This window comes from the organism of the source record quoted next, unplaced genomic scaffold, assembly GCF_019419815.1.
Source record: "Pyrus x bretschneideri cultivar Hongxiangsu unplaced genomic scaffold, Pyrus_bretschneideri_v1 Contig47, whole genome shotgun sequence".
Lineage (NCBI taxonomy): Eukaryota > Viridiplantae > Streptophyta > Magnoliopsida > Rosales > Rosaceae > Pyrus > Pyrus x bretschneideri.
The window spans coordinates 268432-556789 of record NW_025999784.1 but is presented as its reverse complement, the minus strand read 5'-3'; the positions used below and the strand labels follow the sequence as shown (position 1 = coordinate 556789).

Here is a 288358-nt window from a genome sequence, read left to right as displayed (position 1 = left end):
AAACAAAATGCATACATTTGTCTCATACACTATGAGGATGGTGAGAAAATATATTCAGTTGACGATAGCAAACCCATCAAATATTCGAAGAAATGTCTTAATGAATAAATTTATTTATTTATTTTTCATGTTTTGCACTCTATTTTGATCTAAAATACCTTGACCTTGACCGTTTGGACCTTCAAATTTCGAATTCTCAATCTGCCTAAATTTTTACTCTTGAAAATGCTATTAGATTAGATGGCCTAGTTGAGTCTTTTTGCACTGAAATCAATGTGTTCGTGTAATCAGTGGATCAAAAACAATCGATTTGATGGGTTATTTTTTCGTATTTGGTTTGGTGACTCAAAATTTGTCATATTAGGGCAGGCATTGGGATGTCTGAGTTGACATCTGAGAAAACTGCAATGGTGGTTTTAATCGTATCAAGCAGTATTGTAGTGGCATTGGGATTCCTGACCCATTATCCAGGTGATGGTGATGGTCTGCAAAATTCATGTAACTGAGGTTGAGGTTGCTGAAAAAATCAGATCTGATGATGGATGACCTAGAATTATTGTCTTGCCCCAGCTCTCTCGAGTGTGACACATGCTTGTTCGGGTCATTGGCGAAAAGGAATGACTTCTGTTTATTTATTTATTTATTTATTCCGAGTAAATCATGAGCCATTTGTGCAGATTACTTGTTGAAGAAAACAAGAATTTTATTTTTGAAAAACTAATTAAATATGATTCATGTACTTGATGACTAAGAATTTTTGTTTTGCCCAACCATGCCATATTCTGCAGGCCGAAAACTGTAAGTTGGTGGAAAATATTGATAATCAAACCCTCTCTTCCCTACCATAGATCAGTTTGTCTTCCTAAAATCTTGACGATACTATGTTTAGCTAACTCATAACTTTAGTACTTGATAAAACTATATCGTTTAGTACTTGATAAAACTATATTGTGAGTATTTTTACCCATGTTATCTAAGTATAGAAAATACTTGAGTGTGTATATCGGATATATGATTAATTACATGACAAGTGCCATATGAATAAGGGAGTGTTTCCTTGCATAGGCTCTCTAAAGAGTTCGAGCTCATACCCCCAAGGAAACATGTCATGTAATCAAATGATCAAAATAAATTAAGGAGTCCATGTACCTAATTGCAAAACAACCAAACCAAATGATATGTTGATTGCCAATAAAACAAGAAACAATTCAATTCTTGCTGTCGCCATAACTTCTAAGTCATCATGCATTTTTTTTAGTGTAAATACTATATATGGGTCGATACATAAACTCGGATATACAATATTTTAAAACACTATCATTTCAAATTAACACGTTACACAAGTGGAACTCAGTCTTAGACCTATCAATTTCTTGCATAATCCATTAATCCGACACAAAATGGCACCAAAATAATTGCTTCAGGTCAACTTGTTAACGAGTCAATTCGTTATTGAGGCCATCCGTTAACGAGTTGGGTCTTTATCGGATCACTTATTAAGAACCTGATAAGATATAGTTTGCCAGGTCTAGACATTAAGCATGACAATTTCTGACATGACCCATTAACCTGACACGACATGACACGACTCGTTAACGAATTAAGTTGTTATCAGCTCACTTGTTAAAAACCCGTTAACATATCGGACCCGGTTTGACACAACATAACATATTAAGATAACGAGTATGATACAAAAACGACACAAACATGACGTACACAACACGTTTGTTAGGTCCTACTCAATCTCAATAAGGAAAATTTTTGTAAACTTGTCATTACTATTCAAATTCTAGAAGTAGAGTGTTTACAACATCCAAAAGAAGAGCTTAACTAGCTAGCTACATGGGATTAATCAGAAAATGAAACAACTAGCTGTAACAAAAAGGTTAAACTAGAAATTTAGGAGAGTATAGTGTTCGATGTCATTGGAGAGAGCTCTCTCTCTCTCCAGTACCAAATGAAAGACACCGGGCTTTGCTGTCACCCATTCATCTGTTCAACTCGCACCCACTGAACTCACTTCCCCACCCATACACCCACCCGGTTTCCATCTCGACCACCATATCCGATACCCTCCTTCCATTCCATTGTTATTTATCAAAAATCTTCGGGCAGAATCTCAACAGTGCTGGCAAATACTAAATTAACATATCAGGTTCCTCCAACCAAATTTCCCATTTTCCACGGAAGGAGAAACAACGATGACTTCACTCCCCAGCTACTTTTTCTAAGCATACCCCACCAGCTTCTCTCTCCACCCCCGTTACCTGCAGCACCGTCCTTTTGGTTCCCCCTCACCTCTTCTTCCTGCATTGTCCCAGACTTGACCTGAAAATCTGGGATTTTTTCTGATACTATATTCCATGTGTACCCTCTTTTTTCTTTCTTTCTTCTTGTGGGCACTGAATATTAATATAGGGGATCCCAAGTGGTGTGTTTTAAAAATAAAAATAAAAATATTTGAAGTCAATCAATCAAAGAGGACGTCACATCGGCAGATCTTTATCCTCGGCGATTTGATCTCATGGGGTTGACATCTCCAGAGAAACCAGTGAATTCCTGTTACACAAACACACACAAATCAATCAATTGCATTTGTGAAAGATAAATGGTACAAGGAGACGTTTTATAAACTAAACTTGTATAAAAACATGAGGTGTTAGATAATTTTATATTTTAGAGTTTATTAAGCAATTTTCTTTGTGAAAATCAGTGCTCTCCCTTTTTTTCTTTTCGATCAACGAAAGTGGGACTTCAATCACTTAATAGGCCAACAATAATTTGAAAATAAACACATTATTTATGAAAGTTGTATACTAAATGCATTTATAAATGGGAGTATTTTTGTTCACCACCATTTAGTGTGGTGTATGTTCACCACCTTATTTATAACCACTACATAAGTTTGAATTTTCAGATTCGTATAGTGAATAAGCACAAATCCCTAAACCCTTGTGCTAATGGCAAACTCGTTGCTTTCTTTAATTTCATTTTTTCATTTCTAGGGTTTTGAAAATCACCTATATCCCATGCATTAATTAACACAAGTTTTTTGAAGAAATTTTTCAATGTATTTGAAATATAGAGTGGTACGTCGACATATGATATATGTGCTAGTATTCTGAGTACATTGAAAAATTTATCCTTCTTCGATCCTAGAAGAAGCCTACTGCTGCCTACTATAACTTCAACATCAAAACCATCAATTAATATTTGGGCGGCTTAGAATTAAATAATTGCCACTAAAGATCTGTGCAATCTGTAATCTGAAGTGTTTGGTACAAGTTATGATATCTCACACTACTTTTTTTTTCAACCAAAAAAAAAAAAATATCACACTATTAATTTAAGGCGATGCTATTCACACAGTATTTTTTTATTTTTTTATTTTTATCTTTACACACTCTTTAGTAACTCTGACCGTATGATCTTTTTTAATTCATTCAATCCAACAATCAAAAATTGAAAGGGATGTGTAGAAGTAAAAAAGAGTGTGGGAACCACCATCCTTAACTTAGACTACTAATTATGTAACATGGCAACAGTAGGAAAAGATTTTCCAAATATTGCAAAAATAATTGAATGCTCAACCCTAAGGTAAATGAATCATAAGAAACAAAGAACTAAAAAACCAAACCCTAGAGAAATAAGAGAAACTTAAAATAATTGAATGCTCAACCCTAAGGAAAATGAATCATAAGAAAAAAGAACTAAAAAACCAAACCTTAGAGAATAAGAGAAACTTTTTAGAGCCGTCCTATTACAGTAGCTCTTAGTAAAGAGTCTAATTATCTGATATGTTTACCATACACTTAATTATCTGAACCGTCCTAACTATTAAAGACCAACATAGGAAGCATTATTGTTGACCATCATAACTATCGTATATGTTTACCATATACACCTAATTATCTAATTCGTATCATTTTATCTAACTCTAGTTAACTTTCACATTAAATGTTACTTTTTCAATTTTGAAAAAAAATTAATCAAAGTTAAGTGAAAAGACACGTGACAGATGTTTAGGTGTAGAGTGATCATAGACCATAGTTTATGGTGGTGAGCAAGAATGCTCCCAAACAACATGAAGTCAAGTAAGAGCAAAATACAGGAGCACCTATGTTTTGTGAAAGAAACGGTAGAGAGAGGTAAGAGGTAACGTAATCGAAGCATTCTTACCTATGTTTTCTTTAGGAAAATTACTAAAAATCAAAGATCATATAACAGCTGACAAATAGTCCACATGAGACCGCCCTTAAAAGGAGTCGGTGCCTAGAAATATACCACATGGCATAACAGCTATTTTGTGTATGTAGCTTAACATAGATATAGGAAAAAAGGAAGCTCCATGAAAGCTATGAACACACCAGTCCAGTCCACAAAAGCTGCCCTCGTGCTCTGCAATGGTGGTGTTTTTTTTTTTTTTAATCAAAAATTCAGAAGAAAATCAACTCAAAGGCAAAAACTGACCTTAATTAATTTGGTAAAAAGATGGGTTGGGTCCAACCTTTGTTTTGGCTCAACTGTAGGCTGAAAAGTTGTCATTTTTGCAAAAAAATGTCCAAACGTGTTCGACTTCCTACCCACATAGATATCACATGGCATAACATAGGATTCTGGATCGTTAATTGATATGATACTCATTATAACAATCAGATTGATATTCGTATTAGAGATTCACTATCATACTGATTAAGTTAATCGATCGTTTTGTTGGGGAGAAAGGAGACCATATAATTTACTCATTTGCTCTTAAATAATCTGTCTCGTGACTCGTGAGAGGAAACAAAATGGGGGTTTTAAATATAATAATACACATAATTATAATATGATTATTACGGTAATGATACTTTAGGGGGTTTACGTACCCTGCGTTGGTCGGCATAATTATAAGCAGCACGAGGGTACATTTGCTGCTGGCCGTGAGTCGGACCCTGGCTCGACATAGACAGTGTTGACGACGAGCCATCTGAGGTCGATGGTTCCGACTCTTGGTGCTCAGCTGCCTGCTGCTGGTACTCCAAGTTCACTCCAAATAGTCTCAGTATCTTCGAGTTCCCAACTGACGCTGTTTGGTTCATATTTTGGACACGGGACCCTGCAACAATAATACAATTATTACAAAACATGCATGAAATTAAATACATACCCCCAATTTCTCACCCTAATTATACAAAAGACCAATGTACTTGGTTATTTGTTTCGGTCACATGTCTCTAGTGTATCATGGTCAACTGATACAACTAAATTCAATTTATTCCTGAACCCGAGATCCTAAGTTCGATTTATTTTTCCTCAATAAAAAACTATCACACATAAACACAATTCAATTAGAATCTAAACCCTCAAGCACATTTTCCCCAAGTAATAGGAATGTGTTTTTCACGCACTTTCACGTGCGTATAAGCAAGAATTAAAAACGTTTATATTTATGTTTTTACAAAGTAATTAAAAATTAAATTAAAAGAATATAAATTACCTGCTGCATGTAGACAGTCAGGTGGGTATGGCGCCACACTATGATGATACTGGTGCGCAGGATAAGACGAGCCGTGATGCGGCGCAGAATAGAACATCCTGGTCCAACCCCCGCCACCACCACTACTATTCCCTCCAACCCCGCCACTGCTACTCTCAACCCCTCCAGCCCCACTATCGTGCGCTGGGACCGCGTTGCGGCGTCTCCAGCCGATGGAGAGTCGATCCGTGTTGGCCCGGCGCCGCTCGAACAAAACGACGTCGCCGGCGTTGAGGCGCTTTTCCTTGACGTAACGGCTCCAGCCCTTGGTGAGGACGTAGCTCTGGCTGCTGTTCCAGTAGGAGTAGCGGAACCGCCACGACTTCCCGGACTCGTCCTCGAAACTCAGCAGGAGGCCCGAGTCGCCGCTGCCGAGCGGGAAGTACTTCTCTGCGTGCTGCTTGGGAATCACAAGGCGGTTCAGCTTGCCGACGTCGCTCGGGGTCAAGGGCTTCTCGAACATGGGCTCTTTTTCGTCGTCGGAGTCGTCAGAGTTGACGCGGTGATGCGGCGGCGGGGACTGGAGTTGGTCTGATTCGTTGGGGTCGACGGCGTCGTGGTGGTTGAGGTTGAAATTGAGGGTGGCGGTGGGGGTATGGAAATGGGTGGGGGACATGGGTGTGGTGGGGTCTTGGGAGTTGAGCTGCCAGGGTTGGAAACTGTGGTGGGCGTGGCTGGGGTGGTGGGTGTCTTGATAAAATTGGGGAATGAAATGGGTTCTGCTGTGTGGGTGTCTTGAGGGGTCTTCTTGTCGGTGGGGGTTAGAATTAGCATTCCACCGCTGGGTTTCTGAGAGGTTTGAGGAGAAGTGGTTTATGGACATTTTCTTGGAGAAGGAGAGATAGAGATGGGGATGGAGATGGAGAAATTGAGTGTGGGGCTGAGAGGGAAGGGGAGGGAATAGGCGTGCAGATTACGGGTTTGAGGAGAAGTATTTGATGAAGCTAGCTACCCCCAAGATATTGACAACAATGTTAGAGAGAGAAATAAGAGAGAGAGAGAGAGAGAGAGAGAGAGAAATGTAAGTACAAGAGTACTACTTTAAGGTTTTGCGTGAGGGAAAAACTCAATCATTATTTTCAGTGTAAAATTCCCATATTCTACTACTACTACTCCTACTGCTTTCTGTGTGTTTTTTGTTGGGATTTTGAGTGAGGAGGATTTTTAAATTGAATACTGTTAAAAAACACAAAATTACGGTATTGTTGATAGTGTCTAATACACATGATTTCACGTGGATTTATATTCATGTATGATTTAAGTTATTCTTTAAGAAACATTAATTTAATACGGATGGATTTGTGGCATCATTTTTTTTACACAAATTTTTGTGGGGCTCATTTTATGATGTATTTCAACGATTTAAATCGTTTCACATGGATTTATATTCATGTATCATTTAAGTTATTCTTTAAGAAACATTTAATATGGACAGATCCGCGGCATCATTTTTTTTTACACAAGTTTTTGTGGGGCTCACCTTACGATGTATTTTAGCGATTTAAATCGTTTACCTTTTATATGACTTTAAAAAATCATGTTTATCGAAAACACCCAAATCTGAAACCATATGAACGTTGGGTTAAGGGTTTAGGTTTTTTTTTTTTTGTTTTTTTTTCTTTTGTTGAACTGTATCCGTCCATTTTCTTCACTACAAATGAATGCCTTGATGATTTTGGATTTGTCTAATTTTTTGCAAAGATTATCTATTAATGATGTTCTAAAAGATAAACGGTTCAGATCATTAAAACATATGACAAAGTAGGCATCACAAAAAATAAATTGTGTAAAAAAAGTGATGCGGCGGATCTACCCCTTCTTTAATGTATGTGAATTTCACATATAATATTGAAGTCTATGACTATTACAGAGTATGATAGTAATGTGGTCGGTTTTGTGTGTGATGGATAACATTGTTGTGTAAAAGTAAATTATAATGAAGAAGACTATAGTTTTTTTTCTGAATTGGGCAGAGCATGTATCTGGATGAATCTCTTTGTGGCAAATGTGGATTACTATTTGTTTGGAAACACCCCATGTTATTGCTACATTCCCAAACAAATCAAATTGTAGGACACCTCTGACGTAATAATTAGCCACCTGGCTCTTCATCAATTCCATCCAACGGCCAACCCGGCCTAGCACTTGGTTCTCTAGACCATATCTATGGGGCACTTGAGATATTCACCCCCCCCCCCCCCACCCCACCCCACCCATATGTATCAGGACACTAGATAGTTAACGAAAAAAAAATGCTATTTTTATCATGTATCATCTTTTTAATAGAGGGTGCGGGACCCACATGTCTTGATGAACCTTACTTTTGTAGAGAGATGATACAAATAGATGATAAGTTTAATAGTACTCGTAAACCAATGAACTCAAATGAACAAACAAGTTTGTCTGTCCTATCTCCAAATTACTTATGCAAGAAGTTTGATTCATAATGATTATGGCAGTTCTCAACCGTTCATGCATATGCATAACACACAAGTATTAATTACGATTAACAATCGTTTATACACACAAGACAATTGTCATTACAATTGGTTGGATATTGGGCAACATCAATGCTATATAATGGTAGTATTATAAATTTTTCCAGTGCTAGCTCGTGCATTGACATTTGGATAGAACATATATGAGAGAAATTTGTTTTCTAAGTGCGTAGTGAATTATTCCAATTTCGAAGGCTTATTTAACTCGTAATAGTCCCTAATAGATGTTGGCTGTTGACGTAGTGTGTAATTCGCATTTATCAGCTGTTGACAATCATCGATAAATTAAACAAATGAAAACCGAGATTGAAAATAGTAGGCATTGGGCAAGAAGGATGTATAATCTATCGATCTTCCATGGTAAATTTGCTTTTCAATATTTGTGAGAGAAGGAGGCCGGGGGAAATGAAATGTAGCTGTAAAGAAGAACAGTAATTTGATCACGTGCAGCATAGCATTATTGGTGTTTGGCCATTCCGGCCTGGATTTAAGAGGGGATTGGAGGAGGTGGGATAAATAAATCCACAGATCCCTTCCCTTTCCAATAAGCATGCGGGGGAGAGAGAGAGAGAGAGAGAGAGAGAGAGAGATGGATGGGATGGGATAAGATTTGTTGCAATACAATACAAACACAAATACAAATAGCCTTTGTTTTTGGGACAGGTATAGTCGTGTTTGAATCCTTTCCTCACATTTCTAGTCCCGTCTCTTTCTTTCTCTAACAAAACACTAACTGGGGTCTCAGTCTTCTGTCTCTCTGGGTGTCTTGTTATTTTCTTTTAGTTAATAATATCTTCTTATATATTATCTTTAATTTCTAGTTGGGATTTTATGTCTTCTTCCTCCCCATGAATTTCAGACAAATCCCACCTCAATTTTCCAGGTAGATTCACAACACCCAATTTCATTTCATCCCCCAACAAAAAGGTCCGATTGGATTGGATTATTGTTACCACTTGGTTTTAATTTTATAGTTTTAAGTAGTAAGTAGAACATGCATGAAACACATTAATCATAGGTGGTGGTTGTTGTTGTTGTTGGATTTGTGTGTGTTTGTGTCCTTTACCTTACTACTCATTCCTATCATGATATGTACCATGCAATTCATCTCTCAATCATATGTTGATGGGACAAGTCATGGATTTTAATAATTCATCGTTAAAAGCTAATACAAAATTATTGTACGATACTGAAACATATTATATATAATTTTTTTCTTTAAAAAGAAGACTAGTTGGTAGCTTTTTCATGGCAATCCACTATTATGGGGGCCGAGAAGATTCCCAGAGGTTTCTCAGCCTCCTCTGGTTGTCATCGTCTACCTTCATCCATGCCAAGTATCGAATCCCAGACATGTCATGTGAAATACAAGTCTGAAATTCATCTCCAACCGCTGGATCACCCTATGATGAAATAGTGTTCGTTGATCAACTTTGATACAAATTCAGGCTTTGTTGCTATTGCAAATAGTTATTTAAGTTAACAAATTAGTCATGGAATTTTAATAATTCATGGTTTTTTTTTTTTTTTGAACAAACAATATTATTTACACTAAAGGTGAGGGGTGGGCTTAGCCTCACAATGTGCTAGCAATAAGGTGGTTCAAATTCGTCTTTGGTGAGAATCGAACCTAAGACCTCTCACTTACAAGTAAAGAGGAATACCACTAGACCGTAATACCAGGTGGTAGTAATTAAATGGACTAAAACACCACCTATAATTAACTAGCGTTAGTGTGTTCAAATTTCAAATTTTCTTCATCTCATTAATGGATTATGCATCTAAATTATGAGACAATCGAAAATTTAATTATTGATATTGCGCATAGTTAATTAAGTTGGAAACTAGTTATGTTATAACACTAATTTTTTTTTTTTTCCAAAATGTTATAACACTAATTGAGCGTTCATATTTGTGCAAAGAGTGAAAAACATAAAAACTTCAAAAAAAGGAGTCCACACAAAAATGATCAAGATAGAATTACAGATTTCAAGACAAGTTCAAGTCATCGCACAACTTGAGGCTGATTCGAGTAATGTCTTGTCTAGGTTGAAGTTAGGAGGCTGATAAGTTTTCAAGATCAATCAACTGTCTTGTTTTTCACGGCGCGTAAACGAGTTAGCAAGGAAAGACAAGATTATCAATATGCCTTAATCTGACTCAATTAAAAACATGCCATCAACACGTCTCATCTGTCACAACGGCGGTGTATATAATTGATTGGTTACGCAATATCAGTCAAACGAAAGAAGGCCAATAACTGCCTAACAAAGGAAAACTCAATACTTTTTTCTTTTTGACGAAGAGTACGATATTTATTTTCTGAAAATTCTAAATAAAAGACATGTATTTTGGATCAACACTATTAAGAAGGATTGTATATCTTCAACTAAAATGAAAGAACTCGATGAACAAGTGCTTTAATGCCTATAAATACCTATTGTGGACCTAATGTTTCACACACTATTTTCATAAATTTGTTTCTACATTCCTTACTCTATTTTCTCTCTATCACATTCATACAATTTATTTCTATTTATTTCTAAGGGAATACAATTCGGTTTTGCTAATCGAATATTTTATACTTTGTTGTATCCTGGAAGTGACTTGCCAAGAGCCCTTTAGCAAACTCATTCGAGTGGGGACAAATAACACTTTAAGGAAACGATTCAAGTCGTACCTCAAAGTCATCATTCGGATTTTCTCTATATTTCTACATTTTACTCTAAGAAAACCTAATTAAAGACCCCACAATGGTAGAGTAAGGATCCAAGTTGGTAAGTGTTGAGTTCTAGAAAACAAGAAATGAAAGCCGCATACAACAACACTCTAAAACCAAGTATGTATTGTATAGTGAACATTAAAATGAAAAAACTAAATTTGCTTAAACTAATTTGGTACAAATCTTAAATTGTAAGAAGAACATTTTTTTTTTTTTGCCACTTAGTACTTCAGTCTAGTGGTATTCCTCTTCACTTATAAGTGAGAGGTCTTAAGTTCGATTCTCACTAAAGGTGAATTTGAATCAAATTATTGCTAATTCACTATGAAGCTAAGGCCATTTCTATTTTTTTTAACAGTAGATAATATTATTTGTTTAAAAAAAATTGTTTAACTTCATAATAAATTAATAATAATATAATTTAAATTTACTTTAACGAAAACTAACCTAAGAATAAAAAATGGTCAAGTGAGAGAGGCACTTACGTAAAGGTCGAAACTAACGGGAAATCTTTTTCATAAATTGAGTGTCCCTCAAAGATGTCGTTTGGCCAGGTGTGGGAATCCTTGACCATAAAGAAAGCTATCAGTGGGTGAGGCAGCTCTGCCATGTAATCTCTGTATAATTCGCCTGCAAATATATTTATTTTATTTCAATAAAAAATAGTTTATCTTGTTAAAAGAGACCAGGAAACAAGAGGGGCCTTTGGGATATAGGAGGAAGTTAATGAGATGAATTTTAATTAAAATGGTTTTTGAGATTAATATAATTTCTTATTTTTATGTTTTAGAATGATCAAAATGATTAATGATAGACAAACTCAAGCATTATTTCTATTAATTTCAAATCTCAGAAGTTAAAGTAAAAAATTATGTCAATTTCAAAAATATTTTAGCTAAAAAACATTATAATATCAAAGTAAGATAACAAATACGTAGTTTAACATTTTTCCATTTCTGGGGTTTTTGAATTCCCAAGTACACCACCTGGTTTCTGTAAGACCGATCCGTGAGACTTTGGAAAAAAAATTTCTTAATACCGGAATACGGATAGTACATCATGTTTTTTTATGTACATAATAAGAAATTGTATAATGACACATGATGTACCATCTCGTATTCCCGTCATATTGAAAAATCTCTTAATACTTTCAACTTCCTTCCAAACTCCCAACCCCCACTAAAATCCAGGCCACTCTTTTTGCATTGATTTCTGTCACGGTTTCAGAGATAAAAGGCCGTACTAATATTTGCATGCAAGACACAGGAAGTGTGAAATTACAGAGCATCTCGAGTCGATACTGTATATGGACATACATACATATCTCTTGGCTGGAAATTTTTCAATAGGCATTTTTTTATAGGGTTAAATTGCATCCCTCCCATCGGAGAAATAACCACATTTAAATCTCTTGTGGATGGAAATTTGATTTCATTTCTGCATGTGACATTTGCATTTTCTTACTAGGATGCTCTTATCACGAAAAATGCAATTTATCAATCATTCACCGTTTATGTATTTATTGGCCAATTTCAGCTTTGGAATTTAGTACCATGCTTCGACGTACTTTATACTCTACATTTTTAACCGTTAAACTTTTGTTAAAGATACGATGATTAAATTTTCTCTTGAAATATAAAATACTCCAAAATACTTTAGAAACTTGACTCGGTTCCTATAAAATATATATATTTTAAATAGAAAATGATGATCAGATATTTGTCAGGTAAACAGCTGGGTTTTCTGGAAAATGCTATGCTTGTACAAATACTGGGTTGGAGTAACACACACACACATATATACGCTTTTTATGTAAGGGGATTTCCATTTTTTTCAAAAAATGGGAACTAAGTGTGGGGCCTACTCCACATCAAGCTTCAACGATCCGAACAGTCTAGTTTGTAAGTCTCAATTCATAGATCATCCTTGCAAAAATTCAATTCAATCTAAAATCATTTGCCTATTTAATTATCAAGATAAAATTTTATTGTTTGCTATATAACAAAGTATTCGTTAATTTTTTTAAACCCAATTAGATGTCTTAAATATTTTCGATTTGGCTAATATTTTGCATGGATGATCTTTGAGGTGCAACTTGAAAAATAGACAGTTCGGATCGTTAAAATTTGATATCGTGTAGACTCAACAACTAATCCCCATTTTTATTAAAAAAATAAAGATCTCTTCCCTTAAGGTTATATGTGTGTGTGTGTGTGTGTATTTATAGTTTACATGAGGAATGCTTAATCATAATTGATTACTTTATTGCAATTTACATATGTGACTCATGCTGCTGCTTCTTCAGATGCATCAGCAGTACATTAACAGGAGGGACTGGCCAAACTGGCAAACATGTACCGCCTCAAAGGCCACAAACAATGTATCAAAATCTCAAGGTTGGTACGCATATATCCATCTCTTCATTTCAACTTATATTTCTAGTTCAATGGACATGCATGCATGGCACCTATTTGATACTCTTTCATAAATATCTTATTCTTATTTTGTTCTCATATAAATATATCACATTCTTAAACAACTAGTTGATGACAATGTGATGACTCAGAATTAATCGAGAGAATTAGCCCTACAACCGTGGATATATATCACTTTGAATAAATAAACAGAATATTGAAGTATATATTCCTCTTTTAGTGAAAATTTACAATCTATAAACCATACTGAATTTTGACAAAACCAAAATTCGTAGTTTCCAAATTTTATGTTCACTAATTTTCCCCATAATCCTCCAAAATTTTCAGGTTCGTCCATTAGACGAGGCAGAATTCCTTTCAAGTTGCAAAATTCTGAGGTTTTCATGTCAAACCCATTGTTTTGACTCGTAAACACTGTATTTCAACTCGTAAAAATCGTATTTTAACATACGAAATCATAGGAATTGCAAAACAAGAAACATGATAGATTACAAATTACCAAATGTTTTGATTGATAAGCTACAGTAAGAGAAATCAAAGCTCAAATATGTGTGACGATTTGAAGATAAGTCTTAGATGCATCGAAAGGATTTTGTTTTAAATTATACAAATCGATTTAGATGACTTGTTCATGTTCTAGGGTTTTGTTGACAAAGCACCATAAACATGCATGAATACTCTCATTTGATTTTAATTTTAACCTAGAATTAGACACTTAGAAAATTTTCAACATCAGTCTCTAACAAGGTTTAAAGTCTCGTTACTCCAACATACATATAGCATGAAAATCAAAATTGAAAATGCCAACGGGGGTTGACTAAGTTGGTAAGGATCATTTTCTTCGCTAGACCAAGACCTAGGTTCGAGTCCCGCTCCCTGCAATCCCTCTTGGTGGACGATCTATAAAAATCAAAAAGGGGCTAAAACCCCTCTCTAAGTTCTCAAAAAGACTTATGGTATACACTAGCCCTAGGATGGAATAGCCTCCCCTGCCCCCTAAAGTTTTTTCAATCAAAAAACAAAATCAAAATCAAAATTGAAATTGAAAATAGATTTGATTCTGAAACCCCAAGCACATCCACAAAAAATTATTGGTTTTTTTTTTTTTTTTTTTAACTCAAAGTAGTTACCAAACAAGATTTTATTTTTCGAATTTAAATAAAATGAAAACTGGAACCAAAAGCTAAAAACTGAAAACGAAATGGTTATTAAACGATTCCTAATTAAAATTATAATCACTCAAGGAAAGAATGCATGAAATATAAGTGAAAATACAAATAAACTGCAAATACCAATACTGCATTTACATTTTCATGATATCCCGTTTTAAGAGCATTTGCAATGAAATACATTCACATTTTCGAAAGATTTTTCAATCACTTTTGCTTCACTGACAAAAAAGATATGTAAATTTAAATAATTATTTACATTTTTCAGTCACGATTAGAGAGTTTTCCGACCAACTCTAATGATATATTTTATATGCATCATATAATAGCAATAGCATACTGCATAAACTGCAGAGCATTTCAGTTTTCTAGCAAACTAGCAATGATTTTTGTCTTTATAAATTAGGGTTTCATACACCCCTCTTTACTGCATACATATTCTCGTTAATTTTTTTTTTTTTCTATTAAACTTCTTCAATTCGTTTGATAAGATGATTAGAAGTTAAGAGGGGTGTGTAAGAAGTAAAACCTGAGGTGAGAAGTAAAACACATGGCATATAATGATCACCCTTTACCTAATATAAAGCTACATGCATGGGGACCGAGAACCATTTGGGATCTACCAAGTTGGTGGCAAAGTTCCAGATATTCGCCCCAGTTCTTTTTAAAGTAACAATATACACTTTTAAATTTATCTTACTGACAAAACCAACATATTTTAAAAATTAACAACGTTATCAATATTAACATGCTGCATGCTAGAATAATTTGAATCCCCAAACACACCCTTGAAAATTGATACGATAAATCAATCGAAAATATAAAACGAATGTTTGTTGTTTCCCCTAACTTCATCAAAAATTATTTTAGAGACTTCAAGATACAATTTGACCAAGAAACCCCTACATAATTAATAATAGTTTTTATCTATCAAGTTGATTAAAATTGTGTACCATTCCTCCGCACAAATTCGAACTCTGTAATCTGTTATTTAAATAAATTTACTTGTAAAATATTAACTATGTCAAAAACTAAAATTACTTAAAATTTAGAAAATACTTACAAGATTTGTGTATTACATGAGCATTATTTTGTATCCACCCACATGTTTTGTATTCAAAGTGGGGACCTTGGTCCTTACATGAAGAATACACGTCTTGTAATGGACCACACATTCTGGTAACCGTTGACACCTGCAAATTTATAGAGCCGATTTCTTGGACCGAATAATTTCTTAGTGATGCCACCTTAAAAATTATATATTATTGAATCTTGATGATTTCACTCCAGGAGATTTGGGTTTAATTTGAGAGGAGAGGAGAAATGCCAAGGAGACTCACTAAAAAGTGAAATTTTTTATAGATTTTTTGCCACCTCATGTTTTTGGTATACTGTTTTATAATGTTAGAACGAGAATTGACGTTAAACTATGAGGTGTCAGATAGTTCATGGAGATCACCAATGTGATATAGTCCCCTTAGCATTTCTCTTTGATAAGAATATGAAAAACGAGGAAATGGATACAACACATATGATATATCTCCGAAAATTTTAGGTCCGCCTCAAATTTTTAATTTAATCATTGTGGCCGATGAAATTTGTTGAACACTTTCAACGTGACTGTATAGTGGTGAACACACTATTTAATTAGCTTAACTAAATTTAAATCTACTTTATCACTATCTTTATAAACGAGACACTTAATTTTGTATTTGTAGGACACTTCAAATGCGAACGTAGCTAAAACTACCATACGTTTGCCACTGCAAAATTATAAGAATCTACCTATTTTTAGGGTTTAGGAAATATTCGCTGCTAAATAATAAAACAAAGGGAATTTGACATATAAAACGAAAAAGGAACTATAATTAGAACACAAAAGAAGGTAAATAAAAAGTAATGTAATATGAAAGGAAATGCTACGAAAAGTCGGCGAAAGGTCTGACATATCAGACAAAAAATGAATTTGCCCGAGAAATTACTAGTTGGCCTGCAATTTGAAGCATTTAAAATCCTAGAAACCAAACACCAGTCTCTCTCATCACCCATCATCTTTCTCTCTCCCTCTCTCTCTCCTCCTCTTTAGTGAGCTTATTAAAAATACAGCAATCAAACAAAGCATGCATGATCATCTGGCACATTAAAGTTACAAAAAATATTCAAAGAAATGCAACTATAAATATTATATAGGCTTTTTGGTTAAAATGATTTTTGATATTTGTATAATACATCACTTTGATGTATGAAATTGAAAATCAATAGAAATGGTCCCTGAGATTGTCCACCATCTATTATTTTGGTCATTCCGTTAAAAACTCCGTTAAGTGTTCTAGAGCTTTTGACCAGAAGTTTAGGCAATTTTCAAAGCTTCGTAACTCAATTGTTTCTTTATCAAATTTGACCCATAATATATCAAAATGAAGATAGGAAAGTGTAGAACAAGATTATAACTATTTGGAAGCCCTAATGGTTGCCAGAGATGGCCGGAAAATAGCCTGAAAAGTGACTGATCCGCAGGAAAAGTGGAAAACTTGGCAGAAACTAGGTAAACTTTAAACGTTCGTAACTTCTTCAATACTCAATGAAATCGAGTGATTCAAAAATAAAAATCGTACTTCTCAATGAGACAAATATAATGGTATCTTTATCGATAGCCACTTCTCCATGATTTGGCCGGAAAATGGCTCGAAAGTGGCTAACTCGAGACCAAAATAGTCATTTTCGAGCCATTTTCCGGCCAAACCAAGATGATTTAGTGATCGATAAAGGTACCATTCTCTTCATCTCGTCTATAAGTATGATTTTCATTTTTGAATCACTCGATTTCGTTGAGTATTGAAGAAGTTATGAACGTTTAAAGTTTATCCAGTTTCCAGCGAGTTTTCCAGTTTTCCCGCGGACTAGTCACCTTTCAGGCTATTTTTCCGGCCATCTTCGGCAACCATTGGGGCTTCCAAATAGTTATAATCTTGTTCTATACTTTCCTATCTTCATTTTGATATGTTATGGGTCGAATTTGGTTAAGAAACGATTGAGTTTCAAAGCTCTGAGCCCAAACTTTCAACCAAGAGCTCCAGGACACTTAGCAGAGTTTTTAACGGAGGACAATCTCATGGACCATTTTGACTAAAAAAACCTATTATATATTAGCCAACTTCCAAGCAGCCAACCAGATCAAAGCCAACAAAACTAAATGAATGAGTTGTTTTTTAATGAATATATATATTTGCAGGAATTAAGTGTAGTATAACAAAAACGGGATGACAGATTTTGTAGGGACTTTACCGTATAGGATCCTATATTAGAGAGTGAAAACTCAAGAAAATATAAATGGTGAGTTCACGATTTCTAGGTTAGTACTTAACTCAACTTTATTATAAAAATTTATTTGGATCCAGTTGTCTTATTTCTAAATCCAACTAAAACATTTTCTCTACTAAACTTTCAAGTTTGCCCTTAAATAAATAAGAATAAGATAATAAACATAGGTGTTTTTATCTCTACACCCAATAACTCAAAACCTAGGACACCACTGCACTCTTCCATTATTTCCGGTAAAACCCACCCAAGTGAAAGCAAGATCATCACCCAAGTGAAAACAAGATCATCACCGACCATGGGCTTCAAAATTTTCAATTGGGATTATTTATTGAAATTTTAGGAGTAAATTATTAATATTGTATCCAGTTATATATCCCAAATCCAAGTCGTGTAAAAGCAATTTCATCCACGGCACAATTTGGAGAGCCCAACAAAGAAAATAAGCAGAAGCTGCAAATCAAAAGCACTTTTGTAAAGGGGAAGTTGTGGGAAGCCGTACCTCCAGTGAAAGAGCTCTCGTGAAGAAAAGTAGCAGATACAGCACTGGAACAGCTATTATTGCTTGGAAAAAGAAAAAAAAACATTATATGGTCATATGTTACTTTGGGCACCTTCAACTTCTTATCAGACATCATATTTTCCATTTCCAGAAACTATGAATTGGTGATACCATTTGGTCTGTTTGTTGGGTGCCTCTTGACTATTGTTTTGAATGAGACATTGCAAGAAGTGGTTCCCAGGTCCGAGGAGAATGCCAATGGGATAGTAGTTTGTTTCGCCAGAAATAATGGAGTGGTGGAGTAGTGTGCTAGGTTTTGGGTCATTAGGTTTAGAGATAGAAACATCGATTGTTATTTTCTTATTTATTTATTTAAAGTTAAACTTGGAAGTTTAGTGGATAAAACTTTTTAGTTGGATGTAAAGATAAAATAATTGGGTCCAAATAAAATTTTCCCTTTATTATAGTTAACGATAACTCTGCTAAGAAGCTGGTCTTATAAGCTATATAAAAAGTCGCAATTTCCCAAGGCATATGTCATTAGCAGGAGAAAAATTAATGTGTCACCAATTCAATCACAGCCATTTAGTAGTATGGTCTAATAGAATTTTTTTTCACTTGTAAATAAGAGGTTTGAGATTCGATTATCGCCAAAAGATAATTTGATCCATATTATTGCTAACTCATTGTGAGGCTTAGTGATATTTATATTCACTTTATTATAAATAATATCGTTTGTTAAAAAATAAATAAATAAAAATAAAAAACTATGTGGAATAAGGCCACGTCTCCAAACTCTGGGGTTCTGGCCTGCCCTTAAACGGGAGGTTGATATCAGAAACGGCATGCGAGGACCAGGGCCCACGAGATCAAACGTTTTCTTTCCTAAAGTGGGCCCTAACAGTGGGGCCCATAAGGCCAATCGGGTGTGCATACTCTCTCTGCATATCTGCATATGTTTTTACCTTTCCCCCTTTTACCTTGGTGAATTCGGGCAAATAGAGGAAAAACAGGAGTGAACATTGGAACATCAGAAGCATATGGGTGACGCAATCGGGTTTCTGACACGTGGCATGTGATACTGTAGCACTGTAAAATTAACTGTAGTGTGGAGTGATGGTGGTGGTGGACGGTGGTGGCGTGGTTTTTCAGATATGGGGGCGGGACCATCAACCGTAGGTTCTTGCAGAGGGAAGTTGTAAGAAAAGAACCCTACAACTAGGGGCCATGACCCTGAACTTGCCAAGGAATTTGAGGAAGATGGGACATGGGTTGTGAAAGGGACTCTGTCAACTTGCCTTTCATAGAGGATATGGTATTTGCAAAATCTTTGCAATGGTGCACCAGCAGCAGCAGCAGCAGCAGGCGTTACACAACCACAAGTAGCCGATGCACGAATTAGGTATCAACTGTTTTGATAATTGTTATGCTATAAAGTTGGAACCTATCTATATATAGATTACACGTGTGTTTTTACTGTTAATAAGATAATGACATGTATAAGTCAAGAACTCAAGAAGACAGGAATGCCCTCTCTAATGCTGAGCAAGAAATTAGTACACTCCTAGTTAAGGAATAACTAGAGGTGTCTGATATGTAGGCGGAATGTGGTAACAAAAATTCGCCGTCTTCAATCTTAACAAATTTGTATCTACAAAACAATCACCACCTTTGATCAAAGACCAACGCCTCACGCGCCCACGAGGTGGAGGTGTTTGGTCATGAATCCGATGCCTAAGTTAGTTTCTCTAAAAAAGAGTGAGTGTTTAGGGATTGTATGCGTAACAAAAAACTTACTAAAATTTGGTGGAGATGGAGGTAATTATAGGAAGGAGTCCCCGGCCATATTTTTAGGGCTTTGCCTTACACATATGGAGCTGATCTTCAATTGAGAGTATTAAAGATAGAATTTAGTAATTAATCCTATCTTTAATGTCTTTGACTTTTCCATGCCATGAGTGGGGAGCTTTGAGTAGTCATCATCAGCTGCTTAGGCCTTCAAGGATACTGAACTGTGCATGAAAGTATTTGAGAGCATTGCCAACTTAATGAGGGCGGTCTTGTCTATCTTGAGAAAAAAAAATCCACATGTCGTCTTCTGAATTTTTGGGATTATTTTTTGCTCAACACCACCTTGCTAATCTAGGAGTTGGGTTTAACTGTTTTTTATTTTCCTGCCCTTTGTATTAGATCCCTATTGAAAGATGATTTACTAGGTGTTTTAAGCTGAAAGAATACAAAAAACACTATGAATCTTTAAACCTTACAAAGATTACTAAATCTTGATATTGATAGCAGCTGGTTAGGCAAGATTTGATGATCACCATAACAATTCTATCTATTTGGCCTTAATACATTTGTGTAAATGGCCACCACAATAAAGGAATGAGATCGACATTGAGATGTACAACGGCATCACTCACCAAATCAATGATCGAATTTGTCTTCGCGCATGCCAAATGAAAACAACAGATCCCATGTTCTTCAAAGTCTTAAACATAATAGAAAATGTCACACTCGTGATTGTGATGAATTATCATCAATCAATAATAAAATGACACGCGATTAAGTGAGTCTCATAAAGTTTCTCTCTATGACTAAAGTATAATGAGATTTACGTTTGACATAAAAAATTAAAAGTGAACTTATCAAATGCTTTTCAAAAAAGCATTTGCATTTTTTGTTTAATTTTATTGATGTATTTCTAATATTAGCGCATTTATTTAAAAACTTATGATTGTAAAGATGAGACCAATTACGCATATAAGTTGATTGTGATTGTTGATGTGTTGTGCCGGCATAGAACAACCCATATAACACATATATGCAATCATTTTTTTAAGTTAATAATACTTAGCATATAATGATGTAAGGTCGTGGATGGTTATGACTTATATATCAATGACTTTCACATCATGGGAGAAAGATTTCACTTTCAAGATAGATAGACGATCTTCAGAAGTTTGAAGTTTGAACACTCAAATGACCTTTTCCTTTGATCCCTGCCTAACTTTTAAAGGCGTGTCTATCTATATCTCAACACATTATCCACAATTAGTATGTACACGTTTTTTATATCGGACATGCATGCCATTGGCCCCTCTCTAAGTTCACCGATTTTAGGAGAGTAAGGGCAAGAGCATGTAAATTGTGTTCTAAAGGGTGATATTTTTGTGTAACTCCATCCGTTTGGCTTAGGAAATAGTGATTACTGTTTAGAAATATAAATTTTTTTTATTTTTTTGGCTTGTAAGTGTGTTTAAGTGTGGCCACTTAGTACTACGGTCTAGTGGTATTCCTCTTCCCTTGTAAGTGAGAAGTCTTAGGTTCGATTCTCGCCAAAAGCGAATTTGAACCGCATTATTGCTAGCTCATTGTAAGGCTTAGCCTACCTCCTTCTCCTTTTAGTGTAGATAATATCGTTTGTTTAAAAAAATGTATTTAAATGTAAACTTTGTAAGTCTATTATTTGAAAATAAAATCCAGTGTATAACTCCAAAAATTTAATTTCAAATACAAAGCTATTAGATATGAGTTTGTGTAAGCTGAGCCCAAAGTTTTAGGATTTGGACCTTCCATTATTGGAATGAGTTTGTGGTCTGTGGCACCGGCTCTATTGACTACAGGCTCGGGCAAGATAAGCCATTATCTTACCTATTGGACCTGTCCTATAAAGTAGGTCCAAGTCTCCAACATGTTATCCCGTCTCTTGGGTTTCCACAATTCTTCTTCTCCCCAAAATAAACTAGGAGAATGAGAGGGTTTGAACAAACAGTGAGTTGAAGGAAGACCATACTCATTAGAACGATTCACCACTTGCGAATTCTCGTAATTCTTGAATTTGAATGTTATTTTGGGCCTGCTTTTAGGCTTTAGTTCGTTTTTGTAATGTGAAGTTTGTTCGCACGGTTTGGTTCATTTGTTTGGAATAGTGGATATTCACTTTCCTTGGGTTCGGATCTAACTCAAGTTACGCCCCTATTTAGTATCAACATACCCAAATTACAGACAAAATATTCAATATTTGTAATGAGCATGTAGGTCAAGTAGTTAAAAGTGCTTTACTCTTGCAGCCAAGATTCTATGTTAGAATTTCTCTTCTTCGATATTCATTATTCGCAATGAGCTTGTAAATTAAGTAGTTAATAGTGTCTACCCTTACACCGAAGATCCCGTGTTCAAATTGCCCCTCGTCAATATCGCTGGTATAAAAAAGTAAAGGTCATTGTTTAAAGAAAATGAGAAGGCCTTTTAGATTTATTCCGCCTTTTGAAGGCAAATCATGAGGTTTGATTGAGTGTGAATGTGTATGATATGATTAATATAGTTGGGCAAGGTCGTGGTAATATTGGGAGATCCAATTTCCAATGATGTTGATCTCTTGTTTCCTCACTTCTTTAAGCCATTCTGGATCTTCACTGTTTTTGAACCTCAAATCTACATGGTGAGCACCTGCCAACAACCAATACCACAAATATACAAGTTAACACTATACATTAATTCTCCTTAATTTTTTTATAATTTCATATTTCTATTTGTAGATATCAACCTTCTTTTGCAACAATGGCTACTATGCTCTTGGATATATTCTTCAGCACCCTGAAGAAAAAAAAATAAAAAAATAAATAAATAAATAAACATGTAAAACCATCCATTAAAACTTTAACAGATACTCTGATCACGTCATTCGTATGTACGACGCATTTTAAAATTGCGTGAGAATGATCTTAATAGAGTGATTCTACTTAAATTTCTCTTTAACGTAGTGAAAATAGAGAAACAAAAAGATATTTAATTACCCTCCACCACTCCAAGGGTCTCTTAAGCCATTAAAGAAGATAATATTGCTTCCATATCTTTTTAAAACCCTCTTAATATCCTGCCACAAATTAAAACACAAAAATAAAATTAAATAAAAAGAAGAAGAAACTATAGAAAATTATTTGGAAATGATAGAAAATATGGATACTCACATGGCCGCCGAACTCAGTGGTGATCCAAAGGGGCCTCGGTTCAATGCCAAAATTCCTCATGCATGAAGCGGCTCTGTATTTGTACTTCCATTCGGAAGCTGGGAATATGCTCTCCTCGGTGTTTCCGCCCATTGGCATTATCATTTCTGTGCAAGCCTGCACCAAATTTGTTTTAGCTAAACTCAGTAACACGAGAAAGACTTGGGTGTCACTGTAGATATATACACATGTTCTTAAATGACGAGGGGCTGGAAGAGTTGATTCGAAAGGCAAATTTAGGCTATCTGCCTACATTGAATAGTGATTTTTAGGTTCTCGATGTTCGATTCAGGCTTATGATATTTTTGTAGGAAGAAAATGACGAGACGAATTGAACTCGTCGCTTTGCAGCGATATAAGGTGGATTTTAGCATTTTGACGATATTTGAAGGATTAAAAAACAATTTAAGTTTTAAGGATGTTTTCAGAAAATTGTAATTTCTTGTTTGATTTGCTTTTGCATCTAGGGTTTTCGTAAGACTATCTGTATAAACAACTTTAGCACACGTCACATCAGAAGTGCTATAAAAACACTTTGATACATCTCTGAAGTGTATACAAAAAATTTCTCAACAACGCGTGACATGAATGTGGTCATCTTATCAAATTTCTGCACATTATAATGCTGACAACGACGATCATGATGGTGTTGATAAGAGTAAACTTTGGGTTAAACTCAAACTGTATTTTTTTAGTTGGAAACTCGTGAAATTAACCAAAAAGGTTAAAAGTAAAACAAGGTTTTCACTCCTTAGGCTCCAAAGGGATAATGATTAGTTATATCAATAATGATATCATGGTTCAATTTTTGATTATGAGACCATGTTTTCCTTGGATACTCCCCACCATGTTCTCTCATAATGGGTGAAGATCTTTTGATTCCAACTCACGAAAGTGTTTTCCCTTTTTTTATTGGGTTCATAAATGATTCTTTTAGACTATCAATCACTCGCATTCATTGAATTGAAATCCGGATACGATCTCACAGCTTGAAGTCGATGGTTTAAGAAATTTTGTATCACTCATTTTAAATTTTACAACTCTTATTTGTTCATTCTACTTACCCACCTCTCACAAACTAAGAATCTGAATTCCTCGCTCCGTCTCTTGAATAATTTAGATTACTTGATCCGTCGTCCCATGATTGCGAGATCTAGTGAGAATTTGAATTCACAATCATAGTGTGGTTGTGTGGTAAATATAGATTTTATATTTCATAAATAGTTTTACTGTTCTGAATAACATTTACATTAATTAGTATGATTAGTTTTTTTTTTGTTTTTTTTATAAGATGTATGATTAGTTTAAGATCATATACATGATTTTGTTTTTTTTGTTTTGTTTATTATTTTATGATTAATTTACGATGATATACGTAATTTCATTTCATTTTATTTTATTTTACAAAAAGATATTTTAAGCCACCCAATTTAGGAAAAGATATACATGGCATTTGAATTATTCATTCACTTGTATTCTTTTTCTTTGTAATTAAGCTCTAATTTTTATTTTGGAATTTAGAGAAAAAGGAGGAATGTTCCCCTACCTGCCAAGACCATCCTCCAAGGTCGTGAGGATCAGAGTCATCATCAAGATCGAAACACGTGGCCTTCCCACTATAATTGTAGTATACAGAAGCTGCACCGTACAACTTCTTAAATGTATCGTTTCCAGTCGTTGGATCATCTATCGCCGCACACATCTGCACCACTAGGTTAAATCAAAACTACAAATATACCCTTCTTCAATGCAAAAGTCATTTCCGAACACTCATTTTTATGCGAATTTAATTTCTAACATTTAGATTTTAAAGTGCTACTGTACTTCCATATTGTCTTATTATTCTACTCATTTTTAAATAAAAAATTTAATGGCAAGTTTATTCTTGTACAAAATTACATCGAATGACATATAAGCAAAAGATTAAAAAAGTTTTTTTGTTTGGGAACAGAAGTGATGTAGGTGGCCACACCTCTTCCTGTATCTTTTTGGCACATCACTGTTCTCACAGTCCAACTCAAAACCAAGCGAAAGATCCAATATTTTAGTTGCTTCTTTTTTTGGTGCTTGCAACTCATATCACATCGAATAGTGAACTGAACTTCGATTGAGCAAGATATTATGCAATTTTTGAATTTAAGAAATTATTGCTGACAAGATGCAAATAGTGAGAAAAGTAGAACAAATTAAAACTCTTTGGTTTGTCGGCATTAGACGGAATACCAACTTATGCACTCTTCAGATGGGTTTTCTGATTTGGTCGACAAAATTGACGAAAAAGACAAAGAGATTAGAGTTCAATAAAACATAAAAAGCTTACTAAAGTTTATCTTCGTAGAGCAAAAGGTTAATTGTACCTGGTTTATTTGTTCTCTTTTTACATATAGCTAGGAGTGGAAATATTGGTTAGGTGGGGAAACGATACGACAATAAGATGGACTTAGTAGCACTTTTAAATTAAAAATCAATGCAAATAACAGGACATAAATAAATCAGAATATGCAGATAGAGAAAAATGTTTGCGTGAAAAGTCATTTCACAATACAAAAAGAAATATATTTTGTGAGTATTTGTTTTACCTGTTTGACTGGAAATGCTGGCATGGGACTTAGGAAATTGGAGGGAGTAGGATAATCAGTCATTGCTGTGTAAGTGAAGGCGGTACTGAAGCCAACCTTCAAGATCATCTGCACTAATATAATTCCTGAAATATAAAAGAAAAGAAAATTTTAATGAATATGTAGGGTTTTTTTTCATAAATATTTATTTATACCTTTGTTAATTTAATATTATGGGTCATACTTGCATATTTTAAATGAATTTCGGAGCAGTTCGAGCCCTCCAGGTTCATCTGCTGTGCTTTCGATCTGTTCCCATGAGCCCTTGATCACTTTGTAGCAATTTTCACTCTCACTCTAAAATTATTAATACGCAATTCGAACAATAAAATAATTATTCAGGAAAGTTTCTTAAAGTAAATTATGATGCATGAGCTTTGCAGGCTGTAATTACAAATCTGGAATATGCTAATTAACATCTCTTTCTCTTATAGTAGGATTATCTCATCTCTTTTTTCCCCCTTCCTTTCCTCCCTTCCTATTTGAACGGTCACGGCTAAACCACGTCAACATCTTATATTAATTTTTTTATAGAAAGGGAAATACAAAATAGAGAATGTGAGAGGAGGGGATGGAATGAGAAAGGGAGAAAATCCTGATCCGTTTCTCTAAACACATACATTAATTGTATCTTTTTGTTTTCCATTTTTGTTGGAACACACATTGTAGCTTGAATGCTTGATTAGTACGAAATCTCCTAAATTAAAAAATATTCTCTTACTAGACCACGTTAATAATTCTGACTTACGAACTAACACATGACAGATTTCGAAAACTAAACTTTTAGAGTATCAATTTAGGATAATTAAGAAATATAGCCTTTCGAGCCCTCTCCGGACCTCTCAAGCAATGCTCAAACTCCCTTGAGATCCCTTGAACAATGCTCAAACCCCTCAAAGTAACATATTAAACGTTGAAAAAAAAAATTAATAAAAAATGTTTGAAAACTTTGAGTTTTAATGATAAGGACAAAATAAAGGGTAAAATAAATAGTATCAGGTTTGACTTTTTAGTGTAAAAATGTGGTTTTTCGTTAAAATGAACAGTACTATAAGTTTTTCGTTAAAACTCTCTTGAAAAAATGGACTAAAAGTTTTAACATGTCTCTAAACTCGACTACTTTTCTGAATTTACCCATGTATATGTTTATGTTGAGAGAGAGAGAGAGAGAGGACCCTAAAGTCTTGAGTGACGATGTTGCTGAAGCTGTACGGAGATGTAATATTCTCAAAATTGAGGATGGGAGCCGATGATGCCAAGGCTCCAATTGTAACGTGCGGATACTTCAACCTAAACCATGCTGCCAGCACTGCATTTTTAATTAACAACTTTGATTAAATTTGACGCTCACTATTAAGGATTTGGATCCTCTCCTGATCTAATGGAGAGGATCCTCCTGATCCATCATCGTGGGCATGTTGAATAAATATCCAACGGCTACAAACAAAATGATTTTTTTAAAGTTATAATAATTATAACCGTTGGATAAAAATCCAACGACCCATGATGATGGGTCAGGAGGATCCTCTCTATTAGCTCAGGAGAGGATCCAAATCCCACTATTAACTCCCTAATCCCATGCCAGCTGTTTAATCAACTGCAAATCATACATATTAGGAAAAAAGGATTATTTAATTATTGACATACTTCCTCCATAGGAACCTCCGAAGACCACCACAGGAGAGTCAGTTGCTGATAAATTTTTCTTCAAATCAATGATTAAGGAAGCATAATCTGCCAGTGCCTGTGTTGAACTCAAATATCCAAGTGTGGTTGCATTACCATAAGCTACCTCCTTGTTTCCCCCATAGGGTATAGACTTCCCATAGAATCTATGCTGCAATGCAATGTGGTCATCTCAAATTATATCCAAAAACTAAAATATGTTATCTTGTCAGACGATATGACTTGCTATGTGATTAAATTCTTATTCAAAAATATTGATTAAAGTAACTGTCTTTATAGTCTGACAACAAAATATATTAGATATCTAGAAAATGAGTCTTATATCTTCTTTTATTTTCCAATACATAGGATAAATATATCAAATTTTGGACTTCAGATACAAGGAGACAAACGATCTTAACCAACTGAATTTAAAAGAGGATTATCTCTTTAAAATCTAAATTTGGAAACAAAATCCTACCTCAATGAAAACGATGAGGGCTTTGAAGTGGGGAGCTGTCTCATACAAAAAGCCAGTGTTTTGTGCAAACCAGTCTATATTTCCTTCATTTCCTGTGTAAACAAAGATCGGAGCATTGCTCTTGGCTCCTCCCCAATGCGTGTCGTTGATCAAATACCTTTGTTGGAAGGTTTGGTAGCTTTTGGGGTAGAAATTGAAATGGTCAAGTATTTGGGTGAAGTATCTGGTTCTGTAAATTTGGTTTTTTCCAGAAGAAGAAAGTGATGAGAGCTTTTCAGGGGAAACGAGAGAAGATGGAAACCTAGCAGGAAGCGTGGTTCTGGCAAAGGAAGTGGAAGGAGACAGCAGCAAACAGAAGAAAGAAAACCAGAGAAATATTGAGGAATCTTTGAGTTTTGTTATCTTCATGTTTGTGGCAGACAGATTTGGAATTTTAGCAAGTGTGTGGAGAAGCTTTGGCAACTTAGAGAGAGAGAAATGTCCAAAGTCTGCAGCTTTCTAAAGAATAGTGCCAACCGCCAAAGAATGTGACCTGTCATGGATAAAAATCATGGAATGTTGATTAACTTTTTGTGTTGGAATATGGACTTCTTTTTGCTAGAAAAAAAATTGAGAAATAAGACCCAAAAATAAAAGAAGAATAGAGAGGGTTGGGCATAGAGAGGTTACGAACGTGTAATTCTAAATGTTTGATTTTTGTGGGGTGAGATTATAATTAAGATTCTCTTCTTTTCTCTTTCCATTCTTTTCATCTTATTCTTTTATATTCTTTATTTTGTCTTCTGTTTTTGTAAAAATTAATATAAGATGATGACATGATTTAACTGTGACCGTTCAAATAGGAAGGAATGAAACATGAGGGAAAAAAGAGAGAAGAAAATCCTACTCATTGGATTGGTGTCGAGGTGCTGGTACTTTTCAATGTCTTTTCTCAAACACTCTGCATTAGGTAAGCTATGAAGACACAGATACTTATCATCTATTTGTATTATTTCTCTGATAAATATAGGGTTTATAAATATATGTGGATCTCATCTATATTAGAGAAATGATACAAATAAATGGTAAGATTGAAGTTGTTTTATAACTCTTCATGTTAGTAAGAGTAATATGGTAACTAAATAAAGTTCTCTTGAGTTTTAATAAAAAAAATTGTTATTGGTATTTCAAAAATCTCATTTCGGATTTTAAACTTTCTATAATTAGATAGAAAAATACACTTGTGAGAAGTGTTGAATAAGATTTTTGAAATGCTAATAACAGTTCCTTTTAATAATCATAATAATAATATGATAAAATGACCAATAAATTAAAACCTTAACATCTTTGGAAATTGATGTTCAATATATAATTGAAAAGATCGTATATCAGATGTTAAATTAGCAGATTTTGGTTGTTTAGTTTGTAAGTTACGAAGAATCGAATACTCAACCGATCATATATATATAAAGTTTGCACGTACATAATTTAATAGTTTGAACTAATCGAGTTGAGCTTATTCGGTGTTCGATTTGGTTCTATTGAATAGTTTTTGGTAGAAATGAGACCCCTTCAACAAAATGTAAATACGGAATGGTGGGTAGAGAAGTTACTAACTTGTAATTCAGGGAGTGATAGGTTTGTTTCACCTGCTACTGTTAAGTCCTTTGAATTTTGATTTATATGGATGTTTTTAGACTTTGAGTTGGTGTAGAAATGTTTGGTGGAGGTAGATTGTCTGCCCTCCTATTTTCATACTCTCTCCAAGCTCTCATGTTTGTGTGGTCATCGTTAAATTACGTCAACATTTTATATTCTTATTACTTTTTGTTTTATTATTTCTATAAAAAAATTAATATAAAATATTGACGTGGCTTAATCATGACCACACATCATAGAAGGGCATGAGGAGAGTATAAAAATGGGAAGGCAGACAATCCACCTCTATGTTTGGTTGGATCGTTGTCTAGATTTTAATTTCCTCATCAGAAATCACACATAACACAGAATCCTAGGTATACTTGTCCTTCACCTTCAATGCATATATTTCCCTCCTCTGTCTTGTCAGAAAGTAAACTTCACTAAAGATCTGGAAAAATTACAATTTGTGATAGATGAACTAAGTTAAAACAAAACATAAAACCCTAATCGAAGAAGAGCTACAACATAAGATACAATGTAGCCCACACAAACTTAGGCCGTAGGCAACAAAAACAAACAATAAAAGAAACTCTAAACTCAAGCAGTAGAACCCAAACGACCACCGCCACCACTCATCCTCAAGGGAAGACAGCACCCCAAATTTAAAATAACACCCACACCAAAAAAGATTCGAAGAAGGTATGTTCAACACTCTGATATCTAATTCATGATTATGAGTTGGAAAAGAGGAGAGGGAGCAAAGGAGAGGAAGGAAAAGAAGGTATATTCCGACATATTTTATATAGTAGAACTTTAAGCCATTATCTTTTGATAATTCAATTATTGACTAAAGATTTCACGGTCACGGAACTTTTTATATACGGAGACAAAGAAACCACATAGGATAGTGGGATGTAGCTGGTTTGCATCTCTTTTCCCCTCATGAAGGTAAACCAAAGTCCTATTGGGGGGATAATGACTTACATGAAACAGATTTATTGTCACGTAGCATTTTTTGTTTAATAATGCATTATTATGTGTATGTTTTTCTTTATATAATAATATTTTATTAAATTAAAACACTACGTAATGGTGAATTTGTTTTATATAAGTTATTTTCATTATAGGGCAAAACATAGCGACAAGCTTAGGTCTCCTACTCTAGAAAGAGAAACATTTTGAAGCAAGAAAAATGTTAGACAATACACGACAGACAAGTCTATGTAGATGGCATTGGTATGCAAAATCCAATTGATTTGAAGCTCTACATAATATTATATGTAGTACGAGTAGCCTTTTAGCATTAGACTGTAGCTGCAGAAAAATAGAATGCAGCTCTGTTTTTAACCAACACCACGGTTGGTTCCATCAAGGATAAATAGTTTAAATCATCTTTGTTTGCCGTCAATTGATTTTATGTTGAATTCTAACACAACTATTAGAGCAAGTTATTTACGTATTAGGATCAGGATTTCTAACAATTTTCTTTTTAATTTTATTGGTTTAGCTAGTAAATTTTTCGTTCACTCTGAATTATAGTAGTGACAGATTGGAGCATTTTTCTAAAAATGATTTTGTTGAATTGTACTGTTATGGTGGCTGAAGATTAGGGAAGAGGATCCTCTCCTAAGCTCAGAATGAGGATCCTTCTGACCACGAAATCCAGGCCGTTCAATTTTAATCTAACGGTTTTAAACAGGGGATCCCCTAAAAAGTTATAATAATTGCAACTGTTGAATTAAAATTGAACGGTTCGGATTTCGTGGTCAGGAGGATCCCCATCCTATGCTTAGGAGAGGATCCTATTTTGAAGATTAGAACGATAGGATGAGACAATGAGTGGGTTGCTTTGTTTAGACATGGTTGGAATAATTTTCAATTAAGAAAAAGTTATTCCTTTTTAAAATTAGGTTTCGTAGTATAATTTCTTATAAGTCTTTATTAACTTATTTACTTTCCGTGACAATCAGATGTATGAACACAATATTGGGCTACATCCCAATCAAAGGCCAACTGTACATCTGCCCTTGGTTGAGGGTTAGCGTAAGGTTGATATATGCCTATTTTATATGAGAAACGTAAAGAATACTCTTTCAAAAGTAAGATTTTTCGCTATTTTATATTTTTTGTATAATATTTTATAATATTGGCACGAGAATTGTGTAAATAATATAAGATGATAGAGAGTTTATGGATAGTCTTATTTTAAGAAAATCTCCTTAGCATTTCTCTCTCTCTCTCTCTCTCTCTCTCTCTCTCTCTCTCTCTCTCTCTCTCTCTCTATATATATATATTAAGAGGTGGATAAGTTGGTTAACCCTTATAATAATTTGGTTTGAATTTTTCTTTGACGATAATCGAATCGAAGAGCTCTTACATCCAACTAAAGAGTAAAGAGTAGTATCACTAAATTGTAGTACTAAATGACAAAGTTGTCATGTCCCTTGACTTTTGATCTTGTGATACTTTTTCGTGTTGAATCCCTATTCAATTAGTCTATCACCTACGGTAATGCTTTAATAATTTAACTAGAATGAACTAAAATGAACAGAAAGCGACACCAATTGTTGAATTGATACAACTTAAAATATGGACGACATATTCAAAGTATAAATAACATCTATCAAATTTTGAAAATATAATTATAAATTGGTGATTTATATAGCCGACTCATTTGATGGAACAAAACTTTTTTTATTTTTGTTGACTATTTTAGCCATTGTGACTATGCAGATAATTTTCCCATACCCCTTTGGTCTCTCAACTCACATACAATGACGAAGCCACTTGAGGAACGGGCTTATCTTGAAGTTTCTTCACTTTGTAGCTTCTATTTGATACTCTGCATTCTTTGATTTATGTGTTTTTGCTCTCAGCTAGCTTTATTATATTTCTTTAACTGACCAAAAAAAAAAAAAAAAGGTTTTACAATAGTACTATTATGAAAGCAAAGCCTTATACCAACTAGCCTTCCTTAGTTAGTTCATCATTTTGCATGATATATGGAATAGATGAGGAATTTATCTTGAAAGACAATTTTCATAGCTACAATTTTAAACTATGGTTATTTTTGTTCAATTTCAATGTAGAAACTTACAAAGAAGTTCGGTGTTTATAATATAATTATCTCAATTTTATTTTTTTTCATGATTCCGTTATACTCTTGTCCTTAAAATTTTGCATTGGAGTATTAAAAAAAAAATGAACTTGTTTTCTCATTGGTTTTATTTATTTTTAACCATTAGATTGAATAAATCAAGTAAAAATAGCTACTATGATTAAATAAGATGAGTAAAAAGCTAAAAAAGAGTGTGCTTATCATTTTTGTAAAAAAGAAGTTTTTCTCTATGAACCCAAAGCTTAGAGCATCTCCAAAGGAGATGTCAAAAGATAAATGTCAAATATTAATTTAATGGCTTACATGACAATATCAGACTTTTTTCTTTTTCCAACCGATATGTTTTTTTTGTTATAAATGGTATCTGTAAGACCAATTTTAAAGATAAATCAATTAAAATAAATTTCAAGATATATAATTTATGCATTGATGGGACTCACACAATAAAATAATTGAAAATTATTGGGTAAATTACAAAATACTACTTCAGCTATGAGTCGCATAGCAATCTCATACCTTATATTTTAAACATTGCAATGGCATACCTTATCTATGAATTTGTTGCAATGTCATACCTCCGTCACATTTTTTGTTAATTTTTCTGTTAAATACTGACTTGGCATGATAATGACCTGAGAAAAACCTGAGCTTGTCAGCCCAAAATTGGGCTTGTGGTTTCTTGCGAAATCGAGGTAGATTCGAGCCTCCCATGCTCGAATCCAAACATTAGGATGAAGGGGAAGTGATTCGTGGTCCTAGTCTCATCCAATCTGACGAGGAATTGACGGATTTTCATCGAAAAACCATGAGGTGGTGGTGGAGTCCATTTATGTTGTTGTACAGAGAAAATGAGAGGTTAAAGTTAGTTACCGTTATGAATAAAGTAATAATACCCCCAAACTTAGCTTTTTGCTTGTCCTCAAGCAAAACAAAACTTAAAAACAAATATAAAAACTAACAAACTAGAAACTTAAACAAACATTAATTAAGACAATTTTTACCTTCAAGTTAGCATCCATAGAAAACGTTAAAAATTAGAATATCTTTTCAAAAGTTCCAACTAATCCCACCACAGAATCTAAGCCATTTAGAATCAATTAGAAAATAATTCATGAACTTTCTTTGGTGTAAAGGGGAACCAACATAGTTAAGAAGACTCGACTAAAACCCCTACCTTTCGTCCTCTTTAACACTTCACACATAATAACTTGATATATTTTTTATTTTATTTTATTGCTTTTTTTTTTCTCCTCTTTTTTTTTTCTTTTTTTTTTCTTCTAGTAACAATAATGGTCATGCAATGCCAATTCCCTTAAGCTTTCGATCCAACCCATGTAACGAGTTTTAGGTCAATGACTCCCAAACCACAAAGGCTTTAGGGCACTAGGTGTAGAATACCCCTTAGGACTTACTAACTCGAGTTGGAAAGGCTACGAAACTAACTAACCACCTTGCCCCATATCAAGACTCTACCGTTTGACGCGAGAATCACTGTTGATCAGGCAGGACTGGCCCAGTTACTAAGCAAAGACTCGGGTGGAACAATTATTACTTTATAACGCATAGTAAACTTTACTTTACTAAGAACAAAAATTAAAATACACTTAGACTAAAAGTAAGTGTTCAATCTCACTCCCCACAAACCATGTTGGTTCACTTGCAAATTTTCAAAGTATAACTCATGAATTAGTGTCTAAGAAACGATAAATAGAAAAGACTCTACTGTGAGATTAATCTTCACCATGTCTATTTGTTCTAACATTTAAAATAAACTATGGATATTAACTTAAAAAGAATGAAAATTTTTACGGACTTAAAAATTAAAAATCTAAAAATTCTTATTTCCCACCCCCAAACTTAAATCACACTTAGTTCTCAAGGTGTGGGAAATAAAATAAAAATAAACCAAAACAAATTAGGCCGATAAAAATAAACAATAGCTAATATTATGATAGAAATGGACAATAAAAGACAATTAAAAACAAAAAAGTAAAATAAAACAAAAAGGAAAGAAATAAAACAAAACAGAAAATAAAACAAAAAGAAGGAAAAGAATGCACCTGGGGAGGATTCGAAGTGGCGACTGGTGCAAGAAACAGAGGCCCTGGAAAAACAATGAAAGAGAAAGCACTAAAGTGCAGCGCGCTAGTATGGAACCCGTGACCTGCTGGAACAACATAAGTTGCTGAGCCTTTTCACACGGACCACACGTGCTGATGGGAACCCTAACAATCCTATAGAATTTTACCAATTACTTACGAATTTCTATATATATGTTTTGAAGGTTAGGTTTTTCTAATACATATTTTCGTCGTGATGTTCAAGCGAAAATGTATATTTAACATGCAACTCGTATGTGATGTTAAGATCAAATATAAATGTGCAAGACTCATTAAACTTTATGAAAACCCTTTGAAAAACCATGCAACCCTTAAGAGCGTGATGTTCGCCTTACGTGAACTTATAATTACCAATCACTAGAAGCCCTTCTCAATTTCAGGGTGATGTTCTAACAGAAAAATTGCATCAAATTACTTGTCTAAAAACCCTAATGGTCGCGAATCACTAAGACAATTAGATAGTTTAATCACGGTAATTAATAATTCAAAGCAAGCAAGCATCCATTCATAAGCAAATTAATAAAACTACATATTCATGTTAAGGCTCATGACTTCGCCCTAGCAAACAGAAATTAGTTACGAACAACTATAAAACAAAAGGAATTTTATTGAAATAGAAAAAGGATAGAAAACACCTTGAAATACAAATCGTGAAAGCCTAGTTAAGTTCTCCAAATTAATGCCTCCCTATTTCTCTAATGGCTAAATAGGTTTCCTATTTGAACTGAAATTTGAACTTCTCAGAAAATCAGACTTTTGACCAACCAAATCAACTCCAATTTGGTCCCAAAATGTCTCTTTTTAAAGCTTGAGACGTCCTTAACAAATCCTCAAAGGAATGTTCCTCAAAATATGTCATCTTGACCTTCAAAATACCCAAAACATCCAGAAACGTAAATCTGGGAAAGCTGCGCGCTGGGTCTTTATTTGATCACCACAGTAAAACGACTTGGTAGAAAAATCTGGAATTATAACATAATTATCTTGAAAGACTCACGAACATCCTCAAATTAGAATCACTCCAAAATTCATCCGTTTGATCACTCTTTGCTCCAGAGGAAGTCGAATATCCTACATTGAAAATATATAACAAAATATCAAAATTCTACCAAAATAACTAATAAACTATAACTAAGAATATGTAAAAATATATAGTATAATATGAACTCATCAGTGGTGGTGGAGTCCATCTATGTTGTTATACAAAGAAAATAAGAGGTTAAAGAAAATGTGGAGTTGAGCGTTGAGAGAGAAAAGAAGAGAGAGTGACACGTTTGTGGTGATGGTATGTTGGTGGCCGTTCTCTGGGCTCGACTTCTATGTGAACACAGAGTAGAAAATATGGTAAGCGCTGGAGGAGAATGGAGAGTTTGAGGGGGGAAAGAGAGAGATTGGGATGAGAAGGCCCACAAATTTATTTTTTAATAATTAATATTAATTGTTAAACAAATAACAAATAATTTATTATTAATTATTTATTTTTTTATTTCAAATTAGAAAAAGATTGGGTCTCGCTCATGCCATGTCAGCATTTAATAGAAAAGTTGACGGATGTATGACATTGCAACAAATTTATAGATAAGGTATGACATTGCAATGTTTAAAACACGAGGTATGAGATTGTTATGCGACTCATAGTTGAGGTAGTTTTTTTGTAATTTACCAAAAATTATTTGACATCACATTTTCTCATATGTCAAATTGGACATATGAAAACTCATATGTCAATCCACATACGATTGACATATTGGTTGGATCATGCTACTATCTTCAAATTTGATTACATAACAGTCTACTTAGAATTTGACATCTCATTTGAAGATGGTCTTAAAAATCCAAAAATCCACCCAATTTTCGCTAAATACACTTCAAATTTTGAAAACAATTGTTGTTTAATCCCTCACAGTAAAAGCATCCCAAATCCGCGAGCAAAAGCCACAACCACACGATTGGTCAGGACAATAAACCCCAATAGAAAAGCCAAATCATCGCTGCCCAATAATTGCTCGCCGTGCTTTTAGTCTCACTTGATCATGGCCTCACACAATCATTCTCGCCTTCCTTTTTCTCCCCTTTACCTTTTTAGACAAAGTCCCCTATACAAACTTAGGTCGTAGGCAACAAAACAAACAATAAAAGAACTCTAGACTCAAGCAGTAAAACCCAAACTGTCGTCGCCACCGCTCATCCCCAAGGGAAGCCAGCACCCCAAATTTAAAATAACACCCACACCAAAAACTAGATCCGAAGAAGGTATGTTCAACACTCTGATATATAATTCAAGATTATGAGTTGGAAAAGAGGAGAGGGAGCAAAGGAGAGGAAGGAAAAGAAGGTATATTCTGACATATTTATATAGAGGAACTTTAAGTCGTTATCTTTTGGTAATTCAATCATTGACTAAAGATTTCACGGTCATGAGACTTCTTATATATGTAGACACAGAAAACACATAATATAGTGGGATGTAGCTGGTTTGCATCTCTTTTCCCCTCATGAAGGTAAACCAAAGTCTCATTGGGGGAGAATGACTTACATGAAACATATTTATTGTCACGTGACGTTTTTTGTCCAATAATGCATTGTTATGTATGTGTTTTTCTTTACATAATAATATTTTATTGAATTGAGATGAGAATTGTGCAATACTTTATATTTTTACATAATATTTTATAATATTAGCACAAGAATTGTGCAAATAACACGGTGGATAGTTTATGGATATATATATATAGATGGTTTGCATATCTTTAAGAGAGTCTCCTTAGCATTTCTCTCTCTCTCTCTCTCTCTCTCTATATATATATATATATATTAAGAGGTGGATAAGTTGGTTAACCCTTATAATAATTTGGTTTGAATTTGCTTTTGGTGAGAATCGAATCGAAGAGCTCGTACATACAACTAAAGAGTAAATAATAGTACCACTAAACTGTAATACTAAATGACAAAGTTATCTTGTCTCTTGACTTTTGATCTTGTGATACTTTTTCACGTTGAATCCCTATTGAATTAGTCTTCTCACCTAAATAATTGAAGTACGGTAATGCTTTAACAGTTTAACTAGAATGAACTAAATGAACAGAAAGCAACACCAATTGTTGAATTGATACAACTTAAAATATGGACGACATATTTAAAGTATAAATAACATCTATCAAATTTTCAAAATATAATTGTAAATTGGTGATTTATACAGCCGACTCATTTGATAGAATAAAGTTTTTGTTTGTTTGTTTGTTTGTTTGTTTGTTGACTATTTTAGCCATTGTGACTATGCAAATGATTTTCCCATACCCCTTCAGTCTCTCAACTCACATATAGCGGCGAAGTCACATGAGGAACAGGAGAGACACGAACTTATCTTGAAGTTTCTTCACTTTGTAGCTTCTGTTTGAATACTTTACATTCTTTGACTTATGTGTTTTTGTTCTTAGCTAGCTTTATTATATTTGTCTAATTGATAAAAAAAAAAAAAAAAAAGAAGTTTTATAGACACTAAACCCTAAACCCTATGCAGATGAAGTATAATACGAGAAGTTATAGGCCTTATACCAGCTAGCCTTCCTTAGTTAGTTCATTGTTTTGCAAGATATATGGAATAGATGAGGAATTTATCTTGAAAGATAATTTTAAACTAAGATTATTTTTGTTCAATTTCAATGTCGAAACTTAAAAAAAAGTTCAATGTTTATAATATAATATCTCAATTTTATTTTTTTCATGACTCTGTTATACTCTTGTCATTAAACTTTTTCATTGGAGTACATAAAAAAAATAAAAGAATCTGTTTCTCTCATTGGTTATATTTATTTTTAATCATTAAATTAAATAAATCATATAAAAATAACGATTATTATTAAACAAAATGAGTAAAAAAGTGAAAAGAGTGAGCTTATCGTTTTTCTGAAAAAAAAAAAAAAAAAAAAAAAAGGTGTTTCTCTGAACCCAAAGCTTAAAAATCCAAAAATCCACCCAATTTTCGCTAAATACACTTCAAATTTTGAAAACAATCGTTGTTTAATCCCTCACATAAAAGCACCCCAAATCCCCAAGCAGAAGCCACAACCACACGATTCGTCAAGACAACAAACCCCAATAGAAAAGCAGATCACCGCCGCCCAATAATTGCTCGCCGCGCTTTTAGTCTCAGCTGATCCCGGCCTCACGCAATCATTCCTGCCTTCCTCCTTCTTCCCTTTTACCTCTTTAGACAAAGTCCCCTGCACAAGCTTGACAGTCTCTACTCCTTAGTGGGCGCCATCAAAACCTCTCTCTCTCTCTCTCCTCCCTTCCCCCCCCCCCCTTTCTCTCTCTCTCTAAAACTTCTAGGGTTTCCGCCATGAACAAAACTGTGCGTTTCATCATCCCCTGAGCCCAAATCTCCCAATTTCCCATTTCTTTTTCTTCTGATATATTTTTTTGAAATGCCGAGGCAGAACAGCAATTTGGCGATGGACCTGATGATCCCCGGAAAAATCCGGAAGCGTGGGTGTTCGTCGTCGGCGTCTTCGTCGTCGTCGATCATCCAGAACTACAGATTCAAGCGGGCGATACTCGTTGGGAAGAGGGGCGGATCCAGCACGCCCGTGCCCACGTGGAAGCTCATGAGCTCCAGGTCCCCGACGGCCTCCGCATTGCGCGCCATGGACTCCCCCAACTACTCCCAGAGCGGCGGCGCCAGGTCCAAGCAGCAGCAGCATGCAACCCGTGTCGGCGAGGAAACTCGCCGCCACGCTCTGGGAAATGAACGACATGTCTCCGAGAGTGAAGGAAGGGTCGGACGAGAGGCGGCTGAGGAAGATGGAGGCGAGTAATCGTAAAGCCAGAGAGAGGGAGAGGATCCCGAGATCGGCGCACTCCGGTTCTCTGCCGCCCCATCTCTCCGATCCATCTCATAGTCCCGTTTCCGAGGTGGGTTTTCTCTTTGTTTCTAGTTCTGTTTGGTTGCTGAGAAAACTTGCGGGAATTTTGATGGAAAATGTAGCTTGCGTTTAATTTAAAGTTTAGTTTTTAAGTAGCTTTTTTGAGATTTCTTGTATCAGCATACTGTCTTTTTCTCATCGTGCTTGCGGCAATTCGATCTTCTTGTTTGATAGCCAGTTGATTGTAACGTTTTGGTAAATTTGGAGTTTTATATCCGTCTCATTTGAAAGCCTTGTCATAAATTTAAAGTACATTCGATCCATCTGATTTTTTTGATATTGGTCAGCATAAGTTAGGCATGTTGGTGGAGAGATTGACTGTAATATTTTTGTGCTACGTGTTGTTTTCGTTTTGTAGAGGATGGATCGGTCTGGAACGGGTAGTTTTCATAGAAGGGCGTCGCCTATTTCGCAGAGACGGCTCAGGATCACAGACCACCATTCTGGAATGTTGGATTCTCATGGCAATGGCAGTTTGATGGAGGTGAGTCAGTGATCTACTTTATTAGCAGGAATGAGTGTGCCTCACTCTTGCTCATTTGAAGTTATCATATATGCGGATTTTAACTTTTGTTAATTCGAATCAGATGATTGTTTATTGGAATTTCAACTGTATGATTTGTTATATGTGTACGATACTATTTTTTCTCATCTTCTTGTTATACAGGTTGAGACTAGATCTCGAGCCCAGACACCTACTGCTTCTACTGCTGGAGCCAAGACACGTTTGAAGGATGTCAGTAATGCTTTGACCACATCTAAAGAGCTACTGAAAATTATCAACCGTGTTTGGGGTAATGAAGATCGACCTTCAACAAGCGTGGCCCTTATCTCAGCCTTGCATGCTGAGCTGGAGAGGGCTCGTTTACAGGTCAATCAGCTTATCCAAGAACAACGCTCAGACCAGAATGAGATCAACTACCTCATGAAGTGTTTTGCTGAAGAAAAGGCAGCTTGGAAAAGCAAGGAGCATAAAGTTGTTGAGGCTGCCATTGAGGCCGTTGCTGGAGAACTTGAGGTAGAGAGGAAACTGAGGAGGAGGTTTGAAAGCCTGAACAAGAAACTTGGGAAAGAACTGGCGGAGACAAAAGCCTCTCTTGTTAATAAGGAAAAAGAACTTGAAAGTGAGAAGAGAACAAGAGAGATCATGGAACAAGTATGTGATGAATTGGCCAGGGATATGACTGAAGATAAAGATGAAGCAGAGGAAATGAAGAGGGAATCTGCAAAAGTTCGTGATGAGGTTGAGAAGGAAAGGGAGATGATGCAGTTTGCTGACGTGTTGCGTGAGGAGAGAGCACAAGTGAAACTCTCTGAGGCGGAACATCATCTTGAAGAGAAGAATGCAGCTGTTGATATGTTGAGGAGTCAACTTGAAGCCTTCATGGGAAGTAAGACAACCAAAGAAAAAGGACGCAGTTCTACTCATCTGAATGACGAAGAAATTTCTGCGTATCTAAGTAGAGCTCATCTTGGTTCCCGTCAGGATGAAGAAAAAGATGAGGATGAAGGAGAAGTTGAAGACGGAGTAGAATGCGAAGAGGATTCTGCTGAAAGTGATCTTCATTCCATAGAGTTAAGTATGGGCAACAACAGCAAAAGCTACAACTTGAATCGCAATTCTGCAGCCACTCGTGATCCAAGGTGGGCAGCACCTGATGTCGAAGAAATCAAAGGGAGGAAGTCTACTTCTGGGAAGCCACCAAGAAGAAGCACTTCTTTGCAAAGAAGCATATCAGATGGAGTGGAATGGGGCATGCAAACTGAAAGGCTCCAAAATTCAGGAGACGGGATAGATTGGGAGAGGTTTCCTGAACTGGAGAGGCAAAGGCAACGGCAAGGAAAAGGATGTGCAGAGGAAATGCAAGGATATAAATCATCAAAGGGTCTTAGGGACCAAATGTTGTCTGGTTCAAGGCTTGGACCTGGTAGAGTTCACGCTAGTCCTACGCGGCAATGGGGGCAGCCGTGGCCATCACGGGATCCTACCAATACATTCCAAGATAGGCCTCCCAGCGCGCAAGGAAGTGGTTCAAAGTCAAACTTGGCGGAAGTGAGAGGTGAAGGCCAGAATGGCAGAAGGTATAAACGGTGAAAATTTCTCTTTTTTGCCAATGCCTTTGAATAATGAAATACAGGGTAGCGGTGTAAAAGGCCATGCTTGAGGAAAGCGATTTCAATGATGAGAAGAAGCGTTTTGGCCCATCGATGCTTTTTGCTTGTTATCACCAGGAGCTGCTAAGTTGCAGTAATTGCTGCTCATTTTGCGCTGCACCAACGCCATTCTCGCTTTGGTTTTGTAGATTTTTCGAAGAAAGCTGTGACAATCTAGTGAGCTTGCTCTGTACAAAAGCTTCTAGCATTTATGTCTCAATTATATAGAAACATTATATATTTGCTTCTGTTTTTTTTGCCCTTTCTAATTCTCTTTCCTTTATGCTAATCGTAATCTGTCTTTACCTTATTTCCTGTGTTTTTTGTATACAGTAATTTTACAAGGTTTTGTGTGTTTGAAGGAAAATTTTGCTTCCGGATCAATCTTGGATCACATGTACCACTAGCCAACAAATAATTTTGCGGTATAATCGGTTATCTACAATTATGTGTCTTTCTCTTCACGTAACACGTAGTTATATACAATCGGTCTGAATTAAAAAAACCGGTAATGCCTAACAATCACTCCAAATTCAGTGAACTTTGACTGTAATTAGAACCCTTTGAATTTTTAATTAATGGTCCAAGGTCGCTTTTAGTTAGTCAAAGAATATTGTCACAGTTTATTTTATGTGCTAATTTAAATCTAGTGGATATGGTTAGGGGAGAGCTTGTCAGTTAAATACATTAGATTAGGGAATAATGGAGGCAGGAGGTGCCTAATAATTTAATGGAATTTGTGTGAAGGGTTTTCCGCATGTGCAGTTGGGAAGGGGGAAGACCATTGCACATGTGAACAACTAGGAGCAGACAAAGATTAGAACTAATAAAATTATGAGCAAACAAGGATTAGAACTAATAAAATTTTAGGATAAGTAGATGCGCAGGAAAAATTTGAGAAAAAAGCACTTTCTACCAAAAGTTTATGAGATTTTACAACTTTTTTGCTTTCCCCTGGTTGACTGGGGGCTGATTCCACATACTAATCTAACGTTGGTTTGATCAACTCTGTATAATTTAAATAGAATATCACTGTCACGTCTTAAAATAATAATACAATACCATGTGAGAAAGTTAAAACACATAACATTGTGCTAGTGGTATATGCAACGCAACAGTGACATCTTGAGGGTGTAAGTGTCACGGACTAACCCGCGGTTTTGGTGGTTGCGGTGTTGTGGTATTGGAAGAAGTCCTTAACCACCAAAGCAATCCATCACTTGGCTTTGATAACCCTTAACCACTAGATGCACAAATGTTAGTTCACCTTACCAAACACAACATTATGATTACATCTTATATACAATTAGATACGAACCACGTGACGTGATTATGCACTTTCATTTTCTTGGTTTTTGTTATTTAATTCTCATTTAATTTATTCAATCCAATGACTAGAAAAAAACAGAAAAAATAAAAATAAATGTTTCATGCATGAGAAGAAAAAGAAAGTGCGGAAATTATTTCTCATAAATGATATAATCTTCATTTTATAAATGGATATAAACATTTCAAGTTCCAACATGAGTTATTCACTATGAATAGATATAGGTCAAAAGCTCCTAATGCGTCACAACAGCATCAACATTATCGAAATATGAGAGTGCAACTGCGGCATGAAAGGCTGCTCCAATTGGAAGAACCTCCTCATCAATCACCAAGAAGGGTGAATGCAAATCTGTTTTCGATACAAACGTCGCGTTCTTCGTCCCAATCATGAAGAATGCAGCAGCCATTTTTTCTGCATAGAAGCTGAAGTCCTCTGCTCCCATAGCCATTGGAAGTAGCTTCACATTTGGTTCCCCGAGCAAAGTTTCTCCAACACTCTTTGCATGTTTGTACATTGCTTCATCATTAACCGTGGCAGGATAGGGCCTCATTTTTTCCAGCATGAAGTCTACCGTTGCTGTGCACCGATGCACCGAAGCTTGCATCTCTGTAACCTGCCAATCATCACACGCATTTAGATCAATGGTCTAGACTAAGAGTCTTGACTCTCGACTCTTGATAACGTAACATGTCAAACTGTCTAGTCTCATAAAACAGCAAAATTTCGATCACATTCCAACTAGTAACTGCTTTTAAACTGCATGTTAATCTGAAAAATTACTTCCGTTCTTTGTTAAGGTAGAACAATTGTAGACTGGTTTAAATTAAATTAGACCTAAGATAATACCTCTTTAATCCTTTGCTGAAGGTAGTATAGACCTTCGGAAGTCATGCTTCGAAACGTGCCTTTTAATGTCACCGTCTCTGGGATTACATTTCCTGCTTGGCCACCATCAACAAACCCCACGGTTACGACCTGTAATAGTTCAGAAATGAAAAGAAATGAGTACTCTTTTAGGTGATCCGCACTGTGTATTCTGAAGTCTCCAGTTAAAGATTATCAAACCGGATGCACTATTTCGACATATAGTTGTTATTCAATAAATAGACGAACACATTGTTTCTATATTTGACGGAAATAATCAGTCCAACAGTTAAACTAATTTCCGACTTGGCCAATTGTTTGCGAGGACGACGATTTAGAAAACTAAGGAGAAGGTGATGCTTGTAATTACACATACCCTGGACTCTAGAGGGTTTGTTTCTCGAGATACAATGTGTTGGAGGGAAATGATGGTCGAGCAGGCAGCAAGAATCGGATCTGTGGCCAAATGTGGAGATGCAGCATGTCCACCTTTCCCATGAATGGTGACCGAAAACCTACCAGAACCAGCAAGCATCAGACCAGGTCTCGAACCAATAGTTCCGATGCAACCCAAGAATGCCTTGAATGTTATCAAGGGCACCCTCTTTTATCATATGGTAAGCCCCTCCACGGGCCTCTTCTGCAGGTTGAAAAACAAGCTTGATTGTGCCCTATAAAATTGTAAAGTTAAATGCAAAGTGTAAACAATGTGTATAACTGATAAAAAAATAATGGAAAAGATTTGAGCATATATTAACTTCAACTGGTTTGTGTGCTTACCTTTATTTCTTTGCTTTTGCGTTGAAGTAACTTAGCAGCTCCAAGCAGCATTGTAACATGAGCATCATGCCCACAAGCATGCATTTTTCCAGGGTTCTTGCTCTTATGCTCCCACTCAACCATTTCCTAACAACAAGAAACCCTATTTAATCTTTTTATATTTTTATTTTTACAATAATACTTTTTCATGACACCTACGGACGACATTATTGCCTGCCTCTCTAATAAAAGTGTGCGTCATGCATGCATGCAAGACCCAGATGTACCAAGCAATGTGGTCAACATATGTGATTGAAATAACATCATTCTTTTTGTTAATGTTGTATTCAATAAATGTGCTGTCAAATTAAAATATGAAGTAATTTTCAAACACTATTTTCTTACCTGCACAGCTTAGTTTTAGCCTTTAGGTTGATCAAAATCAAAGAATATTCAAGGTGACACAAACAGACATGGATGTGCATAAGAAGAGAATGGTGTGTGAAATCCCTTATGATTCAATGTATCTAACTGTTTAGCCCCTGACTTTTAACAATTGGCACCTTATTACCATAAAGATACAAATTGTTACACTTATGGCCATTCCATCCGTCGAGCTATCAACTAACTAGTACAATCGACCAAAAAAATTAACTGCCTGCTAATTTTTTACACGACACTTAGAATTGGTTTGTTATTGCTATGCTTTGAAAAAAAAAAACTGATTCTGCTGTATTGTGAAAATAAGCTCATTTTTGCTGCTTCACGTTTTCAGCTTTATTTTTTTTATTTTTTTTCTCACCCAAAACTGTGAAAATAAGCTGTTTTAAGTGTTTACCAAGTACCTTTTTGAACTCAGCTTTTTCTTATACCCACTTTTTATAAAAGCAAGTACCAAACCAGTACTTAGTTGGTAAACTTTTTGCCTACATGAACTTTAAATTGATAGTGCATATATCACTATTCGTATGTATCCATATCTAGAAAAATTTTATTTGTTGTTCATATAAAGTTAGTTACTCCATTTATTATGAATCTCATGATCTCCATGCAAGCAAAGAGGTACCGAGTGCGGTTGAAGGAATAAAGTTAACATTTAGTCTAACAAGAGGGGCCAAGAGTTTAAAATTTTAAAAATCCGGGAACAAAATGTTATTGACTTAATCAGAATGGTGCAAACTGCAATTAACTCTTGTCAAAAAGTCGTGACAAAGGAGAGTGAGCGAACTTTGACCAACCTGAATCGGGAGAGCATCCATATCGGCCCTGAGAGCAAACCATGGCTGCGACCCCGAACCAATAGAAGCCACCACCCCGGTCTTCGCCACCGGCCACGTGTACCCGATCTCGAGCGAGTCGAGTTCCGATCGGATGAGTCGACTCGTCTCCTCCTCCTCAAAGGCCAGCTCCGGGTTCTCGTGGATTGTCCTCCTAACCCTCTTCAGCCAATCAAAGAACTCGGGCTCCCGCACAGAGTCCATCAGCTCTCGAGTGAGTTGACTCACCTCCCACCTCGAACCGGCCGCCACTGAACCCCATGACGATACGTGGTTTGCGAACGTAAATAACAATGTCAACAGCCGCAGCCACTCCATGAACGTCTAACCATTCATTAACCAACCAGCATAATTTGTATTTCTGTTGAGTCTGGTCCGGAAAAATGATTAAATAACGCAGAAATACTAATCACAAATTAGTGACTACGTAATTTGATAGTGACTTCGTTGTTTGAACTTTGGACGGCTGAGACAAAAAGATGAGTTCGGGTTAATGACTTTGTTGTTTATCGATGACAACTCTCGTTTATTTGAGGGCGAAATTATATTATATTATTTTTCTATACTAAAACCCAAACTAGGGTTTACTGTTCACGTACAGTGGAGTGGCGAAAATGCCCTCCAAATACAGTGGAATGTCGAATCTGCCCTTTCTCTCCAGCTGTCAATCATCGTTGCATCTTCTGCCTTTTTCTATTGCTTTTCACTCTTTTCCTCTCCGGTTATTCTTTCGCTCTTTTTGGTTCTCGGCTTACGCCGTCGTTTGCTCCCTCTCGCTGTCTTCTCTGTCGATGTGGTTTTGCAACTTCATCATTTTCCGGTGAGTTATTTGATTCTTGCATCTGCCAGTTCTTTTTCCAAATTTGTGGATTTGGTTTGTTCAATTGTAAGTGTTAAAATTTGTCGTCCTCTTTCTGTGTAGGTTTTGTTGTTCTTCAATTGAGGCTTTATCTTTGCTGTTCTTCGATTATCTGTTAGAATTGTTAATTTCTGCTTCTATTTGGTTGGGTTCGAAATATTTTTCTGCTCTTTTAATCTGTCCTTTTCAAGAAAGTGTTGCATGTTTCTAGCGGCAAGGTTTGCTTATCCAAAATACCTACTCATCCTTGAAGCTTCAATTTCCATTTAATTTTTCCCTGTTGAGGTAAACTCTCTGCTAAAACCTTCTAATTCATCTTTTATTTCTTTTTTCATCTGGGCAAAATTTTTGATGGATTTATGTAATTTTTTTTTCCGTTGAATTCGAACTCGAATCTGAATTATGGATTCAGAAAAAACAAATTGATGAATTTTTTATTTGCGTGTATGTCGGTCCTGTCACCGCATGATTTGATAATCCGACCCCGAAGCTAATCATTTCTGTATGTTTTTGGGGTTGCAGACCTGGACTCTCGAATGGAGAGGATGAAAAGCAACTGCAGGAAAGCAGCGATGGAGACCCGGCAGCAGCATAGTCAAGTCGATCTGGGTAATCTAATGGCCTTCGACCCTCATGCTTCCCCTCCATCCCCTTTTCTAAGTTATTTTTCTTTACTTATTCAATATATCTCTATTTTTTGGTAATATTTTTGTATACTTCTGGCCTATTTTGAAATTATTGCTTTTGAGAAATTAATTGAAAATTTACTTTTGGAAATTGGGATTTTATTTGGATTAATCCCATCAGTAAAGTGGCAGTCTTTAAGTGAAATAGTGAAATTTTCACACTATACTGATGGGTTTTTGTTCAGTAGGTGAAATTCTGATTTGTTTCTTTTTCATGGTATTTAGGGATGAATTAGTGAAGGAATGTATAACGAAAGGGACTGAGTTGGTTTAAGCTATTGCGAATAGTCTTTTCAACTCACATTCAACTGAAGACATAGACGGTCCCATTGTGCAGTTGTTTGCTTCATGAAACTAAACTGCCAAGATAGAAGCATGTAAGTCATTCCTCTTAGTTTATGATTCTACAACGCTGTTTTTTCTTTAATAGGTTTGATCATGTATATGAGCATTTGGTAATGAAACATTGTATGGTGCTTCACAATTGAAAAGAAGTGGAATGGTAGTTTCAGGTAATGGTGAGATTTTTGTTGTTGTGCTGCCAATTTATGGTTCCTATCATGTAAATTGGTTGACTAAAATGTTAGTGTATGCAAAAAAGGCTTTTGCCAAAACAAAAGGTAAATCATTACTGACACTGTAGGAGTTTCGAAACGTGTAGGTGGACCGTATTTGATTGAGAATAAATGCCGTGCAATATCGATTTTGGTATGAATGTTGGGGATGAGGTATATATCTTAAACCAGATTACTTAATTATAGTTAGATTAACTTTTTTTTCTTTTTCTGTTATGTAGCTAAAGCAGCTAAGGTTGAGTGTTTTAATCGGTTGTAAATGGCCACTTTAACTAAATGTCATATAATTTTTTGTTAAAAGTTGTCACATTTTAGTAAGCTAATAAATTATTGGCATGCACGTATGGATAGAAAATTATATGGAATGTGGTTGACCATGACGATTGGGGGAAATTAGGCATTTTGGTGTTTTCATTTTGTTTGTCGCATTTTGTTGTTCTTGCCTAATTGTTATTTAACCTTGGATAGGTGCTGTTTCAGATTTTGTGTATCTCATTTTGGAAGTGATTCATAGGTGCTCTGTAAAGGTTAGTCTTATACTCATTTTTGAAAAACTGTGCATAGTAAAATATTGTGGCGTTTTAAAATCCTTGCTTTTGTGATTGTGATATGATACTGTGTATTTGCTTTATTTAATTACAATGGTGTGATGGAAAATTTTAAATTTTATTTATGTGTATATCATATCTTTTCCATCTTAGACATCAATCTATTGCTTGGTAGGACTAAACTTATGACATATAGTATAGCTACAATTGCAACAATTATTAAATAGATAAATGACCTTTCCTTATATCGGGAAGCCAAACATCCAAATATACGAAAATGCACGGTTTGATACTTATATTTGTAACAAATGTGTCCTATAATTATGGAGGAATTCTTTTGATGCTTAAGAGTCTTGCCTTGGATAGAGATTAACCCATAGGCGCACACACAATCACAATAAGTTTGGGTTCTGGTTTAGATATTTATATTTTTGGATAATGGAAATTGTATTTTCTTTAGATTAATCCCATAGCAGGTACCATGCGGGTTTTTTTTTTAATTATTTACTAATTTTAACTTTGTCTTTTAAGTTTGAGTTCTGGTTTTTCATATTTATATTTCTGTACAAATTTGATGCTATCAAAGGGTTTGATGATTTCTGATGATTTCAATGACAACAGTTTCTTTTCCAAAAAATGATAGCTTTTTGTTGTAAGAATTGGGAAACAGTTGCTAAGTGACGATTCTCCGTATCCTTTTAGAAGCCTTCTTCACCTGCTATAACTTCTATGTTTTGGTTTGTTATGAAATGAATTCCTTTTACCATAAAAAAAAAAAAAGGGTACAATGTTATCAAATTCGATTTTTCTAATGATTCGAATGCTGGGGTTTCTTATGGTTAAATCTTTGCATGTATTTTTTTTTTCTTTCTAATTTTCTGATTTTCAGTTTTATCTTTTTTTCTTTCTCAATTATACCAAGATATTGTTTAATGCATAGACACATAAATGATTCAAAACATGGGTGTACCAAGATAAAAAAAATGTTGGATTGTCTGCAAAGCGCTGGACCAAAGAGAGGAATATAATGTGTAAATATAATTGGTTATTCAAATACGAACTTCTTTGCTTGATTGCTAGAATTTCAGTATAAATCAGATATTAGTTAGATGTTATAGATGATCAAACTTAAACAAGTTATTGTATTAGCATGTTGTAATTTTTTTAATTCGAATGTCTAATATTAAAATGTTTTTTTTTTTTTTTTTTAACCAATTAAAACAAGTCAATTTGCTATTTTTTCAATGCAAGTTTGTAAACATTTACATATTGCAAAACATACATTTTGATGTATAGACGCATTTTCTTTCTAACAATATGTATGCTTTTGCTCCAGGTTTACACGAATGAGCATTGTACTAATATGTGACTTGAAGCCTCTTACAAACGATATGAAGATCATAGTTGGAATATGCCGAATTTGGAGAACAGAAATGTTTTGACGTCAGAACCAGTTCAATACTTACAATGTGTATCGGTTGATAAACTGGTGAGAAACAAAATGGTTTCAATGTCATGTAGTTTCTAACACGCCTCAACATGGTACAGTTGACTGTTAGAAATCCATTTAATCTTGCAGGGTTCATTTGGTGAATCTGAAAAATGTCAAATGGTGTGGTACTTGGGTCGTTAAAACTGTTATGAAGAGACTCATATGCAACCCTAATAATGTATGTTTGATATAAGCTTTTTCGCTATGGGTTTTGAGGTGTATATTTGTTTCATTGAATTCCTGTATGTCCTGTATGTTTGAGAAAATTGGAAATGAATGTCGGGAATAATTCAATCTCCACATCAACTAATTGTAGCTCAATCTCTTTCATACATTGTTTGGAGTTGTTCAAATGCATCTCGTAGTTTGTTCTGAGGGTGAAGAAATTTTTGAATTAATCTGTGAATTTGTGGAGTTGAATGAAACCATAGGCTTTTGTAATACAATTGGAAATGAAAATTATTTTAATTCTGTAATATGATGATCTCTCAATTTGCTTTTGCAGATCTTCTTTGCTTCCTGTGCTAGCTCTCTATGTCTCCATCTCCAAATAATTCTTTGAAAGGTGTCAATCTAATCTTTTTTGTGTATGGATAGGCAAAATTTTTAGATTTTTTGAATTTCAATTTGAAGTTTGCTTTTTTATTTTTATTTTTTAGTAATTCATATGATAATCTTAAATATCTAGATAATTGATGTTTCGTTTTTTTAATTGTAATTTTGGTTTAATTTGCCATTTTATGGTTTTTTGTTTAAATGCATATTACAATCAATGATATTGATATTCGTTTATTCTCTATAATCACTTTCTTGGTTGTCTAGAAATCGAGTTATATGGTTGCGTAATTGGTTATATGTAGTTGTCTGTTTGTTATGGGAAACAAGGCTTTATACATTCAGTCAGTCAAACTTTCCAACTCAGCTCTCTCCTTCTCCCCTGATATGCATTTCATTTGAGTAAATATAATCTGCAGCAAATGCAGATGCAGGTGCAATTGCAGATAAACAAATGACAACGAACTTTTGGAAATATATCCTTGACACCATGAAAGAAATTGTCAAGCTGTGGATAACTAATGTTGCTTTTTGGATTATTAGTTACAGGGCATCCAGTAGCTCAGGTTGGCGATCAGAGTAGCACAACACTACCACGCAAAATTGTCTTTGGGTAAGCTTCCACTCTCTTCTATTTATAATCTCTTTGAGAACTGATTTTGGTTGGTGGTTTTGGAAGAGATAATGTCCAATTCATATATGAACTAAGAAAATAATATGCATGTATAATGAAGTGGAATTTTTCATGGTATTATTAACATGCATGTTATAAATTTAGTTGTTGATTTTGGCTTGGCATGAAGAATGGCGTGAAAAAAACTGAAAAACTAGATCTACTACTGTTTATGCAGCGAGGGAAGGGAAGGAAAGAAAAAACAGTTAATTTAGTGCTCCCTTTTCTCAATCGCTTTCCACGTTTTCTGCAAGCTCAATAGTTTCGTATCTTTCAAACTAATAGTTTTTACTTTTTTGTGTATATATTCTGTCTTGCATTGTTTTATTGGTTTTGAAACTATAACTAAGTATACCATAACACTACAACTTTCCATTAAATGGTTCCAATAATATAGTTTCATATATAATACTCTTACACTCTTTACTAATTTTTGTTACACTATCCATCACTCACACTCTTTACTATTATAGAGTGATTTAAAGAATTCCAAGAGCTTCATTCACCCAATTTCTGCTCTTCTTTCAAAACGCTCAAACATCTTTCAATGCAAATAACATTAACCTTCTTTAACAATCTCTTATAGCTTTGAAACATATTTTTTTCATACGGTTTCTAATCCTGTAGCAACGCGCGGGCAATATTTCTAGTATATACCAAACGCCTAACTTTCCAATTAATTCCCTTTGTGTCCTTTTTACTGTTCATTCGCCAATGTTCTTCCAATTTTGCCCTTCAGTTGCTCTTCAAGTCTTGCCATTTCGTTCTTTTACACAGTAAAATGACGGTTTTGGCCCTCTTGTCCAATAGAAGTCTCTCGACTCCTGCCTCAGAAACCGCAGAAAAGCACTCAGCTTCGCCGTCTCTCTTCCGTCTCTGCTCTCTTCGATCTCTGCTTCCTCCGTGATTTCTTCTTTTTTGGTCTACTTCTCATCCCCAAATTTCACCAGTCACTTTGCTCCAGATCTTTCCAATTGAAAAAACCCACATCATCATCATCTATTCCTCAATCCTCATCACCACAAGTACCTTCTACACCTATTTCATGTCAAAATGTGCTCCAAATTTGTGATTTGATAGAATTGGATTTTAGAAAAAACTTGATGATTTTGAGGATCCAATTTAACGGCTAGAAAAATTTTCACTAATTTTCTGGGTTCGTGGGGGGTAGATTAGAAAAATTTTCATTATCTTTCTGGATTTGTGGTTTTTTTAATTTATTTAGGGGGGTCTCAGAGAAGCAGATTACACTGCAGTAGCAGTGCAGGACCTGGTGGGCCCGGATTTGGTATTGTTCTTACCTCTGTTTCTTCAAATTTTGAATTTCTTTTATATGCAATTTCTGTGCTTGCTGTTTGAATGAATATTCTGGTGGAAACTGTTGTTTTATATGAATTGGGGTTTTCACTAAATTAATAAAGATCAAATCTTTGTGGTTCTTTGTTGTTTATCTCAACGTTGCTTTGCCCGCAGCTGGTTGAAAATGACGTGGTCCTGATCGTTGGCCACTTCCGCGACAGTTCCGAACGATGGATTCGGCTCCCAAGCTCCGACGATTCTGTCTGTGGCAAAGAGAATTTAGGAAGAGTGGAAGATCCTGGAGAAGGATTTGCCAGGCAAGTTTTTCTGTTTTTTATTTTGTGTTTCCTTTTAAATAACTGTTTTGACATTTGAAAATCCTTAATTCTGTGATTGGGATATGATTACTGTGTATTTGCTTTATTTAATTACAATTTACGAGTGATGGAAAGTTTAAAATTAATTTATGCCACAATTGTTAGGCACTATGTTTCACTGAAATTCAAGACGAAGGTGAAGGCGATATCTGTATCCTTCTACACATGCATTTTGGAAAGTTTGATGATTCGCCTATATTTCGTCAACTGGTATGTTCATTCTAAATTTTTATATTTATTGTTTTTGGTTGCAGATTTAACCCTTTGAACTTGAATTGGATCACTCTTTGGTTAAATGCTTATTAAGTCTTTGTTCCACATGTGGACCGTTGTCATAGAAGAGTTCCTACCGTCAAATTATAACTAAGACTGCGACAGCTGCTGCTCCACCATCATTTCTAAAAAATTAGGTAAAAATCTCTCGTCTCTGCAAATCTTTTTAACAATGAACCAATGAATGCACAAAAAAGTTTAGTACGATCTGATTTTTATGTCTTTCGCTCATTATCTCATTGAACAAATCAATTCCAGAAGCCATTTTAAGTATGCTAAATACTTTAGATTTGACATTTTGTGTGTTGAATATCAAGATAGAGAAACTTTTCTCTAAAACACCATTTGTCCATTTATGCATTCGTTTTTCTAAGTTAACAATTCTGCAAAATGAGGGTTTATATTTCACTTTTTAAACACTTCAGACCAAATTTGTTTAAGCATAATTCAATTGATTGGTTTGAATACGAATAATTTGTAAAACTCGGATTCATACAGTATTTAAGGTTTAAGGCCATAGCTCAAACCATGCATATGTTTTGTTATCTCATCGTTATCATACATAGTTGAAAACACACATAATATAAAATTTGGCATAAACTTTACATGTTTGGTTAATAATGCCTAATGTTTTCGTCTATGCAGGACCCGGTCTGCCGACAATTTTCAACTGTCATTTTATTTAACTTTCTGTAAGCCCTTTTATTGTTCTGATCTTTAGCAAGATGATCCTTTAACAAATCCAACTGTCATTTGTTCACATTAACTTCCATTTTTCCATTTCTAACAGATAAATGAAAACATCTACTAGCAGAAGAAACTGAAGAAACAAATCCATTAGATTAAAGAAGCTCAGAACTACTCATTGTTTCTTATCTTAGATAGGGTTGTAAATAGATTTATATAAGCATTATGGCTTATCATTTATATTTAAAACTTTCTACATGTTTTATACAGTTTCAAAACCCGCAGCACTGCGTGGGCACGCTTGCTAGTATTAACTTATTAACATTCCTTTGATAATATAAAGGACAGCATGAACAAAACTTCGGAATTGGAAAAGAGTTCAATACATGGCAAAAATAGTCAGATTCAAAGCCGCAATAACCAAACTTGCATCGCCTTCAAACTCAACCATATTGGCTTCCCATTTTTGATCAAACAGCACCTCCGCCCTTGCTACTTCCATCTTAACCAAATGGTCACGAACAGTAACTCCCACCCCGCCGCTTCCTTCATTTTCCATTCACGCCCCATCGAAACTACATTTAAGCCAATGATTCTCCGATTTCTTCCACTTACGCTATTTCTTCAACTCCTGTAGCGAAGACGTTGTCATACATTGAATTTCCATAGGTGGCGTGATCTTCCCATTCCATAGGAACGCATTTCTTTCCTTTCAGATACTGCGGACGATTATTAGCAATAAGCTAAAACTTTCTCGTGCCAAAGAAGATGCCATGTTTGCCAACCAATCATTCCAACCGTCATGTCATCGATCTCGCCCCCTGAGTCCCAACGGATTCGCAAACCACACTACAGCAGCCATGGGACAGTCTTTCATGACGTGTTCGATGGTTTCTTCCTCCTCATTAAAGAATAAACGTGTTGCATTTGGCATGACACGTCTCTTGAAAAGATTAACTCTTGTAGGTAGAGCATTTGAACAACTTCGCCAAACACAAATCTTAACTTTACCCGGCATCCACTAGACTCATTCTCAACTTCACTCCCACTCAGTTGCGCCAAATGATAGGCACTCTTAGTAGTGAACTTTCCATTTCTTTCCTCAGACCATATAATAATATCAGGAGGTTTAAAAATACTTAGAGGGAGACTAACAATTAAATTAAATTCCTCCTCAAAGAACATATTTCTCAAAACCTCCCAATTCCATTTTCCACTTCCTTGCAGCATTATTAACATATCCACCGTGCAGGTGGTGTCCCTACCTTGGGGTATTGGGCTCAACACCATGGGAAAATTAGGCCTTGGCAACCAACCATCTCCCCAAATCCTGATTTGTGATCCGTCCGTCCCCCACCCGCCACCTAGCACCTCTGGAAAGCACTTGACGCTTAGCTACGATACTCCTCCAACAATATGAAGCATTCTACTTAACCGTAGCATGAGCAAAGTCCGTTGTAGGATAATACTTTGCTTTGAGTATTTGGGACACAAGAGAATTGGGATTTTGTAATAACCTCCATCCCAGCTTGTTTTGCTAGTAGTAACGCTAGATTAAACGCATAAAGGTCTTTAAAACCCAAACCTCCCTCACCCTCCGGCTAGCAAAGTTTACTCCATTTCATCCAATGTATATTCCTCTTGCCATGTTCACGCCCCACCAATACTGAGCCACCATTTGATTGAGTTCATCACAAAACGTCTTTGGCAAAAGGAAAGTCTGTATAGTATAAATCGGTACTGATTGTGCCATAGTTTTAATTGGAATCTCCTTGCCTGCAGTACTCAACAGGGAAACTTTCCACCCATTTAATTTTTTTCCATAACCGACCCTTAATATACGAGAACGTTGTCTTCTTAGCCCATCCCACAAACACGGGTTAACCCAAGTAACGGTCATGGTAATCCCCTCTAGACATGCTAAGACAATTAGCCAGATGTTGCTTATCAGTACTCTGTCAAGTTTGCACTGAATGCGACACAACATTTCGTGTAATTTATAGTTTGTCCCGCGGCCTCTTCATATGTTTCCAATAACCGTTTTACCTGTACACACTTTTGTAAAGAACTTCTAACAAAAACAAAACTATCATCAGCAAAGGGAAGATGGGGTGGCAGTGTGTAAAAGCAATTTGATTCTGCAAATGTGATTAATCTACCCCAAATTTAACGTGCATAAAAAATTAAAAATAAAAATTAATCTCAAGGGATGCCGACAATTAGAACCCATCATTTTTATCCAATCCAGGACAAAATGTGGTCCAGGGAAAAAAATATATATAGAAATATAATCCTACGTGCACTGTGAATCTTGCCCGGCATTTTGCTTTGCAATATCTCCTCATCTTGTAGCAGTTGGGACGTTTCTGCTTGGCTTTTATATCTCGCCAAGTTTTTTCTTCGTTTAAAGTGTTATTGGTACTTCGAAAATCTCATTCTACATTTCTCACAAATGTATTTTTCTTTCTAAATATAGAAAGTTTGGAGTGTAGAATGAGATTTTTGGAGTGTCAATAATAATTCCTTAAAGCAAACGTACTTAATTACTAGTTTGGGAGTGCTGTATTTTTATTAAAATTATTTTGATGTGTTATAAGAATAATTAATTGTAAAATAAAGTAATTGAGTGTTTGATAAACTATATTTTAAAAAACGTTGTAAGTATAAAAAGTAGTGTAAAAGCGTTTGAAGTTGAGATGGTTGGCAACAACAATGGTGATGGGAGTAGTGGTGGCTGGTGGCGGATCACTGGAGGAGGTGGTGGTAGTGATGGTAGCAACAATGATGAAGGTATGGTGGTGATGTCAATAGTGGAGTGTGGTGATTTGGATGAATACTTAACACTTATAACGACGGTGGCGGCAATTCTAATTATGATGATGATAGCGGTGGTTACAATATTAAACAGAGCCTTAACCCTATGATTAATTTATACGTACAATTGGAATCCTAATTAAAAAAAAAAAAAAAACATTGAAACCTAAGCATGAAAAAAAAAATAACACTTCCAAACAAAATTTAAAAGCTTCAAAACCAGGTTTTGTCCGTCACATGCATTCAAATCGGGCCACGTAAACTTGTCGGTGACCTAAACAGCAATTGTCACTCTATCCAATGATTTTTATATTGGTAGAGTACGTATAAACATACAACACGTACATTGTTTAATTGAAGCGGATTGTCTGCGCTCTCATTTTCATATTCTTTTCAAGCTCTCATGTGATGTAATCACGGTTAAGTTATGTCAATATTTTATATTAATTTTTTATAAAAATAATAAAACAAAAAGTAATATAAATATAAAATATTGACGTGACTTAACTGTGATCGTACAAACAAGAGAGCATGAGGGAAGTATGGAAATGGGAGGGCAAACAATCCACCTCCTTGTTTGATTCATGCCGCGGTGGTTTGGTATTTTTATGCTTTAAAAGAAAATTATTTTTAATGTGATGTGAGAATAAATGATTGTGAAATAAAGCAGTGGAATTTTTGGTAAATTTTAAAAAAAAATGCTTTTAACAAAAAATACAATATTATAGCGTTTGGTAAAATTTTTATATAAAACATGTGTAACTGTGCAAAATGACTAAAAAAAAAAAAGATATTTAATATATATAATAATTTTTTTATATTTTCTTTTATTATCACATTTACAATATTTATATAAATTATTTACTAAACAGCTGTACTATTTTACTTTTTTTAATTAAGATATTTATAATTTTTTAATTCTATTCTTTTCTGCAAGGGGTCGTCTTTCTTCTTTTACTTTTTTTTGCAGAACCTCTGTATTTTCTCTCTTCTGCCGCTTACCCCCTCTCTCCCCCTTCTCTCTCTGTCTCTCTCTCTGCCAGATCCTAAAGAAGGCTGGGTCGCATCAACCGAATGAGGAATGATGGACTCCGATTTCGGGACTTACCGATGGTGTTAGTGGCGAAGGCGTCGAGGCCGTCCCGTTGAGATTTTGGGTGTCAAGCAGAAAGGTGCAAATCTAGCATTCTTTGAGCAACCCAGATTTTGACAAAGCCCAGAAATCCGACAAACCTCTCGCCGCTCCTGTCCAAGAAATCCGCAGAAGCTTAGAGTGAGAGAGGACAGAAGAGAGACAAAAAAAAACCGGTTTTTTCAAAACTCAGTTTTGCTGCTTCGTGTTTTAGGCTTTTTTATTTTTTTTTCACCTAAAATTTTGAAAAAAAATTGAAGTTCACCAGCTTTTTTGATACCTATTTTTTTCAAAAGCACCTCAGTATCAAACCATTAATAGGTGTCTCCATATATTTGCATCGATCACTGAAATTAAGATGAGCAGTCCTTCCTCACCAGCTCCAATTCCGGGTCCTAAAAGGTACGCTTAATTTTCATCATTCGATATCTAGCGTCCGAGCAGGGCTTATAGCTCATCTGGTTAAGGTAGCTCGAGGTTCAGGGTTTGAATTCCTAGTTTGTCCTACATTTGTCATCATCAATTTTCAGGTTAGAAGGCAAAGTGGCAATTATCACCGGAGGTGCTAGTGGAATTGGAGAGAGCACTGCAAGATTGTTTGTGTTCCATGGTGCAAAAGTCGTCATAGCCGACATCCAAGACGAACTAGCCCTGTCCTCTGCAAAGAACTCGACCCAGACGGAGATTCCATTTCGTACATTCGTTGCGATGTCACTGTCGATTCGGATGTGAAAAATGTTGTAGACGTGGCTCTGTCGATGTACGGAAGGCTTGACATCATGTACAACAATGCAGGCGTATCCGGCAAATTGGACCCAACTATTTTGGGTGCTGATGACGAAAACTTCAAGCAAGTGTTTGATGTGAATGTCTATGGTACTTTCTTGGGCGCCAAGCATGCTGCTAGGGCAATGATCCCTGCTAAAAAAGGTGTCATTCTTTTCACTTCAAGCGTGGCGTCAGTGACTTGCGGCCAGTCTACACACGCGTACGCCATGTCGAAGCACGCGGTGGTGGGACTTATGAAAAGCTTGTGCGTGGACTTGGGGCAGCACGGAATTAGAGTCAATTGCATATCTCCGGGTGCCATGGCAACCCCGTTTCTGACGAATCTTTTGGGGATTGAAAGAAATACGGTGGAGGAGATGATCTGCGCTTCGGCGGTGTTGAAAGGAGTGGTGCCGAGGGCAGAGGATGTGGCGGAGGCTGCCGTGTACTTGGCGAGCGACGAGTCCAAATTTGTGAATGGACTGAACCTTCTTGTGGATGGAGGTTATAGCACCACTAATCAATCTCTTACTAGGGTTTTGAGGGATTTCATGTCATCAAACTAGGTTCTGTAAGCATCATCCATTCGTTGTGCTATGTTTTGATCCTTTTGCGCTTCCTCTTTTGGAGAGTTATGAAAACTTCATTCAAACTAGCAAGCAAGAATGTATGTGCGGTGCTGCGGGTTTTAAGATCGTATAAGATGATACTATTGCTTATATACATTTGTTTAGTAGTATAAGTTAGAAAAGGTAGCTTGATAACATGTTTTAGATGCTGCTTGTCATATTGTAGTAAGCCTTGTGCTATTTACATGTATTGTTTGAGAATGCTAAATTCCGTACAAATGAAAAGAGCAAAATAATTTAAATGCATGAATTATCAGGTCCATATTATGTATGACTGCGACAATAGGTGCATTTTCTTTACCAATTTAGTTTACATCCACATACACATTTGACATTTCAGTACACATTTTTAGTGCACACACCACAAAATCTGCCCTTAATTCTTCTACAATTGTAGCAGCCAAACAGTCTGTCTAAGTTGACCTCTCTCACACACAAACCTAACTAGTCGCTCGTCTCCTCCCAACTTCCCGCATACAAATGTGCACACAGATCGGCCGCCTTGTGGCCGGATTTTGTGCTTTTAGAATCAAGCTCCACAATGGATGCAGCCGACCAAGCAGAAAGTCCTCGACACAAGGTGGTGTGTATCTTCAAACGTCCGGCACTCAGCTTTGAATCCTACAATTTGCTTTCTTCCTTGAAAGGAATTTATTGAAGGTTTTCATGCTTTTATCGTTTAAAGAACTAAATAAAGAGCAACGAAAAAAGCAATAACGCAAGTAAGTGACACCTTGTCATTCAAACTAGAAGAATTTTAAGGTTTTTTATATGGCGTCATTTCGCTGAGTTTTTTCGACATGGTTCTCTCTAGCGCCCTAATATAGTGTATTTGTTATATGTATCGATTACAAGTTCTTGAGCTCTACTTTTAGCTCAATTTCAAGAACACCCAACGTGGTTTTTCATTCAAGTATTCAAGAACTCGAAAACAAATTTAAGAAATGTGAATATATTGTAAATATGCACTATGTTTTCTCTTTTGGGACTGATAAATATCTGCTTTATTTGTAATGAATTTTTACTTTTTCACTCGTGGTAATGAATTTTTACTTTTAGTTGAAAATTAAGTAATGAAACAACATTTTGACACATGCTTTATTATCTCTTTGCAGATAATTAGCATTTGGTCTTTTATGCAATTAGTTTCGCTGCATGGATATTGAGATAAAGTTTCAGGAGGCGTGGTGCAATCGAAATCGCTTCTACAACTTATCATCAAAGGCATACCTGTCCCTATAAATATAACCAAACATCCATAGCTTTTAAAATTTTAATTAAACTACTTTCTATAATTTTTGTGCCACATTCTTTGAACTGTCCTCTTTCTAAATTAAAAAAAAAATATCCAAAACTCCTAAATTTAGCCTTCTTTATACGAAAATTATTATTATTATTAATCCAAACAAAGAAAGATAATTATTAATTTATTAATCAATGATATGTACCAAAGGTTTAAATTAAGCGTACCAAAAACTGAAACCAACGTACTAAAAATTAAAACTAAACATACCAAACACTAAAATTAAATATTTCAAAAAATTATATGAGCAAAAATGAACATAAACGTACCAATCCATAAATGAATCAAAACCAACAAGTGAAAACCCATAATAAACATATTAGTAATATAAACAAAATAACTCTCTTATTAAAATTTGCATATAATAATTTAAAAAAATATAAACATCCACCATTTTTGTTATTTTGAAGATACGATTATATTTTTTACCAAAAAAAAAAAAAGAAGATATGATTATATTTTAGTTTTAGAAAAAGAAAATATTTTGTCGGATAAAATATAAAAAGTAGATAATCGGATAAATATTTTGAAAGAAAAACCATGACTATCTCTTAAAAAAAAAAGTCTACAACTTCTAAAATTCTTTAAAAAAATTAGCAGAAAATTACAATAGTAATTTCGAAAATTATAATTAATTAGTTTTAATTTGCAAGGCCCAATTTCTTGTTGGCCCAATCGATTCTCTAACAAGGCCACACTGATTTCCCATAAATACCTAAAACCCTACTTCTCACTTCCCTTACCCTCTTCTCGCCCCTCTCACACGCAGACGCACATACCAGCGGCCGTCGCCTCCCATCTCCTCCGCGCAAATCCACCACCATGGGTCGCGTCCGCACAAAAACAGTGAAGAAATCCTCCCGCCAGGTCATCGAGCGCTACTACTCGCGCATGACCCTGGACTTCCACACCAACAAGAAGATCCTCGAGGAAGTCGCCATCATCCCCTCCAAGCGCCTCCGCAACAAGATTGCCGGATTCTCCACCCACCTGATGAAGCGGATCCAGAAGGGCCCGGTCCGCGGCATCTCCCTGAAGCTGCAGGAGGAGGAGCGCGAGCGCCGCATGGACTTCGTCCCTGAGGAGTCCGCTATCAAGATCGACGAGATCTCCGTCGACAAGGAAACCATCGACATGCTCTCTGCTCTGGGCATGGCCGACATGCCCGGCGTCAAGCGGGTCGACCCGGAAGCACAGTCTCAGAATCTGAGTTTCGTGCGTGGTGGACCCAGGAGGTACTGAAACGGGTTTAGAGAATGATCGGGTTTTGATGCTATACTACATTTGGTTTTTGGATTAGGAAGAAGTTAGCTTATTGCTAAATTTCTATGTGTTTAATTTTATTGAGGAAGCAATGCGGATGACGTCTTTTGTTATGGGATTATGTTATATTTGCATTGAGAATCGAAAGCGTTGCAGTTGATTTCGTTTGTTGAATTAATTGTTTTGGTGTTTATTCTTGTTGATTCTGATGGACACCGATAATCTGGTTTTAGTATGGGCATGTTTAGGTCTAATTGTTTTGGTCGCAATGGTTAGGTTTAATTTTCTGGTTTTGGTATTCATTTGTGATTAGTTTGATCTGTGAAACAATGCTATGGCTTTGTTTCTCATCTGTTAGAATTTGGAACCCTTGTGATGTTAAATTTTGATGCTTATTTGTCGGGGTTTCACGCGTTAGCGTTTCATCTGACTCTAATCTTATGATTAGCATGTAAGCTGTAGCGATGCCTTGAGTTTACTTTCTAAAATGGTTGGTATAATCGGTCCTCACTATCAGTACCATTGTTAGATGTGTGGTTTTGTCATGTCTATTTGCTTCCACACCGGCACTGGTTTTGCTTTCTTCTTTCCGTAAGTACTTAAGCAGTACTGTCTTTGGTTTTTACCGTTTCTTACTTGGTAACTGGATCGTTATACTGTCTAAATATTGTTGAATTAAGTGTTACGGATTGATTGCACCTCGTATGGTTTGCGTGATTGTGGACGTTTGCGTTACCCCTGCCTCTGCAACGGGTTTCCATTCCTTTGCTGGCAATAAGCTTAGCAGTTCTTGGAGTTTTGAGTCCCGACGATACCCCCCTGGTTGTCGAATAAGAGGTCAAGGTTACCTTGCCTTGTAAAGCTATGTTTGATGTCATTTGCGTAGTGATTATATTGGGATTACTCGATTCCATCCGTTGAACATACAAAGACTTGGCTTCAAAAGGTTATTAGGAAGACGGGGTTTTAATGAGCCGTGTTCATCGACTTGTTGGAATTTGTAATGATTTTGTTGAGAATGAGATTGAATGCTAACTGCTGCGTAATCAAAAGGAGCCGTGTTCGTCGACTTGTTGGAACTTATGAGTTGTAACTGCTCCACCGGCAAAAGGAGCCGCCAATATTACAGGGGCTAAATGAAATATACAGTGAAATTGCCTTCATGAATGCTCCCTCTTCAATCTAGAAGCGTTTTTGGACGCGTTTCGGAGATGCAAACTACAACCATGTAATTCTGTATGATACAGGTGAAAGTAAAAACTTATTTGGTAGAATTATTTTTAAAAACTGAACTCAAGACTAACTAAAAAATATAGTTTATTCTCTATAAACATAAAAAATGAGTTTTTAGAGTTTTTAAACTTAAACTCATTTATTTCTTTTCTCTCCTTCCACCCGTCTCACTCCAAACCTTTCTCTCTCCTCTCTTTCTTTTATCTTTTTTGTCTCTCCTTCAATTCGTTTTCTTCATTCTCTCGGTTTTTCTCTTACTCCTCTTCCTTTCTATCTTGTGCGATCCTCTCTCTTCTTTCTCTTTCCTTCAATCATCTCTTATTTTCTTTCCTCCTCTCCTCTTTCTCCCTCTCCTGCAACCACCCCCCCCCTTTTTTTTTAGATATCTTTGTCTAGTTTAAGTTGTGAGATTTAAAATTTTTAAATCACAAATCAATCATGTTTTTTAGTCTTAAAGAAAATTGTTTTTAAGAAATGTTTTGAGAAATGATAAAAATTTTCAAATAGGATACCAAATAGGCCGATGAACTTGGGATATCATCCTTGCCTTTTAATGTTTTTTTATTTCATTTTATACAATTTTGAAGTTCAAAATTTGAGATATAATCTAATTTCGTGTTCTTATTTCAAACACACTTGTTTTGCGGATTTACATTAAAAAATTTCTAACATATAATTTATGAGTAAGTACATGTGAGACTATATTACGACAATTAATTTTGAAGTGAGAAAATCACACCTTTTCAATTGATTCGGAGGAAAAAGTTAAGAGGAACTACACACAAGTATGAAAAGGTCATTCTCAAAACGTAAAGACCTATGATTTGGAAGTCATATGATGAAATCATGCAAGTGAAGGTCATTACAAAAAATACACCCCTTCTTTCCATATATAGTTTTTGAAAAAAAAAAACTATATATGGAAATTAACCCCTTGTTGGGTCGGTCGAGTCAGACTGGTTTGAATAGTAAGTTCCATGCTTTTCTCTTTCATTGACTTTTTAAGCTTTATTAGTAGTTTCTTGGATTGGGTTAATGGGTTCCCGTTTCTTGCTTCTTAGGTCGTGTTTGGTTGGTGAGAAAATGTAGGAACAGAAAATTAACCCCAAAGTTTCTTCCTTTTTCCCCTTTCATAGATTGTGTTTTAGTACTTGTTACTACAAACCAATAAAAGCTGAAATTGCTGAAGTATTAATAGGGGTGGTTCGGTATAGGATACCAAACCAAAACCTTAGTCCCGATTCTCAAACCGAAATTTTCGGTATTCCCAATTTCAAGACCAATCCCAAACCAAATTTTCGGAAATCCCAATTTTCAAGAATCCCGAAATATTTTTGGGCTTTTGGGCGGTGCAGAATAGCAACAAAGCGCCACCTACTAGAGGACCAATAAAAGAAAACAGAAACTGACATAACATACAGGAGGAGCCAATCAAAGAAAATAATTGTTCTGAAATGCAATATGCCACATGAAATGCAACTTTGTAAGGATTGTGAAAGCAGCAAAGCGCCACCTACTAGAGGAATGACAACTTCATTGTATTAGTGTAGTCTTCTTCCATCCCCAACATAATCGACCCATAGACTCCAAATTTTAAACGTTCGTAGACAAGCAACCACTTATAACTCAAGGGGCTTAAATACAGAAGGTTCACAAGGACCAATAAATACAAACCATACAGTATTTGACAACTCTGCCAACATCTTGTACAACATTCTGAAAGTTCAGGTCACTCTTTTCCAGTCTAGCCCGTTGGCATCACAAATGTGGGAGACAACCAATTCTTATCCATATGCCTATGTCAATGTTTCCTGATTACTTTATCCCACGCAAACAGTTCTAATCCATAAGTTCCTGATTACTTTATCCCAAGCCATGAACAAACTATATTACGACTAGGTTAAAAGAATAGACATCTAACTTAAGTTAAAAGAACAGTTGTAAACAATTTCTTCATTGCCAACTAATCATGGGGTTTCAAGCATTTGGTAAATAAAACTCCAGCACAGAAGCTACAGAAGCAAAGCAAAAGAGGGACCTTCACCAATCTGGAAAAACCCAAGAACAATTAGATCAATTAAATAGAATTTGTGAAACCAAACAAACCCTAAATTTACAAACCCTAATCTAGAATTCAAAAATTAAATTTCAAAAACCCTAAAATTACAAACCCTAATCTAGAGTTCGTAAATTAAATTTCACAAACCCTAAATTAAATTTCAAACCCTAAATTAATTCCCATATTTATTTACCTATGTCTGAATCTGAGAGAGAGAATCACGTGAGGGAGTCAGAGACTCCTGAGAGAGAGAATCGCGAGAGAGTCGCAATAGAGAGAATTACGAGAGAGATACCAGTGGTGGCTGTGGTTGTGTCGTGAAGGAAGGGTCCATCGTTGGAGAGAGACAACGGTGGATGATCCGTGTGGTGATGGGCCGGTGACTGGCTGGGCGGAGTTAGATTTGAGACAGATAGGAGGAGGAGAGGGTTCTCTCGGTGGCTGAGGTGCTGAGCTGAGAGACTGAGGAGAAATGAAATCGAAAGTTCGAAACGACACTCGAGTCCTTGATGGGGAGAAAGCTTGACAAGGAATGCACGACATAGATTAATTTGAAACAATCCAACGATTCAAATTAACTCTAACTATAATTAAAAAAATATATATATATATATTATTATCTGTGTGTGTGTATATATATATACAGGCCCCTTAAAGGAAGAGATCCTTATTATTATTTTTTAAATGGGGATACCTTCTTGACCGTTAGATTTGGCTTTAATAAAATTCTGTGGTTGAGATTAAATCACAGGCCACAGATCCTCAACCACAGAATTTCATTAAAGCTAAATCTAACGGTCAAGAGGGTGTCTCTATGTTTTTTGAAAAATGGGAATCCCTTCCCTTAAGGGCTTCCTATATATATATATATATATCAATTAAAAATATATATTTTTGGTTCGGTATGGGAATACCGAAATATTTAAAAATATATATATTTGGTTCGGTATGAGAATACTGACATATTGGGAAGACAATCTTGATTCTCATACCTGAAATTTCGGTATTTTTTCGGGATAGCATACCGAAAATTTTGGGAAAATCGATTTGGGATATTTTTGATTTGGGATCGGTATTTTTTCGGTTTGGTTCGGAATTTTTTTCACCCCTAAGTATTAAGATGTTTAGGAAAATAAGGTTTGTTTTATCCTTTATAATTATTTTGCGATTTTCATGCTCCCATGGAAGATATTAGAAAAAATCCATCTTTAAATCCAGAAATACTTGTTAACATATAAATTTAAATCTTTACAAACTCAGGTATGAAGCATGGTTACATGAAATAATTGTAAAAGGATAAATAAAGATAAAGTTTCTTGCTAATGGTTATTGGTGTCCAACCGAACTATAAAATGAGAACATGCTGTCAAAATTAATAACTTGTTACTCTTTTTTGTGAATTGTGAGTTGCCTCTCATTCATAAAATATTTGATGTGCTAGTTTGGGAAATGTATAACAGATATCGGTGAGCGCTGCTTGACAATGTCCAGACCATGGTTGTTGGTTTGTCTGCTCCTGTTAATTGTGTTTACGTCACAGTTCGAATGGAAGCAATATGGGAATGATGATCCAAGTCCGAGTACCTCCAAGAAACACAAGTCCATATCTGAAAGGGAAGAAAATGTGAAAGAAAAAGTTTGGCAGCCACGTTAGCAGTAAGAGGATTCCGTCTGTATTATATCCTAATTAAATTTTATTTTTTTATTAGTTGTTTGTTCAAGTGACACAAGTTTGACAGCCACATCAGCATTAATAGGACCTCATATTTGTCATGTTATTACTTAACTATTAACTTAACAGATTTTTTAACGGATATATGAAAATGAAACAAAATAATTGTAAATGTATGAGTTAAAATATTTTTAAAATAAGAAAAACTAATGAAAATGATTTAAAAATTTTGAGTTTTAACGATAAAGACAAAATAAATGGTAAAGTGAATAGTATCAGGATTGAATTTTTAATGTAAAAATGTGATTTTTTTTTGTTAAAATGAACACGATCAGGAACTTTTCATTAAAATTCTCTTTAATATATTTTATGAAATTGAAATGAACTGAAACTTGAAAAAATAAAATGTAATTTATTCCTTTCTTTTATATACAGTCGTTATTTCAATCGGACACCATACAATTTTTGAAGTGCAAAAATCATTAAGATTTCTTATTCCATTTCCAGTTTTTACTCAACTCATTTTGGTACGTGTCCTTTAAGAACTATTTTGTGTCGGTAGTGGGAATCAATCAAATCATATATCTAAATAACATTTAGCCTTTTTTTAATATCAAAGAATAATATGGAAAACTGACAATAAGGATGAGGAATAAATAAATAAAGTTATGGGGAGTTAACTGTGAGAATTGGATCTTTGAGATGCTAAAGTGAAAGATTTTACAAACTTGAGGGACGGAATTGCAGAAAATGGAGCCTGTAAAGTTAAACACAACTGAAGTGAAAGGAAAACCAACTTAAAGAACAGAGAGAGGTTTAGTGAACGAATTTATACTCAGAACCTCAACGACCCAACCGAATAATCCACACTTTATTAGAGCAAAAGCCGAAAGTCATAAGCCCAAAAGCAACAGCCATCCGGGTTTTCTTCAAAACTTCAAGCAGTTCAACAGCAACTGAGATATGCCCTTCTTCTTTTGCAGCTCAGATCTGTAAGTTCCATGCTTTTCTCTTTCACTGATTTTTTTAAGCTTTATTAGTAGTTTCTTGGATTGTGGTATGGGGTTCCCGTTTCTTGCTTCTTAGGTCATGTTTGGTTGGTGAGAAAATGTAGGAACAGAAAATTAACCCCAAAGTTTCTTCCTTTTGTTTTTTCCCTTTCATAGATTGTGTTTTAGTACTTGTTATTGCTAACCAAAAAAAAAAACAAAAAAAAATTGCTGAAGCATTAAGATATATAGGAAAGGAAGGTTTTTTTTGTTCTTTATAATTATTTTGCGATTTTCATGCTCCCATGGAAAAAACTAGAAAAAAGCCATCTTTGAATCCAGAAATATTAGTGTAATATAGAAATTTAAATACAAACTCATTCGTGAAGCATGATAATAATATAGAAATTTAAATCTTTACAAACTCAGTCATGAAGCATGTTCCATGAAATAATTGTAAAAGGATAAATAAAGATAAAGTTTCTTGCTAATGGTTATCGGTGTCCAACCGAACTATAAATTGAGAACATACTGTCAAAATTAATAACTTCTCACTCTTTTTTGTGAATTGTGAATTTGGTAAATGTATAACAGATTTCGGTGAGTGCTGCTTCTGAGTTTGTGACAATGTCCAGACCATGGGTGTTGGTTTGTCTGCTCCTGTTAATTGTGTTTACGTCACAGTTCGAATGGAAGCAATATGGGAATGATGATCCAAGTCCAAGTACCTCCAAGAAACAGAAGTCTATATCTGAAAGGGAAGAAACTGTGAAAGAAAAAGTGAGTTCTTATATATATGACTTCTTTTCTTTGCCTTGCATAACCCTTTTGTGTATTTTTGAGTTGGAAATCTACGGTTCTTTACTTTCACAAGTGTTAGTTTGATAGAAGTATACATGTCCTTTTCATTTTAACATTAGGCAATTTAAGAAATTTCAGTAACCAATAGGCTGTTATGGTCTTCGAATTCGGAAATTTATGTCATACGTTAAATTTGAATGTAGACTTAAGTTTTCAGCATACCTGAGTTTAGGATCTTTTTTGTTGCTTCAGTTGGGACTTAGGTTCTAACTTCTCATAGCAGTTAATTATAACAAACTCACATCTTCAGTGCCCAGAGTAAGTGTTTTACAACACATGAAAGATCTAGATACAAATGCTTGAATAGATGTTGCGGCCCCTAATAATTTGCTTCTTCTGTTAATGGCTTCTAAATCCGTATTGTTTGTGCATTTCCCAAGGGCATCGCAATAAAGTCATCGTGCACTCTGCCATAGTGGACAAAAATAAGGGAGTGAAGATGACCTTTTTGAGTGCTAATGACAATTTTTTTTTTTTTTTTAAATGACTGATCTTTGATTTCCCTGGGTTGGCCTTTAAATTTTTCTGAGAGAATGAAATATGCAGGATTATGTAGCTTTCGAAATTATAAAAGTATCTTCAACTGTTCTTCCTAATTTAATTGTTTTGGCCTTCTTTGTTTTACCTAGTTTTCTGCTATGGAGAATGCTTCTCCAATTGGCACAAGTTTTTCTGTATGGTTAAACTGCATTTTCGGAAGAAGAAAATCCTCTTGCTTATGCCTAGCTCACATCTTACCAATTCAGAGATAGGGAGAGAAGAGGGGAGGGAGAATTCACCCAGTCCAATGACTGGACTTTGAAAATGCAGATAATCCTCCGTGTTCATAAATATATTCATGAAAGGGAAAATACAATAAATCCTCTTGCTGATGCTTATCATTTTTAGTTTAATGATTTGGTTTCCCTTTCATGGAATATATAAACACAGAAAAAGGTAGGAAGAACTTTGTGAGAGAGAATTCACCTAGTGTTTGTAAACTAACGGTGCTAAAGGCCATGTAATCAAAGCATTTATGTAATCCCAATACAAGTTATTGGATAAGGGCCTCTGAATCTTGTTGCATTAAGTACTTCAAAGGAAAGTTCACCTTGGATATTCTTAAACTTGTTTTTTGGCGTACACAGTTTACTAACGATTTATGTTACAATGCATTATTTAGCTACTTGCTTCTAACATACCTGTGGTCGCATAATGGCCTGATTCTATGGATTATGGTACACTGCAACTTCAACCTGGTAGATAAGTCCATTAACTTCATTGAATATCAACTTTACTGCAGATTATCCTTTCCCAAGAGAAAAGTATACAGAAACTTAATGAGCTTGTGCGGAGTCTTCGAGAACAATTGCTACAATGTAGAGGTGAAAATGAGATTGTCAATGGCATTTCAGCCCCTTTGACTGAACTTCTTTCTGAGCTTGAAAGGCATCCACTTTTGGAGGATTAGTCATGGATTATACATGTTAAACATCAATATGTTTGTATCTGTAGGTAGGAAAATCCAAATTCTTTTTTATTGCTTAGCTTCATGTGAAATTACATCCGTTTAGTTGCAAAGTGCAATATCAAAACTGTTATCTTCTGCCAGTAGTTGTGGATATATAAGGTTCATATGCTTTACTTTTTTGCCTTACTCGTCAATGTACAAATCTGCAGTAGTCGGTGATAGTGAATTGATTTTGATTTGATGTCTTGGTAAAATGCGGGTCAATAGTATGGCCTTGTTCGTATCTCTGTGATATTCTGAGTAGATGGTTTAGTAGATTGAAATGAAACACAGGGGATTATGTAGAAAAATTGTTAGAAGCAGAATACCGGGATTGTTTATTGTTCACCCCCTTTAGTGATTCCTGGTAAACGATTAGTTCTCATTCAGCTTACCAAACTTAAACATGAACAAACACCTTGGCTGGAGTCCTGGGCTACAAATCTTGTCTTATAAATTACTAAGTTTCTGCACTGAGTCTTGGAGTCGCTAACGGGGTTGTCATTGAGGAGATCCCGATAGTATTATCGTGCCGAACCTTTTTATTAGTTGTGCTGTTGCTAAGCAGTAATTATCAAGAACACTATTTATTAGCTTTTGTCCTTTTGTATTCCAATCAATTTTGTCCTCTCAATATTAATCTGTTAAGACAGAAAAAATGAAAAAATTCTGTGTTCATAAGTGTACTCACTACTTAGTGGAAGAGTGTGAAGTGGGTGAAGTGGGTGTAGGTTTATTCCTTGCAGCCATCATCTTATGTTTGAAGTCGCAATTATGTTGTGAAGAAACCTTTGTTGAGGTTCATATTTGGATTTAATATTTGGATGAACTTAATTATGATGAAATGCCTGCCATTTCAATTTATGAATTTGCAAAGAAACAGTTAAAAAAGGACTGCGTATTAAATTTTTAGTACCATTTTCTGGAACCACCATAACTGTATTCTTAGTAGCCTTTCTTACCTACCTTTTGTTTTTCCCTCTCCTTCACATTTCTATGATGATCATCCATGATGTAGTTTGTACTGGTGAGAAGATTTAAGGCTGAAGATTTACTTCTCTCTCTGTCTCTCAATTTGATATAAAGTTTAACATAAGACCTTCTCCGCTGCTGATTCAAAGTTTATATTTTTGTATTTTTGAGAAGAGGGCAAGGCCTTTTACATTGTTCCAATCAGTCCACTGTTACCCCCTGTAATTTATGAGGGTGATACGGAAAGAGTCTATTTTGAGCATCATATCTAGTTAAGTTGGCACATTCATCTTTAGATTTCTTGGAAAGATTAAACAGGAGTGCCATTTCACGCAAAATTCGTCTGTTGCCAGCATGTTATGGATTTATAAGGTTCATATATTCTACTTTTTGTCGTTTGCTGTTTTGTGTTTCTGGTTGTCATTCGGGGAGATCCCAATGGCAAGTGTTCATACGTGTGTGAAGTTGGTGCAGGACTATTCCTTGCAGCTCGTCTCAAGTGTTCATATGGAGGTACGTTTTGATTTGAACTTGATCACAATGTCTGATGCTTCAATTTATGATTTTGGTGGATAGGCTTTTAATTGTGACAATAACTATTTAGTACTATTTCTGGAAACACCATTACTGTGTGGCGAGTTTTAACTGTTTAGTACTATTTCTGGAAACAGCATTATTGTATTTTCAGTAGCCACTCTTATCTACCTTTTTCTTTCATCTTTTTCACGTCTACGATTATACCAGATGCACTGCTGTATTCTTTTCCCTTCCTACTGTTGTAGTTTTTACGTATGAGAAGATTCATGGCTAGCGACTTACTTCTCTTTCCATCTCTCCGATTTGTTTCCTCAACCTATCTTATTTTCCAATTTCTCACAAGTTGGCATTGAAACTTTAACATGAGGCCTTCTCTGCTACTGATTCAGAGTTTGTAGTTTTTGTGTTTTGGATGGGAGGGGCAACCCCTTTACATTATACCAATCCGTTTCCTGCATCATATCCATAGTTACTGCATTCATCATAGTGAGAAGTTCCACCTCCATATCAAAGTCAACTTTTGGCACAGGTAGAGAAATCAAGTCAGGTTAAGTATTAGGGTTTAAGAAAATGAACGAACATAGCATGAATTTTAACTGTGTCGAACCGATTTACAACCCTAATCCTCCACAGCAATCATGGGCAGGTGAGCACTTGGGTTCTAGTTAAGGTCAAGGGGCCTCTTTGATGTTGCTGATACATATCAGAAGTCAGAACCTGCATTCATAGTTAGGGGCCTTGCAAATCAATATGCATCTTTAGATTGCAGGCCAAGTTGCAGTCTCCATTGTTACTACTACAGTTGTTTATTCTGCCAGAAAAATAAAACATTAATGTAGATAAATTTATGAACTCCTAATTCAAGGAAAGAGGAAGTAAATAAGATTTCCTTAATATAACGAGGTTAGGGTGGTCATTGCCAAGGTGGTGGTGTAGGGGGAACAACGGTGATGAGGTGGTGGCAACGATGGTAGTGACGACAATGGTGGTGGTGGTGGTGGTCTGCGTCAATGGTAGGTGGTGGTGGTGGTGGTTTGTTGGATAAAGAGTAAAGGAGTGTAAAACACGAGATGGTAAGAAAATTCATTCTTCAAAGTAAGGATAGTACGAGAACTGAAAATGTTCATTAAATGCTCTGTTTCGATTTTAATGAAAGCAGTTTTCAAAAGCAAATTAGACGTTGCTTTTAAAGGGTGTTGTATTCTCACAAGGCTACTGCTTTTAAAATAAACATAATGCTTTTGATTTGATTTTAAACACTTTTTACTGTTTTAACTTTGAAATAAAATATTTTTTACTGAAAAAAGAAAAGAAAAGAAAACAATACCGAACAAGGCTTGTGCTTTCTGAATACCTAGATAAACTATTTTTAGTTCCTTGCACGGATCTAAATTCTGTAACTTCAGCAAAATAATAGACATTGCAAGTTTTAGGCCAATTATATCCAGGCTGATTTCCCTTTCGTGGTAGCTGAAGACACTCGAAACAGAGACCCACGACCTCCTTGATTCTGAAAATATTTGAAGCAGTCCTAACTAATGTCACACAGAAATAAGTAAATTTTCTCTCAACTTGTGTCCATTATAATTCATAGGGAGGCTGTTTTCATATTTATGTCTTGCACATCATCCATAAATGGGAATCTCACCCACCCATTGGAGAAAATCTGCCGTTCTAGTAATGTTGTATACGATTATATGTCTATATCTCTTATCATGTAACTAGACACATAATTATGTACATCTGTACACCCAATAAGCATCAATTTTTATAGATAAAAATCGACAATTTCGTTGATAAGAACAACAACAATACAAGGAGGCAACAACAACCCACTAACTACAACATTCTTCTAAAAATAAGTCTAAGATGAAGTCCGAAGGTTCTTCAAACCAGGTACAACATACCAAAACGAAGAGCCTAGTGAGCCAGGCAATAAGCAATTTCGTTAGCCTGACAACACACATGGGTGGAAGAAGCTCCAGTGGTCCCAGATAGCAATGTTTTCGACTCCTCCACAAATTGTCTCACAAAAGCTCTACAATGAAAACACTTGGTCATATCACCAGTTAATGTGGTATACAACTATATGTCTATTTGTCTTAGCACATAACTGTACGTATAATTATAACAACTGATGACGCCCAAGAAACTCTCTCAGTTGATTGAAATTCTCAAAAACATTGTATTTATGAATCCACACAACAAAACAACTACATCAAAAGTATCTTGAGCAAAAGAAAGGAAAAAACAATGCATGTGCAGTTCTTTTCCAAACCATAAGTGATAAGCCTCAATCAAACTCAAATGGAGTTCTCAAGAAAAGTTGCATATGTTGGTTGCCATGCATGCATTTGCTTGATTACATATGGTTGGAGCAGAAGTAATCATGGCCATTAATCTGTAGGGCGTAGTCTTCGATCTTTATCACACACTAATGGAGGCACATTTAATGGCTCCTCTAATTTTTCATTCCATGTGCTGCTTAATTTAAAGAGAAACCAAATAAGGACATTTCAATTCGAGCCCTAAGTAACAAACCAGCTTGATGGCTTTATGATTAAACCACATTAGGAAGCACTGAGGCACCAAATTATTAATCCAACCCTACCCACCTGAATGTTTGGTTTACAAACTTTTTTTTTAATAGTATCTACACTAAGGGGGAGTGGGTGGGCTTAGTCTCACAATGAACTACCAATAATGTGGTTCAAATCCATCTTTGGTGAGAATCGAACCTAGCTAAGACCTCTCTCTTACAAGTGAAGATGAATACCATGAGACCGCATAATACTAATTGGCACAAACTTATTTAAAAACTTGCCTAAACCCTAAGCCTAAAACATGAGAAATTTTTGTGTACCAGCAACACGGTTACGTTATGTATTACTATTACTCCACGTGTTATGAATGGCTTTGACGACCAATTGAAGACAAAAAATTCATATGTAGTTTATAAACTAGGGATTTGGATCCTCTCTTGAGCTAATAGAGAGGGTCCTCCTGACCCATCATCGTGGACCGTTAGATTTTTATCCAACGGTCACAAACAGGGGATCCTTTTAAAGTTATAATAATCGTAGCCGTTGAATAAAAATCCAACAGTCCACGATGATGGGTCAGCAGGATCCTCTCCATTAGCTCAGGAGAGGATTCAAATCCATAAACTAGTATGGCCTCGAAAAACTTATCATAGTGTAATGAGTAGTAGAAATATTTTGTGCTGAACAAAAATTGGATCCAGAGGTAACTGTGCTTTTTCCTTTTCGCATAAATTACTGGGGTTGGACCTGGGAGAGCAAGAGTCCACTAATGATTTCGTGGTTTTATTTTTATCAATTTTTGTAGAAGTAATATTTTATTTTCCATATCTAAATTGTAGCAGAGAGGAGAATCGAGAGCAAAAGTATAGCAGAATGTTAGCTTTATTAAAGCTGCAAACTTGTTTTTCACGTGTTTAAAGTCTTGGGATCACAAGAGGTTAGGATCAACTATACTTGTAAGCTATTAGGGAATGTATGTAGACAGATAATGTAGCTAAAGAAGTCCTGATGTGAATAGGTTTGTGTATTATGATATGGATACTATAATTTTACAGTGATAAGGATCAGTTTGAGCACCCATCATCTCCAGTATAAATAGGGTCCCTGCTCTCACATTTTTTACGAAATACAGAAGGATCCTCGGGCCCCATCGATGGAGTAGTGCATACAGTGAGTGTTGAAAGTGGACGAATCCTATTTCCTTGCTGCAATGGCTTCTTCAGATTAGTGGTTAATTGATATCGTGAACTATTTGGTTTCCGCATAACATACTCTTACACAGGAAACACTTCCACTCTGGCTAATGTGCATGAGGTGGCTGTTAATAATCAAGATTACCCCTCTTCATACCTTAATATCATGATCGAAATCATAAATTCTTTCATAAAAACAAGGGTTGAGTAAACAGTGAATACAAGAAAAAAATCTCAAATGCCCACTCGACCCACACGTGCATTTTTGCATGTGAAAAAAAATCTCATGTCACGTGAAACAATTTATCCTTGTCCACAAAGCAAACTCTTTTGTTTATTATCAACCCGATAAAAGTTGGTCTTATATAAATCTCAATCCCATCTTTGTGACAGATATGATTGGTTGGTCTTATATAATTTCCAATCCCATCATAATGATATATGTGATTGTGGTCGTATTAGTAAATGTGGTACATGTAACATTAATTAGTTTTTTTGTTATTTTACTCAAAACGGCCTAAAACATTTAAATTTAATCACATAAAGGGAATTGCTTCGCTCATCCTCAAATAGTTTGTGTCTTGATATTTTAGGATGAACTTCCTCATGATTCTTTACAAACGACGCAATGTCCTGGCATAAAAGAATAGTATGAGTTGTCGCAATCCCAAAACCCTAGACTCTAAACCCTCGCACACTTGCATGCGCATGGGCAATTTTTCACCATTCTTGTATGCATGTGGAGTCCAAATGTAATAGCGGTCAAAAACACCAACGCACATGGCCATAATAAAATTCCATAACATTCAGTGAACTGTGGTTGCAATATCTGAAAGGATAAATATTGAAATGATCCTTCTTTTAAAAAAATTTTGAGCAAAACTTACTGATGGGGTTGCTTTAAAATTCACATTTAATTTATGCCTCTATATTTCGTTGTACAAGAAAATAGAAATGAATGGCTTCTTGAATGGTTCTAAGGCAAGTTTAAATCTTATGTACTCATTTTGTATGTAGCTTCTTTGTGGCCTCTACCATTGATTGACACATGTTAAGTTTATGACAATAAAATTAAGGAGGTTTAAGTTTATGACAACAAAATTAAGAAAGGTAAAGTCTATTAACATATATCAATCAATGATAAAGGCCACAAAAGATTTGATATCTTTTAAGGCAGAGGAAAATTGAATGTGATCATAAATAAGGTGCACTTGAACGGAGTTTGGTTTGCAGGGAAGCAATATAATGAATGTTCATGGAGCTTGAATATATGCTTTCTCCTCGATGTGTTGGGTCTGGAAGAAAGTAATCTGAGAGCCCTTTCTCTTTACCCAGATTTAGAGGCTAATCATCTAAACGTAGGTATGCCACTAAATGCTTTGGCATGCATTTTAATGAGGTGGGAGGTTGAGAGAATTCAATTCAAGTTTCATGAATAGAGTATCAAAATTTATAGCATGCAACTGTTAGGATTTGTATATCATTTATATATGACAATGAATTGTGTACCAAGTTGAACAGTATTTGATATGTGTACCAAGTGGAACAGTATTTGATATGTGTACCAAGTGGAACAGTATTTGATATGTGTACCAAGTGGAACAGTATTTGATATGTGTACCAAGTGGAACAGTGTGCTTTGATTTATATCTTTATCAGGATCGAACTTCTTCATTCGAATAGTAGAATATCGGCCACGCCACATCGTAAATTTAGGTTTTTCCCTATGTATTACTAAAAATACAGACTCGTTTTCGTTTTACAAACGATATTGATGCAGGGATGACTTTACTCTATGCAATAAGTGATGAGATGATGGAGTTTTAGAGAATTTCCAATTAGAGTAGATTCACGAGTCTATCAAGAAGGTTGTATCAGAATTTCACCATTTAATTCCAAGGCATTTGATTGTGGCGATAGGTTAAAGGACTAGCGGGCAGTGCTAGCAGATTGATCTGTTGGTCTTAGTTGTGACTTTTGAGCATCAAGATGGCATTTTCTGGAATTGGGTACAAAGTTGTAGAGGACGTTCCGATCTTTAAAACAAGACCTTTTGGACCATATTTCATGTTGATTTGGTCTTGAAAACGTGGAGGGTTTCTAACTGATTGCCTAGTTAGATTAGGATTGTAATTTTAAGCTATTCATTAGTTATTTTGTTTCCTAGTTTTCTAGAAGATCTTATTTAGATAGGATTAGGAATAAGGTGCTGTTTATGAGCACCAGCCGGCCAACTATAAGTATTAGAAATAACCATAAATATAAATACAGATCGTTCTCGTATCTTTTAAAAAATTAAAACATATAACAAACAATTACCACTAAACAAAAAAATTAAAACATCTAACAAACAATTACCGCTAAACAAAAAGCTAGCTTTGGTATTGTTATTGTGTCTTTTGCACAGAGTCTATAGGCATTTACATTTTGGTGTGGCTTCAAGAAGGGAGTATGTTTTTTTTCTTGGTTGAATCCATAGGGGGTTTATGTCAAACACTAGTTGTCTATATGTTTATGGTGACACCGTAGGTTAATAAGATTTATAGTTTTATGGATTGAAAGATCACTTTGTAGTTGTATAGATACACACACACACACACACACACACACACACACACACACACACATATAGAGACAGAGATATATCTATACATACACAAACACACACACACACACACATATATATAGATATAGATACATGGCTTGACTGACGCAATGTTGCTTAAGGATTAATTGAATTATTACGACTTTCTTTTCACTTCTATTTGCTATAAAATTTGATAAGAGATACGCATTTATTCCTATGTTGTTTTGAAGGGCCAAGGGCCACTTTGATGATGAGTGATCCATGGAAGATGGATCCCACGTATATTTTTCAATAATAAAAAATTTATAATATTCAGAAATTCTTTTGTTGGAACTTACAAAGTGGTTGGTTGGTTAACTTGGTTGCTTCAAAGAAGGATAAACTTGTGGATTACGGGCATGTGATTCTGTGATCTCACCTCTCTCGTCAATTTGAGCTATAAATTTGAAGTCAATGAGAATTTGCTTAGAATGTGATGGGTGATCGTGAAACTATAATAGAAAAATATCCCCAGGTCCAACATTGACTTTGTAAATTAGGATTAGATTATTATTTGGCCTCAAAAAACCACACACTACATAACTTGTCTCAAACTTTCTAAAACCAGAACAGAAGCTTCTTTTGGCCCTTTATCGGGACACCATTGTAAACTACATGGTTACTATTCAATTTCTCCAGAAGTTATATGGGATGCAATGCATTTTTCACGGGAATAAAATATGACTCCGACTTGTAAATAATAGTATCCTGCTACAGAGTTTGCAGTTAAGTTGGTTAAAAACATTTACAATACATGCATATTGCATGAAATACTATTATTTACAGTTTAAGACATCAATTTCAACATATTTTGCATGGAATACTATTCAAACATTATTATTTTTTGATATATTGGGGGTCCTCTAAGGGTTCATGTACATTTCACCGAAATAAAAACAGACGACTGAAATCCTGTAGAAAGATCCACAATCGTAGGGTCAACTCTAATTAGTTGAACTTGAAAGTTCAAATAAACGTGCATCATGCCAAAGAAAATAAAGCGTTCATCATGCATGGAAGATATTTTCTTCATTCACGTTGTTCTCCATCAGTCCAATCAATTTGGGCAAAGAAAAGTATAAACTTCTTTGTATAGAGGAATATGTAAAATGAACGTAAGCAACTTATACAAATATGTTTGTGCAAGGAATCTAGGTTTAGAACCAATTATCCTATCAACATACACCAGCCAAAGCATGTGTCCATTTTTTTCCCCCTAAAAAGCTCAGTACTTTTGCCTCCATGTTCTATAAAACTCATGAAGTATGAACCCTAGTTCGGAAAAAATGACGAGAATAATCTTGAAAAATGTATGCATTCTTCCTTCGTAGCAGTATTTATATATGTATATCCGAAACAGGTAGGTATATATATATATATATATGTCCTTTTTTTCGATACTCTACATTAAACTATACTAAGGGGAAGGAAAGTTTCATCCTCAAAACGCAATGGGTTAAAGAAGAATGTCCTAATCACCAAGCAATCTATCACTTGCAAGTATATGCCTTTTTAGATCAAGAGAATCCCAAATATTCAATTCATACCCATCATATTCTCAAGTATATAAATACGTAGTTATCCGTGAATGCCTTAGAAAACTAGACTAATGAAGAAACACAACCTAGTTGTGGCCTTTGGTGGTTCTCATTGAAGTCCCTATTTAATAACCATTAACTGAATGCAGCTTACTATTTACTCCACAACCGAATGGCAATTCTTCAAAATAAAATATTTGGGTAAATTACAAAAAACTATCTCAGCTATTAGACCAACCACAGTTTTATACCTCATCTTTAAAACATTTTAATGTCATACCTTATCTTACGAATTTGTTGCAGTTATACCTCTGTTACTTTGTCTGTCAATTCCTCCATTAAATGCTGACTTGGCTTATGATGGGTCCCACTCCTTTCATATATGGACTTCCACATTGATTTCTGAAACGCGTGGATCATCTAAAAGGATGACATGTGTATATTACAATAAAAAATTAAAAATTGAAAAAAAAAATTGCCTTGTAAATCGTGCAATTCAAATTGAAGCCTAAAGCCCCAACCGTGCAATTCCATTTCAATTTCGCTCCAATTCCCAAATCAAAGAAGAACCCTAACCCTAATTTCGTATCACCCACCCCAAATCGCGATCAATAGTTCGTTCAGAGAACCCTAAGTTCGTCTCGTCATCGCCTACCTTCCCTTTGTTCATTTTGTTGAAAACCCTAAGTTTCACTGGTTTCTGAAGGATTTAATAGTATTTAAAAGGATTCGAAATGGGGTGGAATGTGAACAAGGATCTAGAGGAAACGATGCCTACCTATTGTAAGCACAAATTTCAGTTTGTTTTGTGCTTTGTTGCTTCCCTTTTTTATTCCTGTTCTTTTGGGTTTGTTGATTCCAAAATCTTTGTTGGCGATGGGTGGGTTTTGTTGATTGTTTATTCAAAATGCTTACTAATATGTTGGAGAATGAGGGTCCTTTGGGTGTTTTGTTTATTGCTGTCGAGAAAAAGGTAGTTTGTTTACTATGCTTTGGATAATTGTCTAATCAAAAATTTGGTGCTTGTTCTAATTTGGGTTCAGCTTTTTCCTTGTGGTGCGCTTTTTCTTTTGCTTTGTTTGCATTTGGGGTGGGTTGTGGTCCTAGGGTTTGTTGGTTGCACTAACTAGGGTTTTAACTAGGTTTTTTTTTTTTTTTTTTTTTTTTTCTTTTCAGGTTATCCAGACCTATTGTCCATTCGTTTGCATCATGGTGGGGAGCTTGGTAATGAATACTACTATGGGAGGGGGGGGGGAAGTTGCATATATAGATGATTGCGACAAAGACTTAATGTCACTCCATGTGATAGATGATATGGTGGAAGCTCTAGGATATAGTGAGATGTTCATGAACTACTATTACAAGATTCCTAACATGGACATTTGTAATGGTTTGAAGCACATTCAGAGTGATGCCAATGTACAGAAGATGTGCAACTTTGTTCCAAAGGCTGGAGTGTTAGACATGTACATTGAAGAATTGTCTGCAGAAGAAGCCCTCGCCAAGGAACAATAGTTTATGGAGTTTATGGAGTGCACCGGTCCAAGCATATTGGTTATTAAGGAATTAAGTGATGAAGAAGGGGATTTTAGGGTAATAACTTGTAAACCAAGAAAAAGAAAGGGGTTGCTAGCTATCGAAGGACCCTAGGATAATAATAAGGTATCTGTTGAAGAAGAGGTGATTGTTATGTGCTTGAATGATGGTTTACACCAAGAAGAGGTGGCTAGTACAAGTGTGGCTGAGGTGGCTGGTACAAGTGTGACTGAGGTGGGTGCTACATGTGTGAATTAGGTTGAAGATGTACAAGTTACTCGAGAATGAGGTTTAGAAGATGTACAAGTTGCTGAACAAGGTGGTCTAGAAGATGTACAAGTTCTTCAAGAAGGTGTACAAGTTGGTGAAGAAGATGTAGGAAATGTACATGTTGAAGATTACAATGAAGAAGGTGATGGGAAAGACGGTGATACCTTTTTTTATGTACCTGTCGATTTTGAAGGAGACAATGAAGAAAATGATGAAAAAGATGCTGAAGAAGACAATGACTTTGTAGATAGTGAATATGGTAGTGATGAAGATAACCCAAAATTTTTCCAAGTTTGATGGGATTCAGCAAGCAGATAAGGTGCAATATAAGCAAAGAAAATGAAGGAAATCTGAGAAAAGAAAAAACAAAGCAAACTAAGGAGAGCATTGAAGGAGAAGAACAACAACTAAATGAAAGAGAAGGTGGGCAAAGTAATAGAAGACAAGAAGAGGTTGAAGAAGCTGAAGATGAGGTGAATCTGGTTCATGAACCAGATTTCAATTCTGATGATCTGGAAAGTGTACACTCTGAAGATAAGGAAGGAGGCAAAAAATAGAACATTATCCAGAGTTTAATGAGAAAACGGACATGAAGAATCCACAACTTACTCTAGGGCTTATTTTCAGAGACAGTGTGCAATTCAAGAGAGTTGTCATCATGTACTCCTTAGTGAAATGATATGTGGAAATTCATTTTCCTAGGAATGAGAAGTTGAAGAATACTGCAAAGTGTACAAAGGCTGCCTTTGGATGTGTGATGCTGGCAAGATGCATGGATCAAACATCCAAATCAAGACAATCCTTGATCACCACACCTGTGGAATGACTTGGAAAAATAAGAACATGACTTCTCATTTACTTATAGATTTGTACTTAGATCGGATAAAGCTCAATCCCACATGGCATGTGGATTCTTTTTTAGCCACTATGGAATCCGAGTGGAATCATGGGTGTACAAGGATGAAGGCTTATAGGGCATTAGATAGGGCTTTGAAGATTATTAAAGGGAAACATGCAGAGCAATATACAAAACTGTGGGATTTTGCTAAGGAATTAAGGAGGACTAACCTTGGAAGAACTTTGAAGTTGAAATTGGATCGGCAAAGGTTTCAAAGGATATATGTTTGCTTGGGGGCATGCAAAAAAGGTTTTAAGGCATGATGTAGACCTTTGATAGGTTTAGATTGGTGCCACTTAAAGGTTTTACATAGAGGGCAGTTGCTATGTGTTGGGGGCATTGATCCAAACGATGAGACATGAGTTATTGCTTATGCAGTGGTGGAAATGGAAAATAAGGCAGCTTGGATTTGGTTTTTAGAACTCTTAGTTGATGATGTGAGTATTGCAAACCAAAATGGGTGGACATTTATCAGTGACAAGAAAAATGGGCTAATTCCAGCATTTCAAAAGGTTCTCCCCAAATGCCACCACAAATTCTGTGTAAGGCATTTGTACACAAACTATAGGAATTTGTTCAAGGGGAAAACTTTGAAGGATGCTCTATGGGCAGTCGCCAAAACAACAACAGTTCCACACTTCAAAAAGACAATAAAGGATGTGAAGAAGCTAGATGAGAAAGCCTACAATTGGCTAGTGAAGAAGCCTACAACTCAATGGAGTAAGTCACACTTTGAAACCTATCAAAAGTGTGACATGTTTGCTAAATAATTTGTGTGAATCCTTCAATGTAGTCATACTAGTGTCATTGTGACTATGCTGCAAATGATTCACACTATGTTGATGAAGAGAATTCAAATGAGGTGAGGTATAATGATGAAGCAAGTAGGAGAATCCTGCCCTAAGATTAAGAAGAAGTTGGAGGAAGCAAACTCTTAAGTGGCAGGTGCATTGCACAATGGTCAGGATGAACCAAATTTCAAGTGGATGCTGGAGGTGGGAACAATATATTGTGGACTTGGTTAAGAAGACATGCTCTTGTAGGAAGTATGGCTTGACGAAAATGATGCACCTGACCTTGATATACTCCAAATACCAGGGTATGCACATGCTAACCGACACCCGAAGGTGATGAAGCCATATTAGGATGCATGAGAATTAAAACAAATAATCAACATAAATAAAACTTGTAAATTTAATTATAATGAATGTGCAATTGTTGAATGTGTTTAGAGCATACAACTAATCTAAGACACTAAAAAGGAATATTATAAAATTGAATGAACAAAGGGATGGGTCCTACACCGAGAGGACTCGAAAATGCCAATGTGGAAGTGCCTTGACGCGGAGATTGTACACCTTGATTCTAAGTCCTGAGGGGGCACAAAACAAAACATGAGTGGATCAAGTTTATATATATATATATATAATACTAAAACAGTTATTCATCAACTTACTAACCCTCAAAGTTTATGAAAACTCAATAGCATAATATGTAATAGGTTTTCCGAAAACCCTAGCATGCCATAAAACTTCATAAAACATATATCATATATAGTGTGCTTAGTGGTGGTACCATAATCGCCCAAAGGTAGTATCATTCACCCGTAGGCCCTACATCACATGACCGAAGCCATATAATGATTTCATTCTCCCGTAGGCAGGACTAAATCTTTAATTCGCCCGAAGGCAGCATCACTCGCCTGTAGGAAAATCGTATGAATAACCATTAAATAAGCACATAAAAACATGAACATAATATTTCCATAATATATGTATATATCTCAATGGAGCTCAATAGCTCAAACATCATGTCATAAATCATATTCATAATGTATAATCATAAATCCTTCAAAGAATGTAACTCTGATAAAGCATGATATTTCATAAATCATGAATCCAATTTTCTCATAAACGTTTCATAAAACGTATCCATAAAATCATGTTTTTCATGTATGCATTTCTAATAGTAAAATCATGCAATTTGGAAGGGGTCCACTCACCTTACATTGTTGGTGAAGAGCCGTGCAAACAAGTGTGGACAAAAACGCCACTAACAAACGCACCTAAGCACATAAAGGGTCCAATTAATAAAACTCTACCATAATGATTGAATTTCAGAAAACGGACGTCATAAATGAATTCAGGACTAAACTATGGCGCGATTTCAATTTGGTCCTCAAACTAAATTATCAGATTGTGTCGGCACTTAAAGAGGAGGAGAAGAAAACCAGTGAATTTCAAATGACTTCTTGCCTACAGTTATTCCAAATCTATTTCAAATTCCTCCAATCTAATGTTTTTAGTTTGTGTAACAAAAGTCAAATTCAAGTCATTTCTTTCAATTCCTCCATTCGAATGTGATTCGTTCTTATCATTAGTTCTGCCACTTTTGTAACAATACAGACCGTAGTTTAAGTGGCACCACCTACTCTATCTCAATTTCTTAATGTTTGATCGATTATATTTGGATTGCTACTTTGAGTCTTATTTGAAAGTAGTGGATTTCCTATGTGGTAGGATATTTTCTCTTTAATTCACTATATTTTGGATTCAAACGCGCCTGATCATTTTGTTCTTATGTAAATTAAAGTAGTAATACCGATCATATTACAAAAAAAACTTTAATCTTATTTATTTAATTTTAAGGACTAAGTGCATTTGCCCTTTAAGTATGGTGTGATATTTGAAATGGATCATAAAGTTTCAATTTTCTCATATTATACCATTAAAATTGTTTAAGTATATGCATTTGAGCTATAATGTTTTGTTCTTCATTAAATTGATGATTTGGAGAGTTTGGGACCCATTTACGATCTTATTGCCAAGCACTTGGAAATAAAAAACTCATAATGGAGCTTCTGCTTCTACTAATTTGATGTTTTGTTTCTCAACGCGACAAACCAATTTCACAATTTGGTCCAACTAATTAGTGTGACTTGTACATCAACCCATAAATGGGTCCACACATTACATGTCATCAATTTAATGGTAGATTAGATGTTCAAACGGAAAAAAGCACAAGTTGATACAAGTTCAAAACGTTATGTTACAATGTGAGAAAATTAAAACGTCATAACTCAATATTAGAGGGTGTAAAATGTAATTAAATCCTATTTGTGACTTATGAGCACTCAAAAAGTTATATTGTGCTCCAATTTTACGAAAATACAAGTGAAAACTTGTACAGAGAGGAGGGCATGATGATAATTTTAGGATATCAATAACCATACTTGATTAATAATTAAGAAACTTTTTCATGCTACGTCCCACGTTAGAACGATGGTTAGTTTTTGGAGTAATGATGCCAAGTAATGTATGAAAAAAGTACATAAATGAAGTGAAAAAAAAGATCTTTTTTATCGAGCTTTCCAAAGATACAACAAGCTGGATCATGCCCTTCAATAGGAGAAATTTTTAGTTGTGAGTGGTGAGAACTTTTAGGGTGGTACATTATGTGTTTTTATGTAAGTGGTGAGAACTTTTATTTTTTAAGTTATTGACTTTTTAACACACATATTCCACCATTTATATAACGACACGTGGTCTATCACCCCTTGTGACAGTCACACTTAAAAATCTCTCCCTCAATAGTCTTCAAATCCGTGGCAGTTGACTCAGGCAAGAAGCAACATTAATTTTCTCCGTCCAAAGATCAAAAAAAAAAAAAAAAAAAAACGTGCGTTTTACACAAAGAAAAATGCTAAAGAGACGTGAATTTTTTGTCATCTCATCTTTTTTTAATAATATTTTATAATATTAATACGAGAATTAACATTAAATTGTGAGGTGACAATGAGTTCTTGAAGAGTTGCATTTAAAAAAAAAAAAATCTCTTTAATATTTCCCTTACACGAATATACTTTAACTTCAGAAGAAAAAAAAAAAAAATTCGCATAGTCATGCTTATCAACAAATTAATTATTTCATGCTCATCTATTCAACTTTGAGAGAAAAGCTCATCAAGAATATGACGTAGAAGCCAGTTATGTTTCACTTTCACCAAACCATTTCTCACGGTTCACTTTTTTTTTTTTTTCGTCAAACCATTTCTTTTCTTACAAATTACAACACCGTATGGGAATTGGATTTCATAATATCATGAATGCTCAATAAGAATTCATAAGAGAAACTTAATGTTTGTTTCAAATCATTATGACTAATTGCTCTATACCACATAATACTCGACTTTTTTTTATAAAAAAAAATTATAAATTGAAGATAGAAGATTACAAAACTGAAGATGACATGCACGGAATATAAGTAAAGAATTCAGTGACCAATTTCAACATAAAATATTTGGAGAGAATAAAACACAACCTACGATAAATAAAATCATATAAAATATAAATCAACCATTAATAAGAAAAATTGCTACCGATATAGATCAACTACAAATTGACATAACATGACACATATATCTATAAGCGAGAACACTTGCGAACTCACATTCACCTATAGTGAGAACATGTGGCGAGAAAATTACATAACTCATTTAACGACAAACTACAAAATACAGACAACTCATACTTATGTATACTTACACTTGAATTTGAGAACTTGAAGTTTCATAATGAGAAAAATTAAACTTTCACAAATATGATTTTTTTTTTTTTTTTTTTTTAAATCTCCCTTCCAACCTTTTTTTTTTTTTTTTCAGTAAAATGAATTTTTCATATTCATAAATACTGGCCCTTTTTTGCTTTATCCTTCTATGCAAGCAATTTACAGTCAAAACGAAAAATTAGTATGTAAAGTTAAGAGAATGATGTAATTTGATTTAAGATGGGACACCATAATGCACCCCACCTATTAAATATTGCATCCAAAATGAGTCATTGACCATGCTAAACCCAATTAATATATGAACTGGAAAATTACATACTATCCCTCTCGGCATAATCATTGAAGAAAGAGAAACTTTATTTGGACTCAACTATCTTATCTCTACACCCAACTAAAAAATTTTCTCTTCTAAACTTTCAAGTTTGCCCTTAAATAAATAAGAATAAGAAAATAAACATTGGTGTTTTTATCTCTACACCCAATAACTCAAAAAAAATGGCACATGTCTCCACTCCTTCATTATTTCTTGCGAAACAAGCCCAAATGACAACAAAATATTCTCGTGAGTTCATCAACAACTAAGCTTGCTAAAAATCCTTGTTGCATGAAACCCTTAGCACCCTCATTTATAATTTTAGTAGAGAAAACTTCTTACCAATTCGTTGGACATGAAACAATTCCTACAATATGAGAAAAAAGCTTCCATGTCAGTGTCTATTAGAAGAGATAGGAACAAGGGTTTCTAGCAAGCTGACTTGTTAGTTTTAATAATTTATGCAAGTAGCCAACTCCCAAATAATGGTTCAAACAAGCAAACATATCAGCCGAAAACCTATGCTAAAATTATAAATGAGGGCTGATAAGGGTTTCCAGTAAGCTGACTCGTTGATGAACTCGAGAGAAACTTTTGCTGTTATTTGGGTGGGTTTTGCCGGAAATAAATGAAAGAGTGTACTAGTGTGCCAGTTTTGGAGTTATGTGGTGCAGAGATAAAAACACCAATGTTTATTTTATTTTATTTTCTTATTCTTATTTATTTAAGGGTAAATTTGGAAGTTTGGTAGATAAAACTTGTTAGTTGGGTGTAGAGATAAGATAACTGGGTCCAAATAAAAATTCCCTTGAAGAAATAACAAAAAAAAAAAATCAGAAAGTAATATACATATGTATTTGTTTTTGCATTTTTGGACATAAAAATCATAAAGTAATATACATATGTATTTGTTTTTGTATTTTTGGACATATGATAAGATAATTATATATATATATATATATATTAAATTTATCTAAATACGGAAAGAAAATTCAAACTTTGGATGCAGAAAATGAAGCACACTAGTTTATTAAACTTAGCTAAACTTATGACTACAATATACATATTTGTTTGAGCAGGATATATGATTGTGTATATATGTGTATTTATATTTAGATACACACATACTATAATGTAAGCAATAGTTTAACAAGTTTTCCCTATCTTATTTAAATTGAAATTCAAAGTTTTTTTATTTTTTATTTTTTTTTCAGGTCATGGACAATGAATTAGATTCCCTATTTTGTAGGGAGCACCTAACTTTAGAAAGTCAAATTATGTCCATTGTTAAGCTTCAACACTCAGTTAAAACTTAAAAAAGAAACCCCAACAGTTTCCTTTCTCTTTCGAAAATCAATAAAAGATGGTGTATAGACACGAGAAACACTGTGTCAAATTTATTAGTATTAGATTTGATAACAACATAATTTTCTCTGAAAGGTATTGTTAGCCAACCAAAGGGACACGCCTGACAATGTATTATGTAAATCACTAGCTAAGCTAATTGGGATCTTTCAATTTAGACATGTACTGTAATTTAGTTTCAATTTATTTTATTTCTCTAGAAAGAAGAAGAAAAAGATAATAACAAAATATTTTAAAGCGATATTTTATACTACATTCATCGAAACTATTAAGGGACTTTCCCATGTTGGTGCAAGGACAGAACCTAGCTCATTGTTCCAACTAAGTTTACTAAGCGTAGATAAATTGAGCTATTGCAGTGGACTTTTTAAGTTTGCTATTTGTTTCAAGGGTCAATGGTATTTACTGATCTACCAAATCAAGGGAATACATGGCTTGTCAATTAATTTTCTGTATCATGAAATGTAATTTCTGGGTGTGAAGAATTAAAGGGCCCCTGGTGCTTGTTAGTGTTTACTAAAATTTCATGATATGCTGTTGAGATTTTTACATGGATAATAGTTAGGGAGATCATCTATTTAAACCAAATTTTATAAATCATATCACGTGGTTGTTGATTGATTGGATTATTACTTAAACGTTGATTCACGTACTTATTTTGTATAGGTGACACATCACATGATTCGCAGATGTCGTCTAAAAAATTAGTCTACTTAACATTACTCTTTTTAAATTAGGGTTTATTGCTGTTACACTTCAATTTTCCAAAAATCTATTTAATTCTCTTTGGTGTGGTGTGTGTTGCTTGTTTTTAATTATTGTATGTTTGAAAGTTTTTATTTAAATATTTGGGATGGAGAGAGGATGAGGGTTTAACCTTAAAGCCTTTGGGTTTTTCCTGTGATGTATATTTTTTTTAAGAAAATTAATGAAAATGATTTAAAAATTTTGCATTTTAACCCAAAACCATCTAATAACTTATTTAATAATAAGGACAAAAAGAAAAATAAAATAAAATATAAAAATGTGTGCCCAATGCACGTTAAGTTTCATAAACAGTGTAGTACCGTTAAGTTTCATATATAATGTAGTACCGTTAAGTTTCATAAACAGTGCAGTAAATTTCATAAACAGTGTAGTACCGTTAAATTTCATAAACAATGTAATAAGTTTTATAAACAGTGTAGTAAATTTCATAAATAATGTAGTATGGTTAAGTTTCATAAACAGTGTAGTCAATTTCATAAACAGTATGTGCGACGACGCGCGGGTCTCATGTGACAAATTTTTTTTAATATTAAAATTATGTCTTTTTCATTAAAATTTAAGTTCTTTTGTCCTTTTTATTAAGAGTAATGATATTCTTATCATAATTTTATACCATATATCTTTACCATCTTAGGTGGCAGATAAGTTAGACAAGCCACATCATTTAATTTCAATTTCAATTTTCTTATTAATTAAAACACTTCAATAAGAAAAATTCAGAGTCTCTCTCTTGCACTAATAGCTTAACTAGGTATGAACCCTAATCCAACAGACGAAATTGATTTTGACTCCTAATTCTCATGAAAGCTAATAGACATTATTTAATGAAATAATCAGATGAAATCCTTCTACTAAACCACAAAATAAAATTTGATAAGAAAACAAAAAAAATCACGAGCGAAGAAGCCATGGACTAGCAGTGAAGATTGGAGAATGAGAGGGGAGATTGGGGCTATGGGGATCAACAAGAGTATGGAGATCAAGCTTGATCATAATCATGGAAATCAATAGAAATAAATGAAAAAACAGGCGTGAAGAAAAAAAGGGAAGGAAGAAGCAGAATTGAAAGGAAAGGAAGGAGGAGGCTCCTCGTATACCACAATCATCATTTAATTAACCATTTTTTTTATTAATTATTAATTTTTTAAATAATTTTTAATTGAAATTAAATTCTGATTAATTTAAATGATATGGCTGTACATATCAGATACCACCTAAGATGGTATATAAATGTGGTATAAAAATATGGTAAGAATAACATTACTCTTTTATTAAAGTTTAAAAAAAAATTCATTAAAATTTAAGTCTTCTCATTAAACTAAACTTAATCCAAGCCTTATTTTTCATGAAAGTTACCTTTTTTTTTTTTTTATTTGCCATATCTCCTCTCGTCTTCTCTCACTCGATATTAAACACCGACTAGCCTAAGCAATGAATGAATTGGCAATGCCTTCCTTTCCTTCTACTGCTGTGCTGCACTATTTGTAATTGCAATATTTACAGCAAATTTCCATTTCATGCATTCTTATTGGGATATTTTCCAACAATTAATACATTTCCTGGCCTCAATTTACACTCTTCTTCCACCCCAATACTTCAATGCAATTCGATTCGATTCAATTCAATTCAATTCAATTGCTCTCACTCTATCCCTCTCTAAACAATTTTCTCTCTCATCCTATACCCTCCACCTCTCCCCCATAATTTAATTAAGCATTAAAGCAAATCCATCTTCCTCTCCCTCCCCTTCTCTTTGTGCGTGTATATATAATGGTGTTTTGAGGTCCATACACCACCTCCCCAACGACCATGTTTTTGTTCCCTCATCTTTTCATGGTTTTTGCCTAACCCAAATTTCTCCCAACCTAAGACCAAGTTACCCAATATTCCCATCCTCCTCCTCCCTTTTCACAAGCCCTCTCGACAATCCCCAAGGTACAACGATCCTACATACTTTAATTTTCTGCCGTAATATTATATCACGCACCCCCCTTTTATCTTCACTTTTGTGTTCATATAATTCATAGTTTCTTCAATTTCAATGTTTCCATGTTTTAATTTTGGTGGTGCTTAATTTTAGAGCTGAATTTCCTTTGTTTTTTCTTTTTTTTTTTTACGTTTTTTAAAGCCCAAGCCATGAGTAGACGGAACGGAGGCGGTCCGAAGCTTGACCTGAAGCTGAACCTGTCACCACCGAGGGCTAATCATCAGCCGGCGGAGTCACCACGAAGATCAGCGACTGTTTCACCTACGTCACCGCCGAGCTCATGCGTGTCATCGGAGCTGAATCAAGACGACAATTTTAGCCCGGAGACCACTTCCATGGTGCTAGTCGGGTGCCCTAGGTGCCTCATGTATGTGATGCTCTCGGAGGACGACCCCAAATGCCCTAAATGCAAGAGCACTGTTTTGCTAGACTTTCTTCATGACAACACCACCACCACACCAACCTCAAAGACAAGGAAGAGCTAAAAAAAAGCTAAAAGAGCTAAGAGCTAGAGTAGTCTATCCGTTTTTTTTTGGGTTTTTTTTTTTTTTCCAATTTTACTAGGACTTCATGTTAGGCTCTGTCTATTTCCAACCCTTTTTTTATCCTTCGTGGAGGCAGCGCTATTGGCGCTCCATTTAGCTACATTTTTCGTTATTTAAAAATAGCGGAAAATATTTGACCTAGACAAGGATCAATTCATCCTTAATTGGTTGGTTGAGCCTTGTTAACTAGGTATCTGAAAATGAGTGGAGCGCGAATATCACTACCTATGTTGTTTTATCTTTTTTATTGACCTTGCTAATCTTAGAAATTAGGTTATGGATGATGGGCAATTGGGCTTGCACTACTGGGGTTTGGTAGGTGGGATGAAAGGTGTTTGTTTCTGCCTTTGCTAACCCTTTAGCAGAAAGTCAATGATGTAAAACGGTTAACTGTAACTGCCCAACATTTTCATCTGAGAAAAAAAAAAAGTTGGATCATATTTTGTTATTTTGCCATTGCCTCTACCTTTTTTCTGTTTTCGCTTTTTGTTTAATGGCTTATAGTGTTATTACTATATCCAACCACAGATTGGCAGGACGTTGCATTGAGTTTTATCTGACGAATAAAAGATGCATGTGTAAAAGTAAAACCATAACTCTCTGCAGTCACATGAAGTAAATTTTTCTGCTTGTTTTTTCTTGTTTTCCTGCTGAAGTGCTTGTACTACTTCCGAGCTTGAAGGCAACAAATTCTGGTTAAAACCTAAGGGAAGCAGTTAGGGTACGACTTTTGGGCCCCATTGGGTCCATATATAAACTTGCTGAACTTCTGTTCAAATTGCAACCTGAGACCTTATCCCAAATGTATGACTCATGATGTCATGTCCAAAACCGAAAACATAAAGTTTCCACGATAGCGGTAGATGACTTGTTTTGTTTCTGCATCCACAGTTAAAGTTCGACTCTCGTTTAAAACAATGATAAACTATCATAATTTTAGTGGCATAGAACTTGTTTTTACATCCATAATCGTTCAACTCTTGCTTTTCTGTTTCAAAACAACAATAAAATATAAGTATTTTAGTGGTAGAAGACTTGTTTCCGTATGTATTACCAATGTTTGACCCTCGCTCTTCTTCGAAACAATGTTAAGTTAATCAACTATAAGAACTATAGTGGTAAAGGCATTGTTTCTGCATACATAACCAAATTTCGACTCTCATCACCAATCGACTCTCGCTCTTCTTCAAACAATAATGAACTATCAAAACTAGTATGAAGTAACATTGTATACCTTAAAATCCTAACAATCAAAATTTGGATAATATCCATAACTTGTTAGTTGGTTAACTTCTAATTATTACAAAATTTGAATAATATGATTAATATCCATGTTTAAAAAAATAATAATTATTTTAGTTATTAAAGTATATTTTTAAAAATAATAAACTTACTAACCACTCAATGTGGCCTTTTTATAATTTTTTTTTTTTTAAATCCTATTGGAAGAAGCGCAATTTGGATGTTATGAAAATTTCACTGTTTTTATATAGATAAATAATACGGAAAAAAAAATATTTAAATTGCCATTAAATTCTAAGAAAACTGACTTGGGTGATGACAAGAACGGGAGTATGGGTCATTTTTCGATATTAGGTGCAATTTAGGAGCATCCATAACACACTTGACAATTTTACCAAATCATTCATATCTGTTTTCTAACAGATTTGTTATATATAGGTCCAAAGGATTTTAATTTAGGGATAATTATGTAAAGGCTTATTATATTAGCACCTCACAAATTGTTAAATAAACCCCACATATTTAATACACCCCACATTTGCTTTTTCAATTAAAAATTATCTTAATACACCCCACTTACTTCTCCATAATACCCTCAAACCCAACATTCTTAATATACACCTTACATTTTCTATATGCACCCCATATTTTCTTTACACCCCACATTTCTCAAATCTTATCAAGCTTTTAATTTGGACAAATAATGCCGATTAAAATTTTGAAAAAAAATGCCGCCTGGGATATTTAAAGAATATGTGGGTTGTTTTCAATTCCACCATTAAAACCCATATCGTCTATTTTTAATATTTGGTGGTAATTTTAGGTGTTTAATTATTCATGTAATCCATGTGATCCCTAAAAGATGAATACGAACATAGAAGCTTGAATATCACATCAAAAGCAAGATTAAATAATTATCAAGATCGTCAAAATCACTAAAACAATAAATAATATGAAGTCTCATCTCATGTGAAGCTTCCGAAACATCAATTTCGTGTTTTATTCGTCAAAAATAATTTTTCTCAACATAACTGTAGTTTCATTGGTTAGGGTTTTGTTTAACAATGGTGGGTCGGAGAAATTTTGATAGTTGAAGAAGATAAATAATATGTTAAAAGTGATTTTGGGTGTATATAGAATATTTTTAATTTTTATTTTTAATCTTATAAGGTCAAGATTGCCATTGCATAGTAAGATAACTAAGTTATTTAATATTAGATTTTAATGTGTGGTGCATTCAACATTTTGTGGGGTGCTAAATTAAAATGTGGGATGGTTTGGGTAGTTCGAGCATTGAAAAATAAATATTATTAGATTGACAGACCATTAAATAACATAAATGCAAGAGTAATTGGGACAGTTGAGCATAAAGAGGAGTATTACGTCAGATAATAAATACCAATTTAATTCCACCTTCACTCGCTTCTCTTTGTTTATTTATTCTATTTTATTTTCTACCTTCTGATCATGAAATATTAAATTTTCTGTTTTGGTAAGTTGGTATACCAATTGTCTCTATCCTTCTTATCCATGTTCTCCCAATTTAATTCTATTTAACTCTTTCTAACTTCTTGCTTCCAAAACAGCTGAAATTTCAACTTATTTGTAAGGGAAAGATCTAATATACAATTTATATGAATAATGCACGATAATGTATTTGATGTTTGAGGTTAGGATTGTAAACAAGCCGAGCCAAACCGAATATCATCGTGCTCAAGTTTGGCTTGTTTAATTTTTTTTCGAGCTCGAGCTCACTAAAAATAGATTTGAGCCCAATATTGAACTTGAACTGCTTCGAGCTACTTCTATGTTGGTTCGATTATGTAAAAAAAATTGAATTATCGTCATAGAGTTTATGCATAAGAGAGTTGCCTAACATATCAATTTATGTATAATGGTATATAGTGACCACTATTCAATAATCATGATTCTATATATAATGTTCTGTAAAAAAAATAAGGCTTAAATGTTAAAATGGTCCATATGTTATAGTCATATAGCCAATTTAGTTCTCGTGTTTTCGGTTTGGACTAATTTAGTCCTCGTGTTTATCTCTATTAGCCAATTAAGGACATTTCATTGAATCTATGTTAAAAATTTCATTAGAAAAATTATAAGAGATATAATTACCATTTTTCTTTACAAAAAAATGCAAATCAATGAGAAACAACACATATAAGATATAAAACTTTCAATCTGAAAAAAGATTAAGGTTGTGATATAGAAAAGAGAGGGGGTAACGTTAGGGAGGAGGTCGGCAAGCTGAGAGGAGAATAAATTTTCTTTTATTTTTTATTTTAATTCATATTTAAATATTTCAAATTAAATAAATATTTTTATAAATAAGTTTATAGTAGTTTATAAATTTTTTTTACAGAAATTAGATGAAAATGTCCTTAATTGGCTAACGAAAATAAACACGAGGACCAAATTGGCCAAATTGAAAACACAAGGACCAAATTAACCCAGTGACTAAAACACATAGACCATTCTAATATTTAAGCCAAAAAATAATATCAAGATATAGTATTTTTCATACATCAATACAATTTATGGCAATATCTTACCTCTAAAAGTTCTGAAGCATATTAATGCACTTGGAATAGCTAGTGAACAATTTGACAAATAGTTTTTTGTTTAACTTTTGTATTTTTTTTTAGCAGCAACTTTATTTCCATTGAACCCCAAAAGAAATAAGAAAACCCTATTAAGGTATCTTTTCTATAGAAAAATAAATAAATTTAGTTAATTAGTTGGACTTGGATACTAAAACGCATTATACCAGAAATACAATAAAACAATTATTATTATCTATACAAAACAATAGTGAATAGTTGAAGACATGTTTATTTTATTATTATTTACTAAATTTATTATTTCTCAAGTTTGAATATCGAGCCGAGCTCAAGCCTTCCTTGACCTATCTCATAAAAAAAATTTGAGCTACTCACGAGCTTTATTAGCCGAACACACCAATGATATAGCTTGACTTGTCTCTTAATCGAGCCAAACTAGACTTGGCTTGATTATTTGACAAGCCAAACACGAGCCAAACTCGATGCAAGCTCGAATTGTTTCGAGCCGATTTACAACTCTATTTGAGGCGAGTTCGATACTTAATTAATTATAACTGGCACATTATGTAGCATAACCAATCTCCCTTTCAATAGAATATTCCTTTATATTACTACATAATATCGTTAAAAAAAATTTATTCCTACCTCCAAAAGTTCCCTTAACTTTTGACCTTAAAGTACTACTAGCACTATGGCTAGTGATTTTCTTCTCAACTTTAAGTGAGATGTCCTAGGTTCGATTAGCATGACTAGTGAGGTTGATACCCAATTGTTACAATTAGCTCATTATGTGGCCTAACCCAAATCCCTAAGGCCTTAATGTAAATATCGTTCTATGAAAGGAAAAAAAAAACTCTTGATCTATAAACTAACTAAGGGTCTTTCGGGATTGCTTTTAGAAGATTAAAAGTGTTTTCTAACAATTAATAGCACTTTTAGGTACATTTGACAAAAGAACTTTAAAACGCTTCTAAGTCGTAGAATCATTTTCTAGAGAGCACCCGATATATATATATATGTGTGTGTGTGTGCGCGCGCGCGCTTATTCAAGAAATACGTTCAATTGCTTTTTCATGAACCACTTAAATTTTTACAAAAGTTTCTGCATGTTTATAATAAACACTTTCAAACACTTGTTGGAATTAGCAAGTTAAAAATTTGGCTGACTTTTATGTTAGGGTTGTTTTAATATTTTTATAATTGCATTCATATTTGGTATTACGGTTCAATATTATTTTCCTATTTGTTCCATGATGAGGTATTTTATAAATGCATATAACTATGTAGGAATGAAGTCTTGATAAGAAGTAGACTTTTCATAATGTAGTTGATTTTGCAATATGAACAAAAATCAGCGTTTGTACTTAACTTTTTCTTGTTTTTTTGTCATTTGATTTGTTAACACTTATGATCAGTAGAAGTGCTTCCTACATAAGCAGCTTAATGATACAAGATTTGTTTGGAAGTACTTTTAAAATGATTGAAAGGCTTTTAGAGAAAATATTTTTAGGTTCCAAAAGCTTGAAATGCGACTTGCCAAAAGCACTACTTATGTGCTTCTTGTAGAAAGCTTCAAGAGTGTTTTTTTTTTTTTTTTCAGAATTCATTTGTATTTTTATTAAAGATTGATTTCAAAAAAAATTTCACCAAAGCGCTTTTAGTCATTTTAAAAGTACTTTCAAACGAGATAACATTATACTCGTAATTTCTTTTGCATTGATGGTATATATATGGTTTACAAACCACTGATAAGATTTATTATATATTCATTGACGGTGGAACCAACAATATAATATATTAGTTGTTAAATTATCAATATGCTATTCAAATCAACAATAGCAACACAAAATTTTCAAGGCAAAAGAATACCCTTTTGATCATGTATTCTGCTCGATCATGTTGCAGAACCACAACAATCCATCTAAATTTGATGCAGATCAGCAATTGGTTATGATCTTATGGATTCAAATATCTCGATTGAGAAAAAAAAAAAATGTGGGACACAAAAACATGAAGGAAAGGGGTCCGTAGACCATAAACATGAGGTAGAGAGCTTAAGTAAAATTAATGTGGATTATTTGACATACGTAAGGATCATCAACATATATGGTCAAGTGCTCTTGTAAAAGTCAAACAAAGCAAAGAATATATCCTTTTTTTTCAGAAGACTTACTTGATTTCTCTTTTTCTTCCTAATTGTAAGGTATTAACTACATTTAATCTTAATTTTCATTTCATTCATCATTACATATTGTTATGAAAATTCAGGTAAATTATATAATATATTTTGATATAAAAAAGTCATTTATTATTTTTTTGATATATCCATTGGGTACATACATTTAGGTACATCACTTCAAAATAATACATTTTAATACATACATTTCGGTACATACATTTAAGTGTATCAAGTCATTATAATATATTTTGGAACAGACATTTAGGTACATAAATTCATTTTAATATATTTTTGGTACGCTAATGAATTCAAATATGCTTCTTATGCGTCACTATTTTCTTTATTGAAGGTTTTCTCATTTTAGGTATATTTATAAGGATATAACTGAAGGAAGTTAAACAAAATTAATACATCAAAATGTGTATATAATTAATAAATTCAAATATTTAAAGAGATTAATATTATACAGATTAAATATTAAAACAAACACAGAATATGGATTTGAATTGAAGTACACATCAAATGACTAAAATCAATATTATCTAACACCAGATTTTAATAAAATTTCAATGTTTTCAAGGAAAAATTACATATAGAGTATACTTTTAATACTTAATTTTATATTGAGACAACATTTTTTAAACATTTCAAGAAGAGATAAAAATTAATACATATAAAAAATGACATCATTAGTTTTTTTTTTTTTCTCTCTAAAATTTAAGTTACAAAAATACTCTCTTATTGCAGCAACGGTGGAACTCCAGGGATGACTATATCCTACTATTTTTCCTTTTCACAATGAGGCAATTAAAAGAAATTGTAAGCAAAAGCAAAATTATCCCAAGGAACACACATGAGGGCTGCTTTGTGATTGGTGGTCCTCATGGTGATGCAGGGCTTACGCAAGATGATGGGGAGCCCACGGTTTTGGACCTGGTGGTGCAAATATTTATATATAATTATAGTAACCTTAGTGGTTTAGTTAGTAAGAGAAAAGCATGGAGATTTAATGACAAAACCAGTCGCAAATCTTATTTTCTACTGAATCATTGAATATTATTATTATTTCTCAATATCATACATAATACTATTCAACTGCATGCAGTGTTATGAAAGGGAAGAAAGCTAAAAGTCTAATGACATAATATGGTGGTGGTAGAAGTATTTTTGCTTGGAATAGAAATTAGATTTTCGTCATCGGCTCGGCAAGTGGTGCCACCGCACAAGGCCCCCAAATCGGAAGGGCCCTTGATTTTTCAATTTTGCATGCATATACATATATATAGTAATATGTGTAGAATATTACAAACTTAAGTCTTAACGCAAGTGGTATTATCGCTTCTTTACATCGGCTTAGGCAATGGGTTTGGAACTCGTCTCCATCATTTTTTTAAGTTTATTTTTATTAAATGCATAAGCTTCCACAAAATGATATAAAAATTTCACACAATAACATGAAAATTTGCACCATGACCCTCTAAATAGTTAAGGAAAAACAATACGACACCTTTCCACATGTTGATTTGGTAAATTTGCTCTGGTGCGGGACTGTCCATACAGAATTGTACGATTAACAATGTATTCCTTGAACCTAAAACACACAGTGCATAAGGGTAAGTATGAGGTAAGAATTTTATTGCAATGGTGCAACAAAATAGTTCCCAAAAATTGGTTATCTTACTACCATTTGTAATTTTCCCTGAAAAAAAAAAAATCGTAGTTTTCTCAGTTTTAGTTTGCTCAATATAAATTAAAGTAAACCAATCATAATTTAATATTTTAGGGCTCCCAAATATGCGTTTGACACATAAAAAGGACACTTGAGATACATATTTATTTTGGAAATGTCTTTAAAATGACTGAGAATATTTTTGATCAAAGTGTTTTGCGTTCCAATAGTACTTGAAGCACATTTTGAAAAGTGTCTCTTGCAAGAAACAACTTCAAGTGCATTTTCAAAATTCACTTGCATTTAGCTACAAAGTCAAACTCCAGCAACCAATTCCTGTACTTTTCTTAATTTTTATTTTGTCGGCGAACAATACAAAATAGATGTACAAAGTACGAAGATCAACGTTTACCTCCTCAACTAAAGTATTCAAAAGTCGATCGTGGCAGTATGATCTTAAAACAATAGAGGCAACAAGCTGTGCCGCGCTTTTTGGCAACGATGCAGAGTATAAGAAAACACTGAAGTCCTCAAATGCACTGGGATTTTCATTCCATCTTGCCCACTTCATCTTTTAAGAAAATATATGTCCTCAAAATTTCTATTTTTCATCAAAATAAGCAGAGTTAGAAAGACTTGGAAATAGACTCTAAAAAAAAGACATGGAGCACTTGGAGCTACTAGAAGACTTGGCGCAAAACCGAGCACAATTGCATTCTAAGATTCATACAACCAACCTCACTTAATGGGATAAGGCTTTGTTGTTTCTTTGTATCAAAAAAAGCAAGCCAACCTTTCAAAATAATTTGACAAAAAAAAAAAAAAAAAAATTTCAAAATAAGATTGGAAGAACTTGTTTACAATGAAATAAATTAAAGAATTGATTTCTGTAGGACAGCAATAGCTTCAAAGGCAGGGCTAGGTAACTGCAGGAGGACAGAGTTTTGTATGGTAAGCATCAAATCATCAATGCAATTTAATTTTTGGGCCAAATATTGAAGCACTTGCTGCGATCTCAACGAATGAAATAGAAATGTAAACCTAAAATTAGAAGGAGCAGTGCAACTGTGTGGACAAGAACTTGAACACACATAACTAATATGTATGCGAAGCAACAACGAAATTAGATCACAATTCTTCTGAATTTTCTGATGCTTATCCGATGGCCGAACTTGCTGCAGAAGGTCACACGAAGAAAAAAGCAATAGACAGAGAGAAATGCAAATAGTTCGTTGTAGCATTCCTTGTTGGACTCTTTTGTTTTCGGTGGAGAAGGTAGGAAAAAATAATGTAGCTTTTTTGTTCATAAACCCTAACAAGAGTCTCGTATATGCATACAAAAAAAAAAAAAAAAAAAAACTTGGTGTTTTGTGTGTGTGTGTGTAGGGTTAGGATCGAGGAACACTCATTTTTTAACATATTTTAGTAGTGCTCAGTTTGTAACGTATTTTAACAATCCAAAATGTTTATTTTTCAAGTTTTCCTTCAAAGATCATTTCTACCATAAATCACCTAAATCCAAAACTATATAACCGTTGGATTAAATGATAGTTGTTTTAAGTGTTTTTTTTTGGAGATAGGTATTCGTCAATTTTCTTCGCTACAATAAATGTTTTAATGGTTATGAATTTGTCTAATTTTGTGCGAAGATGATCTATCAATGATTAATTGAAATATAGATGGTTCGAATCCTTGAAAAGAGTTATAAATGAGTACCACAAGTAAGAGTTTCAAAATGGGCATCCCCCGATCCTAAAGGCTAGTTAGTGTCAAATATGACACTGATCATGCGTTTGAGCTCGCTCCAAAATATTTCTCATAATCCAAACTGTTCATTTTTTAGATCTTCATTCAAAGATCATTCTTACAAAAAAATGACTCTTGGTAATGCCTTCTGTTACACTTTCTAATTCCGAGATTTGCTCACCCAAGCAATTGGGTTGTGCGCATGAACCGCGTAGATCCTATATTAACAACATATCCCCGCGATATTGATAGTATATAGATAATGATCCTCATTACACTGTCATTATGATGAAGATACATCGTCAATACACTATCTACTCGGGTCATGCACAAACTATGCACACAACCCAGGGTCACGGGTAAGCATTTTCATTCTAATTTCTGTAAGGCACAGGAGGAACTCCGGGACTGGCGGAATACCGACGTCAGATTGAACTCGGGCATTTTAGCATTTAGAAAAATGAAGGCCACTTTCAAAACCCAAATAATTGTAAGACACCCCCTTAACTAGTATGTTATCCAAAATTATACCGATGAATGGCATCAACATCTATACAGAGCCAAGAGCCTTCTGCGTACTGCCGTCTGCCATTACACTGATGAATGGAGTCAGCATCTTTCGAAAATCCGGTATAGTTTCTCCAGTGAAGCTACCTGTGCAGGATTAAGCGTAAGGTGAGTGACCAAGCTAGCCCAGCGTACTGAAATAATCTGAAGAATCCTGGAGTAATTAATTAAGATATGTCTTTGGCCGTAAAGAAATGTAGCATACCCGTACAAATGTTCCGTTTGTAGCCATAGAATTTGGTGGCTTGAAAAAGAGCCTCATTGATGGAAACAAAACATGCTGGATTGACCATTCGCGCTGAGCCCATGCATTTTCTGCCTCTGCAACTAGTTCGTGCTCAATTTCATTTTCTGTCATGACGTCGTCATCTCCTGCAAACACCAAAAATCACTTCAAGGTACTTCAGAGAAATAACCGGTGATGTGCTGTATGTGGGGGAAAGGGCACAAGAAATGACATCCTTGTTCCCAGCAGCAATGACAGTGGAACATAAGCCCGGATCTCGCTCAAACACGATGTTTTCAAACTTATTCCAACTGAGTTGATTCATTCAGTTCCAATTCCCAGGCCAAACAAGTTTGGAATAGTCTTCTTTGATCGAGTTTTTCTCTTTTAGTAAATTAATAAAATTAATCCCAAAACTGAATACAATCAATCGAATACCTGGATATCCCTATGGAATTGAAGCATAAATAAAAGGAATAGGTTATGACGTTTTGGAAGATAAAAAGGCAACCATTGAGATGCCTGGAGATCTCCATCGATACACTGAATGCAATTTTGCAAATTGACAACAAAGGTACGCCTATTGTTACTGTATTTCTCTATCTCCTAGAAATGTGTCATGATTGCTGACTTGAGAAGCAGTAAAAGACACCTCCCAATCCAAGCACAAAGCAAAGGTAAAATTCTAGAAAGTAAATCTTCAACCTATTCATGTCATTGTTTTAATCACACTAACTCAAGATTCCCATCAGCCTCAATTATACATGATTTCTCCTTCTAATGATGTACACTGGTTCAGATTTAATGGAAGGTTAAAAATATAGTCTCTTTTTCCACGCGAAAACTAACTTTTAAACATTTAAAATCACTTTATAGGACCGAACAGTACTTAACACATCACTATATTTGAACAGATCCAGCTGCAAACATACCAGTATTGCATGACGTACTTTCTTCAGGATTCCTAAAAGGCTTTCTCTTTTGGTAAAATTGTAAGCCATCACCAGATGGGTTGGGCAACATAGGAGGATGCATGGCATAGAAGTTTCCAAGTGCAGCTGAAATTACTTGAAGGCATTTTTTTTCCTCCTCCCAATCAACCTAGAACAACGAACAGAAAATTAAAGTTTACAAAACAAGATATTTCTTAATAAAGAGCTGCCCAATATCTAACTAGGTCCCAGCTTTCATCTACTCCCGCAACCTGATAAACCTCAAAAGTTTCTATTACGCTCCATCCAAATATTCCAAAAAACTGCCACCAAACAACCCCACTAACTTTAGGTTTCTTCCCCCTTCCTAAAGCCTCAAACTTGTTACTTAGAAGCTCAAAACAACCCTTTGGAATAACCCAACTGGCTTTACTTTCCAACGTACAAGGAATTGTACAATTAGCATTGAGCATCACCACAAAAACCAGTAAAATTATCATTTCTGCAAAATCATGATAAGGAAGAAAATACAAAAGAACTTACATCGTTGCCCAAACAAAGCACAAGTTCAGGGACACGATCCATGTCAGGTGTGTATTGATCGAGTATGACTGGAAGCCTAGACAAATTTCCGTCATTATCTATATGAATGGAAAAATACTCCCCCAACATAGCAGCCTTTTGCTTGAGTAGTTCTGTATTCATCTGCAGAAGCATCATGACTCACTATGTTATAGTGAAATCAAAACTCAGCTAATTAAGACTAATCGGCTTTAAAGTACTGGATGTTAGAAAAGATGTTCAACCCAGAATAATGGACCGTGAAGTACACTTGCAGGAGGAACTAAAATTGGACAGTTTTTATCATTGAACCGAAGGCAGAAGGTCACGTCCACATTCTCTTAAAATCTTGACATCAAGAGTTGCCTGTTTGTTCTAGTGATGGTTGGGGTGGGTTCTTTTCTTTGTTTCTGTTTTTTGTATTATTTTCAACATTTAATGGATTTGTTTGCTTATTACTATTTTGGCCGTGAAATCACACGCAACTATAATGCAAGTCAGATCTGCTAGCAATTTTTGGATTATTAAATAAGGGTTTATTAAGAAATTTCTCTATGATTATGAGGGAAGGTTCCAATATTTCATCATAAGAGACATACATAATGATAAACCAAAAACTGAAGAAAGTGCATGCATTACCTCTGCAATCTTCTCGTTAAGTTCATGATTCACACTGCATTCTGGATCCTCCTCCTCTTTTAGTGCCAACACAATCAACTCCTTCAGTGGGGCTGGCTCACTTATTTGTATAGCATTAAAATGGGCAAACCGACGCAGAACTTGCTGATACATGAGCTCTTTGCTGTAATTTCATTGAGAAATAATTCATGTATTAGTAAACTTGTCTTCAGAAACAATTTATTCAATAGGAAACAAAAATTTATAGAAGACGGAAGTACAAAGTACAACAGGGAAAGGACAAGAAATCCATTAAAAACAAACCTACAACAAAACAAAACAAGGAAAGCTTGGACCAAATCAAACAAAAAGATGCAAGAACAGGCCGCCACACTCGTTACAAAGCTACAGACTAATCAAGATGAATGGCACCAAAAGAAACATCTCTTAAGTGTTTTAACAAAGACGGCCACAAGGAAGCAAGAAATCTATTCATAGAAGATCTATAAAGTAAACACCAATTGAAGGGTTGACTCCCTGTCATTTAAATTAGGTTTGTTTGGGACTGCTTCAGTACTCATAAGTGCTTTTGCTAGAAGTGCTTTTATTGGAGGCATGTTGCAATTTTTGTTAAAAATCCAAGTGCTTCCGAGGAAGCATCTGCCAGGTGCTTTTCCAGACAGCGGTTTTATGACCCGGCAGCAATTTTAACTTTTTTCTGCATTTTCTTCTGCTTGATGACGGATTCTTTGGTGGATTTGCTTTTTGGATTTTCCCCAGCTCTTCTAGTTTCTACCTTGTATGTTTTTTGGCTCTGGGTTTTTTGCGTCCGTTTTCTACCGTTCAAGATCAATTACAGCCCTTTCCTCAGACTTTTTCTTGTCTTTTCAAGTTCAGGACTTTTTTTCTAGTACCTTGCTCACTAAAGTTGAGTTCTACAATGGGAAACAATGATAAGTCTGCACTGACTTGAATTATTCACAGCACACAACTGCTCAGCATATTACTAGTGTAATGATAAATGGACGAAACTTTTCATCGTGGTCTGTTGAGTTCATTGGGAGAGGAAACCAGGTTGGTTATTTGGTACCGTCAAGAAGCCAAACCAAACAGATAACCATTTTGCATGGTGGCATATGTGCAGGAATGGAATTTAATCAATATAATTCTAACAGAGATATATTGTTTTGAGTAAGCTATCCAAACAGTCTTAACACTCCACAAATTAGAACTCATTTTGTTATAATTTGATGTCATCAGAATCTAGTGACAAATGTCTAATCTTCTATCAGTCTTTACTTAAGCAACAACATCAATTCTGGGACTTTTACCATGTCATGCTTTGATTTTACCCTTGCCAATGTTCAGAAGGGAGACTCCTGAACTGAAAATTTTCAGCAACTTGATGCTTTTAACATTTGAAGAGCAGAAACTATTGAATGTAGTCCACATTACAAGATATTGCAAATTGCTATATATTTAAGCGACTGGATCATTACCTCAAGTTCACTACATTTGCAAGATAAAGATGGGTATCATGCTGAAGCAGTGCAAAAACATCATCAGCCATTCCAATGTATGTGCAGTGTCTCACAATGTCCAGTAGACCTACAATACCAAAGGGCATCAACTAGATCTAGCTAACATAAAGCAAGTCTCCCCATTTAACAGACAAATAAACTTAGTCAAAAACTAACCAGAATGACAATTGCCATCAATTTCATCAATAAGCTCCTGAAGGCTGGTCAGATCAGCAGTTTCCTTTGGGTTTCGTCTTAGTCTAACAGAAGATCTGTAATTCAACATTTTACATACAAATTGAAGTGCTTACATTGAGATTTTGAAATTACATATTTAATGGAATGAATATCAAACAAAAGAGTTAAAAATATTTTAGATGATACAACAAACCAAGATTAACCTTACACTAAAGCACAGTGAGGTTCCCAGGAAAGGAAAAAAAACACAACAACTGGATGAGAAAGAACAAGAAAAAGACAAGGATAATGAGGAACTACGTTACTATGGGTGATATGGACAAGATGATTTGGAAGAGGAAGTGACCACTTCATTTGTCTCAATTGTGAGGTTCTTTTGAAAAAAAAAAAAATTATAAGGATGAAAGTTTGAGTGGACCAATGACAGTTTTGGAGAATAACGAGGTTTCAGCACATAGTCCTGATACGAGGAAATGGAAACTAGACTCATCAGGGGTTTTTTCTTGTAAGCCAATTTTTTATTTATTTTCTGTGTGATAAGCAGTCCCCTAATGTGTTCCAGCCTACTAAACTGATGACGGAAATCTATTCCTCCTCCAACCCGGTAAATCAATGTGTTTCTTGCTTCTCTTTCTTGCAGAGTTTACAAGTATTAAAATTATTGTTCAAGGACGACATAAGGTCTTACCTAACAGCTGTCAAGCTAGCATTCCTTTCAAGATGGCCACGAGGATCGGGTTGCAAATACACATGCAACCTACCAGCAGGATTTGATGAATCCGTTCTAACCATTTTATTCACTGGAACCTTGTGTAATTTTGATGCTGCTAATAATACAACCATATAAAACACTTCAGAACTGAGAACGGTACCAGAGTTATAGTTAAATGAATATGGCAACATTCGAAGCCAACAGAAGGTATGAACACAATCTAAAGGAAGGAATTTAAACTTACCAGATGGTGAGGGGTTCTGATTTGAATCCTTTCTTGAAACCATTTGGCTGGATGAAGAAGGTTCGACTGCCTGTAATGTGAATTGGACAAAAGATGACAGGATGATGCACAACTTAGATGGTAATATTCATTAGAATCAGGACTCCAGAGATGGAGTCAAACTAAAAGGAAAGGAGATTCAGAAGATAAGTGCAGATTCTGTCTACCTGTTCCTGAAATGTTTGTGTCTCATTGGAGCTTCTCAACCTCCATTCAACCACTGACTGTATCTTCTCAATGATGATTTCCTGATTCAGAAGGCTTACCTGCATAACAAAAGAGTTTCATTTTCGATATAATAATAAAAAAGTAAATATTTGGTGTTTTAAAGGTTGACTGAATTTTCTAAATAATCTCACACAACCCTAACACTAGAAACACATACCTCTCTCTTTGTCGGGTGAACATTCACATCAACATGTTCAGGTGGTAACATAATTGACATGTATATGAAGGTTTTGATGCTTTTGGCAATGTGGCAGCATAAACAACTTCTAGAGCTCTCTTCAGAGCGGTGCAATCAACCAATCTATCTGTGGTTTTAAGAAAAGAAAAACAAACAGTATAAGTCAAAAAGAAGAAAAACGAATAAGAAAACATATCAACAATTAGGGACACTACTAATATAAATAACCTCCAAGGTGTGAAATTAGAGAACTGTTACCTACGATTTACAATATTTCCAAAATTCAACTTAGTGTGCTAAAATACCACTAAATATGAAATAATAATCTTTAATATTATAATTTTCTTGTGTTAACAAGGCATTCCATGGATAGTTCATACCATTTATATAAAGCACCATGGTTATCTTCTTGGCAACATAGTTTGAATCAGAGATAAAGCCATCCATCTGAAAAACGGAGCTAGAAGGATCTTTATCTGAAGCTTCTATTTTCATCAGACTGCGAGCAACAGACACCCCATACACCGATCGAATTGCATCAATCCTTGATGCTGTGGAAACAGAATTAACATCTGCTCTAGCCGCTCCATGCTGATAGTTATACCATACAAAAAGATTTTAATCGGGATTTTGAATTTCTAGCCATGAAAAAGATCGGTGAAGTAGAAAGATAAGTTCCTTAGTGAGTGAAACAGCAACCTACCTTTCTGCAGGAGAAACTAACATTCATATGATGAATTGCAAACCGGCTTAGCAAATCTACAATCTTTGAATAATCATCAGCAGAATTTTGTAGTGTCTTCCTCCGGGCGGTCATGTTATAGAATAAGTTCTCAATCTGATAACAAGTACCACCACTTAATTCACCAGTAAAGATAATTTCATCCCATTAAACCAAAACATAGAAAGTAATTCATCACATTTGGCAGGCATTCAACGTCCAGCAAAATGGTCATTTGCCTTCTTTCCTTTAAACCATTTGGTTTTTTTGTTAAACTGCTCTAATTGTTAACAATTTAAGACTAAAGCAAACCAAGAGCAAAATTGTTGTTCACACCGTTATTTGAGTTCCTTTTACAGCAGCGCACGCCTTCGGTTCGTGCTCCATTACACCATCTTTATAAGATACCCTGAAACCACAAAATTATAATTATTTCAAAACTAAATCATAAATTACAAGTATAACACAATAATTATCACTAAGATTAAATGAAAAGGCCATTTCTTTCTATGAACAAATCATATAATTTTCTGGGAATTTCATCAAACAGGTAATGGGCACGCACCTATAACCATGCAACTGGCCTTTGGTAATGGTGGTGACGGTGACGTGAGCTACGTACGTCATGCTGGCAAGTGCTTCTCCTCTGAACCCCATCGACTTTATCGACTGCAAGTCCTCAAACGCCGAGAGTTTCGACGTCGTGTGCCGCTCACACAGTATCGGCAGGTCCTCATACTGCAATGAATCGTAAATTCGCAAATAAATTTAGAAATAATTCAAAATTAATAAAATAGAAAAAAGATAAGTGAAGAAAGGACTGACGCGGATGCCGTGGCCGTCATCCGAGACTTGGATGAGTTTGAGGCCGCCGTCCTTGACGACGACGTTGATGGAGGAGGAGCGAGCGTCGAGGCTGTTCTCGACGAGCTCTTTAACGGCGGAGACAGGGCGTTGGATGACCTCGCCGGCAGCGATTCGGTTCACCACAGACTCTTCTAGGCGGTGAATTTTGGGTGGCTCCGTCGCGACTTGCTCTTCTTCTTCTGCCTCAATTTCCATTTCCCTTGCACTGCACTCGTTTGGAAGCGCCAAATTTTCCCGACACCGCCAAAACGAAGAAGAAGCGAGTATAATTATATTTTACTTTTTATTATTATTTTTTTGTTCAATTAATGGAGTTTGCTACTTAGTACAATGGTGCAACGATATTTCTTTTCATTTGTACCTGAGATCTTATAATCGATTTTTGCCAAGTAAATTTGAACCACATTATTATTGCTAGATCAATGTGAAGTTTAACTCACTCCACACCCTTTCAAAAATAATATAAAATTGTGTTACGAAAATATACATAAGTGTAATTACAATGAAAGAGGTAAATTTGAGATATAAAACTTATATTTACATTTCATAAGTTTTTGGTAATAAGGTTTAAAGCTCCTATAGCGTCTATTAATTAGCCATAAAATTTCATCTTAAAATAAACGTGACGAAGTTCACAAGTTTAAAACCATATGTAAAATTCACCAAAAGTATGTACTAATTCACCAAGAGCGTAGTTGTTGCTTGCATCTACAATTCTAAGAGATCAAATGTGAATTTCTCATTTATAGGCTAGAATTATACAATTCGAAGCTCGCCTTCCGTAAATAAATAAATAAACAAGTAATTCTCTTTTTATAATTCTCAAAATTTTCCAAAATTTGACCATTTTTCATACAAGTATGATTTTTTTGCCATTTTTGTACTTTCGTTAATTTGTTTTGTCAAATGCCTCCGTTTATTAACGAAATGACATGGCTTTAGTCGACTCTCTGTCACATTATGAATTAATGATCGGGTGAACAATGTTAAGGAATCTCCTACATCAAAGGAGATCAGTTCGTCAACAACACAATCTGCTTCATCAACTGCACAATTGGCTCCTTCGTATGAAAGTCAACTATGATATATGCTATGCTGTCTTTCCTATTCTATTTGATCAGAATTGATTCAGTCATTCAAGTATGATTGTATTTACCATATTAGGATTATATTCAAAGTGTATATAATCACAGATTTGTACCTATAAACAATTCAATGAAATATATCGATTCTATATGGTATCACGAGCCCAAAAACTCCAACGAGCAATTTTTTGTTGATCCCTCTCTTTCCTGTCTTCATCCATGGCCACTGACGCCGCTACAACCAACCTTCTACCAGACCTCAACTCCACTAACCCCACCTTGATCACCATAAACGCTACAGCCCAATTACTTGTGAAACTCACACCCACCAATTACCCATCCTAGCGTGCTCAGTTCACCGCCCTTCTTTACGGCTACGACCTCATGGGTTATGTGGATGGTTCTCATCTCTGCCCATCAACCACTCAAACCGTGCTTCGCACCTTTTGGATTCAGCAAGATCAACTCCTCATTCATGCGATTCTTGCTTCCGTCTCCCCGCAGGTCATCTCCCTTATTGCCTCGGCCAAGACATCCAAGGAGGCTTGGGACAAGCTTCTTCATCTCTTTGCTAGCAAAGCCCGTGCCCGCGTTCTTGGTCTCAAAGAACGCCTAACTCTCCTGCGTCGTGAGAACAAGCCTGTCTCTGAGTATCTACAAGAAGTCCGCGTTATTGCAGACGAGCTTGCCATCATTGATGTTCCCCTCTCTGATGATGATTTCCTCCTCTACATTCTTAATGGTGTTGGCTCGGACTTCAAGGAAATTGCTGCGGTAGTTCGTTCCCGCGACACCTCAATCTCTTTTGAAAACCTGCATGACAAACTGGTTGAACATGAAGCTGCTCTCAAGCGTGATGATACCGTTGTTGTACCCCCAGTGATCACTGCCAATGTCACTCAGACATCTCGCTTCCACACCTCAAATCGTGGATTCCGCTCTCACAACTCCAACTCCAACCGTGGGTCCTTTATCTCTCGCAATCCTTCTCGTGGTTCCTTTGAGCACCCCCACACATCTTCCATTGCCACCAATTCTCGTGGTTCCTACAAGCCCATCCAACAATCTTTCACTAACAATGGTCGCCGCTCTACCAACATGAACAACACAGGTTATCGTGGTTTCTGTCAATGGTGTGGCACTCAAGGTCACAGTGCCAAACGCTGCCCTCAACTCCAATCTGGACCTTCCAGTCCGCTCGTGGCCAATCCTACCACCCATGGCCGGTCCACCTCTTCTCCAACATGGTTGCTTGATTCTGGTGCCTCTCACCATGTTACCTCCAATGTCAACACTCTCTCTGGTGCAGCCATATATGATGGTCCTGATGAAATAATTATTGGTAATGGTTCAGGTTTGGGTATCACACATGTCGGTTCAACCACTTTACCCTCCTCATCCTCCCAATCTTTCAGCTTATCCAACGTTCTATGTGTTCCTTCTATGAAAAAATACATTATTTCTATCTCTAAATTTAATAAACAAAATAATACCTCTATTGAACTTTTTCCTGATTTCTTTCATGTCAAGGATCTGAGCACGGGGGCGGTTCTTCTTCGAGGCCCGAATAAGGATGATGTGTACGAGTGGTCTCCTAAATCATTTCATCAACCACAAGCTATGGTGGGTGTGGTGGTCTCTCCCAACCTCTGGCATCGTCGTCTTGGTCACCCCAGCCATCAAACTCTCTAACAAGTCCTTCGTATGTCTTCCATTAATGTGTCTTCCAAGTTGTTCAAGTCTGTTTGTCATTCATGTCTATGTAATAAAAGCCATCGTCTCCCGCTTGGTACTTCGTCTCTCACCAGTCATGGTGCATTAGACCTCCTTTATAGTGATGTTTGGGGCCCTGCTCCATACTCTTCAATTGATGGTTTTTCTTACTATGTTATCTTTGTTGATCATTTTACAAAATATATATGGCTCTACCCTCTCAAAAAGAAATCTGATGTGTTTTCCACTTTTGTCACCTTCAAAGCACTTGTTGAAAATTACTTCAAAAGAAAAATCACTAGATTATACACTGATGGTGGGGGCGAATTTATTAAACTCCAACATTTTCTCTCATCCAATGGCATTACCCATCTTCTTACACCACCTCACACTCCTCAACACAATGGAGTCGCCGAACGACAACATCGTCATATTGTTGAAACTGGTCTCACACTTCTTCATCAAGCTTCTTTACCTCTCACATATTGGTCTTATGCCTTTAAAACAGCTACCTATCTTATCAACCGTATGCCCACTCCGATTCTTAATAATCTCTCCCCATTCACTCAACTCTTTGATGAACAACCCAACTACTCCCGTCTTCGTACATTTGGGTGCTTGTGTTTTCCTTGGTTACGTCCTTACAATTCCAATAAATTACTCCCTCGTTCCCGCCCATGTCTCTTCCTTGGTTACTCATCTAATCAAAGTGCTTTTCAGTGTCTTGATCTTTCCTCCAACAAACTTTTTATCTCTCGGCATGTTCAATTCGATGAGTCCACTTTTCCTCTTGCTAACCTCCCTTCCTCCACTCCCCATGTCACGGTTGATAACTCTCACACTTGGGTCTCTTCTCTTTCTCCAGTTACTCATGTTCCTGTCCACTGACCCACCAGGCCTGTTGAGTCGGTTGTTTCTTCTTCACTGCCACCATACGTCACATCATCATCATCATCAGAATCTGCCCAAACTGATCAAGTCCAGCCACCTCCTCCCAACAACCCCGTTCGTACGTACACTAGAAACCTTCATAGGACTGTTGTCACCTTTCCATTCTCTAACCCACCCTCCCCCAATCCCCCCGTACCTCCTGTGCTCCCCGATCATTCCATGATCACCCGTGCCAAAGCCGGTATCCACAAACCCAATCCTCGGTATGCTATGACTGCTACTCAACATCCCATTCTCTCCTCAGTTAAACCGACATGTGTCTCTCAGGCTGTCAAGGATCCCCTTTGGCGACAAGCAATGTCCAATGAGTTCAATGCGTTAATTCGCAATGGTACATGAGAGCTTGTTCCTTCCCTTCCCTCTCAAAATCTTATTGGTTGTAAGTGGGTGTTTCGTATCAAACGGCATCCTGATGGCACTATTGACAGGTACAAGGCACGCTTAGTTGCCAAGGGTTTTCACCAACGTCCTGGTGTTGATTTTTCAGATACTTTCAGTCCGGTGATCAAACCTACTACCATACGCATTGTTTTGCATCTTGCCGTGACTCATGGGTGGCCAATTCGTCAGTTGGACGTTAACAATGCTTTCCTTAATGGCACACTCTGTGAAAATGTCTATATGGTCCAACCACCTGGTTTTGTTGACTCTAATCATCCATCTCATGTGTGTAAATTGAGGAAAGCCCTCTATGGCCTCAAACAGGCTCCCCGGGCATGGTACAAGGAATTACACTCATTTCTGCTCTCCTATGGCTTTGTCAATGCCATCTCTGATGCCTCACTCTTTCTCTTGAAAAATGGGACGGCTGTAATTTATTTTTTGGTTTATGTTGATGATCTTTTTATTACAGGAAACGATTCCTCACTTGTAGCCAAGTTCATTCACCTGTTGGCAACTCGGTTCTCCGTCAAGGACCTGGGCTCCTTACATTACTTTCTTGGTGTTGAAGTCCTTCCCACAGCCACTGGCCTCTTCCTCTCTCAGCACAAGTACATTCATGATCTTCTTGTCAATGCCAAGATGGATGGTGCAAAGGCTGTCAGTACGCCTCTCTCCACCACTCAATCACTCATGCTCCATGATGGCTCCTCCCCAACGGATCCCACTCCCTACCGTCGTCTTGTTGGTGGTCTTCAATACCTCAGCCTTACATGCCCTGACATCTCCTTCACAGTCAATAAGCTCTCTCAATTCATGCATTCTCCTTCCGAGACTCACTAGCAGGCACTCAAGCGTCTTCTCCGCTACTTGAAGGGTACCATTTCCTTTGGCCTTCATCTTTGTCGTCGCCTCTCTCATCGTCTCTATGCCTTTTCCGATGCTGACTGGGCTGGTGATCGTGATGATCGCAAATCTACGACTGGCTATGTTGTCTATCTCGGTGGCAATCTCATCTCTTGGAGCTCCCGAAAGCAGCGGTCTGTCTCTCGCTCCTCCACCGAAGCCGAATATCGGGCCATTGCTGCCACCGCTGCTGAACTCATATGGATTCAGTCCTTACTGCGTGAACTTGGCATTTCTCTCCCCACAACACCGGCTGTTTCTTGTGATAACATTGGAGCCATGTTCTATTGTGCTAATCCTGTCCTACATTCCCGTATGAAACATATCGATATTGATTTTCAGTTTGTACGGGATCGTGTCACTCGTGGTCTTCTTCAAGTCTCTCATGTCTCCACTACTGATCAGCTTGCAGACGCTCTCACCAAATCCTTGCCACGTCCACGTTTCCATCTCCTTCGTTCCAAGATCGGTGTCTCCGATGGTGCCACCGTCTTGCGGGGGCGTGTTAAGGAATCTCCTACATCAAAGGAGATCAGTTCGTCAACAACACAATCTGCTTCATCAACTGCACAATTGGCTCCTTCGTATGAAAGTCAACTATGATATATGCTATGCTGTCTTTCCTATTCTATTTGATCAGAATTGATTCAGTCATTCAAGTATGATTGTATTTACCATATTAGGATTATATTCAAAGTGTATATAATCACAGATTTGTACCTATAAACAATTCAATGAAATATATCGATTCTATAAACAAAAGTATGGGTTTTTACCTAAAACTTGTAACCTCGCACAAAAATTTCATTACATCCTACACTAAATGAGATTCTGTTAATGTACCTGTTAAATTATGAACATGGGTTGTGAGATTTTATTTCAAGGGCATTGGTTCAAGTAATAGTAAACCACTTTATTCTTTTTGCAAGTAAAACTGGATCGCTCAGTCATTGTCGAAGTCAATTTTTTGGAAGTGCGTCAAGCTGATCTACGCTAACAATGGGATAATTTTTTTAGTACGTATTACAATGCATGTATGTTTTAAATTATTAATCGGGGACAAATTATATATTTTAGAATTATTATATGTGAATAGGACAGGGTAATAATTAAAATGAAATTATACTTGTTTATACATGCATGTTTTCACGTATATTGTAATGTTGTCAAAACACAACAAAATATGCATGAAATCAAAGGAACCTGTAGTGCGTGTGCAAATATCAGTCAAACATGCTAATGCCATGAACATATACATTTTAAACAAGCTTGTCATTCAACCATTTTTATTACTCGTCTGAATACTCTCCTCAAGAACACCAATGGATCCTGATGGTATGAATCCAGTTCCGGTAAGAAAATTTAGTAAGCGTCATCTGCTAAATACGAATTTATTACTTCTTAATATATTTTTTTTCTTCTAAATTTATATGCCTGCATGCATGTCCATAACGAAAATAATTACTGGTTGATGTACTGCAGACAGTGGAGATCAAAGTCAATTGGCAAGGAGCAATAGGCACACTGGTGGTTCCCTACTCTGCAAGAATTATCGAAGTAAAACTACTGATTTCGCAAACGCTTACCTTCCCAGTCACCGCTGATGGGCCAGATCTCTCATGGCCAGGTACAGTTGTCCCAGTCGCAGCAGATAGGCAAGAGCTCTCACGGGAAGGGCTCGTTTTGGAAGATCAACTTACTGTCCAAAGCTATAACATTCCTGCTAATGCCACCATCCTTGTCTTTGACAAGATTAAAGTTGGGATTTCTATAGTGGCTAGCAACTTATATTGTGAAGTCTTTGTGTACCATGGTACTACTGTCGGTGAGTTGAAGGCGAAAATTCATGCAGACTATGGCGTGGATGTCGCACATAAGGTAGTGCGTAAGGAGAACCGTAATCTTGATGATCGTGCTACTCTGTGGTCTGCTAGAGTCGTCGAAGGAACTGTGTTACTTCTCCTGGGATAGAAATGATCATATGGAACGATTAATACTTCACGGTTTCGAGCGGATCTTGGTAACTTTGGCTTGCTGCAAATTAAGTTTTATGAGTAGACTAATACTATATTATATAATAAAGCTTATGAAGCATATATATTTACTATCAATTTCAGTTTGAAGAATGAAAAGAAATATGTATCTAATATCTATCATAGATGATGCATATGTGAAATAAATAAAGATCTGTTTATGTGAAAAATCTCAGTTTTCAACCAGTTTGACACGTATTTTCAACGAGTCTTTTATATGTCAGCGTGAAAATATGATACGCAAATAGGGAGGAAGCAAAGTGTTCTAATAAAATCTGAATCAGAAGCCTTCATAGGCACATCAAGATCTTACAAACGTGAAAATCTGAGGATAAGTTCCCTGCAACAATCTGCATTTGGTTTTACTGTTCTAAGTAACCTGACATGGCTTCTTTTGCCGGCAAGTTGTGATAGCGCTCCGTTCGCTCTCTTTCTGTTGCATAGACGGTAGCTGCAGATTCCATTAGAACAACCCCATTGCCTTTGACTGCATCCAATTAATGCATCTGTAAATTCCTTGAAGTCCTTTAAGCTGCGGGACAAAAGAATTGGCACTTAAAAACATTGAACAAGTAAAATCTTCACGAGCGTGCTAGTACCAAACCTTTAACAATGTATGTTTGGTACTAGCACGATCGGATTCCTAATCTGAAAGTAACATGTGAGCCATGTACAGTCAGAAATGGAAAATGGAAAATGGAACGGTATAGATTAGTTTGTATCATATCGTGTAAACACGTAATTCGTGTATAAGTGTAACAATAATAAAAGAGAAAATTTGAGATACAGAAATTATACTTTACATTCATAAGTTTTTGGTTATCAAAGGCTTAAAAGTTCTTCTTAGCGTCTACACTAAAAGATGCTGACAAGAGGCATAAGCTTGATCGAGATAACCTAAAAAATACTATAAACTCGAGTTAGTCTTAGTCTATTCATTAGCCATAAAATTCCATCTTAAAGTAAACATGACGAAGTTCACAAGTTTCAACTGTGTGTAAAAATTCATCGTCGTGTTGCTCACATCTACAGGTCTAAGTGATCTAAACATGAATTTTTCTGTTTATAAGCTACAAATATATTATTCGAAGCTCACTTTACAATAAATAAACTAGTGAATTCTCCTTTTATTATTCTCAAAATTTTTAAAAATTTGACTTCATTTTTTCATACTAGTTTGATTTCTTCAGCAATTTTGTACTTCCGTTATTTTTTTTTTTTATCAAGTCCTCTATTAATTAATGAAGTGACATAACGATGGTTTATGTTGGTATTCCTTTTCACTTGAAAGTAAGAGGTCTTAAATTTGAATCTTGTGGATGGCGAATTCGATACCAAATTAGGCTGCTCATTGTATAGTTTTGCCAAACTTCTCATTCTTTTAATGTAAAAATATCGATGTAATGAACAAAACAAAAAACAAAAAAAATAAACCCTATTAAACTAAACCCCTTCCTTAAACCCCAACCACAACCCTGCACCTTTCCAATCCTCCTCAGCCCCAATCCTGAATCATCTCTTCCCTCCGCCTCCCCTAACCACCCCAAACCTGAAATCCCAACAGCTTTGGGTCGTCGGAGAATACATAGGAGGTGCTCTGGGTTCGTCCATGGATGAAGGATGCCGAATCTTGAACCAGCATGATACCTGCCTCCTCTTCCTCTCTAGTCTCAAAACTCCTCCTCCTCACGCGGCGGTGCCGCTCTCTCTCTCCCTATTCTACTTTACCCCCGTTCTCTTCCAAAACCCTGATCCACCACATCTCCAACGCCTTCCTCCAAAACAACCCCAAGCTCTTAAACCCTCATTTTCTCTCCAAATTACAACCCCACCACCTCCACCCCATCCTCCTCTCCCTTCAATCCAACCCCGTTTCGGCCCTCCGCTTCTTCGACTGGTCCCACGGCTCCCTCGGCCTCCACCACTCCCCGCAGTCCTTCTGTGACCTCATTCACCTGCTGCTCCGCCACCGGATGCTCGCTCCGGCTTCCCGCCTATTCGACACAATGGTAGGTCAGTTCGGGTCTCAGTTTAACTATTTTGCTGCATTTTCTGATTATTTTCGGAATCACAGTTCCGATGTTAGTCTTGTTTGTAGCTTTCTGATTGAGAATTTTTGTCGAAATGGGATGTTGGATTCGTCTGTTGATACCTTCATTCGTATGTATAAATTGGGTGTTCCGGTGTCTCCTTATGCGTTGTCTAGAATGCTGAATTGTTTGGTTGATGCGAATCACGTCGACATGATTCTCGATGCATATGGAGAAATCTGTAGTGCATTGAGAGGACAACAATTTTATGTGTATGAGTTTGTTATGGTTGGTCTTCTGAACAAGGGTAGATTCGAAATGGGTTTGGAATTTCATTCTGCATTGATTGACAGAGGCTTTTCGCTTGACATTGTTGCTTGTAACAAGATTTTAAAACGTCTTTGTAAAGAAAATCAGGTTGGAGATGGTGAAGATTTCTTTACGGTATTGCTAACAGTTGGTCCGAAGCCAAATGTGGTGACGTTTAGCACGATGATTAACAGGTATTGTAAAGATGGGAAATTGGAAGAGGCAAAGAAGCTTTACAAGATTATGATAGAGAAGGGTATCGGTCCTGACTTGGTTGTATATAGTATCCTAGTTGATGGTTTTTTTAAGGCAGGGAAATTCGAGGAAGGGTGTTGGCTTTTTTCAGCGGCGTTGGATTGTGGGATTAAGTTGGATGTAGTCATTTTCAGTTCTGTTATGGATGCTTACGTGAGAATTGGAGATCCGGTGAAGTCAGTGGAGGTCTACCGAAGAATGCTGAAAGAAGGGATCTCACCAAACTCTGTTAGTTACACCATTCTTATTAACAGCATGTGTCAGGATGGTAAGGTTGTGGAGGCTTGTGGAATATTTGGTCGGATTTTGAAGTGTGGTTTTGTGCCATCGATTCTGACTTATAGTAGTCTGATTGAAGGAATGTGCAAAATAGGGCATTTAAAAGATGGATTTCAGCTGTACGAGAGTATGATCAAGATGGGCTATGAACCTGATATTATTCTTTACGGTGTGTTATTAAATGGCCTTTGCAAAAATGGGCTGATGGGTGATGCTCTTAGGTTCTTCTTTCAAGCTGTTCATAGGGGCGTTAAGCCAAATGTCTATACTTTCAACATGTTAATAGATGGTTTCTGCAGATTGAAACGATTGAGGGATGCTGTGAAGGTGTACATCCAAATGGGAATTTATAACATAAAACCAGATGTGGTGACGAATACCGTGCTTATTAAGGGTATTTCTGAAGTAGGGAGATTAAACGATGCGTTGGTGTTTTTCTTCCAATCAGTAAAGAAGGGTTTCTTACCTGATGTTGTAACATATTGCACACTGATTGATGGTTGCTGCAAGCAGAAACATTTACATGCCGGACTCTGGCTATTTGAGATGATGCAAAGAAATGGAGTAAATCCCGATATTGCCATTTATAATGTCCTCATCAATATGCTGTTCAAAGAAAATTGCATAGATGCTGCGCAGGAAGTCTTTGAGCGGTTTGCTGAAAGTGGTCCTGAACCTGATATCATTACATACAACACAATGATTTGTGGTTATTGCTTTCAGAGAAGGTTAGAGGTGGCTGTTCAACTTTTTGAAGAGATGATGCAGGGGCAGTGCAAACCCAATGCCATTACTTGCACTATATTGATTGATGCATTTTGTAAAGAAGGTAAAATGGACGATGCGATGTTGATGTTCGATAAAATGCATGAAGGGATCCTGAACCGAACGTGGTCACATATAGTTGTCTGATTGATGGGTTTTTCAAGTCTGAAAACACAAAAAGTGCCTTTGAACTACACGAAGAGATGCTTAAAAGCGTCTCTCCAAATATAGTCAGTTATAGCATCCTCATTGATGGTCTTTGTAAAAGAGGACTTGTGGAGAAAGCATCCCTTGCATTTCATTGTGCTATAAACAGGGGCTTGGTGCCCGATGTAATAGCATACGGGATTCTGATTCGCGGTTACTGCAAGGTAGGAAGAACCGCAGAAGGCCTCGTGTTGTATGGGCGTATGTTAACAAGCGGGATCATGCCGGATGCTGTCATACAAAGGACGATTGCGGAGCATATCCTTGAAACTGATCGGCGAAAATATGAGAGTACTCCCAACCACATGATTTGCAGATAAGATCTGTTGTTTAATACAGTGACACAATTAACTGAAGCAAAGCTAGTGTAAAAATGCAGTGATTCAATTACAGTTTAATAGTTAATTTACTTTGTATTTGAAAGTTAACTTTTAGAATTTTCGTCACATATCATCCTTACAAAAAATCACTAAACTTGGAAACCATAAGACGAGGTGCAGGATATTTCAAGTTTCTCCGGGATGTAAGAACTCGTTTTCCCTTGGTACGCATTTTGTATCCAAGCTCAGCACCCGGCAGCCAAGTATCCGTCAGGTGATCGAAACTCTGCCCTATAACAACGGATGAATCAGATGCATCAGTTATGACAAAGTTCCCATTGTCGAGAAGCTTTGCTGCACCAGAACTAGAAACATTTGATCTTGAACTACCATGCTGTAACTTTGGAGGGCTGCTCAAGGTCAAGTTTCCATTTTCGAGTTCTAATACTCAAAAATTTTGGTTTAGAAACAGGTTCTTTTCGGTTTGTGAACCAAACTATAGGTAGATTCTTGTACCAGATGTCTATGTAATAGTTTTGAGATTCACGTGGTGTGAAGGAACCGAACTCAAATGTTCCACCGGGAGAGGTGATTGTTTGGCTCCCAGAAAGATACTGGCCTGAAGAGATGGCGTGAAACGCAGTGGACATACAAGCAATAAAGGTAGAACATAATCAAAATCCTAATGAGTATGATACACTGGAGCATGGTAGAATCTTCGTATCCGTCCCTTTGATAAATTGCAACAAAGGGTTAGATTTGCTGCAAACAGAACCCAAAAATTGTCCTTCCTTTCATTGGATCATAACCAGATATGAATAAATATTGGTCTTGCAGACCATTGGACTTTTAAGGGCTGTAATATTTTTGCTACCCTTCCTTCCCTGTTTGGGGTAATCAGACTATGAATGCGACCAGCTCCCTACAAATATCTCCTAAAACTAATCCGCAAAGATCGTCCGAGACTCAAGCATGTGGCATCCCAAAAGTCTTAGAAAGCCACGGAATTACAAGAAAATCTTGTGTCCACTTAGAAGATCATGTTATCCATATGCCCACTCACACAACTAGGCAGAACCACCTTTGTAATGGGGACCACCACTGGCCCGATTCCACCAGTTCCAAAATAGGTGGTTCGCTTGGTTGTGTGGGCCTACAAATGACGTTACCCTCTGGGTAGACATGAGAACAAATTACATTCATGCAACTACACGTCAAGATCAACATATAACAAGCATAGACAGATTTAAATCTATGGTAGCTCAAATCCGCATTCAGATTACATAAACATAATGTTATGCCTCGATATCGAACAAGCATGTCTGCAGGATTCCCCAAGAGCGAAAACCTGTACCTTACGAATACAACATATTCGTTATCAATGCCTGAAGTGCCTAACGTTTGTGCAAAAAGCGAAACTCCATACTTGTTACAGCAGTCCATGGCATCCCCATCTCTAATGCTCCCACCGGGTTTAGCAATTACACTAACTCCTCGCAGGCTTCTTCCACTGCATCTTTCCATGCTCCGCTCCCCTTTTCTCTTCGTGCTGCAAGTCTGCAACTCCTCTTTTTTTCAGCGGTTAAATTGAATACATTTAAGGAGAATTAAGGGGGAAAAACAAAGAAATGACTTGGAAGAAAGAAAAAAACAAGAAAGATGGGTGGATGGAGAGTGTGAAAATCATTTCTCTTTTTAATATATCATTACATAACCAATATTTATTGAACTGGAAATATTCAAAAACCTACTGCCTTCAAGATAAGGTTATATTTACAATCACACTGCAAGAACCCTCACGTTCTTCATCTGATCCTCATGAATTCTTGTTGCACAGTTGCTGACTTCGGCTTGAAATGCACTTTGGACATCGATGACCATCAACCTGACTCGGATGTAGTTTCCATGTAGTTAATGCCTTCTGCCGGACTTCTGATAAGGCGCTGGAGGAACTGCGGGACTGGCGGAACACCGATGTCCAAAACTCCCTCAAGAATTTGAACAACCTGCCTCATTGTTGGCCTATCCTTCTCATCTTCTTGAATGCACCAACAAGCCACTTTGCACGCTCTACTTAGGTCATCTCTGTCAGCTTTGCCTTCCAACCTGCAATCCAACAAGGTGAAAAGATCTTCCCCTTTATTAACTGCATTCGCGAGCCGGATAGGACGGAAGTTTTCTACCCCGTCAGCTAATCCTTCTCTGTTTCTCCTCCCTGATATGACCTCAATCAGCAACATGCCATAGCTAAACACATCGGCTTTTGGGGTGATGGCTTCACCTGAAAACCATTCTGGTGCGAGATAGCCCACAGTTCCTCTCATGGTTGTCAAAACCCGGCTGTGGTCTCTCCCCAAGAGTTTCGCAAGACCAAAATCCGCCAATTTCGGACTGTATTCTGAATCCAACAAGATGTTCTCTGGCTTAACGTCGCAGTGTATTATGCAGTCTCTGCACTCTTCATGGAGGTAAGACAATCCTCTGGCAGTCCCTACTGCAATGTGATATCTAGCATTCCAATCTAACATTCTCGGGTTCTTTCCAAGTATAAGAGATTGCAGAGAACCATTTGGCATGTAGTCATAAACTAAAAACCTCTTTGAAGCGTTGGAGCAGAATCCCCGCATGCGAATAAGATTAATGTGTTGGATTACACCGATAGTTCCCACTTCAGCACGAAATTGTTTCTCTCCCTGGTTCATACTTCTCAGCTCTTTCACTGCTATGGCCGTTGAGTTAGGCAACGTCCCCTTGAATACAGAACCAAAGCCTCCTTCCCCGAGTTTTTCGGAGAAGTTGTTTGTTGCTCTTCTTAAATCTCTATGCTTGTAAAGCACCAAAGAATCGTCGGTAGTCGCCAATGCTCCTGCTGACCATCTCCTTCTAAAGAATACCATGACAATGAAAGTACTACTTAAGATGGAAAAGAACCCTGCAATTACTCCAATTACAATCCAAGTAGTCTTTCTCTTCGTCTCACTTGTAGAATCCACAATCCGGAGATGCAATCCTGGGCTGTCTGGAGAATAACTTATGGAAATGGATTCGGATGGCATTGTCAGTATATTATATAGATCCCCTATCCAAATGAAACACCGACGACTATCGATAAAATTATAAACAAAGGCACTGCATGAGCAATTTATTAAGCATTCTAATCTGCATTGATCATTGCTCACATTTATAATTTGCTCATAGTTCCTAGGATATCCAATTCCAACATCAGTTATCGCCAAAAATGAGTCCCCGGGATTGTAGTGAAAAGGAAATTTCCTCACACAGCCATCTGAGAAGTCCTCTAGCATCCAACTTTCCCTGACTTTGGGTTCAAATCCTTCGAGGCAACCACAACGAGGAGAACTCCGCTGGTTGCAAATACTAAAAGCACCGCACGAAGAATCAACCGCACACTGGTCCGATGGTTCAGCCGAAATCAAAGTCCATTCCCTAAAGCCTTGGTCCCAGGCATAGAACTTTAGCTGACCATTGATTTCAAGTCTGCCTCTAGTAAAGGTATCAGGATATGAAGATAAATTAAAAGGTATTTCATCTAGCTCAGAAGAAAAAGGACCAGGTGCAGGAGTTTTCGGATTTCTCCAGGATGTAAGAACTAGTTTTCTCCTCGTACGATTATTGTATCCAAGCTTAGCACCCGGGAGCCAAGTATCCGTCGGGTGATCGAAACTCTGCCATTTGACAACAGATGAATTAAATGCATCTGTTATGACGAAGTTCCCATTGTCAAGAAGCTTTGCTACACTAGAATTCAAGACCCTTGATCTTGAATTAGTCGACCATACTGCAACTTTGGAGGGGCCACTTAAGGTTAAGTTTCCATTTTCGACAAGTTTTAATACTGAAAAATGCGGTTCACAAACAGGTTGTTTTCTGTTTGCGACCCAAACTAGAGTCCGATTGGGTAGATTTTTGTACCAAATGCCTACGTAATAGTTTTGAGGTATACCTGGTGCGAAGAAACCGAGCTCAAATTTTCCGCTTGGAGGGGTGATTGCTGGTGTGAAGAAACCGAGCTCAAATTTTCCACTTGGAGAGGTGATTGTTTGTTCCCCAGAGAGAGAATGGCCTGGAGAGATGGTGTGAGACGCCGTGGAAATACAAGCAATGAAGGTGCAACATAGCAAAAATCTCAACGCATAGCAGAGTAGAATTTTCGTATCCATCTCTTGATAAAAATTGCAACAAAAGAGTTGGATTGCTGCAAGCAGAAGCCGAAACTTATCCTTCCTTTGAATGATTGATCTTAACCAGATAAGCTGTATCAAAATATCTTAGACGTTGACTTCCACTCCAGTTACAATCCAACAAGTCTTTCTCGCACTCTTTCTAGTCGTCTCATTTATCAAAACATATTAGACTTGACTTGCCAGTCAACGAAGAACCCTGCCACCACTACAATTACAATCCAAGAAGTCTTTCTCGCACCCTTCCTAGTCGTCTCATTTGTCAAAATATATTAGACTTGACTTGCCAGGCAATAAAGAAGCCACTACACTTACAATCCAACAAGTCAACCTAAGCTAAGCAGGGATAAAAACACCTGCAAAAGTATGTGGGAATGATAATTATTATCGACATTACTAGATCTGGCAATTTCTTTCACGACATGTTAACACGATACGAAAATAACAGATTTCAGATCAACACGATAACTAATCGGATCATTATCGGGTCACATGATAATAAACCATTAATAACGAATCCTTAACAGATTTACACGAGAGTGACACGCAAGAAACTTATTTCAACACGATAAGAAAAAAGTTATTTGGATGATTTTAATTTTTTAAACTACTAAAAAGGAACCCTGCCACCACTACAATTACAATCTAAGAAGTCTTTCTCGCACCCTTCCCAGTCGCTTCATTTGTCAAAATATATTAGACTTGACTTGCCAGTCAACAAAGAACCCTGCCACTACAATTACAATCCAAGAAGTCAACCTAAGCTAAGCAGGGATAAAAACACCTGCAAAAGTATGTGGGAATGATAATTATTATCGACATCATTACCAACTCGTGTAGGAACGAGACTTTCACTTTGTAATGGCCCTTTTTCTTTCTTTTGCCTTTGTGAGTAGGAATGAATTACATTAGAATTCGTATCTCCATCAAAATTTACAAACGTTTAGTCAAGAAAACATATATTCCTGTGAACCAATTTCAAGCGTTAAACAACAATAAGTAGTTGAATTGCTATTTTTATAAAACCATTGTACAGATAAGTATAGTGAAATAAAGAAACATCATTAAAATACTTCCAACGTTTTCCTAAAACAAAACTCAATTTCCAGAAGATATGGATCATCATACATACATAAATATGCAGACACACCCACACATATGTAACTTACTCTCTACGATTTGTAGCTCTTCCAGTGACGTGGAATTCTTATAATTTATAGTACAAGTCTACACGCATTCTAGTTCACCAAGAAATTACCAGCAATCAAGATAATCAAATCTCAACATTATATAAGAACGTAATATCTGAAATTCAATGGAATTCTAATTTCAAGTCTATTCCACAAATCTGGTAACCACCACGGGTACTATCCTAGGGTATCTAATCTCTAAGCTTTGATACCATTTTGTCACGCCTCGACCCATGAATAAATACTATTCACGAGTTAGGATGTGAGTCATATCTTAGCTATAGAAATAAATTCTACAACCAAGATATGGTGGAAGAAAAAAATTAAATTATAACAATTACACCATACATCAACAAAATCTTACATACAAATTTTTAAAATACGCAGCGGAATAACGATAGTGCACAAACTAATTCACAACAAAAACTACTAACAAAATAATAATTAAATTGTAACAATTCTTTCAAATGCATGAAATATATGCACATGAGATGGATGAGTGTACTCACTCCCTTTTAATCCCGTCAACACATACCTAAGGCACCCAAGCCTACATGTCCCATACCATGCTTATACCACTTGACTATGGATACGTTAGAGTATGAGTTAACTCCCGTTCATCCCTTAAACCCAATTTTTGTAATAAACTCTCAGTTTCCACTTTATTATACAGTCACTTTCCCCGACGCCTGACGTATACAAGATGTCATTATTTTAATAATCAGCCAATTTGTATACTCAAGCCCTACACCCTACGCCTGACATATATAAGGTTCATTATTTTATATTCAAGGCAAACTTCAGCCCTTAAATATCCTCACAACTCAAACACTTTACACAAAGGAGCACTAGACACAACACAACTCTTTATCTTGCTTTGCAATGCATATGTACATGTCATGTTCACATAGATATCAATACTCACATTTTCTTTAACAAGCCTGTAAGCTTTAACATAAATCAAATTGATTAGTGACAAGAGTAGTATAATGATAATATTAATAACAAAATAATAATCTTTAATATAAATGATAAGCAATATGTTATCATTTCCTCATTTATTTTATTGTCTCAATTTCATTTCCTCCCTCTTGTTCTCTTTCTTCCTTCACCACTTCCCCTTCCTCTTCTTTAATATAGCTGAAATTCTACATATGTAATAGGAGTTGGATTGCTGAAAAACTTCCATGAAAGGGAGCGAAAGAAACTAGAGATGTTGGCCATGCAAAGAGATTGGCAGAGAAGGCTACCTCAACCGAACATCAGCTGTTAGAACTAGGGTACAAGTCAGCACATAGATTGGATTGTCGTGGTTTTTGGATATGTTACAGAGGAGATGATAAGAAACAACTTTTGTGAAGGAAGTGTTTGATCGGAACTCTAAAAAATGGGGTTTTGGTGCTCATAACATGGCTGTCCAGTTTTCTGCGGGATTAGAGACATGAGTTGGTATTTCAAATATATTGGACGATCGCACCGTTGGATTTTTCTGAAATTTTGATATATTATGGTAGAGAGACAGACGAACAACTCTCATGAAGAAAGTACTATGATATAATCTATGAATGATGGTGTTTTAGTCTGATAAATAGGCTGGACGAATTTCTAGTTTTTGGATATCTTTCTTTTGATAGATGAAAATGATAGTGAGTTTGATGGAGATTTTTGTTGGGTAAGGTTTCATGTATTTTTTTGGGATTTGTCTCACCCTTTTTGTACATCATTCTCAAGGGAAAATAAATGGAGATTTTTGATAGTTTGGTGGAAGTGCTTCTCATGGAAATGATCTCAAAATGTAAAAGCATAAACAACACAAGATTTAAGTGGTTCGCCAAATCGACTACATCCACCAGGGTTTGCTTTCATTGTCTTTCACTATATATGAGGGATTTACAAATACAATGAAAGATGGCTTAAAGCCTTAACTATATGTAAAAGAAGGGTAATTGGATAATATGAAAGGGAGGATGGCTTTTTATTGGAGTTGTTCTTTTTCTTCTTTTTTTTTTTTTTTTTTTTTTTATTGTTCTTCCTCTCTCTTCTCTCCATGTCTTCCGTTGGTTCTTTGCTCTTTCCTTTATAAAGATTGCATGACATCTTCCTCTCCAAAGAATCTCCACAAGTGTGCCAATAGAAACAAAGCAAGTGTTGTGCCAATCATTAGACATTAAATGTGTTCCAATAGAAACACACCAATTGTTAACCTAATCATCACCATAAAATGTGTTCCAATAATAAGGCAACAAATGTTGTCCTAATCCTTAGCAATGAAATGTGGTCCCATAGAAAAACAACAAATGTGAAGCTAATTATGAACTAATGAATAATATGCAAGATGTTCCTTGCATCAAAGGCCACGTGAAATGTTCTAACCACAATAAGTTGTCATCTTCCTTTATTTAGAGTGGTGAATATCATGCAAAGTGGACAAAAGCTCAAAAGCCACGTTCAAAGTCTAAGGAATATGAATCCCACCTCTCCAATTTTGGAGGGATGAATCATCACCAAACATTTAACTCTTAGATTCCTAATGAATACAAACTTGCCAACTCACCCTTAAGTAGACTTCCACCTTCACATTTAGAGTGGTGAGTAATCACCAAATCATTAACTCGTAATGTTACAAACTTTCCATCTCATCCTTATGTAGACTTCCACCTCTTATTTGGTAAAAATATCAAGCCAAACTCATCATAATCTCCTTCTCCAATTCAAACTAAAAATATCTCTAATTACTTATGAACATGAAATAATACTAGCCAATTTTTTAAAATAATTTGTAGCAAAAAGGATTTTACATTGAGACTATTTTACATATTGAAAGTAGGTTCTTGCATAAAATAAATCTAATAAAATCATTACGTAAAAATAATTACCCACACACACACACACACACGCACCCATATATAACCTTTTTTTTTTTTAATACGGGGTATTACAGGATCTTATCTCGTTCAAGTAACCTTTGCTCCACAGTCTCAACTCTTGCAGTACCCATTTGATAAGGGATTGCATGGGGTGTGGGGTTTCCATAAACTAGCACAAATTGAGTGTATTTGGAGGAGGTGTGATAAGAAGTATTGAAGCACCATTCAGCCCAAGAGAGCCATTGAACCCACTTCTTTGGTTGACCTCCCACAAAGCATCTGAGATAGGTTTCTAGGCATCTATTCATCACCTCAGTCTAGCCATCACTTTATGGGCGATACCCTGAGCTCATGCATAGCTTGGAGTTTTACAATTTAAACAGCTCCTTCCAAAATGCACTAATGAAAATGGGGTCTTTATCACTGAAAATAGAGTTAGGTATCCCATGCAACTTGAATATATGATCCACAAATAGTTGTGCTACTTTAGTGGCAGTGTAGGGGGTGTGACAAGGGTACAAAATGGGCATATTTTGATAGCCTGTCAACCACCACTAAGATCATAGTTTTCCCCTTACAATTAGGCAAGCCTACTATAAAGTCCATGCTAATGTCATCCTATAACCTATGAGGAATAGGTAATGGCTGCAGCAATCCAGGGGGTAAGATAGTTTCAAGTTTGTTTTGTTGAAAAGATTGACACTCAACAACAAACTTCTTGATGTCATTTTGCATTCCCTGCCAATAGAAACTCTTCTTAATCCTCTAGTAAGTTTTTAAGACCCCTTGGTGCCCAGATACCGGAGTTGAATAATGCTCCTCAATGATCTTAGTTCTCCAATCAAAGGAAGGATTTAAAACCACTCCTTGTTTGTTACATAAGGACCAATTGTCCATAAAATACTTACTCAATGTTGAACCCCCATAACCATCTTGGATAGCTTGAGTCACTTCCTTCTTTTTCTTAGCACTCCACTCATCTTGCTCATTACTCCTTTTGAGCTCATTCATCCATCCAAAATATGGATATGAGATGGCAATGCATTCCATGTTCATGTCATCAACAGGAATAGGAATTCATGTAGTTGAGTTGTCCTTGAACTCTAGAGAATGCATCAGTAACCATATTTTGAGGACCTTGCTTGTATTGGATTTCATAGTCATACCCAACAATTTTGACACCTATTTCTGTTAATAGGGTATTTGCCCTCTGGTTTAGGAAATATTTGAAACTGTTATGATCAGTCTTGATAATAAAGTGTTTTCCCTGAAGATTGTTCTGCTACTTCTTCACAGCATGTACTATAACAATCAACTCTCTTTTATATGTGGAAAGAGCTTGATTTCTAGGGCCTAGGGATTGGCTGGTGAAAGCTATAGGTCTCCCTGATTGATGTAACACAGCACCAATACCATATCTAGATGCATCACATTCCAACTCAAAAGTCTTAGAAAAATTTGGGAGAGCAAGAACTTGTGGTGAAACCATAATAGACTTGAGTTGTTCAAAAGCCAATGTAGCCTCTGAATCCCACTTAAACCCATCATTCCTTATGAGCTTGTACAAGGATTAACATATTTTACCATAACCTGGCACAAATTTCCTATAGTAGCCAGTGAGTCCCAAAAACACTTTTAATTCCTTCACATTCCTGGGAATATGCCATTCCTAAATGGTTTGCAACTTGGAAGGGTCAGCAGCTACACCATCATGGGATACAACATGCCCGAAATACTCCATAGAAGCTTGTCCAAATGAACATTTAGATTTCTTGAGATAAAGCTGGTTATCTCTGAGAATTCCCAATACAAGTTGCAAATAAGTCAAGTGGTTTTTCCAAGTCCTCTTATATATCAGAATATCATCAAAGAAAACTAGTATATGTTTTCTGAGATATGGCTTGAACTAATCATTCATTAGGCTTTGAAAAGTGGCTGATGCATTGATAAGACCAAAAGGCATCACAAGGAACTCATAATGCCCTTCATAAGTTCTAAAAGTTTTTTTTTTTTTCCACATCTTTTGGTTTCATCAAGATCTGGTGATATCCAAACCTTAAATCCAACTTGGAAAAGTATTGCGCCCCATGCAATTCATCTATGAGGTCATCTATTAAGGGAATGAGATACTTGTCCTTGATAGTGAGTGAATTGAGATCCCTATCATCAATGCACATCATCCATGTGCCTTCCTTCTTTTTCACTAATAAGACAATGAATGAGAAGGGTCTATGGCTCTGTCTAATGAATTCTACATCAAGCAATTCCTAAACTGCCTTTTCAGTTTCACTTTTCTGCAATGAACCATAATGATATAGCCGAATTTTGGGTGGTTTAGCTCTATGTATTAGTGGAATGTGATGATCATGTACCTTGTGGGGAGGTAACTTAGTGGGCAAGGCAAAAACCTCATCAAATTCTCCAAGCAAACTCTAAAGTTCTTGAAGCTGTTCTCCTACTTAATTCACAAGCCTCAACTTTCCTCCCTTCCATGAAGTAAAGAAACATACCTAAATTGGAGTTAAAGATCTCCTTATCTAGGCACCGCAATGTCACTTCTTGAATGGTAGGCTTAGGGGTGATCTTGTAGGATAATTTGTAAGTGTGGTGATCTTTAGTGAACTCCATCGTGAGTAGTTAGAAATCCCACTACACAGGACTCCTTTTGGATAGCCACTACACTCCTAAGACTACATTAGACCCCCTAGTGGTAGAGAATACAGATTCACATTGCAATTATACCCTCCCAATGTAAGATCAACATGTTTACAACATCCTGAACTGCTAACCTTACCCCCATATGCTATCATCACTTCAAAAGACTTAATAGGGAAAGCTTGATATCCCCATTGTTGGAAAAGCTTGGAATCAATGAAATTATGTGTGTTGCCAGAATCCAAGAGGATTTTAACACATTGTCCATTGATTTGCCCTTCTACTTTTATGGTCTTTGAGGGTTGCCTTCCATTAGTGCCATAAAATGCACAAGCACTAACTTCATGTTGTGCAATTCTGAGGGCACTTCCTGATGTTCCACCTCCAATTCATCAGATTCCAACACATCTGACATAAAGAGTTGCTTCAACCCACATTTATGTCCCTTTGACCATTTGCAAAACTAGCATTTTCCCCTTTCTCGTTTCCTTCGAATTTCATCAAGAGACAATTTCTTAATAGCTAAGTTACCCTGGCGAGGTATAATGTGAGTCAAAGGAGTAGCATATGTAGTGTGAGATTTCACTGTGGGAGAAGGTTTAGTATGGGTAGGTTTAAACTTAGAGATTTTTGCATTATGCACAGTTACAGGCTTCAAAAGTTTAACATCATATTTCAATTCCTTCTTTAAACCCCTTATGAAACAGCTTTTAAGAAGGATCGAACCAATGTCAAGAGAGCAATTAGCCAAACGGCGAAATTCAGTGACATACTCACGGAGGGTGTCGATTTGCCTGAGCTTGAAAAGGGCCTCAGCACTATCGTCAAATTCAGAAGGTCCAAACTCCCGATACAGAGCTTGAGAAAATTCCTGCTAGTTTGGTGTAGTATGGAGGCAGTCCATCTATTGGAACCATTGTTGCATCTCCCCCTCCAGATGGAAGGAAGCTGTCAACACTCACTGAAGATGAGAAATATTGTAGAAGTTGAAGAACTGTTCTGCTTTGTAAATCTAGGTTAATAGATCTTCCCACTCAGTGAATCTAGGAAAATCAATTCGCTGCTACCATGGAGGACGAGGATTAGGGCCTCCATCAGCCCAGACCTGAGTTTAATGGGTTACCCGGATCAGTATCTTGGTGAAAATGAGGTTCAGTGAAAGGCGAAGCGGAAGAACCTTCATCGTCTCCTTAAGTTGGAGCTCAAGACGAAATTGCTTTAAGTACATCAAAAGGTGTGCTTGGAGTTAGCCAGGGAGCTTAGCATCGAACGCATTGTTCACAGCTTCAACGATCAGAATAGGTAGGAAGCAAATAAAGTTTCCAGAGCAGAAACCCGAGCATCCATGGTGATTTGGTGAAGGGCATACACTGCAAGGAAAACCAAAATTGGATAGGTGATACCAATGTTAGAATCGCAATCCTTAGCTGGAATTCAACCTAAACTAAGCAGCTATGGCGGCAATGCAAATGGAGAAGAAGTTGAGACTAGAATATTCTTTCAATTTGTTCAAATCTAACCGTTACAATGAGTATGGAGAAAGAGATATACCACTAGCTAGCAATTCAGTGTGTGATTGCCAGCTATTTGAATTAACTCCCTACAACACTTGGCCTATTACAATCAACCCAAAGATCCCAGATCATTACAATTCAACCCCCAAATCTCTTACAATTTAACCCTTTAACTATAGCTAATTATTATTCTTGTGATCGAAGTAATCACAGATATGCAATTCATAACAGCAGTCTTTCTAGTCGTCTTTTTTTATAATCCATAATTCAGAGATGCAATTCGTAGGTAATGAAGCATTTCCCCAGGTCTGCAGTGAAAAGGAATTTTCCTCACATAGTCATCTGAGAAATATTCTAGTCTCTATTTTTTGCTAACTTTAGGTTCAAATCCTTCAAGGCAATGACAATGAAAATAGCTCCACTTGTTGCAAATACTAAAAGCACCACACAACTCATCGGCCTCACACTAGTATGATGGTCCAACAAAAATCCAAGCCCTTCCCTAAAGCCTTGGTCCCAGGCATAAAACTTGAGCTGACAATTGATTTCAAGTGTGGCTCTTGACACACCCCGACCCCGATATCCCCAAATACTAGGATAGGCACGTGCTGGCCAACACCCGAGGGTGACGAAGATACATATGATGAAGTGCCAATGCGGAAATGTGTTCAGAGCATACAACTAATCAAGAATAATGTGAAAGAATTATTATAAAAAAACGTACGAACAAAGGAATGGGTCCTACACTGAGAATACTCGAAGATACCTATGCGGAAGTGCCCTAACGCCGAGTTCGTATGCCTCAATTCTAACTCCTGAAGGGGGCGCAAAACAAAGGGTGAGTGGACCATAATTTGTACTAATACTAATAATAATATAACCTGATTTCTTTCTGAGCATACTAACCTCCTATTTTGAAAACGTAAATAATGCTACATAGTAGGTTTTTTGAAAACCCTAACGTGCCATGAAAACATTCGTACGTAATAACACCATATCTAAAAGTGGTATAAAAAATCGTCCAAAGGCAAATCCGAGAAAGCTCGTAAACCCAAAATAATAAAGTACTCAACTAGGGGTATCATAGTCGCCCGAAGGCATAACTATCACCCAAAGGTGAAGCTATACGATATTGGGGTACGCCAGTGAAGAAATATGATAGGTCCTATCACCCGAAGGTGAAGCTGTACGACTCTGGGTTACGCCATTTATATATATATATATATAGACACACACACACACATACATAACACACCGACACTAGTCATGGCTAGTGATGTTGTCCAACACTGGTTTCGCCAGTAAAGCTAGGAGTATGTCATAAATATCCTCAACTGTGTCCTATGGCCATAGACGTCTACATACTCGTGTTGTGTATTTGTCATATGATAACACACTAGATAAGCACAGAAAACGTAATTCAAAATCTCATGTCAAATCACCAGAGCTCAAAAGCTCAAAGCATCAATTCATAAATCATAATAAATCAAATTTGTAAATCCGTAATATATCATACGCGTAAATCCAATAATTCATAACGTTTGGTAAAACGTAATTCGATAAATCATAAATAATGCATAAAACTTAAAAGGGTAAATTACACTTTCATACCTCAAGTTTAAGGTCTATTTCAATTCCTTACAACATCTTTAAAACATTTCACTTCAACCTTAAGTCCTATTTTATTTCAAAATAATATCTCTGTTACATTTTCCATCCATTGATCTGTTAAATGCTAACGTGGCTGTCAAATGTCTGCTATGTGGCAAATAAAATATTTTTTTAATTTTTTTTTAAAACCTGAATTTTCTCAAAAAAAAAAAAAAAATTGAAACCAGTGCCTTCTCCCCCCCCACCCCCCCCCCCCCCAACAGCGACCCTAACCCAGAACCCAAAAACATGCATGAAGAAGAAGAAGAAGAAGAAGAAGAAGAAGAAGAAGAAGAAGAAGAAGAAGAAGAAGGAAAAAAAAAAAAAAAAAGCCCCAGTTCGTCCCACCCGAGCCACCCCTTTCTCCCATCCCCCATCACCCACAAAAATTCCATCCGAGATTAGGTGGATCTACCACAAAACCAGTTCAAAAATAATCTCAAACTCAAAGTATTTTCAAAACCCACACATACTGAAAATCACGAGATCCTAACCCGAGGGGGGCGGGGAAGGGGGGAAGGTCGTGCGGTGCCCCCGGGTGGGGGGAAGAACTGGCTTTGGGGTTTTTTTTTCTTTCTTCTTCTTCCTCCCTCTTCTTCTTATTCTTCCTGCTACTACTGCAGGTTTTTTTTCTTCTTCTTCTTCTTGCTGCTGCCGCAGGTTTTTTGGGTTTTGGGTTAGGATAGGGATGTCGATCGTTGGGAGGTGGGGATAGTTTTTTTTGAGAAAATTCAGGTTTTTATATAAAAAAAAATTTTAATTATTTTATTTGCCACGTGGCAGACATTTGGCAGCCACGTCAGCATTTAACAGATCAATGGATGGAAAATGTAATGGAGATATTATTTTGAAATAAAAGAGTACTTAAGGTATGAAAGTGAAATGTTTTGAAGATGTTGTAAGGAATTGAAATAGACCCCAAACCTGAGGTATGAAAGTGTAATTTACCCAACTTAAAATCATGAAATCATTATTTTCGTGAATGTAAGCCTTGTATTTTATACAAACATGCAATTTAAGAAGGGGTCCACTCACAGATATTCCGCTACCAGGAGCCGCTCAAACTAGGGAGGACGGGGTTAATTCCAACCGACACACCTAACCACAAATAGAGACCGTTGAATAAAACTCTACTAAAAGAATCGAGTTGGGAAAACAGACAGCGGATTCAAATTTGGCACATCGAAAAACCTAAGGAGGGACCTCGGGTTCCACCACGCGCTACCATGAGGTGGCAGCCCGGGTCTTCATGCGCCACCCCACAATTCTGGAAATTTTCCAGATTCATTGTCCTGCTTCAAGAGCTCACTCCAAGCTTGCTACAAGCCCAAATTGAGTGATTCACAGGCCAAAATGTAGTTAGGAATGTGGAGAAGAGGTTCAACCCTCAGGAGGCCCAATGGAGATCGGCGTTGGCCAGAAAAATGGCCGGAAAGTGTCCAAACGATCACGGATTTGAAATTCCATATTTTGCACAGTGACTTCCCATGTGTTTTCTGAGTCCTACACCACCCAAGAACTAACTAATTGTGAACCTAGACATGATCTACAATGATGGGGACCAATTTCGAGGCTTACCTTGGCCAGAAATGACGAGAATTCGCCGGAGAAAGTATTGCACAGTGACCACTACTATGCAGCCGAAAAATGAGGGAAGAAAGGGACCTCCGTGTCTGAGATTTGTGTCTAGGGGTCAGAGATGGTAGTGGTGGTGGGTGGTTTGAATGTATGTGGGTAAATGTCCCAACGTCTGCTTGTTTGGTAAAACTACAAGTTCGTTCTTTTTCCAACACAACTTTCAAAATAAGCAGAAGTTGGGACATTTACCAAACAGCTTAGCAAGCCTAAACTTCTTTAAAAAGCAGAAGCAACCCCATAAAATCAGGGCCAAACGAGTAATAAATATATTTTTTGCAGTCTCTCTAAAGTCGATGCTGTATGTTTTGCAGGAAGGTTCTTTGTCCAAAGTTCATATTCTCTTCCTCATCATAGTTCAAGTCCAACGCAAATACTCACTTGCCTTGGAGGAGATTCAGTTAATAATATGCTTTAAAAGCCAATCATAAGATAATGTTTTACCTACATTTAGTATATTTTGGAAAATCTCACATAGAGGTCCTTGTTATCTTTTTCTACTCATGTTTACACATGCACGTAAGAGAGGTGTGAAAATTTTGTGTCCACTTAGAGGACCATGTCATCCATACGCCCACTCACACAACTAAGCGAGACTGCCCTTGTATTGGGAACGACACTAGCCCGATTTCACCAATCTCAATGTAGGCTGTTTACTTGGTTGTGTGGGCCTACGAATGGCATCCCCCTCTAAGTAGACACAAGAATTTCAACGACAGTATCATCTATGAGTACATTGATTCTAGCTACCAATCCCAATGAAAAGAATATACGAGAACAAATTAAATTATTGCAACTGCACTTGAAGATCAACAGTATATAACAAGCATAGATAGATTATTGATAGATTATAAATCTTTGGTACGGTACATGAAATCCGCATTCAGATTACATAAAACATATAATTTGCCTCGTTATCAAACAAGCATGTCTACAAAACTTCACCGCGAGAAAACCTAGTTATATGATTGAAACAACAGATTCAGACCTAAGGTCCTGAGATTGAAGCACCAAGGGAAAAAATCGTTATCAATGCCTGAAGTGCCTAACGTTTGTGAAAAGAAGTGAAACTCCATACTTGTTACAGCAGTCTATGGCATCCCCATCTCTAATGCTCCCACCAGGTTCAGCAATTACACTAACTCCGCTTTCGCAGGCTTCTTCCACTGCATCTTTCCATGCTGCATCCATAAGAAATTGGTCGCATTAAGCTTCCTCTTGCACTCCACTCTTAAATAACATAACCAAAAGTTAATGCATGAGATAGTAATTACCGAATGGGAAGAAGGCATCGCTGGCCAAAGCTGCACCCTTGACCTCTTCTCCAGCTTTCTTCAAGGCTATTCGTAAACTCTCCAGGCGGTTAGGCTGCCCACTCCCCATGCCCAGCATGCAGTTATTCTGCTAATAGTCAAGGATCACATATTTGTCAGAAGTACCATCCAATTCACACAAAGCGGCATACCAACAATATAATAAATGTGAACCAGGCGAGATTTTGAAAGGTGAAGCAGAGAAAGACGACCTTTGCTATTACAATTGCATTGCTTTTGACATGCTTGACGCACAACCATGCGAACTCTGCATCAGCAAGCTCACTTTTTTGTGGAGCCTTCTCGGAAACAGCTTTAAACTGTATATCCTGGGGGGTCAATTCATCCGAGTCCTGGGCTAACCACCCACCACCAACCTGTCTAAGTGAAAGCTTTCCCTTCTCATTTTTTCTTGCCTCAAGGATCCTTAGCGTCTTTGATTTTCCGCGAAGGATTTCAAGCCCTTTCTTTGTGTACTTGGGTGCAACCACAATCTCATAAAACATCCGGGTTTCGCCATCTGTCGGGCTTCTAAACTCTCGAATTTCCTTAGCAAGAGCCTAGAATCACAGACAAAAAAGGACTTAGGAAACAGAGCAAACCACAAAACACGTAAACATGTTACAAAGTTAAACTTCTCAGGGCTAGTATCAATTGGTATTCAAGTTGTCCAATGTGCACACGCAGAATTATCACTGAAAAGAAAGTGGCTCAGCTAGCCATTCAAGTCACGGCTCAACTGGTAAAAAAATTTCTTTTCAAAAAAAAAATAGTTTCAAATAAAAGAATAGCAATTTAGTGATGGACAGTTTTAAAAGGTGCAAAGTAAACTGGATCCCATCTCATATATAAATTCGAGGTCAGACCCTTAAAACTCCAACTAACCTCATCAACCTCTATGTTGAACGCTACAATGCCACCAAATGCACTCACGGGATCTGCTTTGACAGCAAGCCTGTATGCTTCAAGAATATCATCACGTGAAGCTACACCACAGGGATTTGTATGCTTTACGACTACACAGGTAGGACTTTGAAACTCTGACACACAATTCCAAGCCGCATCTGCATCTAGATAGTTATTATATGACATTTCCTGCATGCAGAAACTAAAAGATTTAAAGAGGATGAGATCTGATTAATTTGTAAACATTCAAAAGAGGGCCCAGTTATGATATAAAGGTTTCCTCACCAACATAAATGCCACTAACGATTCAGAAAAATAAGGATGCATGGTCATCCCTATCAATTCTTTACTTTAAGTGGAATCCAATAGCTAAAGGAAGATGTCTATCTTACCTTCCCATGGTGTTGGATAGCAGTTGCAATACCACCAGCATTCACCTCAGAAAGACTCTTGTCAACATAGAATGCAGCCTTCTGATGAGGATTTTCACCATAACGAAGGGGACTTTTGAGCAACATAGGCACCGTTAATCTCTTAGGGAATTTATCTTCCAAAAAAAAAAAAAAAAGAGTTTGTCAATCTATGCATCCCATCACAAAAGAGACACAAGAAAATTAACTTAAGTCAATTTTCCTAGAAACTACTATCTCCCCTTCACCCCCATGGTCTTTTTCCCTCCATCCTGTGGTAATTCCTCGCGCTATATCATGAACATTAAAAACGTGATTGAAGATATTATTGCAATCTACTTGATAAATCTCTGTCTTCTCTCTTCAAGGTCATTAGCTAACTCCTAATTCATTTTTTATGAATATCAAATTGTTGATTCAATAGATTGCAACCATTTCACATGTTTGATTCTAATATCTTCTTAGATATTAAATGCACAACATAAAAAGTCAAGCTAGAGTCTAGAATGTATAGTTCACTGTTAATCCTTGCCTTATCAAAGCAAATTTATAACTAAAAGCAACATCATGAAAGACGTAGTACCTTCAGAAGTCTGCTTCCAAAGCCATTCAGAAACTGCAGAATCATAAGAAGCAACATGTTGGAAAGCCTTCCATGCAAGCTTCCTTCGGAATTGTTGATCATCCTTGTCTCCCTTAAGAAACTCTAGAAGTGCGGGATAGTCTTCTGAATCAACCACCACCAAGACATCTTTGTGATTCTGTTTGACAAACATATTTAACTTGGAACATCAGATAAAGATATTGAAACGAAATCAGGTACGACTTGTGATGTAAGGATTGTGTTTGAGAAAGCGTATTATGAGCAATACATTGAACAATAGCTACGTTAAACAACTATATCAATGTGTATCAGGATAGCACCAAGGATGCAGTACGGAGTTCATATCTGGATATCTACCAAATGAGATTCACTTTAATGACTAAAAGATGACAAGTTCGATGAAATTTTTTTTTTTTTTTTTTTTTTTGTCAGGATGAAAATATTTTATTCATGACAATGATTCTGAAAAACTCAATGCACTGGAAAACCTATCATGAATTATGATCTATAAAATTATTGAACAACAATATGCTAGAACTTCCATTCAGATAAACAACCTTTGCAGCCGCTCTTATCATGGCAGGACCACCAATATCTATATTCTCAATTCCATCTTCAAACTCTATTCCTCTTGTTGAAGTAACTTTCTCGTAAAAGGGGTACAAATTCACCACAACTACATCAAATGTACCTGAACAAACATTGTGTAGAAAAATTATTAAAGTTCTATCTTATTCCACACATACAGAGCATGAGAGAGAGAGAGAGTCGTGCAGGCATGGTAAAAGAGTTTGCAGCAGAACTCACCAATTCCGTGCTTACTAAGAGCTTCCATGTGATGCTTTTGGTCTCTTCTAGCAAGGATACCCCCATGCACATTGGGGTGTAAAGTTTTTACACGACCATCAAGCTGCAACACAAAATCTCAGTCATGTTTTAATTCACATAATAGAGTTAATATCCCCAATATCAGATATTTCACAATGCGGGTTGCCAAGCAAGCAAAGTCTCTCTCGTGTCATTTCCAAACAAGAACAATAACAGGCTTACCATCTCCGGGAAACAAGTAAGTTGTTCCACCTTAGTGACGGGCAGGCCAGCACTTTCTAAAGCAGATGCCGTTCCTCCAGTCGAAACAATTTTATATCTACAGTTTTAGAAAACAACCGTCATCAAAAACATATCACACTCACCATTTAAGCTAAAAAATAAGCGTTTAATATATCCTACTTGAATAATGCAATTGAAAATATAATTTGAAGCTGCGCAAGCAGGTAAAAGACAACGATCTATAAAAAGAGCTCCTTAATACAAAATGTTGGAGACATTACGAAGCAATCGTCCTTAGAAGAACTGCGAAATTACCCCAAGTTCTGAAGGCCATTCCCTAAGATAGCAAGATCCTTCTTGTCTGACAATGATATCAGAGCCTGCCTATTACCTGAAACTCACACAATGTCTCTCTCTTGAATTATATTTCTAATGGATATATTGCATAATTATTTTTTAAAAGCACAAAAATTAAATTATCAAACAAACACAAAAGGAGCATACCAGAAAGGGGTGAGGGAGGGTTACTGACTGAAAGGGTCTCCTCAGTCGCCGCCATGGCTTTAATTGTTCTGCAACTTGAGTGCAAGTTCCTCGCTGAGCAACACTGTATACACCAACAAGCACACATATATGATATATAGATATATATATATATATATGAATAATAATATGACAAGAAATAGAGAAAGTACATACCGTGAAAGAAGGGGAGGAATTGGTTCTTATTTGGGCGTTGGAGGATAGCAGGAAAAGACTGGTGGTGTTTGGAATAAGACAAGAATTTGTGGTGGTGGAGTTAGGTGGCGTTGCGGCGGCCGGAGAGGCAGTTAGACCGAGCATCTCTCTTACTGTAAGAGAGAGAGAGGACCGTGGCCTCGTAAAATGCTTTGCTTCTTCGTTTGCAAATTTAGGAGAGCCCAAGTGACTAATCTGATTCTTGTTGTCTTCTTCTTGCCGAACTAGTTTGCGAGAACCCCCCTTCAAACTGTAGATCCGCTCATTGAAAAGCACATCAGATTGCAGATTCGCTCATCTCCTTCTCCTTCTCCCTGAAAAGCTTTGAGAAAATTGAAAGAAATCGATAAGCATTGAGGGAAAAAAAAGGGGATTGAAAAGCGAGGGGATATGGGTTTTATAAGAGAAGACGATAACTATTTGGATGGAGACGAATTAGGGTTTTAACTTTTTTTTTTTTTTGTTAAAATTTACAAAAAAATTTATCAAACACGACTATTTTATCTTACAGCTAATTATTCTCACAACACAATATAAATAGTTTTTTTCAAAAACAAAGTAATACCAAATTAGTCCTTAGAAAGCCCAACGAGAACACCGAATCATCTCGTCTTCCCGAATACGATAAAAATGCAAGACCGACTTACTGTTGGACTCGTCAACTCGCGAGTGACTGAGACGCGCCTTCACCTTTCCCTCTTCCTTTTTGATCCTAACTTCCTTCTAGAGAAAGAAAGAAGAGGGAGAGAGACGGAGAGAGCACTGAGCGAGCGCGCCTGTTTGGCAACGACGCGACGGCCATTCCACCTCTGTTTACCGCTCTAACACGGTAAATATTCTTCGTCGCACTATTTATCTTTCTCTTCCATTAGGGTTTCTGCTATTGATTTTGCGCGCCTACCAACTGATGAAATTCCTCAGAAATGTTTTTTTTTTTTTTTTGTTCTGGTGTGCTCAGTCGCTGAGCTTAGTTGAATTTTTACTGCTTTTTTTGTTACAGTTAATGCCTATGAGACGGTATATTTCGATTTTCCTATTTTTTTGTAATTTTTTTACTGTATTACAAATCATAAATGTATGAAGCTATTAGGTCTTCAGGTTTTCAAGATGTTAAAGTTAATTTTAGTTTTTGTTCTTCGTCCTCATTGGAAGTCAAATTGAGTATGAGATACAATATTGGGTTGATGAGGGTTTTTATTGAGAAAGATTTTGGTTTATTTCGTTATTGACGTATTAAACTGTTGTGAAATGGACGATTGTGTTGTATTTATGCATTAATCAGTTTAATATTTAGTCGAAATCTGTGTTTCGGACTAGCTTTTTTAATACCAAGTGCAAATATATGCATAAATTTCGTTATATGCGTGATTGTTTTCTCACGAAAATGTGACTACATTGCTCGTGTCTGTACCTTATTTATTTTGTTTTTGTTTGACAAGGGGAGGGGCGTCCAGATGTCTTTGCACATTGGCAATCTATCAGCTCACACTTGCGGAGATGATCTTAAACATGTCTTTTGGAGGTTTGGACGATGTAACTTGCGGCTGAAGGACAGATATGGGTTTGTTGAATATGATTTTGTGCAAGATGCTAAGAAAGCTTTGAGAGCGTTACAGGGTAGGAAGATCTGTGGGGAGCCTTTAACACTAACATGGTCAAGAAAACAGCCTAAACCTTTTCATGGAAATCCAAGAGGTGTGAGCTCCTATGAGCTACAACATGAGAGAAGAATGAATGAAAATGATTGGCGAGATTACGAATTGGACAATGAGCAACCATATAGTGATGGTAGAAGGCTTAATTTTGTGAACATGCGTGATGATGACAGAGGTGATCATCGAGGAGATATTCAAGATTATAATGGAGATCGTCATGATTTTAGGGAAGGTCTTCCAGATGATATCGGTAGAGCTGTGCCCAAGCTGGTGGACACTGGCAGGTGGGGTGAACAAGTTCATGACCAATCAAACGCCAATGGGGTGGAATTTGACCGATATGAACCTCACCAAGATCATGATAGGAAATATGAAGATGAAAACTGTCGGATGGCATATTCTGCTGGTGGTTTTGCTCCACGAAGTTCCCAAGAGAATGTGAGGATAGAGCGAATGAATTGTACTACTTTGAACCATTCCAGTGATATGCGGAGTACTTGCTTTAGTTGTGGGGCATCAGGTCACAAGATCCGAAATTGTCCCAGGAAATATTCTTCTGGAAGAAAGCTTACAAGGTTTGATAATAGGCAAGATGATGCCGCATATGAAAGAAGTAGAGGTGAAGCTGAGCTAGAAAGGATGGGATCTAGGTCTGTGGGAGAAATGCAGTTGAATGAGGATACTGCATCAAGGCACATGAATGGTGGAATGGCAAGTGGTTCAGGAAAGCATAAAATGGTGACAGACAATGTGAGCTCCCCTACAGGAAATGAGAACAACATTACAGAAATAAAGGACCATGAAGGAAAGAAGAGAAGTAGAAGGGAAGGTGAATCACCAAAAAGGCATGGTGGTAAGAAAGCAAGGAGGTCAGTTTCATCATCACCTCATTCTCGTTATGCTGCATCCAGACTCAGATCATGCTCAACTTCTCAATCGTCAAAGTCTGTGACAAGGTCTGGTTCCCAATCTAGGTCAAACTCAGCATCTAGGGGAGAACACCACTCTGTATCTTCTGATTCAAGACTCCTTTCAACATCAAAAAGTTCTAAGTCTAGGTCAAGGTCAAGCTCCTTTATGTCCTTGTCTGTATCGCTTAGTCCGTCACCATTCTCTTCAAATAAGGCGCATACAAATCTTAAAGCCTCTGCTGGTACTCCCAAATCCAAGGAGATTCAGGTTAAACAGAGACAGCCAGTAGAAGGCGATGCCTGCATCGAGAAGGCTGATGATGAAAATACAATGGATGCGATAAAGAGCAGTCATGCAGTATCAAGTTTTGAAGCAGAAGATGACACGAAAAATGACCATCCTTTGCAGATGAATGGTGATGGTGCAAACCATACTATGTCCAGGTCAATCCATGAAGTAACAAATCCGGGCACACCTCTGCCAGAGATAGGCTCTCATACTACTAAGAGTTTGTCCCCGGAGGGTTTGAGTGATGTTCAGGATCATCAAAACTCTAATGCACTGATGATTGGACATGTACCATCTCAATCAAAGGAGCCAGCTTCAGAAACTCCCATCTACCGCACCACTGGTCGTTCAACATGCATATCCTCAGATGAGTTGTGTACGGTTTTGAAGCACTATGGCCTGGAACTTCCAGAAGAAAGTGAAGGCATTTACCCATGGAGGGCTACTTTGGTTCTGCTTGCTTGTGGCCATGGGAGGTTATTAATTACAGGAGGCTGAAAAAAGGCCTAATTTCTGTTGAGAATTATGCCAGGCGAGTTGCTCAGAACCAAGAATTTGGCATCGTGATAAGTACATCCGAAGCAGCAGTGGGTGGGGAGAAATTGGTGTCGACAACCCTTGAAAGGTTTTTCTACATTAACGTGCCAAGTTTTTGTTCGCCTGGTTATCGAATCGTATTTTGCCTTGGGTAATTTGAATCGCAAGCAGTAGCTCTAGTGGGTGTTGGAAGAAGTTTTGAACAGGTAATTCTGATGAATATGTAATAGTCCTCTATGCTGACTAGGAGAAGTCACTATCATTTACATTGTAGCTTTCTTCCTCAAACATTGTGTATAATGCTGGTTGAAAGTGAAAGTTTCACTAGCAGGGCAGATTTTGGAATGACACTAGTTTGGAATTTCGTTCTCCCTTATTTTTGTGTTTGGATGAATTCTGATTTGGTTTCCTTGCTCACTCATATGTTGCTTTTGGTTTGGGATAGTTTTCTTTTTTGACACTACATTTTTGTTTTATGTGTTTTGGAGATTGGATTCTGGTGCTGTAACTCCTTTTGCATTGTTAGGATGCTTTAGGTCACTCATGAAGAACTTGAAGGATTGGTTGCATTTGCACCCTGAAACATTGGATGCCATTGTGATTCCACATGTCGTCTCTGCTGTATCTGTTTTTCGTACTCATCTCTTTTAATACACCAACAATATTCGAACTCAGGAAATCGGTCATGACGACATCAGTACGTATATGGAACGGGAAAACAGTGGTAGGATAGTTTCCTCTATTTTCATTCCTTAACTATTGCCTCCATACTTCTGTTGTTAACAGCAAATTGTTGAACGCTTTTTATAAATCATGTTCGAAGGCGGGGTTTTCTTGGTGCAGGGATCTTGCAGAGGCATCGACCTTGGCATTCAGTCGGTGAGCTGCTTGAACAAATCCCAGTCAGGTAAATTCCATGTATGGATGAGTAGTTGGTTTTTTCACTGCGTTTCTGAATGTATGGGATGGCTGTTTCTGGGGTTTTTTTGCTTTCAAGAGTACTAGCCTCTCCGCACGCGCTCACCGCGCATGCGAGAGACATTTTTGCATCACGGGTGCTACACGCCTCAAAGATGTGTTACTTTAGATATACTTATATTTCTTAAGTGATTACTGAAAATAAATAGGATCTCATTGCCAAAGGAGTGGTTTTGTTGTCTGGTTTTTCAATGTGGTTGAAGATTCAAAATGTCCTATTTCCGACACTTGGTGGCAAACTGAAACTGGTAGCTTCATGGTATGGTCTCAACAGATTGTGCATCTTTTAACATTCATTTTTATTTCTCAGCTTTTAGAAAGGAAATTCTTTTAATGTTTTAGTGCCAATGCTGTTTCAACTCGTGTTGATGCTCTTTTTCTTTCTTGATTCTATTTATTGACCAAAAGATTTTGTACTAACTTGTCAAAGTGAATTTGTGTCGTCTATTGTATTGCTAGAAAGAAATTGAAACAGTGGGAAAGCATCTTTGTTCAGTTGTTTATGGTTAGTTGCGGTTTTGGCAAAAACCTGAACCGTTTCGAACTGAATCCAGCCCTATATTGCTGTGCATTTTTTAAAAAGTTAGTGCAATAAACGACACAAATTTGAACTGAACAGTTATGGTTTGGTTTTTTGAAACGGTTGTTTATGTTGAACAATTTCAACTGTGCATTTATGGTTGGTTACGGTTCGGTTGTTTCAATTTGAAATTTGAAATTTCGGTTTGGTTGTGCTTTTAGGCAAAAAACCGAACCGTTTCGAACCAAACCCAGCCCTATATTGTTGTGCTATTTTTTTAAAAAGTTGTTTTTGTTATACTATGAGAATAAACAGTTGTAAAATAAAGTTGTCAGGTATTTGATATTTGTAAAAGTGATTTTACAACAAAAAAATTGTGTCTAATTATTGGTAACTTTTATATAAAATTGTTGTGAATATGTTAAATTACTAAAAAAATATAGTATTTAATGTGATATCATAATTATCAAAAAGAACAATACAAGGGCAAAGATCGTAGTCTTCAAATACGGGGAGTTATGCTTGCCATTTGAAAATTTCATTTGGAGGTACTGCTTTGAAAGTAAACACTTTTCTAGAAGCACTTTTCTAGAATAAACACTTTTCTAGAAGTAGGATACCTCACTGCTTATGTTTTTCTATACTTTTCTACTACCATTAACATCAGTTTTTTAAATAAACATTTTTTTTTTGTTTTACCAAATACATTTGGCGTTCCATATTTTTTAATCACTAGTTTTTTTTATTTTTTTCAAGCACCACAACCTCAAACCAACCCAAAATTCGTAATAACCCTACTTAACATAAAGAACAACTTACATGGACTGCGATCAGTATGACCATGACGTCAAATCTAATAATGCATTATCATCTTGAGAAAAACTTAAACATAACCATACATATTGCACCATAAAACTTTGTTACTGTGAATCCGATCGATGTAAATCCTTCTCCCGAACACGAAGGATTGTCATTGGGTCGCCACCATACCTCCTTGATCCAATAGCAATTTTGGGCCAATAAAAGTGATCACAACCCAATAGGCTCAAACATGAAAACCCACAAAGACAAAATAACAGTGTCTGTCATTTTTTGAAGACAAAGTGAAAGTTAAAATTGCAAACAAACAGTCCCCTAATTCCCAAAATTCCAATAAATCCCAACCCATCATCTTTCTTCATAACCTATCAAAATCCCTCTTGCCCATCAAGTCTTCTCCTTTAATCCCACTTTGCCTTCAACGCCTGGTTCTCTCTCTCTCTCTCTCTCTCTCTCCAGATTCTCTCATATTCCTCACTCTTCGACCGCCTCCGCCCACCTCCGATACCTCTCGCTTTCGTTAGATCTCGGCACACCCACCTGAGAATCCAACCACCCACCCACCCAACTGATCATCGTCATCATCTATGACGCTGGGCTCAGGAGGATCGAGTGTCGTGGGTGAGTTTATCATTACCCATGTCATCGTTTGATCGAATTTTGCCTTGATCTTTTTGTTCTTGTGTAATTTTGATCGATTGTGCAAATGGTTTTTTGTTGACTTTGTGGTTTATGCGTTTTTTGATATGATTTCGCATGTGGGTAGGTGAGTTTGGCCTTTAGTTGATTTAATTATTGCATTTTCCAGCTGAGTTTTTTTGTTGCATTGAATTGAATTGTGTTTTTTTTTTCCCTAATGTTTTTTAATTCGTTTAATTGCAATAAAAATATTGAGCTCATTTCTGAATAATTTTGCGCATGCAGTATTTGAACTTTGAAAGGTAAGATTGAACTTTGTGTTTGTCTTTGAAATATAGAGTGTATTTATGAGGAAAAGATCAATTTTTTTTTTTTTTGTATATTCAAATTTGTATTTTTCTTCTAATTATTGTCCATTGAAATTTGAAGCTGCCAACTAATGTTCCGTTCAATCCAAGCATGATTTGGTTTCTCTGCATACAAGGTTTTGGTTGTGTTTGTGTTTATCATTCCTAAAACTGTAAATAAAAGGAATTTATTAAGAATGTAAGATATGTTCCCTTACTCTTTCAACCAACCACGTATAACCCTTGAGTTTTCTTGCAGTCCCACGAAACTTCAGATTGCTGGAGGAACTTGAACGAGGAGAAAAAGGTATTGGGGATGGCACTGTCAGCTATGGGATGGATGACGGAGATGACATCTACATGCGTTCTTGGACTGGCACCATCATTGGTCCCCACAATGTAAATTTCGCTTCGCGTTTAGATGTATCATGTTTTTGTTTAACGTTTGTTTTGTCAGATTTCATGTGCTTATCAGAAAAGATTGTGTTGGATTTGTAGTCTCTCCCGAATTTTAAGAAATTCTGTTTAAATTTATTGCAAATAGTCCCTGATTTAGACCTTAAAAGGAGAAGGGTTGATTGTGCTAAGCGTACTAGATCCTAAAAGGATGTGTGTTTAGTGTCAAGCATCGGCTGAACTAACTAAAATATAATTACGATGTAGTGGATTTTCACAGGTGATGCAAGTTACGTGTGCCTGCTTAAAAACTGACTTTAATTGTTCAATCTCTTTCTGTAAATGACCTATTTTGGAAAAGGAAGGTGCATTGCCGGATTGGGGCTTGGTTTTGTGCTCTTCAAATCTCGTGAATAAAGAAAGGAGCTTCCCTTTCCCAACCTTCAAATATAGCATTAAATCTTTGGGGCTAATTCTTTCTATATTCCCCTTCATTGAATCAGTTTGCGGTTAAATAATTCTTTTCTACTGCTTCATAATATATTTTTCCATGTATTTTTTGTTTAATGTAATATTTCCATTTTTTACTTTTTCCCAGACTGTACATGAAGGTCGGATCTATCAGTTGAAATTGTTCTGTGATAAAGATTACCCTGAGAAGCCACCAAGTGTTCGTTTTCATTCTCGGGTTAACATGACTTGTGTTAACCATGAAACTGGAGTGGTATGGTCACAATTTCATTACATGATTTTTAGTTCAGTTGTTTTGCGTTTTGCTTTGCATATTCTTTTCTCACTGCAGCTAGTGATTTGCACTTATGATACATAATGTATTTGTCTTTTGTTTTGGGGAGAAGAAAATAAGGTACTTTAGTCATTTACAACCACAGGATTGTCTCCCCCAGACCAGACGGTGCCGGATGTAATGACTATTAAAAATTCAGTCCAACCGATGTTCAGTTTGACAATATCTGAGTGCATTTGACAATATGTAATGTATTTGTCTTTTGTTTTGGCGAGAAGAAAAATAAAGTACCTTAGTCTTTTACAACAGCTACAACAAACAACCACATTATTCCCCCCCAACCCAACATGCACGCACGCGCGCGCACATACACACTCTATTCTTCAATGATATTGAATATGATTATAAGAACAGTAAAGCCAGACCAGACGAATTTTTGACCAGGTGTATGACTATTGAAAATTCAGTCCAAGTGGTTGTGCCTAACGATATTTGGTTTGACAATATCTGAGTGCATTTGATTCGATAGGTGGAACCAAAGAAGTTTGGACTTCTTGCAAACTGGCAGCGGGAGTACACCATGGAAGATATTCTTACACAGCTGAAAAAGGAGATGGGAGCCCCGCATAACCGGAAGTTGGTCCAGCCTCCAGAAGGTACCTACTTCTAGCTTTCAAGACCGTATAGTTATCATCATGGATCCAATTGCATATGCTATATGCAATATATAGTTTGTAATGCCCTCGTAGATCCTATGTTAAGAACATGCAGGGGAGTGCCCCCAAAAAGTTTCTCCTGTTACCTCTCCATGGCTTCGTCTGTGTTTTGCTTTCGTATTTTGTCGAACTGTATTGAAGGGATGCTGTTTCATTAATGGGATTTTATGTGTGTCAAATATTTAACATACCCCTTAAGTGGAATCTTCTACCCTTTATCTGTATATATACTCATTCGCCATCGTATTTGTTCTTGATTTGTTGTTTTCTGTTTTGTTAATTTGAGGGTAAAATGTATCAAATTCAAGCATTATATTTTGAAAAGGGGGCCGGTAAATCAAACACCAAGTAAATTGTGGTTGTAAGCGAAACTGGAACGACAGTAGGAAGCATGTTTCTCTCTGAATCGGGCACTAATTGTGTTGTTAAGAGATTAACTGTAAATTGTGTTGTGTCCATTATCTGTGCATTGGTTCAAAGTAAATTGTTTGAGATGTACTGTAATGGGATCTCAAGACGATCAAGGTCCGGTAGCCGTCTACCGCAATCTTTTTGATGCAGAAGCACGAAATCTAATCACTAAAGAATCAGTTTGGTTAGCATTTGCCAATTGTAACTTGTAGATGATGCGTTCAACAATTTTCTGAATTGGTTGGTCACTACCATTGCAGCTGCTTTAGGGATGTTTTGAGTGAAGGTACGACGCGGACTAGTGTTGGATATTCAACTCTTTTCAGTAGGGAAAATTGACAATTTTTAATTGTTCAAATCTCAATTTTATTTAAAAATTCAAGGAGCAAATTGAAAGTGATTTTGCGGATACTTCGATAAGGATTTAAAATAATGGATTTGAGTTTTGACACGAACTTCATCTAAAGCATGCCACGATTGGTGATTAATTATAGACTAAACAAGATAACTCATAAGATTGAACGTATTGGGAATGAAAGGTATATTATTCCAAATCTCTCAAATTGGTAAGATAACACCGCCATATTAGTAAGGGTGTGTTTGGAAGTGTGTTTTAAAGGACTGAAAGTATTTTTGATGAAACGTACTTTTGAAATCAATCATCTATGAAATTGCAAATAGATTTTGAAAAAAAATTAAAAACATGAAAATGTGCTTCTTTCCAATTGCATTACAAATGTTTTTGGAATCTAAAAATATTTTCTCCATAAGTGTTTTCATTTATTTTAGAAGCACTTTCAAACACACCCTAATTCATTCGTCATCTTCAACTTAGACATAATTTAGAACTTTGTCTTCATTTTTAACTTAATGAATCAATATAACTTGAATATAGTGAATAATTAAATCTTTCTTAACACAAAACATGTATACACATTATCATCAGGGTGGTACTGTCCACACATATATTCTTCAATTAATTCGATTAGACAGTCAAAAATTAAGAGAGTTGTGTGAATAACACCGCTCTTATTATTATTTCTATTTTGAAGATCAAGTACACTGTATTTGAAACGGTTATATGAGTATATATTTTATTTCATTTTACACATTTATGACTATTTTAGCATTGTTGCTTATACATTACACAAGAGCTTAGCTGTAAATTATTATTCAAATATTGGGTCAGCATTGATCTAATTTTGATTTTTGTAACCAAGTGGGAATACGCAAAAACAAGTAAAATTAGGTGACCCAACTATCACAACTTGTTTTCTGGTAAATATTTAGTATTTGTTGCTTGGACTTATGCCCTCCACTTCATCAGGTATATACTTTTATGGCACTGATATACCGTTATTGTAATGTTTTATACCAAATACAATAGTAATATGTGTAAATTTTTTACCATATAATGTTAAAAATTAGCACGGGATATTATGACTGTTGAAATATCTCATCGACTGTGTCTTTGAGAAAATAAGAGTTTAAATATCATAACGTTGCTCCAACTAATACCATAACTTTTGTGATAAAATCTCACATCTAATGAATTGTGCAAGTGATAATTATTAAGTTGACAAAAATAAATTTTTAACCTGTCTCTATGATAATTCGACAACAAATACGGCAAACCCATGTTGTGTAAGTTGCTGTTCCTCCCTTGTAGACAAGCGGCTGGTGTACAAATGCAGGAACCATGAAGAATGAGTCAGCAACAGCCCAAACGCTAGGTAACAGACGCACGCAAGCGACAACTTGGCGCCCGGCTTTCATACTCAGTGCCGACTTTACTGAGCACATTTTTGGCATTCTACAACGCAATGCTGACTTGTCAAAGTCAATCACTTCTTCTATGTATATGGTTTTCTTTCTTTCTTCTGTTAATGTTGAGCAAATTGTGGCCGTGTTTGGTACACAGGATAAGATTAATAATACGGAGTACAATATTTAATGTTCGTTCATATTAGATAGCCATCGGATTAAATAATCCGGACCCACTTATTTTATATGGTAAGCATCCGTTTCTTTATCCCCTCTAAAACCACGGTACAATTTAGTCGGCTTCCTAAGAACGCACCCTCGCTCTCTCCTTCCTCCTGAAAACGCACTCTCGCTCTCTCTTCCTCTCCAGACTGTACAAGAAAATCTCTCGCTTTCTCCTTCCTCTCCAGCCGCTCCGGTCCTCTCTAGACGCATCGCTCTCTCCCAGGTTTGTCTTCTCATTCTTCTTCTTCTTCTTCCCAGGTTCCTCCCCTGCCTCTGTTCTTCCCCCTCCTATTTTTCTTGCAATTTCTTTCAATTGTTTGAATCTAGTTATTGTTTTCTCTGTAATTATGCAATTGATTTTGTAATTTTGTGTTTTAATTATAATTTTTGAATTTAGGGTTTGTTGTTGGGGTCGAATACTTGAGACTTGAAGCTCTCAAAGGCCATTTCCTTTTTTTTTTAATTCCTGCGATTCTTTGATCCAAAACCTTCGAACCCTTTTCTGGAATTTCGATCCCAACCCATCGAGTGGAAGAGAAAGAGGACAGACTCTGCATGTTTGGATGATGAGATTGGCATCCATTGGGAAGAAAACCCTGCAATGGAGCAACATTGGAAGAAGGGCAACTTGAATGAGAAGTATGATCAGTGTTTGAGATGTGAAACTCGTCATCTTCACGAGCAGGAAAAAGAGTTTGTGAGAATTTGGGCAGATGTTTTTGATAGAGATTAATGTGTTCTACAACCTGAATGAGAAGTATGATCAGTTTTTGAGATGTGAAACTTGTCAAATTTTTTTTTCTTCCCCTTTCTTATCCGGTTCAGTACCAAATACAGTATAAATAACATGGTCATTAGTCCGATACTGCACTAAATGCCCAACTAATTTAATCAGTGCTATCCAGTGGCTATTTATCCTATTCGACAGAAATAGTCAGTACAGTCCGAGCTGCCAAACGAGGCCTCTAGATTCAGCTTTTCACTCTCATTCCCAATTAATTGTAGAAGTTGAATTAAAATTGTGATTCTTATTAATTATGAGATGAAAATTTTCAACTTTAGAATACTTAAATATGAGAAATACTAAGAGGATTCTCTTAAAAGTGAATTTTTTTATGGATTCTCTGTCACCTAATATTTTAACGTCAATTCCATGCCAACATTATGAATATTGAACCAAAAACATAAAAGTGATAGAAAATCTACGAAGAGTGTCACTGTTTTAGAGAATCTCATTAACATTTCTAAAATGTACACATCTTAAAATTAAAATTAGGAGATAAAAAAAAGTTGAATTTTGAAAATAAAATGGGTTTCCAAATAAGAGTACATTGTATTGAAAGTAATAGGATCACAAAATTGAGGAGACAAAGTTTTTGCTTGAACTTGCTCAATCCATTAACTCCTTTCTTAAATTGCCTACTTTCTTGCACTGTATTTGGATGAGGAAAATAAATTTGGAATGTGGACAAAAGTCAGAATTTATAAATTGTCACGTACTAATTTTCTTGTTTGGATTTATAAACATAGAAATTTAGAATTTTCGCATGGAAAAAAAAAACTTGGAATTTGAGACCTCCAATTCCCAAGTTTAAATTCCATGTAAGTATATGTCATTTCCCAATTGCTATGATTAAGAGTTTAACAATAACAAATTCCGTATTCAAATTATATTGTTCTTTTAATTTATACAAATAAGAAAATTCACAAATTTTAGAAAATAAAATTTTATTATTTCAATATCCGTCGTTTTAAAATTAAGTAATCTTAAATTTTCTCATTCAAACAGAGTGTTAGTGTATGATGTTTCTTTAGGTTTTTAGTATGGTGGGAGTTTCAATTTTGACCTTTCAAACTATGTCTTTGTTCAAGATTTTACGTTTTAACAATTAAAACATTACCAAGAAGATCTTCTTTGGACCGTAAAAACTCAAAAGCACAAATTTGAGGGCCTACATACGAGTTCTGGCACCCAAGGCCCCTCGATCATACACACAGCATGTGTTTTGCTCAACTCGTTGTTTCTTAACAACCATATATAATTCAAGTCATTTAAGCAAACAAGCTAAACTTTGAACGGAAAGTTCGGCTTTTGTTTCTTCCATGGGATTAAAGGTGGGCAGGGCATTGCGTGGGTTGGTCGAGTGAGTCAATTTTAATCGAGTTAACAATACTTTAAACAACCCAATCCACTTATTGACCGAGTGGTCGTGTTTTTACATAAAAATAAAATTTTGAAGTTTACAACCCAACCCAATCCAACCCAACATATTTAAGTTGGGTTAGTCAGATTGGTTGGGTTGAGGTAGTCAGATTAGTCGATAAACCCACTAAAGTAGCATGCCATCGATTACTGTTACGTCAATCCTATCATTAGCGTCACTGCGACACCATCTACATCATCAATATGCCTAAATGATGCTTTTTAATCAATAAATGCTCTCTATAATTTTCGTCAAAATTTAAGATTATCTTCAGAAGAACGTTTGATATAGATGTATTTTTCGTGTAGGACAACACCTACATTTTTATTTTATGGGTCTCACAAACATAAATGAACGACTAACGCTATCGTTCTTCGAATTTTCATTATCTTGTGGATAAGTTGCACTCAATAATTAACTACATGCCCATTTTCTATGTCCACAATTCCACATCACCCGATTCACCCCACTAATCAACTACACGACAAACCCAAGTCGGCCCATAGTTTTCCCATGGACCCCACCACTTTCCTACTTTAGCTAATTTTCAGTTGTACAATATTCACAAAATTCCAAATCAATAAACTAGCCAATCACCGACAACCACCTTTATTTAATTCCAATAAAAAACCCCACAAAAATAAATAAAAATAGTATTCCGCAACAAATCGGGGAATAAAAGTAAATAAATTATAAAAAAACTGCCCCACGTCCCTCTATCTCTCTCTCTCTCTCATCCCTTTCTCTCTCTAAACTATCGATTGATTTGTATAAAACTGCCCCCCTTCTTTCTTGTTCCTCCTTCAAAATCATCCGTCAAACCCTAACCAAATTTCACCCTCGTTTTTATTTATTTATTTTTTTAATTTCAGTGACAAACAATCGTCGATTCGGATCCGATTTCGCAATCCGATCTGGACGATCTTCTGCGATGTCATCATCCGGCCCCCCTCCACCCAAGCCTCCGCCGCCGCGAGACATCCTGATCCGCTCGGTGTGGTCCGATAACCTCGAGTCCGAGTTCGAACTGATCCGATCCGTCATCGACGATTACCCTTTGATTTCCATGGATACCGAATTCCCGGGCGTCGTGGTCCGACCCGACTCCAACGATCCCAATTTCTACCACCGCGAGCCCGCCGCGCACTACCTCATGCTCAAGGCCAACGTCGATCGCCTCAATCTGATCCAGGTCGGCCTCACCCTCTCGGACGACAGCGGAAATCTACCGGATTTGGGGACCAAGAATCTGTATATATGGGAATTCAATTTCCGGGACTTCGACGTCGCGCGGGACGCCCACGCGCACGACTCGGTCGAGTTGCTTCGCCGCCAGGGGATCGATTTCGAGCGGAACCGGGATTTCGGGGTGGACTCGGTCCGGTTCGCGGAGCTGATGATGTCGTCGGGGCTCGTCTGCAACGACGCCGTTAACTGGGTCACGTTCCACAGCGCCTACGATTTCGGGTACCTGGTCAAGTTGTTGACTCAGCGAGTCTTGCCGGACGAGTTGTCGGTGTTCTTGAATTACGTGAGGGTTTTCTTTGGGTCTGGAGTGTACGACGTGAAGCACCTGACGAGGTTCTGCGCCGCCCTCTATGGTGGGCTGGACCGGGTCTGCCAGACACTGAATGTGGACCGGATTGCCGGTAAGAGCCACCAGGCCGGGTCGGATAGCCTGCTAACCCTGCACGCGTTCCAGAGGATCAGAGAGGTCTATTTTCCTAAGGACGGGATCGTGAAGTACGCCGGCGTTTTGTATGGTCTAGAGGTTTCTTGATTTTTTCAATGGAATCCATTGCTCATAGATTTCTCTCTCTTTTAAGTAAATTTTGTATACATGACTTGGTTTCATCAATATTATTAGGCTTTTATTAATTCTTTGCAGTTCTTGGTTTCGCTTTCGATGCGACCTTTTTTTGGATTTCTGATCCTTCATTTACTTCTGTGCATATCTGTTTGTGATAATTGATGGGTTTGGAAGCTTATAGAATTAGGAACTTTGGAGATGTTTGGGAAGAGAGGATTGGTGGGGTTGCGGGTTTAGAGAATTCGGAGTTTTTCCATTGGATTGTAGACTGTTGAGTTCGGGATTATAAAGAGAGGGAAGGTTAACAGGTCTTTTGTAGGGTTCTCTATGAATTGTCCTAGAGTGATATAAGTGATCAGAAGAGAATTCTGATGGATTGAAGGGATTCCTGAAGTTGGATTCTCTTGGTAGGTTGGTATATAAAAACAACATAAACAGTTCATACTTTGCATAATTCTTCTGCAGGTCATTGTCATAGGAATCGTAGGCCCCCATTGTTGTCACTTAGCAAGATGATTGAATTATTTAAGAAAGCTTGGACTTATGGTAAGAGTGTCGAGAAGGGAATATGGCAATGGCGGTCAATAAACGTCGTGTGAGATTATATGTATGGCTCGGTCAATGATTAAACTTACATGACAAGCAGCCTTTCAGCCTCTGCTCGCAGTACAATTGTAATTATATGCTGTTTCCTTCCAGTTGCATATTGACTTCGAGAACTTGTCCCATGCCAGTTAGTTTTCAATTGTTATTTAGTACTTGGGTTCAACTTACATGACATATGCTTTCTGACATTTCTGGTCATCGGCATGAGAAGTTAAAAGGCCATGGGTTTTGTAGTGGTGCTCCCAATCCTTCTTACTTGATGCCTTTTTAGAATGGTAGGTTTAGGATTCTGCCAGTTCTCTTTGAATTTCTTATCACGTTTAGCTCCATAAACATGGTCATTATAGATTGATTCTCCATGCAGACGGTTGTTTATTTACTGTTAATTACTTTTTACAGTCACATTTAGCTCTGTAAATCTTCGTTCATATTTCTTTGGTCAAGTGATAGTGATACTTGATAAAAGCCACAAAGGAAGAGGAACAAACAAAAAAACAGGTAGAAGAAAAACAGTGCAGCAAAACAGTGGGTACAGAAAAAAAGAAGCATACAAAAGCAGCAGCAAGGGAAGCATAGCAGGGAGGTCGTCATGAGAGAGACCGGACACCAGGGAGGGTGGAGGGGTGTTAACCCAGTTGCAAACGCACAACCTCCTTTTCACAAGCTTGGCGGTGGCATCAGCAGCACTGTTGGCTTCTCGGCGGATCCAAGTCCACCAAGACCCTCCGTGGCAGCAGAGGCCTCCACCTCCACAGAAGAGGTGTGAGAACAATGATGGGAAGCTGCTGCAGTAAAAGAGCCATTATGGTCACAAATTATAACACCAGTTCCAGAAGAGGTAGGGGAAGAAGACCGAGAACCATCGAGCCTGAAGATTAGTCGCCGTGTCATGTATTAAAATGGACGCTGTCTTTTACCTATTGTTCCTGTAAGGCAAAATGAGCCTTCACTTTTAACATTTAGGATAAAGATTTCCTCATCTCTCCATGCCCGTCAAGAATCTTCTCCACCTCCCATGCCGTTTTTATCCTCTCACTCTTTTGAATGGGTTTCTCTAGTTGAGCTTGGATCTCAACTAACCGAAAGAACTGATACGATTGGAATATGAAAATATCAAATGGACTTCACATATTTACAACAAGGCCATCTCCAATCGGGCCTCTTAGGGCCATAGGCTGAAGGATACTCTTTTTGACACAAAAACCCATCTATAATAGAGGTTTGGACCAAAAATCATTGAGACCCACCGGGTCAAAATCCAACCATATGGCTACTGGGTTGGCTATCCTTAGCTAGCTAGCAACTCGTTCAATTGAGCCCAGCTGGATTTTTTTTTTATAGACGAAATTAAAGAATACAAAAATAAAAAATCTCATTTTTTTTCCTATAAATACATAAGACATTTCTACACATTCTATTCACCCCTTCATACTATCTTACCTCATTGTATTTCAATTCTTCACATTCTATTCACCTCAAACACTCTTTTCATACACACCCCTCTCTTACCTCTTCCAATAATATTTCCTTTATTTTTTTCAATAATTTTCAAGTGGCCACATCTTCAAGTGACAGTCAAAATATGCTCGGAAACCTTATTTTAATATGGTAGTTTAATTTAATTAACCAATAAAATTAAAGAACAAACTTAAAATAATAAATTATTTAGGGGGCTAAAATATAGCACTCTTCGGTTGGAGATGGTATATAAATATGGTATGGCACTGTTCATTAAAAAAATAATTTCTTGCAAGGCTATACTCTGGTCGAGGGCTATGTTCGGTTGGAGATGGCCTAAGTGTCCCATTGGGCATGCCAAAATGTTAAACCTAAAAATTACACAGCCTATGTGGCTCAAGTCAAAGTAACTAAGAGCTAATTACGTCCTTTAATGGCTTGAATGCTAATGCGGTCGTGCCAACTTGCCATTGAGCTCGCCCGGATGAATGTCTTGAATGTGGTGAATATGGTGAAATGCATTGCTGACTCCTGAATTGAACGAGTTTAGTCGAGGAAGGAACACTCTCGGCCTTAGGTTCTAAAACGTGAAGACAAAGTTATACAAATTGTTGTGAAGTTCAAAAGTAATCGGCTGTTTGAGTGTTGAGCTCTTAAAATAACCTAAAAGTAACACCTCACTTCTTCGAGAAGGTTGATAAAGTAATCTTTATGTGAAATAATCAAAGACTCTTCGCTAGTAAGACTTGCATAAATAGTCAGTCGCAAACTTGGGGGAATCCCTGTCTATACAGGCGGTTGAGACCCTAAGGCAAATTGACTCTATAACTTTGGCCCAATCTATCTAGTCAGTCACCTTCATTATTTGCTTTTGGAAAACTCAGTTTATCCAGTCGGTTGTCATCCGTCGGTTACCAACCCAAACCTGTCTATCCATTTAAAATTTGTGCTAACCGTTAGTGAAGTAGTTAGTTTTTACAATAGTGTGTGAAAAGTTTTCACGTTGATTTGTGTTTTGAGTTAAAGGTCCCTTTCTTGTTACACGATCTCTTGTATTTATAGGAGCAAATTTCTTGATGCCCATATATGCCGAGTTATAGGAACAAATTATCTTCACGAATACTTTTACTAAAACTATCTCTCCACCGAGTCTCACCCTCTTGGTCTTGGACTTGACCTAAGATTCTGAACCAAATCCTTTTATGTGATTAATTCATTCTCTATTGAGACACGAGGATTTGATCCATAAGCAATTTTATTCAATTCTTATCAAAACCCATCTTGATCCTGCAACAGTACTACTTTGTTTAGGACTTGACCGAGCCATAATCCAATCCCCATCTTTTAAGCAAGCCCAATTCACCTAGGACTCCACCGAACCATCAGCATCTCACTACCGGCCCGAGCACTTCACCGTTGGGCCGAAACTTGCAACCTCCTTTTCAGGCTATTAATCAACTCGGCCCTATCCTAAAATTTCAGGCCGATAGAGGGTCGGCGATCTTTTCAAATGTGGGTCAACAATTTCTCAATCAAGTGACCGACTTTAGGGACAGTGTGTCCAATATCGATGGGAATGTTGCACTCTTCTAATTCGAGGTGGGGCTGCAGTTGATATTCTTGAATAATGTTTCGATCAACTTACGTAGCAGCCGTGGCACTTGTTTTCTGTTTGTCTTTGATATGAACGCCATGGGCGGTCAAATGAAAAAGGTAACAAACTCCAACTGGACAGAGTAAATAAACTTAGCCTAGCTTTTGTTAATTTTCCGGAAGCAATATATAGTACTATCTTTGAAATCTCTCTTGATTTGTTAAGTTAAATGATTGCTGGGAGGACAAGAAATTGCACCCTTAGCATAAGACCTACCTCCGGCGCGGTCCTAGTGAATTATTGTTTCTCATGGAAGGACACACAGAGAAAATATTATGAATGTTTACGATAAAGAAATTGTACAATGATTGATGTCCTCGTAATGCGTGAACACGGTGGTATCCTCTCATATTCCGGTGTCGTGTTGAGTCATATTGTATTTCCATGTCGTCATACAATAATTTTTCTTGTTAATTTGACGTATATGTGTGCCATGTTGTCTCGTATCTCTCTATCCATGCATCGTAGAGGTCCTCATGTTCTCCTTTGCTATCAAACTCGAGTTGTTTATGACCGGTCTGTTTCTTTCGTCGAGTACTTAAGAATTATGGCTAAGCCACCCACATGCACATAATGCATCTGTCTGCCGTGAATTAGAAATCAAGAAAATCAAGGCAGCCAAAGTGCAGCTATGAGTTTCCTAATCAAACCCCACAGCAACTACATGTGATCTTGCATTTCTAGTGCACATAGAGACACACCACAAGCTGTAAATTTTGGTCCACATAAGACAAGGATTGATTGAGAGGGATAAGGTGGTCCTTTTCCCAAACCCTACCTACACAGATTTTTTTTTTTTTTTTTCCCGAAAACAATTATAGTTCGATACGAAAAAGTGTTTTAAGTAAAGTAGAAAAAAAATACCTCAGCAACTATAAGTTCTATTCAACAACACTTCGAGAGCTGCATTGAAGAAAAACCCCTCGTATCTGTCCTCTTGTCATGCTTTTTTATTGATTCTTAGTTAAGAAATCGCTTTAGTGATCTTCTCTTACTACAAGGTAAGCTGTGTTTTTTAATGATCTGGTTTTCACACCCTTTTTAGTTTTTCGTGCACCTCTTTTTATTTTCGAACGTCGTAGTTAATAAAATCAACGAAAACAAAAGTTGAGCTTAAAAAGTAGTGTGTAAAGAGAGAAAAATGGTGTATATTTTACAATTTGAAGATGTAAAAGCAGCAGTACTTTTTGTCTTGGACTTGCCCAGCCTCCTTTCAACGTTGTTGAGTCTGTCAATGTCACACTTGATTAGATTAGAATCCAAAAGCAGGGCCATGGCCGGTAATGGATGAAGTGATAAATGGGTCTCCTTCGTTCTCTCTCTCTCGAGGCTGTTCTCTCTGTAACTCTTGGGGGAAGGTAGGTACGTGATAGAGAGTTACTCTGTGGATACTTCCATATGATATTCATCCCCACTTGCCCCCATCTTTTAATTTTGTAACTTTTGAATTTCATCTCTTTCCCTCCACCTTCAAGTAATTGTATGTATCCCTTCTTTCTTTTCGAGTTGAAATTCTTTTTTACGTTAGCTTAACCAAAACAAAAGAGACAATGTCATGGATAGATATGGATTCTACTTAGTTTTTGTGGCAAAATGTATTTTCTTTCACGAAAAAAAGAAGATCAAGTGTGTTGAGCTGAAAGCACTCTCGCAACACATGCAATAAATGACTTGTCATAAGGATATGCAAAGAACTTGTAGCTGAAGTTATTATAAATATATACTTTTGCATCCAAATTTCTGGATTTGATTCCTCCCTTATTCAATATCGATTTGTCTAACAAAAATAACGAAGAAGAAGAATTCACGTGTTTTGCAAGAACATTTTGGCAGCTATCAAGTCAATCATAAAGCATGAGAGAGAATGTCAAAAGAGCAGAAGGTATTTCAATGTGCATACGTTAATCTACATGTAGCAAACAATATAAATATATATATTTCATATATATTTATAATTAAACCAAAAGAAGACATAACGTATCTTCAACAGTGTTATGTATTAGTTAAAAGAATGAGAGACCAACCATATGGAAGAGGATCCTCTCTGGATCTACTTTGTGGGGATCTTAGGAATTCCCATATCCTAGCCGTTCATCATATATTGTGCAGCCAGTACTATTTGTGTTTAATTTTAAATAAAAAAGGTCAAATGATTTCTAACCTCATGATGCACGATGAATGCCTAAAATGTGAGGATCCCAAGGATCCCCACAATTTGGATCCGGATGGGATCCAAATCCCAACTATATCTTGAAGGTCATTTGGCTGACATTTCATACCCCCACGACTATTTTGACTTGGCGACTTTTTCAATACAAAATTCTCACTTTGAGGTCGCACTTCAACAACGAGGTTTTCCTTTAGCACCATTTGTCATTTATGTCGTGCCTCTAAAGAATCTGCTGCTCATTTTTGCTTCAAATATTCAGCATCTAAGCAAATTTGGATGTGGTTGGCCTGTCAATTTAGTACTTATTGGCCCTTATTATTCCTTACCAATGTTTTGGGACGCTTTTGGGAGTAACCCTTTTTCTCGTTAGTTGCATAATCTTTGAATTTTTGCAGGTCTAGTTACATGTTATACTATTCAAAAGGCATGCAATAAGTCTACCTTTGAAGATTAGCCAATCTCTTTTCATCATCTTTACATGTCTATTGCTTTTGGGATTGTTTATACTGGCAAGGTTATCCCTGGATACTCCAACGGTTTGGATCTTCGTATTATCTCATCTTTGGGTATTCAACCTATCCCTCGAAAGGCCTTAATTATTCATTGTGTGCTTTGGTCTCCTCCAAAGTTTTCTTGGATTAAGCTTAACACTGATAGTTTGACTAAAGGAAATCTTGGTCCCGCTGCTTATGGAGGAGTTTTTCAAAGTGGTCATTTTCTTGGTGGTTGTTGTCAAGGTATTGAATCATCACAATGATTTTTGGCAAATTTATTAGCGTAAAATTTTCTAATCCATGAGATTGGCACTGTTTTTGGTTGAAAAGTGATATTACGAGTGCTCTTGTTGTCTTCATTCAAAGAATTGGTTCCTCCTTGGCCTCTTCGCATTCATTGGTTTACTTGCTTGGATCAAATTCGGGAGATGACTTTTTATTGCTCACACATTTATCAAGAAGGAAATGTGGTTGCCAACAAATTTGCTAATATGAGTTTGTCTTCTTCAACCTTGGTTTGGTTTGGCATGACTGGTTTCCGATTATCCATTGGCGATCTGTGCTTCTTTACATTTGGATTTTCTTGGCTTGCCTGGTTTCCGATTATCATATTAATGTGCATCTCGGTTTACAAGTTTGTCCTCCTTCATGATGTGTGTTTTTCCTTTTTTTCCTAACCCATTGATTTTGGTGCTTTGCAACTTGTTTTGCAAGTCTAAATCAGTAGACCTTCTAGGTTTTTCTTTAGAGGGGTTTAGGCTTTAGTCCTCCCTATTTTCTTGTATATTTATTTATTTTCTGAAGACAAGTCCGGTTTATGTCATCCCTTCTTTTTTCTTGTATTTTTCATTTTCTTTCTTCTTGTATCATGAGGGGTAAAATTTATATCTCCCGGACTAAGTTTAACTACTTTTTTTCTTCAATAAATTTTTCCTCATACTGTCGAGCTTTCCCAAAAAAAAAAAAAGCAAAAAAAAAAAAAAAAAAAGGGTATATAGAGTTGTGATCCCTTAATTAGTTAAAAGGATTTGTCTCGATCTTTAGAATATGACGTAAACTGCTATTCTGAATAATACAAAATTTTCTCTTAAAATTAAGAGTGGCAAATGTTTGTTGTTGATAAATATATGCTCCACTAAGATGGTACAAATTTTATAAATTTCTTGAAAATAAGTTATTAGAGCTAAGAAGTACTTGAAAATATAAAGAAGTATGGGTGAAATTCTTGAAATAGTTACACATTCAAATTTGTGTAAGGATATGCAACATGCTAGGTTGTGGAATGTAGCTACATCAAACGTACCTCAAAACGAGGGAAAACACTTCAGCTCTTTTCACACAAGTAATATTTTGATACGTGTGTATAAACTTTTAATTTTGTAATTTTTATGAGTTACATCTACACACGTAACCGACAGTAATAACTCCGAACATGTGAATAGCTAAATAATGTCCTAAAAAGAGACTGTTTCTTTTTCTTTGAAGTCAATTAATAAACGACTGTTAGGAAATAAAAGCTCTCTACTTAACCAGTACTATACTATTCAATGAGCTCAACTGAAACACATTAAATTATTACCCAAAACAATGAATAACCATTTAATTAAAAAGTTGTTTATATATAACCAGAAATTTGTTATTGTGCTAGGAACACGAGATGATATGTTATATAATAAGAATTTTTTTTTTTCAAATATTTCTCTATTTATATATGACATATGACAATGTGGCCGTGTTTCGAATAGTCTAAAAAATCTCTCAACATAAACGAGTAAAAAGACCCCACCAGTTACCTTCCCTTATACCACAACTTTAAATAATCTTCCTTCCCCTAAAACCCTCCCCTCTGACTACCCATCAATGCCACATTTCACAACTCCAAAAATTCATATTTCAAAGTTTTGAAAAACCTAATTTCTTCTCCCAATCCCTCCAAGAAAACCAGATGGGGAAGAAAATGAAGCTCCCTTTTCTCTCCAAGAACACATCAGAACTATCAAGATCTTCATCTTCTTCTTCCTCCCCATGGCCTTGGCCTTCTTGTGCTCAAACCAGAACCCTTTCTTTCAGAACAGGCAATGATATCTTCAAGACCATAAACTCAGCCTACTTTGACACCACAAACCCTACAACAGATTTGGTGCTGGTGGATAGCACACCGGACTCGTTCTTCACCAACTCATCATTTGACGAGTGTCCCAACTTCTCCACCGTCTCTGAAGACTCAAGAGGCGGTGGAGGAGCTGGAGGAGGAGACGCAATAGAGAGTGTGATTAAAGGGTTGAGGTCAGAGAGGCTCTTCTTTGAGCCAGCTGGTCAGACAAGCTCTGTGTTAGTTGAGACCAAGGAGGCTGAGGCGGGGGCCGCGGCAGCAGCAACAGCTGATGAAGGTGGTGATGGGGTTAATAATGTTATTCCATTCAAGGAGAGTGTGGCTTTGTCAATTGACTCACCAGACCCGATTGTGGATTTCAGAAAATCTATGGAGGAAATGGTGGAAGCTCATGGCTTGAAGGATTGGGAGAATCTTGAGGAGCTTTTGTGTTGGTACTTGAGGGTAAATGGTAAAAGCAACCATGGTTATATTGTTGGAGCTTTTGTCGATCTCTTGGTAGGTCTAGCATTTACTACTACCAGTAGCAATTCTTGTTCTTGTATTATTAACTCTCCTTCTTCCCCTTTCTCTAATTTTTACAATAGTATTACTACTTCTTCTTCTTCGTCGTTGTCGTCATCGTCTTCTTCTGCGACTACTCCTTGTGTTTCCTCCGTAGAAGAAGAGTCTGAAAGTACTGCTACTACTCCATGTTTATCTTCATTGTTAGAAGGTGAAGAAGACCAGATTAAGGAAGAAGAAAATGACGACGGCGGCGGCGACCGTGTTTCATCGTAGCTAGTTAATTAATTATTTGTTTTCTAATTCGATGGAAAATCAAAACATGTATACTAGTAGTAGTACTAGAAATGATAGTGAAAACTTCAACTTTTGATATTTCTCTCTTCACCAAATTCGTGTGGAGATTACAAGCGTGTGCGCGAGTTTTACAGTTTCCCATTTCCCAACGCATATCAATTAGAGTAAGATTAGTGAAACATAGGTTAATTTCAATTAGAGTAAGATTAGTGAACATGGTTAATTTTCATTCCAATATTCATACCGTTACATGTAACACATTTATTGGTTATACTTTTTACAGATTTGAGATGTAGCTGATCACGTTACACTTCTCGAAAAATCTACCTACTTCTCACCTACTTAGCCCGAGTAAATTTTACATGATGAATAATGTGATTCTTTTTATTAAAAAGTCATGTATGCTATTTTTGGAAACTTTATGGTCACACTTGATGGCAGATTGAATGTGTTAATATTACGTAAGACAAATTAAAAATTTTATGTGGACCGTCAAGAAATCATCAAGTTGTTGATAAAAATAAAAAAAATGCAGCGGGAAAAAAGGTACACTGAAAATTAGGCATCTTGCTTCAACGGCATTTTGTTAATTATATATGACATATTGACATATACTAAGCTCCATGTGGGCAACAACTTATGGCCTCTTCTCCTATTTTTTAGTGAATATATTATTTTGTTGGATTTGTTTTCTTTAAAAAGGGCTCATTTGTGATTTTGTCATGGCAATTTATCTTTCAGGATATTAGAAAAACTCAGATAAGTCTTTCAACATCTTTTTAGTTATCATTGTTTAATTCACACAACGTTTGAAATTTGTTTCTAATTATGTGTTACTCTATAATGATTATATTATTGTTGGATTGTTTAATATGTTCCGGTGTATTCTATGTACTGCGGTTACTAAGTTAAGAATTCAGTGATTTAAAATATTTTAAGTCTAACAAAATGAACAGAAATTTGCAGAGATGATCTTCTGCAACTGATCACATTGACACAAGTGTAGCCACTGTGATTTAGTAATATCTGCCACTGTGCAATCCAAGTTCTGAAATTTTGAAGCAATCAGGGCCGTTGATTTTGAAAATGGACCGTCGTTATCAATGATTGGTGCCATTCCAACTCTGAAATTTGGCGTGGTCCTAACACTCATTTCCTTGCACCTGCACAACCCCGATAAAAACTGTGAAATTTTGCGTCGAAAATATTATCCTTGAGTGAGCGGGGGAAATTTTTGTGTACCACAAACATAGTTACGGAGTGTTATTATTTTTTGTGATATGAATAAAAAGAAAATACATATGTTATAATTTGAATAAAATAATAACATTACGTAATAGTGTTTTGAGTATGCTAAAAAACTTACGTAGTGACGAGATTGGCATGAACATAATGAATTATTATGAATATCCATGGTTACTCCAACAGTAAGGCTGCGTACGAAAGACTGTCCTCCCCCTCCCCCGACCTTTGCAAAGCAAAAAACCTTGTTGACTTGGAGTCGCCATTTTTATTCATAGTTTTAAGAGTCAAACAAGTACTAAGTTTAAGAAAAGAAAACAAACACACCTGCAATTGCCTTTTTCAGCTTTATATAATTTCAGATGGAAAATATTTGTATGCTTGTTTTTATTTTTATTTTGTCTTCTTATTTTGGGTAACCTTATCATCATATACCTGCATATATAATAATTTGAATTTTTCACCGTTATGCAAATAGCTAGGTGTTGCAGGAAAAAACAAGAAGGTGGGATATCTGTTCTTTGGAGGTGTTATGTATATGAATGTCAGATTTTGAGTGGTGCAAAGAAGCAGCTCACACCAAGGTAAATCCAATGCAGGATAGGAACAACTCAAGCTAAATCCGATGCTACATCTCCATACTCCATACCTGTATTTGGTTGTGATCTGCATAGATGTCTTGTTAGGCAAGGAGTTATATATATGGAAGTTACAATTTCCCATGTCGCGGTACCTAATCAATCGTGAAAAAGATTGTTATTCTAAACTTAAGTAACTTTATATACTTTCGTTTAACTATGTACATAGCTCAAAGTGATTATATTCTGATAACATAATATGTTTGATTGTCTTGAAACAAAAAATTATTCCCATCAATTATCAAGTAATACTATGGCTACTAAATCTTGTGCTGTTTATGTAGCACGAATAAGCAGATGAGGGAGTTACAAATTCCCATGTTGTGGTATACCTAATTAGACATGAAAAAGATTGTTAATCTGAACAATTGATTTGGTTGTGCTTTCGTTTAAATTGCGCATGCTGATTTATTTTGATAACGTAATATGTTTAATTGTCTGATTTAAAAATAATTGATTCCTAAAAATTATCATGTTGATTTATGTTATCATCTTGTTCTCATCATTGGGAAGAATGATTAAAGAACAAATATATAGGAGGTGTGCTATATTATGTAAATATGGATTTGTACAAACAATAATATATACCCCACTAGACTCACCAGAAACCAATAAAAAAGAATGGTTTTTTTTTTTTTAATTACAAATGATTCTTGAAATTGACTAAATTTTTATTTTAATTTTTTTATTTCAAAATCAATCAACGTGGTCTTTAAAATTAATTATCGTAAATCAATATCATCATTTTATTAAGATTCTGTTAATTATGATATGATCAGAATAGTGTGTTCGCTTCCTTAAACGAGGAAAACTTCGCTTATTAGGCTCTAGCTTTAGATTAGCTCCTACTCATAATGTTTGCTCAGCAATCAGCATAGATGCCTCAGCAATCAAATAGGTAAAAAAATTAGTCAATGCTCCATGGTTCGAGAGTCTTTTGGCTCAGCAATCAGCATAGATGCCTCTTCAATCTCTGAGCCAAGATTCTTTCCCTAACGGCGAAGCTTCTAAACCTCGTGCCATTCATATTTTAATACCTCAATCTCGATATGCTAAGTTGGATATAATGTTTAATTTTGTTTTGTTTAAACAAACAATATAATGTTCAAGTTGTAATGACTGCTGATTATATATTATTAGCAAATTAAGTTTGAGATTAATGATGTTTGCAGTCTACTCATTGTTGAAGTCTGATTATAAATTGGATTTCAATCACTACGAGTGATTGAAGACTTTAAGCACCTTCCCTAGGCGATAGGCCTCTGCTCCTCGTCCAACTAGCATCTATTGTCTTTTAGAACCTTGTATACAATGTTTACAAAATCAATTGAGGTTAGTAGAAGTTTTTTTTTGTTTCTCGTATTTGTAATGGTCAACACATTTACTGGCTACTTTTGTTTTAAGGGAAAGTGCCTTCTTAGATTGAATAGTTTTAAGCCGAAATGATTGTTTAATATTTTAATTTTTGATGTAAACACTTATATTCGAATTTAATAAAAATTTCTATCGTTTGAACCAGAAAACTAATTAAGGGGTTGGCAACGGTGTAGGTCAAAATAAACTAGCTAGGTGCCACATGGCAACATCAACAAATAGGTCTCACTGGGTTAGAATGCATGCACTGGAACACAATTGAACTGTTCCAGACAAAGAAACAGACACCCTGCAGGCTTTTACTTGTCCAATTTGGAGAAAATCAATATCAACACATGTTTTCCCAAACTAATTAATGCTGCTTAGTCTGCTAATTAGTGAGATAATGACCCAAACAACACCCAAGAGAAAAACAAAACAACTAACACAAATCCCTCATTTTCCAAGAGAATTTAATTTTACACGAAAATTGGGACCAAAAAAATAATATAGAAGTTGGCATCTGTCTTATTTCAACTTGAGCTGTGTGTGGTTCTTGCATTCAATGCCTTTCATAGATCCATACGCCCGTCCCACATTTCACTCCAAGGCTTCTTCTTTTTTTTTTTTTCGCCCTAGGGATGGAAGTAAAGTAAATTTATTACTTGGTAATTTTTTAAATGATGAGAGTGGTTTAGATGCAGACTACTAAAAGATCTAAATAATGAATTATTTTTTCCCTTTGTTACTAGAGTGAGAATCCCCATAATAAAACAAAGATGATAATATGGTTTTTAATGTGTTTATTTGAATCGAACAGTTTAACATGACATATTGCGATTCTATTTAAAATTATTTATTAAGTTATTCTTGCTTTAATGCGTGATTCAAATTGGAGTATTTATAATAATAAGAAAAATGTAATTGTCATTCCAAAAATCTCGTCTTTGTGTGAGCCTTCCTAGCTAACTGTCGTTAGCTAATTGCAATCGATAGCTTTGTATTAGCTAGGACTATATGTCACTCCTCTCTTGTCTTCCTCAAAACCGTCTCAAGCAGCCTTCTCCAATGACAGCAGCCTCACCACACCCTAAAATCTTAGAATTTGATTATCACCCAGAACCCCTTGACCCACCACCACAGGCTTGGGATCGCAAGGGAGTGCACAAGCGAAAGAGGAGGATCGTGAGGAAGGAGGGAATACACAATCCCACCTCTTGAGGTGGGTTTGGGTCTTTGAGATACAGTTTAATTAGTTGAGAGGGAAAAGAGAGAGGGATTTGGATGGAAAAAAAAAAAAAAAAGGAAGAGAGAGGGAGCTGGACGGGAAAAATAATAGGAAGAGATAGAGAATTAATTCTAGAAAAAGAAAAAGAAAAAAAAAACTGAGAATTAATTTTTATTATCCTACTTTTTAGTCTGATACTGTACCAAACGTTTCACTAAGTCAATTATTCTTAGTCAATTTTAACTCAATCCAGCTTATCACTGAAACTAGCCTAATCCAAAATAATATAGTGCAACAAACGACCCATAAAACATATATACGACAAAATGAACTGACACGTGTGTGAGCGATTTTTATTTAACTTTTATTCTCAAACTGATAAGCAAGCAACATTGCATTTTCATGGGATCATTGACGAAACCTTGACAACTTTATCGCAGTTTATAAGGAAAAAGATAACTACACCCCCTTTTATTACTCTATACAATCTTGTTTACTTTTGTTCGTTGGTTGTTTATGTTGGTTTGTTCAATATGGTGAAAAAAAATAAAGAAGAATATGTAAAAGGAAAAAAAAATGATGTGTGATTATTATTTTCTATTATATTACAATAAAAGTGATGTATTCATTTGATACCAAAGTTATACATCATTTACAAGTGTTGGATTGCCTCAGTGTATATGTCATTTCTCGTCAAATTACTGCATCCATTGTTAACACCTTCTCATTACAGAGTCTCTTTTCTTAGACCTTATGATCTAAGAATATTGTAGTCACTCACCGATCTTAGTCCAACAATGGATAAGAAAATACAACAACAAAAGTCGAATGATCACTTACAATTAAATTAAAATCGAAGGGTACGTGATAACAATTTCCTTAAATGATACGGTCTAGAAGAACGAGCCTACTTTTTAGGATAGTAATATCGTTTATAAATAATAATAAAAAATAAAAAAACAGTGAGTCACCGACATTTTTGAAAGAATAAATTTTTTAATGTATCGAGAACACAGCTTAGCACACCAAAAGTTATAATATAAGTGGTTGGATACTTGAAATTAAAATTTTCTACTATCTGTGCTATAACACTTGGTATATTGAATCATATTTCTGACACATTGAAAAATTTATCAAGATGTCATGGTTGCTTTACGTGTTAGAAGGACCTAGTCATTCAAGTCAATTTAAGGCACCTTAAATGGAGCATGATGTAATTGAGGGCAGGCTTTATTAACACCAACTGCCAACCACGGCCCATATCACTCCAATCGGTACCACCATTTGCATTCAATTGGGCTTTTACCTTTGGTATTTTAAAAGCTTTTCACATAAACACACCCTGACACCAACCAAGGGTCCAATCAAGGATTCAATACTATTGCTACCACCATTACTCAGCCACCATTACTCACCTGCATCATGGCTTTTCATTACGTTTATGCAGAAGAACATTCAAACCCTAATTGTTCCGTGTTTGGTAAAGGAGGAAACAATAACCATGAACAAAGATAGAAGGGAGGACATAACAAGTTACCCTCACTTGGTAAAAATATGGATGTGAGAGAACAATAGAAAAAGAATGATAAACAGATTCAAGTATTTTCGTCCATTTTTTATACAACAATATCAAGAGAAGGAATGTAGGATAAGTCACATAACAAGTCAGTCATAATTAGGTATTTAACTCACCATATATGAGAATCAAATCTAAAATCTTTCACTTGTAAATTAGAGAAATACGTACCCTTAAACCGTAATGCTAGTGACAATTTTTTCTTCCCACTTTTAAAAGGAGTCGTTAGAACTCGGGAAGAGAGGAGAGAAAAAGGAAAATATGTTGTATTGTTCTTTTGTGTGTGTGGACTAGCATAGTTGCGGTAATGTGCCAATATTAACTTGAATTAGATGCATAATTTCAATAGACATTGGCAAGTGATTACCATTTTATTAATGAGTTAATTTGTGCATTTTTATATTTTGAACCTGAACAATGTACATATGTTGGGCTAGAACACTAGCTACGGCCTCTTGAGGTTGCTGCAACAGAAATTGAAACCCTAATATCCTAGATTACAATTCAGCCACTTCACTTGTGTATAGTTTTGCAGACGGTATTTCGATAACCTTATGACTTTATTCGCTTATCCAGTTTGTGTTCTACTCCAACTTTCCTGGCTAACTACTAAGCTTTTGAGGTTCGTTAGACATTAATCACTAATTAAAGTCAAGAAAATGACAGTGAAATAAAATGCTACCTTAGAAAAGAAGAAAACCACATTACTGTGAATTAAGATATTTTGCAATATCATTCTATGTTTGTTTGGGCCCAAGCTTCGGTTGCACCAAATTTAATACGTTTTCAGTTCTATAGGTTTAGAGAAACGTCCACTATAATTAAGGTTAGAGAAGTGTCAAGATGAGTGTTTTGTATTCCATTAAAAATTGTTCGGTAGGGGACTTTTTCGGCCAACAAGATATGTAAATTGTTCATTTTAACAATCTCTTGTTTTGAAGATTATCTTATTTTGAAGTCTAAACCATAAGAAGTGAAAACCGAACTTGGACGTAGATGCAAAAGTATAATGCTTTGATTAATTCGACTAAATTCAAGTCTAGACAAGGGCACATCTTCTATTGAACTAAGATCGGAATTTAAAAGTGTAGCTAATAACATCCTAAACCGATTGGATAAATCATAAACGTAAACATAGATTAGCAATTGATAATCTTCCAGCTTCTACTAAAGTAAGGCAAACTTCTATGCCCACACTTGTATGACTGTGTCCTGGATATTGTACCGAAGGACATGTAGGGTTAGGTTACACAAAGTCACTAATAATTGGAATTTCAGCATTCCTAAAGTTACTTAAACCCCTAAAATGTCTTAAAAAGAAAGATTAAAGATTAAACTTTTCAAGAGAGGTCAACTTAAAGGCATGTCTTTAAGGGACAAGATTGGACCAGTAGGGTTCTAACTGCCTTTTTAAGTGTCATGTCTTTTCCTTATATTATATTTTCCCATGCTCATTGTTCCCACTATGTACCTCTTTACATGTCAGTCTCACATTTTGATGCTCCAAATCAAAATGATTAAGGCTATCTCCAATCAAGGGCAGACCAAAGGGCTTGTTTTAGCCTTCTGGTACTCTAAGATATTAATATTTTAATGAACAATATATGACTATGTTTGCCTCCGTCTCCAACCGAAGGTCAAATGGCCATAGGGCTTGTTTTAGTTCTATCACAAAAAACCGTCTTCAACCAAGGGTCAAAGGGCCAAACATAATTTATTATTTAAATTTAAAAACTACAACAACTTAAATTCAAATCTGACAACAACTTATATTTAAAAATTACAACGGTAACTGGCCCAAAAAACCAAAAAAATTAGAACTTAAATTTAATGAATGGTTTAGGTATTTATAGGGAAAAAAAATTAGAATTTTTAAGAATTAAAAAAAAAAAGGGCCCAAAAGAAAAAAAAATTGAATACAACGAGTAGTAAGCTAGCCGTTGTATTCAAATTTTTGTTTAAGCATTATTGTCGGTTATAATCAACAAGAATACTTAGCCCTCTAGCCCACACCTGGCTGGCTGGCTAGCTACTTGTGGCCAGCTCGTTGGCCCTTTCAGATTTCGTGGGGCCCATGAGCCCTCTAGCCTAGCCCTCTGTTATACACTGTTTTCGGGCTATTTTCGACCCTCTAGACCTTTCGGTTGGAGATGGCCTAAATCTATTGGCTTATAAAGGTATCCAAATCAATGGCGTAGCCATAATTTTCAAATAATGGGATCAGAATATCAATAAAAAAAATAAAAATTGGGCAATTTCGTCAAGCACTTAGCAGACACCTGCTAATTTCTGTTAACATATGACGAAAAGTTTATGCCAACATGTCGACAACTACTATTATTTGTAGAGACTTGTCGAGGGTAAACGCATGATTCTGTAGAGTAATGTTAAAGACTACCAATACTTAGAAAGACAAATATGATAGAATAAAATAGAAAAAGTAGGAGAATACTGTTGTAATTTAATTTACTTTAGATGTTTATAAGAGTCAAATACAATATACAAACGAACATACATGAAGTTTTTTACGTTGTTGAAATCAAAGATAACCAATGATCTAAGGGCGGATCCACATAGGGACCTGGGAGGTCCCAGGATCCGTCGGCGATCCTAAATCCCTGCTATAAATTTTTCGGGGACCCCTCGTACTCGAGCATGAGGTCTATGCAGGTTGTAGGTTGCAAGTTGCAGTGGCTGTCTTCTTCTCGGAGAAGATGACCGCGCACCAAGAAGAAAGAAAATAAGAACCCTTCATGCCTGTCTCATCCTTGCTTCTGCCATGGTCTCATCCGTCGATGCCACCCACTTCTCTTCCAACCTTTCTCTGTCGTTTGGCGGGGGCAGTACATAAGCCCAAATTTCCCCAAATTATTTCAACCATCTTAGTAATTTTTCTTATGGGTGAAATTTCCTTCATAATGTTAGTAAGATGGATATGATCTGTCATGGGTTGGTGAAATTTGGGGGTGAAGCTGCCATGGCTTCGGAAAAATGGGGAGGGAGGCGGTTGGTGGAGGTATGGCAACTTTGTTCTTAGTGAGAGAGAAGGTGAATGTTTGGAAACTAGTAAAAGAGAAAAATGGTGTGTTTGGTTAGAAAGATAGTGGGAGTTTGAGGAGAGTTTTAATTGACCGGTGTCTTAAATTTAGTGGTTCATCAGATAATCAATAACTTAGGTACTCACTAGTAACTTATGAAACCTCGTAATGGACGCTGGAATTATGATTTTATAATTTGTAATATTGTTTTGCATATGATTTTTGAATGAAATGTATTATATTTAAATTTTTAATGTTATTTTTGTCTATAAATTGTTTGACCTTTATAATTGGGATCCCTGAGTTTAAAATCTTGGATCCACCACTACAATGATCCCATATTAGCTTTGCCATCGACCCAAATGGACTCGTATAATTGTCATATCCAGTTACAAACTCAGGTTCTTTGGTTCCACAAAAAGTTGAAGGCATATTGTATGTCTGTGTTACAGGATACTAAAAATTAAAGTCGGCTATGCTCTCTTTCCGGTCGGTGATTTAGCCCATGCTTGATTATGTAATATGCTCATAAAACAGTGTTCATTTCTTTGGCTTGATTTGTTTCAATTATTATCTTTAATTGGGAAATTATTGTGTGTAATCGGTGGTATATATCTCTCTCTTTTCTTCTTTATTTATTTATTTATTTATTTTAATCAAATCAAGTGACGGGAAAGACAAAAAATATAGAACTGGTAATTACACGAAAGGATCTCATGTTTACTAATGATTCGGTCAACTTTTTTATTTTTTTTATTTTATTAAACGTGTATTGTTTATGAATTTAAACTTAATGCTTTCTCCGATAAGGTAGAATTCCATATTAGGTGTTACAAGACCAAAATGTTCATACGTCAGTAAGAGGGTTTAGATGTTACAAGACCAAATGTTACTAGACCCTTAGTAAGAGCTGCATTACTGATTTAATCTAGAGAGTTTAATAATTAGAACTCATTTTACTCATTTCTTTCAAGTATTTTTGCATACATTTTCTCATCACCCTCCTCTTTATTTCTTGCTTTTCATTTAGTGTTTTCTTTCTGAGTGAATGATATTATCTTATCGTAATTTCTCTTCTCTTACGTTAGTTTTCGGCACAACTTTTATGCTCATTTTCATACGAAGTCTACTCCTCTTCAGTATTCTCTGTCGCGATTCTAAACTCTTCTCTTTCATTTAATTAGACTAATGTAATATATTGCTTATACTAAATATCTTTTCTTATAAAAATAAATAATAAAAACAATTAACCATCATCTCTCTCACACAGCAACTTTTTCAAATTTCATTAATGTAGATGTATCATCATCATCAATGTAAGAATTGAATGTGGTCTACTATAAGAAGGGTTTAGTCAAAATCTAAGTGATTGAGGGAATCTTCTTGGTTGTGGAAAAACTTAAGTGCCTTCTCCTTCATTTAAAATTTGAAGCAGGTTCATGCATATGCATCATGACTCTGTCCAACGTCTCTCTCCCCCTTAAATCCTCACTTTACGAACAAGAAAAATTGAATTTTTACAAACAAAAGATAATGAGTGCCTCCCTTCTCCTCCTGCCTAGTAAATTAATTGTAACACATATCAAATCTCTGTATCAACAAGTACACATTCACATCAAGTCAATATCTTTGTTTAGATCTTTTATAAGATGGTGGGGAACATTTTCCATCATGTAAAACTTTCTTTGGGCCAGAAATGGAAAAAAGAAAGAACTAATTAACTTGGTGACATGGAGAATGGCTACACAGAGAGAGAGAGAGAGAGAGGCACGAATGCAAACTGTAATTGTCCGTCACTGCAAAGCAAAACCAAAGAAAGATCCTCTCCGGATCCTATTTTAGGCAATCTTAGAGATTCTTTTTGTGAGGATATTAAGGATCCTCACGTTGTAACCATTTATCATACATCATATGGTCAGTTTTCGTCAGGTATTATTTGTGTTTAATTTTAAATAAAAGAAAATCAAATAATTTCTTATCGTACGATATACAATAAATAGCTAAGATGTGAAAATCCTTAGAATTTTCACAATTTAAATCCGGATGGGTTCTATATCCTTTGGTTTATATGGCTTGTTACAGATAGAGTCAAGTCGGTCTTCATTATCGTGGCTTGCGCCCATCTGATGGCTGCATAAAGATCACTTTGGTATTGAGGACTTGTTAAGGCCTTAAATTCCATTTCAAGCACAGGGTGACATTTGATAAAGTGATATATTAGAAGTGTGAAAAATAAATTAATATCGAACTCATTATTTAGATTTAAAATTTTTTAATTACAAATGAAAAAAAAAAATTATTAGACCATAAATGACAAGCTCATGGTGATATTTAAAATTGTTAATTTAATCGGTAATACAAATTTTTCACGTATATTTTTTAGGCTCTCATACATCTTGTTTAATTTCATCTGTTATTTTCGTTCAATTTTTTTAATTTGACGGTTAAACATCAAGAAAGTTTAGTGTGCAACGTTTTTTTTTCATTTTTAATCGGGAAGGCTTATCACAACACCTTGCAATTCATTGATTTCATCCACACTTCGAATATTGGACATCGATCCCCTCCTTTTTATAACCTTTACATTAGTGAGTTTTCTATCAAGCTGCTTATGAAACTGTATATATATATTTGACTCAGATTTAAAAAAAAAATTATAATATGTGTATTTTTTGTGTGTGTGTTCTTCATAAATAAGTTTTGCATGCATGTAAGGAACTATTTAGTGTTTAAAAGGTCTAAAGTTTATAAATGAATTTTTATATTTTACTATGCTATGGGTACTTATCATAAGTGTTTGATGATTAAATTGAAGTGTTGAAGCATATGTCTTGCATAAGAAATCTTATGCAATTAAATTAATTCTTTTTATAATTATGGTTCTACTACTTGCAATGAGATATTTTTTTAAGAAACTGCACACTTATTGGATAAAACATGTGGTTCTACCACTTGCAATGAGATTTTTTTCAAGAAACTGCACACCTTAAACTTGGTGTTGATTAGTAATCGGTCGCAAAATTGTCTCTCAAACTTTGACACGAAGTCACATTCCTTGAAAGCTATACATTTTCTTTTTTTGAGGTGGAGGGAGAGCCATGTTCGTTTATGCAAATAGATAATCAGTTGATGTTAGAGGAGAAACATACGGCAGAGAAGACGAGCCGGAGAGAGATCGAAAGCCAAGTTGCAAGTGTGTGATTAAGAACCTAGAAGGAGCCAAAAATATAATGGAGTGTTGGAAAATGTATAAAGATATGTCAGTCATAGACATTTCTATTCTCTCCTCACAAATTAAATTGCATAAAACGACTGGCTTTCCCCGCTTCCAACTCTCTGTAATAATTATAATCCAAATCCCAATGCCTATCTTTCTCCCCTAACAATGCCCTAACTTCTTGAAACTTGCCCTATTTGACCAACCCAACTTACACTCCTAGAGATAATACATCAACTCGATCGTTTGATTTATTTTTTGGATTGGATAACACTTGGTTAAACTCTAATAACTTGGGTTTATTTAGTGATAGTTTGCTATAAGTATGATACTTGTTATCAAAATTATCGATTTATTGGAATAACAGCCTTCGGACTTTGTCTGCCTTTTTCTTGAGATTCATAGTTGCATTACTAATAACTTCCTTGTTCGTAGACAATGCAAATTATGTGTGACGACCCGTCCCAAATTATTATATATTTTTCTCCCCGAGTGTGTAAGTGACGAATATGCCCTCGTTGGCTTGGTGACGTGGATGCACATATGTAGTTTAAAATTTTACGGCGATTAAAGATCGAGATTGGGTAGAAATATAATTTTGGGTTGCCTATCACTTATTCACCAATCATTTTAGTCCCTATATTCTTGAGCCAATTAGATTTGGATTGTTTTGTTTTCTTTGGGCCAACTAGAACCTAACTCTTTCTCTCTTCCTCACGGCATCCCAATTAGGGCTTATGATCATTTTCTTCTAACCAATCCCGGGCGCACACACACATACACCCACACACGTACGCATCCTTCTTCTCTCCCTCACCTTCTCGACCTTTCCTCGTCCGTAAACCGTAGCACCCATACACCCAACCATCATCAACTTGCACGGATCGAGCTTTTGAAGACTACCTTTGTGTTCCTTGCAAGCTTAGGAACCTAACTGTACCCTTAGTTCGAAGAAGGAATCACGGGAACTCGAGAAACCATAACCTCCGGCGAGGTGAAGTTTGCTCCGTCACGATCCTGACGTGATTTCGAAGTTTTATGGTTTAGTAAGGTACCCACTCAACTTCCCTAACATCTTGGAGCAATTTTGGAGTGGTTTGGACATCGGAATAGTCGAGTTCTTGAAGTTCCAATTTTGGTTGGTTGTTCCAAGGATAATTCTGACTGTTTTCCGTTAGATTTTGGACCTCTAATATGTATGGTTGTGTTGTACTCTTTAAGACCTTTAAATCCATGTAAGTTTCTTGGATTTTGGTTGAGAATTGGAGAGGATATTAAACTTTGAAATTTTTCCAGAAACCGTCGAGTACAAACGGCGGCTGGTTGCGGATTCCGGCAAGTCACCGGAGAAGAAGAGGAATATTCCGTCAACTTTGACGAAATATACTGATGGTGTAAGGTAACTCCGTTAGGATTTAATGGAATATTCTACTATTTTAACGGAATATTCCCTAACGCCGTTAAGGATTCTGTCAGTGTGCCAGGCACGTGCCTGCGCATGTGACGTCCAAAAATTATTCTAAAAATATGGAGGTGTTCGTGTTGTCGAGTAGATCATTTTGGTATATTCAAACACCCCATTTGAGCAACGTATGAGAAGTTATTCCTCTGGTTTATGTATGTGCTTTAAAATGAACGAAAAATTGGTTATTTCACATATAGGTGAAACGTACTTCGAGGACAAGCGTGGACAAGCAAGATTGAGAGGCTACGATCCTGCTACTTATTAGTGAGTGGGCATTTGCTTTCTATATATATATACATACATATATATATATATATATATTTCCAAAACATCTTTTTTCAAAATGATTTATGCTTTAAATGCCATGTCGAAAATGAGTTACATTTTAAGTATTTCATTATTATCAATCATGAATTATATTGTTTGATACTGCGGAGGCTCAGGTAAGCTTCAGGTGAGTATATTGCACATCGTTATGCATAGATGCATTTAGAGCTCATCATTGCTGCAACCCAGTGATAGTGCTCCCGCCCGAGATTAAAGCACAGTCCTTCACGTGATGTTCACCTCCCGCACCACACTTTCACCTTGGATCCAAGTTTGGTGCCAGCCCTGTCATATAGACCACAATAGGTGGTTCTGACTCGTAGGTGGCATGCGATTATTCGCACAACCTTCACATGATCGTAGCACTTGAGCGTACATAACACCTAGCCCTATCGTACAGATTACAATAGGTGGTTCCGATTCGTGTGCTAGCATATACTGATGAGCTATGGGTCCAGTCGTACAGGTGACTCCGACTAGCATATACTTTATATTGATTTCACCTGACTTACATCTTTTAGTGTGGAAACATTATGACATGGCATATTACAGTTTTTACTAGCCTTGTGCATTGGTATTCGTATGTGTATACGTAGTATTATTTTCTAGAAACTATACGGGTTTTACAGTGAGGGATTATTATGTTCAGAAAAGATAAATGTGTTTTCAAATGTTTTGTTTTTGCCCACTCACCCTTCTGTTTTGCGCCCCTCCAGGTCCTAGGTAGCTGTACATCTTAGTGGCTCACAAGGACTTCTCGGCGGTTCTGACGATCTACTAAATAAGTGTAGGGATCTTCTCCCTGTTTTGTATAATTAGCACTTAGTTGGGTTGACTGCACTGTTGGATTGCCTATGCTCTGAATACTTGTATTTGGTACTTGATCCTTTCACGCACTTATTTTTATCACTAGTTAAATAAGCTTAAGTTAGTTTTTATTTATTCACATTTACTTATTACTATCATCACTTCTGTAGCACACTTGACTACGTCACCCTCACGTGACAGCTAGCACGTCTAGACTTTGGTCGCGGTGTGTCATTCTGAATTGTCTTTCATTCCAAGACATAATTTATAAAAATAATTGCTTAAGGACAAGAGAAATGAGCCATTTTAATCATAATATTTGTACAATGCATGCATAATATAAGTATGAAGTATTCTCCTTTATTTTATAGAAGATTAGGCCACCTTCAACTAAAGGGTCCAGAAGGCCGAAAATAGCCCGAAAACCGTCTCCAACCGAGGGTCAGACCAAATGGCTCGTGGGCCCTACTGGACAAAAAAGGGCCACCCGGTCGGCCCAGAGTAGCCAACCAGCTGGCCCCAGGCCAGGCCACATGCTGACGTCATATTTGGTTTTTTTTTTTTTTTTTTTTTACAATATTTAAAAATGCTATTTTTTTTCCCTATAACTTTCTAAGTTATTAAACAAGATTAAGTAACATTAAACAACATAAAAACTAAAAAAAAATTTAACAACATGAAACTTAGACAATATTTTTAAAAACATTTAACAATATGAAAATTATTGACAATCCCAAAACATAAAATGATTGAGGTAATTTAATTTAAGTAACCATAGTAGTTCAATTAAAATAATAAATTATGTTTGGCCCTATGACCCTTTAGCCCTTGGTTGGAGATGGTTTTTTTTTCACAAGACTATGTTTGGTCTATGACCCTCTAGCCCCTCAGTTGGAGATGGTAAGAAATATGGCCCTGCACTGTTCATTAAAATATTAATTTTTTGGATGACCAGAGGGTTAAAACGAGCTATCTGGCCAGCCTTCAATTGGAGATGACCTTAGCTCTTCTCAAATAATCCTAAGTCCACTCTAATTAAAACTTATTACAAGCCAATTGCTATAGATATATATATATATATATATATATATATATATATCATACTTCAACAACATCAGCCGGAAATTTTCACTTCAAAGATTACCACATAAGATATAAAATCAGAATCGTTGCACTAAAAAAATTCACAAAGGCATTGTAACTGTAAATTTTATACAGTAATGTTTTAGAAGTGAAAGGTAAAGATGTATAACAACATACACACAAATATTATCCCTTTTTGAAAATTATATATATATATATATATTCTTTTACCATGTTACTATGTAACAAAACTCATGATCCAACATTGTATCATCCCACAATTTACTTTATTTTGTACTCCAGGAAAGTGGTAAAATACAATCATACAAAAAAAACAAATATAAAATCGTACCCATAATTCATATGAGATTTGATTAATCCAAAATATTTATTTACATTACATGCACCCCACAACCTTACAAAGGACCTTAAATAACTTGATTGAATCCCTTTGTCTTTTATCTTAACACGACATGTAACTGGAAACTCAATCTCTCAATCCCCCGTTGCACGTGCAGCAGATACAGCTTCAGCCTTCAGCTAGTAGTCATGTGACTTGTTGCTCGCAAAGTGCAGCAACGTCGAACGTCCAGACCTGACAGAGAAAACAGCATTCCAGATCTCAGTGAAGGCCCTGATAATAATGCCGTGGTTGCAGGGCGAGTTGAGCTGCAGGAAACAGTTGAGAAGCTCCCGGAGATCGTCTTTCGAGTATATCTCGTTCTCCAGTATCATCTGTAGCATCGAGTGTCGAAAGTCCAAGTAAGGGTCGCCGGAGTCTTTCTCCACAGCCACGCTTTCGTTGCCGATTCTACCGAAGCCCCTGACGGGTCTCGTGGCTTTTGCGTCGGAATTTGTGACTAAAAATGGAGCACAGTCGTCTTTGTAGACTTTGTTGTTGTTGTTGTTGTTGTTGTTGCGTGGGGTTGAAGAAGAAGAAGAAGAAGAAGGAGGGAAGTGGTTGTACTTGTTTTGTTTTAGGGTTTTGGAGGAGGGTTTAGGTTTAGGGTGGAATATTTGGAAGAGCTTAATAGGTTTTCTGCAGCTGCATCCTATGTCGACCGTGACTTTGCTCAACCGGAGCTTTCTTCTGGTTGTTGTAGGCATCGTGTGTGTTTTAGGGGGAGGGAGAGGGAGGGAGAGAGAGAGAGAGAGAGAGAGAGATTAGTTTAGTTGAGGAAGTGAGTGAGAGTTGTTGGGATAAGGGGATTTGACTATAAAGTGTTCATGTGAGCTCCTGAAGGGTCCCCTACATGCTAAAATGGCTGTTCTGTGAGTTTATTCCAGTGACAGTCTCGTCTATACCGCACAATTTGACTACGAAAAATATGTACTTGATGGGTTGCTTCCTAGTCATCATGGTGTGCTAGTTCTTGATGGTTGGGGCCAGGAACAGAGTTAGAAATTTCTTTTAATGAGGGCAATCAGAGAATCAATTAAGAAAATTTTATTATAGTATGAATTATAATCAATATAAAAATAAGAATGATTTCAAATGATAATGTATCACAATTCCAATGTTATTTCAATGTAGTAGTGGAAAGTGGCAAAGTGATAAGAAAAATATTAATACATAATTATGCAAAAGTGAGGTTTTTCGGTTTGAATGACAGAATAAGAGTACTTTTGCTCATATAATATTTGATATAGAGTATATGCAGTATGAAAGTATGCTGGATGCTAGGTACATATATTTTTTTCAAAAATAACGCATGTGTATTATATAATTGTAGTTTGCGACTTAATAAAAGAATCACTTGAGTGGGGGCATATACCCCCACTGAGCCTTCATTGGCTTTGTCCTTGGTTGGAGCTGTCAGTAGGCTAGTCAATTTGTACACCATTTGTTAACGCGACACAACACAAAAATAATAAGTTTTAGAGTGAGTTAATTTGTTAGTTATATTGTTATAGAGTCATTTTTTAAGAATCCGATAAGATATCGTTTGCCAAATCTAGATATTAGGCATGACAATTTCTTGCATGACGTGTTAACCCAACACGACACGACTTGTTAACGAATCACATCGTTATTTAGTCATTTGTTAAGAATCCATTAAGATAACGGATTTGACACGACATGACCTGATAAGATAACGTATATGATACGAAAATGACCCGTTAAGATAACAAATATGACACGAAAATTACCTATTAAATTAGCAGATATAACACAAAAACGGCGAACACCATCCGATTGCGAGGCCTACTCTCAAGTGATGCAAAGCTAATAATTAAATCACTGCTCATTGTCACCTCTATACACCTCCTAATGTTAGAAAATGATGTCCAAGATAATTTCCCTACTTCATTTTCATGGTTAATTGTAGACAAAATTAAATAATATTACTTCACCAAAACAAAAAATTATAATTCAGGATGAGTAATACTTATATTGTAAGCACTCACAAGTCTCACGTAAATAAATCCTTCATAAATCTTATTTATACTGATCAATAAATATAGTACAAATACTTTAACTAAAGACTTTACACAAATTTGATGCTTGAGTTAGTGAGAGAGGGACATACAACCGGTTATGCATAAAAATCCTCCGTGGTCCCCAACCAGATAGCATTAGTCCGGTCTTATATGAGAGATAAGGAGAACAGATATACAACCAGTCATACAGAAGAATCTGCCCTTGTCCACAAGTAGGCAGCTCAAATCCATCCACTGCTTCTAGTATAACTAATCAAGCAACAATCAAAACTTTAAGACTTACTTTATTTATTGACTTATCCATCCAAATGAAAGTCTAATATTTGCATCCTAAAGACAAACATGGTGGGCTAGATAGAGCAGGTATATCTATGATGCTTGATTGTTCTTGATCAAGCCTGCTACATGCTCAGCAACCCACAATGAGCCAGCCTCAGTGCAACCAAAAGCATGAGTGTGGCCCTCTCTTTCAATTGATAGAGCAACATCTGGGACCTGCTTTGAAATCTGGGACCCACAGATATACAAAGTAGTAAGATGCCCAGTAAGGCATATTAGAAAATGCCAAAAGCAAAAGTAAACCAAAGGGAAGTGAAATTTGCACGCCATTTTACACCTTCTACACACATTTTCTTAATTACGGCACTCTGATTTTCTTTTGATTTGTTCAATCTAATAGCTAGAAAAAAGTAGGGTGCGCAAGAGGTGAGAAAGGGCGTTCAAAAGTTATCTCCGCAAACAAAATTGCAACACACGCTTAACACTCAATAGCATCAACTGCAACCATTTTATCTCTCTTTTTACCAACGTGCATGACATTAGCAGCAAATATTCAATCTGTATATTAAGAATTCTGACCATATCTTGTACCTGCTTGGAAAGAAAGCCAATACAATGGTCATTTAAAGCTTCTGAATCAATGTTTATCCAGGACAAACTGTAATCATATACTTTTCTAACATGAAAGCCATAAGAATCACCATACACCTTGTGATTGACATGTAAATTGTGCCTGCATATTTCAGGCGAGTAGCACTGGGAGTTAAAGGTATCTGGGAATCTCAGGGGTCTGGAAGGTCATGAAACTTACCATATAATTTTTAAAGCATAAATGCATTCGCAACATATTCATATGCACAAACAGGCAGGGAAACAATATCCCTCTTAAATCTTATTGACACTTGACTTCCAAACTCAACATTGAAAAGAACTCCTTAAATTACCTCTTCAAACATTTGCAATGGACCCCAGTGATCATCAATGCCGAACAAAAATGCTATTTTGTGCTGGTTTCCCCTCATGAATGCCCAATCTGGTGTTGCTGAAAGCTGACAGTGGAGTCCTATGGTAAGCACAAAATATGTATACCACAGTTCTAACTTTCCTAGATGAACTATGCAGCAATTTTGGTGTTTGTTGAAGCTGAAGAGGCTATATATGCAAAGAGAATATCATATCTTAACAAAAAAATAGTGTTGTGTTGAATACATAGTTGAACACCATCATGGTAACTTTTCAGTCAAATATTTAACTTTCTGTTAACACGAGGATAACAGATTGAATGCATACATGATTACCATATTACCAATTAGGAAAGAACTCATTCGTATCGCATCAAGGATGCACCCAGTAGATGCAGTAGCACAAAACCAATATACATTTAAAAGTAAGAACTAGATTTTCAAAATATGGATGAGAATCTAAAGGGAAGTAATAGTTGCATTTTCATGATCACCATGAAAGCATGTGGAGGTAATAACTCTATTTTCAGAGAGGATGAAAATATCAACATAAAAGGAGGAAGCGGGTGAAAAAAGTTTTACTATTTACAAAATCACATGAACCATGTTAAAGTTTCAGTTTAATTTGGAAGTCAGTGACTACAGTTTTCGAAAAACAATATTAGTAACTTTCATGATCAATTACAACTAAAATCTTAAATTTACAAAAAGCCAATAGTTTTACCTTTCTGAATTCTGTCATTGCCATGAAGAGGACATTCCGCATGGTATGGTACTGCAAGTTCACAAATCAAATGTTCATGGAAAAATATTCAAAACACATGCACAATAGCGTGCACACAGTCATGCACAAAAAACACATTGCTTCATGGAGGCAAATAGTTTAATCAGCAGAACACTGGTATAAGTATAAGCTCCTTCATAATAAGAGATAACCAGAAAAGAAAAGATTTTTGACGTTTTTGAAAGTATGTATGACCTAAGAAGCCAACTTCACCAATCTATTACAAGACAAACCTTTACCTTTACCAAGTGAGAGCAAGTAGCCTCAACTGCAGTAGCTGACCAGAGCTTCCCAAGGAATGTGGTCACAATTAACCTCAACAATCGGATAGGAAACAATCCCAAGAGTGCAACAATTAAGCTCAAGACAACACTTAGAATACGGGACCTGAAACACACTATTCTGTATTGTTAATCTCTATGAATGGCTACTGTTACAACTAATATCACTAGAATGAGTTTTAAAAGAACCCCGCCAATATACATTAGGACCAAGTGAGAATTCCAATGAATGGCTAAAAACGGGAGATGTTATTGGCACTCTAAAGAAGTCATCCGGCATTCCTCCCACATAAACACATAAACGAGAAACTCAACTTGGAGGAGAGTAGGATGACATTTTGGAGTGTCAATAACAGTTCCCTGAACAATTCATCAACTGTCAATTTTCTCATTGAAAGTTCAACTTTTATTTTCGCATAAGTGAAACCAACAAAACTAAACAGACACCACTGAAAGTAGGCATGAAATATAAAAGTAAAACCAAAGGTACCAGCCACAGGAAAAATTTCATTATAATAACTGCCTATTGCATGTGCATGAAGCACACTAATGCATAGGACAGAACAAAAAACATGCATAAAAAAGAAAGAATTTTACGCTGCAAGCTTCCCAATGAAAGACTGCTGTACGGATTGTCGGTTTAAGGCCAAAAAAGGATATAGTCCAACACAAAATGTCACCTACAATTCCATAAAACATGTAGCAGGTTCTCTATAGTCAGAAGCCTATGGGTGGTAGTAATAATATGGCAAGTGACTGAGTGAGAAGTAGACAACATTGTACAAGGTTGTTGTCACCTTCTCTGGAGACTTCTGGAACATTTCTAGAGATATATATGAACCAATAGAGTGCCCAACCTGCAGGAAACTAAACTTCAGCTTTTTTATAAGATAATCAAAGTCAGAAACAAAAAAAACAAAAAAAATTCAATCTTTTTTTCATGTAACCCTGTGGATGAATTGGTGATCACTGAACTTGTTGAGATCACCACCTGACAAAACAACTTTCGAACAAAAAAAAAAAAAAATCATGGTATACTAATAATCCTAGTTCAGAACCAGGAAGTGCTGACAGATCTTCATCACCTAACCATTGATCGAAGGCTAAAACACACACATATTGAAGGATTACTAAAAATCTACACAGGAGAAACACCATATGGATAACACCCGAATGAAAGAAAAAAACCCAGAGTAAGAGAGGGCACTTGATCACAAAGCTTATGTTCTTAGTACAGAAATTTCAGAACATAGTTGCATATAGATATAGTCATGAAAAAAAAACCTACTCTCAGTAAACAATCACACACAAAAACTGAAACAAGAGAACATTTTGTGTTGACACTGGGAAATGCTTCGTATACTAACACTTAGACTAAAAAAAAACATCGAAGCAGCTTCTGATCAAGGGGTGCTTGATTGTTAAGTAAAGATGGATGTGTATTTGCAATATCACTGATGTATATGCCACCAATAAGTTTAGCAGATACAGCTTCACTGATAAGTAATTGCTACAGAACTCAAATGCAAGAGATATCCAACTTGGTCCAAGAATCTTAAGGTGATTTAGGACCAGAATCAACAGATACTGCACTTATACGCCCCTCTTCTCCACACAGCAGACAATAAACTGAAAATAGAAGCACAAATTGGAGATAGAAAATTATCACACCAGTAATATAGGAACTTCATTATTTTGCAACTCCTGTTTGATGAAGTCCATCTGCAAGTACGACTTTAATTAGCAGTCAAAACTGTATGTGACACTCTACACTATTTTTTATTTTATTGAGGAACCAGACACTATTATAACTAATAAGTTCCAATATAGACAAATTGGCTGAAGAGTGCCATTAGGAAAACTATTGAAATGGAGATTTGAAAAATAAAGGTAAGATCTGGAAGTCAAAGTTGGATTCTGTTTTAAAAGAGAAAATGCAAGGGATTGGAATGACATGAAAAACTGTACGCTCAGAAGCTCAATTCAGATATTTGGATTTAAAATTCAGTCATTGTTAATACCAGCAGATCAACTACAACACATTTGATTTGGGAGGCAATGACATTCAATATGTTTCACTCCATTATGCAGGATATTAAACCACCACACCACCAACTTGAGGTGCACCACAAATCTCTTATCTCTCTTATCTGGCCAACCATTTCTCAAAAGCAATAAAGCAAGCAGAGTTTACCTTATGATCAATTTGTTCTTGCAATGAGAACAGCCTTCCATGCTCCCAATTCTAACAAAAAGAGAATATTATTTGACAATCATGCCCATGCCACAGATTGCTGAAGCATAGATATATATTGCGTGTGATATGAAAAACACAGTAAACCATTTCTTAGGCTGAAGGACCATAAAAAGATCAAATATCTGATTAATTAATGATACAAATGTCATGAAAGTAACATTAAACTAAAATAGAAAGGCAAAGCCAGACTTGCAAGAACTATACCATATTTATTATGGAAGGTCAAAATCCCAACTTGCATGCATAATTGGTTGAAATCTAATCCTACAACGGTCTTAAAAACCTTTGTAACTTTCAGATTCAGAAACATGTAAACCTGAGGCCAATAAGATGACCACCACCCTTTTATCACTAACCCAACTACCCAAGACATATACCATTGTTCCTTTTAAAAACGTAACTTATGACACCCCTACTCAGCTTGTTTTAGCGCTGCTCTCCAAGAAAAAGGCAACAAGACCTGTAAGTGGCTTTCAGCTCATGCATCTGTGATCTGTCCAAATTAATTACCTTTAACTAAACAAAGATCAAAGAGACCTTTTGCTGGTTCACTTCATGCACTCCAACTGATAAAGTATTTCAATTTACACATATTTTGAAGCTCGGGACTACAATATATTCCATGAATCGCCCCTAATTTTTATTTGTCTTCAGTCTTCACATTACAGAGAAATTAACATATTGCTAATTGAATAGACGAAACCTTATTAAAGCTAAGATAGGATTAGCCACACAAACCAAGGGTTAACCATATTTTATGTTCATACAATTTCAGTAGGCTTTACAATGGGCAGCCAGCAAAACATACTCATCATCAGTTGCAAGGGAAAGAAAAGTACAGCATTAATGATCAGGAGCAAAAAAGGCAAAGAAGTGAAATTTGATGCAAATAGTAAACGAGTATGGCCTAACCTTGTATAAGCAAAAAGTAATACCTTTTTGGTGTGAGATATATGTCCAACAGCTGATGATAGACACAAGAATGCAAACAAATTAGCATATTTTTTACACTTTCCGAAACTCTTAACTAATAATAACATACAACAAACACCAAAGTCTTGCCTGTCACAGAAGCAGTTCCACCCAGCAACTCATACAGCGACTCCACAAAGTCTTTGTAAAATGAAACAACACCTACAATACCGAAAACCCAAATCGTAACTCTCAAAATTGAATCAATCCCACCCACACAAACACAAAAACCCACCTGGATTTCCAGGTATAACAAGAACATGCAATGCTGGATTGTCAGCAGGGATCTCCAGTATTTCAGTGGTGAAACTGAAACAAAAAAAAAAAAAACCCAATTAACAAAACAATCGCCACTAAAACTATCACACACCACAAAGAATTTGGAGCCAAAAAAGTGAGAACCTTGACACATTGCATATACGAAACGTAGCACGCCTCTTCACTCGAATCGCTTCAGATTCTGAATTTTCCTGCTCACCCATTTCTCTGCTTCCACAGTATAATCTGTAGCTTGCCCTTGGCCTTATATAACTAAAAAAATATCGATAACGGAGTTTCACTTCAGAATTTAGACGCATATGTCCTACAATACAAAAATCTCATATAGGAGAACAAAATCAAATATGAACGTCTAATTACACCGATGTTTTTTTGTGATAAAACCAGACCTGTGGTGTTGTGCAGGTGGTAAGGTACAAGTTAAAGGACAATATCGGTGTGATTGGACCATACAGCATCCTATGGCTACTGCTAGGCTGCTAGCTATTTCTCTCTAAAAAGTGTATGAGTTTATGGAGGCCTCGTACTTGTTTAGGACAATTAATTCATAATTTGAAAACCAAACTTGTAGGCTTTTTGGATGGGTGGGAGTAAGAAACGGAGACGTTACCTGAAACCAGAAGAGGGTGAGATAGGAAAGAGCCGAAGAAGCATCTCTGTATTTCGGTCTTCTATTTACTAATATTTTTTCCAAAGTTTTTTATTGTCCTTATTTTGTGGGAGGTAGCTATTTAATTGAACAAATTAAAAAAAAAAAAATTAAGAGTCATAAATAAGAAAAAAAATAGGAGGAAGCTATGAACAAATTACAGAAAATGAAGGTGTGTAAAAATAGTTGTACGGATATATAGCTATCAATCAAATTGTTGAATATGCTCTCTCAAGAATCTGAAAGAACTTAGCCAATAAATTTGAGTCACTTCAAGGGCAATGTATAGTAGAACTAGAAGGCATCTAGCTTAAATAAAAAGAAACTTTTGTAGTCTAACATGTGTTGCTAATTTACGTGTTCTAATATAGTTACGACAAGTTTTCGTTGGAGATTTTATTGTTGTGCCAAAGCACACCTACGAGTTCAACACACACGAGTCAATATTGCTGATATTCCCTCCACTTTAACAACCCGAAAGAAATAAGTTTGGAATTTTACTACAGGGCCTTAGCAATATGTGTGTGTGGTACCTTTAGGATGGATGACTCTCCTCATCCACCGATGTGGGACTCCAATCATAGCTATAATCTCAACCACCAAACCCAACAATTGTTGGTACTAAAACGGTGAGTTTATGTTAGAATTTGTTATTAACTATATAATTCTAACTTTCATACATTAATTTCGTTCCAATTTCATATATAAAGTGAAATTGTGTGACACTTTCGTACTTCCGTTAGCGGTTTTTTATTCTTCATCATTTTCAGTGCTTGTTGACTTTTAAATTGCTAATAACAATTATGTTTTGTGATATAAATAATCTAAAAATATATATTATTAATGAACACCTTTCACTGCCTTGCCATTTCAGCTAGTGTGGTTTCTTCATTCTTCAGCTCTAATTGGAAACCAAAATGCAAGGTTGATATTTCTTTTGAGTAGGTCATTCGATGGCATCCCCCTCACCAAGACGTTATAAAGTTAAACTTGGATGGTTCTGTCACTCCGGAGACAGTTGATGTTGCTTTTGTGTCAAGGAATTATGAGGGTCAAGTTATTGGTACTAGTGCTTTCAACCTAGACGGAGTAACTATTTCAGTGGCTGAGGCTATGAGTTCGAGGGAAGGATTAAGGTTTGCTAGATGTAAAGGCTTCAAAACATTCTGGTGGAAGGAGATTCAAAGTTAATCAGCTGCACATTTCAAGGAAAATGAGACGTCCATTGGAACCTAAATTCTATTATTGAGGATATTCGTGGGATGGTTTCTAAGTTCAATCGCATCGAATGAAACTATATTTTCAAAAAAGCAAATTCTATGGCAGACGCGTTAGCTCATCTAGGTCTTATTCTTGATAAACCAGATTTCTAGGACCATCGTCTCCCTTCTGCAACGTTTAATGCCTCAACTTTGATTTCTTCCCCTTAGACCATCTCCAACCCTTGGGCTAAACCAAAAAATTTTAGCCCAAAAAATTTAGGTTTTAGCCCATAAACAACTTTTCTGCTCCAACTCTTCTGGTCTAAATTTTTTAGCTTGAGATTATTAAAGAATAAATTTAGGCTAATTTTTTCTTTTAAAGTAATTAAAAAAAATTATGTTCACTATCATAATTTAATTTTATGAACATTTTAATCTAAAAATATTTAAATTTCGATAAATATTGAAAAATCACTAAATTTGGGTGAATTTTAAGTTAAATAATTTTTTTAAGGAGAAATTAGGTTCTCATCCTTTCTTTTACTACTCCATTGATTAAAATCTTATTCCTTTCCAATTTTTGATCAAGTTCCTTAGTATTAATAACATCATTAATTATTTCAATAATAAAATATTTTTATTTCTAAATATATTCATTTAATGTTAAAAATGTTACAATTAGTATATTTATATTTATGGCTAAATTTTTTATCATATATTTTTATTTTTAGTTCGTACCCATTTTTCATTTGCAACCCTTTTGTAATTTGTACCAATTTTCTTTTCAGTTTTAATTTGTACCCATATATTAATTTATTTTTGTGCCCATATTTTATAAAGTTTTATCTGTATTTATACCCATTTTTAATTTTGCTAAATGTACCCATGCTAATTATGTCACATCCCGGCCCGGCCCTCCACCACAACCCGAGCTCGACTCCGCCATAGTACGATATTGTTCACTTGACTCCGCCGTAGTACGATATTGTCCGCTTTGGGCCCTGGCCATGCCTTCACGATTTTGTTTCTGGGAACTCACACGAGAACTTCCCAGTGGGTCATCCATCCTGGGATTGCTCTCTTGCGAACTCGCTTAACTTCGGAGTTCCTACGGAACCCGAAGCCAGTGAGCTCCCAAAAGGCGTCGTGCTAGGTAGAGATGGGAATATACATATAAGGCTTACAGAATCCACTCCCCTGGGCGATGTGGGATGTAACAATCCACCGGTAAGGGCCTGACATCCTCGTCAGCACACTTCTAGCTAGGGATTGGCTCTGATACCAAATTGTCACATTCCGGGCTCGACTCCACCGTAACACGATATTGTCCGCTTTGGGCCCCAACCACGCCCTCACGGTTTTGTTTCTGGGAACTCACACAATAACTTCCTAGGGATTGCTCTCGCGTGAACTCGCTTAACTTCAGAGTTCCGATGAACTTCGAAGCCAATGAGCTCCCAAAAGGTCTCATGTTAGGTAGAGATGGGAATATAAATATAAGGCTTACAGGATCCACTCCCCTAGGCGATGTGGGATGTAACAAATTATATGTACCATTCATGTAATTTTTTTCAAATTTTTAATCTTAAAATGTACTCATTCTTAAATATACCAATTTGTTATATGTAAAATGTACCATTTTTTTTATATAAAATCTATTCAATTTTTTTTCTAATCCATTTTAAACTTATGTGGGTACATTCTTTTTTCTTTTATTTGAGAATGTATCCATATTAAGTTTAATCAAAGAAATTTACTAATTTATTCAGCCTAATATCTTTTTTTTTTTTTTTTTTTTTTTTTTTTTTTTTTTGGTGATTTTGAAGAATGTCCTCATGTTTTGATACAATAATTTTTTGGTTAATTTTGATGAATGTACCCATGTTTCTACACACACACACACAATAGTATATTTATATTTTAATATTCTTAATCCACAAATTATGGTTTTTTATTTAAAATCTCATTAATATAAACAACTATAAATTTCAATTTTTAATTAAAAAAATATAGTAACGTATATAAAAATAAATTATGACAATAAGTTCAGGGACTTAGATAAAAATTTGAAACCAACAAGGTTTCAGTCAAAGAATATTCATAGTTAGGGACCGCATCCAAAGTCTCCATTTTTTAAATTATTTTAGCCGTTGGATTTAAATTTGGGCTGTTAAATGTTTTTTTTTTTATTATTAGATTTGATTATATTCGATCTCAGTTATTGGATTCAATAAATCCTGAGAGACATGCCCATGTGAGTGGGGTCCCGCTGGTGGTGCCCACACCATTTATGGGCTAAATCATGGGGGGTATTTGACTTTTGTTTGGCTTTTAGCTTTTAACCCACACATTTAGCATGGGTTGAGTTAGGTTTGGGGGAATAATAAAACCTAAAAAATAGCATTCAGTCCAGAGTTGGGTTTGGTCTGAGTGTAGATAATATCGTGTTTTCAAAAAAAAAAAAAAAAAAAAAAAAACCCTGATATTTTTTGTGATAAAACTTCATACCTGATAAATTGAGCATATGGTAATTACCAAATTAAGGACAGTATTGATGTTGTTGAAAGTGAACTTCCCGGCCCATCTCTCTGAAAAATTCAACAGAATCGACATCCAGAGGCCCCCCAAAGAAGGAGCTGTTTGCTGCCATGGAGGCCGCTGCTGTGAAGAACTGGGAGAACAGCTCTTGGGCAATGGAGATTGGGCTTCGAGCTTAACTTAAGTATTTGCACATTATGGGCTACTGTTTGTGGTGTATTACAAGAGGCCTATTCCATTTTATGGGCTTCGAGCTTAACTTAACTATTTACAAGAGGCCTATTCCATTTTATTTATATTTAATGGAGAACTATGAAATAAACGAAAATACTGACAATATTTTACACGTGTTCACAGTTAGAGTTTTCTTGTCGAGAGATTTTTCAGTGAGTTTGAAACACAATTAGATAATGTCATGTAACATATCACTTCGTGTTTTGAGCACGTTGAAAAATATCTCCTTCTTGTTAGTCTCTGTTGTCTGGTGCATATTCACGTTTTAGCACGTGGCATTTTTGCTCATTTTATTATGTTTATATTTGAAAATTCTTATTGATAAAAAAAAAAAAAAATCTTAATAAATTCACTAAAAGTTAAAAAAAATCCAAAAATTTCTACGGACTTGCTACGATTTTGCCTTGGTGCATGAGGCTCTTAAACCTCATTTTGATGTGATAAAATAAAATAGTTCACTAAATACAAATATGGTTCGTATAACTCAATTAAACTTCATTGCTTTATACGCTTCTCTTAACTCTTCATTTTAAGTTTACTTCACACAACTCTTAATCTTAAGTTTACTTCACACAACTCTTATTTTTAAAGATTTATCATCATAAGCAATGTCGCAACAAAGTCGTATTATTTCTTGAAATATTTGTCGGACTTTAATAAATTTACAATGACATTTTTGAGGAAAACAAAATACTAAAAACTAAAAGTAGTTATACGTATCCATACGTGACAAAATCTTTTTTGTCACGTGTGCATTTGCATACGGATAGACTTTAATGAATTTACAATGACATTTTTGAATGTTTCACCATACTCTTCTTCTTCGATTATATACATAGATTATTATTTTAGACGATTTTGTAATAAATTGAAATTTAAATGGATAATGGGACAAATTTCAATGATCCGAACTGTCTATTATTTAAGTTGCACTCTATAGATCATTTTTGTAAAATATTAGTCAAATCGAAAATGCTTGAGATATCTAATTGAGTTCAAAGAAATTGATGAATATTATGTTCTAAGAAATATTGAAATTTCATCATGTCAATCAAATGAGTATATAGTTTTGGATTAAATAATTTATGATTGAAGACTTAAAAAGATAAACAGTTCGAATTGTTAAAATCTGATGCATAATAGCCCCACAACTAGTCTCATTTTTACCTAAAAAATAGAAATTATTTTAAATAAAGACTCTGTTACTTCTTTCGAAACGCTCATCCCTCCCTCTATTTCTCCTTCTTTTCATTTTAGTTTAGCGGAATTTTCTGTTCTTAATTGTTAAAACAAAATATCAAACCGCCAAAGGGTAAATCCGTCATTGACGACAATTCCCGAGAAGTCCCTTCCTCCTCAGTCCTCACAGAATTTCGCGTAAAATCGTAAGAAGGCGTCCATCGCAAGAAATCCTCTAATTTTTCTTTTTCTTTTAAAATCCACATCTTTGTTCGTCTCTCATATATGAATTAAATTAATCTAATCTAATCTAATCTAATCTAATCCTGTTGTGGATTAACAACTTAACTGCCCAAAAGTCCATATATATATATAGAAATCGATACACATACAAATATAGCATTGCTAGAAACTTGGCAATTTCTTCCCGTCTCAAACTCCCTTCGAATTTGTGTCTGTCTATCTCTCTCTTGTTTGTCTCTCCACAAAACACATTTTCCTTCACAGAACCAGAGATTAAATAAAACCCCATTTCTCCTCAAAGAATATTATTAATCCCTTCCTTCTTGCTGGTTAGTTGGAACTCCTCACATGGTGGGCATTTTTGGTTCTGGCTCTCCGCCCGGACTTCTTATTTTTTTCCTTTTGGACTCCTTCTCAACGAGAAGCTATCGATCAATCGCTTGTCCGTCTCTCTGAAATCTTAACGTTCTCTTTTCTTTCGGGTTTCCAAGTAATGCAATTTCGGGGTCGAATTTATAATTTAGTTTCGTGTTGCAGGGATGTAATTTGTGTGTGGTGGTATTTGATGTGAAGGAATCAAAAGATGTTGGGAAGCTTGCTTACCAGAATTCTTATGTATGTTAATGTTCTGTCATTAATGTTAATCCAGTTTTTGAATCTTGATCTTCGACTTTACCTTTGATTTTGTACTTGGGTTGTTTTTTTTTTTTTTTTAATATTGGTTTTGTTGGTTGGGGGTGTGCAGATTGTTTCTTGGGTATGCATACCCAGCATTTGAGTGTTATAAAACTGTGGAGAAGAACAGAGTTGAGATTGAAGAACTCCGCCTTTGGTGTCAGTATTGGTACGTAAACACCCTCTCTACATCAATGTGATGGTATTTCAAACCAATCATGCGACGTTGTGTGAGAAAGTTACAACACGTAGTGATGCGTGATAGGTTTGAGATGCCACCACATTAATCGTCACCAGGTCTTTCCCCATATGGGATTATCTTCTTGGTAGCAATTCAACCAATAATTTGTTTAATGGTTGTTTAAATGATGTCATTAACTTTGGATAATAACATGTCCAAAGTCTAATTGAATACGCAATAACGACATGTCGTTTTTACAGGATAATTGTGGCAATGCTCACAGTTGTTGAGAGGGTTGGAGATGTATTCATCTCATGGTACAAGTCACTCTCTAACTATAAACTCATTTTTCATCATTTTAGCATTCATTTGTTATTTGAATTGTGACCCATATTAAGTTACTCTTGTGAAAAAAATGTGAAGGTTGCCCATGTATGGTGAGGGGAAGGTGGCCCTTTTCATCTACCTATGGCATCCAAAGACCATGGTAAGAAACACAAATTTCGAGCCATTGATCAAATTCACATAACTTCGTCCTGAATTTATGTTGGCAGACTGTGAATTGGAAAATAACCGAACATACATTCCGTCAACATTCAAGCAACACTTGACCTAATTAGTGATCTATATTCACAGTTGACAACATATCCTGTTATACAAATATTTAGTTTGATTCATTGGAATACCATTTAAAATGTGCATATATTTGTGCTAGACTTACATTGTCTGTCCTATGAATCTGACTGAACATACATTCCGTTAGCGTTTAGAATCCGCATTAACAGTCTGACAACGTAAACACGGTTGTACAAATTTTCAATTGATTCATTGGAATGACATTTGAAATGTGGTTGTAGGGAACTGGGTTTGTGTACAAGACCTTCCTGAGGCCATATGTAGCAAAGCATGAGACAGACATAGACGGGAAGTTGCTTGAGATGAGAGCAAGAGCCTGGGATTTGACTGTTTTCTACTGGCAGAACTGCGCCCAATACGGCCACGCTGCTTTCCTCCAAGCCCTTCAGTACTTGGCTGCTAACTCCACAAACTTCGGTGTCAAAACCACCACCGAGGTAGGCCACATTTACAATGCAATACACTTCTCGGGTTTTTCTAGCATCGATCGAAGTATAGTATGTATCAGAATCCTTGATCGCACATCCAGTCGTTCATTCACCTGGTTCATGTAGGCAATATGAGCAAGAAACAATTTCTCTCGTGCACAAAAACGAAGATTTGAATTTTTCTGGAAAAGGAGTTACTGAAAATTCATTGTTTTTGTTTGTTTGATTATTTGAACCAACCTCACAGTCGCAGACAGTCGATGATGATCAGCAGGACGCCACAGCGCCAGCACCGCAGCAGCCAAACGTGCCGCTTCGCAAACCGAGCGGAAAGAACAAGTGGCCGCCAGAATCCCCACCAGCAACACCCAATGGCAGAGCCACCACAGTCAACCGGCGCCATGTCTGAGCCTCCGAGGTCCCCAAAGGTGGTTCAGTCCCGACATCAAACAGATGGTGGGCAGGTTGACGAGTCGACCGAGAAGCTCCGGCTCAGGCCTTCCAAGCCAATCCAGTGACAGATTAGATTGTGATCACAAAAGAAAAACAAAAAAGGAGAAACAGAAATTGTACAAATCCCAGAAACAGCAATCGATTGATTGAATGATCGAACTCTGAATTCGTATATAAATTCAAATTCTTTCATTCAATTTTGTTTCCTTTTGAGTAAAAAATTTATAATATATACAGATGACAAAAAGTTGCAGAATGTGTTAGGTGGCGAGTCCGATGCAGCGGAGTGTGCGGCGGAGGGCTTGGGAGAGGAAGGGGACGATGCAGTGGGTGAAGAAAGAGAGGCAGGGGGAGAGCTTGAGGCAGAGGCGGCGGAGGAAGTTTGGGCCAGATGGGCCGGAGGTGGAGGACATGGGCTGGAGGTAGGCCCAGGCGGCCTGCTTAACGAGGCGGTTGCGAATGGAGATTTCGTAGCCGGAGTTGTTGGCGGAGGCAGCGGTGGGGGAATTCACGGCGGCGGAGGAGGGGAGCAGGTCTTTGAGAGAAGTGTAGGATTTGGAGCTCTTGAAGGAGAGGAGCTCCAGGTCCAGTTGGAGTGGCTCTGGGCCCGACACGCCGCCGTTTTGGGCTGGGAGGCTGGGGTTGCGGAGGCGCCGGAGCTTGGTAGTTGAGGTAGGAGTGGTGGTGGCGGAGAGCAGGCTGAGCTTGGCGGGGACCACCACGGATGTGCAGATAGAGTTTCTGCGGCAGAGCTTCCCCGACGAGGGCAGTGGGATCGCCGGGAGTGGGCTGAGTACGGTTGAATCGTCCATAGTAGAGCAGCTGAAAGCAAAGCAGAAGAACAAAATGTGCGTGAGAGAGAGAGAGAGAGAGAGAGTGGAACGTGAAACGCGGTTTGGGTTCACGGCGGGTGCGTGGGTGCGTTTTGGCAATAATTGGCCTAAAACAAACGTCGTTTTTGTCTTCACGCGCAAAACACTTCTTTTTCGTTTTTGAAAACTTGTCGTTTGCGGCCCGCCACCCTGACGAGCCTGCGCTGCGCTCAATTTATACCCTTTTTTTTGGACTGGTTGTTAGCCCTCGTTTCTTATAACGGGAATATTTCGACTATAAAAAGACGGGAAAATGAACCATAAAAATTAAAAAGACAATGCGAGTTAAATAAAAATTTTGTACTAAAATTTTAAACTAAATAATGTCACAACAAATAAATACGTTAATCAATAATCCAATCATCAATAATTAGGGGTGGGTGCGGTTTTAAGTGAAACCAAAACCAAAACCGCAAGTTTTTGCGGTTTGATTCGGTGCGGTTTTGAAGCTAAAACCGAAATGAAACCAAACCATTTGGTTCGGTTTGGTTTTAAATGATTTTGGTTTGGTTTCATTGTTTGAAAAAGCTATTATGGTTACCGAATTGTATCTTATTTCCTTTTCCTTCGATATACGCTTCTATTACTGCATTGTTCAAGCATGCATATAATATTAAAATTCAATCAAGCATGTCTTCAATATAGCATTCATCCAATTCAATAAAAAAGTTTTGGTGTTTCAACTTACTTTACATCATTCAAGTTTCAAATATTTGTCTTTCCCTTTCCTTTTACACACTTACTAGCCGAAGATTTAAAAAATCTTTAAACTTGTGAACAGACTTGAGAAGCTGATACTTGAGGAAGACCTTGCATGTTGTAAATTTAAAATCAATGTATGAGAAATCATTAATCCTTGTGAACTAGAACATTTTGTATAGTTGCTTCTCAAGCTATCATTTTATCGTTTCGTATAGTTGCTCCTCATGCTACCATTTTCCGAAGCACACAAACAAAAAGCATGCACGTGAAGCCCAAAGCTGTCAGCCAATTTGACACAACAAGAGCAAAAATATTAACATCATCACTGACTCAAAATAAAAGAGAGAGCCTGGGGAGAGAGTCCTGGGAGACCGAGAGCAGCAGACGAGAAAGAAAGAGTACAGTGTCTACAGACCACTACTAGAAGAAAGAAAAGAAAGAGATTATGTGGCCATGTTATGATGTGGTTGAATTCATACTAAATGTATGGATTCAATGAAATAACCAAATAGAATTTAACATTTAATAAAGCTATGCGGTTTTGGTTTTGGTTCGGTTTTAGATGGCCGGAACCGCAACCAAACCGTTTTTCCTTTATTCGGTTCGGTTTCAAACCGAAACTGTTTTGAAACCGCAAAACCAAACCATTCGATACGATTTGATTTGGTTCGTGTTTTGGTTTCGGTTTTCAGGTTCAAGTGCCCACCCCTACAATAACTACGGTTTATAAAATTGAGTTTAAAAATTTAAATTTACTAACATTACCCTAATTACGAGAAAAGTGAGTGCATTTCAAAATAATTTATATTAACAACAGATAATTCGAACTTGAAACTTCAAATATAAGAAGCTGAGAACACACAACTGTAGTCAACAACTAAACTCAATTCTATGATGGAAGTGACGCTTATAAACCTATGGAACAATTCTTACAAAAGCGACTCATTTCGATATGCTATTGATAAACGTCGTACGCATAGAATTTCTAAATAATGGAATACCAAAATGGGCATATAGAAGTTTTCGACGAGATTTTCACAAAAATGTTTCTTTTGAAATCCACCTTCGACCAAAAAGAGAGTTAATAAAAGATGTTGCCAATTGTTTATGTTTTAGCAGTCTTAACGTTAAAATCAGATAGAACTGAGGACTAGAAAACCTTTGCTGCCCTAACAACATCCGGCACGCCGGTCCTGCAACATGCTTAAAATCACAGCATTTACAGACAAGGATTCCAAACAGAACCCCCTCATGGTGTGTGCATACATTAATGAACGAGCATGCATCATACAACCAGATTCAGCATTACTATTCTCCCGTATGTAGAGTCGACTACCATTATTGGACGTGCCATCCCTCAATGTTTCGCTCCTTGCTGAATATCTGCAGCTTCTACAGTTTTACGATGAACTCTTTATTTCTACAACAGGGGTCAAGGACATACTGAACTGTACAGTATAACAATAGTTCCCGGCCAGTCATCCGTCAGCTTCTTCCAAATGCTTCGCCTATGTTGCATCTCCTAGCAATACTTGACACAGATGGAAGGCCACTGATGGTGGATACACGAAATTTCTACAGATACCCCGTTACACAAATGAAGATTCACCTTTGAGCGAAGTTAACTGCATGAGATGGGACTTCAACAACCCTAGATGGCGGAGTTTGCGGCCTTGGTGTACTAACATCAGTCACTCCAAAGTCAGCATGAAGAATGTCTGTCCCATTCCATCCAACACCAGCTATAGTTGTCATAGTGAAGGAACTGATCATTCACACAGTGAAACAATAATTTAATTGAAAAGAAAACCGAAAGAGTGGGAAGGGAGTGAAAAGAAAAAGGGGGAACAATTTTGAAAAAGGATACAATCCGTCCTCCACATATCTGTAATGCTAACTTCAGCATCAGACAAAAGCCAGTAGTCTGCATCATTCTGTAACAATAACGAAAAAGATATATAGTATTAGCAAGAAACTAAATAGTAAGTCAATGTATATGTTGTTGAGAGTATACATGGTTCTGAAAAATCTTTTACGAGAGCATATGGAACTCCGTGTGCTCTATTTTTGTGGCAGAGGTTGCAAGCATATAGCTCAAATCCATAGGTAACTGAAAGGTCGGACAAAAGTATCCACGTAACAAGTCTTACTATATTTTGCACAGCTTTCCGATATCATACAAACAAATAAAAATGCACATCTTATGTTGCACCTTCACATCAATTAGGTGATAAGTAGTCCAGTTAACAAGCTTCAAATCTGAGACTTATATGCAAGCTACACTAGAACGCTTATCGTTTTCAAAAGTTGACTTTCAGTGTTGGACATGATGTTTTTCTCTTTTACCTTTGCAGCTAAGAAAACAAATCAGTCAGAACAACTATACTTACATCAACATCAGAAGGAACAATCTTCATCATTCCCCCAGCAAACTCCTGAGAAGCGTTTAAATCAGAGCACAGGTGATGAGCCTGTTGCGGCCAAGGCTCAATTTCCTTCCCACTGCTTTCAACAGTTACCACTTCTGTTATTGGGTGTTCACTGGACCCAGAAACAGAAGCCATTGGGAAGCTCACAGGTGGCTCAGCTCCATGCACATCCTCAAACTTTTCCTCAAATTGACTAAACACCAAATAATACACACAAATCAATAAACAAGTAAATAAATACAAATCAACACAGATATTCTTATCATCAATAATCCACTAAACATGCAAAACAAAAAGGGAGAGTACCCTACTCAAATGTATAAAGATATTTCGTTCACAAAAGAAGAAAAAGGAAACAACACCTGACAAGGTAGACATCAATGGGTCCCATTGTGCTTCTAAGTATTATCCTGTATCTCCTCCGTGGATAGTCAACAGCCTGGTGCATATTGAAGAAGAATTCAATATTAATTAAAGAGAGAATGCATATAAAACATGTACCTTCTAAGAGAAGTTTATGTTTGACTTACTTCATCAGGATCTGGGACTTCCAAGGTGGTTCCATGTGGAGCTTTGATTGCTATCAGGGTTTCATTCTGGAAAAGAAAAGGCGCAATTAACATAATGGAAAACACTAAGCCATCGTAGAAATCAGTGTTAGAAGTGATGCATGGAACACACGTGGAAGCAAGGTAGGCCTTTAATGTCATCTTCAGTCACAAAAAGCCACCTAGAGTAAGAGTTGAAGATAAGAACGTATTTGTATACATAGAAGCAAGTGATTGACAATATAAACATAAAGAAGAAAGACAAAAATTATCTGAAAAGGTTAATGGACTAGACATTACTTTTGGTTGTTTTCATCTTCGCTCAAATCCCTCAACTTTTCTTGCATCTCTCTGCACAAGGGTGAAGGCATCAACACTTTTCAATAGTTTCAAAACAGTGACATTGAAGTCCAAAAAGAAAATTAATCGCATATACCTTATTCGGTCATCTAATCTGCGCTCTTGTAAGGATAGATTTTCAACTTCTGCCTGCAGGATATACCACAACTTAGGCTTTTATCTTCCTTCATGAAGCTACTAAATTGTCAAAGTATTTTTTAACACCATGCTTTTCATAGCAATCTAGACAGATGAAATTGTTAATCTCTAAATAAAGAAACATTATGTGAACATGAGTTCAGCAATTTATGTACTACAGACAATCCATACTCATGACAATTCAAAGGACAATAAAATTAATAAATAAATAAGTTCCTGACCTTTGCATTACAAGAACTTGCAACATTGAAATACCTGTAATATAGAGAGATCACCATCCAACTCTCCTGGCATTGAAGCATCAAATCCCCTAATCAATCATTTAACGCATCCTTGAGTAAGTTTCCATGTGTTCCAAATCTTATTAGAAGTTGAAAATTAAAGGAAATTTAAGAATAAACTATCAAAGATTACTTCCAACGTATCCTGTTCTTCAGCTTCTTTTCAATGAGACCTATTCCTTCCAAAACATTTGTAATGTCATATATCCGCCTCTTCTGAACCTGTGTCATTTGTAAAACCATCAATCAGCACACCACCAAATACAGATAATTTGTGTTAGTGTATGTATATAAACTCTGACAGAAAATGATTACCTCCAAAGTTTCTGCTGCTTTGTTTAGATCAAGAATTCCATCCTCTGCACGCTTAATCAAATTGATGAACTTTTTTGTCAACAGACCTGGAAAATTTGAGCACAGTTATCTCCAAGTGACCATATGGCAGCCTTGTGAACTCTAAAAACCACAAATGTCAAAGAGAAGAAAACTCATGCTCAGATTACCCAAGGAACTGTCATAACGACAGCTTCCGGCTGGAGTAGACGGGGAACCTGCATGTTGACAGAAGCTATCCAATAAGATTCTTAGTATGTATGGAACAAGATAGTTGAGAATTCTATTTTTATTTATCCAGGGAGAAAGAAGACTTTGTTATTATCAACAATGCTATGCAACCTCTTTCACGTGGACAGCTGCATCTGAAGCTCATCTTAGTGATTCATTCAAGTTAGGCCAAAAATGGTAGAGATCAAGCAAAAACTGAAGAGACAAGAAGACTCACCAACATTTGACACAGGAGTCTGAGGTCCAGATCTACCTCCCTTGGAAGCCTTTGACCTATTGTTTACCCTTCCCCCTTTTGCAGACATTGGAGGAGTCAGAAGGGGACTCTGAATAATATTAGTATTTCCGGGACTGCAGGTCCAATCACTGTACTCAACTTCATTGTTGTCCTTCCGAGTAAGTTGCTGAAAAACACCAGCAAAGTTAAAGAATTCTTATTAAAAATTAGGCATATGGCGACTTCGCAACCATACTAGTTAAAATATGCTTCACAATGAACTATATATCGACGAGATGAATATTGCAAATCAATCTAGATGAAATGGGGGACGGAGAATGGAACCGCTAGTCATTATACCCAATTACACTTTTATAATATTAATTTACACACCCAATGAAGAAACCAACACATGCCACGAGAAACAATTGATTCTAAAAAGGAGCCAAATGCTACAACTTGAAAGTCTACTTTCAAATCACGGTACCTTCACTCCAGATTAGGCAACACAGTTAAGTGTGATGCACATCAACACCATATCATTTCTCAGTCTTCCCCTCATTGCCGACATTTATCACAATACTTCACCTTGACAAGTTGCATTATGCACCAGACTTACAATTGTCGGCTTTTTCCGGTTACAACAATTGCAATTTTGGTTAGCCAAGCTTGCAAATTTACAACATAAGTATACATATTTTCAGAAGTCAACCAAATTACAAAATATCTTAAGAAGCACTATCTTAGTAGTAAGTGAAGAATATTAGCTTATGACCCAAAAATAACATTAATGAGCTAATCCAAATCTTCTAATTACCCTAAACAACAAAACCAATCAGAATCACCAGAATTACCCTCAATCCTTTGAACAATTACAACGCAATTCACCCAAACAAACCAACGCAGTGAGATTAACACACAGATATCCATAGAAATGACAACAACTCACAGGAGATCGAACATAAATAGCTTCAGGTTCTTGGTCTCCAGCTCTGCGAGCACCGCCGGCGAATCGGTGGTAATTGTCGGGAGGGAACGGCTGCGGCTTCGTGGACTCGAACGCGAGGTGACGCCTCAACGGCGGCAGGATCTGGGCGCCGCCGCCTGTGACCGCCGTCGCCGGCGCTGGTTGGCGGTTGGGAGCTCGAGCGCAGCCGGACATAGAGGGATCGACCGGCTCGAACTAGCGGCGGTCTCCGATTGCCGAGAGACGATCGGAGAAGGAGAGAGGTGGATCTTTAGGGTTTGGGGAATCGGAGAGAATCTGAGGGAGGGCGGAGGAGGGCGGGGGTTTAGGGTTTATGGGGAGGCGAAATGGGATCCGAGAGGGGTAGAGAGAGAAAGAGAGAGAGAGGGGGGGTTAGAGAGAGAAAGTGAGGGTTAGAGAGGGAAAGTGAGTTGTGGGAGTTGAGGGAAGAGCTAGCAGAAAACGAGGGAAGGGAGGGAATTTTTTGTTTCGGCTAGATGTGGAGGGAACACGGCGAAAAAAATTAATTTGTTAACTTTTTTTCCTATTTTCCACCCCTGAAACTTGTGTATTTCTGTTTTGACCCTGCGAAAACCTTTCTTTTTATTGTTTGGAAATAATTGGAAAATGCAGACGAGGGAATACCATTTTTTTTTTTCACTTCCCCATTTGGTTCATGCAAATGCAATAATAGGAATCAAATGCTTACATGTTTTTAGTAAGACCGTTACGTTTCATGTTCAAAAGTGGTATATTAAATTTACAACCAGAGTAATTTTTGAAAATATAAAGATGCATTAAATGTCTTTCCAAGTCATGTCGAACGTATGAAATACCCCCTTCACGGGTTCATGCACTCATGTGGGTAAGTTTCCTAATTCTATTGTTGTTTTACCAGACATAGAAATGTTTTACGTACTTATTTTTAATCTTCTAATTCACGAATCATAAGAGATATAATTCAAATTAATGCAAGAGCAGCAGCTATACTATGATAGGATACAAAAAACTATGATTTGATATTGTATCTCTTTACAATTTTTGCACTCGATGTATTTATGATGCCCAAAATAAAAATTAGTTGAAGTACCCAAATAAATAGGTCCAAAAAGACCAACATAAATGGACTAATCCCAAAATATGTTCTTATATTTATACCAATGGAATGAAAAAGAAAAAGTAAAAAGCACCAAACGGCGTGGAATCTTTAGAAAAATAATATATTGAATGGTCAGTTTTGAATTATCCCAAAATTATGGGGCAAAACTGCAACGTGCTAGAAGAAATGACAACAAACGAAAAATACAAGGAGAATCGCCGATCCGCGCCTTTATTTGGCTTTAAACAATTTTCTCTGATTATTTGACGGCTCGTTTCTCACCGACTCTCACCACATCTCCTCCAACCCTAACTTCAGCTAACCACAACGGACGTATATAACTTTGGTGCTACTAATATTGGGTCCATGACACGTGCCAAAAATAATTATACTGTATTGTTCTCCTTCTAATTTACGAAGAGTGAACAATGTGGGAAATGAATTTCACATGAGCGTAAAATTATTTAAATGTTTCTGAAATTAAGAAGTGTTAAGATTTTAGAGTCGGGATGTCTGTCCACTACTAATCACCACCTGCTGATGTTATATTTTATCACAAAAGAAATGGGTGTTATTAGTAGTGGAATCATTCATGAACACGTAGTAAATATAATGTCAAGTTTTTTATGTGAGATTGCATTCACCAACCAATTCTACATTGGCAACCTTCTTTTTTCTCAAGCAATAGAAGATTCGTCGTCAATTAGAATTGTCAGGTCAGAGTCTTGTTCACAATTGGAACAGTCAAATCAGGGTTTTGTTCACAATAAGAATGATCGTGTCAAGGATCTTGTTATTAATAGTGAAGCCATTCATTTATAAGTAGTAATATTTTCTTTCAAATTTCCAATATGAAATTGCATTGTTCAACAAAAATGAATAAATTGGCTTGACCTTGTTACATCAGTGATGTACGAGGCAAAGACTCTTTGATATTTAAGTTGGAGTTAAATTTTACCAAAAAAAAAAAAAGAAGCCTGAGTTTCTTGATAGAGGAATAATGACCTCTTTTTATCGAAGGACATGTCCTTGTATCCTATTAGGGTTGAGTTTGAAGATGATTCACTAAAGCACTTGTGCCGTACTATGATTTGTGTTGATTATGCTACTTTTTATTTTAAATTATTATTATTAAGAGAAATAGAGGGTTCGAAATTATTACAATAATTTAAGAGAGTAGAGAATTCTAAACTAAGACGTATTAGTGGAAACCTAACAGACTATCCACTAAGATATTAGACCATATGTTGTTGACTATGCAATCTATTACCACTAACAATCATGAGAACAAACTTTGTAACCAATTGATGTAACTACTACCAAAAAACACATTCTCATTATGATCATGTCCTTATGATACCACTATTATCATTGTACAATGTATAACAAATCACATCTCCAAAATTATTTTCTAAACCTCCCCTAAACCCGAGAAATCTCTGCACTTTCGTCCAAAATTAAATAAGATATTTAATGAAAATTGTTATTAGCATTCCGAGAAACTCATTTGCACGAGTAAATTAGTTAAAATTGGAATTTGGCCTTGTATATTTTCAATTTTCTCAATCAACCGAATTTGTACCCCATAAAGGAGAACTCCTAAAAGGGATGGAAGAATTACAACAAATCTCCAACCGGTCGCGAAACTTTGCCTCACTCGTCTTTAACAACATCGGCAGCGGAAAACAGACCCCTTTCTCAACGCACCGCTGGTGCCGCGGCCGAATCCGATTCTCCAAGCTGAATGAGAAGTAGTGCGGGAACTCCGTCAGCTCCTTCATCCCCCTCCCCATCTCCACCACGAAGTAATCGAATTTCGGCTCGAAGTTCTGCTCGATGCTGTAGCAGAACAGCTGCGGGAACCGCCGGAACATCGACAGCGCGTCGCGGTGGGAGAAGCCCATTTTTTCGAGGTAGTCGATTCGGGGCAGGAGCTTGTCTTCCACGCTGCAGGAGAGGAGGGAGGTGTGTTTGTTAACTTGGGAAATACCAATGCTTTGGAGGAAGTAGAGGGTGGGGCGGAGGCGGGTTTTGACGCTGCAAGCGAGGAGTCTAGGGCGGCGGTTGATGACGCGGCGGAGATCGGAGCCGTTGACGTGGGCTTCGCGGAGGAGGAAGGTGAGGATTGGGGCGATTTCGGCGACGCGGAAGGAGAGGATTTCGGGGCACATGCCGATGAGGCGGCGGAATTCTGGGGAGGTGAAGCCAATGGAGGTGAGGAGGAAGTGGACGGTGGATTTGATGTGGGAGAGAGGGGAGGAGAGGATCGGAGGGTGGTGGTTGATTAGGGAGAAGAAGTCGAGGCCGATGGAGTCGAGGTAGAGGACTTTTTCTTGGAAGTCGGAGTGGGGGGTGGCAGTGGTTGGTGGGGGTTTGAGGGAGGCCGTCGTTTTGGAGGCGGAGATGATTGAGAAGTGGGGGTTTTTCTTCTGAGGCGGAAAGGAGTGGGAGTCATGGTGAGAGGAGGAGGGGGATTGGGGTTTGGGAATGGAGGAGAAAAGGGGTTGTTTGGTGGCGGCGATGGCGGTGGAGAGGAAGTGGGTTTCGTGCATTTGGTTGGTTGGTTGGTGTTTGGGCGCAGCTGGTCATGGCGGAAGACTGAAGAGCGTTGGTTTGGGGGGCAGGGGGAAAGGGAGAAGATAAGGCTTAAAATGCTCCAAGCAATATCATTGTGGGGATTGTGATTGGTGAGGGATAGAGGGAGAAATCAGTAATCTAACACAAATGGGCCGGGTTAAGAAAATGGATATTACTCGAGTCCAGACTATTCTAAGCCAGCCCGGAGAAGCCGAGCCTAGAGAATTCCCGTAGAATCGTAGATAGGCACAAATGAGTCTAGCTTAGGGAGAGAGGCTTATATGGTACGAGGTTTATCTTTCTTTTGTGTACGTTCATTGTAAGTATTGGCAAATGAACGTTGATACTAAGGTGGTTTGGGTTTGAAAAACACTTCTTTCGAAGACTCTTTGAATGTTTGATAAGAGTCTTTTTTGTGTTTGTTGTAATGTTTGCTAGACATATCTCGACAAGTTGTATCGACAACACTCGAAAAACTCTTTCAATATCACTCATCAAATTGTTTCTGTATGTGTCGATACAAGTGACATGTACGTAACATGGTTTAGCTGACGAAATGTTTCAGTAAATAAACTGAAAATTCTTTTGAACGTTTTCCGCTTTGTTTGTATCTTAAAAACTTATACTTTAATAATACTGAAACCTCTAAGTTTCGAATCCTGTGTCCACCGCTACCTAAAAGTAAACCAAGACTTCATCACAATCAAGATCAACCTCAATTTATTAATAGTGTCCAATCTTTAGATTTGATCACCAAGAAATCAAACTCCACAAACCAAATCCTTTACTCTTGTCCCATTTCCGGTTGCCCCAAATGTCTGTAGCCGGTCGGCCGGTTCAGTTCAAACCTAGGTCCCACCAACCCACCCTTCCTCCTACCCACTACTTATCCTCACACTGTACCCTCAACCCTTTTCTCCACCTTACACCTCCCAGCCCACATCACTCACTATTCATCACTGACTTGAGTGGCTGAGCTCTCCACAACCACCATGGCTGCCTCCACCGCCGCCCTCATCTCCTCCGCCCCCTCCCGCGCTTTCTCCTCCTCCAAATCCACCCCTCACGTCGCCGCCTTCTCCAAACCTATCTCCCAAACCCTAAACTTCCCCAAATCCATCCACGGCCTCCGCCTCCCGCGCGTCGCCCATTCTGCCTCCCTCCCCCGCGGTGGCTCCCACACTCGCAAGTCCTTCATCGTCAAAGCCTCCGCCGGCGAGCTTCCCCTCGTTGGAAATGTTGCTCCTGATTTCGAAGCCGAGGCTGTTTTCGACCAAGAATTCATCAATGTCGTATCTTTAATTTAACTCATAGCTTTTGATTTTTTCCTGCAATCGCATTCTGTAATTTCGATTTTCGGGTCTGTCTAGGATTTGCTTGTTAGTGTACTAAAAGCGCTTTCTACAACCAGAAACGCTTCTTACTGGGTTTGTTGGAAAAAAGTTGAAATGGTTTTGGGTCATAAAAGCGCTTTCTAGAGAAGCATATGTCAGATACTTGTTCAAGGCATTTCTAAGTGATTTTCTAGGAACTTTCAGTGAAAATTTCAATGCTTTTATAATAAAAGAGCTTTCTGCAAAAGTAGTCTCAAACGAGTCTGAAATTGTTCCATTGCAACTGAAGCTTTGGTGTGGGATTTCAGGTCAAGCTCTCTGAGTACATTGGGAAGAAGTATGTGATTCTCTTTTTCTACCCATTGGACTTCACATTTGTTTGTCCTACAGGTTTGTTTGTTTTCACAATCTCCAATTCTTCATACAAGTTTTTAATCTTTAATGGATGCTGAATGAATCTAACTGAATCGGATTGCTTTGTTCAAAATTTGTGAACCCATCTTGCAGAAATCACCGCTTTCAGTGACCGTCACGCAGAGTTTGCGGAGCTCAACACAGAAATCTTGGGTGTTTCAGTTGACAGTGTGGTAAGTTGCCCTGCTCCTCGCTATCTTCAATACCACAATCTGCCAGACATACCATAAAAAGGTCAATGTTCTGCCTAGATATACCACGAAAAAGTCAATATTCGGCCTAGACATGTTGTAGCCTTGTTCTTTTGCAAAGGTCAATAGCTGCATATGCACACGCGTTAGTATGCTAAGTTGCACCTTGAACTATATGCATGCTTTGTTCCTTTATTGAGTAAACAATTATGTCCCGTATCGTGAGTTCTAAAAATATCGATCTTATGCTTTGGGATTTTTGACTTCGACATGAAATTGGACCCATGGTATGGGTTGCAGACAATGCATGTGGGAGCCAAAAGGTTAATTCCCATTGTTGGTGGAGAAAGTACACACAATAGACAATGAGGATATTCAACAACAACAACAAAGCCTTTTCCCACTAAGGGGGTTAGCTATATGAATCCTAGAACGCCATTGTGTTCGGTTCTGTATCACGTCTTAAGTTAAAATCACCTAGAATCCTATATGGAGGTTAACCAAAAGGAGTTAATAAGATTGGTGATGTCAGAAAGTTGTGTTCTTGTTAATGGCCAATGAATGATGTGAATCTACGTATTTTTTTCTGTGATTCTTTTGCTTATGTACATCTGACTTGTTCCTTTGATGTAAAATAGTTTTAAAATTGCTCTTCCTTAGATTGGTAAGATGGAACCACGTTGGCCTTATGCTGTCTTTTTTTTTTTTTTGGTAGTTTTCCCACCTTGCATGGGTCCAAACCGATAGGAAATCTGGCGGTCTTGGTGACTTGAACTATCCATTGATCTCTGATGTCACCAAGTCAATTTCAAAATCGTATGGTGTGCTGATCCCAGATCAGGTATGATATATAATGAAAATTGGTTCTGAATTTAATGAATGATAAACTTGTGAAAGACTCAGTGCTGTGAATTCTGGATTATTTAGATGTTTGGTTTCTCTGTGATAGGGAATCGCTTTGAGAGGACTCTTCATTATTGACAAGGAAGGCGTTATTCAACACTCCACCATCAACAATCTTGCCATTGGCCGTAGTGTGGATGAGACTAAGAGAACGCTCCAGGTAAACATATTCATCAAGTCCAAAATAGAAATGGGATGTTTTCGTTTCCAAGATCTGTTGTATAGCTAAGAATTTCGTCATCATGTTTCTTATTACATTTTATAATCGTTTTTTTTTTCTTCCTTTCTTGGCTTGGGTTGGATCCTGCAGGCCTTGCAGTACGTGCAGGACAATCCCGATGAAGTTTGCCCTGCAGGGTGGAAGCCCGGGGAGAAGTCCATGAAGCCAGACCCCAAGGGCAGCAAAGAGTACTTCTCCGCAATATAGAGCTAGTACACTGCATGTCCATGTCGGACTCAAATAGGACGTGTAAACGAGTTTTGTATTCGTGTAACCTCTTTTTCCAATCCTTGGTAATTTTGAGCATCAGCATGTCACAATAAACCCCAATCAATGGGACTTGCCCGATTTTCAGCATGTTCAAGTAGCATACAATTTCATTGTTGTCACTCTCTATTTTGTTATGGAAACAGGCTGAGCCTATGTAATTTTATCTGATCAGAAACGTGTAAGATGGAGAGAATGATCATCGTCCCGGTTCTGTTTCACTTCTTTTTTCCGGGCAAGGGTCGGTTCGGTCCGACTAATCTTCAAATCGTCATCTTATTCAGAATTTGAAGTGAGGACAAGATAATACAAGCTAAATAGTCAATGAATAAGATCAACCCGCAACTTTTATTATCGTTATGCAATTTGAGTACTCAAGTAGTTAGTTTAGTATAGGGTTCCGCCATGAAGCCAAATGGCAAATACGAATAACTGAACTCTTTATAAGCACATGTAAGATTTCTTAGTTCTCTGACGTGGGATTCATTTGACAATTGGGTTTTGCGTTGTTTCAACCTCACCTTGGTTTCAATACCTCAGTTACACAGCACGCGAAATTCGAATTTATGACTTTTGGTGGAGTCTGAACTTTTGACGAATCTCACAGTGTGCTTAAAAATGAAGGTGAAATCTCACATGACTGCTTAGTAGAGCAGCAAGCTAGAGGCTTTTGAGCAAGTAAATTCTATCCACTAAAGATAAGTGGCCATTATCCATTTCTCTACCAATCATTGTAGCTTCTCGTCTTTAGAAGGCAAATTGAAGGAGAAGCTTTTGGAATGGAAGGAGTTCTGCATTCTTCAACACTAACCCTTCCCATTACCTGTCATCAAATCTCCAAAACCCAGATCCTGAAAACAGCCAACCACAACCACACACAAAGGCCAAGGCTAAGGATCTCCACGTTCCCAGCAACACTGGGAACCAAAACTAGCACGAAATTTTCAACAATATTGGCAGCAGCAACGGTTCAGCCTTCGCAGCCTCTCGATCTAACGGAAGACAACATTCGACAGGTCTTAGCCGATGCAAGGGTTGAATTCGGGCAGCTCTTCGACATTTCAGTTGGCATGACAGGTTGAACTTACTTATCTTTTATGTTTTTTGAGTCAGTTATGTTGTTTAGTTTCTGGTGGTGGGAAATCAGTTAAGATAAGGAGATGACTTGCAGGACAAGTAGACCTCGCTGAACTTGACGGACCCTTTGTGAAGATCAGTCTGAAGGGCCGGTTTTGGCACGAACGGAGCGTGGTTCTGGCTAGACTGGCCAATTATCTCAAGCAGAGGATCCCTGTGAGTTAATTAACCCCAACTGATCAGAATTGCTTGAATTTTTACACTTGGAAAAATTACTGTCTTATTCTTTCGCTGATGAAAATCTAGTTCTGGTTCGATCTCAGGAAATTTTAGAGGTTGATATAGAAGATGAGAAGCAATTGGATGACAGCCCTGCAAACTTTTAGAGGTACTCACTACAGCTTACCCAAAACAGCAGCAACTCGTACTATGCCAAATTACCTTAAATTTGGTTCCCAGCAGAGGCGGACTAGGCCAGTTGGTTAGGTTTGTGCACGCACACTCCCTGACAACCCAAAGTTTGAATCTCCTTCCTTGCAAATTAGAGTAGATTAGAATATCGCTTTTGTCAGTTTAGTTCCCCAAACACTAAAAAGACAGCTTTGGGCAGAAATCATATATGGTTTTTTTTATATAAATCAACAGTTCTATCAAATGTTTCCAAGGAGAGTAGTTTGGTGTGTATTACTTCAGTCATATGATCATATTAAGACCAAATGTCGACAAGGGTTTGTATTTGTAGGCTATAAACTTCAGACCAAAAAAGAAAGGTTTAACTGTATATTTTAGACCGGCTGTAATTGGAATTAGTAGTTTAAGTAGTTAAGAGCGTTTATCCATGCATTTGAAGTTCTGAGTTTGAATCCGAAACTTTAGCTCGGACGTAGAATTTGTTCGACCAGAGTTGAGGTCAGTAGAGAAATTTTCAGCTGCTGTGATGATTAGGATTTTGAATTTTCCTTGTATGCGTTGTTATGATATCAAGTTCTAGATTCCCTAAACGCGAAGAATCACAAAAGTAAACTAATCACACAAATACAAGGAATTATGAGGTTCACTCAATATGAGCTACGTCGTAAGTTGCCACAAGATTCCCACCATTAGAAAAGAAGAACAGTTTATAGAAACTCAAGATTTTCTCTGAACGCTTTTCTTAAACACTAAGAAAAGTATATTTCTCATTAATTTTTAAATGAAGGATACAACCACTAATATATAGTCTTTGACTATTTACACTCTAACTAACCAAAACAAAATACATTACAACAAACTTAAAACAAACTAATAACAACATTTGTTATGACTTGGCATCTTCATCTTTACACTCCCTCAAGCCAAACTTGGAAGAATTGAGAGTTCCAAGTGAGAGTTTGGATTGTAGAAACTGAAACCTATTTTTGGAAAAAGACTTTGTATGAATATCAACAATCTGATCTTGGCTACACACATATTGAACTTTGATTAATTTGGCAAGAACCAATTCCCGGATATAGTGATAATCTATTTCAACATGCTTAGTGCGAGCATGAAAAATAGGATTAGAAGCAAGATATATGGCTGAAATGTTATCACACACCAGAGGGTGGGTTTAGCAGTCATGGGAAAATCTTTCAATACTTTGCATATCCAAGTAATCTCTGCTGCAATTTGAGCCAAAGATCAATATTATGCCTCAGTGGATGAACAAGCCACTATTGTTTGTTTCTTTGCACACCAGCTGATCAGGTTAGAACCTAAAAATGGACAAAAACCATTAGTAGGTCTTCTATCAAATGTGCAGCCAGCCTAATCTGCATCTGAGTAAGCAGAAAGATGTAAATGACTTTGTTTAAAAAGAATACCCTGAGAGATAGTGCCTTTGAGAAATCTTAAAATTCCCTTTGCTGCTTGCATATGTGTAACTGTTGGTGCATGCATAAACTGACACACTTGCTTTACAACAAATGAAATATTAGGTCTGGTTTAGGTAAGGTATTGTAGGCCACTAACTATAGATCGATATTCAGTGGGATTAGGTAACAGTTCACCATTATGATCCAATTTTGTAAAACTAAGGGGTGTACAACAGGGTTTAGCTCCATCCATATTGGTCTTTTGTAAAAGATCAAGTAAATACTTGCCTTGATGTAGAAAAATACTATCTTTGGTTCTGTGAACTTCCAAACCAAAAAAATAATGTAAGGGTCCCAAGTCTTTGACTGGAAATAGGGTACTCAACTGTTGAATGAGTTGTTTGCAGAGAGAAGTATTGGGACAACTAATGAGAGTATCGTCAACATAAACCAGTACAATGACCAAGGTTGGGAATTTAAGAACAAACAGAGAAGCATTTGAAGATGATTAAGTAAAGCCAAGAGATTTAAGAGCCTAAAACAACTTATCAAACCAGGTTATAATGGCTTGTTTAAGACCATATAAGGATTTCTTTAGCTTACACACATGATTAGGAAGAGATGGATCTTGAAACCTAGGAGGTTGTATGATGAACACTTCTTCTTTCAAATCCCCATGAAGAAAAACATTGCTAATATCTAACTGACTAAGAAACCAGTTAAATTGAATAACAAAAGTTAACAATATTCTGATGGTGACAGGTTTAGCGACAGGGCTAAAAGTTTCTTGATAATCTAAACCTTCCTTTTGATGAAAGTCTTTGGCAACAAGCTTGACTTTGTATCTTTCAATGGAGCCATCAGGGTTTTTCTTAAGTTTGAATACCTATTTACAACCAACAATATTCTTAAAGGATATAGGAGGGACAAGAATCCAAGTACCTGTAGATTAAAGTGCATTGAACTCATTTTGCATTGCCAATCTCTAATTTGCAGATTTTGAAGCTTGCAGATATGTAGTAGGAATCACTTCAATGGAAGAATGAAGAGGGTGTTTAGTTGCACTAAATGCCTTTGGTTTGGAAATACCATTTTTAGACCTTGTGATCATGGGATGTACATTTTTAACCTGCTGCAAATGTGGAACCTGCTGCTCAGAAAAGTGATTGGAGTCTGTGGTGTCACTTGGTAAAAGTGAAGCATGTGAGGTAGGTACAATACAAACTGGAGTAGTAGTTGTTGAAGTACTAGGTTGAGCAGGAGAGGAAATAGATGAGGGTAGAGAAAACTCCAAATCAATATTCTGAGACAAAGAAGAGGGAACAGAAGACACAGGGTGATGAAAACCATGAAAAGGAAATGTAGTCTCATTAAAGACTACATGTCTTGAAATATAAGCCATTTGTGTTTTTGTATCCAAACATCTATATACCTTATGATGTAAGCTATATCCCAAGAAAACACAACTTTTACTTTTTCCATCAAGCTTGGATAACACATAAGACTTTAATCATGAAAACACAGACAACCAAAGACCTTGAGCTTGGAGTAATCTGGAATAGTATGACATAATAACTCCCAAGGTGATTGTGTAATCCCAGAGTGTGGCAATTTGTTAATAAGATATAGTGCAGTAGTGAAGGCTTCAACCCAGTATTGATGAGGAATACGTGATTGAACTAATAGAGTTCTAGCTGACTTAACTAGATGGTGATGTTTCCTTTCTACACAACCATTTTGTTATGGTGTGTGTGGACCACTCAATTGATGAAAAATTCCATAAGTATGAAGATAAGATTTAAAAGATACATTGGTAAACTCATCCTCGGAATCAGAATGTATAGTTTTGATTTTATTGCCATTTTTGTTTTCTAAATGGTTTTTGAAGATTACAAAAGTAGAATACACTTAAGATTTGACATTTAAAGGAAAGAGTCAACTATACTTGCTAAAATCATCAACTATGTGTAGATAGTACTTAAATCCACTCACTGAAGTTACAGGAGCAGGACCCCACAAGTCACAATGTAACAATTCTAAGCTATGAGTAGTTGATGAAGTGGAAGAACCAAAAGGTAACTTGTGATTCTTTGCTATAGCATAGTCAGAGCAAAAGAAATCCACAGTTGATGTTCCTTTGACTGCAAGTTTATTAGTAGATAGTAGTGTACGAAACATAGAAGAAGAGGGATAGCCTAACCTACTATGCCAGAGCCTGAGAGGAGCTGGAACACTTACAAGAGCATGAGAAGAGCTGGAATATGATAAACCAAGGGGAGAAGAGCTTTGCAAACGATAAAAACCATCATTAACTGGACCCTACAAAAGCATCTTCCCCGTAGAACGATCATTTACAATGGATCCATCAGAATCAAGAGTTAATGCACAATAGTTATCCTTAAGAAACTGATAAGCATACAACATATTATGCTTCATTTTTGGAACATGAAGAACATTGCGCAATTTAAAGGCAGCATAAGAAGTATGCAATGAAGAAGAACCGATATGGTGTATGGACAGACCTTTACCATCACCAATATAGACTTTGTCCTCTCCAGTGTATGGTGTTAGTGAGTTGATGTTGGCAATGTCATTTGTGATGTGGGAAGTGGTGCTAGAATCAATGAGCCAAGATGAAGATGGTTTGGAGTTGTAATGAGCACACATGGTCGCAAGTTTTGTAGGTGGAATTCTTCCAGGAATGTTAGGATTCATGCGATCGAAGCAATTAATGGCTTCATGGCTTGTTGAACCACAAATCTGACAGATGATATAATTTCCAGAGAAATTAAAACCACAAAACCCTTGATTCTGACCTTAATTTGAAGAATTTCCACGAAAATTACCCCGAGAACCACGATTGTGATGGAAACAATTGTTGTTGTTGAATTGATATCCTCAATTGTTGTTTCTTCCACGATTAAAGGGAAATTGAGAAGAATTTGGATGTGAGAATTGATTATAAGCGGCAAATGCTTGAGGCGGTGGAGTGGGAAGTAGAGGTGCTTGTGACTGCACAGAGAACGCCTGAAACGGTTCTGTATTGGATGAGATCTTCTTGCGACGAGACATGAAGAGTTTTTTTGTGAGAAAAAGTCCAAGTAGTTCATTTAAAGAAGTGGATGAAAGGCAAAACATGAGTGAATCAATGAACGATTCGAACTCATCTGGTAAACCAGCCAGTGTTGCCACTATTAAATCGCGATCGGAGATCGATGCTCCAGCAGTAGAGAGAGAATCAGAGATTTCTTTCAACTATTGCAGATAATCTAACACAGATTGAAAGCCTTTCTGTATGGCTTGGAGACGAGATTGAAGCTGGTGAATATAAGCATCAGAAACACCACCAAAATGTTGCTCTAGCTTGATCCAGAGATTGCAAGAAGAAAATACACTAACGGTAAAGGGAAGGACATCTTTAGAAAGTGTAGAATTCAACTAGATAAGAAGATTATGATCTTTCTCATACCAGAGCTCAAGGGCAGGATTGATGGAGCGATTTGGGAGAAAAGGCGGTGGACACAACTCAGTTCCATCAACGATTCCAAAAAGCTTGTAACGGCAGAGAATCGGTCCAAACAGTGCACGCCATAGAAGATAGTTGGATCGTTTGAGCTTGATTGGAACCATGCTTCCAATGTTTTGATTGTAAAAGATGCATACGAATTTGACGAATTTGTGAAATTAGGGTTTGGAGAAGAGGAATTGGGTACTGGATTTTGAAGCGATTCATGATGAGATGATGAATCAGAAGCAGAAACCATGGCAGCTGAGATGAAATCCTTGAAAACAATAAAAAAATTAGAGATGCGAAGCGAAGACGATGAGGATCGATGAGGCCGGAAGGCAAGAGGCGGTTGATACCATATAGAAAATCAAGACTTTATCTGAAAGTTTTTCTTAAACACTAAGAAAAGTGTATTTCTCATTAATTTTTAAATGAATGATACAACCACTAATATATAATCTTTGACTATTTACACTCTAACTAACCAAAACAGAATACATTACAGCAAACTTATAACAAACTAATAACAACATTTATTATGACTTGGCATCTTCATCTTTACAGTTACATATACTCAAAGGGTAGTGCCATCTACATACTCATTTTTACTTCTCACATACCCCTATCAATTTGCAGCCTTTTGGACCAGATGAATTGAAGAAGACCGATAGCAAAAAATTAACAAAGGAGTGTGGAAAGTAAAAATAGTCGTGTGAATAGCACTAGCCATAGTGAAAGTGTTTCCTCACACTCACTTGTAATTAGGGTTTGTAATCACGTTCAAAGTTGCCTCAATGCAACAATTGGAGCTATTCAACTGATCACTAAGGTTGGGGCGATTGGTATGTCCACGCGAACTCCCAAACCTCTTGCATTGTACTGCTCGATCAATTACGATCATAACACAACTTAACACACCTTAATCGTCTACGCACCCATGCGCAAATGACTGACAATCGTTAATTGGTACGAACCAAGCATTAATCAAATCTCTCTATAGTTATGTTAAATTATATGAGTTTGTACTCATAAAGGGTGTTAACTTGTTTTTTTTCTTGACCTATTCATGTTGCAGTGCATTCAACTAGAAAAAAAAAAATCAAGTCTCTTATGAAGACCAAGTACACCTTGAATTAGCACATAAGCAAGCAACTTACATTTTTGACATTCTTTTTATAAAATAAAATGAACATTTTCGCATTTTCCCCCTTAATTCTTTTTGGTAATTTTCCATTGTCTTAGAAATTTAAAAGCCACCAAAATATCTAAAACTTGAGCAAAAGATATGCAGATAACCTACATACGAAGCTATATGCCACCCAACAACAAGAGAAGCCTTTGATTTATTGACTATTTGAGTTGACCTTTGAGGGTGAGGATCTTATTCTGATTCATTAGATCTATACCTAACTTAAATCCTTAATCGAGTGCTTAATCAAGTGCAATTTGGAGATTAATAATCTACATGTGCCTCACATGCTGACACCACCTGGCTTTTAGAACTCAATCAACAAGCTGTCCTCAAGTTTCATGACAAACTATTTTTAATTTTATTGAAACCTTAACGCAGCAAACACAACCATTAATTGGTGCTAACTATAAAATTATAAGCCTAACTAACATATGCTTTCTCTTTGTTGTAAATTAAAACCAAAAATAGTGAATTGGTGAAGTGGTCTTCTGTCAACTCAGTTGTCATGTTGCTTTAGCTGCTATAACAAGTCTGCTTGTTTAATATGTTATATCTGCATGAAACATGAACCCATTTTTCATACGTAATCGGTCCAGTAATCTTTTAATTTTTTTCCGTACGTAATCTGTCAACTAAGTTGGAAGAGTGAACGCTCCTAAATAACTGAACTATAAGCTCATGAATACATACTGAAAATAAAAATAGTTATTCGGCCTATTGTGCCAAGAAAGGATGTGTTCCATATACTCATGTCAACTCCAAAAACAACAATATCTATATTTGGAGTTTGAGAAATCTGATGCTTTACCACAGTGGTGAAAAATAATTATATTTATGCACCTTTGTGCGAATTTGATTCCATCAATTCATCTATCCTAACAATTTAACTAACTAATGCTATCATATGTCAAAAATATAATTGAAGTTTGAGGACCAGATGACAAGTCTTCAAATAGCTCAGAGATCGTTGGTTATAAAAAGACCCTGACAAATTATGAATATCAAACTCGAGACTTCAATTTAAGTATCCTTTTTCGGAATAAAAAAAAATGAATATATCATATATAGTTGTTATAACTTACACATGGACATTTTCTGAGAGTACAGAAGCTGAAATGGAATATCATTTCCTATTGCAATACATCTTTTCGTATAATATCCTAACATTTTCCTCACAAATTTTAAGTAGAAACTATACATGTCCAGAAGACATCGTCGCAAATTAAAGAATCGACACAGTATAACAACCATGCAGCCAGCCAAGAAGAAACTTGAATTGATTCCCTCACAGTTTTACAAAAAGGGCAATGCATTTCCTACACCATTTTCAATTTTTTTTTTTTAACCTTCCAACAAAATATATATTATAAGAGGACCTTGAGAGAGTTTCTGGCTTCAGCTACAAAAACAAAAAACCCAAAGTTCCTCTGCTGCTGCTGCTGCTGCTGTACGGTGTCGTACCATATATTAACCGTATATACTGTGAAACCCAAAACGCAAAAAAAGGAGGGCTTTTGCATGATCAGTCAAGCAACACTTCATGTGGCTACTCCGGGGTCAGACACATAACTTATTCTGTCCACCTCCTCCCACACCAACTTTGATGTTATTTCATCGTGCTCTGGTACATATTCCTGAGGCCAAAAAACCAAAACATATCATTAACCAGATCGTTCAGTAAATTTGTAAATTACGGTGTAGTTAAATAACAAAAAGGGTTAATTCGTACTAATCTTCCCTGATGAAATTATATGAAAATACACATTTACTTTTCGTAACATGGAAGGCTAAAGTACAACAACAAAAACTTCGCAACAAATCCGACCTAGAAATCCTAGGTAAATCTTCAAACAAATCTAAACCTAGGTACTGAGAATAGCAAACTTAGTTGAAATCCACTTGTATGCAACCGGGGACAAGGACGCCTTTCCCCCAACCCAGCATTGTCGCCAAGGTTAGCCAGATGGAGTTTGGACGGACCCAAAGTTCTTGACCAGATTGAACCGGACCAACCCATAACGATGCTTAATTATTCGGCATGATGCTATACAATGTAAGAAAAAGGTTCTCTTATTTATTTGTTCTCAATTAAGAGAGTTGCATCCATATTATACAAAGGAAATTTCTTCATTTTTGGTTATATAAAAATCTAAGCTTAAAGTCTACTCTGTCCAGACCATCCTTGTATTACCAAAACTTAAGCACATGCATATAGGATCAATGGGAATCTATGAGCATCATTGAGGCATAGTTTGAACACCTCAGGGACTTGAGAGTGTCCCCAGACCGTACCACATCGATCCGGTCCGTTAATTATTCATCTTGATGATCATATTCTATTCTGTGATGCACATGATATGATGAAAATAGGCACGAAGCATTACCTCCAGTTGTCTGACCAATTGCTTGGCAGTTGGAGCAGACACGATAATGTGCCGAGCAGTAGGAGAAACAAAGCCTTCATCAACGGCCTTATCAATGAAAGACAACAACGAATTGTAGTAACCGTCCACATTCAAAAGCCCCACCTACAATAAACAGGTAATTCTAACTAAATTATTTAATTAATCAATCAATTTATTAATAATATCAACTTCAAACACCCATTTAATCTCCATATTATATGTATGTCGTTCATATGTCCTCATTGTCTTGTGACCAACAACACCCTTCGTTTGACCAACAACCTCACCTTGTTTAAACCTTAAAAAATTAAATTTGAGAAGATTTCTCCCATTCAAACGGAGATCCTCCAAATAATCAACCACCTAACTTATGTTGTTTTTCCATGTGAATTAGAATTAAGTACCACATGCATTGATTCTCTGTTATATGAAGCTTTCTCATACATCCATACCACTCAATAAGATTGACTCACATCATCACAAATATCATCTCCCCGTCAACGTTGCTAACTAATACTTGTATGGAATTATGAAATGAAAGAGAGAGAATCGTGTACTTAAGAAACATGAAATATTTACAAATTGTAGGCATATGATAGACCTATTAATTCATAGAGACAGGGACACAATAAAATATTCTATAATGTGAAGAAATTGATTGTTAATTAGGGTTTTGTAGAAAATTTGGGGACATTAACAGTTATCTACAAGAACACAACTACATTTGAACAAACATACGACATGTAATCATGTGAGGGCTTGCTTCCATGTAAAGTTTGGAATCACGAGGTGGATAAATTTAGTTCTTCTTACAGGTTTCCGGTGGATTCCAAGTTGAGCCCAGGTAATGACTTCCAGCAATTCTTCTAGGGTACCATAGCCACCTGAACATAATAATTTCAATTAAAGGGTCTTACAAAAACAATTGAGAGTTGATTTGGATAATGGTTCAGAACTTCACATCCACATGGATGGCTTTCAACCCTCGATGCGTGTAAATCAAGAGTAAATACCACATATGTAACAGTTAAGAATCAGCTATTCACGCTAACTTTAACATTCGACAACAATAATAATTTCATAAGTGACGTCCGATTCATGGGTTAAAACCATACCAGGGAGGGCAATGAAAGCATCAGCTTGACGGGCCATCTCGGCTTTCCTTTGGTGCATATCTGAGACAGTTCTCACTTCTCCAACAGTTTCACCAGTTATCTACAACAATTTAATCAGATCACATTATTAATTAATCATTTAGAGATCGGTAAATGTGTCACTTAAAATCAGCACATTAAGCCTTTAAATGTACCTCTCTAGGCATTAATGTCCTCGGAATAACACTGCAAAAACACCACGAACATTTATCAGCAAACCACTATGTCCACACTACCTATTAATAAAACTTTGGTTATCAATCAAAATTTTATGAAATTACCATTTTAACCCCCTCACCAAAATTGAACTCAAGTAAAAAACATAGGCAATTTAGTAATTACATGAACAAAAAAATTTCTGTTTTTTTAGAGCAACCTCACACTTAGCTTAGTACAACATGCACTATTTTAAAATAAAATAAAAATAAAAAGTATTCCCACGTTAGAAGAAACCACTTTATCATTATTCCAATTTTCATAACAGATTTATTTTTAAAAAAATTTAAAAACTAATTCCACTTCATAATAAAAAAACAAAATGAAATGAAAATTTTCACCGGTAATATATATTAACAAATGAATTTACTAAAAGTTCCCCATGGCCTAGTAGGCATATACCTGAATATTTAATTGATCAAAGATTTAGCAATTTGCTGACATCCCTTCGACCTAACAAGGGGCATTGACCATGCTAATTTGCAGCAGTTGTGTTTCACAGAACGTGTTTAAACTTTTACGAGACCAAGAGCTCTTACATTACAGGGAAAGCAGGCTTTTTACAAAATGCAATGCCAGTCCTTCTCTAAAAGTCTCCATAATTTTACTAATTATCTTTTCCATTACTGTAAATCTTTCTAACTGGAAGTTCCAGAGAGGGAACTGACATTGTAAGAATTTAAAGGGGAGGCAGATTCTCTGCCCTCCCACTTTTTATGTCTTCCCATGCCCTCTTGTTTTATATGGTCACGTCAATTTTTTATATTATTTTTTTTATAGAAATAATAAGACAAAAAGAAATAGTAATATAAAATGTTGACGTGACTTAACTGTGACCACACAAACAGAAAAACACGGTAAGATATGAGAAGTGGAAGGGTAGAGAACCTGCCTCTATTTAAAGGAGGTTAACTTTTAGAATTTACTGTAGATCACATAAAGCGGTTTGAAACCATGTTTACAATACCCAGAAGACACGGTAATTTTGCATAAATATGTGAACCTTTTTGTCCCAATAAAAAAAAAATGGAAGAAGGGAATGCACAAATTCCATTATAAAATATGGGGTTGCATTTGATCCTAGAATTCTATGTTGTCTGCCTTTGTGAACCCAGTAAATTAATAGATAATAGGGATTAATTTGCATGGTATGGTTCAATAAAAAATAAGAATGCAACCCAATTTGGCCAATCATTTCATAAGGGTAACTTATGCGTGTGGTGTGTATATGAGAGAGAGAGAGAGAGAGAGAGAGAGCGCTACAAACCCTAGGACATGGCGCCCCCCATCATGAACTGCCTGAGAAACAAGACCCATCAATCCCACGCTTCCACCACCATAGACCAGATCAATCCTTCTCTCCACCTTCCAAACACATCGAAATTCAAAACCCATCAACGTGTTAGAAACCCAGTTCCCATAAAATATAAAATGGAGTATGATTTGATTGAAACAAACTTGAAGTAGAATGGCAGCAAATAATAATAGTATGTTTCAGTGGATGGAATGAATGAATGAATAAAAACCCTAGCTAGGTAAAAAGAGGCTACTGTGTGAACATTAATTATTATTATTACAAAAAATAGGTATTAAATTTCTTGTCATGGAACCCCATAAACAAAAATCATGGAGATGAGGTTCAGTCATGGAAGCTTGTGAACACGCTTAAAAGGATCATGATACCGAGAGAGCACGTTTGGTTCCCTCCTGGCCGCCTGGAGAGAATTAATAAAAACCACATAGAGGCCAGTACTACTGCTGCAAAACTAATTTATCTTATAAAAATAAAAGGGTTTAATTAAAATCAAAACTCAGATCATGCAAGAAAGCTGCTTAACTGACAGCCAGTTTACAGCTAGCACCCTCTCCTTCCTCCCTCCCCCCCTCCCTCTCTCTCACGCCAAACATAAACCCTAATCAGGCTCAATGCTAGCTAGCTCTAGGTCTTGAACAATGATAAGCCCACGTTGAAGGCTTGTTTGGTTGCAAGACGACCCTTCACACCTCCACACTACTTGAGAAAACTTGGACAAATTGGCTAGTGCAGTGAGCTTTCGCTCTGCACCCAAGTTCGAAGCACCATCCTCGTGGTTGCTTCTATTCTTCTTTTTACAAGCTTCCATAGAAGCAAACCAAAATAGGAGAAAATTTAAAAATTGGAAGACTAGGAATTGACCGCAAACATTGTTTCAGGAAATTAAATTAGCCAAAAATGGAAACAATGTATCAATGCATTAAATCCAAATTCCTATGAAAGTCAAAGAAGATAAATATGGCTTCTCTGAATCCCAGGAGTAGAATCATTCGCAGAAAACCGAAATAGATCAATTTGGTACGTATGCACATATATACGATTAAACACTTTCTCTGAAACATAGATCTTTTGGCGATGAACTGTTCCAATTTATGTGGGAATTTTGGAACCCAAAAGGATGAATATATAAGAACAAAAAGAGAGAGATTGAAAGAGAAAATATAAAAATGAATCGAACGTTGATTACCAGCTCCTTCCCAAGTTCAACAGCAGCTTCTTGGTAGCTGGCTTTCTTCCCTGAACTGCTACCACAAAAAACACAAATCCTATTGAATCTCGACTTTGTCTCTTCCATCTCTCTCTCTCTCTCTCTCTCTCTCTCTCTCTCTCTCTATGATCTCAGAGATAGAATAATGATGATCTTCTGAGCAAGTGAGGGAGGGGGATGGTTGGGAATGAAAACAAAGTGAGTATTTGTTTATATGGGATGAAATATTACAACGCCTTCGCCAATTATATATTTGTATATATAGGCATGGGCGCTCTAGAGCACTCACTTTCCTATTTGAAAGGTTGAAAATATTTTAATGGTTTTGTTTGGAATTTGCTATTTATAAACCGCTTTTATTTATCAATAATTTTTTTTTATAGTAGTACTACTTTTCAGTATTGCAGTTATATAACTTATAAGAAAAAGTTTGTTGTTTGATAGGCAACCAACCAAATAATTTTGAATTATATAAAAGTAGTTTTGATGTCAAATAGAGTAGTTGGTTGTAAAACATAGACATATTGGAGAGACATATTTTTGTAGAAGTATTAACCATGGGAATAGGATCCTATTCAGATGTGGATTTTAGAGATTACTTTATCGTGTTCGTTCATTTAACATTCTGTAATCAGATATCATTTTGAATTTTTTTTGTTTAAAATTGAACACAAACATTACTTTACGAAAAATGATTACACGATGTATGATGAACGAACATGATGAAGTGATCCCTGAAATCCTCACAAATAGAATCCAAAGAGGATGCTCATCCTTAACCATGGGATGTTCCAAGTAACTCTCCAGCAACTTAATGAATTATTTTGAGTTGATTAGTGTGATTCCGTGCAACCGAAACATTTGCATTGCACAACCACTAGGTCTCTAAGTTTTTTTTTTTATGGTCAAGTTATGCTTGAAGATGGACACGGTTTGGTTCAGTGTGGTTTTGAGTAAAACCGCAATCGAAATCGAAACATTTTGTGGTGAAGTTCTATGCGGTTTAACACGCGCCAAAACCGAAATGAAATCAAACTATTTGGTTCAGTTCGGTGTGGTTTCAAACGGTTTTGGTTTGGTTTTTTATTAAAAAAAAATGTATAGTTTAAAATTTACACCTTATCTACACATAAGACGACCTCATTTTCCACACAGTACATGTTTACACCGATCTAATCTAAGTGTTCATTTATGCTGAAAATTAATAAAATAGAATCTTCGGCATGTTTTCACTTGGCCAAGAAGGAGATTTGTATTTGGCAGGAAAGGCTGATTAGCTTAATAAAGCCTACACTGTACATGTACATGAGGAGGATGGGAGAAGTGTTTATAAGTCAACACACTATATTTACTTGTAACAGATGACATATATTCCAACTCCATATATATAGATATAGAGCACCTGTTTTTGCACCTTTACATGTTAATTACTAAGATGGTATAGTATAGTACCAAAAAAAGTTGTAAGTTTGCACAAGAAAATTACATGTCAATCCCAATGCAAGTGTTGATTTGCATCATTTATTGTTAAGCTTATGGTTACTAAATCTAGGAAGATGGTTTGTTATGCAAAAGTTGGGGATGATTTTGTTAATCTACTCTTCAGTTTTCTAAAGAAATGCAGTGTAGCTTTTCCTCTTCGAAAGGTTGCATTGATAAGTGCTAATTGTCAAATAGAATAGGGGTGAAAATGGATGACATTCTAGTGTAGTTGAGTTCATACTAAATGTATGTACTCTAACAAACAACCAATTAAAACATGACATTTAATTTGGGCTACAGTTTTGGTTTCAGTGCGGTTTTCAAAAGCCAAAACGGAAACCAAACAATTTCCTACTCTACGGTTTGATTTCAAAACCGCAACTGTTTCAAAACCACAAAATCAAACCTTTCGATGCAGTTCGATTTGATTCGTGTTTTCGGTTTCAAGTGTCAACCTCTAGTTATGATTTCATAATAGAAGAGAAGTACAATAAAAAGACTCCAATAATAGGAAGAAAAAGCAAAACTTTCATGGTTACCAGGGAAAAAACAAAGGGCATTCACATTTTAGAGTTGGATGATGTTAGAGATACTAAATTGTTAAATTAAATATACAAACTAAATGATGTATCACCAATAGAAAATAAGCACGTTAATCTAATCACTAACAATGTGACATCTCACATCACCCAGGGGAGTGATCCTTATATGTATATTCCCATCCCTACCTAGCACGAGGCCTTTTGGGAGCTCATTGGCTTCGGGTTCTGTAGGAACTCCGAAGTTAAGCGAGTAGCGCGCGAGAGCATTCCCAGGATGGGTGACCCATCGGGAAGTTCTCGTGTGAATTCCTAGAAACAAAACCGTGAAGGCGTGGTCGGGGCCCAAAGCGGACAATATCGTGCTATGGTGGTGGAGCGGGCACGGGAAGTGGTCCCCTCTCGGACCAGGATGTGACAATTTGGTATTAGAGCCTAACCCTGGTCGCGAATGTGCCGACGAAAATGTCGGGCCCCTAAGGGGGGTGGATTATGACATCCCACATCGCCCAGGGGAGTGATCCTTATATGTATATTCTCATCCCTACCTAGCACGAGGCATTTTGGGAGCTCACTGGCTTTGGGTTCCGTAGGAACTCCAAAGTTAAACGAGTAGCGCGCGAAAACATTCCCAGGATGGGTGACCCATCGGGAAGTTCTCGTGTGAGTTCCCAGAAACAAAACTATGAGGGCGTGGTTGGGGCCCAAAGCGGACAATATCGTGCTACGATGGTGAAGCAGGCTCGGAAAGTGGTCCCCACCGGGCCGAGATGTGACAAACAATCAGATCATTTGATTTATGACTTGAATTGTTTTTGAAACCAAGTAATTTAGTCAAAGGTCAATAAAATCTTGACAAATTGTCATATATTAATGGCCATTTTTTTTTACATAATCAATGAATTATTTATAATAGTTATGCATAGATCATAAATTTAGGCTAATTAGAAAATAACTATTATATATTTCTCTCGTCACTTTATTCTTTTTCTTATCTATCCCATTTCTCGTCCTTATTTACCACTTCACTCTCTTGATTATCTTTCCTCTCCCTACTCTCTTTATCTCTCCCTCTTCAATCCCAACCGCAGTATATTTTATACGTGCCTCCAGTTTTTATTCTTCAAGTCCAAAGTGTTTTTTTTTTTTTTTTTCGTTAAATAGGTTTGAAGAGCTTTAGTTTGGTTGAACATGCATGAAGCTTTGTTATACGTATAGCAGGGTGGCTATGGTGATTGATGTGGATGCAAATTTCTTCCTCCTTATTCTTGGACCAAATTGCACCTAGAAAACAAATAACACCTTTGGTCAAGGCCAAGAGCTTCACGCGCCCACGATGAATTTTGGGGGGGGAGGGGGGGCTTTGGCCGAAGAACCTCCAATGCCAAAGTTAGAATTTTGAGGGAAAAGTGTTTGGAGAATTTAGAGAATTTAGCAAGAGTGTAAAACTTAGGTTTTGGAGAAAATGAGGGTCTTTATATAGGGATGTGGCCAGCCCCTTTGGAAGGAGGAGGACGAGCCACTTGGATGGTTTTTTGGGTGAGATTCATGATTTGTTAGCTAATTAATATAAATTGAAAGGAATGATTTGGGGGTTATCTTGTGGAGAAGATTTGATGAGGATGGATGAAATAGGTTTTGAATAATTACCTATTTTGAGCACTTTGGACCTTGATTGAGTCATGATTGTCCACTGCTCATGCGTAGGAGTTCCGGTATTCCTCGGGGTTAATTTTGTCCTTTTTACCCTAGAATCCACGTGTCACCTCCATATTTTTCTCGATTATTTTTGGCTCCACAAATACCCCTACACCTGCTGAGCTACTTGCAAGAAAGGGCAACAGGTGTAGAGATTTCCAACTTTGATGCAGATTCTCACTTGGACTTGGAATTAGATTCTTCTAGGAAAGGGAAATAAATCGCCTCCAAAGCCTATTTAAGCCTACCTTAAGTAGGGGATTAAATCAACTTCGGAGGGCTATTATTTATCCCTACGAGAAAGAAAGAAAACTAGAGGATATTTGTTCCCCCTCCCCTAACACTCTTTTTTACTTGCCTGTGTAAATAACCGTCTTCCGTTGATTTCTTTGTCTTCTCCGCCCCGCACCGATGTAAGAAAAAGTTAATTCTCTTTGTCTTCTTCTTAGGTGGTGCTGCCACGGGGCAGCTGTCGAGGTGGTGCGACACGTCGGCTGACAGGGTTAAGAGTCGGCTTAGCATGGGCCAATGAGGTGGAGTGGCAAGGGCCATTGCTTGTGCTGTTCAGCTTGACTGAAGCCAAGGATTGGCTCGGCGTGGGCCAAGGAAGTGGCGTGGCATAGGCCACGGTTTGGGCTGCCACGTTTGGGTTGCTTGCCAAAAATAAGAAAACTGCTTGAGTTTGATTTCTCAGCTGCCGTAGATAGAGCAATCAAGGATGGAGTTGCCAAGATCGGAGCTGTTGAAGATGAAGTGTCGAATGAGCGAATTGTTAGTGCAAAGTGGTTGTTGCCCCCTGACCATTTGATACTTAGTTGGTTTTCAAGCATTCAATCTTTTGAGCTATGTGGCATTCTCGCACTAGAGAGTTACCCAAATGGGTGTTGGGGAATTAGTTTACCCTCCCGCACTGGAGAGCAATTAGTTTACTCTCTAGCACTAGAGAACAATTAGTTTACCCTCTCGCATTGGAGCGCTATTAGTTTACCCTTTCACACTGGAGAGCAATTAGTTTACCATCTCGCACTGGAGAGCTTACTCAAATGGGTGTCGGGGAATTGGTTTACCCTCTCGCATTGAAGAGCTTCATTACTACAAAAGAGGTTATCACTAGCGTGTAAAAACCGACACGAAACCCCAATTACTGTTGGATTTTTGGAAAAAATCGGACATTAAATCGTGCAATGTCGGATAAAGGAACCAACACCATTGCTAGCGTCACGAAAAGGGTATTGATGTCGGTTAGTCCCCTTAATCCACCACAAATAAGGAAAGCAATATAAAATAAAAAAGGATAGTAGAGTCAGTTAAAAATGACATCGAGGCTCACGTCGGATAAAGGCGACATTAAGTATTGACAATGATTAATTGATGAGGCAAACTGGTGTCGGTCCTAGCCAACACCACCTAATAATTTGATAATAAAATAACCACTATAATGTCGCCCATAAGCAACACCACAAAATATTAATAATAATAAAAAAATAAAAATGTTTGTCTCAGTTTTTAATTGCTTCGTTCATGCATTTCTGCAAATATATTGTCGCTCATGCATTTCTGCAAATATACTATACATTTCTTCACTACTTCGTTCCATCTCCTAACAGACTGAAATCACTAGCTCCTGAACGATTGCTTACACATTCAGGTTATCTAATGCACATAAACCAAACACAATATATAATTACTTGATTAAATTAAAAAAAATGGAAGAATTCAAATTTATAAAAATTAAAACAATAAAATAAAAAAATTGAAGTTTAATTACCCCAAGTGAAAAGCGATCCATCTGAGGCAGTAGAGGCGGTGTGCTAGCGGTCGCAAGTAATGTCCAGCCACAGCCAATTAGCCCCCGCCGTGCACCCAAAAAGCTCCGGAGAGATGCTTCGAGATCTTCATCTGCTGCTTCTTCGCATTCTAACCCATCTGCTCGGACTTGCTATATCTCCACACATAAATCGCCCTCTTTGTCGAAATGCTCACCGGCCAGTTGTGACCCATAAGCTCATCAATGTCCATTTCCATAAATTCCCTTCACAAACTGAACCACAAAGTTTCAAGTCAACATTTGACAAAAAATTAACAAATTTTAATCCAATTGAAGGAGAAAGTTGGGAACTTTACAAATGGGTTCTCTATTTGGTTACCGAGGAAATGGAAGAGTGGTGAATTGGGATTTTATCAGTAGCCAACCTGAGAGGGGGGAGAGAGAGTGATTGGTGGAGATACTTGAGGGCTCAAAGCGGACGAGGAAGAAAGAAGCAAGAAAATTGAAAAAATTTCTCACGGTTTGGGGATGGGGAGTTTTGCAGTTACTAGCTGATGGGATGAGATAAACCAATAAATAAAATTTGAACTTCCTTTTTATTTTGAGAAGTGTGCCGAAGTGATGTGAAATTTTTAAATTTCAAAGATGTTTGAAATTTTGCAAAATTCTTGTCTCACTCATTCTCTAAATTTTGTAGTTAAGTTCGTGTGATTTCACAACCTATTTTTTAAAAATAATTATTAGCGTCGGCTACAACCGACATCGGGTTTTAAAATATTTAAATATAATTATTAGTGTCGGGCAGAAGAGACACGATTCTTTTTTTAACCGACACTAACTTTATGTCAGTTGAAAGCAACAGAGTTTTGTTTTTATACGACACCACCATTTAAAAAGATTAAAAGCTATGCCGGTTATAAGAGACATTAGAAGTCTATGTTGGTTATAAGTAACATAGACAATTTATGTCACTTATACCCAACATTAATTTCGACACCATGTAAAGAGGGTGTCGGAAATGTTTTATCCGCCAGTATATTATATAAAACCGACACTAGCCACCGACACAATAAGCCACCTTTGTAGTAGTGCTTACCTATATAGGTGTTGGGGAGTTGGTTTACCCTCTCGCACTGGAAATCAATTAGTTTACGCTCTCGCACTGGAGAGCTATTAGTTTACCCTCTCGCACTCGAGAGCATTTAGTTTACCATCTTGCATTGGAGAGCTTACCCATATAAGTGTCAAGGAACTGGTTTACCCTCTCGTATTGGAGAGCAATTAGTTTACCCTCTCGCACTAGAGAGTTTACCCATATAGGTGTCGGGGAATTGGTTTATCCTCTCGCACTCGAGAGCAATTAGTTTAACTTCTTGCACTAGAGGGCAATTAGTTTAACTTCTCGCACTGGAAAGCAAACCTATATGGGTGTCAGGGAATTGGTTTACCCTCTCGCACTTGAGAGCAATTAGTTTATCATCTCGTACTGGAGAGCTTACCCAGATGGGTGTTGAGGGATTGGTTTACCCTCTCGCATTGGAGAGCAATTAGTTTATCCTCTCACAGTAGGGAGCTTACTCAGATAGGTGTCGGGGGATTGGTTTACCCTCTCGCCCTGGAAAGCAGACCCAAATGTGTGTTGGGGAATTAGTTTACCTTTTCGCACTAGAGATCAATTAGTTTATCCTCTCACATTAGAGAGCTTACCTAGATGGGTATCGGGGGATTAGTTTACCCTTTCGCACTAAAAAGCAATTAGTTTATCCTCTCATACTGAAAAACTTACCCAGATGGGTGTCGGTGGATTAGTTTACTCTCTCGCATTGGAGAGCATGGTAGTCGTTATCGTGAGTGCAGTTGAGGAAAGCTAGACTGCTGGATAACTGAAATAATCCTCAGCTTGCGAGGTCTTGTTTAGCGAACTGCTTGAGACTTTGAACTGCTTGTAGAGCCCGCGTAAGGGTGTAAGCACAGTGAGCTGCTCCCAGAATTATTGCGCCATCATTAGGGGTTTCATTGTGTGCCATTTTAAGGCTTAGTTGAAGCGAGCCACAGGGCAAAATCGGCACAGCTGGGAGCTCTGGTGCAAGATTGGCACAGTTATGAGCCATAATGATAAATTAATGGCTGTCGGGAGTCGTGGATCAGGTAGGCATAACTGTGAAAGCAGAGTTAGGGCTGGCTTGGGCCTGGTTGTGCACAGCATGAGGAATTGGACCACTAGGTCCGTGATGCTCAGCTACTAGTGATGTACTACTTCAGTATTGAATCGTCTGGAGTGTTGAGAACAAGGCCTGCCCCCGGTTCTTGGTAGTTAGGTTGGTGTGTCATTCTGGTACTTGTTTGCCCCTGGCGCGCCATTAGGCTGAGCTGCTAATTTTGTCACAACAGAATTAATCTTTGTATTCTACAATCTATGTGGGATAGTCCCGTCTGCTCGATATTGTCATCGAAAGATGACTCGTTTATGTTGGTCATGTCTCATCAGACGAACGAAAAACTTTGAATGCGAGAGTCTTCTTTGAGCGTGTAAATCAAACTCTCAATGAATACCAATTTGTGGATGCAAATTTCTTCCTCCTTGTTCTTGGACAAAATTGAACCTACTAAACAAATAACACATTTGGTCAAGGCCAAGAGCCTCACGCGTCCACAATGAAGGGGGGCTTTGGCCGAAGAACCTCTGATGCCGAAGTTAGAATTGTGAGGGAAAAGTGTTTGAAGAATTTAGAGAATTTAGCAATAGTGTAGAACTTAGGTTTTGAAGAAAATGAGGGTGTTTATATATGGATGTGGTTGGCCCCTTTAGGAGGAGGAGGACCGGCCTCTTTGATGGTTTTTTAGGTGAGATTCATGATTTATTAGCTAATTAATAAATTAATTGAATAATTAATCAATTAATTAGCTAATTAATATAAATTGAAAGGAATGATTTGAGGGTTACCTTGTGGAGAAAATTTGATGAGGATGGAAGAAATATGTTTTGAATAATTACCTATTTTGAGCACTTTTGACCTTGATTCAGTAATGATTGTCCATTGCTCGTGCGTAGGAGTTCCAATATTCCTTAGGGGTAATTTTGTCATTTTAATCCTGGAATCCACATGTCGTCTTCATATTTCTCTCGATTATTTTTGGCTCCACAATTGCACTGAGGAGATGCGTGATGCGGTGGTGGGGATTTGGTGAGTTTTTTTATTAATATTTATTTGGGTATTGAACAAACAGATTTTGTTTTCTTCATTCCTTTTTTTCTAATTCCAATTTGTGTTTATTGGTAGAAATTATTGCTATCATTCAGTTCTGCAAATATGTCGCAACCCCAACACAAAGGATCTTGAATTGCCCTTAACAAAACAATCACTGACTTGATTAATTTGGTTTAAATGGTAGAGACGATGGGGTTTAATTCGATTAATTTGGTGAATAAATATGTTAAATTTTGTCCAAGCAATCACTTAAAATAGGAGATGAGAGAGCACCAATAAATGGACGATGTGTTGTGTCTAAATCCAAATATAAAAATCAGGAGTCGCGTGAGATATGAACCGTAGGAGATGTGTGAATAATAAAAAAACAGAACCAGTAAACAAAATCCAAATTGCAGTGTCTAAATCCAAATATAGAAATAAAACTTGCGCGAGGTGTGAAGCATAGGAGGTAGGTGAGTGAAGTAAAAACTGAAACAAGGAAACAACCATTACAACGCAATGCTGAATCCAAATATAAAAAACACAATCAGGAAACAGACAGTAGCATTGTAGTGTCTAAATCTAAATATAAAATGAGGAGTGGCACAAGGTTTGTAATGTAGAAGGAATGTGAGCGATGGAAAAATGAAACCAAGAAACTGACTTTGCAATGCAGCGTCCAAATTCAAATATAAAAGACAAAATTAGGAGATAAACACTGCATTGCAGTATCTAAATAGGTATTAACATATTCTAAAATATAAAACGAGATAATTACCTAACGCACCTAAATTTTACATTGTAAAATTAAATAAAACTTTGTTTTTTAACCGACCAAACAAAGAGAGCTTGATTTACTCGTTGAAGTTGTAGGATAATGATTAATGAGACATTGGCTTCCGTTGTTATCTGGCATGCAGTCTCGCATAAAACCCAATTTCTTTTGTGTACGGCCCCCCACCTGAGAGTCGAGAGCATGAAAAACATTATAATGCTAAATGGAATATACAATTCTACATCGTACAACCCTAAATTTATTTTCTATTATCGTCAATTGCTTCTTTATTTTTTCTAATAAATATTAATTGGATAATTTCCATTTCTCTACTCTAAGAATTGGAAAGTTTTGATTTACTATACATAATGGAACGAGAAGAACTTCCAATATTCAAAATAAAAGGCCGCATAGTTTTGAGTATTCGCTCTCCTCCTGCCTGAGATCTCCATCCATTCCCATTTTGTATTCACTTTCCCAATTGAGTAATTCCAAATTCCAATCCTCTTTTTCCTCTAACTACACCCAACCAATCACCATGCCACCACCAGCGATAATTGTTATTGATTGGATATTGCTAGAGAGACTCACTTTGTAAACAAAAAATTCGTAAACTAAATGACATAAAATTGATGATTGGATTATTATTTAAACATTGAAAAACGTGTTCACACTTATTAGTGACACATCATTTAATTAGTTTGCAAATTTTGTCTATCTATCATTATCCTTATCGATTAATTCAAACAATCCTTTTCCAAATACTTCAAGTTCATTTTGGATAGTTTCAATCTCATTATGGATAGTTTAATTATAATGGATAGTTCCAAATGATTATAGATTTGTTTTTTCTTGTATAGACAATGAAACTATCATAACACGTTTTGAGAGCATGAAACCTCATCATGTACGAATTTAGTCTTTGTAACTTGTAATGTTATTTGTATAAAAATTATGAATGAAAAGTTGGTAGTTTATTGTTTAATTTTTTAATGTTATTTTTGTCTTTTTTAAGCTTTTATATTTGTACCATCTGATATTAAAATCCTAAATCCGTCATTGGACCATTACAAATAACATCTACGAGAAAAGCATGACAAGCGCACTGTGAGACAATAACTTTAGTATCTAGTTCTTTTGAGCTGATTGCTTCCTTATCTACGTCTACTACGCTATTGTGCTTGAAATTTATGTTGTTTTGTAAACGTTCTTGTTGTGATGTTGGAAATTTATCTATTAAATTTTGTTATTAAGATAAAAAAGGAATTTGGGATTTTGCTATGGCCGGTGGATTGGCTTAAAAGCATTTAATTTGTAATTTATTTTACGGCATATTTAGATTAAACAAGCATATTTTCTATTGTTAAAAGTATGTTAGAAAATTATCCCTCATTAATCTAATAATTTGGTTCACATGCAAGTTAGTATGTAAGTACGACAGATTATATATCTTTGGTCAGAAGGAGGAAAACAATATTAAGAATAAACAATACTTCCTTATCTACTTTTTTGTCACATCCCGGCCCGGGGGGACCACTTCCCGGGCCCGCTCCACCACCGCAGTACGATATTGTCCGCTTTGGGCCCCGACCACGCCCTCACGGTTTTGTTTTTGGGAACTCACGAGCAACCTCCTAGTGGGTCACCCATCATGGGATTGCTCTTGCACGCTACTTGCTTAACTTCGGAGTTCATACGGAACCCGAAGCCAGTGAGCTCCCAAAAGGCCTTGTGCTAGGTAAGGATGGGAATATACATTTAAGGATCACTCCCCTGGGCGATGTGGGATGTCACAATCCACCCCCCTTAGGGGCCCGACGTCCTCGTCGGCACACTTCCGGCCAAGGATTGGCTCTGATACCAATTGTCACATCCCGGCCCGGGGGGGACCACTTCCCGGGCCCGCTCCACCACCGTAGCATGATATTGTCCGCTTTGGGCCACGACCACGCCCTCACGGTTTTGTTTTTGGGAACTCATGAGCAACCTCCCAATGGGTCACCTATCATGGGATTGTTCTCGCATGCTACTCGCTTAACTTCAGAGTTCCTATGGAACCCAAAGCCAGTGAGCTCCCAAAAGGCCTCGTGCTAGGTAAGGATGGGAATATACATTTAAGGATCACTCCCCTGGGCGATGTGGGATGTCACATTTTTAGTTTATGCAGGATCGGATTAAGTCATTTTGTTTTCTTTAAAGAAAGTTGAGTTTTCATTATAAAATCAATTAGCAATAGAGGAAGTAATCTAACTATTTATAAGAATATACGTGTCCCTTCTTTTTTCAATGTGGAATTAATACTTTTAACATGTCATTTCACATGTAATGAATATTCAACTCTAGCATGTGGATAATTAAAGTAAATTCAATGACGTAGAGCACGTGTGACTGTTAAACTTTACACGCAGGATAACCTTCTCTAATACGATGAAAAAAGTTAAAATTCCACCATAAAACCAATTGGCAATATAAGGAGAAGTCTTATACAAGTCTCTCTCTAATGGTGCTTTTTCTCAATTTACATTATTTTGTTTTCTTCTTAGAAAAATAAAATCATGATGTTACCGAAGGAGTAAACATTATTGCGTCTTTATATTAGTGATATTTTAAACTTATTTCATCTTAGCTACAAGATGAGAAATTAAACTTAAGTATAGAGATGAAAATATATTGATGAATTGTTTTGATAATTAGGAATTTTTTCAATTACTATTTCCTGAATTTAAACTCTTATCTCTTCCGTAGAATATCTCATGTATTTAAAAAGTGGGGATTAAAACATATTATTCTTACAAATTGACTCAATTCAAGCACGGTAAAAAATTTACAGAATAAAAATAACAAATCAAATATGATAATCCATACTCGCCCTAAGCAAACAACACAGCACACAAACTTGCTCGCTCGAGTCTCTTGGTGAGCAACGCCTGTGAACGGGTTGATAAAACCCCAATTTTAATTTTGGATTTACTTATTGAAGAGAATGTGATGCCTTAAATGGCCTTGTAGCAAACTATGCAATGATTTATTTATTTATTTTATTTTTATTTTTATTTTTGAAGAAAGACTATGCAATGATTCTTTAAAAAAATAAAAAACAGGTGCGTAAAAAATTAAAAATAGCGTGTATGATTATCATTTACCAATAAAATATATGCAACAATCTCGAGGCAGAGTTCCATCACGGTCTAAAGAACATGCCTTTGTCACATTGTCTTTTCTCTTATTTTCTTTCCATCTTTTCTCTGGTTTTTGTTCCATCTGCAGTCCCCTCCCTCTCTAGCTCCAGTCGGTTGCTCGCCGGCGGCCTGTCGCACGTGTGCTTTCCCGCTTTATGCTGTGTATCTTACATGCAGCTAACGTCATGGTATGAACATCTACGGCTCAGGTACATCAACAGTAGAAGACAGACGCTTCTGTTCTCTGGAAAAGTGATGGCCCCGCGGCCGCAGTATTATAGGACCATAGACCCACAAAAGTCTTGTGGTGTGGTTCTCTTGCAAAATGTGCAGTAACAACTTGTATCTGCTGTAATGGTAGCTTTTTATGTTAATAATATTAAAATATATAAAAATTTAAGATACAAAAATCTTGTCATGGTAATTTTTCATGCTAATAATATTAGAATATATAAAAATTTAAGATATGTATTTGTCTTATTAACACTTGAATTTAAGATACAAAAGTCTTGTGATATATTGAATAGTGAACTCAAACGAAATATACGCACTAAAATTTCATAGCAAAATGATAAATTAGAAATTGAGAAAACCACAAAGTTAGGTATTTTGATATGCAAGATTATCGATATACAACCCTAAAATTTGGGTGTATACACCTACAAACCCTAGCTCGCAGAGAAATATAAATTAGAAAATAATCAAATTTTAAAAGTTTTTTAAAATATTAAAAACACGAAATTAAACTTTCCGGTGAATTATACTCAAGACTAATATTACTACAAAAACATAGTACCTAAGTTATGGAAAGGAAGGCTCAAGACAAATATGGCAGAACATCACATTTGTCAAAAGTAAATTTTTTTCAGTTTACACTTGTCGAGCATTCAGTATGGTTCTTAATATTAACTTTTTAAACATGTCAACATTTTGTTTTTGTAATAAAAAAATTAAGAGTAGTATTTACTTCCTTCTAATTTGTCTTTTTCTCTTTTTACATATTTTACTTTATTTATTTATAAAAATATATAAAATATTAACGTTATTTAATAATAATTATTTAAATTTGGAAAAAGCAAAAAGAAAGAGAAAGAAGTCTAATTAAAAAAAAAAAGATATTGGTTTGCTCATTCAATTTACGGACACATCAAACTCAATCAATCAAATAGTAATGATTACGACATTAGAAAAATGTGATCTTCCGCAGATAAAGTTGAACTGCAATGCACCTTGTCGTCTTCACTCTTTAATGCACCACTCCCTTGGAAGTTGGAAGTTGTGACCTGCATACGTTTTACTCTTTTAGAGCAACTCCAGTGTTAGTGTTGGAATCTCTCTCTAAGTTATGCACTATTCAATCTATTTTATGAACCGTAACTGCTTTAATGAACAGTAATAACCTTAGCAATAAAATTTACATTTCCACCGTTACATTTTAATAGGCCTGGCAATAGGCAATAAAAAAATAATATTTTTTTTTATTTATAAAATAATACAAAATAATTTTAATTGTAATTTCGAATAAGATTTTTAATTGTTTTCGTTGCGTCACGTGTCATTATCCGAAGTATTATTAAATAATTCAAAATAATTTTATTTGGAATTTCGGATAAGATTTTTAATCGTTCTCGTTGCGCCACTTGTCATAAAATCCGAAAAGACAATTATTGGGGATGGATTTCCGATAAATTTTTTAATCGTACTCGTTATGCCACGTGTCATTATCAGAAAATACAATTATTGGTGATGAATTTCTAATAAGATTATTAACCAATCACGTCGTGCCACGTGTCAAAATCTGTTTACAATATTTGAGGATAGATTTTCATCAGATTTTTAACAAATGACGGCATGCCACGTGGCATTATGTACAACCTAATCCTTTCTGAATCCTCCATATAATCCACCATCCATCTTCACAAATCTCATACCAATTTTCTCAAGATCTCTATCATTATTTATAGTTTCTGTTTCCTTCTTCACAAAAATCTGTATCATTATTCGTAGTTTCTGCTTCTTTCTTACAATGTCTTCTTCTTCCTTAAGGATGATGTGGGAACTCGATCAGGAAGACGAAGAATTGTTTAACAAATCAGAAGCAATGTTCAATCACCAGCGGCAAAAAATGAGAGAGAAGAAGATGAGGAGCGTAGAAGGAGAGATGACGAAGTAAGAATGGGCAGAGCCTCACATTCCTGTTGAGTCATCCAAGCTGTGGCTCAAATTTGCAGGCCCAGCCGTTTCGGAAACCTTTATAGAAGCAGGCAACGACGAGGTATGGAATTCTTGGATGATTATTTTGTCCCTGATAGTGCATTCCCTAATACGTACTTTAGATATCGTTTTAGAATGGAACGACATTTGTTTAACAAAATCATGATTGTTGTTTGCAACCATGATTCTTACTTTGTGCAAAAGAATGATGCTTTTGGCGCTATGGGTCTCCTGCCTGAGTAAAAAATTACTGCTGCCTTGCGGATACTTGCATATGGAACATCTGCAGACCAAGTGGATGAGATAACAAGGATGGGGAAATCAACCATTCTTGAGTCCCTGATGAGGTTTTGCAGAGCAATCGAATCTATCTACACCGTTGAGTACCTCTGCAAACCTACAAACATAGACTTAGAACGGCTGTTGAAGAAGGCCGAGATGCGTGGTTTTCCTGGGATGATTGGAAACATTGATTGTATGCATTGGACGTGGAAAAACTGTTCAAGTGCATGGCAAAACGCTTATGTGGACGGAAAGGGAGCAAAAAGTATCATTTTGGAGGTGGTGGCATCTTTTGATACATAGATTTGGCACGCCTTTTTGGGGTCTCGGGAGCTCAAAATGACATTAATGTCCTTGCCCAATCTCCAGTGTTCAACGATGTACTGCAAGGAAAGACACCAAAAGTCACGTATGAGGTCAACGGATGTATGTACGACGGGCCATACTACCTAGCTGACGACATTTACCCGCGATGGTCAACATTTGTCAAAACAGTGCTACGTCCACGAAGTGCAAAGGAAAAATACTTTGCAAGCTGTCAAGAGGGGTGCAGGAAGGATATAGAGCGTTGTTTCGGTATCCTCTAAGCTCGCTGGACGATCGTCAGGGGTGCTGCCAGATTGTTTGATGTAGAGTCGCTTCGATCCATCATGATCATGCATCATTCTTCACAACATGATTGTGGATGATAAGTACGATTATGAAGCCGTTGATTAATATGAGTCAGACACAATGAACAATTCAAGAACACGTATATATTGTGCTCAAGACGCCACCGCTAAGCCCGTGCAACATGAGCCATTAGAAAGGGATGGACGTTACAATGAAAGGCTCATTCAATGACATACTGCATTTCAAATGCCAGACATGCACAATTCCCGACAAATTAACTTGATAGAGCACCAGTGAGCATTGAAACAAGCTGAAGATAATTAAGTTCATTTAGTGTGTTTTTTTGAATTTAGTATGTTTATGTTATTTTATTTGGTGTGTTTTATTATTTGGTATGTTAATGTAATTTTATTTGGTATGTTTATGTAAGTTTTTTAGTGAGTTTTTTATTATTCGGTATGCTTATGTAATTTTATTTGGTGTGTTTTTGTCATTTTAATAAATATTTTCTTAGTATAAATAACTTACCAAATTAATTTGAATAAATATTCAATAAATTGGAAACAACATAAATAATACAAACAATAAATAATAAATTACAACCCACAGTGATTAGAAAATTATGGACTCCGATTACAAAAACTACTATATTCATTATCACTTAATCAATTTGTGGTGCTAGGATGATCTTCTCTTGTGGTGTAGGATCATCTTGGCTTGCTCTCGCTTCTCTTGCACGCCTCCTTCGTACCACGTCCGCTTTCTCTGACTTCCAAAACAATTGAGAATTTGGAGACTTCCCTTCTAAAGGCATGTTCATAATCTCACGATCTCGTTGAGCCCGTCTTTCTTCTCTAACATGTTCCCTTTCTTGCCTAAGTAGCTCTCTTTCTCTCTCATTAGCCTGAAATTCTCTCTCAATAGCTGCAGCTTTTGCGTCCTCTCTAGCCTTATCAGCCTCATATTTCGCCAGTTCCCTCGCCAAAGTCAATTCACCTTGGCGAGTAAGTTCTTCCATGAACTTTGCATAATCATTCTTGGAAGCACTCCCTTTTTTCTTTGAAGCCTTCTTACCTTGAGGCCTAATTGGATAATGGGTCAAACCCAATGCTTGTTCAGGGAAGGGCGTTTCGGGCACTTCTTCTGCATCATCTTCATGAACATGCGAGACATGATTGGATGTAGAGTGTAGAGGGGTGCTATTCATGTGCACTTCTGGACCGACTGACACAACTCTAAATTTAGGACAATCTTTGACAATATTCCAACATTCTCATCAATTGAATGATTTATTTTTGCTTTTGGTTTTGGCAGCGTACCAAGCTTGTGCTTGAAGTTCCTACACAATGCGGGAGAAGAAATAATTATAATGAAAATAAGTAACAAATAAATAATACAAATAACATAATTATAATGTAAAAGTAGGTAACAAATAAATAATACAAACAAATAATTATAATGTAAGTACGTAACAAATAAATAATACAAACAAATAATTATAATGTAAGTATGTAACAAATAAATAATACAAAGAAATAATTATAATGTAAATTTGGGTATCAAATAAATAATATATTGTTACCTAATCCAAGTATTTTTCCCCACTTCGAATATTACTACTAGCTTGTGCCAAGGCGTCTCTCCACGTACTAAACGATTGGCTAAGTAATTTCCAACGACTGGACATCGATTCTTTGGTTCTTTTCCCACCAATTTTCTCAAGATAATTGGTATGAATAAGACTCCACATTTCTCGCAACTGCATCTCATTACCTGTAAGCGAACTATAAGTAATTTCAACCCAGCTAGTACACAACGCAACATCTTCAAGAAGTGACCAATTTGTACCTGCACCAGCGGTCATTTTATTGAAAAAAAATGGATTGAAACTTTGAGTCAAAGAAAGGAATGTGATTGAAAGTAGTTGAGAAAATATGAAATTGTTGTGTAAGATAGATGATAATGAGAAGGTATTTATAAAAAAGTAAAAACAATTTTTTTTAAAAAAAATTTCAGATTTTTTTTTGAATTTTTTACAATTTTTTTTAAATTTTTATTCAACTAATTAATTTCTGCCGTTGGATATAAAACAATTTGAATTCCAACACTCCAGATTGTGCCACGTGTCACAACAGTAACTTTTCTTAATTTTAAAACTATTATTTATTTATTTATTTATTTATAAAGTATATTAATATCCACCGTTGATCTCAGATTGAATAGTGGATATTAAATAAGACTTTTTTTTTACCGTTGAGACCGAACGATCTAAATTAAATATTCGTTGAAATCGAACGAACCGTGGGAAGCCACGTGGCTTCCCAAAGGTAATTGAAAAAGCAATTTTTTTTTTATTTTGTGTCTGCGACGCGCCCCCACGCGCGAGTGGTGTGCATGCGCCTGACAGAAAAAAAAATTAAAAAAGCCTCACGCCAAGCTGATGTCAGCGCTGGCGTCACAGGTCCTTAGGCTCTCGGGCTAGCAATTCCCCACTGGCCTGGAGCTCGGGCATCCACCTCCACTCGAGCTCTCCAACACTGAAGCCGGTCCACAGGGCCTCGGGCCCCTTTTCTCTCGCCCGTCCCTCGAGCAACCAGCAGCGCTGGGCTTGCTCTTAGTAAAGAACCTTCACCTTTTGTCCACATTTTAGCTAAAACTGAAATTTTGATCTTAAAGAAAGCAAAGGAAGACCGATTTCATTGGTTATATTAAATAACATTTACCTACTTGAATAGGAGTGATAAATTCAGTTACTCATGCATGTCAATATATGCAACTACGGTTTTTTTTTTTTCTTTTCAAAGAGTCCTTGCAAGGAGGGTTACTAGGGTTTTTAGTGGTGTTTGGCGTGGTAAACTAGTGTGATATGCATAGCTTTCTGCGCTGCTTCGTGTGAGAACAGTGGTATCGTGGTAGGGTTCCACTAAGTGACGGCGTTGGGGTCTCAATTCAAGAAGGCAGTGTGGGATCGTAGGTGTTGTTGTGTGTTTCACTGCGGGATATTTCTGAAGGTGTTCAACGAAACTAGGGTGCAATGGAGAGGGGAGGGAGACAGAATATGGAGTCTTTGGCAAAAAAGTTTAGATCGAGCTTATCATTGTCAGAGAAGGATAAGGGTGGGATCAAAATTGAGAAGAAGGATACTGAGGGTGCTTTGCTGGGCTTCCATCACAGTGTGGTGGCAGAGGTGTTCTCAACCAAGGCTTTCAATGACAATCGTTTACTGATCAATTTACGAGTCTATGGAGAGGGAATAAGGGAGTATCAATTAAGGCTTTGGGTGAGGCTCAGTTTATGGCTTTTTTCGTTAGACGTCGAGACATGAGCAGGGTTTTAGAGGTGGACAAGCCATGGTTGTTTCAAGATGACATGGTACTGGTAATGGATGGTGCTCGCTATGGTAGATGGGTGGAGGCTCTTTATCTTGCCACGATGTGGGTGCAATTACATAATGTTCCCCCATTGAATATGAAGAAGGCAGTTGCCTCTGCAATAGGGGGTTTGATTGGTAAAGTGATCAAGGTGGACAAAGATAATGGTCGAGATTGCATTGGAAGATTCTTATGGGTGAAGCTTTTCTTCAATGCCTGAGAGCTTCTTATATGAGGAACAAATGTGGAGTTTCCTGATGATGAGGAGATATGGATTGACTTCTGTTATGAGGGGCTGCCTAATTATTGCCTTATTTTTGGAAAAATTGGGCATGTTACTCAGTGGTGTAAGGAGGAAACACTTGGTGAGATGGCAACGACAAAGGATATGAAGGCTATGTATGCGTTCAATGGACTTGATATGAAGTTTGATTTGTGGGGAAATTGGTTAGCGGGAAGAGGGCACCAGTTGAGGCAGGGGTTGGGTGACATGTATAAAGATCAAATAGGTAGAATGGGCCGACTGTATCATCATCTTAAAGGTGACAGTCTGATGGTGCTGGATTTGTTCAACAAGAATATCGAGCTAGGGACGCGGAGGAGAAGGAGCGCCAAAGGTTGGAACGCGAGAGAGCATTCAATGCTGGACTTATTGGACTATGAGGCTTGATTGCGCTTGAGGCCGATAATATTAGAGGATTATCCAGAATAGGGTGGTTGCAGAAGTGAAGAGTGAGGTTGTGCAACCTAGCCATGGCATCGATTTAAACATTTACATTGTGATGGAGCAAGATGATCGATCAGTTATATTACCAGAGATGGATATGGTGGGTGCAGGTATAGGGGACAGGTTGTTGTCCCAAGACTCCAATCTTTTTAACTTGTTACCCATAATTGAGGCAGTTACGAGAGAGGGAGCTAAGAAGAGCCGTGAAGAGGATGATCAGAATGTGGAGATAGTTGATGAAGGTTTGTACCATGTGAAGAAGAACCCAAAGACTAGAATGGACTAAGCGGAGGCCGCCTACGAGGGGTTTCCATGATCATAATGAGTATCTTATGTTGGAATTATCAGGGTATCAGGGGGGACCTAATAGTTGACGATCTCCTGAAGCAAAATCGGTTCCACTGCCCCGAGGTAGTGTAATGGAAACTAAGAATCATAGTAAAATATACCGTTATTTAAAGCGAAGGCTCGGAATGTCGTGTATGCATGCTATTGAACCTAGGGGAATTGCAGGTGGTATGTGTTTATTGTGGAGAGATGCAAAAGATGTGGCGTTGGTCAAATATGGGGATTTTTTTTATTGAATTGTTGATTGAAGATATGGTTCGCCATTGTAAGTGGCAGCTTGTGGTTTTTTATGCAAGTACGAATGATTGTAAAAGGGCACAATAATTGGGTGTATTAACTGAACGTATAGCTAATTATCCGGAACCATGTCTTTTGATGGGTGATTTTAATGATTTATTATCAGATTCTGAAAAGGAAATGGGTAATATTTGGACGGCTGCAAGCATGAGGTCTTTTTAGAATTTTGTAAGAAATACACGTTTGTTGGATTTGGGTTTTGAAGGTTACCCTTACACGTGGCAGAACAGACGTGATAAGGGTTTTATTCAAGAGAGAATTGATCGGGCACTAAGCTACAAATGAGTGGGTGAGTTATTATCCAAATGTCATTGTCAAGCATGTAGTGCTGGAAGGGTATAACCATGCGATGCTAATACTTTCGACAGAGGTGGTCCAACCTTGGAAGAAGAGACAATTTATGTATGATCCATGATGGAATCAGGATAAGCAATGTGGTGAGGTGGTGCGAAATGGGTGGGGAAGTGATCATGGTGGGTCTTCTACCCATATGTTGGTGACTAATTTGAAAAAGGTCAAGCATGGTTTACTAATGTGACCAAAAAAGGCTGGGCGGAATGAACAAAAGGAAATTTGTAGGAAGAACTTCGAAATGCATATCAGCAACCATTTTTTGATAGGCCATAGATTCGAGAGATGGAAGCAGATCTTACATGGGCAATCAAAAACAAAGAAACTTGTTGGCGTACGAAGTCTAGAGTCTAGTGGTTGCAAGAAGGCGATAAAAATACGAGGTTTTTCATGCTCAGACTATGAAACGGAAATGGAGAAATACCATTTGAGGGTTAGAGGAGGTGCACATAACTTGGTGTATAAACCGACTGCATATTCAAGGTATTGCAGTTCAGTACTTTCAATCTTTGTTCTCCACGACTAGATCAACCAACTTTATAGAGATTATCCTGTGTGTGCTGAGTAGGGTAGGAAGGATGGAGAACAATTTGTTGATTGCTCAGGTGACTGATACAGAGATTGAGAATGCTATCTATCAAATGCAACCAACTAAATCACCGAGTCCAGATGGGTTTATTGTCGGGGTCTTTCATCATCATTAGGAAACGGTGGATGGTGTGGTGCTAGATATGGTTAAATCATTCTTTCAAACCGGGCGGATGCTAAAAGAGTTAACAATACATATATTGTGCTTATTCCAAAAGAAGACAATCTAAGGAAAATGTCCCAATTTCGGCTGATATCCTTATGTAATGTGATGTATAAGATTATTCCAAAGGTTCTGACGAACTGATTAAAGAAAGTAGTCCCTAAGGTAATTAGCCAGAATTAGTCGGCGTTTGTGGCAGGGAGACAAATTTCTGATAATATACTGGTGGTTCACAAATTGCTACACTCCATGAAGCAAGGGAATGATGATGATATCAATTTCATGGCGTTTGTTTGTATCATACTTGACCAATCCCGAAACTACCAAGCACGGTCAACGTCATACCTTCAAGTACCCACTAAGAGGGTTCATGCTGAGGCACCCCTGCTGAAGCACAAGAGTTTCCCTCCAACCAGGAGACCAATCACAACATGATATATGTCAACGTCAGAATAAAGCTCATAGAGTCCCACATTGATCGCGGACAAAAGCTGGAGACCCTTCTTAACTATAAAAAAAGACCATTCTGCTACAGTTAATTTATAATGTCATCATTGTACTTAAACTAGTAATTAGAACTCACTGATGATGATTATGCTTGAACGTATGTATTTGCGTAAACCTTTCACTATTAATGAGAACTTCTCTACTCCATGGACATAGCCAAACTTAGGGTGAACCACGTACATCTTGTGTTTGCTTCCTTATCTCTATCTCTTTACACATCATCATCACTAGGTGACTGGAGCAACTGAGTGAAGATCACAAACTGGACACTTTATGTTGTTCCAAAGTCTTCACCGATTTTGTGCATCAACAGCATTAAAATTGGATATGGTTAAAACCTATGACTGTGTTGAATGGACGTTTTTAAATGTTATTTTGCATAAATTGGGATTTGATGGGGTTTTTTGTCAGTGGGTGATGGAGTGTGTGCAAACAGTTTCATATAGTGTGGTTGTAAATGGGGAAGCTACGAGTTACATCACACCATGTAAAGAACTTTGTCAAGGGGATTCTTTATTGCCGTTTCTATTTTTAATTTGTGTCAAAGGCCTTTCCGCCCTAATTCAAAATGAAGATAGGGTTGGGCGCTTAGGGGGATAACTATCAGCCATGTTGCTGAACCCCTTTTCCATGTATTTTTTTAAGGATGACTTGGTGCTCTTTTGTCAAGCTATGGGATCGGAGGTGATACATGTAGATGGTGTGCTTCAAAAATATGCTGAGGGGTCAGGGAAATTCGTTAATTTGGAGAAAAGTTCGGCATATTTTAGTTCTAGTTGTCCACATGCATTGAGGGTCCGGTTATCGGAGGTGTTGGGGATTAAATATCAGGAGAACTTTGGGAAGTACTTGGGTATCCAAGCGGATTTTGGGGGCTCGAAAAATGAAGTGTTTGAAGATATATGAAATAGGTTAGAGGAGAGAATTAATGGATGAGCGGAACAGTTTCTATCGGTTGCTGGGAAAAAGGTACTCCTTAAAAGTGTAGCGGCTGGTTTACCTAATTATACAATGTCCTGTTTCCAGTTACCCATTCAGTTGGCAAAGGAAATTGAACAAGTAATTACCTGATTTTGGTGGAGGGACCAAAAAACACAGAAGGGGGTTCATTGGATGGCTTGGAGTAAATTAGGGAAAAGGAAAGCATTTGGAGGGCTTGGTTTCAAGGAAATTATTTCTTTTAACTTAGCCATGCTTGCGAAGGTTGGATGGCGTACTATCTGTGATCTGGACTCTCTTCTGGCAAAAGTTCTTAGAGCGAAATACTACCATTCCTCTTTTTTTTTTTTTAATGCATCAATGGGACGAGGTACTTCTTAGGGTTGAAAAGATATTCTGCAGGGGCGAAATTTTTTGAAAAGAGGAATACGATGGCAGGTTGGGGATGGTCGAAGTATTCGGATTGTGAAGGACCCTGGTTGCTTATTCCGCTAACTTTTATCCCTATATCATGGTTTGTGGATATGCCACAAATGGTTAAGGAGTTAGTGGCCCTTGAAGGTAAATGGAAGATGGACGTTGTTCAACGATGTTTCAATAATGAAGAAGCCCGCATTATTTTAAGTTTTTCGTTAAGTCGATTTGGGTGTCATGATCGAATTATTTGACACTATACCCATAATGGGATGTATTCGGTCAAATCGGATTATATGGTTGCTCAGGAGATGAACCGAAATGGTGAGCTTGGGCGGAAGGGTGTAGGTCAATCAAGTGGGGATCATATAAAAGACCCTATATGGTTGGCATTGTGGCAGTTGCAGGTTCCTCCCAAGCTTTGTCATTTTATTTGGAAGGGTTTTAAAAATATCCTTGTTGTTCGAACTAATTTGCAACTCCAGGTGTGTTCGATTGGAGACTAGTTGTCCACATTGTGGGGAAGACATGGAGACGCAGGTACACTTATTTTTCAAATGTTCGTTTGCTAGGAGTTTTTTGTTTGGCTCGCCACTACAACTGGATATGCTATCGGTTGAAGGTGGGGATTTTTTGGAATGTTGGAAATGGTTGTGCAAGAAATATGGTGAGGAGGTGGAGGCAGAAAAACTTATGCGATGGGTGGTGTGTGGTTTGTGGCCTATCTAGAAGTGTAAAAACAGTGTGGTATTTGAGAAAACCATCATGGAGCCTAGAGTTGCATTGGAGCTTCTGTAGCGCCAATAGAATGAGCTCGAGAAATGTGGAGGGGAGCAAGTGAAGCAAGTTTGCCAACAACGCCAGGTAGGGGGCGGTACAGGAGAGATGGGTGAAGCCTCCATTTCAACCAATTAAAGTCAACTGTGATGGAGCTTGGTACAATCAAATGGGAAAGGGTGGATTTGGGTGGGTTGCTAGAGATTTTGCAAGGATTTTTCAAGGAGCTGGAGAAGTGGGAATGTTTTATTTGAATCTAGTTTGATGGTGGAAGTGGAAGCGGTGAGGGTGGCTTTGTTGGCTTATGTGGGGAAAGGGGATAGTTCAACTAGAAACTGATTCAAAGGTGCAGGTGGATATGTTAAATGGTATACTACAACTGAAGGCTATCATGGAAGGTGCTTTATGGGACATTCTACATATTAAGCAGCAATTTAGTTCCGTTGAATTTCATTTCACTCCTCGTGCTTATAATGGGGCTACGCATTTGGTGGCGAATTATGTCACACATATGGGGGGTTGTCATATATGGGATTGATTTGAACCGGAGTGGATGTTTAATGCTTTGGCTTTTGATGTAAACGTTTCAATTCGTATCTAATAATATTCTACTCTTTGAAAAAAAAAAAATATGCAACTACGTTTTTATGTCTGTCGATATATGAGACTTATTGCGTGATTATTTCCAAAAAGAAAATGTAATTTTCTATACATTGATTATTGTCTTTTATTACAAAACGATATTCTACATTAATTTATATATATATATATATATATATATAAAATTGGGTTTGCATGTAATACATAATAATTGAAAAAAATAGACCTAATCAATATGCAGTTACGCAATGTTAGTTTTTGTACTTATTCACAAACGTTACTCCCACTCTGTGCCCAGAAGTTTGTAAGTTTGACATAGTTTTATATACTTTAATTGATTAATTAAAAATGAACTAACATAAATAGTTTAAAGTGATGAATTGATTTAGAACCAAGCGAAATCGCCCATCAAGATACGTTTACACTAACAAAGATATAGTGACATATGCTATGATTTGGAATAATCTCTTTCCTCCACTATTAAATTTTGACAAACATCAACTATTTAAACACTCAACTTCAGGATTTCAAACACGCATTAGATGATCGAAAGATATGCTGTAAATAAATAAATAATTTCGGGATCACCATTAGAGTTTTAGCTTCATCGATCAAAAAGCGATGCTTTATCAGTTTTATAGAAAAGATTCCAGTTTAAGTATTCTTATTGAGAGGCTGAGAACACAGCTGCCTCAATATATACATGACCAGTATTTTTTTTTTAGTAATCTATTATTATTAAGTGTAAGGGATATGCTTCGACATCATTACAATAATCTAGAAGAAAGACGAATTTTGAAAGCAAGTACGTGAAATTCAATATTCTGTTCACAAAGATACTGGACCACATACAAATACATGATCAGTGTTCTTAATTAGCTAAACATGTCAATGTCTTAAACTTAGTGGTCGGGGAAACCTAAGCTAAAGTACTTTATGTGTATAAAAGATTCGATTGTATATGTCGCATACATTATACGTCTAACCAAAGCTACTCTATCGAACTCGATCCATAACATATATTTAAAAGTATATAATATATACACCCACATATTTGGACTATGAAGGAAATGTGAGAAAGAGCATGTGAATAATGTTCTTGGACATGCATTAATTGGCGCCACACTTTTAGTGGGACCTGGATTGTATGCCCTCCCTATCTCATACTCTTCTCATCCCCTTTTATTTCTGTGGTCACGGTTAAGCTACATCAATATTTTATATTTCTATTACTTTTTGTCTTATTATTTCTATAAAAAAATCAATATAAAATATTCATGTGGCTTAATCGTGACCGCAGAAATAGAAGAGGATGGGAAGAGTATGGGATGGGAAAAGCAGACAATCCAGCTCCCTTTTAGTGGCCAAGGAGATACTGAATCTTGATCATTTCAACAATACTCAAAGGGAAAATAACATGTTTCTGCAATACAACACATGGCTTTGTTGTAGGTTTATAGTTTATTGTTTTTTATATGCTAAATGATATGAAAACTAATTCAGTGTATGTTTCTTTGACATATACACATCAGGGATATGATAAGCGATTTATAACGTATCATAAGAGCTATAACCTTGTTACAAGTGATGTCTTTTGTCATGAAAAGATAAGATCATCCAAAAAAGTCTCACAACTCTCTATTGGGCCCTATAGGATCTCTAGACTCTATTGAATCAGTGTTACCCTCTTCTTCCGTCTTTTCACTAGAGGTTAACAGGCGTATGAAGTAGAAAATGTAGTTAACCATCTTGTATTTTGATTAACCACTAAAGAGATATGTCTAACTTTGCTAACGCGAAATGCGTTTTCCAGCGAAATAAGATGGCCTGGTCCGAGTCGACAACAAATGGTTACCCACCCACAGGGCTTTATTTTTTGTAAAGAGTACGATAAATTTCTACAAAAGAAGAATTCAACCATCCAGACAAATCATTCAATGTGAAAACAAGTTATCTTGTTGCCTCCAATATGATATTAGTAAATAAATGTATGTGTCATAACAAGAGATTAGTAATACCACGTGTCATAACATTAATAGTATAATATCGCCTACATAACACGTGAAAATGATATACCACGTATTTTGTATTCCCGATACCTATAAAAGTTTCTCAACAATACGATGGAAGATTTATTAAATCAATGAAAGAAAGTTACACCTAATCAAAAAGTATTACTACTATTGCTATATGCCCTCAAAAGGAGAACAACTTACATGTCATGAGTGCATAGCCACATATTATCTCGTCCAACATAATAAGAACATGTAGACAAAGTTTTATCATTGTCTTTATTTTATTAGCACGGAACACTATCATAGTAGATACTCATGTCATGTAAGTCCTCTCATAAAAAAGAAAAAAAAAACAGAATAAATGATTACTATAATGGGCCCCACTAGTAAAACATGTAATGGCCCATGCACAGTTATTTGTTGTATGATCCCCATTTTTGTCATGGGCTTTTTGGCTGACTTACAACATAAACCTTATCATATTGCAAATAAACCAAACAAACAAATACGGCCCAATCGATCGTCAAATTTGTATCATGACCAATAGATTGTTCAAAACGTCGTTGCGCACTGACAAACAATGCAGTCAGATCATAAGCCCAAATGTCAGACCAAAATGTGGACTTGGTGGAACATGTTCATCTTATAATTATGTCTTTGCTTCTTGGACAACAATTGGGAATTTAATTTTGGAAACCCTAGAGGAATGTGACTAGTTTTCTTGTGGGTTCCTCCAGTTTTTCATACCAACAACCTGCTGGGCTTGCTGTGTTTGGTAGTGAGCCAGCTCATGGACATCCCAATTGGGTCTTAATGTTTGGAGGAATTGAGGTTCTAATTTTTCAGAATATGACAATGTAAAACTTGCACGGGAAGAAAACAAAGCTTATGCGGCGATAGTCAATCATCATATAGCATCCTATTTATAAAAAACTAAACCATAATCTAGATTCAGATGGTAGATGCGGATTCAAATAGACAAATGACACTTAGATTTTTAGACATTTGGGCAGATGTAGTATCCCGGCATACAACAACTTGTCTTTGATATCAAGTTGAAAATCAGACTACACAGAATAAACATATTATAAAATTACGAATAATACTTAATTAACTAGAAACACTGAAACACTACAAAATGCCAAGGCTACTTTACCCTCAGATATTACATTTTATTAAACTTTATCCTCCAAAGTTACAAAACATCATTTTTATGAAGAACTAACCCTAATCCCAATAGGCAAGAAATTCAAAGTCTTATCCTACAAGAAAACCCTAAGACATAAAATACCAAAAATACCCTAAGTTCCTAACGTAATAACAAACAAACCACTAAATAATACGATCTAGTGATATTCCTTTTCATTTACAAATGAGATATTTTAGGTTCGAATATCGGAAATAGTAATAGTAAGCTTGCAATCCATTATTACTCCACTCCTTGAGTGTAACAAGCAACTAACTAATCAACTTTTCCAACACCTGAATATATGATGGAAATGGTGGGACTGTAATTGACACTGGAGCAACCTTTACATTCATGGATCGAGGAGTCTCTTTTCAATGTGTCAGCAGTAGCACAAGAGTTTGAGAGTCAAATGATTAATCATGAGAGAGCTGGTGATGTTAGGAGTTCTGGAGGTGAGGAGTCCATGTCATTGCCATGCTTTGTGTTTTTGTCAATTGTCACAAACAACTTGCACAATGTGGGTTTGATTGTTCAATTGAGTGGTGGGCGGAAGATAATTTTGAGCAAGAGTGGTTCTTCATGGACCCAATTTTTCGTATCTGGATATTCATCAATTTGATTTAAAATATATTTTTATACCCGTATATAAAATTACCACAAATGTTTTAGTGATTTTTTTTCAGGAAAACAAAGGGCTTAGTGACTTCTTTTTAAGTTCTTAAATCTATGGATTTAATAAATAAATAAATAAATAAAAACAGAAAATGTTTTTCATACATATGCGACAAAGCTCTTGTGGCTTGGCTTGCTAGTGGGATATGAGTTTCATGGCGTATATGAATTAGTAGTAGACGATTTTTCTAATTAATTTATCGTTAATTAGTAGAAAAGATACTAGTTGCGAGTTTTAAACCAAATCGGCATCCACTCACCAAAATTCAACGATAAACCAAGCTCTACACGAGTTTTTCTCAACAGTAAGATCAAAATACAAAGAATATATTAATAAATAAAAAATGAAAGTTGTTTGAGGGTGACACCACTATGCTCCCATTATTCTTTCACGTGTACTGTAACTCCTGTTGCCGTTGATTTCCGTTTCGCTACACCAAGAGATCTCTAACAAGAGATCTCTAACTTCTGGGGATCCGAGAAGTCCCGCAATTATATACGTTTATCATATATTGTGCGGTCAGAAATCATTTAAAATTTAAAATTTAAAATTAAATATAAATAGTACTTAATAAAAACTGACTGCACAATGTACGATGAACGATCATGATTACAGAATTTTTTTTCTCTCCGACACCAAACGCATCACAGCGATGATGCTTCTCCAGGTCCCACCCCCGCCTGTTGTTTGGTGATCACGGAAGCAGCAGATCATCAGCTTCTCTGCACTAGCGCCACGCCGTACGTGTTTGTTAACGGTAATCATACAGATATACCGCGTGCCAGAATAGGGTAACGAGAGTCAAAGACTTCAACGGCTACAAGTTTTGCTTTGTTTTCACCCGAGACTTTTCGACGTCGTTTTGTTATCATTTTCAACGCCGTAAAATTGGAGATGGAATTTCAGTGTTTTTACAAGGGTACCCGACCTTATGCCCCCATCAAGAACAAGATTCCTTTCATGCCAAGCTGTCCCAATAATTTCCATTCCGACCGTATGTTGTGGCTTTTTAGCTAATAATTATGCAAATCGTCATTTAGTACTATGATATAGTGATATTATTTTTTACTTGTAAGTGAGAGGTCTTAGATTTGATTCTCGTCAAAGATAAAATTGAATCACATTATTCCTAACCTATTGTGAGACTTAGCCCACCCCATTACCCCTGATTGGAGAATATCGTTTGTTAAAAAAAAAAAATTATGTAAATTGAAATATCAAATGAGCAAGTTTTACCAAAATTAAAAAACTATAACAAAGGGAGAAGGAAGTTTGATGGAGGCAAGCCACAAAGTGCTTTCTTTTGCTAACAAAATTTTGGTAAAGAGAGCTTAAAGTTCAAGATTATCACAACTTTTCAAGTGTCTTTTTTTCTTCATCTTTCTTGGTTAAAGGCTTCTAGCCTAAGGAAAGTTTAAAGTGCTAGAATTGTTTATGTAGTGGAGATTACACTATAATTCTACTGGTATAAAAATACATAAATATCCAATATCATATACATTTTGATTTTATAGCTCATGTCAATACAATGAAATATAAAAGCAGGATGGGTCGCTACAAGTAGTGACCTATCTCAGTTATAAATGTCCTCAACAAAATAATCAATACCAGTAGTTGCATCAGCTAAGAAATTCACTTACCCAAAAATATATAGCTCCAAGAAATATGTGTAAAAGAGAATGCGATCCATCTAATGTCTTCAATAACTGTAGTCAGCCTCCAAGAGACTAACTGTGGGTCTGTGTGACTGATTGTCCCCATGTCTGTACTTAGAAGTCGTCGTCTCTAGGTCAATTCTTAGTAGTGATGTGCTACCTTTTTTTTCGTCTTTTATTTTACACTTACACTGTGTATGAATGATTTGTCAATAGTTAATGCATTCGGAATTTTACCCAAGCAAAGAAATCCGAGTAGTGGCATTTACTGTTAATTTATGTGCAACAAAAGGGCAGTTTGTGTTGCCCAAATCGAACTTGATTCTCCTCTTTCTACTTGCTTTCACTATAAAGAAGCTCACCAAAACCAAACCCTCGGAAAAGTACCAACTCTTGCTCCAATGGCAACTCCCACCTCCCTCCTCCTCTCTCTCACCACTCTCCTCTCTCTCCTCCTCCCTTCTCTCTCATCCAAACTCACCATCCCTCTTTCCCCATTCCCCAAACCACCGTCCACCGATCTACTCCAATCCCTCAACTTCCATGCCACCGCCTCCGTCTCCCGAGCCCGCCACATTAAAAACCCCAAAAAATCCTCCCACCCTTCTCCCTCGACCAAAGTCCCCCTCTTCCCCCACAGCTACGGCGGCTACTCCGTCTCCCTCCACTTCGGCACGCCGCCGCAAACCTCCCCTTTCATCATGGACACCGGCAGCAGCCTCGTTTGGTTCCCCTGCACCAAACGCTACACCTGCTCCAAATGCCAGTTCCCAAACATCGACCCCTCAAAAATTCCAGCGTTCATCCCCAAACTCTCCTCCTCCTCCAAAATCGTCGGCTGCAAAAACCCCAAATGCGCTTGGATTTTCGGCCCCGAAGTCCAATCCAAATGCCAGAATTGCAACGACTCAACTACCCAAAACTGCTCCCAAGCCTGCCCAGCGTACATACTCCAGTACGGTTCGGGCACGACGGCTGGGATTTTACTTTCCGAGTCACTAAATTTTCCCGAGAAAATTGTCCCTGATTTTCTCGTCGGCTGCTCCGTCTTCTCCAGCCGCCAGCCCGCCGGAATCGCCGGATTCGGCCGCGGACCTCAATCCCTTCCTGCCCAAATGGGGCTTTCCAAATTCTCTTACTGCTTAGTCTCCCACAAATTCGACGACACCTCGCAAAGCAGCGACCTTGTTCTGTATACTGGCACCATTTCTTCAGCCCAAAAAAACGAAACGAAAGCTCAGAGCTCGATCTACACGCCGTTTCAGAAAAACCCAGGTTCTCCAAACTCTGCATTTCGCGAGTACTACTATATCATGCTCAGAAAAATCATCGTAGGCAAGAAGCACGTCAATATTCCGTACAAGTTTCTCGTCCCCGGAGCCCACGGCAATGGCGGGACGATCGTGGATTCCGGATCGACCTTCACGTTCATGGAGAAGCCTGTTTTCGAAGCCGTTGCGAAAGAGTTTGAGTTACAGATGGCGAATTACACGAGAGCTAAGGACTTGGAAAACAGGACGGGATTGAGTCCCTGTTTTGATATTTCAAGGGAGGAGAAATTGGAGTTTCCGGACTTGGTTTTCCAGTTCAAAGGAGGTGCTAAGATGGAGCTACCATTGACGAACTATTTCTCGCTGGTTTCGAGTTCCGGCGTTGTGTGCTTGACGATTGTTACTGATGGGGTTGTTGGTCCAGGGGGCAATGGTGGACCTGCGATTATTTTGGGGAACTATCAGCAGCAGAATTTCTTCGTGGAGTATGATTTGGAGCGTGAGAGGTTTGGGTTCCGGAAACAGAGTTGTAAATGAAGAGGCCCCGTCACATTAAAACGACTTACTTGGAACGGAGTCAAACGCTAGCTACTGATATCCATGTCATTGTGACGTCCTGATCCATATAAGTTGATCTCCTATTACATAGGAAAGAAAATAAGAAGCGCAAAACAAGTTTTTGGGCAGTGACTTGAAACGACGATGACAAGTTGGGTAGATTTTAGGGAGGTTAATTATTGTGTGTTTTTATAGATTAGTGATAATTTTTCACGCTGGGGAAGAAGTTTCGATTTGTTTTGCTAATTGAATTATTCAACGTATGAATATGTATTAATTTATTTAATCAATTGCAGAAATTGAGCATAAATTAGTAGTTCAATCTGCATTAATGCCAACTCACTTTGTACTATGTGGAAGGCAGACTTTACCTGCCCCACTTTTTTTATGGAACCTTCTTCTATTAGATGTTCTATATGATTTACGTAACGGTGTTAGATCATATTATATATTTTACGTTTGTATTTTGTTTTTTTACGTTGTATTTATTTTAGTAATATCTCTACTAAATTTAAATCTAAGATAAATTCTGAAGTTATATTCATGTTAAATTATGCTTTGCATAGTTTGAGGAGGATGAATCTCTAGTTTTTTAATTTTTCAGAAAAATGTCCCATAAAAGCTCATTTTTACGGTTAAACATAACATAACTAGATTTTTTTTAAAGTATATGAATTTGTAACAATGTTTTGACTAAACCCTTCGAAAAAAATTACGAAATACGCATTACTTTTCCTTTTCCTCATGGAAACAAAGACCCTTTTTGATTTTGATAGAGATAGTTTAGTGATTGATTTTAGTAGTCGTTGTTAAATAACCATTAATAATATGCAAAAGTACACCTTGTAATGCTATTTTCATTTAGCAGTCAATATTTTAGTAGCATTTAATCTTGGCAGTATGGACGGAGGTAGCTAAGGCCCATTGGGAGTAGCTGTTTTTTTTTAAGTTTTGTGAGGGAAAAAATTATGGTAATTATCGATGCAATAATATATTGGTCATATTATTTCTGCTTTTTTTAATTTAAAAAAAAAACATGTAACTTGAATTTATCATAATTTTAGTTTATATTCTCAACCCATAATTGTAAATAAAATCGTAGAAGTGGTAGTTTAATGAAGTTTGAGAAAAAAGAAAAGGTAATGAAATTATAGATGCTATTATTATGATTTATGATGCTTTATTTTTGTCAAGTATAACTAGAAGTTACGGTACCTCTACTAAAGAAAATTTCTAGCTTCGTTCATAGCTGGTGAGTACATGGTACTGATAAATTCGTCACTTCAAATTTCATTACATTAAGCTACAAAACCCTAATTACATTAAAGAACAAAGACGTGTAATTATGCTAAGCTAGACAAGTAGATTGGCACATGCTTGGTGTCCCTAGATCACCGGCTGGTGCAACCTTTTATCTCAGCTCCACAGTTGGCAAATCTGCTGTCGTCTTTTAGGTGAGAGTTTTAAAGTTAATCAGCTGCATACATACGTGAGCACCGCCCACAACTTTTGTGAAAGTCACATGTAGGATGTAACTAAAACATTAACTTCATTAGTTGAACAAAAGAAATATATATTACCCTAAGTTAGATTTTAATGATAATTCGATTAGGAGTTTAAATCTTTTGCATTTATTTTGTGTGTGGCCTCTATTGACATGTGTTCATAAATTTAATTCGAACTCTGTTGTCTATAAACTTAAGATGTGTCAATCAATGATAGATGTTGCAGAGAGGTCACACACAAAATGAATGTACAAAATTTGAACTCTCCAATTAGGTAAAAGGAGGTGAATTGAGATATTTTATATGATAGTCTCAACTATGTTTGGATAAGGGACTTTCAAGGTCTTGATGAACTTTTAGGCTATATCGTTAAAAAGACACTATAAGGAAGACTAACAATATGAACTGCTCAAACACTACAAAATGCAACATAAGATACTTAAATTGTACTGTGATTCTAGACTATCGATCATATTGCTTTTTTATATTTTGTTGCTGCGTCTAAATTCACAATCTATCAATATAAGTGTTTGTTGCACCAACTTTAAAATCTTTCCCACATTAAACGTACATGTACAGTTGTATATTGCACCAATAATTCATGTGCAAGCATTTGATGATTTGAGCCATTGAGGTCCCCAAAAATAACCAGTCCAGGGTGGAACCCCATACTGGTTTATTAGGCTTAACTCCTCAAGGAAGAAAACAGATGGATCATGAATGGATAAGTAGCTTAGGACCACAACAATTCGAGGAAGCTGAGCAGAGTGGGTCAAATTATTGTTTGATATATGAGGAGGATGATCGTAGCCATCTATTTCTCATCCACTGCATGTCCTTCGCTAGTGCTGGAAGTTTTTACAGTAATACGTGTGTATATGATTACTGCTCATAAGGTAAAGGTCAGATTTTATGACATTTCTCATATGATTTCTTCCACCGTTTTGGTGGGTAGTCTTTTTCTCAAGTGCTAATAAGAACACTGCACCACTTGGATGAATGGGAGTGAATGTTATAAACTTATAAGTTATAGCGCTTTAGGAAAATTTTGAAATTAGGTTTTTGAAGACTTCCAAGCTTTTTTTTTTTTTTTTTTTTTTTAGATTCTTAAAGTACCATTAGATCGTAGTGTTAAGTGAATAAAAGTCTAATGGATGCAAAACTTGGCTAGCTTTTTTTCACACACCTATTTTTTTTCCATCTGCACACATTTATTTATTTATTTTTCTATTGATTCTCCTCTGACTTATTCAGCCTAATGGTAAAACAATAAATAAGTGTGTAGGGAAAAAAAAGTGTGCAAATCGTTTTCCTTCAAACTTTCTCCTGATTTTCTAAGAAATTGCAAAATGCGGCTAGCTAGACACACAAGCAACAAAGAAAGATTTCCTTGGCCTGATTTCAAGGAAAGAGTGTTGTGAACATAGTGGTGCAATGCTCATGTCATAAGGTTAAAACCTTACTCATATGGAGAAGGTCCTACTTCAGCTAACAGAATACATAAAATTAAAGCAGAGAAAAATTCCCATCCCATATAAAAAAAATACCAAAGTGTTGTGAAATGGGTGTGAATGCCTACATAAAACAACATGTGGCTGAGGATGAAAGATGGAAGAATAGAAGTAAAAAATGCATGGCTTAAATAGTAGAAGTTTGGTTTTTACTATTTTGGTGTGTAAATTTTCTACATGCATTTAAAAGAGATGTCGGGTGAAAATCTCTATAAATAGAGTTATCATACCACTGCAACAACAAAGATAAAAGCAGAATGTAATAATACGAGTTTCCCGCTCCTCTCTTCTTATATTTTCACTTTCCTTGTCTGACATAAGTAAAGAAAATAAATAAAATGATACATTGATCATGTTCCACTTCAATCTTTGACAAACTTTTTCTCTCATTTCGTCTATTTATAACCAAAATAAAAAACCAAGTCCCGTAAGGATAGAAAAATTAGGTTTCTTCAACTTCTTGTCGTGGAGGATAAGTGAGATATTTGAAGATTGAAAGAGATGCATGTGATTCGATAAGAATAAAAGAAATGAGTCACCAAAGGGCCTTCGGTTTTCTTTTGGAATCTCTACTCACCGGCCATTATTTTTCAAAGAAAGTGTTCTGTGGGCTGCTTTATTCCTGCCTAGTGGTATATGGTATGTTCACTTTTTTCATGTCATGAAAGGAAGGTTTGATATTAAGTCTTTTCTTGTCGCATTAGTCAAACTATACATAATATGATGTCCTCCATAACCAAACCACTTTGATTTTAAATTGGATTATGTTTTACGTTTTATGTCGGTTGATCGATTCACGCATGCATTGAAGAATGTAGCATGTAAAATGAAAACATTTAACTCAAAACTAATGTAATAAGTAATCAAAGTCACTATGGATGTAAATTTCTTTCTCCTTATTTTTGGACAAAATTGCACCTACAAAATAAATAACACCTTAAGTCAAGGCCAAGAGCCTCACGCGCCCACAATGAATGGAGGGGGGGCTTTGGCCAAAGAACTTCCGATGCAAAAGTTAGAATTTTGAGGGCATCAGAGGTTCTTCGGCCAAAGCCCTCCTCATTTATCGTCAGCGTGTGAGGCTCTTGGCCTTGGCCTAAGATGTTATTTGTTTTGTAGGTGCAATTTTGTTCAAGAATAAGGAGGAAGAAATTTACATCCACAGACACGATCATACGTACAATATATATTGTGGAGTAAAAAATAATTTCAAAAATTTTAGAGACAACCAATAGATCATTTTCTTGAAGAAGACAAGATGCCCTCGTTAAATCCAGTGCCCTCAAATATTCACTCGCAATCCAAACATCCCTGGAGGTTCTACGACACAACCAAGCTTGCCTACTCATGGTAAGGAGGAAAAGTCTATTAAAAATAGAATTAATCATATCTTTAATATTTTTCTAATTGAAAATCAACCCAAACAAGTAAAAAATCCTTGTCATATCTAATTAAGGATACTTACAAGAATATCCCAAGATATTATCTAATAATTAATAGCTTTTGATTATTCTTTTTTCATCCATCCTACGGATGACACACCTTGGCTAATGGGATGCTGACTTGTGTAGGGCAAAACCCTTGCCACATACCTATAAATATCTCATCTCCACTAATTTCTGGTAAGTTTTTTTTGTTACACACTTAAGCCCTAAACTAAAAACGACGGAAATTTACTACCACATACATTATATTCTATGTACAATACCTTCCTAATGTGCAATAATACTCTCAGTTACACGCTTGTCAACGGCACAGAATCTCCCAGAAAGTTAGTTCTTGGACAAAAAAGTTTACTTCTAACCGGCTCGTGATGTACAAGAGAACAAACTAGCTAGGCATATACAGTTCCTTACAATTTTGTCGCGTGATATATTGGGACCCCGATGCTGCAAGTTTCAGTGACTGTTTAGATAAGTTGGAGCTACAAATAAGGTAAAACTCACGGAAATATCATAGAAGTTATATATACAAACTTACAAGTTAATTTTCCCATATTGGTAGCTTCAGTTTTCAGCGTGGTGAGAAATTAACTACTGTATGTTAGTAGAAGTTGTAAACTCATTTTTCACTCCTATATACAACATGAGTGAATTAGTAACGTCACACGGCAAAGTTGTAGTATTATATTAAATAATTTTTTCTACTTGGGATGGAACTGCATGCCCGACATAATTTTACATTTTTGCCTAGACTTTTTGACCAGATAGAATAAAAAAGATCTTGGCCCTCGATTGTTCGATGCATGCCGTGCACCATAACATTGTAGAGTAACTACAGTTTTCGCGTTTCATTTATATATATTGGTTGATAACTTCTCATACAAGCTGACAATGAATGGATTGATGAAGAAAGTCAAAAGCTAGAAAATTAGCAAGGCTTATGTAAACCTAAATGCCGTGAGGGAAATCATGAAAATGATGGCGAACGTTGACCATCTTATCTTTACTTAATCAAGGTGATTGAGTAAGTTTTATGCTCTTCATGGATATTTGGCGTAATCTAACAGAAGGAAATGCCCATTCTAATTAGGCCTGATTTATGCTCTCTTAATTAAAGGAAATAACACTTTAATGTTATGGCGACATCACATTTTCCAATTCTTATATGCCCTCTATTGTAGTTGAACTCGTATTAGTGCAACGCCTAATTTTTCTCGAAAATTATGTGATGTTAGCTCGGGTTCCTATCAAGCTTCACTTCGTGCATGATAGCGGTGTTATTGACGGAGGAAATCACTCACTAGTGCATGTTAACCAAGGTGCACGTTGCTAAGTCAATTCATGCTTCGACGTACTCTTGACTGTAGCCGAAAGATTTTAGTTAGTTAGCTCTGTAATAAATAGATAAATTGAGGAAATAGATTTTCCACTGACAAAAATAGGGACATAACAAATCTGACCATAGCTAGAGACAACCCCCTTCGAACCACAATAATTGGCCTTTTATGGTCTAATTTGGACGAGTGATTTCCAAGTAACATGTAAGCTACATTATTAAGAAACACATAACAATAGATTAATGAGATTTGAATCAATCAATGCAAAGCATCGAGAGAGATTTATAAATAACTATGTGATATGAGTCATTTGCCCCTCGTATTTTTGTTTTTTGTTTTTAAATCTTATAAAAACAGTCATTTTATTCCTTCGTTTATTGGCTTTTTGATGTTCACTAATACATTTTCAATCTCTCTATCTAATATCTTGTAATGCATATTTCTTCTTAATTTAACCTAAATCTCTTTATACTTAAAAAATCCCTTATCCAGACATTCTCCTCAAAAGAAAAGAACAAAACTTTTTTTTAGGTGAGACTGAAAGCATGCACTCAATGGGTCCTTCCAATTCACGAGCCAAGCTAAGTGTTAAGATCCAAGTCCAAGACTCTCCCAAATGAAAGGGTCAGGATAAAACAAAGCCCATTGGGATCCCGGCCAGGCTCGGAACCTTTCTGATGGCCATGAACAACCAATGTACAATTCCAGAAAATCGATTAAGGTGGCCAGATGGATCGAGCCAGAGCGGATCGAACGTCGTTGTTCAGAAATGGAAGTTGATCATACTTGATGCTTGCATGGAAGATGAATTAAACAAGGCAGGGATACTTGAACCCTAGAAGAATGGCGAGAAGGGTTTAAAACCCTAAGGGTAAACAAAGTAGATAACTTAAACAAGGCACTTGCAGAGCTAGATAAAGATGTCAGAGGGGAACTATCAGACTTCATGGATTTCTGTTTGTATGCGTTCAAATATTGTTTCACGGAGGAGGAACAGAAAGGCATAGATATAGACATGATATGCGAGTTGTTAAATACTGTTTTGGGATGTCAATATCCAACGCAGGTTGAGTTATTTACTCAGTATCTGAAGATTCAGAGTGATTACAAAGTCTTAACCATGGATCCGTGGATGTCCTTTTACTGGTTCTACGATTCGATAAGTTTTCAAGATCCTAGCAAATACAAGCTTGAACTTGCATGGCCTTTGATCGTTGACGACTTTGTTAAATGGATACGAGAAAAACAGACTCAAAGCTAGCTGATCGTTTTCGGACACGATCCACCACTAACATCCTCGATGGTTTTGGAGGAAGGTTGGACAACACAATCGAATCAAATGGCCTCATGTATTTTTTTTCTTCCTTTTCTTGCAAATATGAAAAGCTTCCTCAAAGTGCTCTCTTTTGTAGTTGTATGTTTGTGATTTGAATTTGGTTCAGAAAATTTGTACGAGTTTTTTTTTTTTTTTTTTTTTTTCTGGGCCCACTAAGCGTTTGATATGAACTTATTTTATTCAATTTTTTTATGTTGTCCCAATATGGCTAACCACGAGCCAACTTAATAGAGTGATGCCGAGATACACCTAATAAATATTATATCAAACACTTGATGAACACAAAAGAATCCGTATCAACTATTAGGAGGGTCCCTGAGGACCTTCACATGCATGTTTTCTTGCCTTTGAGTGGTCCTAGTACCACCTTGGTCCCAATGTATAACGGATATTGACCTCACGTCAACCACTTATTTGAACTTTGAAATTTCCTAAACCGAATTAAATCGCCTATTTATAGTTTGGTTATATATCAAGTTCAATCGTGTAACACCAATAACCAAAATCCGTAGGAATGTTTGAATTTGATGTAATCTATCTCTAAATATAATGCTAAAAAGTATCTTAACTACTATTCAATTTACGGGATAAAATTACTTTGATACGTGTAAGATCTATAAAATGAACTTAGTCAGTTTGTTTATGCTATTAATTTGAGACCTAAAATGAACCAATTTGAACCCTTATGTTTTTAGGCTGTGCTATAATGGAATTCGAAATCTAAACCAAACCAACTAGAGAACTCAATTTGGAACACAATTTACATTAATCGAGTTCATCGTAAATGTGCCAAAAAATTTATAATTTTATAAATACATTATAAGACCGAAACGATTACGAAACCAACTAGAGAACTCAATTTGGAAAACAATTTACATTAATCGAGTTCATCGTAAATGTGCCAAAAAATTTATAATTTTATAAATACATTATAAGACCGAACGCCACGTAACCGCTGTACTCAAAAGTGAGTCCACATAATTTGGCGCGTTGCATTGAGAACAAGTAAAGCAAAAAGTAGAAAACGCATAGGGAGAGGAATATGAAGAACTTCCCTTCCAACCAAACAGCCAACGAGAAAGAACTTCCCTTCCCTTCCCTTCCCTTCGTACCAAGCCGTCTTCAATTTGATCGCTCAGGTCAGTCAGCCTTGTCGCCGCCGTCTTCGCCACCATGTGGCGCTCTTTCTGGCGCTCCATCGACCGCTTCTCGCTCCAGTACTTCAAGTAAGTTCCCCGTTTTTCTCTCTCCAATTTTTCAACTTCTACATTCACTCCCAATTTCGTAAATTAGGGTTCTACACTACTCGTTAGACTAGTTCCTCATTTATTTTAAACAACTGTGAGCAACTGAAATAGTCGATTTTGGGTATTTTAATTCAACTTCCCTGAAAGTATATGGGAAGCGAATTATGGATATGGTTGTAGTTTGATTTACATTTGAAGGTATAGAGACTAGAGAGTGTTGGGTGAATTTTAATTTAGATACTTGTCCTGTAACCGGATTCAGAACTCGATTTTTGGGAATGTGGAGGTAATGCCTACATTGTGTCAATTTATAGATTGAGGGCTTAAAGAGTGGTAGGTGAATTTTAGTTACTTGTTCGGTCGCCAATTTGAAAACCTTATTTCTCGAAAGTGGAGGTAATGGGTAACAATGTCTGCAGTGCATCTACTATTTAGTAGCACACTGAAGTTTTGTCCTAAGAGTGTATCTCATTGTTTCGTAGGCATCCTCATCGTCATAATCATCATCAAGTATTTTTACTAATACTTTTTTTTATGCTGTTATCGAAATAGGTACGTAATCAATGAACTGCGGAAGATCAAAGTTGTGGACGGGCATAACAGGGTAACTTGTTAGACTTTCCTCTTGTTTCATTCAGTTTAATATGCCTCACCTTCCCCTCATGTGACTCTCTACCAGGAACTAGTCATAGATTTATTACAGTCCATAGTGGAGCTAGTTACTTATGGCGATAGACAAGACCCATTGATTTTCGAGTATGCACTGTTGTTCATGGTAAAGCTTCTATATTGGTACGCCTTTTATTTTCTTGTTCATATTTTAATTGTTACTTTTAACTTATATGCAGATACTTTATGGAATACCAAGTTTTATCAGACTTTGTTCGTGTGCTAAGGATCAGTAGAAATTCAAGAATTGAGGCACCGTTGCTTCAGTATCTGAGTATAATGATTCAAAATATGAATAGTGACCTTTCAATTTGTAAGATTCTAAATGCAATTAATCAATATCTAAGATTACTCCTCCAATTTTTAGGTTACCAAAGATTTGGTAGCTGCAACCATGATGGAAATCGGTTCCAAACATGCCTTCTCCTGAATTTCTATTTTTATTTTTCATTAATTGTGCCATTGTTAAGCTTATTGCTTCTACTTATTGGTGATCTGTTGATGGTTTTTTGATGCAGATTATTGTTTTAGCAATGACTACATCAACAATATTATAGGACACAAGTTTGAATTTGGAGGAGATCTAGCGTTATATTATGTTTCCTTTTTGAGGTCTCTCTCTCTCTCTCTCTCTCTCTCTACATTCACGTTCAATACATGCATACACACACACACACACACACACACACACACACACATATATATATATATAAAACTCTTATTTGCTAAAGCAGTTGTGATGCAGTTTTAGATTGATTTTGTCATTACTTGTGAAGTTTATTATTTTCCTGATTCCCCCGTTTCTCTCTACTCAGAGCAGTGGGCAATAAATTAAACAAAGATACACTTTGCCTTCTTCTGAAGGTTCACGGGGTAAGTTAAAGTTTATTGTGTAAATTTTTGGTACAAGTCATGATTTACTTGATAGATGCAGTTCTGTCTGCAGTGGCAGTCAAAATCGTATTTGTATCCTGCGGACCATTGGTAATGGATGTGAAAACATTGTTTAAAGTACACTTTGAGTGGGTTCCTACTATTTAAGAAGCAAAAAAGTTTTGGCCTCAGGGTTGAGCCTGTTAGACTAGAGCATGCAGATGGCTTCTTGTGTTCTATGTTCTCCAAGTGGTTTCTGGCAGGGCCATCAAGGCTTAGGCCAGTCCTTGTTATCATTTCTGATTGTCTTGTGTGGACCCTGGAGAACTGTAACGCCTTTTCTCTTTTTGAGGCATCTTATCGGTTCTTTTCATCATCATCTAGGCTTGCGTAATCTATTTTAAAATTTTTAGTTTATTTATTTATAATTTATGTTGTTTTTATAAGGGGAGAAGCAATAATGAGTTACAAGAAATGACAGTCACTGTTTCATACCGTCATCAATAATTAAAGGATGGTCACTACGTTATCACTGCATTTATTTAGCTTAAGTGTGCATGCCTAGATGCATGGCCCCTAATTAATTTTTTCATGTCCATGTCTCCCTCCAATCGCAGGATGCTGTAGTGTCATTTCCCCTGTATGATGAGGCTCTCAAATTTGCCCACCATGGGGATAAGATGATTCAGACAGCTATTTGTGCATTAACTCTCAGTATATATAATGGTATGCTGCTATTATCTTTCTTTTTTCTTCCTTTTCTAATCTGCTAACGGAAACATTTTCCGTATTTTGAAACAGTATTTTTTTCGTCGTGCAGTTAGTGATAATATGGTTTATCAATATATAACAACTCCTCCAGTCTCAAAGTATTTCTCAGATATGGTTTCAAGCTTAAGCAAGAAGTTCTGTCATCTAGATGCCCTTGTCCACGATGCAGAGTATGTGTACTTGAATTTGGTAAAATGAGATTTAGGTACTATGCATCTGGAAGGCTGAATGGTTAATTATTGATGCAGGATGCGTACACGTCAAAAGAAAGAAGAAATACTTTTGGAAACTGATAAGATAGTCGATGATCTGTATTACTTGAAGGACATACTTGGTATTGGCGAGTCTCGTTTGAGTAGAGCAGTTACTGAAAATCTTCTTAGAATATTAATCGTTCCCATATTACTCCCATTACTGCAGATGGGGCAGAGTAACGTAAGATGTTCTTCCTTGTATCTGCTTCATTCGCTTTCTTATCAGCATGAGAAATACTTTTTGTTGGTAGATAGTTCCTACTGGAAAACCTAGAATTGCGTATGTCCACATTACATTTTGGGAAATAATTTCTGCACATCCTTTTTCGTCTCATGCACACACCACTTTTTGAAACCACTTAACAAATGTAAAAAAGTAATCACAAAAAACAATGGTCAAGCATTGCTAATTGATTCAATGTTAAGCTGCATTTGTTGTACTGTACAAGCTACATAGTACTATTCACAATGATATATCTTTTTTATATGCTGTATTCATTCAGCATTTCATTTATGATTCAGGGCTCAAATCTGTCTGCAGTTACGTCTTTCTATACTATTTCTTGTCTTCTTCAAGTCATTGGTGGAAAAGGCATGTTCAACTCTGTCGCCGAAGTTATTTTATATCCTCATATGGCCTCAAGTGTGAGAGATGCTGTTCAAGGGGACTCAACTGAGAGCGATGGTCATGCTAAATCTATATTGAGTGAAATGGGAATAGTATCTTCTAGTCATGAGACTGAAGGAGCAGAAAATAATAGCCTCCTTACTGATACTGTCTCTATCAAAAGGTTGTTACTTTTCTGTTTTAGTTCTTATAACCTCCTCTCCAGAAAGAGAGAGTAAAGAAATGAGAGAAACGTAGTTTCTTTCTCATTATTTTGGGCAGAGGTACTCGAATACTAAGACTAAAAAATCAATCTGTTCACATTTCACTAAGTTAGTTAACAGGTCAATTAATGTTCTTTTATATCAAAGAGTGATGACAATTGATAATTATTACATACATTTTGATGTTTATGAAATTTTTTCCTGATGCAGGAGTGGAATACTAGCACATATTTTCTCCGAGAATCGTAGTCTATTGCTAGCATCACTATTCTTGTTGTTTATTTTAGCAGAAACGAAAGGTACTAATTTAGAATCTGCTGTTGTACAGAAGACATAACTTCAACGCATCGGTCTGATAGCCGTTTTGGAACTGACTTTGTTCATATCTTTAATTTGTCTTTTCATTGATGCAGATCTTCATCCTTTGCCGGCTCAAATGACTGGATTAAGTGGAATGCAATATATGATTGTGAGTTAATAACTTCAATTTTTCAATGTGCGCTTTATATATTCTGTAATTTCCAGCTGGTAATAAGTGAGTACTGAGTTTACTGACTAATAAAACAAAGTTACTGTATATTAGTTTTATGCATGATGGTGATTTATGCTTATTCTGCGTATTATGTATTTTCTGTTGCATTCAAAGACCTTTACATTGAATTTCATTTTCAATTTTTGAAACTTCTGTGTTGACAACCATTTCTCCATATAATGCATACATTTCTTGGCATTTTTGTTGAATGTTCTGCATTTGCTAGTTTTGTATGTGCAATTTGAAGATTCATTTGACTTTATTCCACCGTTTTGAAACACTTTCGAAATATATTGACAAATTTCCATTTCATATCTTGACAGGATGTGGATGGTAGTATTGGAAATCTCCTATGGAAACATATGGATGTGGTAGTGACTTTTTGATAATTATTGTTTATTTAAATATATATCTTCACTTATTGGTCATTTTAGGTCAGCAGTTTGACTATTTAAAATTTGACCCTTGTGGCTTTCAGTGTCGTGATGAACTGAATTTTCATTTTACAGATTTTAAATGCATTATTGAAGGTTTTAGCAAGTCAACCACCTTACTCTATACTAATACAATGGCATACAGGGTGGTTCTTGCGGAAGCTTTTGATTTGTCAAGGAAAAGGGCTTAGCGATCATAATTTCCAGCTATTCAATGTAAAGATTCAACTGATTTGGTAGAAGCACTTGTATATTATTCTACACTCACATCAGAAATCATACCAAAATGAAATGGATAATTATTCGTATTTTCTTGGGAAGACTGGAAACGATTGGTAATTGGTTGAGCTTTCTAAAGAAGGAATAGTACCACATCAAACCTTCCAGGGCCTAGCTTTGGTAGAACACTGTATGGTGGGAACTGTGGGATTCTATATATAGGTTTCAAAGAAAAAAGTTGATAGATGTTAAAATTGTGGTTACAGATAGATAGGTCTGTTAGTTTAAAATTCAAAATTGCTGTATAGGACTGTAAGAAGACATATAATGATGATTGCCAATTAAAATCATTATGTAGCTAATAAATGTAAATGGAGTTTGAAGAACACTGTCTGACCTTTCTGAGTTAAGAGTAAAAAGCAAGCTCTGAAGTGCACAGTTACTATTTCGTATGATCTAGTAGTATATTATGTGGTGTAGTGTAAATGTGTCTCATACTTTCTAAAGTTTTATATTTTCTAGTTTGTGTGGACAGACCTCATATCAGCAGTCCCGTGAATGTCTTCAGAAAGAACTTGATGGATGCTGGTTTGATCATATCCCAGAGGCTTTCAGAAATGAATGGGCAAACTGTAAAGCAGGTAGGTTGGGGGAGGGGGGATATGGTTTCTTCTTGGGATGATGGTAGTTTAGTTCCATTGTTCCCAAAAGATTAAGCTGTTAGGATGTAGACCAACATTATTTCATATTATACCATCTCCCCCTGCTGAAACCTACATGGAGTCCAATAGAATCAGTGAACTTGCAGTTGCACGGGTTTGCACTCAAGATCTTGTTATATTTCCATCATATTTTTTTATTGTTTCAATACTATTGACAAAAGCTTAAACTGTTAAGTTTAGGATAAAAATCGTTTTATACTCTAAAAAAATCTCTGTCTGGAGATCATTAAAGTTTAGAGGTTGAAATAGCCGGATTTGAACTTAGGATCTGTCACTCTCATATCATGTGAAGTTTTAGTGGTTTCTCAATGTTCACAATAGTTTCAGTTGTTAGGATGCGAGTTGGTTTCTAACATAGGAAAAAAAAATTACTTTACTTATTTGATATGGAATATGGAACTACTTGCTAAATTCAGTTTATCTATTTTCAAACATACAGCTCTCCTGGAAGCATCCCAATGTAAAGATCCTTTTTTTGTTCTCGAGCTTGATGTTAGCCAACAAACAACTGATGGTACATCTTTTCTCTGTTTTATTTAAAAAATTTCTTTATGGATTGTACTTCTCTTGTCAGAAAGCTTCAGAAAGGGTTTAGCTTAGAGAGAAATAAATTTATGTGCATATTGCAGGTGATGCAACTTCATACTTTGCTTTTCAGAGGATGGTTGACAATGTGAAGGTAAATCCCATCATTAGTATCAGTTTTTAACATTTCTTCTAATGTTGTACTAGTAGTCTCTCTTTCTCTCTCTCGGCTGGTCTTCCTTGATTGACCACTTCTAGTTTTTATGTTGATATTTCGTTGAAGGTTCCCTTGGTTTACTTTTAGGTTTTTATTCTCCATCTTCAACTTAAATCAACAATTTCCAAAGGAGAATTGCTTGAAGAGCCTTGGCTGGACAGCAGTGCAATTGCTGATTCTAGTAATATGCATGCTTCAAATGGTGTGTCTGCAAGCTTTGGGTCGGAGGTTGCTTTAGGTGGGTATTATCCATTAAAAGTTGAATATTTCCAGTATCTCTCTCTCTCTCTCTCTCTCTCTCTCTCTCTCTCTCTCAATGTGTGTGTGTGTGTGTTTTGAATTCTTACTTCCTACAACTTTCTGCAGGATCTGGAATTCCATGTAGAATTTCATTTTCCAACGCTGGAATCAGGGATATCTACCTGATACCTGTGGCAAAGAAAACATCTGGAAAAGTGATTCTTGCAGAGAAGCATCCTTTCTGCAGTCAACGAGGAATTGTACTTGCTATTGCACCATTGGCTGGTTTAATTGTAAGTTAAAAATATAGATATATGCTTTGCTTCTAGTCCTGGCTAGTTTCGTGTATCAGCATGAAGTCAACTCTAAAATTCTAGATTTTAGTGTGAGAGGTCAATTAAACTGATTTAGTTATGATACTCACATTGATCAATTGTGTCAATTAGGCTTATGGTTATGGCCGGTTTTCTTGGTGGTCTTGCGCTATGCTAGATTAGAGTCCAATTGCTTATTGAAAAATTCTTGTTTATGACAACAGGCTTGAAATAGAGTTCTACAAATGTGCCTTGTCTATCTTATAGGAAATGAGTTTTTGGAGTTTCATATTGAACAAAAGACAATGTAGTAATACGAAGAAGCTGACAGTCGCAAAATTGGGGTGAAATACGGAAAAAGAAGTGATAGTAAAATTGACAACGTAGTGTCAGGGGAGCTTGAAATTCTTTTGATTTTTGTAGATCTTCTTTCTTTTTTCTCGTCATTATTTTTCTACATAGTTAATATGGTTTCTCACTTGAAACAGCCAAAAATAGACGAGGATCACCCGACATGGTTGCATCTTCAGATAAGAGAGTTTGAACCAAAACTCCACAAAAGTAAAGTTAGAGGCCAACGTTTGGGGAAGTCCGATCGTGTGGCTGATGGGAGATGGACACTTGGTTTTCCAAATGCCAAAGCTTGCGAAGCTGCTCGATTGTCAATACTTGAGGAAACAAGGAAGCAAAGATCCTCTGTCGAGAGTGTACTTGCTCCTCTCCTGCAGAATAGTTGTCTCGGAAATTTATCAGAGAGCGAAGATGAGTGAAGCTTTTATTTGCGGCGTTGTAAGTTAGCTTGCCAACAACCTCAGTTGAGTTCTGTGTCTTTCTTCTCTCCTTTATCTTTCAAATTTTGTTACTGTCACATAAAAGGGTTGTGCTCACAGTAGTTGTTTATAATCGTAGATCAGTACTGATCACCAAATGTGTTAGCAATTAAGGGCTTCGTTGTATTGACTTTCTCAACAATAATGTTAATAAGGTTTGGATTTTCTAGCTTTAGTACGAGAGCACTTAAGAGCTAAAATGTCTTTCAAATAACCAAAGGCGCTTTATGTTTCGATCCATTCTGCTATCCTCATCAGCTGGGATGATTAAGAAATTAATCTTGTAGGCAAGAGGCTATCAGACACCGCTGATTATCTTCGTTCTTCTACGGTTGTTAACTTTCTTTCTGGGTTTTTTCATGGTCATTCTAAACACAAATTTTCTAATTGATTCTTAAACAATTTGTTTGGTGATCTTTTCTAATTGATACTTAATGATTCGAGCCTTCATCTTAAACCCACTACATCTTAGGTTCAAACCCTTCCCCTCCTCTAATAGTAGTTTAGAGTAGAAACATCGTTTTGAGCTTGAGAAATTTTATAAAATTGGGACGAGAATTAGTACTACTAAACCACGAGCTGGTTAACTGGGTTAACTTTTCACTTTATGGTGAAATGAAAGGGCTTTGGCAAAGTAACTTGCTCTAGTTGAATGCAGCCCTAGCTAATCAGAATACCTTAGCATAAATCCAAATGTACATGATTGCTGCAATCAAATGCAGGAAAAGCCGTGCTTTTAGTGATCAGAACTCAATTGGACACCACTTATCCGAAGCACATTAGTGCACCAAAAGCTCGTGCTTTGATGCTTGTACGTCTGTGCGGTCCTTGTTCTTTCACAGTAAAAAAACTGATCAGCAACCTGCAGCCGAGTACGTACAGCACAACCATCTGCAAGTTGAAGCACGAGTGTTCATCATATAGCTTGCAGCTGCAAAGTGCACATGATCCTAATTAATTGTAGCAAAACGGAATAGGTATACCACCATTGTAGAGACAATATATTCACTGTATATAAAGCTGGCAGGTAGGCATATGTCTAATATCTAGTTATATCACCTCATGATTCATGGTGAATTTGATGCCGCCTTGTAAGTGTAAATAACGAAAGATTTAACTAGTTTAATTAATAAATTGGAGCAATTTAGATACCAATAGCGAAAAAGTAATGGAAACTTTCGGGAAAAGGAGTGTGTGGTACGTAATTCCATCGCCTTTACACTAACAAGGCTGTCATGTCAAAATTTGAGCAACTTTTTCTCATTTCCCTACCTTTAAAGTCGACGGGCCGTCCAAAGCCTCCCTCCATATATTGCTATATACTCTCTCTCTCTCTCTCTCTCTCTCTCTCTCTCTCTCTCTCTCCTGGTTTGCTGCTCTCTTCACTTGGATATTGCTTTCTCCCACATGGCCAAGTATAGGGCAAAGATGCTCTTATTTGAAGCTCAAAAGCATAAAATGAGCGGCCCTTTTGAGTAGATAATGCCATATTTTACTTTTAATATGGCTTTATGAGAGAGTGCTTTACTTTAAGCAAAAGAAGAGCTAGAACAAGAAAAAATTTAATTAAATATTACCAATTCACTGAATGCATTTGTGTTCCCAGAACATATATATCAAAGCAGTTGATAGTGAAAGAAGAGAAAAGATCACAAAACCCTAATTTAAGCTTTCACTTTGACACAAATCTCATGGCGTCCATACACAGATTAACAACTAGTACTTCTACAGTTACATGGACATGGCTTTTCCTTTTCTTTTCTTTTCTTTCCTTCTTTCTTTCTTTCTTTAAACCAAGTTAACCGTTACTAGTGTTTGGGAGGGGAGAGAGATAGAGAGAGACCGAGTTAGGGTGTATACTAAGTAATCGTAGATATTCCTCATCTCATTCAAACGCTCCTTTTGCAGCAATGCAGAGTGCTTGTGTTCAAATATTTGGTGGCTTTCCTTTTCTGTCTTTTTAGGCCAAGAAAGATAGAAGAAACTTTTTGACTGGGGAAAGAATAAGCTAAAGAATAAATAGTCGGAAGTTTTGGATTATCTATACCTGTATAAGCATTGTTTGGGTCCCTACCTCCCATATCATACAAACCCCATGGCATATATTTTTATGAGAAATTCTAGGATCTCCTTTAAGAAAAAGATTATTGGAATCTTTTGTTTTAACAAAATTACATTATAATCGTCGATGTTTATAGTCCAATACATAATAATTGTGAGGTTATAAAATGATGTAGTTTATTACACTGTCAACATTGATTATTACACCATGAGCATCTTGTTATAATAAGTAAATTATTATTAGCGAACGTCATGAAATTATCCATTATCGTTATTATATTTACAAGTTTTTTTTAAATATCAATTCAAATGATTAATTGGTAAATTGTTAACTTATTCGTTCTTTGAATTTACTTGTTAGCTATAAAACTATTTTTTGGGGGAAGTAAAAACATTGATTTATCAATAACCTAAGTAAAGGTAGAAGAAGATTGAGGAATGAAAGGGCCGGAAGATCTCTCGTTTTTTGTGTGAGGATCTCTGTATGTACATATGTTTTAGTTTTTAATGCGATTCCCATGTATTTTGTAGTATTATTAGCTTAAACACCAGCCATGGTGGTGAGTAGTGGTTTAGCTCTCCTTTCTATGTTTCGTGCTATGGAATAAGACCAACTGATCCGGCCACCAAAAAAGCTTACACAGTGCCCACAAAAAGATACAAGTGTGACTGATCCAGCTGAACAAGGAGAGTTTATTTATCAATTTAGGTTATTTTTATGCCAAGAGTTTTTTATTTTTTTATTTTTTTATTTTTTTTATTTGTTGTTGTTGTATTTTATGCTTTAAGATTTCTCATGTTGTGTCAGGATGAGATCTTTGTAAATAAACCTCATGTATAACTCGTAAGCATTGTTAAAAAAAACGGCTTAGGCACTAGGCGGAGGCCGGACTATTTTTTTATTTTGGTTTTTTTTTTAGGTAAAAGGGGTTGAAGATAATTTTTTTTGTAAAATAAAAACTCTGGACCTTTTTTTTTCTTTGAAAATAACTCTAAATACATATTTCATTTTATATATTTATTCAATTGAAGCACTTTATAATTTATACATTTTCCTATGTTGCATTTATGTTCCCAAATACAAGTGTGTGTGTGTGTGTGTGTAAGTATAACTGTGTAGAGTCAGTTATTTGCCATGGTTAGCTTCTTGGTGGTTTAATCACCAGGGGGTCATCATGTGGTTGTAGAACACCATAAATGTCTTCTTTTTCAAGCGTAATCGGAGCTCTCATAGCTTTCCTGATTTTGAAAGGCCTTGGGGTTGACCTAATTGAGATTTGAGAACCTTTGTGGTTTAAGTTAGAAAGGCCGATAGATGTCTAGGTGACTCTTTCGGGATTTTCAGTGAGTTTATTTATAATTTTATAAAGTATAGTTTATAAATGATTTTTATTGTTGTTGTTGAATCGGATTGATTGATCAATGTGGTTAAAGGTTGATATTATGCATCTTTGATTCATTTAAATGTTATTTGTCCTTGATTGTTGTTTTGGTTGATGGAAAACATTGTGATATATGTGAATGATGAAATAACATATGGGTGCATTGCGTATGTGGGAGATGTTTGAAATTCTGTGTTTCTTGCCAGTTAATTCCTTGAGAAATATGCAAAGCTTAACAGAAATGTGAACTACGAATGACTTGACCTCGTCTTAGGGTACATAGATAGCCTAACATAGAGGTTAAATGCAACTAGATATAAAAGAAAAGTTACTACATTGTTGAACCATTGATTTGTGTTTTGTTTATGTCTCAGAGGCGAGGCATGATAAGTGAATATGTACCTGATGACATCATGTGTTGATCCTGGACGTATCTCGGGTGCATGACAACTTTAGTGGTATAAAAGTTTTGGTTTAGGTTCTTGAACCTCTACCTTAGATGGAGGAAGGCCTTTGGGAATGTGTAATTGGTACTGAAATTTCGAGGACGAAGTTTTTATATGGGGGGAAGAATGTGAAATCCCGTCCTCGGATTTCATTGTTTAACTTTACGTATTGTGTATTATGTGAAATTATTTTATTTTAGTCAACTTCAGAGTTTTAATTACTTAGTTACAAAGTTTAATTTCCAGAATTAGTCATTAAAAATTCGTAGACCTCTTGAGGTCACTCTTAGTATTTTCAGATAGAGTTTGATCTCATGAGCTCGTAGGCAAAAACCGTTCGTGAATTAGATTTGTAACGAAGGAGAAAATAAGCATGTAAATTAAGGGGCAATTTTGTCTTTTGCCATTTCTATTTAAGCTAGGCTCCAGCAAGGCTGGAGTACCCTTTCTATGTAACATCCCATATCGACCAACATAGAGTGGGTGATGTGCCTTATATGTACATGCCCACCTTCATATATCACAATGCCTTTTGGGAACTCACTGGCTTCGGGTTTCATCGCAACTCTGAAGTTAAGCGAGTTCGGGCGAGAGCAATCCTAAGATGGGTGACCCATTGGGAAGTTCTCATGTGAGTTCCCAGAAACAAAACCGTGAGGGCGTGGTCGGGGCCCAAAGCGGACAATATCGTGCTACTGCGGAGTCGAGACAGGGATGTGACAGAATGGTATCAAAGCCACTCTGCCGTGTGGTGTAAGTGTGCAGATGAGGACATTGGGCCCCTAAGGGGGGTGGATTGTAACATCCACATCGACCAACAGAGAAGGGGTGATGTGCCTTATATGTACATGCCTACCTCCATAGAGCACAAGGCCTTTTGGGAACTCACTGGCTTCTGGTTCCATCAGAACTCCGAAGTTAAGCGAGTTCGGGCAAGAACAATCCTAGGATGAGTGACCCACCGGGAAGTTCTCGTGTGAGTTCTTAGAAACAAAATCGTGAGGGTGTGGTCGGGGCCCATAACAGACAATATCGTGCTACGACGGAGTTGAGACTAGGATGTAACATTTTATTTCTGGAAAAACCCCAAATTGTGAATGACCTAGTTTTTCTCTTCTAGTCGCTAATGTGACTTGGTTGTTGGAAAATTTTCAGACGCCGTTTTGAAGCATTTTTCGGCTAAGTGAGCTCGACCACTACCTTAGGACAACTCCTCTATTTCCCACAAACACAACCCACCCAAATTCACGTTTCACGGCGAACCAAGATCGTCGACCTTGGGTTCCTTGATGGCGAATTGTCGTTTCCATCCATTTCAACAGTAACCACCACCACCACCATCTGAGAAAGCTTAACCCTAGGAGCAAAATCCTACCCTCCGATCAACCATTGGTGCAGCGATGATGGCACGACGAAGCTCGACATTTCCAACCACCTGCGTTGTTCATGACGGTTTCACCATTCTCTAGCTTGTATCAGGCCCTAATGCAAGTGCAAAATTTTTTCCTCTCGTTGTGATCTTCATTCTGGTGTAATTTGGGTGATATTGGTGATGGCCAAAAATTTCGCCTAACTGTGGCCGGTGGCCACTGCGGCGAGTGAGCCCGATAACCCACTTTGTCCTCTTCAGCTAATTTTGATGCTCTGAATCCTTTTATGACATCCGTTTGGAAAATTTTAACCTTATGAACCTATTTCAGTAATTGGCTACTACTTGAACCTATTTCTGTAATTGGCTGCTACTTGACCTTTGTAAAGGCAAAGATCACAAAATTTTAATATGTGGTTATACGTTATATTTGAGAATCTTAGAAATTTATGGATCGAAAATCCAACTTACAAATCTTCTAGATTGGATTGCTAGGGTTGCTGACCTTACATTTGACTATGTTGATCGATGGTTCTTAGCTTTTGGTCAAAATGTCCTGAACCGTTCATAAATGATGAATTTAGTATTCCTAGAGACCCTGATAGAGCCTAGTGGGCCTATCTTAGGTAGCGAGCCATACTGGGGATGTGTATCTCAATTTATGTGCAAGTAGCACCTTACCGGGATTTACGTGTTTATTGAGTTTTTAGATGGCAATTGTGATAATGTACAAGTGCTAGTATGAAAAGATAAGCTGAAGACCATATTAGGATTATTTCGTAGAACTTGTATATTTTTGTGTCTAGATATTGGTTGGTTAGTGGAATCGATAATGTATATACTTGAAATTGTGATTTATGATGAACTGACGTATGAATATTTGATGTGTGATGATGTGAATGCATTATGTAGCAGTGTGGTACATGGATGGTCTTGCCTGGTTAATCCACATTAGCAGAGTCATTGCTTACCTTGTTACATTATTTCCATAAATGGTTTCACCTGGTTAATCCTCATTGGGGAACCACACTATTGGATGCTTGCATGTGGTCCCATCTGGTTAATCTGCATTGGGTAGACTATACGCATTCCAAAAATTAATTTCGTTTAGTGGTCAAGAATCATATTCCGCTGGTGTTTCGTTGAGTGGTCCAGATACCCTGCTTCGTCTTGATTCCTTTGAGTGGTCTAGAATTGTGTTTTATTTGGATTCCGTTGAGTGGCCTAGAATCCCTTCCCGTGTCGGTTCCATTGAGTAGTTAGAAACCGTATTTCGCTAGTGTTCCGTTGAGTGGTCTTGATACCCTGCTTTGCCCGATTCCGTTGAGTGGCCAGAATCATGTTCTATTCGAATTCCATTGAGTGGTTCGAAGTCCTTTCTTGTGACGGTTCCGTTAAGTGGTCTAGAATTGTATTTCGAAGGGTTCCATTGAGTGGTCTGGACACCCTGCTTCATCCCAATTCCATTGAGTTGACCTGTAACTATCTCCCTAGAAATATGTACTGTTCATTTGAGTCAATCTAGAATGCGGAAACATAGGAGTTGTAGGCGGCCGAACTATGCCGTTCTAGTCCTAGTTTAAGTGTATATATGCACTCGATTTGAGAACTCTTATGGTTTGAGTTAGAAAGGCCAATGGATGTCTAGATGACTTTTTCGGGATTTTCAATGAGTTTATTTATAATTTAAAAAAGTATGGTTTATGAATGATTTTTATTTTGTTGTTGAATCATATTGGTTGATCAAAAGGTTATATTGTGCACCTTTGAATCATTTAAATGTTATTTGTAGTTGATTGAAGTTTTGGTTGATGGAAAACATTGTGAGATATGTGAATGATGAAATAACACATAGGTGCAACACGTATGTAGGAGATATCTGGAATTCTATGTTTCTTGCCAATTAATTCCTTGAGAAATATGTAGAGCTTAGCATGAAGGTGAACTACAAATAACTTGATCCCGTCTTAGGTTATGTAAACCATCCAACACAAAGGTTAGATGCATCCATGATATAAAAAGAAAATTTACTACATTGTTGAATCATTGATTTCTGCCACTTTATGTTTTTGGCATAATGTTTGAAAATATTGATACGAGAATTAACGTTAAATAGTGAGGTGACAGAGAGTTTATAGAAAATTCCACCTTGAGAGTCCCCTTATCATTTCTTATATGTTATTTGTTTTTGAAATGAAAAAACGAAATGGAGAGGTACAAAAGCTCAACTTTATGTAATAAAGTTGAATTGTAGAGGAAGGAATGTTTGAGAGTTGTTATTAATCCCCATGCTTGATGCAACATATGCATTTAAAGCGTCAAGCTCATCAGCTGTAGCTTTGTTTGTTGTATATCCATAAAAATATGTAGAACTAAAATGGTGCGACGCTTTAAGCTTTATTCCATGTCTTTGAGTCTGGAAGAAAAATCGTATACAGTTCGCGATTCCTTGAGACACATAGTCCCCATTCTCCTTTCAGGTCCTCGATTTTGGCGGATCCATATACATATCAGATGCTCTCCGATCCGTTCTCATGTCCAAAAACAAAACAACAAAAATACTCTCCCTAATATAAACCTTATGACCTAATCATGCGTAAATAAATATCATGATCAATAATGTTTGATTACTACTGAATTATTTATCCTCGTGTGGCACCAATATATAATGAAATTATAGACGTTAAGATTACTCGCGAGTTAATTAATGATAATTGTTAAACAAGGATGGGATTGTCTTTAGAGATTGATCATTTGCTCATCTGCTGTACTGCAGGCACCTAGCAAAGTAAATTTAGACCACTTTTCTTTAATTAGTTTGTCGCTGCAGTTCAAAATTCATTAGTTAGTTGTTTTAGATTTTTGGATAGTAGCTAGCTAGCTTTACATCCAAAAAGAGAAAAAGGAAGAGAAAGAGCTAGCTGAAATCACCAGCTGGAATTTGGTAATTGAATTATGCCATAGACTAATATACTTGAAGATGGATAAATGTTTATTGTGAAGGAAGTTGGAAGTTGCATCATAATATCAATTGGTAATATAGAGATTAGCTCAACTCCTTATAAATGCATGCAAGGTCTCTCAACTTTCTTACGTGGCGCCACTCAAGCTAAACACATGCAAGGTCCTCGAACGCTGTCTCACGTGTACTAACACTGAAGCCAAACACATGAACATCACAATTCGAGTGACGTCAATCAGTCAATGTGAAAAGACCACTCCACATCCTCTTACATTCCATGTGGTGACACTCAAGCCAAGCATGTGGACAACAAATATCGGGTGATATGGAGCTCGTGTATCTATTAGACTTTTACACGTAGGCCAATTTGTTTTGTACCATAAAGGAAATTGAGTTCCACCATAAAACTAATTAACAATATGAAGACTAGCTCAACTCCTTCTAAGCATATCAAGGTCTCTTACCTTTCCTATATAATACAACCCTTCACATTTTCACATAGGATGCTGCTATCCACACACCTATTTTTTACCTCCCAAATACCCCCTGTTAATTTCTTTCATATGATCCGATTGCCGAAAATTAAGTGGTGTGTATAGAAGATAAAAAGGATGTGTGGATAACAGTACTTTTTCACATATTATAATTACTAGACTGTGGGCCTTGCCTTAGAATATCACACTTCTATTTGTTGAGAATTCAAGCTGAAAAACTATATAGTCGCAACCTTACTAGCCACTCTAGAACCTCTATCCCCAAAACCCCAACTCTAAAAGCATCTATGTCGTTGGTCCCGTGCTTCGGCTTGGGACTAGGGACAGCCATTCTCCTCTTCTAAAATCCTTCTTCCTCTCGTCTACTTTCCTTCCCACCCACACTGTTTCCACCCCCCAACCTTCCTTCTATGCACACTGCCGCCTCTGCCCCATTTTCTTCTTAGCTTTCAGCGCCTTCTTCCCCGATTTCCTGTTTCATACTAGTCATCATCTCTTCCCCGCTCACCTACCCTTATCTCACAACCACCGCACCCCTTTCCTTTTCGCCCACCTCGTGCCTTGTCATTGTTGATGCTAAACGAGGATCTAACAAGGGATGGTGGCATACTAGGGTTTTTACAAGGAACCCGGATTTGTAGTGCGACGAAGGTACAGGAGACTTTCCCAGTCCTGTCGGATCTCTAGGTTCTGGTGTAGTTAACAATCAAATACTGAACCCTAGGTTTGTCAAACCCCAAGTCCAATCAATCTCTAGGTTTTGGTGTACCTAATAATGAGTAAAGAAACAAGATACTAGAGACTTTCCTTCCAAACTCGGGTCTTGAGTTCCTCGCAAGGTTTTCACCTTGAGTTGAGACGATCCGTGGTTTTTGTTAGAATTGCATTTGATGGTGGGTCGGTTATTAACAAAGTATCAAGAATGCAAAAAATACGCTATGAACACTATGACTGTTTAGAGCCTAAGCTACTAAGCTTAACAAACTCTATCCATAGTTTCAACTGTCTAACTAACTATTGATAAGCTGGAATGATGAGCAGGCATATGTATGTAGTCAACATCCCTCCTCAATCTAAGCTAGGATTTCCTAGCTTTAGATTGTAACAGTGCTTGAGAAAAGAAGGACTATGTAACCCCTTAGTTAGAATGTCTACAATTTGTTCTTCTGTAGGAATATAGAGAACCTTAAGATCCCCTTTCTGCACTCTTTCCCTTACAAAATGATAGTCTGTATCGAGGTGCTTTATTTTGGAATGGAAGACAGGATTAGAACTCACTTTTATGGCATACATGTTGCCACAGTGTATTACTAGAGGTTGAGGCATTGCACATTTCAAATATCTGAGAATCTGTCTTACCCAAGCTATATCTACAACTATGTGATCAAGAGCTTTATATTCAGCCTCTGTAGAGTTCCTGGACACAAATTCTTGTTTCTTTGATTGCCATGAAACTAGATTTGCTCCAAGATAGACAATGTAACCTATAACATATCTCCTTGTATTGAGATCTGCAGCCCAATCAGAGTCTAAGAAAGCTATGAGAAGTGGTTGTGAATCTGCATAATACACAATTCCACTATGCATTGTTCCCTGCATATATCTTACAATCCTTTTTACAGCACCAAAATGTATCTCAGTTGGAGAATTCATGTATTGACTGCAAATGCAATGTCTGGCCTTGTAAAGGTCAAGTATTGTAGAGACCATACAATGCTTTTGTAAGGACTGGAATCAGTAAGTGAAGTGCCCTCTGAAACCAATAATTGATTATGACGTTTAAAAGGGGGTAGTAGCTGGTTAACAAGATTCCATTCCTGATTTATTGAATAAGATCCTTTATATACTTTGCTTGATGAACAAAAATATCATTATTTGATTTGTATTGAATCTGTAAACCAAGAAAGTAGGTGAGCTTTCCCAAATCTTTCAAGTTAAACACTGTAGACAACTCTTGAACCACATTTTGAACTTTAACTGAGCTTGATCCAATCTAACATCATCCACATATAACAACAAGATGATTATATCTGCATAATCTGTTTTCATAAACAAGCTTGTATCTGAGACTGATGCAATGAACCTTATTGCTAGTGAGTAGTTTGTAAACTTCGAATTCCAGACTTTGGGTGCCTGTTTTAATCCATACAGTGACTTCAACAACTTACAAACATGAGTTGGATGACTGGGATCCACAAAACCTTGTGGTTGCTTCATGTATACCTCATCCTGCAATTCTCCATGCAAAAATGCATTCTTTATATCAAGTTATTTCAAATCCCACCTATTCATAGTAGCTAATGCGATAATAATCCTCACAGTTGTATGCCTAACAACTGGACTAAAAGTATCAGAATAGTCAATTTCATGTTCTTGTGAAAAACCTTGAGCTACAAATCTTGCCTTGTATCTTGAAATACTACCATCAGGGTTCTTTTTCACCTTGTACACCCACTTGCTACCAACTATGGACTATTTTTAGGAGCAGGTACTAGCGTCGAAGTACCTTGAGCTCGAAGAGAATCATACTCTTCTTGCATTGCATTTTTCCATTGAGACATGGATGCTGCTTTTCTAAAACATGATGGTTCAACTGAATCTGTAATTTCAGAGAGAAAAGATAACCATTAAACAAATGAATCTTCATATGTAACTTGTAAGCTTTGAAGTTCAAGACAAAAAGCTACTAATGCTGCATAATTCTTTATTTCTATAGCACCAGTTCTCAACCTTGTTTGAATTACATTGTCTGATATTGTAGTTGAGCGAAGTGAAAACTCATAAGATGAATTAGTTAATGGAAAGACAGGGAGAATTACTTCAAGTTGTGAATTGTGATAGACAGGCAACATTGGAGAAGTACCAATTGATGTACCAGAATGATGGTGATGGGACTGTTATCTTGAAGTAAATTGTGAATACCATTGTTGTGTGAAGTTGAAGTTGAATTTCCAGCACTTAATTCTTGTGATTCACTTGCTTGAACTGATGTACTATCATAATCATTCTGTACTTCTATATCTTGGCCTGCATAATCATTTCCACCAATAGATGACATCTTTATCACAATTGGAACTGAATAACATTGTGAACTGCATTGTTGTGATTCTGTACAATTCTGCATCTCTGTGACTGATTTTACTTTGTATGGAAAGACTTCCTCATTGTGAATAACATATCTTGATATGATTATCTTAATATAACCAAAAAATACACATTAAGTTGACCTTGACTGCATTTTATTTTCATTATATGGTCTTAAAAATGGATAAATTGCAGTACCAAACACTTTTAACTTTTGAATTTTAGGTTCTATTCCAAAGAGTAACTGATATGGTGACTTCATACTTAAATTTTTGCTTGGCATCCTATTAATGAGAAATGCAGCATGTGTGCAAGCATGATACCAAAATTTGAGTTGGTAAATTTGCTGTAGTTAACAATGTCACAGCAGTTTCAATTACATGTCTATGTTTCCTCTAAGCAAGTCCATTTTGTTGGGGAGTTTAAGGACAAGATATCATATGACTAATTCCTTTATCCTCTAGAAAATCAATAAATGCCTTACTTAAAAATTCTCCCCCGCCATCAGACTATAAACACTTGATTGTAGTATCGAATTGATTCAGAATAAAAGCATGAAACTTCACAAATAATTCAAAAGCTTGTGATTTATTGTTCATGGGAAATATCCAGAGAAACCTAGAGTATTCATCTACGAAACTAATATAGTACCTATACCCTTGTACATACACTTTTGGAGATGGTCCCCATCCATCAGTATGTATCTTCTCAAATAGAAAAGTAGCTCTAGATTGTTTTACAGGAAAAGGTTGCCTAGTCATTTTACCACTAATACAAGAAGAACATAAGGCCTGTGAATAATCTACACTAATTGTAACATTTGACTTCTTTAACATTGCAACAAGAACTTCCTCAGATGGATGTCCTAACCTTTGGTGCCACACTGAAACTTGAATCTTTTGCCCCAGAAAAGCTGAACATCTTCCCAATCTTGCAGCAAATGACATGGCAAACACATTTACTGGTATTGTAAACAGATCCGCACCATCACTTTTTCCTTGGTAAAGTATTTTCCTTGTTGCCTTGTCCTGTATAAAGAACACAGTATCATCACAAATAAACCAACAACCATTATCCTTGCACATTTTTTTAACAGATAACAAGTTGACAGTAATTTTAAGTACATAAAGCACATTTCTCAATATTATATCATTATGAGGCATATATATTGAAGTTGAACCAATATGAGTAACTGATAAACCTGTATCATTCCCAATGGTGATCTTCTCATCACCAATGTATGGAGTAACATTATTGAGATGGTTTAGATTGGCAATCATGTGATGGGTAGCCCCTATGTCAATGATCTAATTATCTTCAATAGAAAAACCATGTTCATTTTCATTTGAAAACATAGAACTAGCAGCTTCATTTGATTCAATGTTTGTCTGAGCAGTCATCGCAAGATAAGGTGGTGGTGGATTACCTTGATAAGCATAGTTGTTCCTATGATAGCATTCAAGGGCAATATACCCTTTTTTCCCACAAATTTGGCACATCAAAGGACCAGAACTATGTGCATTCCCACTATCAAACCTGTAATAACAGTTTGGTGCAGTGTGCCCTCTTTTTTAGCATACCTGACACTCAGGTGAGAAGATTTAAAATTGGTATTTCCAACCCAATTTGACGTAGAGTAACCATTTGAATTCCTATTACCAGAGAAAGAACCCTCATTTCCATAATTATTGCCAGAATAGCTACTACTTCCACCCTGAGGAGTTTTTCCATTACCAGAATAGCTATTATTTCCATTACCAAAGTAGTTGTTATTACTCCCATTTCCATTTATGTTATTAAACCCTGAAAAAGAATTCTTGAAACTGTTATTCCTATTACTAAACTTCTTGAAGTTGTTGTTGTTACCATTTCTGGTATTAAAATTGTTGTTGCCATTCCTGTTACTTCCAATTCCCATAAAACCAGTACCACCTTGAAAATTATTCCCAAATTGATCTCCATTGTATCCTCATTGCATCCCTTGTGTATTTGAGCTTTCACCATGTTCATAGCCCTGATATCTCTAAGAGTTAGACCTTTCACCTTGTACACACATTGCAACAAGAAGTTGAGCCCTGAAATCTTTTGGAGACAAAGTTGTATCCCTTGCCAAAATCATTGTACTAATCATTTCAAAATCTGTAGATAAACCAGATAAAACAGCAATCATCAAATCATTATCTGGGATCTTTTCTCCTACAGAGGTTAGTTGATCCCTTATATTCTTCAACTCATCAAGAACTTATCCATAGATTCCCCTCATTTTTGTGTTGTATGTAATTCAGTCTTTAACTAATTAACTCGAACTACTGAAATCGATGCAAACCTTTCTTGTAAACATGTCTAAGCTTTATGAGATATCCTGCACCCAATGATATGCTTCATAGCCTCATCAGACAGAGTGGCAATAAGCAAACTTAGCAATGTCATATCCTTCCTCACCCATTCTTTGTAAGTTGCAGTAATTTCCTTTGTTACACCAGTTTCTGTATAAATCACCAAATTGGGTGGACAAGGAGCTTCTCCAAGAAAGAAATCAAACAAATCATATCCCCTTAATACTGACTGGAATTAATAGCTCTACTTAACAAAATTATCATTCTGTAGCTTTACAGTTAACATTCCTAACAACCCTTCAATCTTGACACCTGAATCAGCCATTGTATTAATTCGGCAAGCAC

The 288358-nt window shown here is 36.5% G+C and overlaps 24 protein-coding genes, 3 long non-coding RNA genes, 2 other non-coding genes and 3 pseudogenes across 47 annotated transcripts; 20 read left to right on the top strand and 12 right to left on the bottom strand.

Annotated features, from left to right (window-relative positions):
- Positions 1–1749: 1749 nt before the first annotated feature.
- Positions 1750–6471, bottom strand: LOC103961722 (B3 domain-containing protein At2g36080-like). Its single transcript, XM_048568083.1, has 3 exons — positions 5480–6471; positions 4869–5098; positions 1750–2559 (listed from the first exon to the last, which is right to left on the bottom strand). Exons 1-3 carry the CDS (start codon positions 6339–6341, stop codon positions 2503–2505), a joined length of 1149 nt encoding a protein of 382 aa, XP_048424040.1. The 5' UTR covers positions 6342–6471; the 3' UTR covers positions 1750–2502.
- Positions 6472–22365: 15894 nt separating this feature from the next.
- LOC103961684 (lysosomal Pro-X carboxypeptidase) lies at positions 22366–28454 on the bottom strand. Its single transcript, XM_009374261.3, is given in 11 exon segments — positions 22366–22614; positions 22712–22761; positions 22962–23041; positions 23136–23291; positions 24721–24876; positions 25754–25840; positions 25842–25878; positions 25977–26089; positions 26968–27101; positions 27440–27629; positions 27939–28454. Coding segments are annotated over 11 exon segments (1545 nt in total). The 5' UTR covers positions 28347–28454; the 3' UTR covers positions 22366–22480.
- A 10663-nt stretch (positions 28455–39117) lies between these two features.
- On the top strand, positions 39118–42185 carry LOC103961685. Its single transcript, XR_007252206.1, has 3 exons — positions 39118–39710; positions 40080–40205; positions 40389–42185. It is a non-coding gene; the product is annotated as an uncharacterized protein At5g41620 (transcript).
- A 1164-nt stretch (positions 42186–43349) lies between these two features.
- Positions 43350–46614, bottom strand: LOC103961686 (annotated as a pseudogene).
- A 157-nt stretch (positions 46615–46771) lies between these two features.
- LOC103961688 lies at positions 46772–53109 on the top strand. 7 transcript variants are annotated; one of them, XR_007252212.1, is made up of 13 exons: positions 46772–46925; positions 47028–47249; positions 47487–47573; positions 47876–48027; positions 48143–48162; positions 48312–48378; positions 48694–48752; positions 50110–50262; positions 50353–50443; positions 50771–50830; positions 51364–51433; positions 52719–52781; positions 52967–53109. It is a non-coding gene; the product is annotated as an uncharacterized LOC103961688 (long non-coding RNA). The 7 variants fall into 7 exon arrangements; XR_007252211.1 differs by lacking the exon at positions 48143–48162 and having other exon boundaries at positions 48706–48752; XR_007252213.1 differs by lacking the exon at positions 48143–48162 and having other exon boundaries at positions 52730–52781.
- A 159-nt stretch (positions 53110–53268) lies between these two features.
- On the top strand, positions 53269–54387 carry LOC108865297. Its single transcript, XR_001954373.2, has 3 exons — positions 53269–53379; positions 53508–53579; positions 54088–54387. It is a non-coding gene; the product is annotated as an uncharacterized LOC108865297 (transcript).
- Positions 54388–57890: 3503 nt separating this feature from the next.
- Positions 57891–59722, top strand: LOC125467931 (short chain aldehyde dehydrogenase 1-like). The gene is given in 3 exon segments (XM_048568149.1): positions 57891–58477; positions 58606–58727; positions 58730–59722. Coding segments are annotated over 3 exon segments (846 nt in total). The 5' UTR covers positions 57891–58433; the 3' UTR covers positions 59410–59722.
- Positions 59723–61508: 1786 nt separating this feature from the next.
- LOC103961687 (40S ribosomal protein S17-4-like) lies at positions 61509–62212 on the top strand. The gene has a single exon (XM_009374263.3). The coding sequence runs from the start codon at positions 61598–61600 to the stop codon at positions 62015–62017; it is 420 nt and encodes a 139-aa protein (XP_009372538.2). The 5' UTR covers positions 61509–61597; the 3' UTR covers positions 62018–62212.
- Positions 62213–66813: 4601 nt separating this feature from the next.
- On the top strand, positions 66814–70442 carry LOC103961690. Of its 2 annotated transcripts, XM_018651000.2 has the most exons (3): positions 67801–67994; positions 68586–68771; positions 70135–70442. In XM_018651000.2, exons 2-3 carry the CDS (start codon positions 68619–68621, stop codon positions 70300–70302), a joined length of 321 nt encoding a protein of 106 aa, XP_018506516.1. In that variant the 5' UTR covers positions 67801–67994; positions 68586–68618; the 3' UTR covers positions 70303–70442. The 2 variants fall into 2 exon arrangements, with proteins under 2 accessions (XP_018506517.1, XP_018506516.1); XM_018651001.2 differs by lacking the exons at positions 67801–67994; positions 68586–68771 and adding an exon at positions 66814–66966.
- Positions 70443–90950: 20508 nt separating this feature from the next.
- Positions 90951–92445, top strand: LOC103961691 (protein GL2-INTERACTING REPRESSOR 1). Its single transcript, XM_009374276.3, has 2 exons — positions 90951–91400; positions 91594–92445. The coding sequence occupies exon 2, from the start codon at positions 91602–91604 to the stop codon at positions 91935–91937; it is 336 nt and encodes a 111-aa protein (XP_009372551.3). The 5' UTR covers positions 90951–91400; positions 91594–91601; the 3' UTR covers positions 91938–92445.
- A 9373-nt stretch (positions 92446–101818) lies between these two features.
- On the bottom strand, positions 101819–109273 carry LOC103961692 (DNA mismatch repair protein MLH1). Its single transcript, XM_009374277.3, is given in 17 exon segments — positions 101819–102063; positions 102182–102348; positions 103135–103303; positions 103678–103839; positions 104335–104497; positions 105813–105921; positions 106011–106105; positions 106720–106858; positions 106988–107057; positions 107194–107292; positions 107412–107479; positions 107482–107559; positions 107813–108023; positions 108136–108270; positions 108490–108562; positions 108719–108891; positions 108979–109273. Coding segments are annotated over 17 exon segments (2193 nt in total). The 5' UTR covers positions 109216–109273; the 3' UTR covers positions 101819–102018.
- An 8456-nt stretch (positions 109274–117729) lies between these two features.
- Positions 117730–119874, top strand: LOC103961693 (putative pentatricopeptide repeat-containing protein At1g31840). Its single transcript, XM_048567928.1, has one exon. It carries the CDS (start codon positions 117730–117732, stop codon positions 119872–119874), a length of 2145 nt encoding a protein of 714 aa, XP_048423885.1.
- Positions 119875–121922: 2048 nt separating this feature from the next.
- Positions 121923–124578, bottom strand: LOC103961723 (G-type lectin S-receptor-like serine/threonine-protein kinase At2g19130). Its single transcript, XM_009374311.3, has one exon. It carries the CDS (start codon positions 124433–124435, stop codon positions 122135–122137), a length of 2301 nt encoding a protein of 766 aa, XP_009372586.2. The 5' UTR covers positions 124436–124578; the 3' UTR covers positions 121923–122134.
- A 12207-nt stretch (positions 124579–136785) lies between these two features.
- On the bottom strand, positions 136786–141316 carry LOC103961694 (bifunctional purine biosynthesis protein PurH). Of its 2 annotated transcripts, XM_009374281.2 has the most exons (12): positions 140950–141316; positions 140755–140857; positions 140566–140641; positions 140251–140347; positions 140008–140110; positions 139758–139891; positions 139180–139357; positions 138579–138733; positions 138166–138375; positions 137493–137840; positions 137242–137368; positions 136786–137148 (listed from the first exon to the last, which is right to left on the bottom strand). In XM_009374281.2, exons 1-12 carry the CDS (start codon positions 141091–141093, stop codon positions 136997–136999), a joined length of 1827 nt encoding a protein of 608 aa, XP_009372556.2. In that variant the 5' UTR covers positions 141094–141316; the 3' UTR covers positions 136786–136996. The 2 variants fall into 2 exon arrangements, with proteins under 2 accessions (XP_009372556.2, XP_048424039.1); XM_048568082.1 differs by lacking the exon at positions 140950–141316 and having other exon boundaries at positions 140532–140641.
- Positions 141317–141660: 344 nt separating this feature from the next.
- On the top strand, positions 141661–144756 carry LOC103961696 (annotated as a pseudogene).
- Positions 144757–147156: 2400 nt separating this feature from the next.
- On the top strand, positions 147157–149781 carry LOC103961697 (ubiquitin-conjugating enzyme E2 variant 1D). Its single transcript, XM_009374283.3, has 4 exons — positions 147157–147318; positions 147943–148082; positions 148678–148803; positions 149354–149781. The coding sequence occupies exons 1-4, from the start codon at positions 147285–147287 to the stop codon at positions 149492–149494; spliced, it is 441 nt and encodes a 146-aa protein (XP_009372558.1). The 5' UTR covers positions 147157–147284; the 3' UTR covers positions 149495–149781.
- Positions 149782–152006: 2225 nt separating this feature from the next.
- On the top strand, positions 152007–152840 carry LOC125469928. Its single transcript, XR_007252257.1, has 2 exons — positions 152007–152163; positions 152338–152840. It is a non-coding gene; the product is annotated as an uncharacterized LOC125469928 (long non-coding RNA).
- Positions 152841–154978: 2138 nt separating this feature from the next.
- Positions 154979–156022, top strand: LOC103961698 (probable CCR4-associated factor 1 homolog 11). Its single transcript, XM_009374285.3, has one exon. It carries the CDS (start codon positions 155076–155078, stop codon positions 155922–155924), a length of 849 nt encoding a protein of 282 aa, XP_009372560.1. The 5' UTR covers positions 154979–155075; the 3' UTR covers positions 155925–156022.
- An 8071-nt stretch (positions 156023–164093) lies between these two features.
- On the top strand, positions 164094–165328 carry LOC103961699 (transcription repressor OFP13). Its single transcript, XM_009374286.3, has one exon. It carries the CDS (start codon positions 164282–164284, stop codon positions 165227–165229), a length of 948 nt encoding a protein of 315 aa, XP_009372561.1. The 5' UTR covers positions 164094–164281; the 3' UTR covers positions 165230–165328.
- A 12920-nt stretch (positions 165329–178248) lies between these two features.
- LOC125469915 lies at positions 178249–179251 on the top strand. Its single transcript, XR_007252202.1, has 3 exons — positions 178249–178593; positions 178839–178941; positions 179205–179251. It is a non-coding gene; the product is annotated as an uncharacterized LOC125469915 (long non-coding RNA).
- A 2283-nt stretch (positions 179252–181534) lies between these two features.
- On the bottom strand, positions 181535–182429 carry LOC103961700 (transcription repressor OFP6-like). Its single transcript, XM_009374287.3, has one exon. It carries the CDS (start codon positions 182329–182331, stop codon positions 181765–181767), a length of 567 nt encoding a protein of 188 aa, XP_009372562.1. The 5' UTR covers positions 182332–182429; the 3' UTR covers positions 181535–181764.
- A 1209-nt stretch (positions 182430–183638) lies between these two features.
- Positions 183639–190248, bottom strand: LOC103961701 (lipid droplet-associated hydrolase). Of its 5 annotated transcripts, none has more exons than XM_048568127.1 (13): positions 190091–190248; positions 189604–189732; positions 189437–189510; positions 189292–189363; positions 189165–189193; positions 188167–188217; positions 187644–187694; positions 186770–186829; positions 186570–186652; positions 185925–186078; positions 185632–185682; positions 184890–184994; positions 183639–184173 (listed from the first exon to the last, which is right to left on the bottom strand). In XM_048568127.1, exons 1-13 carry the CDS (start codon positions 190132–190134, stop codon positions 184036–184038), a joined length of 1041 nt encoding a protein of 346 aa, XP_048424084.1. In that variant the 5' UTR covers positions 190135–190248; the 3' UTR covers positions 183639–184035. The 5 variants fall into 5 exon arrangements, with proteins under 5 accessions (XP_048424084.1, XP_009372564.1, XP_048424083.1 ...); XM_009374289.3 differs by having other exon boundaries at positions 185931–186078; XM_048568126.1 differs by lacking the exon at positions 190091–190248 and adding an exon at positions 189870–190084.
- A 5448-nt stretch (positions 190249–195696) lies between these two features.
- On the top strand, positions 195697–198095 carry LOC103961702 (HVA22-like protein j). The gene is made up of 7 exons (XM_009374290.3): positions 195697–195967; positions 196063–196140; positions 196271–196369; positions 196642–196698; positions 196805–196868; positions 197239–197454; positions 197693–198095. The coding sequence occupies exons 2-7, from the start codon at positions 196109–196111 to the stop codon at positions 197852–197854; spliced, it is 630 nt and encodes a 209-aa protein (XP_009372565.3). The 5' UTR covers positions 195697–195967; positions 196063–196108; the 3' UTR covers positions 197855–198095.
- On the bottom strand, positions 197973–198929 carry LOC103961724. The gene has a single exon (XM_009374312.3). The coding sequence runs from the start codon at positions 198708–198710 to the stop codon at positions 198159–198161; it is 552 nt and encodes a 183-aa protein (XP_009372587.1). The 5' UTR covers positions 198711–198929; the 3' UTR covers positions 197973–198158.
- Positions 198930–200553: 1624 nt separating this feature from the next.
- Positions 200554–205297, bottom strand: LOC103961726 (transcription factor E2FA). The gene is made up of 14 exons (XM_048568169.1): positions 204959–205297; positions 204010–204196; positions 203732–203779; positions 203544–203629; positions 203362–203450; positions 203203–203257; positions 202886–202938; positions 202750–202800; positions 202583–202631; positions 202432–202497; positions 202264–202340; positions 201863–202094; positions 201340–201406; positions 200554–201214 (listed from the first exon to the last, which is right to left on the bottom strand). The coding sequence occupies exons 1-14, from the start codon at positions 205169–205171 to the stop codon at positions 201078–201080; spliced, it is 1410 nt and encodes a 469-aa protein (XP_048424126.1). The 5' UTR covers positions 205172–205297; the 3' UTR covers positions 200554–201077.
- Positions 205298–207544: 2247 nt separating this feature from the next.
- LOC103961706 (transcription termination factor MTEF1, chloroplastic-like) lies at positions 207545–209127 on the bottom strand. Its single transcript, XM_048568098.1, has one exon. It carries the CDS (start codon positions 208625–208627, stop codon positions 207638–207640), a length of 990 nt encoding a protein of 329 aa, XP_048424055.1. The 5' UTR covers positions 208628–209127; the 3' UTR covers positions 207545–207637.
- Positions 209128–209564: 437 nt separating this feature from the next.
- On the top strand, positions 209565–212071 carry LOC103961707 (2-Cys peroxiredoxin BAS1, chloroplastic). Its single transcript, XM_009374293.3, has 6 exons — positions 209565–209941; positions 210295–210376; positions 210494–210573; positions 211307–211432; positions 211541–211654; positions 211805–212071. The coding sequence occupies exons 1-6, from the start codon at positions 209645–209647 to the stop codon at positions 211919–211921; spliced, it is 816 nt and encodes a 271-aa protein (XP_009372568.1). The 5' UTR covers positions 209565–209644; the 3' UTR covers positions 211922–212071.
- Positions 212072–212478: 407 nt separating this feature from the next.
- Positions 212479–213730, top strand: LOC103961709. Of its 2 annotated transcripts, none has more exons than XM_048568096.1 (3): positions 212479–213058; positions 213153–213274; positions 213365–213730. In XM_048568096.1, the coding sequence occupies exons 1-3, from the start codon at positions 212761–212763 to the stop codon at positions 213389–213391; spliced, it is 447 nt and encodes a 148-aa protein (XP_048424053.1). In that variant the 5' UTR covers positions 212479–212760; the 3' UTR covers positions 213392–213730. The 2 variants fall into 2 exon arrangements, with proteins under 2 accessions (XP_048424053.1, XP_009372572.1); XM_009374297.3 differs by having other exon boundaries at positions 212496–213058; positions 213382–213730.
- A 240-nt stretch (positions 213731–213970) lies between these two features.
- Positions 213971–225983, bottom strand: LOC103961708 (cytokinin riboside 5'-monophosphate phosphoribohydrolase LOG7). 2 transcript variants are annotated; one of them, XM_048568097.1, is made up of 7 exons: positions 225867–225983; positions 224633–224730; positions 223305–223335; positions 223111–223210; positions 222809–222879; positions 221965–222118; positions 213971–214513 (listed from the first exon to the last, which is right to left on the bottom strand). In XM_048568097.1, the coding sequence occupies exons 1-7, from the start codon at positions 225972–225974 to the stop codon at positions 214356–214358; spliced, it is 720 nt and encodes a 239-aa protein (XP_048424054.1). In that variant the 5' UTR covers positions 225975–225983; the 3' UTR covers positions 213971–214355. The 2 variants fall into 2 exon arrangements, with proteins under 2 accessions (XP_048424054.1, XP_009372569.2); XM_009374294.3 differs by lacking the exon at positions 213971–214513 and adding an exon at positions 221129–221224 and having other exon boundaries at positions 221975–222118.
- A 30585-nt stretch (positions 225984–256568) lies between these two features.
- Positions 256569–258476, top strand: LOC103961710 (probable aspartyl protease At4g16563). The gene has a single exon (XM_048568166.1). The coding sequence runs from the start codon at positions 256643–256645 to the stop codon at positions 258047–258049; it is 1407 nt and encodes a 468-aa protein (XP_048424123.1). The 5' UTR covers positions 256569–256642; the 3' UTR covers positions 258050–258476.
- A 5886-nt stretch (positions 258477–264362) lies between these two features.
- Positions 264363–265704, top strand: LOC103961727 (annotated as a pseudogene).
- A 496-nt stretch (positions 265705–266200) lies between these two features.
- Positions 266201–274054, top strand: LOC103961711 (protein TRANSPARENT TESTA 9). Of its 5 annotated transcripts, none has more exons than XM_048568138.1 (20): positions 266201–266427; positions 267001–267052; positions 267128–267204; positions 267297–267430; positions 267636–267729; positions 267933–267990; positions 268608–268716; positions 268811–268931; positions 269010–269196; positions 269538–269806; positions 270057–270145; positions 270260–270315; positions 270702–270749; positions 270888–271028; positions 271567–271672; positions 272193–272267; positions 272383–272432; positions 272583–272733; positions 272862–273028; positions 273317–273522. In XM_048568138.1, exons 1-20 carry the CDS (start codon positions 266375–266377, stop codon positions 273395–273397), a joined length of 2118 nt encoding a protein of 705 aa, XP_048424095.1. In that variant the 5' UTR covers positions 266201–266374; the 3' UTR covers positions 273398–273522. The 5 variants fall into 5 exon arrangements, with proteins under 5 accessions (XP_048424095.1, XP_009372574.1, XP_048424094.1 ...); XM_009374299.3 differs by lacking the exon at positions 273317–273522 and adding an exon at positions 273538–274054 and having other exon boundaries at positions 266203–266427; XM_009374301.2 differs by lacking the exon at positions 273317–273522 and adding an exon at positions 273538–274054 and having other exon boundaries at positions 266407–266427; positions 267128–267223.
- The last annotated feature ends 14304 nt before the right edge of the window (positions 274055–288358 follow it).

Bases quoted from the DNA above. Each gene is read 5' to 3' on its own strand.
- LOC103961722 (XM_048568083.1), bottom strand. From the start codon at position 6,341: ATGTCCATAAACCACTTCTCCTCAAACCTCTCAGAAACCCAGCGGTGG. The intron at 5,099-5,479 runs GTAATTTATATT...TTATTGTTGCAG, and splicing joins TGACTGTCTACATGCAGCAG to GGTCCCGTGTCCAAAATATG. The intron at 2,560-4,868 runs GTACGTAAACCC...TTTGTGTAACAG, and splicing joins ATTATGCCGACCAACGCAGG to GAATTCACTGGTTTCTCTGG.
- LOC103961687 (XM_009374263.3), top strand. From the start codon at position 61,598: ATGGGTCGCGTCCGCACAAAAACAGTGAAGAAATCCTCCCGCCAGGTC.
- LOC103961690 (XM_018651001.2), top strand. From the start codon at position 66,814: ATGTCCAGACCATGGTTGTTGGTTTGTCTGCTCCTGTTAATTGTGTTT. The intron at 66,967-70,134 runs GTTTGGCAGCCA...ACTTTACTGCAG, and splicing joins AAGAAAATGTGAAAGAAAAA to ATTATCCTTTCCCAAGAGAA.
- LOC103961691 (XM_009374276.3), top strand. From the start codon at position 91,602: ATGAGTAGACGGAACGGAGGCGGTCCGAAGCTTGACCTGAAGCTGAAC.
- LOC103961693 (XM_048567928.1), top strand. From the start codon at position 117,730: ATGATACCTGCCTCCTCTTCCTCTCTAGTCTCAAAACTCCTCCTCCTC.
- LOC103961723 (XM_009374311.3), bottom strand. From the start codon at position 124,435: ATGGATACGAAAATTCTACTCTGCTATGCGTTGAGATTTTTGCTATGT.
- LOC103961694 (XM_009374281.2), bottom strand. From the start codon at position 141,093: ATGCTCGGTCTAACTGCCTCTCCGGCCGCCGCAACGCCACCTAACTCC. The intron at 139,892-140,007 runs GTGAGTTCTGCT...ATGTTTGTTCAG, and splicing joins TCTTAGTAAGCACGGAATTG to GTACATTTGATGTAGTTGTG. The intron at 137,149-137,241 runs GTAATTACTATC...TTATGGATGCAG, and splicing joins CGATGCCTTCTTCCCATTCG to CATGGAAAGATGCAGTGGAA.
- LOC103961697 (XM_009374283.3), top strand. From the start codon at position 147,285: ATGACGCTGGGCTCAGGAGGATCGAGTGTCGTGG. The intron at 147,319-147,942 runs GTGAGTTTATCA...GTTTTCTTGCAG, and splicing joins AGGAGGATCGAGTGTCGTGG to TCCCACGAAACTTCAGATTG. The intron at 148,804-149,353 runs GTATGGTCACAA...TTGATTCGATAG, and splicing joins TTAACCATGAAACTGGAGTG to GTGGAACCAAAGAAGTTTGG.
- LOC103961698 (XM_009374285.3), top strand. From the start codon at position 155,076: ATGTCATCATCCGGCCCCCCTCCACCCAAGCCTCCGCCGCCGCGAGAC.
- LOC103961699 (XM_009374286.3), top strand. From the start codon at position 164,282: ATGGGGAAGAAAATGAAGCTCCCTTTTCTCTCCAAGAACACATCAGAA.
- LOC103961700 (XM_009374287.3), bottom strand. From the start codon at position 182,331: ATGCCTACAACAACCAGAAGAAAGCTCCGGTTGAGCAAAGTCACGGTC.
- LOC103961701 (XM_048568126.1), bottom strand. From the start codon at position 189,931: ATGGTCCAATCACACCGATATTGTCCTTTAACTTGTACCTTACCACCT. The intron at 187,695-188,166 runs GTAAACTCTGCT...TCGTACTTGCAG, and splicing joins AAGAACAAATTGATCATAAG to ATGGACTTCATCAAACAGGA. The intron at 186,079-186,569 runs GTAAAATTCTTT...AGTGTGTTTCAG, and splicing joins TTCATTGGGAAGCTTGCAGC to GTCCCGTATTCTAAGTGTTG.
- LOC103961702 (XM_009374290.3), top strand. From the start codon at position 196,109: ATGTTGGGAAGCTTGCTTACCAGAATTCTTAT. The intron at 196,141-196,270 runs GTATGTTAATGT...GGGGGTGTGCAG, and splicing joins TTGCTTACCAGAATTCTTAT to ATTGTTTCTTGGGTATGCAT. The intron at 196,869-197,238 runs GTAAGAAACACA...ATGTGGTTGTAG, and splicing joins TATGGCATCCAAAGACCATG to GGAACTGGGTTTGTGTACAA.
- LOC103961724 (XM_009374312.3), bottom strand. From the start codon at position 198,710: ATGGACGATTCAACCGTACTCAGCCCACTCCCGGCGATCCCACTGCCC.
- LOC103961726 (XM_048568169.1), bottom strand. From the start codon at position 205,171: ATGTCCGGCTGCGCTCGAGCTCCCAACCGCCAACCAGCGCCGGCGACG. The intron at 203,630-203,731 runs GTAATCTGAGCA...CAAATTTTCCAG, and splicing joins TCGTTATGACAGTTCCTTGG to GTCTGTTGACAAAAAAGTTC. The intron at 202,939-203,202 runs GTATTTCAATGT...TATATCCTGCAG, and splicing joins GTGATCTCTCTATATTACAG to GCAGAAGTTGAAAATCTATC.
- LOC103961706 (XM_048568098.1), bottom strand. From the start codon at position 208,627: ATGCACGAAACCCACTTCCTCTCCACCGCCATCGCCGCCACCAAACAA.
- LOC103961707 (XM_009374293.3), top strand. From the start codon at position 209,645: ATGGCTGCCTCCACCGCCGCCCTCATCTCCTCCGCCCCCTCCCGCGCT. The intron at 210,377-210,493 runs GTTTGTTTGTTT...CCCATCTTGCAG, and splicing joins CACATTTGTTTGTCCTACAG to AAATCACCGCTTTCAGTGAC. The intron at 211,655-211,804 runs GTAAACATATTC...TGGATCCTGCAG, and splicing joins AGACTAAGAGAACGCTCCAG to GCCTTGCAGTACGTGCAGGA.
- LOC103961709 (XM_009374297.3), top strand. From the start codon at position 212,761: ATGGAAGGAGTTCTGCATTCTTCAACACTAACCCTTCCCATTACCTGT. The intron at 213,059-213,152 runs GTTGAACTTACT...GATGACTTGCAG, and splicing joins CATTTCAGTTGGCATGACAG to GACAAGTAGACCTCGCTGAA. The intron at 213,275-213,381 runs GTGAGTTAATTA...GTTCGATCTCAG, and splicing joins ATCTCAAGCAGAGGATCCCT to GAAATTTTAGAGGTTGATAT.
- LOC103961708 (XM_048568097.1), bottom strand. From the start codon at position 225,974: ATGGAAGAGACAAAGTCGAGATTCAATAGGATTTGTGTTTTTTGTGGT. The intron at 222,880-223,110 runs GTATGGTTTTAA...TATTATGTTCAG, and splicing joins TGCTTTCATTGCCCTCCCTG to GTGGCTATGGTACCCTAGAA. The intron at 222,119-222,808 runs GTAAGAAGAACT...TGTTTATTGTAG, and splicing joins TTGGAATCCACCGGAAACCT to GTGGGGCTTTTGAATGTGGA.
- LOC103961710 (XM_048568166.1), top strand. From the start codon at position 256,643: ATGGCAACTCCCACCTCCCTCCTCCTCTCTCTCACCACTCTCCTCTCT.
- LOC103961711 (XM_009374299.3), top strand. From the start codon at position 266,375: ATGTGGCGCTCTTTCTGGCGCTCCATCGACCGCTTCTCGCTCCAGTAC. The intron at 272,268-272,382 runs GTACATCTTTTC...TGCATATTGCAG, and splicing joins TAGCCAACAAACAACTGATG to GTGATGCAACTTCATACTTT. The intron at 273,029-273,537 runs GTAAGTTAAAAA...CACTTGAAACAG, and splicing joins CACCATTGGCTGGTTTAATT to CCAAAAATAGACGAGGATCA.